At 49.9% G+C, this 265,783-nt stretch overlaps 16 protein-coding genes and 5 pseudogenes across 16 annotated transcripts; 2 read left to right on the forward strand and 19 right to left on the reverse strand.

Annotated features, from left to right (window-relative positions):
- Positions 1 to 12,653: 12,653 nt before the first annotated feature.
- JKAMP (JNK1/MAPK8 associated membrane protein) lies at positions 12,654 to 18,141 on the reverse strand. Its single transcript, XM_059850540.1, has 7 exons — positions 18,046 to 18,141; positions 17,806 to 17,897; positions 17,083 to 17,237; positions 15,214 to 15,420; positions 14,289 to 14,470; positions 13,545 to 13,621; positions 12,654 to 13,234 (listed from the first exon to the last, which is right to left on the reverse strand). Exons 1-7 carry the CDS (start codon positions 18,056 to 18,058, stop codon positions 13,016 to 13,018), a joined length of 945 nt encoding a protein of 314 aa, XP_059706523.1. The 5' UTR covers positions 18,059 to 18,141; the 3' UTR covers positions 12,654 to 13,015.
- A 171-nt stretch (positions 18,142 to 18,312) lies between these two features.
- On the forward strand, positions 18,313 to 21,518 carry L3HYPDH (trans-L-3-hydroxyproline dehydratase). Its single transcript, XM_059850541.1, has 5 exons — positions 18,313 to 18,895; positions 19,134 to 19,303; positions 19,583 to 19,705; positions 20,586 to 20,723; positions 21,032 to 21,518. The coding sequence occupies exons 1-5, from the start codon at positions 18,346 to 18,348 to the stop codon at positions 21,155 to 21,157; spliced, it is 1,107 nt and encodes a 368-aa protein (XP_059706524.1). The 5' UTR covers positions 18,313 to 18,345; the 3' UTR covers positions 21,158 to 21,518.
- Positions 21,519 to 23,025: 1,507 nt separating this feature from the next.
- GPR135 (G protein-coupled receptor 135) lies at positions 23,026 to 25,624 on the forward strand. Its single transcript, XM_059850542.1, has one exon. The coding sequence runs from the start codon at positions 23,026 to 23,028 to the stop codon at positions 24,307 to 24,309; it is 1,284 nt and encodes a 427-aa protein (XP_059706525.1). The 3' UTR covers positions 24,310 to 25,624.
- A 9,335-nt stretch (positions 25,625 to 34,959) lies between these two features.
- Positions 34,960 to 129,244, reverse strand: DAAM1 (dishevelled associated activator of morphogenesis 1). Its single transcript, XM_059850543.1, has 26 exons — positions 129,090 to 129,244; positions 109,732 to 109,837; positions 89,968 to 90,191; positions 76,684 to 76,773; positions 67,942 to 68,013; positions 66,671 to 66,765; positions 64,288 to 64,621; positions 63,076 to 63,186; positions 62,869 to 62,972; positions 62,373 to 62,439; positions 61,916 to 62,033; positions 61,653 to 61,791; positions 61,249 to 61,307; positions 60,732 to 60,919; positions 60,106 to 60,411; positions 59,895 to 60,002; positions 54,418 to 54,521; positions 48,497 to 48,581; positions 47,600 to 47,706; positions 44,787 to 44,875; positions 44,259 to 44,427; positions 43,408 to 43,515; positions 40,894 to 40,954; positions 40,145 to 40,276; positions 38,456 to 38,626; positions 34,960 to 37,851 (listed from the first exon to the last, which is right to left on the reverse strand). The coding sequence occupies exons 3-26, from the start codon at positions 90,148 to 90,150 to the stop codon at positions 37,642 to 37,644; spliced, it is 3,210 nt and encodes a 1,069-aa protein (XP_059706526.1). The 5' UTR covers positions 90,151 to 90,191; positions 109,732 to 109,837; positions 129,090 to 129,244; the 3' UTR covers positions 34,960 to 37,641.
- Positions 129,245 to 156,545: 27,301 nt separating this feature from the next.
- LOC132328415 (inositol 1,4,5-trisphosphate receptor-interacting protein-like 1) lies at positions 156,546 to 158,096 on the reverse strand. The gene has a single exon (XM_059848233.1). The coding sequence runs from the start codon at positions 158,094 to 158,096 to the stop codon at positions 156,546 to 156,548; it is 1,551 nt and encodes a 516-aa protein (XP_059704216.1).
- A 4,587-nt stretch (positions 158,097 to 162,683) lies between these two features.
- On the reverse strand, positions 162,684 to 164,234 carry LOC132328416 (inositol 1,4,5-trisphosphate receptor-interacting protein-like 1). The gene has a single exon (XM_059848235.1). It carries the CDS (start codon positions 164,232 to 164,234, stop codon positions 162,684 to 162,686), a length of 1,551 nt encoding a protein of 516 aa, XP_059704218.1.
- A 4,569-nt stretch (positions 164,235 to 168,803) lies between these two features.
- LOC132328417 (inositol 1,4,5-trisphosphate receptor-interacting protein-like 1) lies at positions 168,804 to 170,354 on the reverse strand. Its single transcript, XM_059848236.1, has one exon. The coding sequence runs from the start codon at positions 170,352 to 170,354 to the stop codon at positions 168,804 to 168,806; it is 1,551 nt and encodes a 516-aa protein (XP_059704219.1).
- Positions 170,355 to 174,898: 4,544 nt separating this feature from the next.
- Positions 174,899 to 176,564, reverse strand: LOC132328418 (inositol 1,4,5-trisphosphate receptor-interacting protein-like 1; annotated as a pseudogene).
- Positions 176,565 to 180,888: 4,324 nt separating this feature from the next.
- On the reverse strand, positions 180,889 to 182,597 carry LOC132328419 (inositol 1,4,5-trisphosphate receptor-interacting protein-like 1; annotated as a pseudogene).
- Positions 182,598 to 186,952: 4,355 nt separating this feature from the next.
- Positions 186,953 to 188,500, reverse strand: LOC132328420 (inositol 1,4,5-trisphosphate receptor-interacting protein-like 1). Its single transcript, XM_059848237.1, has one exon. It carries the CDS (start codon positions 188,498 to 188,500, stop codon positions 186,953 to 186,955), a length of 1,548 nt encoding a protein of 515 aa, XP_059704220.1.
- Positions 188,501 to 193,067: 4,567 nt separating this feature from the next.
- On the reverse strand, positions 193,068 to 194,618 carry LOC132328421 (inositol 1,4,5-trisphosphate receptor-interacting protein-like 1). The gene has a single exon (XM_059848238.1). The coding sequence runs from the start codon at positions 194,616 to 194,618 to the stop codon at positions 193,068 to 193,070; it is 1,551 nt and encodes a 516-aa protein (XP_059704221.1).
- A 4,565-nt stretch (positions 194,619 to 199,183) lies between these two features.
- On the reverse strand, positions 199,184 to 200,734 carry LOC132328422 (inositol 1,4,5-trisphosphate receptor-interacting protein-like 1). The gene has a single exon (XM_059848239.1). The coding sequence runs from the start codon at positions 200,732 to 200,734 to the stop codon at positions 199,184 to 199,186; it is 1,551 nt and encodes a 516-aa protein (XP_059704222.1).
- A 4,563-nt stretch (positions 200,735 to 205,297) lies between these two features.
- LOC132328424 (inositol 1,4,5-trisphosphate receptor-interacting protein-like 1) lies at positions 205,298 to 206,848 on the reverse strand. The gene has a single exon (XM_059848240.1). It carries the CDS (start codon positions 206,846 to 206,848, stop codon positions 205,298 to 205,300), a length of 1,551 nt encoding a protein of 516 aa, XP_059704223.1.
- Positions 206,849 to 211,426: 4,578 nt separating this feature from the next.
- Positions 211,427 to 212,977, reverse strand: LOC132328425 (inositol 1,4,5-trisphosphate receptor-interacting protein-like 1). Its single transcript, XM_059848241.1, has one exon. It carries the CDS (start codon positions 212,975 to 212,977, stop codon positions 211,427 to 211,429), a length of 1,551 nt encoding a protein of 516 aa, XP_059704224.1.
- Positions 212,978 to 217,547: 4,570 nt separating this feature from the next.
- Positions 217,548 to 219,098, reverse strand: LOC132328426 (inositol 1,4,5-trisphosphate receptor-interacting protein-like 1). Its single transcript, XM_059848242.1, has one exon. The coding sequence runs from the start codon at positions 219,096 to 219,098 to the stop codon at positions 217,548 to 217,550; it is 1,551 nt and encodes a 516-aa protein (XP_059704225.1).
- Positions 219,099 to 223,663: 4,565 nt separating this feature from the next.
- Positions 223,664 to 225,214, reverse strand: LOC132328427 (inositol 1,4,5-trisphosphate receptor-interacting protein-like 1). Its single transcript, XM_059848243.1, has one exon. It carries the CDS (start codon positions 225,212 to 225,214, stop codon positions 223,664 to 223,666), a length of 1,551 nt encoding a protein of 516 aa, XP_059704226.1.
- Positions 225,215 to 229,770: 4,556 nt separating this feature from the next.
- On the reverse strand, positions 229,771 to 231,321 carry LOC132328428 (inositol 1,4,5-trisphosphate receptor-interacting protein-like 1). The gene has a single exon (XM_059848244.1). It carries the CDS (start codon positions 231,319 to 231,321, stop codon positions 229,771 to 229,773), a length of 1,551 nt encoding a protein of 516 aa, XP_059704227.1.
- A 4,567-nt stretch (positions 231,322 to 235,888) lies between these two features.
- LOC132328429 (inositol 1,4,5-trisphosphate receptor-interacting protein-like 1) lies at positions 235,889 to 237,436 on the reverse strand. The gene has a single exon (XM_059848245.1). The coding sequence runs from the start codon at positions 237,434 to 237,436 to the stop codon at positions 235,889 to 235,891; it is 1,548 nt and encodes a 515-aa protein (XP_059704228.1).
- A 4,547-nt stretch (positions 237,437 to 241,983) lies between these two features.
- Positions 241,984 to 243,649, reverse strand: LOC132328430 (inositol 1,4,5-trisphosphate receptor-interacting protein-like 1; annotated as a pseudogene).
- A 4,254-nt stretch (positions 243,650 to 247,903) lies between these two features.
- LOC132328375 (inositol 1,4,5-trisphosphate receptor-interacting protein-like 1) lies at positions 247,904 to 249,685 on the reverse strand (annotated as a pseudogene).
- Positions 249,686 to 254,020: 4,335 nt separating this feature from the next.
- On the reverse strand, positions 254,021 to 255,686 carry LOC132328431 (inositol 1,4,5-trisphosphate receptor-interacting protein-like 1; annotated as a pseudogene).
- Between the last annotated feature and the right edge of the window lie 10,097 nt (positions 255,687 to 265,783).

Below are 265,783 nucleotides of genomic sequence, written 5' to 3' on the forward strand. Positions count from 1 at the left end.
TTCATCATTTCCTTCCTGCCATGGGGGACCCTGAAAATACCACACCTTGGCACAACTTGAGGCTGTTCCCTCATCAAAAATCAGAGTTTTCAGCCAAAAAAAAAAAAGAAAAGAAAACAGTAGAAGAATTCTGAATCAGTAACTGTGCTAGAGATCCATCTTCTTCTTCAAGAGTTGCTCCAACAGAGACTTGGGAGATATTTGTTTTCTCCCTGCCAGATTTCATGTCACTGCCACCTCCTGCCACTCTGCTAGAGATGTTCAAAAATAAATCACAATGCCCCTTCTTTGGGGAAGTCTCTCCCTGCTTTCTTTGTTCTTCCAGTGCTTGCAAGCAGCCCTTCCATTTTTGATGAAACTGGTGGCAAAAACTGCACCAGAAAAAGCACAAGTTTCTAGAGGGTAAGACACAAATAACTGGAATTTGTTTCATTGGAACACAAAGTCTTGGATGATCTTATCCCAGCTACTGGTCATGTCATGCTTTATTGTATGTGTATTTATTTTGTTCATGTGTGGATAAGGAAGGATTCATTTCAGCAAACACAGAATGGTGGAATCACAGAATGGTTTGGGTTGGAAGGGACCCTCAAGACTATTTTGTTCCAACCCCCCTGCCATGGGCAGGGAGCCCTGGAATGAGATCATCTTCCAAGTCCCTTCCAACCCAAACCATTCTGTGCTTCTGTGAGTGTGATAAAAAGGTAAAGGCTTTGAAACCTACTCCCAGCTCTGCAGATAGTGCCAAAACTGAAATTACCTTAGAAATCATTCCAGAAGTTGAATTTTGCCTTCTCATATCTGTTTCCACAGTGGCACAGGCAGAAAAGTGACTCCCTTGGGTGCACATGTGCAGTTTGGACTTCTGTGTGTGTGGCTTATATAAGTGTACTCACAGACATGGAATGTGACTTTTTTTCTGTATCAGAACCTCTCAGAATGTCACATCTGCATTGATGCTTCTTACAGACTGTGAGACAAACCAACACATACTTGGAATTCACTCCCTCCAGGCAAACTGCTTAAAATAAAGGTACCTGCATTTCCCAGCAAGCTGTGAGATAAGGTTTTACTGGGTTTTTTTATGTTCTGTCCTACTTTCTGTTGTGCATATTTGATATACTTTCTGAATGATAACAGAAAGACAGATTAAAAATTATTTAGATTTTTTACTAAATCTGGTATAATCAGGTTCCTGCACTGGAATAAGATGACATGAAAATTGATCAGGTCCTAATTTGCATGATATATTAATTAGTCATAGTTTCTTTATCTTACAGAATTTTGTCATTTGGTACATAGCTGTGGTTTTTGCAGAAAATTATTTTCTTCTGGTCTAAGTTTTGTACTAATTTAATTATGGAAGGCTTCAGATGTTTTATTTTTAAGTGTTAAATATTGCACAGTACATTGCTCAATTAATTGCATTATTTTTAATATGGAAAAAAGAAATTAAAAGGAAAAAAACTCATCTTCCTAGAAAATCTTCCAAGAAAAAGGTTGAATTTGAAAACCCAGGTATAAAATTTTTAGACTTATAGCACTTGATAAGTTTGAATTCAATGGCACCTTACACACAAAATTCTTTGGGTCCATCAGTGCAATGGTCAAAATTCAATTTCATAACTGGTCAAAGTGAGGGGCATTTATAGAGAAATGCAGTCCCTACCTTTGAAGAAGAAAATGGGCTTTTTATGGATGTCTGACCTCATTAAATAGTAATTACTTGGTTGTAAATTCACTTTCAAAAACACAAGGGCTGTATAGACTGTTTTTACCAGATTCATGGGACAATTTGCTACTCTTTTGGTCAATTGATCAGACATTTTTATAAGGAATATTAAAAAGAGTCAGTGAGAGGCTGATTTGGATCCCAGTCCCTCCCATGCCTCTGGAGGAGCAGCTGAAAAGGAGAAGTTAAAATAAGAGATACTTAGTGGATGCAAACTATGATGTGAAATAGGAAGAAATTTAGAAAAGAAGACTGTTCAGACATTATTAAAGAGTTTGTACTCCTCCAGAATTTTAACCTGACTTAATCCTCAAATAGTAGATTTCACAGGTTAACATTTTAAAGTTTCTTTTCATTACCAAGCTGATTGGTTATTTTTTAAACTCTTTCTGTGATTAAATGCAATTAAACACAGAAAGTACAGCCTTAACCACTGCTCCTTCAATATTCTTTCTTTGCAGGCTGTGGAAATTCAACTGTGAAATCTCAGAGGGGCTAGAAAATAGTAGATGCTCATGCAGATATTATGAAAACTTTAAAAAACCCCACCAGTGGCAGTAAAGGGACTCATTATCTGCTGTTAGGGAAATTTCATTTGTTTTGACATACTCTGTTTTATTTTTATAGGCTATATTTAATTCTCATAGCAAAACTGAGAAAAAAAGAACTCGACTGGAAAGAAATGGAATTTAAAGAGGCAGACATTTTGAGATTTTCAGAAAAGACAATATGTGGCATAGAGATTTCTCCTTCTGAATGTCACCTGAATTGCAAGGCATTGCAAAAGGTGTGAATAAGCAAAATAATCAAAATATTCTGTGGACTTATCCAGGTTGCATTCATGGAACTCAATGTGCAGATCCTCAATTTAGCACTATATTAATAATTTTATATTTATTATTATTTTATATATTATATATCTAATATATAAAGGATATAAAATTATATATTAGAAGTTCTATATTATATATTTATAATATATAATTATGTATATATGATTTTTTAATATTTTAATAATTTCATTATTATTTTTATTCTATATTAGTTGATTCTCTCCTGATCTGCCTTTTGAAGGGTTGTAGGACAAAAGTAAAGGGAGAAAAGTTGAGACTCTTCCTGGTGAACCAAATCCTGCTTTTGAACCCCCTTCCCTGTACAATCTGATCAGAATCCTCAGAAGAAAATATAAGTTCCTGAAAACTTGTGTAAAACCATTGCTCAGAATTCCACTATTTTTCTCGGTGGCAGAACTATTTCGTTAATGTCCTCATGAAATGAATGTTGCCATTAATTAACAATGTAATTACTGTAAAAAATGAGCTGCAGCCAGCATCCAGCCATGGCCCTTGATCTTGTAGGCAGTTACAAATGTCTTATCTTTACTCTTCTCAGCATTAACTTCAGTAGAAATGGTTTTTGCTGGGGAAGTTGACCAGGTCGTTTGAGGTTCCAGGGGGTCATGATCTGATGATGACCAGAGAGCTGCAGGCCAGGAATTTCACAGCCTGAGTGGAACAGAAGCACTGGATTTTTTTGTTTCTTTTTCTTGGGTTTTTTTTTCCCTTTGTGCTTAATTTTTACAGCTACCCAGTTGAGTTGAGTCAAAGAAAGTATCTCATCAATGCATTTTTTTTCCTTCACATTTTTTGCCACATACTCCCCAAGCCTGGTCAAGATGGATTTCTAGTTCTGTATCTGTTTGCTATAAGGGTTTCTTATTCCTCTTTTTTCCCTTTGGTTTACCCTTTCCTCCTCTGTATCAGATTTCTTTCCTCATACACTTCTTCAGGTAGGCTCATGGTTCTTGCACAACTCCTGTTTTGTATAGGAAATTAAAAAAGGAAACAATTATCCCTGGTTCTGAGTGCATCCTGTAAAACACACAAATGCACAATGTTCACTCAAGAGACAATTATAAATCTGTGCTCAAACTTTTATCCTGTACCTACCTGACAGCATCTCTTTTCTCCCTGTGTACATTTCTATGGAAAATATTGCCTCTCCTCACAAGCCTGCCTTGACTTGTAATTTAAGACCTTGTAGCAGAAATCCTACTAGTTCTGTGTGTCCTTGCCCTCTTTGCCAGTTTTATTCTCATCAGACATATCAGAGGGAATTCATGAATAAAGATGGAATGGAATAAAGCTCAAAAGCATGTAGACACATCTTATATTCACATGAGAGACCTGAAAATTAGAATGCATGACTTTTTTTTCTTTTTTTTTTTAACAGCCTCCTAAATATGTCTACATTGGTTTTGTCTATTAGGATTCAGCTTGATTCTGAGTTACTGCTTTTACAATCAAAAATTGCCATGAAAAAGAAGGATTTCAATAATGAATCTGGAAAGGTAAGAGAGATATATTTATCCTGGCTCAGAGCTTTTACTACTGAGGCCATGGGCTGATGCTGAAAGGCTTGAGAGGCATTGAGAAGTCTGATGAGCTTGAAGGAGAAGTTTTGTGTGCTGGGATGCAAGGGAAGAGAGGGTGATGAGGTTGGGATGTTGATTTGGGAGGGACTGAATGTGCAGTAAGAGCACGGGGCAGGCAGATGGATGTGGGAGGATTGTGGGGAGATTTGTCAGCAGGGATGAGGTCGGGTTCCTGGTCTGGAAAGTTGAGTGTGCAGATTTCAGAGTCATCCTGGGTGACATCTCTGTGCTTTTTTTAATGTTATTATTGACTTTCACTGTGTGGGGGGAAAATCTAAATCTGGTGGGGGGCTCTACACTCATCTGTCCCCAGGGGCTCTCCTGGCTGTGTCCACAACTCCTCCTCCAGAAGTGAACAAAGCAAACAAGAGGCTGGGCCATTAAAAACTGCCCTGCTGGGATCAGGCAGCATGAGCTGGGAGCCACATTCTCCCCATGCCATGGCCCCTCCAGCTGCTCTTCTGCAGCATTCACAGTGACTCCAATCACCCATTTCCTATTTCCTGTGTCTCTTTCATTTTCCTGCACTTACCTGCCTGTGCTGGGTTTCAAGATGTGGGTGAGGGTGTGTGTTCTCTTATCATCTGTTAGAGCTGGGGCAGTTATCTTCTGTTCATGGGGCAGTTTTCTTTATCTCTCCCACAGCCCATCCTCCCTCCAGGAGATCTCTGCTGTCCATGGCCACTGAGTGTCCCTGCAGGGCTGATCAAATTCCACCATCCCATGGGGAGATGCTCCGCCCAGGGGAGGAGCCAAGCATTCCTACCTGGATCCAATCTGCCCTGGGAACAGCCCAGCAGCCTTTGCCCACTGCATTCCCAGAGGAGCAGCTTTCTCCTGCCCTGCATTCCCAGAGGGAGAGCAGGCCCATCTCCAGCAGCCCTGGAGCTGCAGAGGAAAACTCCCCCCTTGTGCAGGATCCCTGCTCCAGCAGAACCACAGCTGGCACTGCAGGAGGGCTGAGCCCCCCTGGGATGGGACTGTGCCACCACCCTGAGCCCCCCTGGGATGGGACTGTGCCACCACCCTGAGCCCCCCTGGGATGGGACTGTGCCACCACCCTGAGCCCCCCTGGGATGGGACTGTGCCACCACCCTGACACACAGGGGGCAGCTCCTGTTCTCACTCTGGCAGTGTTGTTTTGTATTACTGCCTTTTTTATTTTATTTTTATTTTCTTCCCTAATAAAGAACTGTTATTCCTTCTCCTATATCTTTGACTGAGAGTCCCTAAATTTCAAAATTATAACAATTCAGAGGGAGGGGGTTTACATTTACTTTTTCAGGGGAGGCTCCTGCCTTCCTTAGCACACACCTGTTTTTTCAAACCAGGACACTGCCTCCACTGAAATTGCATGCCTACCATCCCATCCTTCATTGTCAACCCTTCCCCATTTTAGGCACGGGTCAAAGTTTTCTCTGAATTATTGTAAATCTGTTGGAGTGAGTGATGGCGGTCAAGACATCCCCCAAGGCTGCTGACTGTCACTGTTCCTTAGAACAATGAGGAGCTTCCTTCCCAAAGAAAGTAGGGCACTGAAATGCTGAGTGACAACTGTGCAGCTTTCAAAGATTCCAGAGCTCCTTTGGTCTGCAGCAGATGCTCTGTCCCCAGGGGAATTGTCTGGCTCCTGGTCACCAGTCTGATCTGAGACAGGATAAATCAGATGCCAGGAGTGCAGGAAAGATCCTCTGTGCATGTCTGACCTCAGGAAGGTGGATTTACAGCCAGCCTTGAGGATTGTTCTCACTCTGCTGGTGGAGAGGTTGTGCTCCCACATCACCAAGGGCAGCCATGGTCTGTAATTCCTCAAGCCTCCCTAAAAATCAGGGCTGAGGCTGTCACGGAGTAAACCATTGTGCTGGATTCATTCTCATGCTCTTGCTGGCAGCTGAGCTAAGCAGAACATACAAAAGAGATGGCAAATATACCTCAATACTTTCCTACTCTGTCTTTCCCTTGATAGGATCCATTCTAAATGAGACTGTTTTCAGAGGATTGATCTTTCTTTTGTGTCCTGAACAGAACTAGGTATAAAAAGTAATTGTAACTGTTTATTTTCACTCAGTGACACACTGGTAACTCTTTCTCCTTTTTAAACTTATCCTACTTTGCTTTATTTCATTCTATTTTGATGAAACAACTGAAGTTACTTCCTTTTCTCCTCCATTTTTCTTTCAAGGCTTTCAGTAAATCTTGCACTTGCCCTCCACTCTTTTAATCTGCAAAATGCCTCAGTCTGCATGCTGTGTTTTGGAGGTGATGTGTGTGAGGGGAATAAATTCCTTTGTAGGAGCCATGTCAGATCAAGCTCATTCTTCTCTGTTTGGAGCATTACAGTGATGCAAAATATCAAAGTAGTTCATAGAAATGAGACTCAGCTCACCTTTCTCTGCCTTCCTCACACACCTGCTTCTACCAAGGGAGCCATTTCCTCTGTTCTCCGTATTTTACTCTTTTTTTCCATTTTTTGCTGATTTTTCTGCTACAGTCTTTTATTTAAGTTAAAAAAAAAAATAAAATAAAGCTCATGAGAATATCCAAACATCTATACTTTGAGTTTATCTGATGTTTCCAGCCTTTGATCACAGGAGTGGATAGGACAGGTTTACCCAACTTCAGAGTCTCAGAGGGAACAAAACCAGGTAGTGCAGCACTTGACATTGAAGTCCTGCACAGAAATGAGTTCAGAGTCCTGTGCTGCTTCACATCTTGGGCCCAGTTTCATTCCTTTGTTTGGCTTTATTTCCTGGGTATCATCTTGTGTCTGTTCTCCAAGTCTCCCAGCCTGCATAGATTGTTCCTGTCCTCCCTTTCTGTGCTTTCCCTACTGCAGCCAAACAGAAGGGAAGTATTTTTCCACTGAAAAGTCATTTAACTTGTGACTTGTATTTCTTTGGCCTTAACCAAGATGAGATTCCACTATGCTGAGAGATGCACATACATCAAATTAGACTTTTTTTTGGCCAGAGCTACTTGTGATTATATTTAAGTGCTCATCAGGAGTAGGTGAGTGAAGTTCAAATCTGCTTCATTTCCCAAAATAGCCATGCTGGGTAAGGCTCAGAGCTGGCCCTACCAGGATCCTGTCCTCTGCAGTGATCAATAGTCCTCCTTGGAGGAGTAATGCAAGAACAGTCAAATATAGAATGACCCTTCTTCTGTATCATCTCCATGACAAATGGAGTGTCAGGAACTTCTCTGGATGAGGATGATATCTGCATTTTAATAGCTTTTGATGGAATTTTATGCTATGCTGGATCTTCACTGCAATGTTCTCCTATCACTGATTGATTCTTTTAGCTCACATGTACATTTATCCTCCCTAATAAGTTATATAATTTATTTAATAAGGACAAGAATTCTCCTGTTTTAAACCTGCAGTTCTTGTGTTATGAGAAACAGTAACTCATCTCCTCAACTGCTCCAGCAAAGGAGTGATTTTTACACGCCTTTACTCCATGTCCCTTCAACTGCCTCTTTTTCAGGCTGAGCCATAACAGTTGGAAAAATCACCCTTGATAATTGTTACCCATGATGAGACTGAATAGAATAATGATTCCTGTTAGTTTGCACTGTCCTCATACTGGAATTAATCTGTTTTTTCCTGAAGGACTCAGGTGATAGGATGGAGCAAATGCTTATCGTGGCTGCAGATGACAGACATGGTAAGAGTGGGAGCACCCTCTGCAGGGCAGAACTAGAATTAAGAATTATTTTGGTAAGCCAGAAAATTAATTTAAGGGGAAAAAGGTTCATAATAATTTTTAAAATCCGTGTTTTCTCATTTAGGTAGAAACAGTTGTTTGTGAAAATCCATCATGAGGGAGGTATTTAAGCAGAGATAAACAGAATTAAAGATGAAAAGCTGAACAACAAATTCAAAAAAGATTTGCAGCAATGAAAAGGCAACAGTCAGAGCAGTGTGTGTAAAAAGGTGGCCTGGCAAGGTTTAAGGTGTGTGTTCTCACCTGTAGCTTTGATATAGGACAGACCTGGAGTTTAAAGGAGGATGCAGATTATTTTGGGATTAAAGAGGAATTCAGTAAAGATGATAAGGAAAAGGTTGAAGAAATATGCAAATTTTCCATTTAAAACAGGTAAATCTAAAGAGAAGGCATGGTAGGAACTATCAAATAAATAAAAAATTCCTAGCAAGACAGTAGGCTTTTCTCCTTGCCCACTTTTTCAGACAAATAACTGGGAACAGAAGAGATTTAACAGAAGAAGAAGGCCCTTAGAAAGCACTGACAGCACACAGAGGGAGGCCCTGGAATCAAACTGGAATCAGTTGTCTGAGTTTTGCAGAGACAGAGTATTTGTGGCACCAGGGTTTTTAAGGACAAATCAAACATCTGTCAGGGGTTCTTAGGTCTAATTGAGTCTGTACAGCAGAGATGGACTAAGATGACCTTTTGAGATTACTTTCAGTATTCTTTCTTCTACTGTAAAAAGAAGAATTAAGCCTAAGCAGGCTAATCTTGGAAGAAACCAAGAGAGAAACAAAAGAGAAGTATACAAAATTTTTAAAAGGAAAAAAAAAAAAGCACAAAAAAAAAAAAGGAAAAAATGAAAAAAGAGAGACTGGTTAAGCCAATCAGTTACTGGCAGACCCTGCTTTTATTCAATACAGCCTGAGTCTTTCAGTCTGTATTGAAACTGTCTAAAAACCCTTTCTCTGCTTTGCAGAAAAGAGAGATGAAGTTTGAGAGGAAACAAAGAGGAGTATCCAAGGGCAAGGCACCTGCCTGGGGCATAATCAATATCCTGGGTCTGGTGCTTTCAGCCAGGGATCGTAGGAAAAGGCCTGGGATGCAGCTGAGGTGTGGAATAGGCTGTGAAATGTGGAATTCATGCTTTGAAATTATTCTGTACATCTTTCAGGCCCCTGGCTAGCACCTCTGTCTGATCATATCTGTCCGGAACCAAGATGAAATTTAGCTGGGTACTGGTAGAGCTGATCCAACATTATTGAGTCAACACAATTTTGTGGAAACAAAGGAGGAAAAGTTTCCCTGCTTGAGCATGACCTGTGCTGCTTTGGCTGTTCTCACCCATTTTATTTGGTGCCATAGACATGAGTGGGTTGTGTTGCTTTTGGAAACTCCTAAAATTTGTTCAATGGGGTGAAATGGATGATGTTGTTGAAAGAAAAACTGTCTTTTTAATGTCAGAGGAATACATTAACCTTTGTATTTCCATAAGCAAAAACTCATTTTATTCTTCCCGATCTCTCTAGACACAGTGAAACTCTTTGGAAAATATTTAGAAACGGTGGTAATATTCAGTTGTAATTATTTTTTTCATAGAGCAATAATAAAATATTTTTGCAGTGAACTCAAGCCAGGACTAGGCAAAAGTCTGAATGATCTGACAGTGCTTCATGGTAACATGTTAATAACTACTTCAAAATAAAACAAAAAATTATACTTTTTTTTTTTTAAGATGACATTTTAAAGAAAATGTTTCAGTCCTTATATTTTAGTTTTTTGGCACAGCAATCTACCCCATATTAACTCTTAACTCTGTTGTAAATCTTCTCAAGGGATGGTCAGAGGAGCTCTTTATTCAAAAGATGAACTCACATTTTCTGGTGTACTGATTTGCATAAATCTATTTCACTTACCATGTAAAAAACAAAATTGCATTTTGCAAATAAGGCACTACCACCTTTGAAGTCATATGAGGCAAATTATTAAATCTGTGTTTTCCAGCAATGTATAAACTCTTGGCTATAAAACCATTTTTTCCCAATATTATTCTTTTTGTTGATCTGATGCTCAAGCTTTCCTTAAATCTGTGCCTCATAATGCTCTTGCTGTTCTCATTCAGCTCATCAGCCATGTAATATTTTTCCAGTTGGATGTGGCTTTAATTTTTAACAGAAATTCAAATAAACTATCAAAAAAGTTTTTTTCACCAGTTATCTTGTCAGAAAAGCAAACTTTGGGGTTTTTGATGCAAGGATTGGGTACTTGAAAAGGTTCCTGCAGAGCTACAGGTCTGGTGGCCAGTCAAGCTGAGGGAAAACAAGATAAGCAAAACAAGTTTCTTAACATTTTGTGAGGGGCTTTTCATTTAAAGAAAAAAAATAAATTGTACTGTGTGTCACTACACGAATTTCTGGAAACTGAGTGGGAAATACTGAACATGGTGCCAACTCTAACAACAAAAATTCAGCAATGAGAAAAGATCAGTGGTTTTATAGCAGGCTACAATACAAGCTGGAAGGACTGGATACTCTGGATGTCAAAAAATCCTGAATGGGTGATCACTGTAAGATATACTGAACTTTTTTATTTTTCCACACTTCTTTTTTTCCTTCTAAATCCCACAATAAATTAATTCTTTGCTGGAATTAATTTCTCTTTTTTCATCAGGCACTGTAGTGATGGAACAAGGGGAAATGGCTTCAAACTGAAAGAGAAGAGGTTCAGATTGGATTAAGGTTAGGAAGGAATTCTTCCCTCTGAGGTGGGGAAGCCCTAGCACAGGATGCCCAGAGAGGCTGTGGCTGCCCCATCCCTGGAAGTGTTCCAGGCAAACTTTGATGGGCCTTGGAGCAACCTGGGACAGTGGAAGATGTCCCTGCCCATGGCAGGGGGTGGGGACTGGATGGTTTTTCAGTCCCTTTCAATCCAAACTATTCTGGGATTCTCTGAATCTGTAAAACACAAGCAATGGGTCCAATCTTTCTGCTGCACGTTGAGACCATTTATTGCTCTTTTTCTCCAGGCAGCACTGACAGAACCAGAGCACACAGACTCAAGCTGCACCAAGGGAAATACAGGTTGGGTATCAGGAAAAGTTTTTTACACAAAGGGTGATAAAGTTCTGGAATGCTCTGCCCGGGGAGGTGGTGGAGTCACCATCCCTGGGTGTGTTTAACAAAGCCTGGATGTGGCACTGGGTGCCAGGGCTGAGTTGAGGTGTTGGGGCTGGGCCGGACTCGATGGTCTTGAAGGTCTCTTCCAACCCAGTGATGCTGTGAATTTTGTGAATTCTGTGAAGAACCAGAAATGCTTTAAGGTATTCCTTAACTTCCTTCATCATCCTTAACTTCCACTTCCTGAAGAGCTGTGAAAATAGCAGTGAGGGAGCTTTCAAATAGTCTGAGCATCACTGATCTTCCCAGAACTGTGTGTTTGCTTTTCCACAAAGGATAAATAAAATGAGCAGACCTCAACTCCTGCAGCTTGTGACTGGGTGGTTATCACCACCTGGGTGGTTAATTTATGTTCTTTAAAATTTTCATGTGAGCAATTTGCACTGCTGTTTCTATGGCTGCCATTATATATGTATTTATAATTCTTCTATTGCCACTGGGAGAAGATGATAAAAGACTTCATTAATTTGTATTTCACATTCCAGGTTTTGCTGAAGGCTAAAGCACTGGAGTCCAGCAGAAAGGTCAGTGGTTGAGGTGCCAGGCAAGGTCCATGGGGTGCACTGCCCTCCTACAATAGAATCCCTCATTCTGTTTTCAAAATCAAAACTGTTTTCCAGACCTAGCAAAATATGTACTCTTCTCTTTAAAAACAAGATCCAGCACAATATTTAAACCCAAGATCCAGCACAACATTTAAACCCAATACACATAGTCCACACAGGAATACACATGAAGTCCTTAGATGTGGTATTTTAACAGGAATTTTAATCCAGTACTTTTAGAACTCTCCTTTGGATCACTGTGTGTGCAAATTAAACATTGTACACAGCAGTACAGACAGTATTTGATTAAAGATCAATTACTTCCTCAATGCCTAAATAAAACCTCACTTCTGCATGCAAGAGTGACTTTGTTTGCACACAATTTTTAGGTGCAGTGAACCTGTCAAGTGGCATTTCACATGAAAATAAAAAAAAAATCACATAAAGCTATGAGGAAGGGCATATCAGATGTAACAAAAACAAACCTTCCATGGAGGAGAGTGACACTCAAGGCAGTCTGGCTGAGGTGATGCCTTTCAAAGCCTCTGAGCTCCTGGCAGACTCTGTCCTGAGCAGTGCTGGCAGGTGATAGAATGAAAAAAGCATTATTGTCACAGACATATACAAATATGCACTATTACAGCCAGTGATTCATACAGTGAAAGAGTTTAATTTGAGAGGATCTTACTTTTGGTTCTGGTTTTGGCCCTTCAGCACTGCTCTGCATCTTCCTCTAGACTCTCTACAGCATCAAGTTTTGGTGACCAATACTAACCCAACTGCCAAAAAAAGAAAATCTTTGATCTAGTTAATGCTCTCCAGGAAGGTCTCCAAAAATGAAGCACACAGAGCACAAACTCTACCTTACAGAGAATTTTACAGTGCATTTCTTCTTCTTCTTTTACAGAGCATTTCTTCTCCAGCAGTCAGACTCAAACATCATGAAGATTCATGCACATGTTTTATCTTTTGATGGAAGGAAGAAGACAGTCTGTTTCCACTGGTGGGGGGTAGAAGCTAAGAGTATGTGATGAAAAACTGAAGTTCTCTGGTATATTAAAGCTCTACTTTTTTTTATTAAAGTCTATTGAAAACCAGGCTCTATTGTTTTATTCAAATACCATGTTAGGAAATGAACAATACACAAGCAAACCATCGTACTAGGATGTGTCACAAGCTTTTTACACAAATTCACAGTGATAAACAGATAAAAAGACATTGCTTTCCATCTATACCAGATACTTAGGAAGAATACAAAGTGCAGCTTTTTAATATTATACAGTCTCACCCAGAGGTGTTTCACCAGAAGTCTGGCACATAAACAACTTCTTTTTGAAAATAAAAGTTTCCAGAGCATAACAAGCACTAAAATTGCTTCATCCAGATCACTGGGACAGAGTTGTTGGCACAGGCTCCTTTTAATGTCCATTCCCACCTTCAGAGAGGATCCGTGAGGGCTCTGTGTACTTTGCTGTCATCAGGTAGAAGAGAGCAGGGGCAGGTACCAGGGCAAGCAAAGGCAGGTCCTGCTCAAGCTTATCCAGTTTGGAAATGGAGATGATTCCATAGGCATGGAGTAACCAGTGGCTGAAGAGGACAACGAGCCTTTTCTTCCTCACGAACAGATCCTTGAAAAACTTGCAAAATAAACACAATTTCCTGTTAGCATTCAACCTGTTAGCCAGCATATGAAAATTAAGAGGTGTGACAGGTAGAGCACAAAAACTATGTGAAGCCTCCTGGGTTTGAACCCTTCCAGCACACACCCAGCTACTCAGTGCACCATGAGGGGGAATTCTCACATGAGATTCCTCCAGCCAAGAGGGGAAGTGATAAAGGAAGAAGTTTAAATGTAAAATACACCACTGAGAAAAGGCAAGAGACAAAGTGGTCTCTGTTCACTCAAGTCTTTTTTACTCTTTTAACACAGGAAACATGTTTACCCACCTCCACTTCAGAAGCAGACATGTACACAGCCAGGGTAACCAAAGAGAGCACCAGGATGATGTATGGGAAGGCATAATCTAAAGACAAACATGCAACACGTTAGCAGCAAAAAATGGCACAGCTTATCCTTCAGCAGAGAGTTTTTCCACAGGTGTGAAGCAAACTGAGCTGCTCTAGCTGCCTCTTAGCATGGCACCACACAAGCACAGCAGTGAGGGTCAGCCAAGCACAACCTGCACAGCTCTTCCCTCTGGGGTTTTCTGCTATTTCTCAGTGGAGTTACTCAACACTTACACCACAAATTAAGAAATGATAATGAGAAAAGTAGTCAGGCTGAGTGGGGATTTTGTGGCACCTCTCCAAATGTGTCAAGAATGCTGGAAGCTAAACCAAAAAACAGCCAAAATCTCCCCAAATTTACACTGAAATCCATCTCCGAAATCGGACAAACTCTGCCTTAGAAAAAAGTGGAACTAGCTCACTCTGAAGTACTTTTCCTCTCACACCCCCTCTCCTCTTTTTTTGGGAAAGGGACAGTATCTAACAGCACTACTGAGGCAAAGCAGTGCTGGTCAGAAGGACAGAGCTCCTAACAAGCAACCTTTCCTGGTGAAACTCCTCAAAATAACCCTCAACAACAGCCTTACACCCAAAGCAGAAAGTGTCCCTTCCTTCTGTCCCTCAAGTCCTTTCTTAGTGTGCATTGATAGGTGTGTTCAGGAGTGTTTTTAGGACAGAACTCACAGAGGAGGCCTCCTCCCACAGCCTGCAGCACGGTGAGGATGGGGAAGAAGTAGAGAGCTGCATAAATGCTTTTAAACCGGTCAGACCTCCCCAAACCACAGGCAATCTTCTTAACCAGGAGAGGCCTCAGCAGCATCATCAGCACGAGACAGAAGGCATAATAGATAAACACAATGGTGTACCTGGAGAAAAAGAAAAACTCCTTAAAATGTGCAGTTTTCTCATAGACTCAGGTCACAATCAAGGAATTTGGGGTTAGGCAGTGAACTCTAGAGACTTTATGGGTAAAAGGTTTAAACACAGAATGATGGGCTCACTTTTCCTTAGGGGAAACAGTCAAGATATTTCCTTTCCAAGGAAAGAAAAACAAAAAGGAAAAAAAGGAAGTTTTAAGCTACATCATGACATGCTGATAGGACATAGTCTCAAACTGCACATGGGGAGGTTCGGGTTGGACATCGGGAGGAATTTCTTCACAGAAAGGGTGATCACATACTGGAATGTGCTGTCCAGGGAGGTGATGGAGTCACCATCTCTAGGGATGTTAAACATCTGGAAATGTTTAAAATCTGGAAATGATCTTTAATCTGGAAATGATCTTCAATCTGGAAAGACTGGAATTGGCATTCAGTGCCAGGGTGGTGTTGGGCCATGGGTTGGACTCGATCCCAGAGGTCTTTTCCAACTAAACTGATTGTGTGATAGCCTGGGCTATGCCACTTTCTTTGATTACTCAGAAAATCATTAAGTGTTGCCAAATCTATGTAAAACAGCTGAATGCACGAAAGATTCAGGGGATTGATTGCCATTGATCCCAGCTCTACCTGAACACTTTTGGCAGCTTGGAGGAGAGGCAGGGGGGCACACACTGGCAGGGGGGCACACACTGACGGAGGGCACACACTGACAGGGGGTGCACACTCACAGGGGGTACACGGCCTCGTGGGTGCAGTGCACGGTGGTGATGTAGTCGGGGCTGGGGTTGTAGAGCATGGTGTACCAGTCCGAGAGCTTCTTGACGGGGCAGGAGCGGATGTGCAGGGAGCCCACGGGGTCGCTGAGCAGCAGCGTCACCACGGCCGCCACGCCGCACTCCAGCAGCGCCGTCAGGTGCTGCAGCACCGCGCTGGAGCTGCGGGACAACAGCACCATCACTGCCAGGCTCTCGGAATCTCTGCTGGTCACAGCCACCCCGAGGTGCCTTAGGAAGTCTCCTTTCCCAGCCTGGCAGCCAAAGGAATCAGAACTCTTCTATTCTTGTTCTTGAGGTTGTTTATTGTTTCTTATCTATAAAATTCTTTCTCTGACGCTCTGGTCTGTCTGGCAGGTCGGGTTGAGGCACACTGCCTGTCCTTGGGGCAGTGTTACCTTTTATACTAAAAACTACTTGTATATTATTTACTGTAACTTCCCAATACCTATCACCTATGTTAGACAGTGAGCTTCTACTCTAAACCAATCTAAAAATGCCGACATCACCCGATGTGACATCACCCATTGCCGATGGAGGCCAAGAAGAAAGTCTGGACACACCCAGATTCCTCCATCTTGCCCCCTGAACCCCCATTCTAAAAAACCTCAAAAATCTATTTTTTACCTTGTGACAAACTAACTTTTATTCTACTTAAACTCTTTTGACTTTTAATTCTTCATATAAAGGTTGATAATTGTTTTTCCCATGGGTCAAGATCAAATGCAGAGGGGTCTTGGGCTCTGTGCCAAGGTCTCCAAGCCCCCTGACAGGGTCTTGAGTCCTCCAGGGGAGCCAGAGGAATTTCCTGGGTTCCCACACCATGCTGCCAGCTCCTGCAAATCCCAACAGCCCTGGAATCCCACAGAGCCTTCTGCAGAGTTAAAACCTAGTCAGTGTGGAAGCTCTTTGATAATCTCAGGTGGTTTAGTGTGTAAAAGAAAAGAGCGGTGAGGGTGACGCACCACACGTCTCAGAAGGGGTGACATTGCTGCTTGTGATATAACCAGAATTGCCAAAGCTGTAGATCCTCATTGAAGATGGTAAATATTCAAATATTAAACATTCCCAGTCCCCTACCTGCTCAGTGCTCATAGAATCACAGAATGATTTGAGTTAGAAGGGACTTTAAAAGACTATTGAGTTCCAACCCCCTGCCATGGACAGCTCAGTACGCTCCAGAGCCATCACTCCTCAAAAAACTCCAGTCTAACACCTAATGGCCACATGCAGCTGTGGATTTAAACCTCTTTTTTACAAAACTTCCCTGATGTAAAGGCCACAGCAGCTCTGCTATCAAGAGCCAAACCCAGAATACATATTCCTAAAGAGAAAACTCAAACCCATCCTCTCATTGCACTTGTGCAGCCCTACTGATATTGACCCAGGGGACAGGGGATGATACAACATGCTGCTGCTGTCTGCTGGGAAACCAAATCCAGCCCAAACTGCCAGCTGGACTGTGCACTGCCACATTAAAGAGGTACAGACCATGCCCTGAGGGCAGTGACTGGACAGGGTGCCCTGCAGGACACTCACATTTGTAAATAAACCCTCCCACAGCTGCTCTCAACTTCTGTGCAACCATATCAGCTCAATCAACAACAAGGGTGGATGGGGCTCTGAGCAACCTGGTCTGCTGGAAGGTGTCCCTGCCCATGAGAGAGAATTGGAACTGGATGATCTTTAAGGTTTTCACCCAACCCAAACCAGTCTAGGATTATAAGAGCTGCTGGACAGCTCAATTCAGCATCTCAGATTGATCACTCATGGATAAAATATTTCCCATTTTAAACAACTCATCTAGAGAAAGGGTACACAAACCTTTTCTTTCCAGAATACCACTCAATAAAGAACCAGTGTAAAACCAGGGGCAGCATGGCCATGAAGCCGAGGTACAGCCAGTCATAGCGGTCTGGAGATCCCAAACACTCCCTGCAGATTTTGTGGTCATCGGTTCTTTGGCCTCTAGGACACACCTGCAGAAGGCAGAGGTTGGACTGAGAATCCCACCATCACTGCAGTTAATGGAAAAACAGCTTGGGGCAAAACATAGACCAGATTTTTAAAGAGATGACACAATAACCCCAGGAATTTCTCAGCTTACACTTGCTCTCTCTGGCTCTTCTCTTTTAATATAAACAAGGATAAAGCATGATTAAAAGCTTTCATGCAAGCCTCCATTCTCTTCTCCTGCTGTCATACCACTCCCTTTCATCTCAGCTCTCTCACCAGGCTGCTCACAACCAGAGCTCTCCAGCTTCATCCCACCCTTCCTGGGTCTGGCTCTTCCTCAGCACTCCAATAAAACCGGCGTGCACAAGGACTCATTCCAGCACAGCTCTCCACACCATCCCGTTCTGTGTCAGCTTTTCCAGCCCCTCCACTCAGCTCGGGTACAGCACCTCGTGTCACGGTGCAGCTCCTGTTTCGGTCAGGGAGCCGTTCTCGCCACAGCAGCCCCCGTTACCGACCCGCAGGGCCGGGCTGGGGCTCCCGGCGGGCCCCGCCTGAGCCATCCCGCACCGGGCCGAGCCTCGCACTCACCCCGCAGTCCCCGTAGGTCTCCACGGAGCCGTTCACCGACAGCACGGTCCTGCCGCAGTACAGCCCGAGGCAGGCGGGCTGGATGTCCACAGCTGCGGGGAGAGCGCGGGCCACGTTACCGGGAGAGACACCGAACGCCAGTCCCGGCCCGCTCCAGCCGCTGACAACACCCTCAACCCCATCCACGCCCCCACCCGCATTCCCAGCCCAGTCCCGGTGCCCCATCCCGGCCCGTCCTACCGGCGCGGAACATCGCGGTAACCCAGCAACCGCGGCCCCGGTACTTCCGCCGCGGAACTTCCGCTTCCGCCGCGGGTCGGCTCCGCCCGGGAATGCGGGGCGGGACCGCGAAGGGGCGGGACTCAGGAGGGCGTGGGCTCGGTTTGGGCGTGGTTACTGACATGGGCGTGGTCATGAGGCGGAATTTCAATTGGGTGGGCGAGACATTGGCGTGGCCTCGGGTTGGGGTATCCCAAATGAGGCGTGTTTTCGTTTGTGGGCGTGGTCTCCCGGGGTGTGGCCTGTGGCGGTGGTGGCGCGATGGCGGCGCAGGGCGGCGGTGACAGTGACAGCGACAGCGGCGGAGCGGGACGGGCGCTACCGCCGCACTCGCCCTCGGGCATGGTGCTGCAGACGGTGGAGATGCACACGGGCGGCGAGCCGCTGCGCATCATCCCGCGGCTGGAGGCGGCGGAGCGAGCGGCGGCGTCGGGGCTGTCGCTGCTGTCGCTGCGGCGGGAGGTGGCGGCCAGGCACGACCACGTGCGGCGGGCGCTGATGCACGAGCCGCGCGGCCACGCCGGCATGTACGGGGCCGTGGTGGTGCGCGGCGGGAGGGCCGCGGACGGCGCGCACCTGGCGGCGCTGTTCTTGCACTGCGCCGGCTACAGCGCCATGTGCGGCCACGCCGTCATGGCCCTCGGCCGCTTCGCCCTCGACTACGGGCTGGTGCCGGCGCCCACCCGCCCCGAGACCGCCGTCCGCCTGCGCTGCCCCTGCGGGCCCGTCACCGCCTTCGTGCCCTGGGACGGCCGCCGCAGCGGCAACCCCGTGCGCTTCCACAGCGTGCCCGCCTTCGCTGCCGCCACCGGTGGGGACCGCTGCGTGTTCTGGGGGGGGTTGGTGGTCTGGCTGAGGGGCGTCTGGCAATTGTCTCCCTAGTCCCACTGTTCTTCAGAGGTCATCAGGGATGCTGTAAGGTGCCATAGGAGTACTGAAGTTATCATCCCTGTCCACTGCCCTCGCATGTGGCTGTGTTTCTTCACTCTGTATGCAAGCCCGTGGCTCAGCAGTTTTGCCTCCTCACCTTCCTCCCTTTCTCTGCTCAGACTTGGCCATTGATGTCCCTGGCCATGGGAAGGTGGTGGTTGACATTGGCTACGGTGGCACCTTCTATGCCTTCCTCAGCGCTGAGCAGCTGGGCCTTGATGTGTGCTCTTCAAAGACCAGAGACCTTGTCAGTGCAGCGAGTGCAGTGACAGAAGCAGTGAAGAAACAGGTATGGATGAGCACTGTGGTATCCGAGCATGTTCCCTCTGGGGTGAGTGCCCCACACCAGCTCAGGATAGTGGGAGAGTCCCATCCTTCCAGCCCCATGCTGAATTTCAGTCCTTACAAGGACAGGAGAAGGAGCCTTCCTACTTCTCTCTGTTACCTGTGAAGCAGAAGTGGAAACGCAGCCACGTGGCCTTGTCCCCTTCCTCTGGTCTCACAGAAGCTGCACTGCACACATTGCTGCTGTTGTGTGTATTTGTGACCCTCTCTGTGCTGTTCACAGTTCAAGCTTCATCACCCTGAGAGTGAAGACCTGGCTTTCCTCTACGGCACCATACTGACGGACGGGAAAGATGCCTTTAGTGAGGAGCCCACCACCAACATCTGTGTGTTTGCAGATGAACAGGTACAGAAACAGGCTCTTCTCAGGCACAAGAAGCACCACAATTGTCCCTTTGTCCCTTAGATTCCACTGCAAAGGAGAGAGACTGTTCTGGTTCTTAGTTTGGGTAGTGATTGCTTGTGCTGCTGTTATGTCTCTGGAGAACTGTTGATGCACACATTCTGGTTTTGCTCCTAATAGCAGAAATACTTCTGCACACCTCAGGTGGTGGCATTTTAAAAAGATTCATACCCAAAACTTGTTGATTGGAATTTTCCAGGAGTTCAGGAGCTGAGACAGGATCCCAGCATAGTACATGTCCCTAAAGTCCTAATCCAGGGAATATCTGCTGAGGATGAACAACAGGAGAGAAATGGGGTGTTAAAATTCTGTTCTTGTCTGCAGTGCATAAGGTATCACACAAATAGCAGGGGAAGTTTTGGTTGGACTTCCCAGCAGTGAGGATTGTGGAGCACTGGGACAGGTCACCTCAGAAGCTGGCCAACACTGTGGTTTTGGAGATTTTAAAAACCAGGCTGGCCAGGAGCCCCCTTCTCTGGTAAGGAGAACTAATCTTGCCTTGAGGTATGAGAATGGGGCAGGTGACCTCAGCCCCTCTCAGTCCTTTAGAGATGATGCTGGGAAGATTTCAGCTGCTCCTAAATAGCCTCAGTGTTTATTAGATCATCCATCCCTAACTGTGCCAAAGCCCACCGCAGTCCAGAAGCCCAAACCTGCTTCTTTTTTCCTTCTCAGTTGTGATGTATCTGGATTCTCTACAAAACGCTGGGCTGGGGGGGTTTCCCCTGAGTGAAGTGTAAGGGTGACAGAGAGAACTGTGGGGAGCAATCTCATTTTGTATTAAACCCCAAAATGTAGAGCTGGTTCATCCCTTCTGCTGTAGGTTGACCGAAGTCCGACAGGTTCGGGGGTGACAGCTCGCATTGCCCTGCAGTACCATAAGGGACTCATCCAGCTGGACCAGAGCAGAACCTTCCGGAGCAGCACCACGGGCTCCTTGTTCACTGGGAAGGCAGTGAAGGCAAGTGGCTGGTGCTGGACTTTCCCCCTGTCTCAAGGGCTGCTGGAAATGTGCTCAGTGGGGAACCAGAAAAGCCTTTCTGTGCCTAGGGAAGGGTGTAGGGAAGTAGGGAGGTGCCTGTGGGTCTTGCTGCCCTCCCACAAACCTGGCACTAAAAGGATTTTAGGGCCTTGTTGTGTTGTGTGGCTGCTTTGGGATGTACCAGGGCAGGGGTGTCTGCATAAATGTCAGGTAGCACTGGAATTCTATGGGGTTGGGAGAGTGGAGAACCTTCTGTTGCCTCTATCCTCATCCTGATCCCTCTGCAGGAGGCCAGGTTTGGGAACTACAACGCTGTCATTGTGGAAGTTTCAGGAGAAGCCTTTTACATGGGCACAGCCACCTTCACTGTGGAAGAGGAGGACCCACTGAAACACGGCTTCTTCTTCAAATGACCCAAGTCACAGATGGTGGCAAAGCCTCACTGATGGTGCTGTGCTTCTCCTGCCCATGAATTTCTGTTTTGCTTCTCCACATGTTGCAAAAGGAGCAGCCTTGGGTGGTGTGGCAGCATTTGTCCCATTTCAGGATAACAGGCTTGTTGCCCTGTTGTGATTAGCATATGGGGTGCACTGTGACTAGCATTTACAAGCTGCTCTGAGATGCTGTAGTATTTTCCTTCTTCTTTTTCTTACCCATAATTCACAGAAAACTGAGCTGATCTTGGAGAGCTGCCTTCAGATTTATGTGCCTTCTCTATGTCTGCAAATTATGAATTTCAAAATTAGATTTCTATTAAATGCAAGCTCAAAACTCTGCCATTTTCCTTGTTTTCACTCCCAGAGCTCAATTTGCACAGATTCTGCTGAGTATGTCATGATTCTGGGTTTGAATTGCTAGCTCTTGTCTCCTGCTCAGCCAGCTGTGCTGCTCTGTCTCATGCCCCAGCTTCCCTGCTCAGCCTGTCCAGACAACCCCTTCCTCACTCATTTCACCCCACCAGAGCTCTCCTGCATCCTGGGGCTGGATGCAGGTATTTGATCAGAATTTCCTGTGTTCCTGCTGATTGTCCATGCTGTGCTGCTTCCCTAAGCCTTCCTCTCTTGCTTATCTTGGACCACTGGCTGCAAATACCCTGTGGTTAACTTTCAACAGGAGCAGCTCTGTTTGAAAGTCTGAGCCACTACAACCTTTGACTGCTAATTACTTACTGATTTTGTCCCAGTCCAGGGGCAGCTTGTGCAGCAGAGTGCAGTCAGTGCTTGCTTTGCCAGAGTCCCTCCAGGGAAAAACCAAGCATTTGCAGTGGCAGGAACAGACCTTTAGACCTCTGGTGGCCTGTCACTTCCACTGTGTCTCTGGATAAAATGGTGCTTGTTAAATGAAGACACTCATGGGAGGAACTGGCACTTGTTAAAATGAGATGAAAATGAGAATGATCATCCCATGGAAGTTCATGCAGCAGAAGGGTGTATACTGGTGAACTTAGATAAGGTTGGCACAGAAAAGCCTGGGAGGAATTTCTTCTGTCAGCTTGAAAATAACTTTGTAGCAGGAGGAAACAAAAATCCTCTGATTTATGCAACTGCTGAACTGCCAGTAGAGGTTTTTTAGGATGGTGTCAGGGGCTTCTGCTCCCAGCTTTCCTGTAACTCCCTTTTAAGTCCCATACAGCCTCTGGTCCAGGAGGACAAGAAGTGACACACACTCTGCCATGTGTTTTCATCTTCTGGGCATCTCCTTCTGATCAGCCCCCCAGCCTGGCTCCTTGAAAAGAGCTGGACAGCAAGTCGCAAAGCCAGCACAGGATGTTTGGAGGTTCTTCAGGTGTTAATTGGGATGCATCCTTCATCACCTATTCTGTACCCCTTCCTTAAGAAAATTTTCAGGTGGGAGCAGGCAGTTAAAGCATGGATGAGAGTGGGAGGAAAGGTCCTGCTGCCCACGATGGGGTCCCTGGCCTGATCCTCAATCTTACACCTGATGGTCCCTCAAACTCCAGCCTGGTGAGTCAGGGTGATGGTCCTGGCCTCCAGCTGAGAGTCTGCGGGTAGCTGGTTCTCCGCGATGGGCTGGGGGCTGTGCGGGGAGAGGCGCTGACCGGTGCTGCCCGGGGAGCACATCTGTGGGGACCCAGAGGATGGTCCCGCTGTGGGCTGCGTTCCCCCGGCCCCACTGCCCGTCTGTAAGGGCTCCGCTCCGCCGCCGCCGGGTCCGGCTGGGCCGGGCCGGGCCGGTTCCCCGGGCAACGGCGGCCGAGCGACGTCAGCGGCCGGGGGGGCCGGGAGCGGCGGGGCCTCCGCAGCCGCGGCGGGGCCGGGCCATGAGGCTGCGCATGGAGCCGGCGGCGGCCGTGCCGGGCAACCTCTCCCGCGGCGGCGGCGGCGGCGGCAACGAGAGCGGCGGGGCGGCGGCGGCGGGGACGGCGGGGTGGTCGGCGGCGGCGCTGGCCTCGCAAGCGGCCGCGCTGCTACTCATCTTCGCCCTCTCGGCTCTGGGCAACGGGGCGGTGGTGCTGGTGATCGCCCGGCACCGGCAGCTCCGCACGGTCACCAACGCCTTCGTGCTGTCGCTGTCGCTGTCGGAGCTGCTGGGCGCCCTGCTCTGCCTGCCGCTGGCCTTCCTCAGCCTGCTCAGCCGCCCGCCCGGCGCTTGGCTCTTCGGGCAGCGCCTGTGCCTGGCCAGCGCCGCGCTCCACGCCGGGCTGGGCATCGCCGCCACGCTCACCATGGCCCTGCTCTCCTTCGACCGCTACTGTGCCATCGTCCGCCAGCCTCGGCACAAGATGGGCCGGCGCCGCGCCGCACAGCTGCTGGCCGCGGTCTGGCTGGCCGCCCTGGCGCTGGCCGGGCCCTGGTACGGGCTGGCGGGCGAGGGCCGTCGCGAAGCCCGTCCCGGCGCCTACCGCTGCGTCTACGTGCTGCCGTGGGGCTCTTCGCGGCTCGGGCCGCCCTATGGCGCCGCCCTCATCGTGCTCTGCTACCTCCTGCCTTTCGCCGTCATGTGCTTCTGCCACTTCAACATCTGCCGGGCGGTGCGGCTGGCCGAGAGCCGTGTGCGGCCGCTCACCACCTACGGGCACCTGCTGCGCGCCTACGGGGAGATGCGCACGGCCACCACGGTCCTCATCATGATCGTCTCCATCATCTGCTGCTGGGGGCCCTACTGCATCCTGGGGCTGGCCGCCGCCGCCGGCCGCCTGCCCTTCTCGCCCACCATGGACGCCGTGGCCAGCGGGATGGCCTGGGCCAACGGCGCCATCAACCCCCTCATCTACGCCGCCCGTAACCCCAACATCTCGGTGCTGCTGCGGCGCAGCCGGGAGGGCGGCTACAGGACTAGGAACAACATGGTCGCCTACCTGTCGGTGCCGGGCCGCCAGCCGGAGCCGCGGAGCCGGGCTGAGCGGGTCCGGGAACGCTACATCAATCGGCACAGCGGGCCCCCGGGCAGCGCCATCTCCTCGTCCAGCCCGGCCAGCGGGGGAGAGGTGGCCATGTGGGCCTGCAAGACTCCCGCTGTGCTCTTCTGTCGGGATGGGCAGCCGGACACTGCCTCTGAGGCCACCCTGAAGGCCAGAGCCGGCGCCATCGACACCAGCCTCTGAAGGGCTGGGGGACCGGCATGGAGGCGTCTGGCCCCGGGTTTCCTCCCTGAAGAAAGTCCTGCTGCTTGGAGCCCTTTGCAGCCGGATTACCAGGAATGTGTGATGGGACTGTGTTTCCTCTCCACTGTGTGAGCTCTGCTTTGGTGACCCCATCTGCGAGCAGCAGGAGCTCCACAGGGAAGGGGAATGCCCCTTCCTTTTCAGCAGGCCTGATGGATGCATCGGTGACAGCCACCGAGCCCAGCCAAGGCAGAGCTCAGCTGCGAGAAGAGGACAGTGTTTGCTCCAGACCTGCAGAAAGTGCCACTGTGAAGCTTCGAGGCTGACACACCAAAGCAGCCCAAAGTGACTGAATGACTGTGGGAGCTGTTTGTTAAGTGCCAAAAAAGCAACTGAAAGCTGAGCACTGACAGCTGGAAGCCACTCTGAAAACACCACACTGTGAAAAAACGCATCATGGCAGGAAAATGTTGCTTTTATCTGTTATATGTGGAAGTGCCAACAGTCATAAAGTCACAGACTGTAGGACGGGCTGAAAAAGTGATCTATTTATATGTTTGGGGTTTTTTAATTTAAACTGAAGCATAACAAGAAAAGTAATTGTGAAAGGGAAGATGTATGATACTGGGAGGGAAGGAAAGGAAGGTAATACCTCAGGTGTCAGAATTTCAGGGGCCTTTTCTCTTTCTTTGCAGGTATGGTCAACGTAAAATACTATGAATATGAGAAAAACGAGTTCCTCAGACTGACTGAAAAGGGTGTGGGCGTAAACTGTGGTGTGCACAAGATGTATGTTTTCTTTTTGAGCTCATCCAGAGTGTCTCTCATCTCCAAGGGTTTTACCATAATTAGAGGAGCTGTGTGAGGGAAGTGTCTGAAAGGAGAGGCAAAGCAATACCATGTGTTCTCTGTGTGCTCTGCAGCATGTGAAAATGTTTATGCACAGAACAGATATTGTTGTATTGATGGCAGCAATCCACTGGAATAAAATATTTAAAAAGCAGCTGTTTGCTGTTGGGAAAAAAAAAAGGAAAATAACGTAATGAAAATGCAATTGCACAGCATAAATTTGAACAAATTTATCAGTGTAATCTTTTTGTTCAAGGGTCCAAAGCCTTAAATTAGTATTTTGAATCTGAAATGAAGATTTGGCCTTTGTTTGTCAGAGTTTAGTGTGAAGACAGTGTTTTTCCTTGTACAGGCTTTAAAAATACAGTGTTTTGGTTTTACTGGATTTTTCAGCTGTTTGTGACGCAAGTGAACACTCTATCATTATTTTGTAAGTGAAGAAATAAATTGTCTTTTATGCAGGAAATGAAAGTGTCTCAGCCTGGCATCATTCTCAGGCCAGCCTTGGGAAGGGAACTCCTGTAAAATATTGCCAGATGGATGATAGCAGAGAGAACTAATTGTGAAATTTTAATGCAGCTGCTTTCTGTGCTGTAAGCATTGCTGTAACTTTCTTCTCTGATGCTCCTGAAGCCCGTGAGGGAAAATCTGACCCTTGACTACTCAGCACTGCTAATTTGCCCTGCAGCTACTGGATTTTGCAGGTTGAGCAGTGTTCCCTTGCTGTGTTTCAGAAAGAAGCTGTGCAGAAAGCCCATAGCTCTTCACAGGAGCTGCTTGACACGGGTGGCTTGTTGGAAGGGCAGGAGAGGAATTCCTGGCACAGCAGTGCCTGGCTCAGTGTAAATGGAAAGGGGTGGTTGTGGATGATGGGATTGGATTGAACCCTTACCTGGGTAGCTGCAGGTGGTAACAAGGAGGGTGGTGGGGGATAATTGATCATGCATGAAAGCCCCTGGAAAGGGTGGTGCTGCTCCCCTCAGTGCCTGGCTCTGGCCGCCTTCCCTGTCCCTTCTGTCCCCACCATCCCAGCTGACTCAGGCTCTGAACAACCACTGGTTCCCTCTTTTTCATACTGGTTTCCTTTTCTACTGATTTGATGTACCACAGGCCAGGGAAGTTCCTCTGTGGCAGTCAGGTATGGCAAGGGAAGGACTGGCGGTGTCAGGACTGAAGGAGCTGCACTGGGAGAGTGGAAGTAACACAGCTTTCTAGGAAAGTGGTGGTGAAGCTGCTTAACACAGGTTTCAACATCTTTTTAACAAGCTCAGGCTGGTGCATGTTAGTCTTGTATGTGAGGAATTGAAGGAGGGCAGCTGGCTGTGGGTTGGAGGCATCACAAACTGGCACATTTCTGTGAAAAGCTAACTTGGGCTGTAGCAAGGGGAGATTCTTGACCTGATCCTTTCTGACATGGACCTGCAGCTGCAGCTTCAGTAGAGAGCCAGCTTGTGTTTCAAAGCTGTCCCTGGCCTGTGCTCCTCATAATCACAGAATCATAGAATCATTTCAGTTGAAAAAGGCCTCTTAGGTGATCAAGTCCCAGCGCTGCCAAATCTACCACTAACCCATCCCTAAGTGCCACACCTACGTCTTTTAAATGCCTCCAGGGATTGTGACTTCACCACTTCCCAGGGCAGCCTGTACAGGTGTTTGGCAACATTTTCTGTGAAGATATTTTCCCTAATACCCAATTTAAACCTCTTCTCGTACAACTTGAGGCAATTTCATCTGGTCCTGTTATTGTTACCTGGGAGAAGAGACCAACCCCACCTGTCTACAACCTCCCTTCAGGTAATTGTAGAGAAGTTCCTTCCAAATCTCCTTTTCTCCTGGCTAAACACTCCTCACATCACAGCACTGTTGAACCAGTCAGGTCTCTACAGCCACAGTTTTAAAAGTATGTTTTAAAAAATACAACCAAATGGTCTTAACTAAACCAAACCAAAGGCTGCAGGTTGCCTGCCAAAACAATCCTTGAAATGCTGCTGTGTCCCAGCTCTGCTGAAGGTTGCTGCCTGTCACCCAGCACCAGAGTGAGTGAGAAGATCTGTCCCTGCACCTCTCAATGGCTTCATGTGTTCATCTGGGAGAAAGAAACCAGTGGATTAAGCCACTGTTTTACTCCAGATCTGAAAACTCTGCCCTCTGTGGTTGCAGCTGCTTGTTCTTAGGTGAGAAAACATTGCAGCAGGTGGATTCTGGCCAAGCCACTATGGGACATCACATCTCCCACATGCCTGTGCTGGTGTCACCCCACTTAGAGATCCCCTTTCTCTGAAGGCAGGAAGACACTGATGTTTTAGACACTACAAAACTGGCTCTGAGGCTCCAACCCTCCAGCTTCTGTCCTTTTTCCTCCCTTGAGATGAGCCTGGACAAAGCAAATTGCACAAATTTTATTTGCTCAAGGATATAGGGACGTATTTTAGCAAACCAAAAATCATGTGGATTATTCTGTGCAGGATACTCAGCAGAGGAGAAAGAGGAGTTTGAGTGATTTGAAGGCCAGTTCAGCCCTGGATACTGCAGACAAGTGCAGTCAAAAGCAAATTAAAAGTGAGTCTTTGAGCTCTTCAGTCTCTTGTTGACTTTGCAGCATATTTAAACCCTCAGTTTAAGAGTACCTTACTATTTGGCAATAATAACATGCCACTGACTGAACTAATGCATTATATCTTAGAAGGAAAACATTAAGTCTTGATGAATGACAAGCATTTCAGAACATACTGCTCCAACTGCATGCAGTGGTAGTTTTCCTGCTGATTTAATCATCAGATTCATTCAAGTAGTTATTTTCCACTCCCTTCCTAATCTGTGGATGAAGCCTCCGTTCAAAGCAAATGCTGTGTGCATAACTTAGGAGCTGTGAACAATTAGCAGTCCAATTAGCAGTATTTACAAGTGACAGCCAGATGGGCTGTAATAGCTGCCATCAATCACCAGAACGGGGAGAGCTCAGGAGTTTGAAATACCCCATTGCTGCCTCTCTTTCAGCACTGGAGTTGATTCCTGTATCCAGCAGATGCCAGCAGAGACCTCGGCAGCCAGCAGAGCTGTCCCAGCACTGATCCTGAGAAAAGCCTTTCTGTTACCCTCAGAGCTGCTGCTTCCCAAAAACCAGCACTCAGGGTAGGGGTTGTGACTGATGCCCAAAGAGCACCTCAGCAAAACTTATTTTGAAAGACAGATTCAACACATGCTGCTCTTTGGGAAGTTGGTTGTACGGGCTGCAATGAGTAATTTGGAAAGCACATCAGAAAAGTCGCATTTTGAGCATGCAGGCCAGAGCTGCAGAGCTGCAGTCTGCAGGGCTGGTGAGATCAGTCCCAGTGCTGGCAGCATGCTTTGCTCAGCAGCACAGCTGCCTCTGCACTCTGGATGCTTTTGTATTTTCACATGATGGCTCTGGTTATTAATAATAAATGGGTGCACATCTAGATCTGCTTGCAAAGCATTACAGAGCCACAAAGTAAGTGCTAGAAAGAAAAGATCCCAAGTCCTCCAGGAGGAATAACCCACAATAAGATCCAGTCTTGGGGGATCATGCCCAACTGCACGGTGCTGCTTTGCTGCTGCAAGCCTTGGGCTTGCTGTGACCAGTGGGGTGAGTCCCAGAGGCTTCACTGGGGCTGAATGTGAGAGGACAAGGCCAGCCCTCCCTCCTAGAGCATGGCCAGCCCTCCTGCTGCTCCCAGTTTGCAGAGGAGTGATGGGTTTTCAGTGCAAGGCTGCTGGCAGGCCACTACCTGAGTGCTGAAGCATCCACATCACCACAGCCAAAGTTCTTGGGCAGCAGCTCAGCATTTCTAGGTATTTTTTCCTTAAGAATTCACTGCTGCAAGAAGCAGAAGAAAAAGTGGCATGGGGGGAGACAGACTGTGAATCCCTCTCAGTGGCATGAAATGGATGAGGCACAGGGGAAATCAAAGTGAAAGCAGCAGAAACCCCAGGGCACAGCACTAATATGTCTGGGGAGTTATGGATGAGCTCAGCCATGAAGACCCCAGGAGGCTGTGACAGAAGGAAATTTAACAAGGAGGGCTGTGTGCTGGGGCTGTTTGTACTGGGTGGCAGAGCACACCAGTGTGCCCACAGGCTCATTGGTGATCATAAGAGATGAGTAGGATCCAGCTGTGATTCAGCAGAGGAAGTAAATTCACCCTGAGAGGAACTGCTTGTTATTTGTCTTATTTCTTGACTGCTGGCACTGAGCTCCTCCAGGTTCAGCTGTTTTCACAGAGGCAAGCACTGCCAGAAGCCCACAAAACCAACCAGGGAGCAATTTCTGAGTACTTGGGATCCTTAATTTTATACATCCATTATTCTTGCCTTTATTTTTAATCTTTTCTCTTGCACAGTCAGTTCAGAAGCTAAGGGAGCATTGAAAGGTAATCATAAAGGTAACAAAGTTTTTTTAGAAGCTTTGTTTAGACCAGAGGATTGTGCCTTTCCTCAGGGGCCTTTCATTGTGTGCACTGAAGAGTTAAAGGTGTTTGCAAACCACAGAGCTCCACACATTTGCTTTCCCTTCAGACATGGACACTTCTCCTTGCCCATAAAAGAAAAGATGCAGCCCTGATGAATTTAGGGAATCACTTAATAAAATTATATTCCTCAGTTCCTGGGATGGAGGTTGGGAGTGGAAATAGGGCTGATGAGCCTTCCACCTCTGGAGGAACATCCATGTTTCTCCCAGGGGCCGGAGCTACTCTGGCTGAAGGCAGCGGGGATATCTCCTCCTGCTTCTGCCAGCAGCTCCGATGCAGAGGCTTAAACACTTTGGGTAGTGCTTGGGGGTTTGGCCAGAGGGATTCACTGAGGGATTCACACTCAGAGCAGGTGACATTGTCCCCATGTTGGGGCTGCACATGGACACCAGGCTGGCTCCTATGTGAGATTGTGGAAAACACCAGGCTAGCCCAGCCCACCCCACTCCCATGGGAGAGCAGCTGGGAGGATCTTGGTGCTTCAAAACTTCTCTGGATGGGCCCTACAAATTAACACACCCCCCCAGGCTCATCTGCCCTCAGGGTAGATGTGGACAAAACCAGCAAAATAAATTTTTCTGAAATTCATATTGCCCTCCCAGCAATTCCCTCACGACCCCATAAATGTAATTTGCTTACCTGATTTAGCAACATACTCTGAACTAATCTCAGCATCAGGGATAAAAAATGCTCTGAGTAACCAGGTCACTTATTTTTTCCAGTGGAATCTAATGTGCTGCAGCACTTGTGCCTGATCTGTGCCTGTGGCTTCTGTGCTCAGTCTGGTGCATTTTACAGAACATTTGGTAATATAGCATCCCTGAGGTCATGTCAAGTTCTGAATACAGCATTTGAATTGTGGAGTCTTTACAGAAAATGTAACTCAAATGGTGATTGCCTCCTGCTGTTAAATTGGAAAGATTTACCATAGAAACCAGGCCTTGCCTGAGTGCTTCTCACTGATTTCACAGCAAAAAAGGGTTTTAGGCAATGATCAGGAGCTGGACAAAGCACAAAACTGGGACTTTCTAATTTTCCTTGAGCCCAGAGGATGCTCTGCACAGAGCTTGGCAAAGTAAAGCCATGTCAAAGTACACAGGCACAAATTCAAGCAGATGGAAAAGCTCCTGGCACCCCTCAGCACCCACAGCCCAGGTGAAGGCAGGGGCATTGTCCCAGCTTACAGCAGTGTCCTGGCAGGCCAAAGGCATGGGTTAGGCAGCAGGAACAAAGCTGTGTCCTCCAGACTTGCTGTGCTGCTGCCCAGGATAATCCTGGTTTAGAGCAGCTCTGCCTGCTGCTGCCCCAAACCGAAGTTTGTTCTGCCTCTCCTGCAGAGCCACCCCTGAGCTGAGAGCACATGAGCAAATACTGGAATATGGGCCTGTAAAGAAAGGAATGAAAAATGGCAATTTCAATGAATTACCTTCACAAAATTGCTCTGAGAACTGGGAAACTCCAGCTTAATGTCAAGTTCTTTGCAGTGTGACAACAGAGTGCATACAAAACGTGGAAACCCAGGGCACCAGGAATATTTCCCTGTCTGCTCTGGGGTGTTCTGACCCCCAGGGGAGCACTGACTTTGACCCCCATTCATGGAGAAAGTTTCCTAGACTTCAAAATAGACTAGAATCCACAAAAGTGTGAAACAGATTATAGAGAGCAGTGTAGGTGTGTCACTTGGTGAGAAACAGGTTTTGGGGTTTTTAGTATGTTGTGGATGGAAGCAAGATGGAGGGCTCAGGGTGTTGTCCTGGGTTTCTTCTTCATGCTTCTTCTTCCTTCTTCTTCTTGGGTTTTGGTGGCATTTTGTAATTGGGCAGAAAATTCCACATTGAGAGTTCTTTGGGATCAGTTATTGGGTTAAAAGGGAAAATAATCTAGGTGTCAGTTCTTAATTGGATTGTTTAGTCTTAAAAGACCTTGTAACAAGAGACTGTTGGCCATTTTGTGCCTGGCTAATGAAAAGCTGCCAAACTCACAGTAAAGAGACTGTTTTACTGATAAGAAATAATAAACACCTGAGTCTGAACATGAATTACTGTCTCAAGTGCCTTCAATCCAGAGCCAGAGAAACCAACAACTGGTACCCCGGCAGAAAGCTGGGTAGGAACAGGCTCCCAACACAAACCCTGGCACTGGGGCAAGCCCTGGGGACACTGTAGTGCAGTGGGGCATTCTGTGGTAATTTCAAAAGCCATGGAAGTAAGTTCAGATGACCCATGAAACTGTTCTGAGTTGGTTTATCTTACACACACGTGCATTTTTGGTGCCTGCATGTGCACACCCTGAGCATCCACCTGAAGGTCAGGCATTGCCAAAAGTCAAAGAGAAGCCACAGGCTGTGACCTTCAGCTATTTGACTCGAATTGCAGTGGAGAGAATTAAAATTAGCCCTCCTCATGCTGGGGGAAACTTCCATAGAAAATTCAGCATGAGAACTTTTCAGACCACAGTAGAGATCGCAGAGGAAAACAAGAAGCAGAATTGATTTTGTTCTTGGCAGCTCTAAAATGCTGAAGGTGGAAAGAGCCAGCAGATGGCACTTTGCTCTGCCTTTGCTGATTTCTCCCTGGCTTACCTGCACACTCTCAGCAAGCCTGGTTTAAGGCTAAAAATGGCAAGAAATTCTCAGAGGTTTGAGGTCAGAGCACTCCTCAGTCAAACAGAGAGCTCTCCTTTTCACATGCATCTGTTGGAGGACCCTGAACAATGCCAGGGAGAGAGCTCCCAGGAGAGATGTCTGCAGGATTTGCTGCAGGAGATGGAGTGGAGATGGGGCCCATCTCCTCCCTCCTGCATCCATCACCTTTGGGTCCTCTTGGCCTCTCCTGTCTCCTCCAGAAGCAAAACTTAAAGAATGCTTTTACCGAAAGCACAAGCTCATGAAATAACCAGTTTTTATGGGAGTTGAGAATCATAGAATCATAGAATTGTTTGGAATCACAGAATCATTTAGAATGGAAAATATTTCAAAGATCATTGAATCCAACCATTCCCCCCACACTGCCAATCTCACCATTAACCATGTCCCCAGGCACAAGATTTACATGGCTTTTAGATACCTGCAGGGATGGTGACGCCAGCATTGCCCTGAGCAGCCTGTTCCAATGTTTGGTAACTCTTTGGACAAAGAACTTTTCTCTAATATCCAGTCTAAACCTGCCCTTGCATAACTTGAGGCTTTCTCTTGTCCTGTTCTTTGTTACCTGGGAGAAGAGATCAACTCCCACCGGCTCCACCCTCCTGTCAGGGAGCTGTAGAGAGTGAGAAGGTCCCCCCTGAGCCTCCTTTTCTCCAGGCTGAGCCCCCTCAGCTCTCCCAGTTGCTCCTCATGAGACTTGTGCCTGTTCCTGTGGCAGTCCAGCAGTGCCAGCCCTGCACAAGGACTGCAGAATTGATCAGGCTGTGTGAAAGTGAAGATGGCAAAGTGCAGTTTTACCCCAGAGCATCTGCTCGAGGTGTGACATGGGGGCAGTGGCAGTGGGGACAGGTCCCACAGCACAGCTGGGAGCAGAACTGGCAACATCCCTGCTTTGCTTCCCCTATCCCGAGGGCCTCCAGCAGGGATATCAAAGTCTGACAGGTCCACTGGGCCCACGGTCCCCTTTTTTGGGATTAAATAAATAGTCCAGAAGTCCAGCAGAGTGGCTGCCAGCAGGATGGGAGCCGGGTGTGTCTCCCCACCTGGCCGTGCCTGCCCTACTTGCTGAGCTGAGCTTTGCATGCAATGCTGCAGTGCTGCCGTGCCTGCATCAGGCATTGCCACAAGCCCTTGACTCATCTTTTCCCAGCTGGGGGCGATGCCAGGGATAACAGGCTGAGTGCGGGAGGTGACACCTGACACTCCTGTCGCCCCAGCCTTGGGCAGCAGGGAAAGCTGCCGGGCTGGAGCAGAGCACAGTCAGAGCTGGCTCAGCAGGTTTGGTGCCACCAACCCGGGTGGCCCCACGGGACAATTCCGCCGTGCCCGGCAGCTTCCCTGGCACCAGCGGGTCTGGGCAGGTTTGGACCATCCAGAACACAAGGGTGTGCTGTAAGAGGAGGGAACAGCCTCCAGGATTTGGGGAACAGGAGCCTTTTTTCAGGTGAAAACCCAGACAGCCAGCACATCAGTGGACGTGGGCTCACACAGCACAGGTGTGCCAGTCCAGCATAGTGCCCACCCTGGTCCCCTTTCCCCTGGGATGACAAACATTGCATCTGAAATTTGTATTCATAACCAATAGGTGCTGCTAATCCAGCCATGTGGAAGGGTTTGAAGAAACTTGAAAGTAACTAGTTTTTTTTTTCCCCATCCTGTATCTTGGTTGAATAGAAAGCTGTGTCCTGACCTTGCTCACAGCCACCCTGCCCCCTGTGTCACACAGTGGCGTGGCCCAGGAAACCTGCAATCTGCCACAAACTAGAATTTCAGGTCCTCACTGGTTTGTGGGGTCTGGCCAGCTTGTTCCCATCTATTTATGGACAAATCCCAACCAGCCCAGTGCTGGGGACATGGGGATTTATGATGGGAAGAGAAGTTGAAGCTATTCCTGTTTTCCTTGGGTCCTATCACCACTCAGCCCTGGGCTGCTTTCCCATGGCATCACCAGCCCATGACAGCCAGGGGTGGTGATGGAATCTGTGCTCCCTGCCAGCCCCAATCCAAAATGGGAAGCCCATGGGTCAGAGCACAATGCAAATGCTCCCACTGGCACAGGCAGTGGGGTCTGGGGGTGTCTCTGGGTGCTGCAAAAATCACTCAGGAGTGTTGGAAAAAGAAAGTTACACAGCCTGGATGGGAAGGTGTGTGGGAAAGGAAAAGGTGAGCAGGAATAAGCCAGGAGGGGTTTGGGCTACTGCCAAGGAAACATCACTAGATAGGCTAGCCAGAGGCACAGTGGCCAGCCCAGCCAGCACTTCTCCTGGAAAAGGGGACAGGATCCAATCCCATGATACAAAACTGGCTGCTGCCTCAATGCAGGATCCTGGAAAAGCCCCGGCGGGCTTTTGGAAAAATTCCCACCCAGGTGGGAACAGGCATCAGCAACAACAAAATGAGGAAAAATGAATGGGTTCACCAACTGGGAGGTGTTCCAGAACCCACATGTGGGTGGACAGTGAGGATGCTGCAATCCTGGAGGGTGGAAAAACCCCAACCTCCTAAAACACTCAGAGCAAGGGTGAAGGGCTTATCACCTGACCCCAGAGATGCCTGCAAACACACCCAAAAAAGAGCAACCCTCAGAGAGCCTCTTTTTCAACACCTGCCTCAATTCCTAATTATCCCATTTTTCTCCCCCTAAAAAATAACTCAGGCTCTGCCGTGTACACTCACCGAAATCGTTTTGCTTTATTGCATATTGCCATCTTAGAAAATGTACAGTCTCATAACATTACACAGCATTTCCCACTAGCTACAACTACTAACATCCTTGCACCTAACAGACTACCTTAGTCACTACGAAGCTAATAAGGTCCAAGACATAAACTTTCTTTTACAAATTATTATGGATTTTTTTGTTGTTTTGTTTTTGGCATTATTAAAAAAAAAAAATCATCTTTAAAATACACACCCAAGAGAAAAGAGTGGCTACTTACACCAGCACCAATCTAAAAGTAGTTTTCAACAATGGCACATGGAATTACCTGCACACAGCCTTTGTATTTATTTATAGAGATATAATATTTTTTTCTTTTTTCTATTTTTTTTTTTGAAAGAAAACAAAGAAATGGCAAAGTCAGCCTGATAATCAGGCTGTTGTAAAACAATTTAAAAAAAAAACAACAACCCAAGAGGTTTGGAAGGGCAAGAGGAAATCTGTCAGGAAAGGTCCTGATGTGGCACTGGGGTTGCAGAGGCAGGAGCCGGGGTGGGTGCTGGCACCCAGGGACCCCGGGAGGAGATTGCCCTTTCTGACCCCACCATCTGCCCAATTAAACACGTGTGACCAACCATTCCTTAAACCATCAGAAGCCAAACTTTTTCTTTTTAACCTTTTTTTTTTTTCCTTCTTATTTTATATATTTTCAATTCCCCCCCATAGTCCATTCCCTCAATTGTATCAGCCCCATTTTTTTCAGCCATAAATAAAAAATATAAATAGAGGCACTTTAGTTAAGGAATAGTATTATCATTACCTTTTGTCTTTATTTCCCCCTCCTTCTAAAAGCAAAGTGCTTAACTCCACCTTTGAACATAATCTGCAGGTTTTGCAGCTGCTTGGCTATGAGGTGCTGGACCTTATTTTTGCACTTACCTGCTTTATTTATTACTGCTTTAAATGCTACTCAGAAAGTTTTTTTTTTCTTTTTTTCTTTTTTTTTCCTTTTTTTTTTTTAAATCTACAGTGCGTTAAACGTTGCAATGAAGAAAAGAACAAAATGGTAAAACCACAGCTCTTGACAACTCTGCTTCCAGAGAGATTTCACAGCTTTCACTCAGCACACAGACCCCAGGGCCTTCAGGTGCTTAGAACCATTTTTTTTTTATACAAATTAGTTTAAACAGCACTTTTGCTATACAGTACATATAGTTAACTGACATCCCATACCCACCAGTAATACCGATTATCTGACAAAAAAAAAAAAAAAGAACAACCAACCTTATTTCAAATAGTGTTAATATCTAGTGCAACAGGGACAAACTCATCTCTCCACAGGAAAAAGAACAAACAAACAAACAAAAAGATCACAAAAGTATTGGTGGTATAAAAAGGTTTTGTTTTGCTTTCTTAAAAAACATACCACAAATAAATAAAAGTAAAAAGTAACAGTCCTCTATATACTCGGCATAATTTAAGAACAGAAATGTTAATATGTTAATGGTGGTTATTTTTTATTCTCCAATTCTTAATTTTCTAAACCCTTAAATTATTACTCCCTGAGAGCTCTGAATTACTTTTATTATTGGTTTTTTTTTTGTCTTTTTTTTTTTTTTTTTGGACTGACATTTGACAGGTAGTTCTGCTTACAAATTTGCAATGACAATGAACAGCAAACCAGTCAAAAAAGGACCTGGCTAAGAGACGGGTGTTTCTTGGCATCACTGCTTCTGTGTGTCCGAGAAAGAAAAAGGAAAAGAAGGCAGGTGAAAGCTGCTGGGTTTTATCCCAACCCCTTTGTATTTCAGAGACCTTTGGTCCTGACCCACCTTGACAGAGGATACAGTTTGTCCCATTGAACAGAAAGCAAGAACAAAAGTTACAACGCAAAAGTTTATGCTCTTCGTCTCCTCCGAGAACCGAACCTTTCCCACTGTCTTGGGCCAGAAAACGTTGCAAAAGTATAAATACATCAGTGTGGCTTTACAGCGAGAAGCACTTTGGGGTAAAGTTTGTCCTTTAGCAAGGTGGCAGCAGGAGGAAAAAGAGCATTTCCCAAGGATGACGGGAAGAGCATCGCCGGGAGCACCCGCGGCGCCGAGCTCGGGAACCGGCGCGAACGCACAGATTGCGAGTTTCTCACAATAATCACAACAATGAGAGAAAACAAACAAACAAACAATGGATTAAAGTTCAGTCAGCGTTGTTTTGTTGGTTTTTTTTTTTTTTTTTGTCTTTTTTTCTTTAAACCGCTCGGCTTGTGTGCAAGGCGTCCCCTGCAAATGGCCCTGGGGGGGTTCTGAGCAGGAGAGCAGCAGGAGGCAGCTTCCCCGCTGGCTTTGGGACCATGGGGACAACCGGCGGCTTGGGGTTGGGTCCTCTCTTGCTCCACGGACGCGGCATTGTGCTTGTGCATGGGGAGAACTACTTTTTGGAGTGGGGAGGAGGTGGTGCTGGCACTGAGCTGCCCACACACCTCCCCCCACACCCCCCGACCCGACTATTTACACAGTATCTACACACACACACTCGCCCGCGGAGGGACAGAGAGCGTGCCACTGTTCCGCTTGGAATCGCAAGGCAGTGTCATGGAAACAAAAAAAAAACCAAAAAACCCCAAAAACCATAGCCACTTCAGAAAGACTGACCCACGTGTCTTTTGCTGGGTTTTGCTGTCAGTTTGTTTCTCAGAAGTTGAGCTTGGTGACGGGCCTCTCGCGGCCGCTCTCGGCCAGCTGGTTGGTGATGCGCTTGCGGTTGCGCTTCAGCTTGGTGAGGTCCTTGTCGAAGACTTCTCCCGAGCGCAGGGCCGACACCAGGTCGTCGAACTCGCCGCTCTCCTCCCCGCTCTCCTTGGCCTTCCTCGCCTTGCGCTCCCGCTCCCGCTGCTCCTTCAGCTGCAGGCCGTGGTGGAGGGGGAAAAGAAGGCATCTCAGTCTCACACAGGTGGTTGTGGGGGTGCCCAGCACGTGCGTGGTGATCCCCAAACTCGTGGGACTCAAGGGTTGTTTCCCACCCCAGTGCGTAGCACATGAGAGCTGGTCAGGGTTATTGATAGACTACATCCCCCTGGAAGTGCTCCAAGGCCAGGTTGGACAGGGCTTGGAGCAACGTTGTCTAGTGGAAGGGGTCCAAGCTCACAGTGAGGGGGTTGGAACTAGAACTAGGTCACTTCCAGTCCAAACCATTCTATGATTCTGAGATTCTGTGATAAAACCATGGGCTGAGGGTCACAGCCCCATGGCTGCTGCTCATGGGTTACACCAGCCAAAAGACAGCACCAGCTCTGCTGCACATTTCAGCTACAAGACCTCCCCAAACCAAGGTCATTAATCAAGTAATCAAAAGTGAAAAGCCATTGGGTCTATCTAAGACCACAGAAGCTCCCCTCCCAGTCTCCAGTGCTGCCTGTGCCACCCTGACCACCATGGGGACATCATAACATGGTTGCCACTCCCAGATGCTCTGGAGGTGCTGCCAGACTTGCTGGTGTGTGCTCACCTGTGCTTCCATGCGTGCCCGGCGCTCCTCCTCCTCCTTCCTCTTCCTCATGTTCTCGTTCTCCTGCTTGGCCTCGGTCACAGCTTGAAGGAACTGGTCAAAGATGCCAAAGAATTCATCAGGCTGCATTTTGTCTGTGTCTTCTCCAAAGTGCTTCACAGCCTTGGAAAACTGCAAGAGAGAAGACAGGGGTGCATCAGTCTTGGATAAATCCACTGGACTGGTAAAACTTTCAATCTGATGGAGCAGAGGGAAACACTTCCAGCAGCCATAGCACAAAGCAGGGCTTTGCCTCATCAAGCCTGGATTTAAAGCTGAAATAAATCACCTGGTGTGTTACCTGTTGCCCTGCAAGACCTGGATCACTATCAAGCCCCCTCTCTCCCTATCTTGCCTCTGGCTCTGCTGAGCCTCCCCTGCCCCAGCTCCACTTTATTAACTAAGCAGCAGTAAAAACAAGGAAGCAAAATATTGTGGGACTGAAGACATAAAACTAATAGTAAACACGGCAGGGGAAGGGAAACTTGCACTTTTAAGTTTTTCTTTGAAGTATTTTTGGGGTATTATTTATCATTGCCACATGCTCTGCTATTGAAACCAAATGTGTTGGTGAAACTTCTAAAAGAGATTTCTGCCCAGGCTCAGGCACAGCCCTGGGCAGGGAAATTGGGAGTTTTCCTGCCTCTTGTGCTGTTTGCACACCATTAATGTGAGGGAGTCGAATGAGGCCATAGCAGAGGTCAGGACAGGACATCCACAATCTGCCAACGTGTCCCAGTCCCCAAGCAGCCCCCGAGTTGTCCTTGGGACTGACACTCTTTGTTCTCACTTCCAGTCTGAAGGAGACTCTTTGTGCAGAGCAAGTTTGTTAAAACTGTGAAGGCACATTCTGGAGATAAGCACGCTTAAAAGAAAAGAAAAACAAAATCAAAGCACCAACAGATTTATTAGTTGCTTTGAAATTGCAGGGTAGACCAAGAGTAACATTTTTAAAGCCTGCCTGTATGATTTAGTTTTATTTGCAGGGGTGCCCCTGGCTCTTCAAAAGACATTTAGTGCCTTTTTATTTCTTTGTTTACTTAAGAGACTTAACACTTCAAGATGCAGGGAGGAATCTGAGAAGTGCCACTATATAAGTCAATATAATTGAGGTTAATCATGCTGATTTTAATCAAGATATTGCAATTCTCTGCCGTGTTACTAGAGATGCTGGTGGGGGAGGGAAGGCTGAAAATGCTCTCCTCATGTGATATCAAGTTTATAAAACAGGGATGTTTCTGCTTTCCTAAGAGAAAACAGGAACACAACTTGAATCTGGACATGTGTTTAAAAAGCAAAGAGCTGGAGCACGCCACACAGCCCATCCCTTCCAACAACCATGGAAAATTGCTTCAGAGTGGACTTCCACAGATGCTGGGGACCATGACCAGACCTCCTCCAGACCCAGCCAAGGCAGCAGAAGATGATACACTTTGGAGAGCATTTGTCACCAGTCCTAACTCACTGCAGAGGATATCTCTGCCAGGTTACCATCAGGGGTGGCCTGGGTTAGCCATGGCCTCAGCGAGGTCCATGATAATGCCCAAGCATGGATCAGAAGGACAATGCCAGCTGGACAATGGGTACAGCCAGGGAGAAGGAGGTGAGGCTGAAAAGCTGCTCAGATCTCAAGGACATTGGTGGCCTTACCAGCTCTTTTGCTTCCATCAGGAGATCTTCAACATCTGAGAAGCTGAAGCTGGCCAATGTGATGAACTGGCTGACCACAGACACAAACTTGTCACCTGCCTGCTGAACCTGAGACTTCTGGAAGTCCAACTCCTTTGGGGGGGAAAAAAAGGTAAATCTGGTCAGGCCTTGGCTGATGAGGGACACAAATACCACTGGCCTCTGGTAGTGGCATTGGGACTGTGCCTGAATCAGTGCCAGGGGTTCTGCTGGCACCACCACTGCTGCTCCCCCTGCCATGCAGGACACCCTGGATTACACTGCCTGAAGTAAGCTTTTAAGCCAAATCCTGCAGGAAAGCTTATGGAAGCAGGATGATTCAGCAAGACAGTGAGTCCTTTGGGATACCTCCACCATTTCATCACCACTCCAGCTGTGCTGCAGAAGTGCTCCCCAACCCTCAGTGACTTTACAGCCAAGAGGAGACTCCTGTACATCACAGATCCTCCTTGGGCATCACCACTAGGCTTACTCAGCCTCCCTTGATGAATGAGACATAAACCATGAGTGTGGGTAATCACACATGGTAACTTCAGTGCCAGAACAGCCCTGAGAGGACAGGCACACGTGCAGGGCAGGAAGGAAAGGCAAACAGATCTCCAGGATGTGAGATAAAAGCAGCTTCACTGGGAGCTCCCTGGCCTGCCTCCCCAAGGAGGGATTGCTGCTCAGAGCCAGGCTGGACTGTACTTGATTTAAATAATACTTACAGTCTCCACTGCTCTCAGGCCGCTTCTCAGAGTGTTTATTTCTTTCTCCAGCTCAGTCATGCTGTTGGAAATAGCAGGATATTAATTTTCAGCTTTTCTCAGCAAAATCAACAGCTACCTGACCAACTTGACCATGGTTTTCCCACTGAAAAGACCCCAACCCTGCCCACATTGCCTCCTTTTTGTAGATCAATGTGTCTCAAGCAGCAAATCAGGCTGGCAGCCTCTAAGCTGGGACTATCTCACAGTGGCTGCAGCTGCTTGTTTCAAGGCAAAGCGCTCCTCTGTATTTTTAATCAAGGGGACTGCCCAGGTTTAGCCAGCTCAGCAGCCTCCAGCCCTCTCCAAGTGAAAGGATGGCTCAGGAGAGTGCTTTGCTGGGCACAGATTTCTCTCCAGGTCCAGCAGTAGAGGGGATCATTGTCCCAGTGCACAGAGGAGAGTTATTCAGGGTACCACGGTTGGGTGAACACCAGGCAAAGCATCCTTCCGAGGAGCAGCGAGCCTTTCACAAAGGGAGACAGCCCAAATATAGAGAAATAAAAATAAATCACCACGTCTGGCACTGCCTTTGTTTACACAAGGCTCAAGCCCCTGATGAGCTTCAAATTCAAGTGCTTATGGGTTTCTACCACTACTATGTTAGGGGAAGCTTTCTCACAAAGCCTCAGTGACCACAGGCTTGATGCCTTTCCAGGGGTGTCTGTGTGAGAGCTGGGGTCCCTGGAAATGCTGATGCTGGGTCACGGGGCAAGCATTCCTGGCAGGTTTAGTCTGGGAAAATGCAGTTTTGGGAGCTCTGTGCTCCAGCAGTTCATTACTAGTGGTGGGATTGACAGAGGCGGCAATTTCTGCTTCACAGCTGCAGGACTGGGGGGAATTCAGGGTTTTCCAGAGCTTTAGAATCTTTTTGGTTTCGCTCTGGATTGGACCAAACCCAAATGTTACATATGGTGTCCAGTTTAGAGAGAAATGATAAAGTTTAGGGGGGTAAAGAAACCCTCTGTGCAGGCGTTTTCTTTCCCATCCAAGTGTCTGTGCAACAGCTGCAGGTCAGGAGCATGGGAAAGCCAGAGCCTGCACCAGCATGGAGCATGTCCTGCTCAGCCATGCCCTCAGCTGATGCCTTCAAACTGAGCACCACACACCCACAGAACCATGGAATGTCCTGAGCTGGAAGAGACTGACAAGGATCTCCAAGTCTAACACCTGGCCCAGCACAGGACAGCCCCAATAATCCCACCCTGTGCCTGAGAGCATTGTCCAAATGTTCTGTAGCTCTGTCAGGCTTGGGGCTGTGACCACTGCCCTGGGAGAGCCTGTTCCAGTGCCCAACCACCAGAAGAACACTGTTCCCTGCATGCCAGGATTTGTCCTGTCACTGTGCTCAACCCCAATGGCTGGTGATTATTTTACATTTAATAAATGAGGATCCTTGTTTTGTGCAGTACACATCTTCCCTGGGAACCCACCACTGCTACAAGAGACCTTTGAGGCTTAGAAAACCCTCAAGCCACTGTAAACTCCATGTATATTTAACAGCATCATGAAATGGTTTGAGTGGAAGGGACCTCAAAGCCCATCCAGTTCCAACCCTGCTGCCATGGGACACATTCCTCTATCCCAGGTTGCTCCAAGCCTCATCCAAGCTGGCCTGGAACACTTCCAGGGAGGGGGCATCCACAATTTCTCTGGGTAACCTGTTCTAGCTGCACCCTCTCTAAAGGGGTGCAGTTTCAGCCCCTTTTCATGTCCACAGCTAACACAACTGGCTACAGAAATCTGTGATCTTTGCTGCTCACATCCCTGAAGCATCAAAGCCCATAAGCTCCAGCTGGAGTTTAAAACCAAAACAGAGCCTCACTGATTTCAGAGGTACTTCAGCACATACTTTAGGGCTTTGCAGGGCAACAGAACAGCAGATTCCTCCTGAACTTAAAGGTCCAGGCTCTGTTTAAGGGCTTTGCTGAACTGGGGCAGCCTGTTCCCAACAGGTTAAAAATCTGGGCAGGGTTAAAAATCTGCTTGCAAATCCCAAAAACTCCATGTTGGTAGAACAAGAGGCAGGCAGGAGCTGGATGCAGGTGAGTCCCTCCCACAGCTGCCTGGTCCTGCCTGTGCTGCAGGCAGAGCCTCCCTGGCACAGCTGCCCTTTATCTGCAGCCACACCGCAACCGCTTCCTCCCAGATTACTTAATGCACCATTAGAAATTAATTAAATGCTTTTGTGGTGAGATAACAACAGGAAGTGGCTGCTCCAAGCAGCTCTCCTCCCCCAAGCTCAGAAGTTTAGAGCCTTCACTGCAAGGGCTGGGATTTAAAGCTGCCAGGTGATGTTTGCTTCTGCGTCCTGGGCTGCTCTGGGCCAGCATGGCCATGGCTTGGGATACCCAGCCCAGCAGCCAGGATCTGGCCAGGAGGGTGAGCTGGGGTGAGGTGACATGGCAAAGCAGGCTGAAATGAGGGCAGAGGTGCTCCCAGGGCTGCCCAAGTGCCACCTCAACCTCTGCTTACTTGACTTTGGCAGCCTGTGGGATGTCTCGTAGCTCCTCGTGCAGGCGGAGGACTTTGGGATATTTCTTTTCTACGACAGTGATGAGATAGTGCAGCAAGGTGATGTTCCTAGGAGAGAGGAGCAGAGAGGTCAGTCTGGCAGCATCTTGGGGGGCTCATTGTTCAGTCAAAACCCCTGGTTAAACCCCAACCCTAGTAATGAACTATTTGAGGACTTCTGCAAGGATGCTGCTTGATGCCTGCGTGGGGACATGGGAGGGGTCTGTCCCATGCACAGCTACAGGGCAGAGCAGCCCTGCAGGAAGGGTTCTCCACAGGAGGAACCCCGGGAAGGTGACTTGAGCATCACTGCTCTTGTCCTCCAGTGTCTTTACTGACGGATGAGATCAGGCAGGTTTGAGACCTGACCCAGCTCCTCTTGTTCTGTGAACAGAGCTCAGCAGGGTAAAGCAAACCATGCAATGGCTGCATCAGCATGGGAGAGTGGCAGAGAGAGTTTCTGTGGAGAAAAGCCCCTGGGAACCCTTTCTCTGGCTCTTGGCATCTCCAAATGGGTTAAAAAGCATTTGGAAGATGATCATCCTAATCAGCCTTGGCTGCAGTTTAGTCAGCCCAGGAAGGAAAGGCCCCACCAATCGCTGTGCTGATCTGCAGCTTGGCTTCCCTTGAAAGCTGTCCTGCTCAAAAAATTGCACTCACATCACTGGATGTGCCAAATTGGGCAGCAGGAAGAGGGGACTGCTCCCACTTACCCATGTCCAAGAGTATGGGTAATGCTAATGACCCCTGAATCCCCCCAACACCCCTGGGGCCCATGGATGCTACCAAGGATAAGGGCAGGGGCTGCTCACTTGTCAATGCTGGACTTGGTGTCTGCAATCTTGTTGAGGCTGGAGATCTTAAACCCGAAGGCATTGCCCCTCTGGCCCTTGTTCATGTAGTTCCCAAAGGCCAGGACCACCTCCAGGAGCTGCTGGAGGCTGCTGCTCTGCAGCACTGCCTTGGAGCCAGCACGGATGGCTGAAAGCAGAGAAGGGTGGGACATTACCCCCTGCCACAACAGCCCACCAGCAACACCTTCAGTACCCCCAAAGAGTGACCACCAACCCCTTCCCTTCCCTTCCCTTCCCTTCCCTTCCCTTCCCTTCCCTTCCCTTCCCTTCCCTTCCCTTCCCTTCCCTTCCCTTCCCTTCCCTTCCCTTCCCTTCCCTTCCCTTCCCTTCCCTTCCCTTCCCTTCCCTTCCCTTCCCTTCCCTTCCCTTCCCTTCCCTATCACTGCCAGCTCCACGTGGACCAGGCTCATCCTGGCACAGAGGATGCTCTTCCTGGGAGTGATCCCTGTGCTGGCACAAAGTCCCTTAGCAGGTCTTGTCACTTGCCTTCCACTTTGGGTTTGACCTCTGCAACTCTCTCTGCAAACTTCTTCTTGAAGTAGAGGGACTGCAGCCTTTGCTGATAATGGTTTATCCTGGAAAATAAAGAGGAGGAACAGGCTGAGCTTTGCTTGCTCCAGGCAGAGTTTGGTTGCTCCACTGCTCACAGCTGTGCTCACAAAGCATGCTGGAGCCAGGGTGATTAAAAAATAATGACCCCTTTTCTCCCTGAAACTGTGCTGGGATGGGAAAAAAATGCCAACTGAAGCTCCTGGGGAGGATCCCTGTGGGTTCTTAAGCACATGCTTGAGCCTATCCCCTAACTCAGCAGGTTCAACAAGTGGATCTTTACACCCCACTGGTATGAACAAACAGTTCTTCCACAACCACTCCTAAGCAAAGGTGCTGATGAGGTCTGGGCTCCCCATGGCTTTGTGATGAGCTGCAGCTGGAGAGAGGCTCACCTATGACCAGAACTAATGAAACTGGACCTTCTGATCATCAGATTGATGGACTGGGCTGGAAAGCCCCTTTCCTGGGCAAGTCAGTCATGGCTCTGCTGATGTCAGTTGTGTTTATGCTAACCAAGATCTCACTTGTATGCACATGGCAGTGTGATTCGAGACCAAGGACCCATGGGAGACATGCTCACACAGAGCCATGAGCTAACTGTTATACTAATCAGAGGTGACAAAGACATCACACTTGGTTACAGATCACAAGGCAAAATTAAAAAGCCGTGCTGGAAATCAAGGAAAACATTTGCATCAGCACATTGTGCCTTCCAAAGGATGAAGGCATGGGAGCAACACTTGGGTGAGAGCCTGTGAAGAAGAAAGGTGACCTGTGATAGAAAAGCTAATTCTGAGTGTCAGTCAGCCCCGAGGGCTCAGGTCTGAGCTGCACAGCTCCATCCTGCCTGCCTCTGACACTCAGCAAGCACACAGCCCATTGTCAGTGCATTGCTCAGGGAGGATGGGAGCATTTCTATTTTTGATCTCCCAGTGCAATCTCCAATTGTAAAACTCACTGACCTTGCCAACAAGCGACTGGCTTGAAGTTCAGCTGAGAAATTCAAAGAGCTCAATGCTCAGTGCAATTCAAATAAGGAGCTTCAAGATTTTAACCTGGCACCTCTAGAGGATGTGCATGCAATAGATAAGGTTATTCATCCCTGAAGACTCCTAAGTCTTAAATGATTGCCACCAGGAGCAGGAAGAAATGACATTTCCTTTCAGTCTCACATAGTCTGAGGAGCCCTGGAGATGAGTCAGTCCTGAGGTGACAAGTGGGACTCATCTACACAGCAGGACAAAATGTACATCCATCAGGCTTGAATATTCATTAGGATGAAAGGGAAAGGAGCACTGTGTTATCATTCTAACAGCACTTCCCACCTGGGCCACAATGAATCATAGAATGGTTTGGCTTGGAAGGGACTGAAAGATCATTTAGTTGCAACCCCTCTGCCCTGTAGGGACACCTTCCATCTGACCAGGTTAGATCACAGAATCTCAGAATCATCAAGGTTGGAAGAGACCTTCAGGATTATCCAGTCCAACCATCAACCCAGAACCACCACATAATCCATCTCCCCATCCCTCTCCCCTGCTCTGTCCAGCTGCTACTTGTATGGGAGCACAACCCTGATTTTAGGACCAGAGCATCACAAATAATCCTTATAATTTGGAGCACCTTGCTTGCCTTCCTGTCTGCTTGGCCCACTCATTTCTTGATTTTAAAAACAGTAAGAAGGGCTTATTTCCCAGGCAGGCTCCATGGAACAGCCACCTCCTGACCAACCCATGCAGCCAGTGGCCAAAATGTGTCCCATGAGCCACCAACCTTCTTATTTCCAATGGCCAAAATGTGTCCTCTGAGTGTTCCAGATTGCAAGGCAAGACTATTCTATGACCATCTGTATGGCAGTTGTCTTTTGTCAGGTGGGCAGTTTGCCTTATCTCTCTCTCTGAGTGATCACAACCACTCCTCCCTGGCAGGGGACATCTGCTGATAACAGGCTAGCGAATGTCACTGCATGGCTGAGAAGAACTACAGCATCCCATTGGGAGATGTGAGCCCAGAGGGAGGAGCCAAGCATTCCTACCCGGATATAATCTGGAGACTCTGGAACACCAGCATGGCTTCCCACTGGATTTCCCAGAGGAACAGCTGCCTCTTCCACTGGATCTTCAGAGGAAGACTGCACCTTTCTACAGGATCTCTGCTCCAGTAGAACTAGACCTGACACTCCAGGAGGGCTGCAGCCACAATTCCAATGGGACTGCTACCAACACCCTGACCAAGAGGGTGTCAGGCTGAGTTCTCTGTCAGTGTTGTTCTACTGTACTGCATTGTTTTATTTTATCCTTTATTTCCTTCCCTATTAAAGAACTGTTATTTCCTGCTCCCATATTTTTTGCCTGAGAGCCCCTTAATTTAAAATTCATAGCAATTCAGAGGGGTGGGGATGGTTTACATTCTCCATTTCAGGGGAGGCTCCTGCCTTCCTTAGCAGACTCCTGTCTTTCCAAACCAAGACACTGAGGCACCAACCTGCTCATTCCCCATGGCCAGAACGTGTCCCCTGAGGCACCAACCTGCTCATTCCCAATGGCCAGAACGTGTCCCCTGAGGCACCAGCCTGCTCATTCCCCATGGCCAGAACGTGTCCCCTGAGGCACCAACCTGCTCATTCCCAATGGCCAGAACGTGTCCCCTGAGGCACCAACCTGCTCATTCCCCATGGCCAGAACGTGTCCCCTGAGGCACCAACGTGCTCATTCCCATGGCCAGAACGTGTCCCCTGAGGCACCAACCTGCTCATTTCGAAGAGGAACCGGTCAGCCTTGGCCATGCGGTCCAGCTCGTGCTTATGCTCCTCCAGCAGGTCAATGTCTCCCTTTTCAGGAACAAACTTCAGGAGCTGAACAGGAAGAAGCACAGCAGTGGACATGAGATCCATGCACACTTTTTCAGGAGCTAAAAAGTGATTTATTTCCTCGAGTCTAACACGTTTTCAGCATGTACAGGCAGTGACCCCAAGGCACCTGTGAAATAAGTGTTATTGCTGTCCCTGTGACCTTCCTCACATTACTCCATCACGTCAGTGTCTCCTGCCTCTGCCCTGCCATCACTCAGCTTTTACCACAGATGAATTAAGTCTGCTCCAAGGAGGTTTCAACATCAGCTCTGCCAGAGGAGATGTCAGTCAGGGACTCCCATTTGCTGCAACTCTACTTAATAGCAGATGGAAATTTTGTGAAATGAATCCTCCCACATCTCTGCTCAAAGTGCAATTACCAGCTCAGCTTTAAGGACAGGTGAATAATATGCCTCCAAAGGGATTCAGAGGGGGTGAAAATGGGATTCCCCTTTTGAGGATTAAAAAACACTGTCAAACCTTTCAAAAATAAACCAGTACTGAGCACAAACTTCAAGCTGCAGCCACAAAAAGGCAAAATAGCCCCACCTCAGGGTCCCAGGGCACATCCAGGTACAGGAATGGCACATGGGGGCCGTGCTGCTCCCAGCACTGATGCCACAACCAAGCTGCTTTCCTGCTGCTCCAGCCCACCTGGGTGGTTTTTCAGCATGTGGTTGGTAAATAATTTGGGGTCCAGCACACTCAAAGCTGTGCTTTTGGTCCCAAGCACTTTGCACAGCATTGTCCCAGCATGAGACAGCCACAGAAGAGCAAGAGACACGCTGCCCACCTGTTCCAGCATGTCTTTTGGGAGGTCCTCCTGCTCGTCCATCGTCAAAATCGCTCGTTTGATCTCGTCATTCGAAAGTTTCAGCCTGGGAGGTGGAGGGAAAGGAGAGTTATTCCCAACCCAGCAGTGAGGGAAGGCTCAGGAGAGTTTCCTTTCACACCTGTGCAGCACGAACAGCTGAAGCCCCAGCCAGCAGCAGCATCACTAACAGCTCTATCCAGCACGTTAGGAAGGAGGATGTGTGAGAAATGTGGTAGGACCGTGCTCTGCCAAGGCTCAGCACAGCACAGAGCAGCCCTGGCCCTGCTGAAAACAGGGGGGCAAATCCCCCCACACCAATTCCCTCTCCCCACACTGCAGCTGCCATTCCATTCCCTATTTCCCTGTTTAGCAGTACTTTACGTAAGAACTGTAAGCAGTACATTAAATATCCAACTTTCAGATGTAACACTTGTCCATAGCAATGCTGCTCCTGCAGTTCCAGCACCCCAAAGGCCACAGGGCCAATGAGGTTACATTCCCACTGGCAACAGAGCCCAGCCCAGGCTCAGGAGTGCAGCTCAGCACTGCCCCTGAACCCACTGCCACAACCCTTAGAGAAAATCTGGCCAAATTCCACTGCTGCTCTTGGATTCAAATCTCTCCCGCTTTTCCTGATCACCATTGGCTGGAGTCTTCCTCTAGGATAAAATTAGAAATAAATCAAAAATTTGGACAAGTGGATGTTCAGCATCCCAGGAAACCCATCAGTTTGGTTTTCTTTGGATGGATGGGGATTCAATGCTCTTGGAAGTGTAAGATGCTGGAAACCATCCTCTCCTCCACCTTTTTCATCCTCTACTTCACCTAACAGGAATTGAAGATGCAGCCTCAATTGGAGATTTCCAAAACCACAGACCACTGTGTCACAGGGAGCACCACCAGGCTGGGCTTTCCTGGCAGGGATCTTTCTGCCAGCAGCCCACACTGAGCTGAGGCAACAGAGAGATGGAAAGACGCCCTCAGCTCCTCCTGGGCTACAGCAGCCATTAATTACACTTTAATTTGACTGCAAGGAACCGCTCCCTGCAAGGACTTTGATTGCAAAACCACACGTATTTTTCTTATTCTTTGCATTGTGGTCTGTAAAATAATCTAAATTAAATAAAGGGAAAGCCCAGAAACTCCTGCAACTCCATTTACATCCTCTCTCTCTCTCTCCTGGCGTGCAGTCATGGTTAAAGCCATTGCAACAGACCCAGCTTAAAAAATGTAATTCCCTGTACTTGCACGCAGGGAAAAACCACAGAGTTGAAAAGACCTGTTTGAGGGACCCCACGGCCCCAGTATCAGTGATCAGTGCTGCCAAGTGCTGCTGAAACTCTGGATGTGGCTCAAAGGAATGAGCTGAAACCAGAAACACACCCTACAGCAGGATGTGAGACCTTGGAAGTCAACCTGATCAGCAGATCAAAAAGAAGATCGGGAGCTGACTTGATCACTCTGAGTAATTAAACAAGGAGGGTATTTTACACCCCCACATCTCTTCAGGGAGCAGACTGAGACTGTGGAGTTGGCTTTTGGAAGCTAAAGCTGATACAGGAAGGGTTCTGGTCTCTAAGGCCAGGGTAGCAAGGGCTTGGTTTAGCTTGGAATATTTTGCTCAAGACTGGAAGTGAAGGATTAGCTTTATTGAGACAGGTGCATCTCACAGACCTGGTAAGTAAATCTTCATTCCTTATGAGCCCATGTTTCTCATCCTGCACTCAGTCCTCTCTGATCTCCTCCTCAAGGGAGCACCCTAGACAGGGTCTGTTAATTAAGGAGTGAATTAAAATCTACCTCAGCAAGGGGAGGAAGCTCAAAGATTGCACTGAGCAGAGGCCAAGACAATTGCTGGGGTCATCATACAAGGAACAAATCCAGAATCCTTGGAAAGTATCTCCTCTGCTGCTTGCAGTAACCAGCAGCCACATCCTGGGGTCACCCTACCTGTCCCTTACAACGGCAGTGGCCAGGATGGGACATGATCTGAGGTGGGATACGAAACTGCAGGAGAACTCCAAGCAGAAACAGGAATGCTCAGACCACCAACACCAGTCTCCACCCTGATGAAAAGCAGGTATTGGCTAGGTCTGGGCATCTGGGGATCCCTGGGAGGCAAAACTGCTCCTGGGAGAAGGGGTGGTCAGGCAGCTACTCCTCATCCACAGCAAACACCTAAAGCACAGAAAAGTGCCATCATCATCTCCAGGAGGGTAGAGAAAGGTGATGGTGACTTTTCTAAGCCCTTACTCATTGAAAGCTCCTGGGAGAAGGGGTGGTCAGGCAGCTACTCCTCATCCACAGCAAACACCTAAAGCACAGAAAAGTGCCATCATCATCTCCAGGAGGGTAGAGAAAGATGATGGTGACTTTTCTAAGCCCTTACTCATTGAAAGCACAGTCAACAATAAAAACACATTTAAAAATAAAAAGGTTGGACAAAAAAAACCCCCAACTTTTCTCAGGAATCATCACAATCCAGTGCCAAGAACAAGAGCCTGCCCCTGCATCAGCAGAGAGCAAGCGCGGGGCGCCAGAAGAAAACAGCTTCTCAGACAATTTGATGGGAAAGGGGCCAGTGAAAGCTAGAAGCTTATCTATAACCACAATAATTATCATTGTTGGCAGCAGCTGTCGAAGGCGAGCCGTCTGAGAGGAACGGGGTCACAGGACTTGCTGTCACAGGGATTTAAAGGCAGCAGCCTGGCAATGAGAGGTGACAGCTCGCCAGCCCGGCCTGCTCGGCGTGGCTTTTGTCAGAGCCCGTGGAGGATGTAATAAGTGTGAAGGGGAAAAACAAATTCTGCCAGGAAAGGGACGCGCCCTCCCTGAAAAGCCACATTCATCTGAGGGGGGAAAAAATGCCTCCTGTCGCCTCGCTGGGAGAGAGGAATCAAACGAGCCATTCACAGCCGGAAAACGATGGAGAGAGGGGTGGATTTGCATCTGGCAGAAAGCAGGACTAAAAATACACACCCATGCACAGGGAGCAAAAGCAAGGACGTGGTGGGTTCACAGAGGGAGACACGGTGAGGCACTGACATCAGCAAAGCCTTCTCCAGAAAACAGAAGGAAAAAGCAAGCGTTAAAAATGTTCTTGTGCCGCATTACAGGCTGGAGGAAAATCCAGTGATCTCACTGCGCAGTAATTTCTCCCAAAGCAAGGGAAACAGGCAAAAAAATAAATCTACAGAGAGAGATAAAGTATCTCACTGGCTGTAATCTTTCCACGCTGTGAGCCAGACAATGCCTGGTGAGCTCACAAACGTCTGGGCTAAACCAGGGGCCAAGCCTGCAGGTCCTTTCACATGTGAAAGTCTGCTCAGCCCTGTGGTGGCCACGCAAGCCAGGTGGGACAGCAGCAGCCCAGCTGCCAGCCCAGTCCCTTTGGAACATTTGGGACCAGGGACCCACTGCTCTGCCCAGCTTTGGGACGGGCAGCTGCAGAAGGGTTTGCCCAGTGATACACAGAGTCTGCTGGAGGTACAGGAGCTGGACCTCAGAATACTAAGAGGATGCTTGGGCTTTATCCCTACACCACCTCTGAGGCACTTGGCATCAAATCACCCAAAGGGATTTTGGGGAGAGAAGCTCAGTTGTGGTCCTGGGAGTACCATGGGATGAACTCCAAAGCACTTCCAAAGCAGCATCTGGGCCAACTTCAAAGCCACACATCCCTGCATGAGGATGGGCCTGGGAAAAGCCATACAGAGGCTTGAGGACCACCTTGCAGGGCAAGTCTGATCCTGCTTCTCCCCTAGGAACCAGCCCACAGGGAAAGGCAGGCAATCAGCAACCTCCATCCTGCCCTTTTGTGGGATTAGTTACTGGCAATTCCTTTCCAGCCATTGCTTTCTTGGAAGAGAAAGGTTTGCTGGTGAGATGAAATTGAGACCTTCACTCAGTAGGATGTGCAAGATGCCTTTGAAGTTAAGTGCTTGGGTCTCTCCCCTTCCCACTGAAGGACCTATTTGTGTGCTTAACTTCCAAATATACACTTAAACCTCTGGCTGAATCACACCTAAACCCACTCCACGCTCAGCCTACATATGCCAGGAGCAGCTCAGCCCCAAATCCCATCGTTTTACTTGCTAATAGCTGCCTGCCACAGACATACTCATTTGCCTGCTTTAAACTCTGCTTTCATCATCATCCTTTTTTATTTGGACTGCTAGGAAGCACAAAAATCCCCAGAAGCAGCCCAGAGCAGAGCCAGCCACAGCCAGGGCAGCTTCACCCCCAAATGCTGTGGCACTCATCGCTCTCACTGCCCACAGGCTGCCTCTGGGAAAAGCACCAGGGGCTGAGTTACCCACCCAGATGGTTTTTGTTTTGCAGACATCAGCCTCTCCAAGCTTTCTAGGGAAGGAAATCAGCTGAGCTGCCCAGACAAGGCACCATCTCCACTTGGAAGAACCAGACAGAACCCACAGGCTGGGAAAATACTGAATTCAGCTGCAAGCCCAACCTGCCAGCCATGCTGCTACATCCTGGCCAGTCCTGGGTGGCACAGAAGCTTCTGTGCCTCCAGACAGCAGAGTGAATATTTTTAAATTTTACTGATGGTGGATTTATTTTTTGCTGTGTGAGTCAGAAACAAGTGGCATTTTCTGCTGTTCTTTGGGTGTTTTTCCACAAGTAGCTGCACTGACAGCTCATCCTTTCAGACCACCACAACCTGGTTTCCCTTTTCTCAGGAAATTCAGTCTGATTGGTGTAGTTTATCTTGCCAAAATAATTTTTACGATTTTGGCAGCCATTTGGAGATCAGATTAAATTGTTGGTAGCAGTGCTGAGCCTGCCTGGTGAGGAGTGTGAGGGAGGCTGTCAGACCACCAGGGCAGCTGTAAGAGGGAAACATCCCCTTCCCAAAATTCAGATGTGGGCAGCAAGGTCCTGGCTGAACTACTGCTGCTCCCTGCACCCTGCTGACATCCAGCACTTCCCCAGCCCAGACAGACCCTCTTCAACCACCAGCAAAGAGCAAACAAAACCCAGGTTGAGAAAGATAAGAAGTGAAATCAACCTCCTTTCACCTCCTGTGAAAGCTCCCTGGGTATCCCAGCCCCTCAGGGAGCTTTCCAGGGACACCAAACTGCCACCTACCTACTGAATGGCACTGTCCCCCCAAAGTGCCACCTACCTACTGAATGGCACTGCCCCCCCAAACTGCCACCTGCCCACTGAATGGCACTGCCCCCCCAAATTGCCACCTACACACTGAATGGCACTGTCCCCCCAAATTGCCACCTGCCCACTGAATGGCACTGCCCCCCCAAATTGCCACCTACACACTGAATGGCACTGCCCCCCCAAACTGCCACCTGCCCACTGAATGGCACTGCCCCCCCAAATTGCCACCTACACACTGAATGGCACTGCCCCCCCAAACTGCCACCTGCCCACTGAATGGCACTGCCTCCCCAAACTGCCACCCACCCATTAAATGGCACTGTCCCCCCAAACTGCCACCTGCCCACTGAATGGCACTGACCCCCAAATTGCCACTTGCCCACTGAATGGCACTGTCCTCCCAAACTGCCACCTGCCCACTGAATGGCACTGCCCCCCCAAATTGCCACCCACCCACTGAATGGCACTGCCCCCCCAAATTGCCACCCGCCCACTGAATGGCACTGCCCCCCAAACTGCCACCTGCCCACTGAATGGCACTGCCCCCCAAATTGCCACCTGCCCCCTGAATGGCACTGTCCCCCTCCAGTCACCACCCCCCCCGAGGCTGTAAGGCTATAGCTGGGTTCAGGTGTCACTGGCTCTCCTGCTGCACTGGTTCCTGTCATCAACCTCCTGCTCCAGGGATGAGGAGCACACTCAGGGCAGCCCAGGGCAGGGTATCAAGCATCTCCCCACTCCCCACAACAAGGCTTTAACCATACCTGGAGAGGAGGATGTTGCAGTTCTGAGCTCTCCTGCCATCTATGACAGAAAGCTCCTTGACTTTGTGCCGGGAACTCAACGTGTCATCGATGGCATCTTCCTTCTACAAGAAAATAAGAAGAGGAAAAGCCTGGAGAAGAGCCATGGAGCAGCAAGGACATTCAGTGCTCTCAGCACACAGCAGTGTGATACACAGTGGGCCCCCATAAATCAGGAGTGGCACCACAGGTTATGGGTAAAACCCCTCTCCTGTAAGTGAAACACAGTAAGCCATTTCATAAACCAGAGCTGGCTCAGAAGCCACTGGTTAGAAATGTAAATATTTTCTCAGACAGGGAAGATTTAAAAATCTGCAAACACACGGGCGCTGCTGAATAAATAAAGGCTGGCTTTCTCAGCATACATACCTGTGATACTTCATTAAACCCTCACATGGAGGATTTCATTATGGGCTGCTGCACACACTCAGCATTGCTCTTGCTCCTCACCCCAGCTAACCAATACAGGCTATCAGGCTTGCAAAAGCAACCAGCAGCTTCTTCAGTGAAACTCTCCCAAAAGAAGGGATTTGAAAGCAGGAATTGGTGTGGAACAAGCACCTGTATCTCCTAAGTGGCTTAAACACATTACCTTCAGGTGAGTAACAATACTGTGGTTGTGGGCAAATGGGCAGATCTACATAACAGCAGCTTTGTAGGGCTGCCCGAGGAGTTCATGTTGCCCCAGGTTTTAATTTACCATATTGCATATTTTAGTAAGGTTAATCAATTAAAAGCTGGCTATTCAATCCTTCTGGAAGGAACACAATCTGGAGCTGTAAGGTCCTGAACGTTACAGATCCACACTAAACATCCACGAGGCAGGAGACCTGGCACATGGCCACTGCAAGGGCCGAGAGTGAGCACTGAAATCACCATTTTTTTTACTAATTTTCTTGTTTCAACTAAGAAAAGATGCAGATTTGAGAAGTGGTAAAAGAGGCAGGTGATTGAAAATGGGCTCCAAGTCACCCAGCACCAGCTGCCCCTCTCATGTGCCTTGCCAGCTCTGACCAAGCAGAGAGCTTCAACCTGTGGGTTTATTTCCATCTTTTGAAAACGAAAGCTGCTCAGGGGTAGGAGCTTCTCTGTGGAGTTAAAAATCCAACTGCTGGACTCAGACATTGGCTTTCACCTCAGGCCAGACAGCAGAGAGGGTGGGTTCTGCCTTACCAGCCTCCCCAGCACCAACTCTCAAGCTGCTCCCTCTGGTGATCTTTGCACCTCTCTGATTCAACCCCATTTGTCACACATGAACCCCCCTGAGAAGCAGCCATGTGTCCCTGTGTCCCTGTCCCCAGCCCCACGCTCACCCTGCCCACATCACACTCCTGCAGGTGCTCACTTACCTGTCTGGAGCTACCATTCACAAAGAAGTCCTACAGCCATAGCAGAAGCATGGAAAAAGGCAGTAAAAACACATGCAGTTCAGTGATCTCAGCAAAACCAGAGGGAACTGAAGCACAGGGAAGGGAAACATGCAATATGGGGGGGATGCAGGTGAAAATGTGGGTGATGGGATGTGCAGAAGAGGAGAGCTGATGGAAGAGGAGGCTCCTGAATGGATCAGGCCAAGGCACATTGTGCACAGGGGTGAGGAGGGGACACGGGATGAGGTGGGAGGATGCTGGCCAAGCCCTGCTACTGGCCCAAAGGCACAGCACTGCTCAGCCAGCCGTGCCTGGAGGAAAATTGCTGGTTCTTGCACATCTGAGGGACTGAAATGCCAATGTGACTGCCAGGAAAAACAGGGCTTATAAGTGGAAATAAGGAGAGGCGCATCCCGCAGCGAATCCGGCCGCAGCAAAACTTCACCACTGGCCACAGCAACACACTTCCCCTCGAGTTCTCATCCTCCTCCTCCTCCTCCTCCCTGCTTCTCCAGGGCTCAGCAGCCTGGCCAATGCCACCCCAATGCCCAGCAGCAGCAGGCCCCTCCCCAGACCTGGCTGTGCTGCTGGGCTCTCCCCAGCAGGCTGGATGCAGGTGCAGTAAAGCTGGCACCACACACATGTGCACACACACAGAGTTTTCCTTCCCCATCCCCTTGGCTGAGCTCTGCTGATCAAAAGCCATGTGGCTAAAAGCCTCTGGTTCAGTAAAGGCTAAGGATCAGTGTTTCACTAATCAATCTGTACCCAGCAGCCTCCTTTGTGGGACAGGCACAAAGCACACCCACAAGCTGCAATGGGTGTCTTCATCTTCATTTAACTGGTCCCTAATTAGGAGCTCTTCCTTCCATTTCAACCCTCAGACCTGCCCCATGATGCTCAGAGTTGCCCCAGGCTGCTGGAGAGGGAGGACATGGTGGCTTTCTCTGCAGAGCCCTGCTCCAGGAGAGGGAGGGCTCCTTGTGCATTAAGGTACAGAAAAGGTTCATACAAAAACCCTCCTTCTCTGCCTCAAACCAGCCTCATCCCTGCCCCTCTCCCTCACAGGAGCTGTGATCCAGCCTCTGCTGCAGGATGGTGTAAGGAGGAGCAGCTTTAAATGTGCTGTCACCATCCCTACAAACAACTCCCAGCCCTGCTGTCCCTGGCCCCTGTGCAGGTCACTCTTCTTGCAGGGAGGAGCTGGAGGCTTTCCTGCCTTCATCCTTTTTTGGGAGATGAATTCTTTCCCAGCTCACTGCTAAGCCCCTGGTTCAACAACACATATTTTTTTCCACTTGGCCCTGACTCTTTTACATCACTCACCACTGCAGGACCTGCCAGAACTGCCCTGGCTGTGTCACTGCTACTTATCAACATCACTCCCAGCCTCCACCTCCATGAAGACTCTCAAGGCATCCTGACAGAGGCACAAACCCCTGTGTAGTTTAAGCCCTGATGGTCCTGGACTTGCCTTTCTCCATCACTACATGCACACCCTCACACAGCTGCTGCCAGTTCTCATGCCATAGCCAAAATCTCCTGCTGGCTTTTCTGTAAGTGCTGGTATTCTGTACAGCTGCAGGGCTCACAGCTTCTCTGGGGACAGGGACATCTGCAGAGCCTTGGCTGGGAGGCTCCAGGCTCTCCTCACAGCTTCTTGCCTTGTGAGGCAGGGATGCTCCCCAGGAAGCCCAGAGGGTTCCTGTGCTCCCCACTGGAAAGGGCCCTTCCCAAAAGCTGCAGAGCTCAGCTAATAGCCTGCATTTACATCCCAGCTTGTGATGTGGGAAAAACATTTAAAGAGATGCTTAAAATTAAGTACATGGTTAAGCCTCGGGTCTGTGCAGCACTTTGGGATTCCCAGGCACTCTGGCAGCAAAACCAGACAAATCCCAGCAAAGGCAGCCCCAGAGCAGGCACCCTGGGGGGGTCAGAGAGCTCTGTGCACTGCACACACCTCTGCCTGCTGTCCCACAGGGATACACCCCCTGACCATGCATCTTCAGAGCCCTGCTTTGTCTGGGGGCATGGGCAGACAGGCAGCCCCTGATGCCCCATGTCCTGTGGATGCTGTGACTCAGGCCAAGTGAGAGGCACGATCACTGAGCAAGTGGCTCAAGACAGGGAACAGGCAGGGAGAACCCTGCTCCTCCCTTGCTTCTTTGTGACAGAAACCAAGTTTTGCTAGAGCTTGAACATGCTGTGAGTTATGAAACCATTATTAGTTCATTGTGCCTCAGGGACAGGCTGTTCACTCCCCCTGCCCCCCACCATGTACTCAGAGCCCTGTGGTTTGCATGTGTTACAGAACCACAGACTGGCTTGGGCTGAAGGGACTTGAAAGATCCTCTAGTGCAACCCCCCTGCCATGGGCAGGGAACATTCCACTCCACCAGGCTGCTCAGAGCCCATCCAGCCTGGAACACTTCCACTTCTCCTGATCTCCTGGAGCCACTCTAGCCCCACACACTGGTGCCTGCACTGCTGCTGGCTGCAGAGCCATGCACCCCCTCTCCATCCTGGGACTAAGGCTGGGAGCACCCTGGGGACTCCCAGCTAGACAACCACATCCCTCAGGCCCAGGGAGATGTGTCCCATGGCTCCACTCACACAGAATGAGCCATAAGGAACTTGTGCACCACGTCCCCAAGGGCAGCTCCAGCCCCAGCAGCATCTCACAGGTGGGATTCTGCCTTGCCTTTCCCATCTGCCTTTCAGATGCTCTCACAGCACCTCCTGCCAGTGCCACCCCAGCCCCTGGCTCCTCCATTCAGCTCCCTTCTGGTCCTCGTCCCATCTGGGGTGTAAGCTCATGTCACAGCTCTCTTTGCACCATCTCCCTGTTCCTCCTGGCCCCAAACCTAACCAGCCACTTCACCCAGCAGGACCTCAGCCAAGCCAAATTATTTTTAAATTCCTGCCTGGCAATAATCCTCATCACACCAGGTGACTCATGGGCTCGGGCCCGAGGGCAAACCATCCTGCTGACACTCAGGTTTCTATTCTTGCTCCTCTTCCATTTCCATTCCCTGTCCTCAGACATGCCCTCCAGTAGGCATGAGTCAAACTCAAAAAATGCCAGGAGAAAGAGACATTGCTGTGGTCACCTATTCCCAAAACACTGGGGCAGGCAGCACGTACTTCTGCTGGGTTACTCTTCATATTTGCCCTGCTCTAATCCACCCTGATCTTTCCCTCAATTAGCCCCTGGAACAGATTAAACTCTCACACTGCCTAATGAGCTTATGGGTCTGGTCCACTCCTTCCTGGCACCATCCCTCTGACTGGGCCTGGCACGAAGGAGACAAGCTGCTCTCTTCTTCCAGGAACACAGCCAGGTGTTCAGCAGGTGAACATCCTTTTTCAGCCTCTCTCCTTGCTTTTTCTCCTGCCCTCTTGAAACACTCATTGCTTTTGCCCATTTTCACCCTGCCTGGGGTAAAATAAGTGTCTAACTTTCTTCATGTGCTTTGATGCCTTCCAAATTGGGCCTATAGTGCTTGAGCAGGAGATTAAAAAGCAGAGACTTTTGCCTGCAATGACATTATTTTGGTTTGGAATATTTGTTCAAAGCTCACATTTTGCTCTTGGCTCACTACAAAAATAAAAGAAGAGACCCACCCATGGTAGATGTGGGCAAAACTTAGTCCCTCTTGGCCAGAGAGGGATAAAAATTTTCCACCCAATACAGACACATGGAGAAGTTGCTGTTAAGAGCAATCCAAAAATATTACCCAACTGTGGCCACATCTGGGGGTTATTTTCATAACATTCCCTGTCTCTCTTTTTTTTTGTGTGTGTGTGTGTGGTTTTTTGGTCACCACCAAATCTTCAGGGTGCACGTGGTCAGGTGTGTGGAATCAGGCACGTGAGCCACCAACAGCTGCCTCAACACCAAGGCTCTGGCACGTGGATGAGAGGGCAAAGCAGATGAAGCTGATCTGGCAAACATGGCTTTGGTATGAAATAATGATGGGAGATGTGTTTTGGGACCATAAATGAAACCACGTGATCCCATAATGGTGGCACCTCACCCAGGTGTGCCCACCCTGGGCCAGCTGTTACCTGCTGTCTTTGGTAGGCTGAGAATGTCCTTTCCAGATCTTCAAGGTCCAGGATTTTGAACACTTTTGTGTCGTCTATGTTGGTCCACACGGTGCCTGCCAGCTTGTTCTGCAAGACAGGGGGAGCATTGCAGCTGGGGGTCCCCACCCACTGCCCTCACCTCACCATCCAGCACCTCCAGTCTCACTGCCCACATTTTTGCCCAGCTTACCTCTGGAAGCTTGGACCAGTTGAAGGACTTGAGGGCGTTGGTTGGCTGAGGGATGCTCTTCTTCTTGAAGGCCATGCCCACAGGTGGTCCAAGGGGAGGCATCAGCCCACCCAGGGGTGGGGGGCCAGGGGGAGGTGGGGGACCACCTGGAGGAGGTGGTGGGGGAGGAGGTGGGGGACACACTCCTGGGAGTGGGGGGGGTGGTGGAGGGGGAAGAAGGGAGCCAGGAGTTGGAGAAGGTGAAGGACCACCAGGTGCTCCTGGTGCCATGGGAGGTCCTCCAGGACTGGCAGCACAGATTGCCCTCTGGGAGAGAAAGAGGAATGGGGACTGGTCATGTGGAGGTGAGAGACACCACTTAAAAAATACCCCCATGCTGAGTTTTAATTAATTAGGCTAAATTTTAGGAAACTAAGGAAGCATTCAAAGACTTCAACACTCCTGACTGAGGCTCAATGCAGCTGAGAGGCAAAATCAGCCCACCCCTAGGGACAGACACCTTGGTGGCTCTTCCAACAAGCCTCTTTCTCAGTCCCCCCACGCAGCTCAGCCTCTTGGAATCACCCCACAGCACGTGCAGGGGGTTGGGGACTGGGCCCACAGCAGGAGCAGGACTGAGGTCTCACCCTGCTCATCTCGTGGAGCTGTGCTGTCAGATCTGCCACTTGCTGCTTGACCTGCTTGTGCTCGCTGGACTCCTTCTCCAGCTTCTCCTTCATCTTGTTCAGTGTCTGCATCATCTCCTCCTTCTCCTGGGCCTTGGCATCACACTCCCTCTCCTTCTTCTCCAGCTTCTGCTGCAGCTCTGAGTGCTCTGAAACAGCCCCAGGAGACCACTTTGGGTGACAAACACTCCTTTTTGCCATCAGCAGCCCATGGGGGGCTAAACCCCACACTGCCCTGCAGAGAAGCTGCAGCTGGCAAAAGGGAGCCTGTGCTGTGCCTCAACACCACATCTGGAGCCTCCTCATGAAAAAATATTATTTGCTTTGCCCATTTCCCATGTCAGCCCCATGGCATGATAGTATCTCAGCCCTTCAGTAAAGCCTGCAGATATATGTATAAATAAACATATAAATACATGTGTATGGTAACTGTTTAGCCAAGGTTAGAGTTCACACTCTGTATTCCTCCACCACTCACCTTTTCTCATTTTCTCTGCTTGCTCTTTCCACTGTTTCACTTCATTTTCATTGACTAACCTAAAAGGAGAAGGGATGTAGCACATGAGACAATCCTACTACAGCAAACAGGAGACCAAGGAACACGACTGAGAAAGTGAAATTTAAGGCTCCCAAACTGGTACACCTCATAGCTCTGCTCTGTCCCCTCAGCAGGGTTATGGAAAATTTATCAGGGAACACACAAAAACTCCTAAATCTCAAATATCACCTGCAAGTGCTGTCTAACAAAAAGGATGGCTAAGGTGGGGTGGGTGAGTCTGGGGAGCCAACAGCTCCAGGGATGCTGGCTGGTGTCCAGCCGAGGAGCAGGAACACCACTGTGTGACAGTGACCAGCAAGGAACAGTGACCCTTGAGCACTTACATTCGTACAACATTTTTAATGTTGAAGTTTTCCAGGGGAGTGGCATCGGGGTCCTGCCCTTTGTCACTCTGGATGACAATCTGCTGCACGATCCTGTCCAGCAGCAGCCAGTACTGGACGGTGTTGCCGCTTCTTTTATCTGCAGGGAAGGAAGGGGAGAGACTGACGTGAGCAAAGGGGAGGCTGTGACACTGCTGGGCAGGAGGGCTGGGCTGCCAAGCCTCCAGCAAGCCCTGGCTGTCCTGGCCTCTCCTGGGACTCACAAGGCATCTGGAGACAGTGGTGCAGGATGGACATAAAGTGCGGGTACGCCTCGCTGTGCGTCAGCCTCTTCCTCGTCAGCTCGAACATCTGAGTTGCACTTTTGGTGTCAATGTGGACCTGTGGGCAGGAGCCAGGCAAGGTCAGGCCACTGCAGCCACGACAGCATCTCCTGTTCCTGAGTCTCAGCTTCACAGCCCATGAGTCACCCCCACCCCAAAACTGACAGACAAACCGGACCCCACGCCCTGCGAGGGGCAAACAGAGCTGCTGGGCAGGCAAAGGACACAAGGGCTAAAGCAGGCTCTAGGATAGATGTTGCAAAAGAGCAGGGCAACAGGAAAGATTTCCAAGCTCCACATTTTATCCAGAAGATCACTCTTTGTCCCTTTGACTACTCCTTTAAAACTAACTGTGACACTGAGTGCCGGTGTCTTCATCAGCAGCATTCGTACTCACCAGCTCAAATCTTTTGGCAAACTCCAGTTCATCTTCATTTCTAAGCATTTCAAAGAAATCTAAGTGCCTGAGGAAAGAAAGGGAAAAAAAAACCAAACCAGAACAACCTGTTAAAAGCAGATATAAATGTGACATTTAGTAAATTACAGGCAGCTGGTCTGTCAGCAGACCAGACACTGGGAGGGCTTGAAACACCAAGTGGACCTTCAGCTCTGACTTCCTAATCACTACAGGATGTGCAAGAAGCCTTTTGGGATGAGAAGAGGTGGATGAGGGCAGACAGCATCCCCTGAACTCCTGATGGCACATCCTCCCCAGCTCAACCCTACATTAGAATGCAGCAAAACCATGTTGGAATTTTTTTCTCCTTCTCTGGAGACAGCAAGGAATTTCTGTGAGAGGTGTGACTCTAGAGCCATGTGATGTCCCCAAAGGCCAACACCTGAAGCAAGGGCAGCAGACAAAAATCACAAACGTGCTGGGGATCCCTACTCACCGGTCGAGGGTTGAATTTTCATGTTGCCTTAGTTTGTCAATGACTGGCTGGATGCCCAGCATGAGGAATTCGTATCTCAGATGGAGTCTGAAATCCAGGCTTTCCTGCAAGGGACAGTTGTGGGCTCAGCACACCCTCAGAAAGCTCACTGAAATCAACACCCCAAGCACACCCCAAGCCTCGCAGTGCCAGAGCCCTGGTGCTCACCACGCCTGCCCCCTGACTCAGCACAGCATTGATGAAGGACATGATGGCTGTCTTGAGGCTCACTTCATCTCGGTACCGGCCCGTGCTCTTGTCCAGGTCGTTGATCAGCGTCTGCCAAGCACAAGGGGTCACTTCAGTGCCCTGTGACAGCCCCAGTGCTGCCCAAACAGCCAGGGAACATCTCCTCCTGATGCTCCATCAGCTGCTGGCCACCCCAGCACCCAGCCCATCCAGGTATGCTGCAGCCTTGCAGAGCTCTGATCCCAGTGACCCTGCACAAGCAAGCCTTTTATTTTGGTGGGTGTCACCTTAAATAACTGTTTCCTCCCTCCTCCCTCCTGCAGATCCCATCAGACACAGCTCTGGGGTAATTCTGGATTTTTCAACTTGCAAACAGCCATAACAAAACATTTGCAAGCTGCCACTTGGATATTCAGGAGGAGAAAGGGATAGGAATGCTGAATTTCAGGGGCTGAGGAGTGAGTGGAGACCTACTGTTGTGGTTTGGAATGGTGGAAATGTAGGGAAGTGATGTAAAACTTTTTGTTCCCAAGGATGAAGATGATTTTAGAAATAAATAATGAAAGTTTTTACCTTTAAAAACTCATCTTTAAAACAATACCCCATAAATCAACATAACCCATCAACAAGCTGTAAAAAAACTTGTAGAAGACAGGAGGGACTCCATGATAACAGGGTTCCCCAAAGAGCTGTTATCAGTGAAGGAATTAGAAAACACAAAAGAACTGGGTTTTTCCCTCTTATAAAAAAATCTCCATAACATTAATAAAAAAAAAAAACTTATCTCCCTAAGTAAACTGAAAAAAACCCAAACTATTTTAGAAATAATAACTGACAAGAAATTTTAGGTTTTAAGAAAAAAAAGGTTGCGGTGTGGAGAGAAGTGCTCTGAAGAGTTTATTTTAATTTTTATTACCTTATTTCCTTTTAATTACTTTCCTTATTTCCTTTTAATTACTTTCCTTATTTCCTTTTCATTTATTAATAAATTTTTTTTTATACCCTCTTAAAGTTTTAAACCTGCTTCACCATTCTCCTAACCCTTTCTCACAACAAGAAGTAAACACACTAATAATTAACCGGCACCAAACCCACCATCCTCTTTAATCCATTAACCAAAAAAAAAAAAAAAAAATCTCAAAATGAGTCAAAATCTCAAATTACCAAACCAAAATCAGCACATCCACCTACCTGAAAACGAGTCCTTTCACTGGCATATTTCTGGTAGTGCAGCATGGCCTCCAGTACCTTCTTGTGGCCCCCGGGAACCAGGCACACGGCGCCCATGATTTCCAGCACTGCCACTTTTGTCTTAATATTCTCTGTGCTCAGACTCTGAGCAATGACATTGATGCTCTCCAGGTGGGCCAGGACGTGGGCCCTGCCCAGGGAGTTGTTCATTAGTGCTTTTATACACCCAATGAGCGAGGTATGTATTCGAGACTCTGCTGTCTCATAGTCCATGCTTTTGAGAAAGTTGAGGATACAGGATAAGCCATCCAGGTCGATGAAGCGGGTCACAAACCTGCCAGAAAAGGGGGTTTTCACTTCAAAACAAAATCCTGAAAGTCTGCCTTTTACCCTCAAACAGCCTGTTGATGTGCACCTAGAACCTTCCTGTGTACTTGTTCATGGATAACAGAAAGCCTGAAGGACTCCTGTGGCCCAGACACAGGGATGGGGGTGTAAAAATCAATTTAATTGGTGCCTGGTTGCCTATGCTGCCTGCACAAGGTTCCACAGAGTGAGGGTATTTCAAAGAGAACCAGCTAACCCAGCCACCAACACAGGTCTTGGGATGGAGGTTGGAAGTTTGCAGTCACACTGCAAAAAATACCAACCTGAGTCTTGAGACCAGTTTTTGACCTGGAAGAAGATCCCAAGCCCTGAAGTCACCTCCTCATCATCTGCAGACACCTCCATGTCAGCCTTTCTGCCTTCTGCCACCTCTCCTGCCTCCCCATCCACACCCTTCTCCTCCCTCAGGCACAGCTCCCCAATTTAAGGGATTTCTGATTTTTACCATGATTCACAATGCCACCGACCAGAGAGCAGACAGCAAACACAGGGCAGTGCCAGGCAGGTTCACTAGAGCAGGCAGACCCAGCACTGCACCCTGCTGAGGCATTTTAGGGCCCCCATGCCCAGTGCCACCCAGGCTGGGTGTCCCCTGGTTTGGCAAAAGGCTGGAAAGCAAATGAGCCAAGAACATCCCAGCACTGGGATGATTTTAATTCCAAACAAGCCATGCTGATGGGCAGCAACAAAAGGAGTAATTGCAGGCTTGTGGAAAACTGCTTTCTCTCCTTCAAAGCTTGCTCTTCTCCCAGCCAAAGTCAATAGGAACGTTGGTGTTCACTTCCCTGGGTGCAGAAGTAGGTCCAACAGGTAAAATTTTCTCCAGAGCCTGCTGCATGCCTCAAAAAACACCCAAACCCCACTTTTAAGGATTTTATAAAGTTTCATGGCTGGCCACCAGCCCTGCTCACTGCAGGGGCCAGCACCCACAAGGTCCAGGTGTCACAGAAATCAGGTGCTCCCCCTGGACCTTGGGAATTTCTGACCATCAGCCACAGGTGGGAGAGGGAAAGGTACTTGCAAGCAACAGTAAATTTGTTTCTTCCATAACCAAAACAGGTCAGGCACTTCCCAATGGAACATATTCCCATCAGATGTCAACCTGAGGCACCTGAAGTGTTGCAAAAGTGTGCATGCAGACTCCAGAGAAAACAAAACTAGGGAAAGCTACAGACATTCAGAAAGCATCCCAGCCTTCATTTATCCTCCCATCAAAAATTGTTTTCCATTTCATAAAAGCCTGAAGATTCATGTGACTTTATTCCCTCATAAAGTGTAAGAGGAGTTGAAGTTGAAACAAAGGTCCTAGCTGACCTATAAAAATTGTTGTTTTCTTGGGGAAAAAAAAATCAATCTTCAAGGAATTTTTAAATTCTGTTCAGTACAAAGGAAAATTTGGAAAAATAAAAATGTTGCCTGATTTGCCTGAATAAACAGGGAGGCCCTGGTGGCTCCTGGTCACTGAAGGACCAAGAAAAAGGAACAAAATGACAAACAATGACATAATAAAAAGCAGTTGGTGAAACCAAAAAAAGGCAGTTAGTGCCTCAGAGTCCTCATCTCCCTCACTCTGTACAGCTCCCATTTATATCCCTATTTAACCCCTGCTCTGCCAGAGAACTCAAATCCAAAGCCACAACCACAGCAGGAAAGGGAAAGGGAAGGGAAGGGAAAGGGAAAAGGAAAGGGAAAGGGAAAGGGGAAAGGGAAAGGGGAAAGGGAAAGGGGAAAGGGAAAGGGGAAAGGGAAAGGGGAAAGGGGAAAGGGGAAAGGGGAAAGGGAAAGGGGAAAGGGAAAGGGGAAAGGGAAAGGGGAAAGGGGAAAGGGGAAAGGGGAAAGGGGAAAGGGAAAGGGGAAAGGGGAAAGGGAAAGGGGAAAGGGAAAAGGGAAAGGGAAAGGGGAAAGGGAAAGGGGAAAGGGAAAGGGGAAAGGGAAAGGGGAAAGGGGAAAGGGAAAGGGGAAAGGGAAAGGGGAAAGGGAAAGGAAAGGGAATTGCCTCATTGGTTTTGTCCGCAGTGCAGTCTTCAAACTTTCGATTGTTTTATTTCTCTCCTCCTCATCTTCTTTTTCCAAGGCAATCAGGGATTTTCTCTGTGCAAGGAGGAAGGCAGAGATCAGAAGGGGAATCTCCCTGTGTGCCCAAAGAGTGGCAGTGCCCACCACCCACTGTGCCAAGCCATGGGGATCCTAAACCCATCCTGGAAGTCTGGAATCCTTATGGCAATCCCAGAACTTGGGAAAAGGAGCAGTGAGGAAAACTACTCCATGGACTGCAAGGAGACAGCCTGGACTGGGGACAGAGGGATGAAGGCACTGTCTCCAAGCCCCCACACAACTCCTGCTCTGCTCTGCACTGGTGTGGCCTCCCCTTGAGTCCTGGGGGCAGTTTTGGGCACCACATGGTAAAAAAAGACATCCAAAAAAGGCATTAGGCTATTGGAGATCATCCAGAGTAGGCCATGGGGAAGGTGAACAGCCAGCCCTGTCATTCCCAGTGCAACCCAGCAGTGTCCATTCAGCTGGGGACAGGGACAGCGTGCACAGGATGCATCTCCCACACTGGATTTTGCTCTCCAGCTGGGGCTGGGGCTGGATTTGACTCCTGCACCAGCTCTGCCTGCTCTCTGGGCATGCATGAGGCACAGCTACAGCTACAGCAGCTCCCTGAGTGGTTCCTGCAGCACCCAACAGTGCTGGGCCCCCAGAGGTGTCAGGGTGAGCCCTGCCAGCCCTGGCTGAGGCTAATCCAAGGCAGAAAGGGACCCAGCAGATACGAGGAGCTGTGCTGACCCCTCCATTTAACCCAGCTCCTCTTCAGCAGCACGTCAGGGAGATCACAGCCACCCTCCAGGCATCTGGCAGGCTTTGATCACAAGCTCTGCTCAGGCTCAGGGCTCTGCCTGGCTGGCAGCCCATGGCCAGCACTGGGTGTTCCTGCCTTCCCAGAGGGAAGCAGCACACTCCCTCCTGGCTCACAGCCCCTGCTCATCCCTCTGGAAGTGCTCAAGGCCAGGCTGGACGGGGCTTGGAGCTACCTGGTCTGGTGGAAGGGGCTTGGAACTGGATGTCCTTCGAGGTCCCTTCCCACCCAAACCCCAGCCATGGTTTTCTGTGGCTGCACAGAACAGCCCAGGTGCTGCAGGAACATCTCCATTTCAGAGCTGTAGCTGTTGGTCTAACAGGTGGCACTGCCACCCTCCCAGGCACAATGCTGGCAGGCTGTCCCCACCGGGGGTCAGAGGCACCAGGGCTCTGGGCAATACTCACAGCAGCCATTGAATTCAGCTGATCAATGTAGAACTCTGGCCAGCTGGTGGCTCCTTTGTTTTCTTCCTGGTCCTGGGTAGGGGATAAAAAAAAAGTGAAACAAAGCCAGATTAGTAAAAAAATAGTATTAACATTCCCTGGCCCTCATGACCAACCATTTCTGAGGCAGCCCTGAGCTCTTGCAGTAGTTTATATTAATGTAAGTGTGACTTTCTGTATTCTGAGCTTACCCCTGACTCCAGCTATGGGAACATTACCTGATTTATTGAACTGCCATAAATACAAATATACCACCTGCCTCTGACCAAACACTGCCACACTGATACTGCACCAGTGCTGTGATTATCAGCTTCAGGGAAACCAGACTGAAATTTTACATCCAAATCTCTCATTTCAACACCACAGTGCCCTTGAAGCTTTGGCTGCAGAGCCTTGAATATGCTCAGGGGGGGAAAATGTTTACAAGCAGTGAAGAATGTTTAAATGTGACATGATCTAGGCTGCACTCCTGGAGCAGAACCAGGGCTTATCAACATATCTACAGGCTAGGAGACACTCCAGGCACAACAGTTCCTCTGGGGACTTCATAAGTCACTGGGAGGGAACATGCATCTGGCAATGTCACCTCTTAAAGGATGTCACCCCTGGGCCCATGATCTGTGACACTGAGTGATGCAGAGCCTCATCTGGCCATCCTGGTCCACGATGCCCTGCATCTGCCAGGGTGCAAGAGGGGTCTTCAGGTTCTGCCTTGTTCTTGTAGGAGATGACTGAAGGAGCTCTGAGCCCAGCTCAGGTAACTAATGCTGCACACTCCCAGGGGCTGTATGGAGTAAGCAGGCAGAATTTGAGGGAATACCTCATAATTAACCTTTTCCCCCACTTTATTTTCCTAAGAAGAAGAGGATTTCACAGCAGAAATGTCTCACTGGTCTAGGCTGGAGTCAACAAATCCTACAGAGATCCCAAACATATTCCATCACCTTCTGGTCACAGCCTGACTGGCTGCAGGGCTCTGCCCCATCCCTAACTTTCAGAGATGTTTGTGAACCTCATCCCACAAACACCTGGGATGGGGGAGCTGGACAAGCTCCTCTCTGCCCCCACCTCTGTGCTCACAAACAACCACAGCTGCTTCAGCGAGCCCGAGGAGCAGAGCCCCAAATATTTACTGTGGCTCAAGAGGCTTATCTGGAAAACTTGTGTGCATCCAAACTTCCCAAGCTGCAGCGTGCCAAGATGAGGACAAGCAGAGTCAAGGACAGGTAATTTGGAGGAGACTCAGTTTGCCCCTGGGCAGAACAGCCTGTGCCTCCAGACCTGACCCTTCCTTTGGCTGTGCCTGGCTCCAAGGCAGGGACAATACAACTTGGAGAGCACCAAGGGGCCTGGAAACCTCTGCCCTTTGCTTTAACACTTTCTCCTGACCCCACAGTCCCTCAGAGGTGCCAAGCAGCTGGGCTGAGGCTCAGGCCACCTGTCTGCTGGGTGTCAATTCTGTCTGACACGGCCAAGGGGCTTTCAGCTCCTCACTGAGCCCTGGGCACTCGTGCCAACCCCCTCTGAGCTGCCTGTGCCTTGCCAGGGCTCTGCACAAAGCTTGTGGGAATTCTGATTTTCCCAGCTTCCTGCCCCACTTTAGAGTCCAGCATGCAAATGGACTCCAGGGGACAGCAGAGCTGGGACACTCACAGGTGCCCTGAGCACGGTCCTGTCACCTCCTGGAGGTGTCAGAGAAGGTCTTTCCCATTGTCCCTCTTGTGAGGAACATCTCTTTCCCAGCAGAAACACCAGCTGGGAAAGGTGGCAAGGTCCCCACCACGGCACAGCTGCAAGAGGTGTCCAGATGTGCCCAGCCAGGAGACCTGGGCAGGGAGTGAGGAATGGGGAGGGAAAGCAGCAGGGCTGGGTCATCCCATGGCCCAGGACCTGCCCACGTGCTGGGCACACCTGTGAGGCAGGCAGGGATGGGGACCTGCTGCTCATTTAGGGTTGAAAAGAAGCAGTGGAGCAAATAAAGGTCTCCAGGGGGTGGAGGGGAGGCTGAACAACAAAATTGGCTAAACTGCTCATTTATAATTAACGTGCTGCATTATAAATATTTCCCTTTGCCCGGCTCCCTCGGGCTCTTGCATTTCCTCCCTGAAACCCCCAATTTGGAGAGTGCTCTCAATTAAGTGCAGCAGAACCTCATTAATTCCAACGAGCAGCTGGGCAGGCTCCTCAGAAAGCAGCTTCCCAGGCAAAGGGGGACTGCACAATAAAGCAGGCAAAGATCAGGGCACGGGCTTCCCTGCAGGACGTGGCTCAGGGGTAATTACTGGGGCTAATGGTCCACAGCACATGGATAAGTGTCCTTTGGTGTGCTCCTGGTGGTAAAGAAATCTCCTGACAAAGCCACAGCCCGGAGGGAAGTGAGTCACAAGGCTCTGCTCAGCACCAGGGGAGGGAGGAACCTCTCCAGCATCAGGGCATGAAAGGGTGAGTGTGTAAAATGGTTTCCCAGCACGCAGGGTGGGTTTTGGGGCTGTGGGTTTTGCAGTCTGCCTTTGGGGAGGGATGCCCAGACACAGAGTTGAGCACCTCTAACATGAGTGTCTCCAGGATGTTCCACTGCACCACTGAACATCTCCCAAATCCTTTTTCCTCGGGCTGAGTCTGCTGGGTGTGCTCTCAAGCAGCAAAGAAGTGAGGGCTGATCTGAACCCCACTGGAACCCAGAGTGAGCTGCTCTGTCAGAGACATTGATGGCTTTAATTGCACATCAACATCACTCACTGTCCTCCAGGCCCTGATGTGCCACCACATGTGCAAAAATTAAGACATGCCCAAGTTGCACAGACAAGGGCAGCCCTTGCTCCATCCCCTGCTTTGTCTCACCTGAGCCCCTCACCTGTTTCTTCTTTCCAGGGGCCTGGCAAAAACACAAATCCCATCAGCTGCAGCCCTGGGGTCACCAGGTCACCCTCTCATGTCACAGCCTCTGCTGTCCCTTAGCCCTGAGCTCTGTGCATGGGGCTGATGGATGCTGCTCTGCTCCAGGGTGGCAGTGGCTGCTGTGATGTGACCCCCCCTAAATGAGCTCCATCCCCTCCTCAGCACTGCAGGGAAAGCAGTGCCCAGTCATCAGCAGGAGCTTTCCCTAGTGAGGGTCACCAATCTGCCAGCTCCAGCCATCCCTTTGCTCTTCCCAGGGAGATTTCACACTCCCCAGCCCTGTCCTGGTTATGGGCCTGACACTTCCACAGCCCCTGTGCCTCCCCCTTGGAGCATCAGCAGCTCCCACTGCCAGATTTCCTTCTCTCCCCAGTCACCACTGGACAGAGGAGGTGGGGGCTCAGCCAGTGGTGGCTCAAAGCAATTTCAAGGCTGCTCTCAACCTGTTTGCACCTGGAAGGAGCATCCCCACAAGCTCCTGCTGCTCTGACCTGCAGGAATGCAGCTGCTGGGAGCAGTGCAACCTCCCAGCACATCCCCATGGTGGTGGGGACAAAGACACCTGTGATGCTCCTCAGTGCTTTGTCCCACCTGCTTTGCTTCCTCCACAAGCTCCTGGCAACATCTCACAGCTCCTCAGCCTGCAGGTGATGCCACACCTGAGCCAGCAGCTTGCTTCCCTACACTCAGAGCCCACCGTGGGGCTCTGGGATAACTGCAGCTGCTTTGGGATACCTGATGGTGGCTGGCTGAGTTCCCCTCCCACCTGATGTCCAACACACCAAGCCACATCCTACAGGGCTGCAAGGGAAGGGCTGGCTCACAGCAGCCAGCTCCATGCAAGCCCCAGAGCCCTTCAGGGACAACAGCAGTGGCTTTTCTCCAGGGCAGCAAGTGACAGCACAAAAGGAAATGGCCTCAGGTGGTGCCAGGGGAGGCTTGGAGTGGATGTCTGGAATAATTTCTTCACTGAAAATGTGGTCAGGCACTGGAACAGGCTGCCCAGGGAGAGGTGGAATTACCATCCCTGAAGTGTTCAAAAAAGTGGGGATGTGGCACTTGGGGCCATGGTTTAGGGGTGAGCACGGCAGCACTGGGTTAGTGGCTGGATTCAGTGATCCCAGAGGTCCTTCCAGCCTTAACAACTCTATGATTTTGGTGGTTCACCTCCTTCTTGGCACCACCTGCAAGGCTGGTCTGCCCCAGGAGGACTCCCCAGGAAAGGATTAAAAAAACCCCTCCTCAATTGGCACCAGCTGCAAAAACAGAAACACCCCCTTCATTTTCACACATTGTCCTGACATAACTTTTATTCTGCACAGTGTTCCCCAGCCCTCCTTGCTGCTCCATAACAGCAGAGCAAGGGAAAGATGGCAGCAGAGGCAGCTCACTGCACTTTGGCAACCCCTCCCTCCCTGACTGCTCTGGATGATCCACCTGGATGATGAGAGGAAGCAGGCTGTGGCATGGATGGGTTTTAAAGGCAAGGAGGTCAGCAACCTGTATGAGATGTTTAAATCTGGCCCAGCCTTTGCCAGGAGTGTGCTGGTGGAGGTTTGGGCCCACCACAGCCCCCCAAGGCTCCCTCATCCCTCCAGGGACCCCTGGAACAGCACTTAGATGATTTAACAAAGCTGCTTCCCCAGGGAGCCATGCTGCAAAGGGCTGGAATTTCATCAGACTCTCCCCAAGCTGGGATCTCAGGGTCTGAACCAGCCCAGCCCAGCCTGCTCTGGTTTTCCATGTGCTAACACTTGCTATACCCTCTCCTCCACAAACACACACGTGCCCCTGTACACTTTTCCCAGGGTTTAAAAATTATGCTCCCCATAAGCAAATATAGCATGACCAGATGCCTTTGGTAGTCAGCTGGTTCATTGTTTGAAAAGCTCTGCTTCAAAATCCAAAAAGATTGCTAACAGATGCATTTTTTGGCTGGTGAGAGAGAAAAAACCTTGCTTAAACAAAAGTGTGTTGTGATTGGAACTAAAAGGGGAATTACCTTGAAAGATAAAAACTATAAACATTTCCCAGTGAAAAACATCCCCAGCCATGCAAACAGGCAGTTCCTCTCAGTCAGCCTGAGCAAATGACACCTGAGATGGTATTTCAACCTGCTGCTGCAATAACAGCAGGTATATCTGCATGTTCAGAGGTCATGGAATCCTTCTCATCCATCCCAGGTGACCCTGGAGCATGGCAAAAGGCCGAGCTGTTTTATCCTCCCCTCCCCTCATGCCATCTTTGTCAGCTTTTGCTCTTAGTTCTGGCTACTGCAGCAAAAAATATGGGGGATTGATGTTTTTTAAATGAAGGAAATGGAAGGCAAGCCCCAGGAAGGAGCTGCAGGGCTGAGCAGGACAAGTGGAAGAACGAGCTGGAAAGCAAAGCTCTCTGGAGGGAGTGGGTGGAAGGAGCAGTTGGAGGGGAAAGAGGCTGTCTGCCTGAAAAATAGAGGATAATTGGAGACACATCACTCATTTATTACATATTTCCCCTGAAAAATCACCACTGCTGCCTCTTCTAGAGCAAAAGGTTTTTATCTGAGCCCTGAGGAAATTTTAGATACAAGCTCTGCTTTGCACTGCTCAGAGCAATGCACCCAGGGTTGGTGATGCCACTGGGTTTTCAACACAAGCTTACAGAGCTCAGCATCCCTTGGCATCCCTGCAGGTCATTCTTCCTCTACTCCAGCTTTGGAAATGCTCAGCTGGACCCAAAGGGAGAGGGGCAGAGCCAGACCCTGCACTCACATCAGCTGTTTTTCACTACCCATCCCTCCCACCTGTCATTTATTCTGAGCTTCTGCCCCAACACCCTGTACCCTCCTATATTTTGAAGCTCATAAAAGCCACCCTTTGAGCTGCTTTAACAATTTGACATGACCTGCATGGGCTGTCAGGAGCCAAATCTCCTGTGGTTAAACAGGTCCTGCAGACTACACGAAGGGTTAATCATTAACTCCCTCTGGAGGGTGGCCTCTGGAAAAAGGTCATCCTGAGTCACACTCTTGCACTGAGGCAAACCCACAGCCAAAGAAACAGCAAATCTGGAAACCCTCCTGCTTCCTCCCTGCACTTCCTAGCAATATCCTCTCCTGGAGAGCAGGGCCAGCAGGGAGGGAAATATTTTGGGATGAGCTATGAAACGAGTCATGGTCCAGAAATACCACTTCTAAAAGCAGATTTCATCCCACTGGCAATGCATCTCTGCCTTTGCATTTCCCTGCTTTACCCCAGCAGCAGAGGGGCTGACGACTTCAAAGAATAATCTTCAAATTTCCCTCCTGACCCCAGCACTGCACAGCTGCTGGATTCAGTGCAGACCTCAGCTCCTCCTCAGGCTGCTGCTGACAGAACTGGCCAGCCCCACCACGAGATGCTTTTTGTCTCTCTGTCCCCTGAGTGACACAGGGTGATGCAGGAGGGCTGGGACCACGAGGAGTTCATGCAGTGCAACCCCCAAGGATGGGATCAAACCCACTGTCTCCAGGGATGGAGAGTCAGGGAGGACAAAGCCTCCACTCCCAAGCCAATCCTGTGGGCTGGGATAAAACCAGCTGCTAGCAGGGCAGAGAAACCAGGATCCAGGGCTGCAGGCCAGGGGGAAATATTCCAGGGAAAGAAATATGCCTGGGGGACAGCTGGATTTCCCCTATTTCCTCTCAACAGGCACTGCCAAGACCAGGTGCTGTCAGGTCTCTTTCCAGGACAACCCAGCAAAAAAAGTCTCATTTTTGGCTCCCTTTTATGAAATCTTGCCTGTCATGGGAACATATAAAACAGCAACATCAGGGATGTGCTCTGGAGAGCTGACTGTGGTGGATGACACCGACAGCAAAGCAGAAGCTCCAGCCAAAACTGGCAGCAGAGTAAAGAGCAAAAACTGCTCAGGGGACAATTCTGGATTGTTGGTAACTCAGGGAGCTGCCTGAGACTGATGTCCACCTTTGCCACCCCCCTGGGACCCACCAGGTAAAACTGGGTGTTACAAGCATCTCAAGCAAGAACTTGCTGTCAAACACAGGCTTTGGGCACACCCTGCACTTCCCAAATCGCTGCCACTCCAGGCAGGTAGGACCACTGTCCTACCCCCAACTCTGCTGCCCTGCCCAAAAAGCAGACACTGCTCTCAGCTGGAGAAGTCCAACCCCTCTCCTTGATGCCAGCCTACCATGCAGGTGATCTGGCCTCATAAATACACAGGAGCACAAGTAAGATTTACCATGAGCTGCCAGGATATCCACAGTGTTTCTGCTGCTCAGCTGCCATCACCACACAGGGCAGGACAGCCTAGAGCCTGCTGTGCACAGACATGCTCTCCAGCCCATGTAATTCCTGATTCCCTCCATGGCTGGAGCCTTCACTGATATGGTCTCACTCATTTTTAATTAAAAAGCAGGAGAAAAGCATTTGTCTCCACCAGCACATCTCCATCAGAGCAAGCAGTGGCACATGGGCTCTGCAGCTCACTGTGATGGCATCACAAGTAGGGAAGGAGTGGCTGAGAACAGCCAGAGGAATGAGGACCAGAGGAGAGCAGCAGCCAGGATCCAGCCTCAGATGGATCCTCAGAGGATGCCACAGACACTTCTGTAGCTCCTTCCCCCCGTGAGCAAGGAGTTTCACAGCTCAGCCTTTAAAAACCCCTGAGACCAAGGAGGGTCTGGAAAGGGAAAGAGCCACCATCAGCTCCATCTAAACCCTTCCTCAGGAGATTAGATAGCATGTAATCTGCACTCACAATAATAATTACATGGCTTTGCTTGATTTAACTCTCCCATTATCCAGACACACCAGGGCCAGGCTCTGCTTATCCACCAGGGAGTGACGAGCAGCATCCCCTGCCCATTCTCCTGTTGATCCAGACCAGTGCCTGTAATTTGTTCACATCCCTTCTCCCCTCCCATTTAAATCTGGGGCATGGCAGGCCTCTGTCTAACAATAATACAGGGATTTCAGGGGTATTTATGAGAGGCTTAAAACTTAATCCTACATGAGCAAGGTAAGCCTGCTCTTGGCCTAAAATGCGGATGGAAAATCTGGTGCCATTGCTACAGCAGGAGCAAAGGGACATTTACAGCAGTGAGCACCCTCTGAGTGGGGCAGTGCCTGCCAGCACTGCCCAGCCACCCCCTGCAGCCAGGTGAGGGGCACAGTGACAAATTTGGCAATGGCATCACAGAGCCCCAGAATGGCTTGGGTTGGCAGGAACCTTAAAGATCAGCTGGTCCCAATGCCCCTGCTGCCAGCAGGGACACCTCACACCAGACCAGGTTGCTCCAAACCCCACCCAACCTGGCCTGAAAAAATTCCAGGGATGGGGCATCCACAGCTTCTCTGGGCAACCTGTGCCAGTGTTTCAACACCCTCACTGTAAAAACCTTCTTCCTTTAATCTAACCTAAATAAACTTCCAGTTTTAAACCATCACCCCTTGTCCTACTGCAACAGCCCCTATTATAAGGTTTGTCCTCATCTGTTTAATAAGCCCTCTTTAGGTACTGGGAGGGGCTCTGAGGAGATGGTGAGCAGCCCCTCACCCCTGCAAGGCCAACCTCAGTGCCCAGAGAGTTCCACACGGCCCTGATGTGCTGCATGGTGTTGGGGACACCCACGTGGGTTGTGGGGACACTTCCTCCAGCCTGAATGGGCTGGGGACCAAAGACCTTGTTTTCCCAAGGTCACTCTAGGAACAGGCCCATTTCTGTGACTCCCCAAATACCACCTGGCATCCCAAGAGAGCTGTGTCCTTCCCCCCATCCTGCATGAGAGGGAAGAGGCTCAGCACCCAACAAGTCTCTTACTTTCTTCTTGCTGCAGTAGATCTGCCACTTCTTCTCCGCCGGCAGCGCAAACATGGCCTCTCTGTGCTTGTCTGTGAGGTCAAGCTCATCCTGGAAAGGGGAAAAGAAACACAAAACATGCACCATGAGTACCCAAACAGCTGATGGCACAGACACAGCCCCCCAGACAAGCAATGTAAATCAATGTGGGGCCCCACCACAGCACAGCAGTGACCCCACAGCATCACCCCCTGACTCTGGATTTGTCAGGGCAATGATGCCAATCCTCATCCTGCTCTTGCTGACCTCTCCTGATTCTGGGCTGCAAACTTCCCTGCCTTGGCCCTCCCAGACATCTCCTTCGTTGCTTTTAAAGGCTCTAAGTGTTTTGGAAAGGACACCTATGAAGCCATCACGACTCACACTGACAGCTTCAGGTGAGCAATCTCTTCTAAGACACACACAACAAAGAAAAATTCAAACAGGACCTTTCTTTTTTATCATCATTACTTCACTGGAGCACTTCACCCCGAGTGGTCCAGCCCATTTCCATTGCTGACACCCTCATATCATCAAAAACTGTTTGGCTTTTGCTTTGTTTCCCTACAGCTAAAAATAGAAAGCTCTTTTCCTAATACCCACAGTTCATAAAGAGGTACATCCTCTCCATCAAAACTGGATCACGTCCTGCCTGGCAGAGATAAAGCTGTTTACTGACTGAAGCCATTATTGGTTTATCTGATGTTTTAAAGCACACATCCATTTCTGACTTGGAAGCTCGCTTAGCAGCGTGCCCTCCGCCGGGATGCCCGAGCATTATCAAAGCCTCATCGCTTCCTGGTGCTAGATGTAGGTCAAAGCTTTTATGAGAGAACTAAATAAAACATTCAGGCAGGGCTGGGAGGCTCGTTGCTAAAGCCAACATTGATCTTAGAACCATGGATGTCTCTTAAACCACCCCCACTGATGATAACCCTCGTGCTGGAGGGGTTTGGGGGCCGCAGTGAGAGGCTGCAGAAGGTCACAGGAAAGCCCTGCCATGGCTTCAAGCCAACTCATCCCACCCAGACTATGGATTTAAGTAAGAGGATCCCCATTAAAAATTACACATTTAATTCCTGCTACCAAAACCAACCCCATATGGAGAGCTGTTAAAGCCTCCCTGCCTGAACAATAACACTTAGCAACTAAAACTGGCAGCTTCTGTACCCCAATCAAAGCCTCATTTGGGGAAGGCTGAGCAAGATGCCTCTGGCAAAAGATGGGTCCTTGCACCAGCAAGCCCAGAGGCCACCAGGAAATTCAGCTGATATAATTCAAGCTCATATAGCACCCAGTAGCCAAGGAAGGCAGCTCTGAGCTATCTTGTAACCTAAACCTGGGGCTCTCCAGCCCAACAACCAGTGACAGAGGGCTGCTAGCAGTCCCAAACATCTCAGAAAGGCTTATCTATGCACTGCAGGTATTGATTTCTCTTCTTGATGAAATTAGTCCTCACAAGGAAAGGTGCTGCAGAGTTTTTTCTATTACACATTCATTGAGGAGGCTTTGCCTCTTCCCTGACCTTTTTACTCCGAATCTTCAAACCACCATGCTGCACAGAGCTGATGCTGGTGGAGTTCTGGAAGATGACCTGGACACCTTTACAACAGAAAAACCCATGCTGCTACTGGGTTTTTCCAGTTTTTTCCTCCAGAGACTGGGGGAAAAGAGAGGATTGAGAAAACCTGAGCTCAGTGCAAGACACATCTCATCCTGCAGCACCCAGGGAGGAGAACCTGGGCTAGGGACTACTCCAAGGAGTGCCATGCTCAGACATTCCCATGTCCTTACAGTTTGGGAGGTCAGAGATTCCTATCAAGCAACCAACCTCCACCCCAGCCTTGGGCAAGTCTCATCACCTTCCATGCCTCAGAATCAAAACTGCACTTCCCCGTTGTCTCCTCAGGCTATGAGCCAGTCAAAGATCCAAGCTCTGCTTCAGCCTCAGTTCATAGAAATCACAGAATGGTCTAGGTTGAAACAGACCTTAAAAATTATCTAGTTCCAACATTCTCCACCCTCTAAACCAGGTTGCTCATGGTCCCATACAACCTGGCCTTGAACACTTTTTTCAAAGTCTAGAGGTGACCGACAGGATGACACCCACACAGGGACCCAGCTGAAATTCAGCTCACTGGAAAAGTAAATCTGGGAGTGTGGGGGAGGACAAGGGTGTCCTGATGAATATTTACCTCTGTGGTGAGGGTTTGAGAGAGCACAGGAAACTGCTTCCACTGTGACCCCACTTTCTGGCCATGTGAATCTGGTCATCTGGCCTGAAAGCACCAGCCACCATCTGCATTTAGGTCCTTAGAAAAATATTTACTGAAACTTTCAAAATGCCCATACCCTAAAAAGACAACTTGTGCAAATGTGAAGATTTATTAACAAGAAAAAAAAAAAAAGCCCTAAACCAAGCTGAAACCTAAGCAGGAGCAAGAAGGGACAAAACAGAAGAACATATTAGGTAGGTGCTGGCACATGACAACGTGCAAACACATCCAAAAAAGGTGCAGAAATGCTTCTAAGTCTCACACAGCACATTTCACCGTGCCTCAGCTCTAACACGTTCAGTCATCACAGCCCTGCATCACTCAACAACACCTACCTAATGATATCTTGCAGGATGCTTGGGAGAGGTGTTTGAATAAATGCTGTGTGGCACCCAGTGAGTATGAAAATCCTCATAATCAAGGAGTGACTAATGACTGCTGTTCAGAGCCCTAACAGTGACTCAGCTGGGAAGAGTCAGGTCTTTGCTGGCTTTTATGTGTTTGGGGATTCCTGCAGCCACCTCCAGCCCTTTGCTTACGCTCACTGATGTGCATCTCACTGCAGGCTGCTCAGAAACTGCCCTTTCCATCTCCAAAAGATCAAGGACAGGAACAGCCCCTGTTTTCTGGGGGCTCATAGCCCACTGCAGAAACACAGCTCCCACAAAGCCTTTCACAATCGAGCGGAGCCGCAGCGCAGCAGAGAAGCTGTGCAGAAACTCACACCCATATGGGCCTTCAATTAATAATCATGAGCTTGATAATTAGGTGATTCTAACTGGAAATTCATTTTATGGGCCATTTGCAATCCACACACTCCCACTACAGCGTGTGATGCTGGCAGCTGCTGAAGAGTGAGAAGACAACCAGTGGGTCGGTGTCCATCAGCCTCACAGCCCTCACCCCTCACCTTTCACAGCTCTGCCCCTTCCACCTGGCTGCCTCCTGTGTCAGGATCTGCCAACTTCACTATTTTTAACTTTTCTGGAATCAGGTCAGTGGCATAAAAAATAACAGCCTGGTTTTACCACCAAAAGGAAGTCTCTGCCCAGAGTGTTTTTACTGGAAAGAGATATGCTACTCTTAAATATTTATCCTGTACAGCTAATCTATTCACCTTTACATCAGGAAACACGTTTCCACATTAAATCTTCATTTGAATATGGCTTTAAAAAAACCTCATAGGGAAGCTTTGACCCTCAGTGTGTATTTTGCTATTTCCAGGAGGTACAACACTTCCATACTGTGTGCTCTGCTGACAGCTCTCCATCCCAGCCAAGCAAACCTCACCCCCTCTCTCTGAGCACAGCACGAGCTCCACTGAAGGTGAGATCTCACAGCATTCCCCTAAAGCTACCTGAGAAATGTGTGGCTCAGCTCAGCACACGGTGAGCACAACCCTGTGAGCCACACAAGTGGTCACAGCTCTCCCTTGGAGGACACACAGCAGCACTCAGGGACAGATGTTCCCATGGCCTGCACCTCCCCAGGCTGGCACCTCAATGGTGTGAGGAGCCCTGTGGGCAACCAACCCCCTGGGCAAGCAGGGCCATTGCCCAGGGCCGTGTACAGATGGCTTTGTGAGTATCTCCAAGGAGGGAGATGTCACCACCTCTCTGGTTGGTAGCCACTGCCATCTCCCACCAACTCCTGAAGGCAAAGCCAGATCAAGCCAAAAATCCACTGGAAGAAATGTTCAACCCTCCCAGGAGGAAAAGCATCAAGTCCAGCCTCAGACTCACAGCACAAACTCCTGTCCCTGCCACTTCACTCGTGCCATGTTTTAATGAGCATCTTCCACAGATTGAGAGCATTGGTGGGGACAACAGGAGGGAGACAGCAGGATGCTGCAAATCTCCTGACTTAGGAATGACCTCCCAGATGGGCTCCTGGAGCTGGGTGAGCCCAAATGCTGCCCACCCATGTCCACAAGACCACAGTGTGACCAGCACGGGTTTTTCCCTTACATCCCACAGGTCCTTCAAACATTCTGCAGGAAGCATCTGGGGAGTAGAGATTAAATCAGGAACAACTTCCAATAGAAGGGTCTGCAACTCCAAAATATCCTTACAGGTTGTAAGAAAAGAAGATTAAAAACCTTTAAATCCAATGTGCCTTTCTGGTTGATAAATTGTGTAAATTTAGTACACAGAGGAGACTGGGGGTCACCCACTGCCATAACTGAAATAGTAATTATTTAAAAGTTCCTGGTTTGTGCTGAGTTTGTATAAACATACATATATATGTTTACAGAGTGATAGAAAAGCTTCTTTTGGACAGGACCATAAGGATCAGCTAGATTCAATACACACCCTGCAAGCAGGGATGCCACCCACTAGACCAAGCTGCTCCAACTCCCATCCAACCTGGCTTTAAAACTTCCAGGGATGAGGCATCCACAACTTCTCTCTCTCTGGATTTACTTATACATACAGGTGTGCACATATCTATTTATATATATATATATATATATATATATTTAATTTTTTATTTATTTATATTTATATTTATATTTATATTTACACATATACAGAAAGATGTCACTGGATCAATAAATGACCAACACAATAAACAGCAAGTGAATTTACTCCTGGTGGATGGATGCTCAGAGTTTAGAAACTTCTGTTAGTGAGGCTATAGCATGTAAAGATGAGATCTCTTGCATCATCAAATGAAGCATGAGATCCAAGATTGTTCAAAAAAAATTTGGAAAAAAATAGAAGGAAAAAACAAAGTGTGAACTTTTTGGCAGTGGTTGGCATTAAGGGGTCCAGCGTGGGAATTAAAAAGTCCATAAATAATGGCCTGTTGAAGCCTGCACTGCCTTCCTTTCTCAGGGGTCATATTGCTTTTTCACTCTCTTCCAGGCATTCTTCTCCAAGTTCATCAATGTGATTTATCCCAGAAGGCTGTGGTGTCAGGGGAAATGGCAATCAGCATTTTTCCCCCCATTCCTCACCTCGTTTTTCCCACTGCCCATGCGGCCGGAGCAGCAGCTGCTGCTTCCACTGCTGGCCCTGCTGCCTTCAGCAAACCCCTGCCTCAGACACACCCTACTCAGCTCCTTATTTTCCTTTTAAGCTGTTTTCTTGGAAAAAAAAAAGGCATGTTAATCCTTATTAACCAGTGGCTGTTACAAACCCCCCTGCCTCCACACCCACCCTGTGCCGCAGGAGGAGCTGCTCCAGCTGCAGCTTTATTTAGGCAACTACAATTCTCACTGTATTCAGATTTATCTCAGGGTTTTTTTTTAAAAGTCTTTTGTTTTTATTATCACTAATAAAAACGCCTCCTCCTCAGCACACTTCTTTTCAGCTACAGTACCCTGAGAGCTTAAAAACAACTCCTCAGACAAGCCAACCCCTGCTAATATTATCACTGTGTATTTTTAATTTCTCCATGACAACTTGCAGCTGCAATTACAGAACATGAACAAAAAAAATCAACTATTCATATTTTGAATGAATAAGCATAACAGATAAAAAGATTATTATTCATTTTGCCTTTATGAATTTCCTGAATAAAGGAAATTGCTTACAGCCAAGTGAATGAGTAGCAGCAACAAGGAATAACAGAAGCACTCGGAAGTGCTCATGCCTAGTTAACCTCCTCCCACAATGAATTTTTCTTCCTAGACTCAGAAAGACCCCAATCCACCCTGCTCAGTTATTGCCCTGAACACATTGGACAGACACAAATGAAATATATAGTCCTTCTTCTCCTGCAGGAAAGATTATGGCCATCAATATCTGATTTAGCCCTTCAATAAACTCCAGCTGCAGTTGATTCATGTTCCCATCAGTTCAGACACCTGAGGCAGACAGCATGTGATGCTTTCATATTTTAATTCAATAATTATTTTAATAGGCTAAAGGTTTCAAAGCTGTTCATATTTCAATATTAGTGTATTTTAAGAGAGGTATCCACTTAGTTTCTCCTTTTTTTGTAATCATATATATATCTATATAACCTCATATACACTTTTTTTTTTAATGTTATTTATTGAGCTCAGCCTCCTGTGACCTTTTCACCGACCTCATCTGGAAAACCTTCCTCCCATTTTAATTAACTCAGGGTACTTTTCCAGCCTGAGTTATTGACCTACACAGTTTCACCCTGCAGAGCACTCTCAGATCCAGAAGCCCCGCAGGTGCATCACCCGTGTGCTTTTTCCACACAATTGTACATACACCCTGAAAAAACAACAAAAATATGTCTCAACCTATTATCTACTACTGTGACAGCTCAGATGGATTCAATCCAATCAGCCAGAGCTGGGGATGGCTGTTCTTTGGTAAGTGCACCTCCTACCATAATAAAGCACAGAGCTGGCAAATAAGTAAGGTTTCAGATGTGGACCTCTCACCTCTTTACAGAACTCATGCAGCAGCTTCCTTTTCAGTCAGATTTTACACTGCTGCTGCTGCTGGCATCCCAGGGAGCTGCTCAAGCTGGAAATCAAGTCAAGAGTGGCTCCAGATGTCCCCTGCCTGACAGGGATGCTCAGGTAGGAACACTGTGGATGGTTGGTCTGGGGCTAAACCGTGCCAAAGTTTCCCCAGATAATGCTCTGGGAAGGGTTTCAAAAGGGGCTGGATGGAATCAAAGGCTACAAAGCCCCACATCAACTTAATCCTGAAAGTATCCCAAGAGATACCACTCTGGTTGTGGGAACTAGAGAATGCAGCCACTGGAAGCAGAAGCCAGCTGTAGCCTGATGCTGATTGAGCAGCAGAGGATGGAAATGGATGGGACAAGTCCTCATCCCACACAGGCCTGGCTTCAGTCTCACCTGGAATCCTAACAGCATTTTTAAGAACTTACTCGGGTGCAAAGCAGAGTCACCCTGAGAGGAGGATACTTCTGACCAAGGCTGGATGAGACTTGGAGCAACCTGGTCTGGTGGAAGCTGTCCCTGTCCATGGCAGGGGGCTGGAATGAAATGGTCCCTTCCTTTAAGGTCCCTTCCAACCCAACCCATTCTGTGATTTCTATGATTTCAGGGTCTGACACCCAGCAGATGTCACCTGCAAGCAGGCATGGACTGGCTTATAGATGTTGGGTGTGGTTGGGAAAGGGAAGCTGATCCCTGTAAATAATGGTATTGATTTGGAGCCTGGAGTTCATGGGAATTGGGATCACTGGGCACTCAGGCAGGATCCTCCCTGCAGGGCTGCAAAAGCCTCAGCTGCCAAAAGCTGACCTTGGTGATGTTCCCACGCTGAGGAACACCCAGACTCTGCCAACAGCAGATACTACAGCAGCACGGACAGCTTCCCCTCGTATCTGCACATGGATACAAGGCAGGCACAGGCTATTCCTGGCAGGAATGCTTCCAGCTAGCAAGGTGACAGGGCACAACTCATCTGCTGTCCAATCCTGCTCAGAACTCCAGCAACACCACCCAACCACTGAGCAGTGAGGAAGAAGACTGCTGCTGGAGCAGATTGCCTGTCCAAAGAGGCTGGTACCTCCATGGTGACCTGTGCCAGGAATACTCAAGCAAGTGCAAGCCAAAAACCTAAATGCCTCAATTAAGGTCACTGATGTGTTACCAAACGAGCTGCCAGGCATCTCCCAGGGATGTGGCCTCCTATTTAACGAAGTGCAAAGTGGAAAGCATTTAGCAGGTAGACTATATTATTTTTCCACTCCACTTGGACTTCTCCTGGAAACAAAGGGGTTCCTTATGTGCTCTCTGCCTTCAGCTGAGATTCACATTGTGGTGTAACATAGCTCCTTTGTAGAATCTGGGATTGGGAACAGCACGTTTTTGGGGCAAGTCCCCACGCTGGTTTGTAGCAGTAACAGATACTGCATTTACAGGGCTGTTTCTGCTGAAATACAGAGCTCCTGGGTGGATTGGTTCGTTCAGGTTCAGGGAGCACACGTAGGCAGAAAACCCTCACTTTCTGACCGAGTAGGTGTGTGACTTCTCTATCAGATGCTTGCCTATCAAAAGGTGCATTTAGAGATTAGCTGGGAGGGTGTTAACAACACAAGGTGATGAAAACAAGCGCCGTGAGCGCAGGGCTGGGATGGCAGCCTGGCAGGTCCAGACTGTTCACATCAGAAAAACAAAAACTGGGCAGCCTGGTGAAGCGTCCATATGGCACACGGATCCCTGCAGAGTGAATTTAAAAGCAGATGTTACCTAGCATTTGGTTTGCCTTCTTAAAAGTGATTCATAAGCCAAGGGAGCTTGGTTTTGGGAGACAGCACTGGGATGGGGTCAGGAGCTCCACGCTCAGCATCTGGCTCTGGATGGACTCTACAGAAAGGGGTGGCTTGCAGGGCTACAGCAATTGTCATTTTTTCCAGACATCAGCCACATACTTTTCTTTGCAGATACAGGGGAAATGGCTTTGGTCACCATCCAGTGGTTCTCAAAATCCTGAAGTCCTTAATGCTGGAAGGACCAGGCAGCAAAACACGACAGCTGACCTGCAAGCATGAAATGCAAAGCTTGGCTTTGCAGCTGATCCCTCAGCTGCTACTTAAAAGCCATGTTGTTTTGCAAAGCCCAAAACCTCATACTTTCTCCTTATTGGATTAGAAACTGGGGGGGAAAGCACATTGCTGAAGTTCCTGAGCACAATGGAGATTGCTAGCAATGAGTTCCCAAGGCTGAGCTGTTACTGACACACAGCAGTGCTCACACTGCCCACACCACCATTTCTCCTCATGTTTAAATGCTCCCTGCTCGAGCAGCATATAAAACAGCCATCATCCCAGCATGCCAAGATGAAGGCAAGGCACAACTCCAAGGGACAGTTATCCATGGAGAATCCTGCCCCAGGACTGCACATCATGAGCCACAGACCTACCGACCACCAGGAAGCATTTCAAAGGCAACAGATTTAATATCTGTGACAGAGGATGCTATCTCCTCACTATCTCCTGATAGCATCCAGAGAGCAGCTCGGATGAAATGCATTAGCTGCCCCAAGTACAGCAAAAACAAATGCTGTGATAAATCTTATAAGCTGCCAGAGACCTTTTTATTGTTCCTCAGGCTCACAAGTTTCCACTACTTCATAAAGCAGCAGGGAGGGGATACAGCCGCCTTCCATGTGAGGGGAAGGCACAAAGCTCAGGCAACATCACTGGGCAAAAGCCTGCACCCATCCTGAGTCTGGAGGGCTGGGGACACTGTACAGCCCCTCACCTCCTGGTGTCACCTCCCTAAATCCCAAAAAGCTTGTCAGCTGCTGGAGTCTGGGCAGAGGCATCCAGGGAAGGTTACCTGCTCTGGTTTCACAGGCTGAAAACGGGCTGCTGCACATCACAGGCAGGATGCAGGGCAGGATGGAGGTTGTTCTAATTTCTTCTGCATCACTAACTCAGAAGTGAAAAGGCTGCAAAGCCCCACTGGGGGCAGTAAATGGAATTTCCTCAAAGCCTGGGCAAGACAAGCATTGAGGAATGTCTGGGGCAGCATCTCCTCTGAACCCATCCCTCCACCAGCAGGGATGCAGGCTGTGGGATCAGGGAGAGGGATCTTGTGCTTCAGGGGCAAGCAAAGCCACACCAAACTCAGCAGCTCCTCTGAACATCTAAGCTATGTCAGCAGCCACCAGAGCATCACTCTCATTCTGCAGGGATGGAGATGCCACGGTGACCCACCCTGCTGTGAAGAGAGCCAGAGAGGGGTCCTGGGTCATGCTGGGGCTCCTCCCATCCTCTCCAAACCAAGCCATCCCAGCCCCCTGCCCAGTGCACAGCACCACACACAGAGCATTTCATTACAAGGCTCGGAGTGACAAGGAGTGTTAAGCAGATATAAAGGACATCAGTCATTCACCCATCTGGTGGAAAGTCTAGTTGCTGGCAGAAAATAGAGAGGATTGTTATGGCAAGATCTACCATATGGCACCATTATGTGGAGCTTTGCAAGTGCTTTTTCTGAGTGTTCAAGCAAGATTTCAGCCTTTGAAGAAATTCTGTATTGTTAGCCTGGATACGCAGGAGCCTCTTGAAAGAAGCTGTGGCAGATGGCACAGCTTTGTTCTCTTGGTTCGCAGGCAGATCGTGCAACCCCAGATTTCCTCCTCTCTGGGGCACAGTGATCAGTGATCCTCCTGATGTGTCCTGTGGGAGGCTCCTGAAACCCCCTAAATCCAAAGGATGCTGCCTGGCAGGTGCCACACCTCTGCAGGAGCCTCAGGGAGCAAACACTGCCTACCAAGCCGGCTGGACACAGCGGTGCTGATGCACGGAAAGCTGCACAAAATCATAAAGCATTGTCCCAGCCAGAGGAGCTGCAAGTCAGTAAATCTTGCTGAAATACTCTGCTTTTGTTTGTGCCTCTCTGCCAGCACCTGCTCCTCCCTGGGTGGCTGAGCCTGGCCGGAGCCCCGGCAGGACAGGGGACAAAGAAAAGCCTTTCAGACAGGGCCGGTGCCCGCTTGAGCGACATCCCAACAATGCTCCAACAAAACCCATTCAAACCAGGCTGGGGGAGAGGCAGAGAAAGGGAAAAGGTTCCTCTGGGAGGAAGTAGTGATCAGTCATTGACCACAACAAAAACATCTGCATCTGCCCTGAGCCAAGGAAAAGCCCCTGCCTGCTGCACGCGGCTGACTGGGACAGGGAGCATCGTCCCTGCAGTCTGGGATGAAGATCAGGCATTTCTTATTGCTGAAATTTGTGCCCAGGTGAAAAAAAAATCCCAATTCCCTGTTGTTTCTAATGCAACTAAGTGAAAAACACTTGCATAGACACAGAATAAACCCCTAACTATTTATCTGTTCTATTTACCCATCCCAATTAAAATCCAAAGTGTCCACCTAACACAAAACAGGCCAAAAAAACAGACACTGGGAGAGCAGCCCAAGCCTTTAGCTGACCTTGGAGCCACAGCTGCTCCTCATCCCTCTGCAGCTCAGGCCCTCATCCTCTGCTGCTGGCATGGGACAATCACCAATTTCTCGCACTATGGATGTTTCCTGCCTCAGATCAACAAGGCACACTTAAAACCACACAAAGCTCAGGGAATGTTTTGCAGGATGGCTCCAAAAAGAAAGGGATTTTGCCCTTCAATGTAAGCAGTAGGCTGGGATCTGTGGAGCACGGATTCCACTCTGTTGTTTGTGTCTGTGGGAGAACTGTCCATGCCTACTGCTGCAATGTCCCCAGAGATACCCCCCATCCCAGCCCTGAAATCCTCCATCCCTCCACTCTGATCCCTGATGCAAACAAGTGCAGTAGAAAAGTCAAGATAAAGCTGCAAGGGAAGAGCTGGCAAAGGACCAACTCCAGCTGGCAAAGCCTCCAGATCCCCTCCAACTTCCCTCAACCCAATGGGATGAGACAGCCAAGGACTTTGGAGGGAGCCTCAGTCCCACAGAGCAGGCACAAGCCATCCCACCCAGGAGGGCCAAGCACGATGGCATGGGGCTCCTGCAGGCCTAAAGAGCAGCCCAGCACCTCTGAGTGCTTTCTCTGTCTCTCTTCCAAATGTTACACAGTGGGTTTGTACAGGAACAGTGGGATACTTTCCAAACCATTTAACTAATGCTGAAATTTAACACCCGACACCAACAGGTTACAGAGAGCAAGAAGGAGCTGTTGTAAGGACCGAGGGGGGATTTGCAACTGCACTGCCCTGAATGGGAACCTGTCTCCTTGTCCCCACAGGGCAGAGCTTGGCTTCCCCCTCCCTCCCACCCAGTGCTGGCCTGGGTTGAGATCTGCCTGATGGGTTTTTTGGGGAGCCAGGCGGTTGCAGCTGCTTGTGCAGGAGCACAGTGGGCACCCTCTGTCCCCCTCCCTGCATGACTTCAGTCCCCAGGGAGCTCCTGCTGCCAGCATGCCCTGGAGCAGCAGCTGCCTCTGGGCCTTTTTCTCACCCTTAGCTGGGGAAAAATAACTAAAAATCCTCACAGCATGGAGAAGGGCTGGGGAGCAGAAGGGCCACACCAGGCTGTGCCCCAGGCTGGACTGGCTCCTGCCTTGCTGCACACACAGAGGCTCCCAGTGGCACTGCCACTGCACAGAGCATCTGGAGGAGTTTGGAAGAGATGTTTCAAAAATCCTGGGCTGAGATGAGGTGCACAGGCTTGCTGGAGCTCCAGCAAATGAGCCTCCAGAAATGCCTCCTTCAGCCCAACAAGGCTTTGGCTGGGGCAGGGGAAAAGTGATCCATGGGAAAGAATTTCCCCAGGAAAACCTGATTTAGCCAAGTTATCAGTGGAGAATAAATTAGGACAGAGACAGCCACTTCTCCTGAACAAACCCAACCTGACCAGAAGAGTTCTGCTGCAGGGATATTCATCCCCACTGTGCTGTGTTGGTGTCCTGGTCTGCTACACACTTGGAGAAGGATGTCTTGGCAAAACCAGCTTTTATAATACAGCCTGGAGCTCTCCTCTACCAAGAGGCCTGGCTCAACAGGTCCATGCTGCCTGGCATCTAATGGGATGTGCTGTACCTTGAGGTGTGACTGACCAGTGTCACAATTCCCAGCTCCCTCTACGCATCCAAGCACTGTAGGAAAACCTCATTTCACTGCTGACTGAACTCAAAGTAGAATGCCATCCAAAATACCACACCAAAATGTTTTTTCTTCGAGGGAATTAAAGCTTTTTTTGGCTGTCAATTTTTTTCTTAATCCATGTTTTTCCAAGTTTTGGAACCAAGGGCTAAAGAAACAATATCCTGACTTTCCAAATCTCAGTGAAGCCCACACCTGACAATTTCTATGAAGCTGAGTGCCCAGTAAATAAAGTCACTTTGCACCTATGGGGAACATCCTGCTTTACCAGCTTGGACCCAACCCCCTGCTATAAGAAATTAAGAGTTTCTAATGAGAGAGTAGCAGGACCTCAGGGAGGAGCAGAGCTCAGGCTTCAGCAACAGCAGCCTCCCTTCACACCAAAGTTTGCCTGAAAGCTCAAAACCAAGACTGGGGAGACTACAAAGAAGGGATTGAGGGGAAAGAGGGAGAAGCCCCACAACTAGCACTGAAGTTAAGAAGTATCCCACTTACCACCAGCTCGGTGAACATGGCATCCAGCTCCTCCACGGGCGGCATGGGCAGCGAGGGCTCCATGGTCTGCAGGGCGAAGCTGCTGTCATTGCGCAGCCGGTACGTGATCTCGGGGTGGTCGCTGCTGCGGAAGCAGCAGAAGATGAAGGAGATCCCCCGGCCGCTCCTCTTCCTCGGGGCCATGGCCACAATCCTGGGTGTCACTCCCTCCTGGGCGCTAGATCCTGCGGGAAGAGAAGAGAGGAGGCTGGAGCAGCCGCCCCGCAGCGCTGCGCTCCCGTCCCGCGGTGGGAGGAGGAACCGAGCCACCCACGCGCTCGGCACGGAGGGGAAGAGCAGAGACGGTTTTCATGCCAAATATTTCTGCTCAGATTTGACGTTTACAGTCCTGGCAACCTTGACGACCACGCAAATTAAAAAGATGCATTTGCTTTGCCTCGTGCCAGAGCTGGCAGCCGCAGGGGTCACACCGCCGTCCCTGTGGGATGAGGAGTCCTGGGCTCCACCGCTGTTGCCAATCCCAGCAAACCTGCATCAATCTCCCCATGCCATGGCAGCCAGGCCAGCCCCCCTCAGACCCACACCTCACATCCCTTCATGCCAGGGGTATGGAAAATTCAGGGAATTGCTGTCAGAACAGCTGGATGTGCTTGGGGCCACCAGGTCCCCACCACGAGTGATTCAATCCTTGAAGACCTCATGTGGCTCAGCATGCCCCAAGCTACAGACAGCAGCAGAGCTGAAAAAATATCCTGCACGCTTCCCCCAGCTCTTAAACGTGTCCCTAAGCAATCACCAGCAAGCCCCTGTACGGTGGCTCTTTTTCATGGAAAGTTTTGCTTGGCTTTAATTAGATAAACCTTACTTGCAGCTCCAGTAAATATTTACAAGAGGCGATTCCAGCTGATAAAAATCACACAGGGCCGGTAGCTCAGATTTTCCTAAGCCGTGCTGACTTCGGGCATCACTTGCCCTGGCAGCTGCTGGGGTTTTGCTGATTTCTGAAACTCTGGTTGGGAGCAAAGCTCAGGGCAGGAACCATGTGCCCTGTCTTGATGACAGCAAAGACCAGGCAAAAGCTGCCCCAAAATTGGGACTCTTAAGTCAGCGACACAAGAGGAGAGTCACCTATGAGGAATGAGGAGTGTGGAGAAACACTCTAATGAGAAAAATCAACCAGCAAAGTAGGGAATTTTTGAAAGCCTAAACATTTGTCTTACAAAGTTGCACACCCACATATTTTATCTCTGCGAAACAAGACACTGAGATGTTAAGAGACTGGACAAACAGCCAAGGTTGAAATATGGATGACTCAGATTTATTAACAAAGCTATGAAGAGACTCGGGGAAAAAAAGGTCAGCATTTGGAAAGGAGTGTCTGATCTCCCTGGAGCCTGCCATTCCCTCCAACTATGGATTTACACAGCAGAATAAACAGCTGCTGTGCCCTGTGGAGAGCCAGGTCTGGGGTCAGACCCAAGGTCAGACCCTGCACCACCACAGCATGGCAAATAGTGCCCTCTGAAAGCAGGGAGCTTGCAGGAAATTCAAGCTCTACCCACAGATCTTTAACAGAGGATTTGACCCTTGAAATGATCTCGATGGCACGTTTCTAGCACATGGTGTAATCATCTGCTGAACCACCAATGATGGGAAACAGCTATTGGATCTTCACACAGGATAATCCCAGGCTGTGCAATTGCTCTGTGCCCAGCCTGGAGAGTCCCCCCTTTCCTGAAGGGCCCCAAATCTCATTTCACATTTTTACATCTTGGATGTAGAAATATGCAGCCGCTGGAGGAATTTCAGCTGCCATGAAAGCTCTCTCACCACGGCTCCCCGGCAGCCAGCACCGCAGCAAATCCATTAGCTGCCTGCTGGCATCCCCTCGGTGTCAGCAGGGTTTGGGGACCTGCTGCACAGCTTCTCTCCTAAAGAAGGGAGGGAAACCAAAAGCCAAAGGCACACAGATTTCTGTTCACTCCAATATAGGAGAAAACACTGCAGGTTTGGGTTTTAAAGAGCCCAGAGGAGCAGGGTGCAAAGAGAGATGCTGGTGGCTGCTCAGCGCTTTGTGCCCAGCACAGGAGCTCTGTCCTAACTTACACTGGGTCCTCTGATGTGCAAAGTTTGGTCACTTGGTCATTCCAAGTCCATGGGTTCAGCCACACCAGTCCCAAAGCAGCATCTGATCCTGATCCTGCTCCAGGAGCTGGTTTGGAGCAAACAGACCCAACTCTTCCACAGGGCAATTCCATCCCCTTTTCAACACCATGTCAGCCTCGTCCTTGAAACCTGCTGCTACATACAAGCTCTGACTTGGGCTTACAAAAACGTGTGGAAAGCTTTTATCAGAACAACACCTGCTCTTCAGAGATAGCACTCCTGACAATGTTTTATGAGGAGTCTGAATGACAGACCAAAACACAAGGTTTTATTTTGGGGTTTAAAACAGACAGCCATGAAGCAACCAAGGCAAGGTACTTCTGAGCTGCTTCCAGCTCTGGAGCTACTGAGGTTCCTCATTTTCATCTATAAACAATTTAAAAAACCAAACCACCCTATAATGTAGACTGAGTGGGCTGTAGGTTATTAGCAACCAAGGCTAAAAAAAGGTTAGGGAGAGAATATGTTAGCTACCAGGCAAATAGCATTAAACCTTCAGAAGGCTGATGAATATTCATTGACATGATGGATCAAAATCAAAACACAGCTCCCTGGCAGGTCGTTGGGAGCTGCAGACAGCGCAGCTTGTATCGTCAGAACAAAGTCCAGCCACACAGCCTCCTCCTCCCCTGCAAATCCTGCAGAAATTGGTTATTCAAGAAGAAAAAGCAGCAGCCCCTGGCAATCTGGAGGCTTGTGTTAAGGAGAACAGAAGGGACTGCATCATATGTTAAGTGTCCTGCTCCCACCTCCTGCTTGTACCTTTGACTGCTAATTAGATCAATACATTTAAGTCAGATCGTGATCTGATGGTGCCTTCTGGCCTCTACTGTTGAGCAGGCCAGAATAAATTAAGCTTAATTGCCCCTGTATGAACAGAGCCAGGGATGATAGGTTGGGAAGGGTCACTGAGGGAACTTGTAGCCAAGCCCAAATCTCAAGGCAGGACTGATGGGGCTGAATCATTCCCAAACAACTCTGTTTTCACAGAAACAAGGGTGAAAATGTGTTTGTGATGGGTTCAAACTGGAAACCCAGACTGAAGGGAAGGAGAAGGAGCTTAGCTCATGTGTGTACCAGGATGGACCAGGACGGATGGAGGCCACCCCGCCCAGTGATACACAGAGATAGAAGTTTAGTTCTCCCCAGCCCTAAAAAGAAAAGCACCAAGCCTGCATCGCCCTGAGCAGTGTTTAAATGAAATCAGTCATTAGGAGAAAATTGGACCCTGGTGTCGCTTCCGCCTTTGCTTTAAGGAAAGGAGAGCAGCAATTACCACTTGCATATTCAACAGCCTCCTCAGCAAGCTAAATTAAACTGGAGCAACGAGCTGCCAAAGCCTGTCTGTGACCGATGCCCCAACCAGCTGGTTGGGAGCCAGCACCGGTATTGCAGCACTGCGGTCTGCAGCCTAAAAATACCCAACAAGGGCACAAACACATGCAAAGGAGCGCACGCTCCCCTTCACACCCGCCTCCTCCAAACCCACCCAGGAGCCAGCAGCTAAATCCTCAAACATGAATATTAGCTTGTTGTTTTCCTGGCTCCCCTCCCAAAGTGAGGAGGCAAGATCCTGAGTGAGCTCTGTGTCTGAATGTGGAGCTTTATTCCAGCTGGGGGTGGAATAAAGGACCAAGGAGGGGGTGGTTTGGGTGTAACAGTGCTCACTGCCTTGGTGTCCTCACCAAGTTGGAAACTGGTGTTCTTCACCGATTTCAGCATCTTGGGCCATGGCAAGCTCTGCCTGCCTTTACTCTGCACGAGCTTCAGCACAGCCTGGGATGCTCCCAAACAATGGAAATATTCCACTTCCACTGCGAAGTGATGTCCTTGGCTGGCGATGGTTGGGAGGCACTTGGCTTCAGCAAGGACTTTAGGAAGACACCATCACTGTCACCAAGTGTTACAGCCACGTGTCCTGGACCCCTTTGCTCAGCTCTTAGAAAGCAGGAATTTGGCACTCCACACAGTGCACCCCACAGCTGTCCCAGCCCCACCACCAGGGCTTCTCCCCATGAATTCAACACCCAGAGCAGGGCACAGAGCAAGCTACCTTGCACCATTTCTCTAAATAAACAATTCCAGATGATCTTTCCTCCCATGTAAGTCACATCCAGACCTCCACAGCAATAAAAACTGGATGCTCCCACAGCATTTTTCAGATCAGCTGTACATTTGCAGCATTCCCTGAGAAGCACCAAAGCCCTTCTCAGGCACGTTTTCATTTTTTACCTTACAGACCCAAGAAAGTCAGCACCTTCCTTGGCTCCACTCAGTAACCCAACCTTTTCTTGGGTTTGGCTCTGATTGTGAGCCCACCAAAGAGTGCTCATGGTGCTCTGCCCATCCAAAAGGCAGCAGCACATCCCTCCCAAGAGAGAGAAGTGTTCTTCCATTTCACATTTGCACCAAATGTGCAAATGAAAATGTGTAATGGTGCATGAAAACACTTTTTACTAGGGGGAAGGGGGGGTGTGTCTAAGTATTATTCAGTTTTAAAAATATAAGGTTTGACATTGAGCTCTTGCATGGACGAAATACTCTGAAATAGGATTGCCTTCCCCTGAGCAGGAATCATCTTCCCTCCAACACAGAAGCCTTAAGGATCTGAGCCCACTACCAGCATCTCCACTGTGCTGAGCATGGTGCTGGTATCCCCAGCACAGCTGCTCCTGTTTAAAGCAACCAGAATGATTTTTTTGGCTACAAACTCTCATGCTGATTTCCAAACCTCCTTTCTCCAGTGTAAAGCTGTTTTCAGGCATAGGCTGTACAGGGGAGCAATGTTTGTGTTTGGTGGAAATCAGTGCATATCATCAGGAGGGGGCAAAAAGCCCAAAACATTCAGCTAAAAGGCTTTAAACTATTGATTGCCTTTTCTCCACCCATCTGCTCTCAGAGCAGCAGCCCAAAAGGGATGGGAACAGGACCCTTTCCATGATGCAGCTGCCAGGAGGAGCCTGACTCATCACTAGTGCATCACAAGAGCTGTGATTCTCAGCACATGAAAAATCTCAAAGACTCGGGTTTCATGGATTTATAAATACACCTGCCAAATCCTGAATTACCCCTGATCCTCCTTCCTCATCCCAGAAATCCTATTATACTCTATGAACCCAACAAAATGAGTGTTTTGTGTCTCCATACCTTGCCTGGGCTACCTGGTACCTGAAGGCCACCAGGACACTGTCCCTGATGCCATGAGGAGATGGCTGCTCTGCTCACTCCAGCAAAGCCCCATCTGCCAGCATCATCAAAAACCCAGTGCTTGCCTAAAATGTGTCACCTCCTCTTTCTATTTTTTCCTTTTGTTGTGGCATTTGTCACATCCTGAAGCACACATCTGGGCCTGCTGTCTCACAAGAAAACATTTCGCTCAGCTCAAGGGCAGATGAGCTTCGGGGGCTTGATGGCCACATCCAGGGTGCAGCAAGAAAAATCACACCAAGTTTATTACAAAGCCAGTGAGGGAAAGACATAGCTTCACAAATTTGTAACACTCCAGAAAAGCCCTCTTTTTTCCACTTTAAACTTACACCTATCAAAGGTGCTGGGAGAGACTTTTTTTGTTTATGTGTACACAGGGCTCCCACCTGGAGGTGTTGATGCTATTCAGGGAAAAGAGCAACAACCTCCACGGTGCTGTGACAGTGCCATGGCCTGGCTTGCCTGTCACCCCTCCAGCACAGGAGTGAGGTCCCTGCCAAGGGAAGCACACACACTGCTGACTCTGTAATCCACTTTTCAGGGGGAAGAGTGTGGTGCACAGCAGGGTGAGACAGGATCTGTCTCAACGCTGTCCAGCTGAAATCAATCCTCGGAGCAGCGCTGCTCGCTTTGCCAAGCCAGCCAAAATCTGGAGCAGGGGATGGCTGATGGTGAGCTGCAGGGTGTTCATGCCAGCTGTGATAGATGAGTAATGCCATGATTGACTCTCACAATTAATGGATAAATATCAGGTATCTAGGTTAAGTTTTACAGATTTATAGTTAGGTTGTACTGTACCCCCTCACGTGGTTATCAAGGGACAGCTGGGGTTGGGACATCTGGGAGGGCTGGCTTGTCACTATGGTGACATCTGAACTCCAATGAGGATCTGAGGGAGAGATCTCCACCACTGGACAGCGAAGAAGGGGTTGATGGACAGAACTTTGGAAGGGTTAAAGGGTTAAAAAGGAAAAAACCTCCATTGTGGGGGAGCTGAGACATGGCGGGGAAAATCTTTTGCTCCCGGCGCCATAACCTTTTTTTCTTTATTCAGTCTTCTGTTGTAGTTTTGATAAGGTTTAATAAACCTTCCTAAACTATGAAAAGTGAGTAGCTGATCCTCACACAGGCCACGGAGACAAGCTTGGACCCAAGGAGAGGCTGAGGGCTTGCAGCATCCATCAGGAGCTGGTCCAGGGAGCCCCACACAGCCCTTGATCCCCTGCGGGGCACGGCTCGGTGCACACATTAATCCAACCAGGAAAGATGCTGCTGCAGCAAAACTTTGTTTGGTTTTTGAGGATTAAAAACCAAACCTTGCTGGAAGTTTCCCAGCCATCTAGATGGTGAGCAGCACAGTAACACTGGAGGTCACGAGTTCTCCACTAAAAGGGTAAATTTCATCAGTGGCAAGCTGAGATCTTCCAAACCACTACACACCACATCTAACAAGAGCTCCAGCAAATACCATTTATTTCAGGAACAAGGACAACAACATGGAGCTACAGACAAGACCCAGTTTGCAAACCTATATAAATATATATATATATATTTCTTGATATTCACTAGGGTGAATGAATGACCCAATTTTACAGACACACACATTCCAATTTCCCAGAAACCAGGTGAATTTGTGGTCCTCTTTTCACAGAATCAAACCAAAAAAGTGGGGTGGGCTGGCACTGGTGGGAGGAAGAAACAGTTTTCAAGTCACATATCACTCCTTTACATGTTGCCCATGATTTGCACCCTGAAACCCAGGCACAGCACTTATGCAAGCCCAAGAGACTTTTCAGGAAGGCAGAGCTGGCTCTCCAGGAAGGATGCTGGGGCATACCCTGACCTCCCTGGGTCCCAGCCCAGTTCTAAAAGGCAACACAGAAAAAAGAAAAAAAAAAAAAGAAAAAAAAAAAGGCAGCAGAAAGGAAAGGCAGCATGAGGGGCTGCAGGTCCCAGTGCTTTCCTCACCCCACTCTGTTTTGGGGCAGCTGTCAGTGCTGCATTGTGGTGGGGCTCAAAGGGGCAGACACAGCCCTTTCAGAGCTGAGGTTACCTGCAGGGAGGGATTAGCACCCAGCCAAGGCTCTCCTGAAAGCCTGAAGCCTTGCAGGGAAGAGCCTCCCAGAATTTCTCCTCTGCCATTTGAACCTGGTCTCTCAGGCAGCCCCTGGGAGTGCCCGGGCTGGTGATGCCCAGCCTTGTCCAGGCTGCCCTCAAGGACAAAACCAGGTGAAGGAGAGGGATGCAAGACCCCCTGGGCAGCTCAGGGGGCTCCTACAGCCTCACTGAGCATCCCGGGGGGAGCATCCTCTTCCATCCTGGCTCCATCCCCATCACCCAGCACAAGTACCAATCCAGCCCCAGTCCCTTTCCACCACTCCAGCTGGGAGAAAGCTGCTCATTCAAAGCACAGCACACCTCCAGAAGGAGCTAATACCAGCTGTAAAGCCCAGCCCAGATATCACAAGTTCTGACTACTCCCTTTGACCATGCAAATGCTGTTAATACTAACTCAGCAGCCTGGCAAGAGAGAGAGGAGCTGCATTTCCCACTGGAGGAGGATATTTGTTTGCCAATTAGCCTTTTCCTAGAGAACAACAGTTCAATCAACAGCCTTCCTTTATTTTAATTCTTCCCCTTTTTTTCATCTCTGCTCCTCCAATGAATATTTGGGCTGTGACTGTCATTTATTGTATGCAAACCCTCACTGCTGAGCTTTCCATTTCACTGCTCCCCATTTCAGCAGTAATCCCCGGGGTGAGACTGGCTGAAGGCAGGCAGGCTTTTTTCCTCTTTTAAAGCCTCTTAATTTGCCTGCACAAAGTGGAATTTCCAAGTTTCTCAGCAGCAGATGCTTCCAGTCCATCACCACAGCAACATCTGCCATGGGGCCACCACGAGGAAAAGGCAACAAGGAGCTACTGGCTGAGTCCCAGAGGGCTTTTTTGGGTGGTGTTTGGTGGTTTTTAGCACTATCTGTGCTTAAGGTGAGGCTACTGGAAGCACAGGTGTTCAGGAATTTTGAGGTGTGGAGCAAGCTGGTTTCTTTCTCTCTCAGAAAGGAAACTGGATGAAGGCTGCAGTAAATAGGAGTCCTTCCCAGCAGGGACCCTGATGGCTAAATATCATTAAACTTCAAGATACCATTAAATCCAGAGTACTGAAGGTGCCCAGAGCAAACAAAACACACTTGTCAGATCTCTCAGCTGGCCTACCCATCTGCAATGCTGATTTTCTTTTAAAGGTTTTTAAATTCTGATGTTAATCCAGAGTGATTTTCCCTCCCTTTAAGTACAAACCTAGGGTTGAGAATTCCTTGATAAATATGTCTAATGGCAGAAAAGGCCCCCTGGCCACTTTTCCTTCCAGTATGACACTAATACCTCCCTGTGCTCCAGGAGATGAACACCAAAAAACAATCCATGTGAGCTCAGACCAGGCACAACGTGATCCCAACAGCTCCCACCCAGCCTGGGAAAAAACAGCAACTTTTATCACATTTCACTGAAATACTGTTTGCATTTAAATGAAAAAAAAAAAAAAACCAACCAAAAATCCAGGCATGCACAGCAAGTGAAATTAATTGGAAAGCTTGGTCATACTTATTTTATGTGGCTAGAACACACAATGTGGCTTATGGCAGAAGCCCTGCTTTGACCAGGATGGATCTGCACCATCCTGAGCCACAGGGCAGCAGGACTCGATTTTCCAGGACAGCTGCTCAAATCCACCACCTGCAATTCAGAGGACCTGCCTTAATGGGGACACGTGGTTTTAATTGCCTAATTATCCAGCTTCTGACAGAGGGGAGGGATCCTTCCACACATGGCTGCTGGGGATGGAGCAAAGGAAAGCTTCTCTTCTCCTGCTGGAGCATCCAGAGGGGATGTCAGTCCAGGGGAGGTCCCAAGGGGGTGCATTTAAAAATCAATAGAGGCTATTTTAATGCTTAATCCAGGCAAGTATCAGCATCAGCAGTGTCAATACAAACTGAATTTAAGCACACTGAGTACATGCACAGGATTGTTAGTTTTTCCTCTGTGCACTGATTTAACCAAATCTGGTTTTCCCCAGAGAGTCTGGAGTCCAAACAAGGCATCCACAGCATCTCCAGTGCTTCAGGCAGCCTGCCTGCCTTCTTCTCTATATACTGCTCAAAAGATGAGCCTCTCCACCCCTCCTGAGCAAACATTTCAGTGAAGAAACCCCCTGGAGGGGCAATATCACAGCTACAGTGGTCACATCCCTGCCAGGGCTAAATATGAGAGTGGATTTCTCTTCTTTGCAGGTTTTCACACTGCACCCAGCACAAACTGCAACACAAGCTTCCCACCCCTGTAATAAATAAATATCCCTCTAGATAATATATAAATATCCCTGTAGATATTTATACAATCATCTCCCTTTCCATTAAACACAAAACAAAACAAAAAAAAGCCTAGCAATTGCAAATAACCACTTTGAAAAAGTGACCCAAGGGGCTCCTGAGAGGCTCAGACACCCTGAGAGAACATAACTATGTTTGATTTTCTAAATTGAATTGCATCTGCAGCAGGAGGGAAGACTGGGTGTTGATGTATCTGGGACTCACCACACTTCAGATGTGCTCAGGAGCACAGATGCAGCTTCCCCATGGCCACTGCAGGCATGGGGTGGGCTCAGAGGGACATAGTAGGGGCTCAGAGGGACACAGTGCGGGCTCAGAGGGACACCATGTCACCCACTCCTGCTGGGAAGCAGCACCAAAACCTGCCCCCCACCCACTGCTCTCTGCAGAGATGCTCCCACATCTCCACTTCACCCCTCTCACCTACCCCAAACCAGTCCTGCCCCTTCCCAAGCTGGTTGTGGCTGGAAAGCTTCATTTTTGGGTTTGTGCTGGAAACTGTGTTGCTGATTCAGAGATGTTTGAGCTACTGCTCTGCAGGGCTGGCACAGAGTCAAGGTCTCCTCTGCTCCTCAGCACCAGAGAGGAGGCTGGGGGTGCACCAGGAGCTGGAAGGGACACAGCCAGGACAGCTGACCCCAAGTGACCAAAGGGTATTCCAGAGCAGCTGGAGTCATGCTCAGCATGTAAATCTTGGAGCAATGGCATTTTTACTTCTCCCCATCAACACCAGTCTGGTTCACCCACAATCCAAACCCATGGAGAACTCCACCCTTTAAAGAGGTGAGTCCTGGGCATGGTGGGTCTTGCAGAGCTCTTCACACCTGGGTAAGGCTTCAGGTGATCAGGGACTGGTGGCATTCCTTCAAAGCTCCTCTCCTTTCATAGTTTCAGGGCAATGCCTTTGACTGACACCAGTCTGCCCAGCTGTGCAGTGAGGGAATACATCCCCAACATCCTCAAACACTCTCCCATTCCTCCAGCAGCTCTGGGAACACCTCTATCAGCAAAAGTGGCAACGGAATTGGCTGATGGAGGCCACTCAGGGGAGCAGCTCTGTCTTCACCAGAATGTCAGGTCTTCCAACACCAGCCCAGCCAACACCACAGATAACAAAGTGGGGCCCAGAAAGTCTAACCAGCACTGAAACCCATGACTCCATCTCAAACCCTCTCCTAGAACAGACAGCCTGCAGGTCTGCTGCCCAGACACTGCCCTAAGCATTGAAAAACATTTCCCCAAACTGTCTGACCCCTGCATCCCATTGCCCCAAACTTACACTGCAGTCTGGATGGCCTAGACACTGGGCAAGGACATAATGCAAAGAGAGACTGACCCTCAGATCATCCACAATCTTCTGGCTGTCCACAGGGGAAGGAAATTTAATGGCTTCTGGACAACAAATCTTTGAGGCATTTTCCAGCACAAGATCTGTAACAGTGAAGTGAAAGCTTGAAGAAGCTGCAAATTGGATTTAGGTACCTGAAAATTCCAGATTCACTCCACTACTGCCAGAGTTGTCACAGGAAGAGAGAAAGCACCCTGCAATAATTGCCTCTCCAGGCAAAAACTTTCAAAATGCCTTTAAAATGCAGATTTGTAGAGCTGGCAAGAGCTCCCCATTCCCATGGACTGCAACATGAGCTGTGAGAGCAGGCAGAGAGGAGAAAAAGCATCTTCCAGGCAATCACAGGCATTTTTTTTCCCAGCTAAGTGAGAAGAGCAACCCATGCATCAACAGGAGCACTTGACACATGCCAGCCTTTCTAAATTCACTTTCAGGAGATTTACCAACATGTCCTATGGAAAAGGAGAAAAGGAATGTGTGCTATGCAAATCCAGCCTCAGACTGCTGCCTGCCTAATCTAGCTTTAGATTCAAATGCTTATTACCATGGCTTCTAATCGGGTCATGTGTAAGAGACAGGTTTCCTTTGGGCTCCCAGGACTTCAGCTGTGTTCTTACTAAGGCACTGAATGGAGAAAGAAAAAAAGAAACAAAGAGGGGAGAAAAAAAACCCTCTCAACACTGCAAAGAATTCTGGTTTTGGTGGAAACCAGGCCTGGAAAGAAGCAGTGACACCTACCAGTAAAAGCCAGGCTGATATGCAAACATTTGGCAGCTCCCCAAGAACACACTGAATGTCAAATCCTGTTTGCACCCCATCACAGCCCTGCAGGGAAGTGCTGGTGGCTGGTCTTTCTTTTCAGGGTCTCTCCCTTCCCACTGAGACAAGGTGATGAAATGATCTCACACCCACACAGGACCCACATACCAGCAGCACCAAGCCCAGCTGGTCACACCAGAACCCCCAGACCAGCTCACAGATGCTCTGAGCACCCACACCAGCACCTCCAGAGCCTGGGTAACCTGGAGGAGCTGCTGCTGGTTTAGGGAGGAAGGGAGTACATCACCCCATCAGGGTCTGCAGCACGACACAGGGACCATGGGAATGTCATCCCAGAGGCAACCACCTCCCTGTTTGCTGGGACTCAGCTCTGGCCACAGTAACTTCTGGCCTAATCAGCAAAATGCTTCATTTAACTTCTGAGTTTGTGAAATTTGTTGTGCTCAAACCAGTCCTGGTACCTCCAGGACACAGCCCACAACCTCTTACCTCCACCATGCAGCTGCAGCTCAGCCAGAAACAACCCAGAGGCAGGGACACAGGGACACAGGGACACAGGACCTCCCTCCAGGCCTCTCCTCTCCATCTGCTGCTCACCTGCCACACTGTGCTTTCCTGAGATCCAGCACGGTGAGGTTTCCAACAGCATGGTCCAGCTCCCACCTTCAGGATGCTGAATCCCAGCAGCATGGCCTCCAAACTGCACCTGGACTGGCAACCAGCTCCAGCAAAAAGTCAAGACATGCAAATGGTCCTACCAGTTTCTGAAGACCCTACAGGACAGTGCTGACCCTGTTATGCTACCAAAACAACATTTGGTGGGGTGAGCAGCACTAGGAATACCAACATGAATGGAAAGATTTCCTCCTGTGAATCTCAGCAATATAAACCACGTTTAGAGTGAGGCTGCAGGATGAACTCACATTTACTAGACATCAGAGAATTCACTGAGGGGAACATCCCCCCAGCAACACCTACATGTCTGCACAGAGACCTGCAGCGTGGGCTCTCTGCTGTCTCATAACATGGCAAATCCAACTAAAGCACTCTTTATGGCTTGGATGTTCATAACATTTATGTGGATTCCCTGGTGTTGAGGTTTCATTGCATCCCTTAATAAAAAACCTCCCTAACACCCTTCTAACTTGATGGCTGTTTTGGCCAAAATTGCAGCAGCCCCACAAATTTGAGATGAAAAACCAAACTGAAAGAAAGGACAAAACCAGGCAATGGACTTAATGAATTGTCAGTGATGGAAGGAGGAGCAGATGGACAGACTGACTTGAAAGCTTCCCTTCATTAGGAAATTACACTAAAATCATGGGTTAACTTTCAACAATGCATGCTATTACTGAGCAGAGTGAGGCAGCTGATATTCTGCCACTCAGGCACATGTTCCTCTGTGCTTCATCATTTACTGAATTTAATAATCAAATGCTTTGAAAAGAGAAGGAAAAAAACCCAGAGAAACCAGAGGCTGCAGCTCTCAGTGTTCCCATCAGCCTGCTCAAAGACCAAGCCAGATTTACCAGTGCCTGCACTGCTGCCTGGCTGTGCTGGTGTCCGGCCAGGTTCTCCCTCCAGCACCTCCCCAGCTCACAGCTGCACCTGGAACTGGTCTGGGGGACTTTTTTCCTTTTTCCTGTAGCCAAAACAACCAGCAGGGATGGTTAAACCAGGTGGAAAGACCCCTGTTTTCATGCAGCCTGGCCTGGGGCACAGAAGGAGGAAACGCTGTGAGACTCACTGCCCGAGGACACAGATGGAAGATCTTATGGAGGAGCCCTTCCCAGCACCAAAGGAGCCATGCAAACAGTATTTACCAGGTCACAGGTACTGAATAGCCCAGCAAAGCCATGCTCACTGGTGAACCAGGAAAGAAAAACTCACTGCATTTACAGCCACTGCCACTTCTAAAGTAGTGCCCAGGACAGGGTCATTCCCTTTGATGACTGTGAGGAAGTCCCAGTGAAGAGATCCATGGCACAGAGACTGATGGATAGTTCACACACAAGTGAAAAAATATTTCCAAGCCTCAGAAGCTGCATAGCTGGAGCTGTGGATAACACTCAGGCAGAGAGCATGGCTTGCTCGTGATAAGCCAGGATGACAACCCAGTGGAAATGTAAAAATAATTTAATGAATAAGTATATTTAGATTTATAATCCCACAGCAGCTTTATTTATAGAGATGCCAATCACTTTTACACAGATATAAAACTGGCTGGCAGAATGCCTTAGACTATATCCAGAAACCCATCTGTAACAAATCTAAGCTGTGATATCCCTGCATACACTTGGCCAAACAATAACGCTGGTGCCAGTCATCTTCCCTTTAAATGTGCACATGGGCCAAGGGGGGCTTGCCAAGCCTTCCCCACAGCCAAAAATGGGTGAATTCCCCTATCACCTACTGTAAACTGGTTGGGAAAAGGACCAGGTGAAAGAAAACCAGTCACCATCTGGGCTGTGTGGATTGCAACAGCAACACACTGCTGGCTGGAGAACGAGCCTGCATCCAGCTGGCTACAGGTGAACCCCTTTCAGAACCTTCCATCTCTGAAGTGGGGAGCTGCAAGCAAGGTGAAAAACCCCATGGAGCTCTGCAGCACCTTTAAAAGGTGGGGGCATTAAATTACGGCTCCTGGGTATGTTTTTCTTTTTTGAGTCATCATTCAAAGACACAAAGCTGGGACAGATGAAGATGTAGGAGAAATTAACTTAAAGTCATCACTTGGCTCAGTCTCAAAGCAGATGAGGATTTCTAGTGATCCTTGCCCAGGATCTTACAACTTTATCTAAGCCTGCAGATGTCAAGGGGAGAGGCTGCTGTGGATTTCCACAGGGCTGGTGACCACCTGGAAAACTGAAAAGTCACTTCTTATTCACAAGAAACAAAGAAAAACCTGCTCTTCCTCCCAGTGGGACGTCTGGGCACTGGTTGTCTCAGAAATGGGGCAAAGCAGGGATGGCTCCATGTCAAATACAGACTGTGGGTAACTGCAATTCATCCATAAGGGTTTCAGTATATTGGCAAATGCCAAGGTGGAAAAGGTTACTTTGGAATATTACTTTGAATTGCTCTGGGAACAAGCCCAGCATTAATTTTCAACACTTATTCAGCAAATGATTTGAATAAACTGAGGAAGGCTCATGCACACATACTGACAGCATTATTTGGTACATTTTTGCCTCTGCTCCTGAGACAATTCATGACAAAACAACTCCCAGCAAAGACAATCACTTTCCAGACCAATGAGTGTATTCAACTACCCTTGGGGACAAGGTAACCTCTCAAGATCCCTTCCAGCACAATTTTAGTACCATTTTACACCACAAACTATTTTCACACTGGCATTTGCTCTGATTTATCCCTGGAAATAAGTTTGTCTAAGAGAAAAACTGATGGAAAGAAAAAAACAGAAACCCTATGGCACTTTTCTCGCTCAAGGACAAAGCAAAGTAAAACAACCAAGCACAGAGCTAAGGCATCCTCCATCCAAATGTTTTCCAAAACATTTCCAAATGTTTCTCAAAGCTTCCAGATGAAGCTTTCATAACTAGGCTGCAACCCCTCCAAAGCCTGGGGCAGTAAGCATGGCATCATGGTGTGCTGCAGCAGAGACACCAAGGATATGGCTGGTGGTGACTCTGCCAATGGCACGCCTGCCAAAACACACCTGAGAGCCCTGCACACAAAACACAAGAGTTTCAAAGAAAAACTGCCTCTGCTCCCTCCACAGGGCCTATTCCAGTGCGACAGAGGAGCTTGATTGCTGCGGGGTTTTCAGGAGGAGTCAGTCCTTCTGTACAGCACTGGCGAGGCCACACCTGAAGTGTTGTGTCCAGTTCTGGGCCCCTCACAACAAGAAGGACACTAAGGTGTCCAGGGAAGAGAAGGGACCTGGAGAGGGTCTGGAGAACAAGTCTGATGAGGATCATCTGGGGGAGTCAGTCTGAAGAAAAGGAGGCTCAGGGGGGACCTTCTCACCCTAAATCTCCCTGACAGGAGGAGGCAGCCAGGTGGGGCACAGGCTCTGCTCCCAGGGAACAAGGGACAGGACAAAAGGACATGGCCTCAAGCTGTGTCAGGAGTGGTTCAGGTTGGACATCAGGAAGAATTTCCTCACTGAAAGGGTTGTTAAGCATTGGGACAGAATGCCCAGGGCAGTGGTGGAGTCACCATCCCTGGAGGTGCTCAAGAAACAATTGCACGTGGCTCTCAGTGCTGTGGTTTGGTTGACAAGGTGGTGTTTGATCAAAGACTGGACTCACTGATCTTGGAGGACTTTAATGGTTCTATAAATACATGTGGCCAGGTGTCCTCACCTTCTCGGCAGGCTTTTGAGTTTATTCCAAGCAACTTAGGAAGATCCTTCCCTGCCTCTCTTTTGGAATTACAAAAACATATAAACAATAAGATAATTCAGTAAAATAATTTTAAAGAAGTTGAGAACCTACTTATGGAATGGTAAGGAGAGAAAACTGTACATTTTCTACACTCAAGCTAAAAATGCTGAAGTTGTGTCCACACACCATCAAACGTGGATGTTTATGGTTATTACACAGAGGAAACTCAGACAGTTGTGGGAGATTCTGGTCTGAGCAGCTGACCACAAGCACAGCAGCCAAAGGATGAGCACTGAGGTGTCAGCAGGGCTCAGCTGCAGGAACTGACCCCTGTGGGGCACTGGCACACAGCTGGTGCCCATCCTCATCCCACTGCTGTCATCCCAAACTTCCATCGGAAACAGCGGCGCCTGCAAAGCAGGGTCTGAGTCCTTCAAAGCCCAAAGCTCATCCCCACCTCTTCCAGCATGCTCCTGGACACAATCAAAGCCCCTCCTACCAACTGTACATGGGCTTTGGATTAGACCTTTTGTAGAGTAGGAAAAAAAACCAAAAGAGCCTTTCTTGAGGATGATAAAGTCTAGACACTACAATATATTTTCCAGCTGATGCAGCAAACCTAAAAAACCCTGCCTTGATCTCGGACTGTCACGATCAAAGCCATTATCCCATTCAGAGCCCTTCTGAAACTTTAGCTTCCAAATGTGCAAGTTATTTTTAAAATCTAAACCAGGCCAAGCCTCTTGTTTGGAGTTTTATGAGGAAAACGGAGTGTGCTCCCCCCAAACCTTCCCCCACCACGTCTGGAAGTGGCTGGTGGGCACATGGTGGAGGAGCAGAGCAGGGAGGGAGCCCCATGTCTGGGGACACCTCAGTGGCACCTGGAGGCCACCATTTGCTCACATGGGGGGACACAGCTGAGCCTCCAAGGTGGCTCTGGTGTGGGGAACATTCCCCATCCTTGACTGAGACAAGAGTGTTTTGGAGACTAAACATGGTTTGCATCCGCATCCTCAGGGTTTGTGCCTGCCTTTGGCACCCTCCATCACTGAGTGTGTTACTCTGGAGACAAAGAAAAATAAAAATCTTGAGATACTTTCATTTTTTACAGAAATTAAATAAAACTAAGCACTCTGAATCTCCTTAGCAAGTAGCAGGATGATCAAGTGCACAAATAACATCCAGCTCTGCACTGAGGTACAACCAGGGAAACAAGGTACTCAAAATCATTCTCCAGGCTCTTGGAGCAGTTTTTCAGCTGGCTGAAAGGAAAGAGAAAACACACAGTCCTGCAAAAGAACAGGAAAGCCAAAGGGGCATCAACTTCTGCTTTAACTGGGATGCTCAAGGAGAGATGGTGGAAGACCAGCCAGCTCATCCCAGACCAGCTGGTGCTGTGTGATGAGCAGCAGAGCTCCTGGCATGCTGTGGCCTCTGTGGGAGAGGGAACCTGTGGTCAGTCCCAATCACCAAAGCTCATAGTGTCCAGACTGGAAAAAAAAACCAAAGGATGGATGGTCTGGAATGATGAGGAGCTTGGAGAGATCTTTGAAAGGCTTTTTGAAAGCAGATGGCCACCAAGCTTCCCCTCCCACATCCTAAGGTAGATTTTTGGAGATATTCTTCAAGGAGAGATGGGGACAGGAGGTGGCTCACACTGCAGAAAGAAGAGAGCAACACAGAGCATTCACATGCTCCAAAGCTATTTAAAAGCCAAATGAGGCTCCCTAGTGAGCACTTAATTTAACTAAGCAACTTCTAAAGCACCAGGCAAATGAGCCACATCATCTCCTCTTCCTCCCAGCATCTCCACCATTCTGTCACCTCCCTTCCCCTCCATGCTTCCACTCTCCTCCACTCCCAGCAGCTCTGCTCCTCCTCCTCACCTCTCCCAGTGCCCAAACCCAGCAGATCTGTGAAAGGCCCAGTGAAACAGGCAGGCACACACGGGTAGGATGGGGATTAGAGACCTGCCACCCCCCCAGCATCCCTCACTGTGGCTGGAGGGACCGTGCCAGGCAGGAGCACTGGCTGTGCTGCACATCACACATTCTCAGTGCTTCAGGAGGTGTTGTCTGAACCGCCACCAGCTTTCCAGCTGGCCAAACATCAAGGAAAAAATCAGGCTGACAGGCTTTCTTGGGAGTATTTCCATCAAGGAGGACTTTTCCCACTCCACACACACCGGAGCAGACACAGCAAAGGGCACCGGCAACGCGCTGCTGGCTGTGACAGCCACCACATCAGTCCCAGAGGGGACAGGGCATTTACCAGGGGATTTGTCTCTCCAAATTGTTACTCTGGAGCTGAGACAGGATGTGGGATCATGCCCAGCTTCAGCTCTGCCCCAGCAGAGTCCAACACACGCCCCAGCACTGTGGCTCATCTCTACTCTTCCCAACAAACGCAGAGAGAAGATGGACTTCAACCTCAACCTTCACACAAGCAATTTTCCCTGAAGCCACCAAAGCCCTGCAGATCCCTTTGGTCCCACCTTGTCCCCTCCAGGCCCTTTCCCTCTCATGAGCTTCTCCCAGGGAAGGAGAACAAAGCCCAGCTGCACGCCTGTATCTCTAAGAAGGGCTAACACAAAGCTACCAACCTAAAATATTTATGCTCCCTCTCACACAGGAAAGCATAGAAACTGATGGCAAAGGCTGCTTCTGGATTTAAAAGTTTCTAAACCCATCAGGGAAGCAGAATGCACCCCAAACCCTTGCTCCCAGGGTTAGCACATGGTAAATGAGGCAGCAAAGGCAGCTGACAAGGCAGCACCTAGAACCCAACCCCTCCCACACCAGCTCAGGAAGAAAGAGAAAGCAAACAGAAGAAAGCAAATTGTCCAGCCCCACAATGCCATCAGAACAGGGCCACTCATCTGCTCTCGGTGACAAACTCTAAGGGGAAAACACCCCACAATTCACTCAGGTTCCAGGCAAGAACCAGGGTGGGTTCAGCACCCTGTGAGGCTTCCCAGCCATCCCACCCTCCTCTGCAGTGACTTCCTGAGTCTCTCATCTCCTGTGCTAGAGATGGGAAATGTGTGCATTAACAGACCCCCTTCCCAAACCAAACATGGCAAATACAGGCTGAAAAACAGCTAATTCCCAATCCTGCCAAACTTACAGTGGTGACTTATGTCCTGACAGAGCTGTGATTTTTATAAGGGATACCACTGGCTTAAGGAGTCAAAGCCATAACTGTACGAGTGAAAGCAAAAGCCTTTCATTCCTGTAAGGTCTATTTTTTCGCCCCTGCTCCTGAAATGACAGGGAGCAACACAGCTCTTGCCAGTTTAGCGGGGTGAAGGTTTGGCTGAGAGCAGCCTCATTAAACTGGCTGGGTGTTCAGTGCCAGTCCAAACACTCAGTCCTCTGATCCCCACATGACGGGCTGGGAACCACAGGCAGTTCACAATTAAACCCGTGACAATCAGGAAAAATCTGTACAAACCCCCCCCAAGCTGAATCCACCAACACCATCCCCACCCTGCCTGCTTTCATTTATTTATTTATTTGTTTACTTACATAAGCCTCATGGCAGATGCTTTAATGATTGGAGGAAATCGGATGCTTTAATGATTAAGCGACACTTAGGCAGCCCTCTGGAAGATAAATACACCCTTTGGTAACCCTGCAACAGAAACAGAAGGTACAAACAGACAGTAACTAATTATTCTGATTAAATCTTGGAAGACCTGAAATACCCGACTGCAGCAGAACAAAGCCAGCGTGCGCAGCTCGTAAAAAAAAAAAAAATAAAATAAGTCACACCCTTTTTTTGTAAGAATTCACCCAAATAAGCATTAAGTGCTTCTGTGCTGTGTTTGTTTGTGTGTTTTGTTTCTTAAGGTCTAGGCAGCTGATAGGAAATCTCTGCCATACCCTGGAGGGATCCCGTCGCCTTCAGCTAAAATTAGACTTCAAGGGAAGGGGGAAGGCGGCGTCTCCAACCCACCACGCACTCGAGGAGCTGTGGTGTGCGGGGGTTTTTCCTCCTTTCCCATCGAAACCAAACACAGAGGGCTTTTGGGATGAAAAGAAGTTCAGGAAAATAAACAAATAAGGCGCACTCCGAAGGAGAAAGGCGGGGACAGCAGGTCTACCCCGCTGCCAGGCTGGGAGGGAGCTGAGCCAGGGATGAGGTGTGGGCAGCTGGGGAGGCACCGGGAATGGGCAGGGTGCAATGGGATGCTCAATGCAGCAGTGAGAGGAGCTTGCAAAGCCCACCAGCACCCCATCCAGCAGCAGGGATATGGAGAGAGGCACCTGCTTCATTGGTGCCCAAGACACCTGTGCCAGGAGCCTGTTACAGCCAGTGCTGCAGACCTAGAGGGGATGTGCTCAGCAGACATCCCCGTGCTCTCCTTGCCTCGGAGGAAAACCAGAATTCCCCTCCACCCCTTCCCTCTACCCTCCCCCCAGCACACTAAATGCCAGCGGAGCTCAGGGGAATATTTAATCTCAAACCTCAGTAATCAATCAGTTCACCCTCATGCATGAGAAAGAGGCACAGCGGTAAGCACCAAATCCCATTTCCATCCAGCAATACGATGGTTTAATTACATAAATAACACTTCCCTTCTAACATAAATCCTGAAAAGATCCAGGCAGCGCCCAGGTTGTGGGTGTGGAAGGACATGGTGATGGGGAAGAACATGGGGAAGGGGTGGAAGAAAGGGAGGAGAAGTCATTATGGCAATTATTTAAAATTACAACTTTCTATGGCTGCTCCACTTGGCACAGCCATTGTGTGACCTTGTGTTTGCTGTCCCAGGGGATATGCAATAAACCCAACACCCACCCCTGCCACCAGAAGCTGCATCTGCTTCTTTCCAACACACCAGCAAGCATGTGGGAAAGAGGGCATGGAAAATGCAAGATGGGCACATGTGGAATGGACTTCCCAGGCTGTGACACAAATAACAGCAAGAGTCTCTCCACCGGCGCTGCCAGACTTACTCCAAAGCCTGCTCACTTCACAAGGAGCCTTCCTAGCTGGCTCTGAGCAGGTTTGGGGTCACTCCCTGCCAACACCTGTTATTTCCAACTGCAAGAATGGCTGGACCAGCAGGACCATCACACAGCTGCCAGTGCAACAGGTAAGCAGCTGTGAAATACATCCCTACTTTGCCCAGCCAGACCAGTCCTGAGGGGCACAGCTCACAAACAGCCATGTTGAAATATATACATATTGTTTTTAAATACAAACACATGCACAGACTTTTCTAATATATAGGAACAAAAGAGGGGACACCCCGCTGAAACCCCATGTGCAGCTCCAGTGCTCTCAGAGTGATGGAGGAAATGAGAAGCAGAGACCAGGCACACACCCGCTTGCCACGGCGTGTTTTGGCTCTGGGAACGTTTCTGGATTCTCCAGCTTGAGCTCTGACCTCCTAGAGATAGAAAATGGTTTCAGAGCTGCTCTGGAGGAGAAGTGGAGGGTTCCCTGGGGGCTCAGCCAGGCAGGTGGAGCAGGATGAGAGGTGGGATCCAGGTGCTCACAGGGACAGCTGAGCCAGTCCATGCCCCACCAGGTCAGAAACCATTGTGCACAGGAAGAGGCCAGGAACAGCCCCAAAGCCCAGGGCACAGCAGAAAGCAAGGTGCCCTCACCCATCCGTGACCACAGTTCCACCCTCACCACACCACAGTGCTCAGACAAAGCAAGGGAAACAAGCTCAGGACTGGGGGGGTGGGGGTACCTCTGACTTCTCTCTGTCTAGCAGAGCTGTGTTTCTGAACCCTCTTTATCCAGGCAGATCCAGTGGCAGGCTTTGTAAACACTTGTGCGTTGCTTCCAAGGGGCTCATAAAAGCAGCTTTTGGGAGGGGAGGTGGTGCAGAGCAATGGGAATTTTTCAATTCCTCTTGAGAGGAAGCATCACTCAGAGATGCGGAAGGAAAACTTACCTGTAACCCAGATTTCTGCACTGTGGTCTCTTCAAAGGCCAGTGATCCCAGCCCTCCCTTTTTTTTTGGCTTCAATTTCCCCAAGATCTATAACATCAGGAAAAGCTTGGCACAATGGACTAAGCCCTCAAACTCCACACACAGGGAAACCATTGCTTTTACACCCTGCCTGAACTCTTCAGCCCACACCACGAGGTGCACAATTAACAGGGATCAGGCACCATCAGATGCTGGCAGCATGTTCCCAGAGGATCCAGCTGTATCCTCATCCTCTCCCAAAGAGCAGAACTTTGCAGTGCAATTCAGGACAGAGATACTCTGTGCAGTATCTAGAGCAAATTAAACCTCCCAGGCACAGCAGCAAGCATGGATTTATTGATTCATGGAAAACGTCCTTATAAATTACTTCATTGAGATCAACGGGACAAGACAAAACGAGGACTCTCCTCGGCAGTGAGAGGTTGCACTGCAGTCATTTCAGCCACACATTGCAGCAGAAATCACTTTTTTACACCACACATTTCTTACAGGGCTTTTTGGAGGGCTGGCAGAGTGCAACACAGGGCCCAGTGTAGATCTGTGTCACATCTCACCTGGTCCCCACCTCTCTGCCCCACAGCAGGCAGAGCCAATGGATGATTTTTGCAAGCAAATAAGGGGAAAAAAACTGCTTGACATCAGTTTCACAGCTGCAGAATCTCCATCCATCCACACCTGCCTGCTGGCTTACACAGGGCTGCAGCCACCAGGTGGGATGGGACACAGAGGCTGCTGCCCCCAACAGCTTCCCAAACACTGCACTAGCCACCCCTCTGGAGTCTGCTCACTGTGGAACAGGGAAGGGGGACTGTCACCCTGATGAGATGTGGCACAGATCCATGAGGATCTATTCCTCCAACCCTGTGAAGCTGTCTCCCTTGGTGAGATGTGGCACAGATCCATGAGGATCACTTCTGCATTGTCCTCCTCCAACTCTGTGAAGCCACATTAGGAGTGTTTGCTCTGAAAGTGATTTCTCCTAGAGTATGGGGCTCCCAAACACTGCAGCTTGTTGATCTTACCTGCTTTTCTTCCTACTGGTGGCTAAATGTGCTTTCATCAAGGTCAAACTCCCTTCAGGGCTACCTGTGGTCTGCATTCAGGATGCTGAGCCAAGGCTAAGGCCACTTTCTCCAAATGTTTGTTCCAGTAGCCAAATGCAGCTCAACTATAAATAAATATCCAGATGTCCCCGTGCCTTGTTCAGGATTGCATGCACCTGGCTTTGGCTTCCAGGCATGGGCTGAAGAGCTGCTGGATGCCATTTTACAGCTTCTTGATGAAAAGGCAAGAGGAGCATTCCCATTCCCCAGCAGAAAACATTTTCCCAGCTTTTATGCACGTGCAGCACTTCCCTGCACAATCATCAGCCAAGCCAGGGTCAGGCACTGCCCTTCCACCACGGGTTCAGCAGCAGCCCTGCTCCCAGACTGCCTCTTTTGCTAATCACAGCTCAAAAAAGCAGCAACTGACAGAACCAGAGGACACAGTCTCAAGCTGCACCAAGGCAAATACAAGATGAATATTAGGAAAACACTTTTTACAGAAATAATGGTAAAGTTCTGGAATGGCTGCCCAGGGAGGTGGTGGAGTCCCCATCCCTGGGTGTGTTTACCAAAGCCTGGATGTGGCACTGGGTGCCAGGGTTTAGTTGAGGTGTTGGGGCTGGGTTAAACTCGATGATCTTGAAGGTCTCTTCCAACCTTGTCATTCTGTGAAAATATTATTCCACAGCTCCAAATCACTGCCTGTGCTCCCTTGTCCTCTTCATGTTACCTCCCAGCTTTGAAAATCAGCACCACTTAGAACACCAGCAGCCACCACGCTGAGTCACACTGCTGGATGCCTCCAGGATGGCACCCACCACCGAGGGCTTCCAGGAATGCCTCTGCCTCCTGCAAACTCCCCCGCTGGAAACATTAAAACTACAATTATCCCAGCAGATTAATAACAGCAGAGCATCTCTGGCAGCAGGCTGAGGCAGGGACTCCCAGCAGCAAAGAGCTGAAGTTACCAGGGCACACAGGCACACACAGCTGTGTTTGTGGTCCCTGCTGATCTCAGGCACCTCCACCCTGCCATGCTGCCTCACCCCTTCCCCCAAACACACCCCTTTCCCTGGGCACTGATCAGAATTTGGATAAATAAACGTGTCTCATCACATCTATTCACTTAACCCACCGCTGAGGGGCTGCCATTCCCACTGCACTGGCTTTGGGAGAGCCATTAGCATTTTATTCTGCAATTTCAGGTGTGATGTGGTCCCTTGGCTCCTCCCAGCCCCAGGGCACAGCTCCTGGCTCCCCAGCTTCCTCCTGGCGTAGCAAGGGCAGGGAGGTGAGATCTCCCCTTTCTGACCTGAAAACTGGCCCCACCATGGAGTGCTGCTCTGCTCCAGGGACACCAGGAAGGGAAGGACAAACTGCCTTGCCCCTGGAGAGCAAGTCTCTCCTTCCCTGAGCTAACAGACTCAGGCACTGCCACAGAAGAGAAGAAGCTGATCTTTCAAGGGTGAGGCTGATTTCCCCTACTTTTATCTAAAATTTGGGACAGGCACCAGTCTCTTCTCTGTGGTTGCCTGTGATAGAACCTGAGGGAATGGGATGAAGTTGTGTCAGGGGAGGTTTAGGCTGAACATTAAGGAAAAGTTCTTCCCCCAGAGGGTGGTTGGGCTCTGAACAGGCTCGCCAGGGCAGTGATTACACCACCAAGCCTGACAGAGTTCAAGGAACATTTGGACAACACTCTCAGGCACAGGGTGTGATTCTTGGGATGTCCTGTGCAGGGCCAGAGTTTGGACTCAGTGATCCTTAAGGGTCCCTTCCAGCTCAGAACATTCCATGCTTCCATGGTAATTTACCTCCCCTCTCCATCTGTAAGCCAAATCAGGGATAAAGCAGGTCAGTGGCTCATTATTTTAGGAACCATGATGAGACATATACATATATTTTTTAATTAAAAGGAAACTAATTTACTTAAACACTTCAATCGGCTTAATTATCCCAATCCAGGAGTTTGCTGGTGCTTTTTTTGTTTTGTTTCTTTTTAAATAACAGAAGTAATCATCCCAGGGAGGGCAAACATCCATTTCCCATGGAAGTCATCCAGGCTTTTCCTGGCATCCTGGGAGGGAGAGCAGCAGAGTGTGAAGGGCTGGCACAGAGGTGGATAAGAGGGTTAAATCCAGCTGCTCAGAGATAAGCTGTTACACACCAGGGCAGCAAATGGGGGAATAGAGGTTTGCCAGCCTGCAGCAAATGCCTGCACAAGGCACTTGCATGGCTGACACTGGGTATTTAACTCAGAAGTTGCCAATATTAGAGACCCTGAAGCCACATTTCACTCAAGCTCTCCTGCTGATGAACTGCTTTCCTGGCTCCTCTGAGGCCAGCAACACTGAGGGCTGAAAAATTAAGTGACTCCTGGCTTTGAGGCCAGCATGGCAGGGAAGATGCAGCAGCACATTTTATCTGTTGTTGGGAAGACTTTCTGGTCTTCCAAGGACCCTTGTGAGTCCACACACAGAAGAGTCTGAGATGCTGTCACACAGGACAAACCTCAGGAGATAAAGCAACCAAGGACCCATCCAGCAGCTCTGGCAGAGCACCCCAAAGACAGAACTGGGTGCAAACAGGCATCCCCCACCACACAGCTTGTGTGTTGTGTGCCTAATCCAGGAACACACATTCCCAGGTGGCACCTTTGGACTGACACATTACATTTCACCACTGCCCTTTAATTCCCTTTTTGCCTTCCAAGACTAAAACTTCTCCCAATTGCTGCTCAAGCTGACCAACAGCTTTTTATTTCCCTTTGCATCCAGAAATACAGAACTGCTGCTTCTGGGAATCATGCAAAGATGGAGAGGGACCTTTTCTCTGTCCTGAAGCCACCAGCCATGCCCAGGTAGGTGCAGCTCAGCCACTAAACTTCAAAACCTGTCAGACAATGGAAAGCTTATGGCTATGCTGGAATTCTTTGTGCTTCCAAAACCTGCATCACATGAAACTCTGGAGCTGGAACCCTCCACAGAGATGCCCATCCACTATGCCACACTTTGGCCCTGATCCAGATACAGGTAAGCAGGAGAGAGTTTCAGCCATGGGATGCCCCAATCCTGCTCTTCCCCCGGCTCCATCCGGAGGCAGCCAGCTGCATCCCGTGTTAGTGTGATTTCCATAATCAAAAAGGGACTTAGCCTCCACAACCACAACCCAAAGGTATATTTAGCTCAACTGGAAGAGAAAAGAGATCATGTCCACCACAGATTAAATGAGCTGAGCCTGCTTACACCAGGAGGGCCCATCTGCCATCCATGGCAGCTCCCATGCATTTATTCCCAGCTCCACACTTCAGTGGTCCCCCATGGAGGAACAGACCTGCTCCACAAAAGCTCTGAAAAGCAAAGAGGTGGAAGAATGGGTCCAACAGGTTTCCAAAGCCTTGGGCAGGACACAGTCTCTCGCAAAGGTTTGTGTCATCTGTCTAGACCCTGGAGCCATGGGATGAGGTGCAGGAACCCACATGGGGCTGCATCTCCTTCAGCCCACAGCGAGGAAGAGGATGACAGGGAACCCTGGGGGACCCTTTGAAACCACCCCAGACCCCAGTTCCAGTGTGCCCCCTGCACCCCAGCACAGTACAGGAGGACGAGGACAATTCCCTCATGGTCTGCAGGGTCTTTCCTTCAGACCTGCCTCCCAGGAAAAGGTTCATTTCTCCTGCCTCATTTCCATGGATATAATTTCATCCCCCACCTCCTTTGCTGCACTCTCACGCAACTCAAAGACGCAGCCAAAGCCGTGGTTATTTTTACATTTTCCTCCCAGGAGATGGTATCTCCACAGGGCAGGGCTGCCATGCCTCATCAGATCACTGCACCAAACCGCCCCAGCCCCACGACAGCAGGATGAAGTCGGGGGGACACCCTGCCACCAGGTATTTTTCTGTCTCACTGGCATCAAAACTCAGCAGCTTTTCAGTCAAGAGCATCCCAAAAAAGCAAAACAGCACCAGTCCTGGAGGTTGTTCCAGTTCCTCTCTCCATAACTCCCATCCAAGCACTGAAACCATCTTCCAGCCATCCCAGTTTTAGATTTTTCTGAGGATTTTGCAGTTGTCATAGAACCCTGGAAGGCACTTGCTTCATCCACATCCAGATGTTTGTGGATTCAGGATTCCCAAATTTCCCCAGCACAGAAAGTGACTGAGTTTGGCCATGCCATGCTGTCAAGGTCCACAGCATGACCTCCCTGATGTGGCACATGGGCTTCAGCACAGCATTCCATGTCTTTAGACCCACATCTCTTATTGGGCATTTTTACACTGAGAGAAGAAAAAAAAGCAGCACTTCCATGAATAACCCAAGAGCTTTTGGAATTTAGGGAGTGGGGAGATGGAGAGCAAAATTCTAGGCATGCAGGGAAAAGCTGGTTTGTGCTTTTTGTGCTCTCCTGAACCTAGGAGAGTTCCAAGGGTGGTCTGCAGCATGTTACAGCACATCTGCAGCAGCTACACCCTGCAAGTTCACCCAGTGTTTTCCCCTTTCCCCTGACATTACTCTTGCCATCATTTGTCCCTGACAGCAGGCACACAGGGAAGTTCACCCAGTGTTTTCCTTTCCCCTTTTCCCTGACATTACTCTTGCCATCATTTGTCCCTGACAGCAGGCACACAGGGAAGAAGGCATCACCTGTGCATGGCTTATCTGTAGCTACTTTACAAATAAAAGTGATCATAATGAACATTCGCACCTAGAAGAAATCCTACAGCCCTTCCCCCCCCTACACCTCCCAAAGCAGAGCACAGATCCAGCTGCTCTGCAACCTTATCTTGATGCAGAAACAGTCTGGGACAGAGATAGAAGGGCTCCCTGAAGGCACAGCTTATTAAAGGCATCTTTCCTTAATCAGCTCTCTTCAAAAACACCGCACTGAAGCGCCGGTCCCGGACTGGTTTTCATCACAGCAGCACCAAACACCCACAGCCTGGCGAGGACGTGTGTCCCCCTAGAAAGCCAAAGGGTTTTTCCAGGCTAAAAAGCAACTTAAGACCAGACAGATATGCCCAAGCCAAGGCACTTTGGGGGACCTGCAGCTGGGAGTCACAAGGAGCTCTCCAAACTCACCCCAGGGATGTCACAGGAATGGGGGCCAGCACAGTAATGAAGCCTATGGGATGCTCCCTCCTCATCCAGCAGCTTTTCCCACCAACCCCACTCCTGCTACCGCAGGGGATTGCACACTCGCAGTCAAACACTGCTAATCCCAGGTTTCAAGAAGCAGAGCTACAAAACAACCACACAAAGAGGCAGCAGCTCGCACATCCCGGGAACCTCCCTGCAGCCAACGCCCCTCTGTTTATCCAACACGCCATCTCTACTCGTTCAGCTATTTCCATCCCACCCTGCTATTAATGGATGCAGAAGGAGGTTGGGTGAGGCGTTGGACAAAAATCTCATTTAGAGATCAAGACAAGCTTAATTGGTTTCTAGCCAGACCTGCACAAAGATGGGTTACTCCACAAATACAGTTGCTAATCTGCCCATTATACTCCCTAAGCTCCCACCCACAAAGAAAAAGAAAATAAAGCAAAGATGCACAATGGAATGCAGGATTTTGAGCGTGTTACTTCCAGCTAGGAACACGTCACGAGTGATGAATTCTACAAGAACAAGCCCTCTGCTTTTCTTTGAAGGAAAAGGATAACCAAGCAGTAAACAAAATAACAACAAAAAGACCTAACATAGATTAAATCTGCATTTTCCACAGGCAATCCCCAGCTATTCTTGAAGAGCATTTCCAGCAGCTATTGTTTCTGTGGGCAGGCAGAAGCAGGGGAAAAGCTTACATGGCCAAGGAGACGTCATGTCACAAGTGACAGAGTAGAAAAGATGGGGAACCTCGTGATTAAAAAGCACAGGACTGAAACCCTGGAGAGCTGAATTCACTTCCGAACTTGGCTGTAAAAAAAAAACAAAACCTAAATTCACGAATTTCCTGTGTGATCACATCCTAGATGATTTATTCAAAACCTGGTGTTGAAAAGCCAAGGGAGGGGGAAGGAAGCAGGAGGAGGAAGGGGAAGACACGGTCCTGTGGGCTTTTAATAAACTTGGGGTTAGAGCAGCACTGGCATGAATACAGAACAATTATCTGTATTGGGTACTGCACGACCTGGAGCTGGTGCTGGGAAAGCACTGAGTAGCCCACAAGCTCAGGTGACAGCCTGCCCTGCTGCTGGGCCCAGGTGTGTGCCATGGGCTCACATCCCATAGGCTTCTGTAACGCTGGACTCCCAACAGAAACAAACACAGCCTCGTGCAAAATGGAAAGGTTGGGGATGGCTTCCCCTCCTGGAGCTACAGGAGAATTTAGAACCAAGAACATAAAGCTGTCCTCTGAAGGCAGCGTGTTACAAATCAGACACAGCCCAGCTCCAGCTCTGCAAAGCAGCTGCAGCAGCAGCACAGGTAGAGGCAGGTGATGAAAGGGTCCTTTGGTTACACCCTTTTCCCCGTGTGCAGCAGCCCAGGACTCCCAGCTCCAGCTGAGAAGCCCTGTTTATTTTCCTGAAAGGCAGCCAGTTCTGCTAGGCGGGAAGCACTGCACCCACGGCAGAGCTGAGCTGCGGATCCTCCGGCAGCACTGAGCCAAAAACAAGGCCAGCACCACAAAGGATGGGGATCCTGTGCTTGGGACCTTTACAGCAACATCCCCTGAGCTCCAGAGCACCTTTACAGGGCAAGTTCAGAATAGTGCAGAAGAGAGAGAGGGGTTTTTCCATGACCTTCAGCCACGATGGGTGAGCATAAACCCAAGGCTTGGTGCAAACAGCAGCCCAGTCTGTGGTGCTGGCCAAGAGCTTCCAGGCACAGAGATGTGGGGTTGGTGCTGTCCCAAAACACTGCTGTGGGAAACTCAGGGTGAACAGATTCAAACTTTTCCTTTCAGCAGCGAGACAAGCTGTAATTAGCAGCAGTGAGTCCGACCCAGGGGCTGGATAAGGACATTCCCGTGACATATCTGACAAGGCGACTGTTGGATGTTTTCCTTGGCTTTTTTCCTCCCTGGAAAAATGAGCACCCATTTTTCACAGGTTTTTTTTTTCCCCCCCACTCCGTGTTGCCTTCAGTCAGTTTCCCAGAGCAAGGGCATACATTTCAGAGCACACAGTAACAGCCCATTACCACAGCTGCAGCCTGGGTCTTGCCATCCCCAAGGGATGGGTCCCTCCTTAATTATCCCACACCTCACAGCATACTGGGGATGCCAGACCCCAAAGACACAGTCTCAGTTTGACTTTCACCAAAATGAAAAACACAGCCCAAACCACAAGGCAAAGGTAAAATAAAAACATGAACATGAGGCAACTGAGCTACAGCTGCGAGACACATCATCACCACTGCCTCACACGTCTCTCACCTAGCTCAAGCTCATCCCCAGAGCAAAACCAACAAAGCTTCCTGTGATGCAGCTACAAGCAATCCTTTGGAAATCGATTCAGAGAATTTTGAGGCCAAAGTCCCTCTTTACTGTCTTTTTCTCATGATGAAAGCTGTCACGCTATAGAATGGCTTGAAAAGCCTGGATGTAAGGTAAGTCCTAGTTTAACAGCTAAGGGAACAGCACAATTTCAGGACTAGGTAACCCAAATCACAGCCTGTCACACATCACTGCAGTTTGAACACAACAATGGCCACCACTGCATCAATTAAGAACTGACAAATTTTGCTGAACTTGCTAAGTGAAAGAGCAGCATTTAATACATAAGTAAATGGGGGAAAAATGAGCATAAAGGCTCAATTCCAGCCCCAACCCCAAAAGCAGAACTGACTGTAGGGATTACAATATTTAGCATGCTCTAAAAATTTTCCTCAACATCTTTCTGCTCCATGTGATGGACAGGGATTTCTCAAGCCTCCAGAGCCACCAGCTACTTCACATGCAATTTGCCAGCAGCACTCTCCATAGAAAAATAGATGGAGGTCCTAAATGGATCCAGGTGGTCCCCAAAAAGGTTCCAGTCTCTTTGCAGGGTGTCTCCAAAATGCTGGGACAAGGAGATGGCACACTGAGGTCTGAAAACCCAGACCTGGAGAGCTTTGGTAAGCAAATGGCTTGCGTAAAGTTTCTGTCAGAACACCCATTTGAAGCGCTGGCATTGTAAACAAGGTTGCTCCAGAGGCACCTGGGATTAGCACTGTTCACACAGTCCTTGGCATGACTTACCAGAGAGCCCAGGAACAGATTTGCAAGTTCAGCTTTTCTCCTTCCTGACGCTCGCCCAGCATCTTGGAACAATACCAGAGCTCCAACAGCCTTAACCCTGCTGACTCCTACATGGAGTTTGAGACAGGGATGGGCATGGCAGGAGCCCTGTGCTTGCTCACAGGACTCAGTGGAAGAAGAAAACCCAAGGAGGCAGCACCGTGGGGCTGCTTTCTCCCTGTGCTGCAGGATGAGATCCAACACCCAGCTGGGCACACGAGTGTCCCCCTGCAGCAGCACGGCAGCTGAAAGCAATGCATGGGATATGCAGGGAGAATGGTGCCAAGCCAGACAGGGCAGCTGAAAAACACCAGGCAGCCTGAAGGCTTACCCTGCTATCAAAGCACAGAGCAGCCTCTCTTCCCTGCACTGGGCACACAAGCCAAGACACTCCTCGTGCCTCGGGGGCACAGGGAAGGAAACCTCAGCCAATGGAGTGTCCTTTGCATGCAATTCCTGTGGAAGCCAGGCACGACAAGGGCACCCACCTCCCCTGACACATCTCCCCCACCCTCAGCTCTGGCAAGAAGGTGCTGTGGTTTCCAGGAGCAGCAGCAGCATGAAACAACAGGAACACGAAGGATGACTGGAGTCACGGCAAGGAAAGCTTTGCACAAACAGATTTACAGTGGCTTCCATCCACACAAGCATCCTTGAAGGAAACAGCTGCACCGGACCACAGCTGACACAGACTCTCCAGGATGGGACATGAGTTCACACCTCCTCTAAGCACCATTCATTAAGTTGATACTGAGGCCAAGCAAAGAACAAGCACTCAGGAAAAAAAAGAAAAAAAAAAAAAAAAAAAAACCAAAAAAAAAAAAACACACCAAACACCCCCCCCCCAAAAAAAAAAAAAATCATCTCATGGCTAGGTAAAAGTCAGAGGGATGTGCATGTCCAGAGAGCTGCCTCAGAAAGGTCTAGTCAAAAGAAACACTCAGGAGCAGCAGCAGGGCAGACCCACCACGGCTGAACTCCATGTCACATAACACATCACAGACAGAAAACATCCTCCTGCGCTGCCTCCATGGCCATGCCACAGCAAACAATTAATCTTGATTGATTGGGGTGGGGAAATGGTCTCTGGACTGCTCCTCCATCCTCCTCCTTCCTGGTGGAGCTGGGAGGAAAGCCTGCCAACAGAGTTTGCCTGTAACAGGCACCAAGCTGCTAGAAAATCACCTGAGCAGCATAAAACATCTTTCCACACCCCCCTGTAACACACTGCACTCTCCTTCTCACACCTCAGACCTGAGTGGCTGCAGATCCCACCCCTGAACGATGCCCCTCTACATTCTCCATTTTCATACTCCAGTTTGTTGGGGTTTTTTTATTTTAATGACAAGTGCTGTCCTCTCCTCCCAGCCCAAGTGGTGCACAGCTGGCTCCCAGGTGCAGAGCACAGCCCCAGCTGCCCTGCCCTGCAGCCTCAGCAGATGGACAGTAGTGTTCCTGCCCAAAAACAGTGTGAAGACTTTCCTGCTTGGTGACAGTCTGCCCTCAAATGCTCGACCCCACAACTTCTGAGGATGCTCTGCTCACTAGAAGGGGAGACAAGCGGATCCTCACTCCTGCGAAGTATCCTCCACACCCTGCAGAGCCTTCCCCAAAAGCTGCCAAGCTCTGTAGCTCAGTTTTGCATATTGGTACAGAGCCCAGCTGCTGGTGTTTCACACACCACCCCCCAGAGTCTGCCTCTGAATGGCACAATTTTGAATTGCTTCCTCCTGCCATACTGCCCCAAGGCAGGATCTGCCAGCAGCCCTGCCCATCGCCAGGGAAACAGGATGAAAGCCCCATGAGAAAGAGGAGCAGCAGGCAGCAAGGAACTCCAGGAGATCCCACTGTGCTCTCCTTGGGATGGGCACAGGTCAGGTGGATTAATTGGGTCCTTCCCCTCTCTTTATCACACCGATCTCTGGCTGTTGCCAAGTTGTTTTGAGCTTTGGCATGGCTGCTTTCCACCCAGGGCCTGCACAAAAGCAACGAGGAGCCTCAGTGCAGAATTCCTGGCCACAGTCCAAACCCAGAGGTCGGTAATTGGGTCACCGGGTTCAGCTTCCGAAAACCATTCCTTCAGGAGGTGTGGTAAACACAGGCACAGTCACAGACAGAGCTGGACACTCCTGCAGCTCCTCCACCACACCCTCCACACCTCATTTCATTACCCTCTCACGAAGCACTCGGTGGCACAGGGACACAGCAGCCTGGACAGGGAGAGCTCAGACTTCCACGCAAGCTGCGTGCACGGGGGAGCCATGATTCAGGTAAGCAGCACGTAGCTGAAAGCACATCGCTATGCAGTGCTCAGCCCCAGGAATGCAGAAGGGAAACATGAAGCCACTTGTCTGGCAGGGCAAATAATCCTTCAATCATCCACCAGGCCCTGCCGGGAGCTCTGGGTTGGGAAAGAGAGGAGGATGTCTCCAGCCAGCGACGCATCAGCTCTCACCAACCACGATTCCTCCAGGTCTGCAAGTGAGCTCAAACACAAAAATAAAAATCCAAGCAATTGGCATGTACTGCAGGAAGAGAAGAGGTCTGAAGTGCAACCCACATTAGCACCCATCAGCACTGGCATGGTGAGCAGCTAGCTGGTGTCAGGGTGCCTGCTGCCGATTCCCTGACTTCTGGGACTCAGGCTGGGCCCTCCCAGGGGGCTCCTCTGTTGGGAGAGACCCTCCTGGAGTGGTCTTGTGTCAGGAAAGAGAGAGACACACTGGATTTTTTTGGTCTTCAGGTTCTTGTTTATTGTTATCTTATCTAGAGTTTTGCACGCTCTCCACACCAGGCTCAGGGCACTGGAAAAGCCCCGCATAAATGGCCAACAATCTTTCATTACAAGGTCTTGTAGAGCCAAATTATCCAATTAAGAACTGACACCTAGATTATTTCCCTTTTTAACCCAATAACTGATCCCCAAAAGCTTGCAATGTGGAATTTTCTGCCCACTACAAAATGCCACCCAAACCCATGAAGAAGGAGGAAGAAGCAGCATGAAGAAGAAGCCCAGGATGACACCCTGAGCCCTCCATCTTGCTTCCATCCACAACATACTAAAAACCCCAAAACCTCAATTTCTCACCTACACTACTTTCTACAATCTACTTCACACCTTAGAGTATTCTAGTCTATTCTGGAGTTCAGGAAACTTTCTCCAAGAATGAGGGTCCAAGTCAGTGCTCCCCTGGGGGTCAGGGCACCCCAGAGCAGACAGAGAAATATTCCTGGTGCCCTGGGTTTCCACAAGCTGGTGGCTAAGAACACACCCATCCAACACCGCCCTTCCAGCGGGCCACGGCAATGTTTTGAACACAGTTTCTCAAGGCAACTCAGCCACGAGAAGAACATGGAGAAACCTTCTGAGTCATGGTCACACTGACTCACCAGCAAGTGTCTCTAGGCTGGGCCACCCCATCCAGTTTGGCTGACTCAGGAAGGGACCACGAGCAACCTCGTCTCCCAGGTGTTCCAGGCAGCACAAACCTCCTCCATTTCACACATTTACAATAAACTGTCCCCAAAAGGCTGGGGGTGAACACAGGAGGGAGCATGAACAGGACGGGGTAATCAGACACTCATGTGACAGCAGAGGGGTTGCTCCAGACCTGGGGACAGCATGGGACAGATGACCTTGGGAATGACCCCACCCAACCCCACCATGAGGAAAACACAGGCCAGATGTTCAGACAACTTCAGGCATTAATTTGGTTAATTTGCTACAATTCAGGTGGCTGGTGTGCAGGCCACACCAATCACGAAACAAAGTGCTGTCAGCTCAGATCCTGAAACTCTTCAGTCAACTAACCACATCTTTAGAGAGTGCCAGGGTCGTTTCTCTCATTTCCATCTCCTTTGGTTTTCTTCTCAGTGGCCACAAAGATCTGAAAGCCTTATGACTCACTGAGCTGAGATTTTCTGTGCTACCCCAGAACTCCTGGTTCCTCAGTGAATTCCAGAATGTTATGACATGCCACAAGGACAGAAGATACCAAGTGCAAATGGTCTCCTGAGAGGGCAGGAGGGTTAAGTAGGCACCAGCACAGCTTTTCTCCCAATTAAGGAAGAAAGAAAAGAAGAATCAAAGGCAAACAGCAAATTACAACATGTATCTGGCAAGGGGCTGTGGAGCCTCTAATTTTTGCATTAAATAGAAAGTTGGAAATCATAGAATCACAGAATGGTTTGGGTTGGAATGGACCCTAAAGACCATCTGGTTCCAACCCCCTTCCCCTAGTTTAGGTTGCTCAAAGAATATGTCGTGAAGGGTGAGGGAACTAATGCAATACTCAGAAGAGCTTCTGCTGGAATATTTAAGGACTTTCCAACCCTTAACTAGCTGTTTCACTCATCCCCTAGAATGGTAAATACACAGAGAGAGTAAATCTATGTGACTTAGCATCTAAATTAACCAACACACAAGTCAGGATCAGGAATTCAGTATTTCTGCCCCAATTTACGGCCCTGTGCTCAGATCAGCTCCTTTTTTTTCCAGCATGGCACTGACATCTGTTGTGTTGCATGAGTGAAAAGTACATATATGATTAAGGGGGGGGGGGAAATCAATGTGGACATGACTTGAATTTTACAGCATTTGGCAGCCACAACTTGCAAATAAACAGCTGTCCCAGCAGGTCCATGCAAGCTTAACAGCACAGCAATAAAACACAAGGTTTTTCTTTCCCTTTAAAAGGGCTTTGCTTATATAAAAAAAAGTATATTTTTATAAGAAAATAAATTGCAGGTTGAAGAATCATAGTTAGGTCACACTCAATTCCAGCAGAACAAGCACATCCTGCTTCACATGGCCTCACCAGTCACTCCACAGCAGTGGCAGCTTTCTGAAGCCAAGTTAAGATATTTAATTACCAGCATCAAGTCAGAAACCAAAGCGTCCAACAAAATCCTCATTTGTGAGCGAAGCCTGCAGAAATGTCGCTGAGCAGGCTTTGGCAATCTCCAAAGCTGACAGCTGGATGCCCTGGCTTATCAACTGCTAGAGCACAGGCGGAAAAAAAGCTCTGAATAGTTGCAGTGCTGAGCAAGCCTTCAAGGCAGCCCCACCAGCCTCTTAAAAAGGCTCACAGAAATAGGCAGGCTTCATTTATTAATACTTCAGAGATAAAAGTGGCCGTGTAGGAGCAGTGCAGTGGGTGTCTATGGAGGAGGAGGACGGGCAGACCACTCATTCTGGGTGGTGCATCTGTCAGGATCCCCACACAACCCATTCAGGTTATAAATGCACCAATATGCAACCTGGGCACACGGTGGGCTGTTCCAAGTGCATCAGCTCTTAGGGATGGACCCAGCAGGGATCCCCAGCACCCCAGGGATCCCTGGTTTCCAGGGATGGAAACTTCAAAGCAGGAAGATGGAGCGAGAGGAACCACGCTGCTGCTGGCTGACAAACAGAATTTTTGGGAAGCCCAGCTGCCCAACAGCCCCATGTCCCCACTGCCTTGGGTTCCCCAGCTGTGACATGACAGCGCGGGAAAAAGTGGAGGAAGGAACCAAAACAAAGCAAAGAAGCAAAGGGAGATAAACATGATCCAGTTGAACCAGCTGTCCCCAGGTCTAGCCTGTCCTCACCGGAGGAGCTGGCCCGCCGTCGCTGTCCTTCCCTGCTCCCTCCTGCACCCCTGCCACAAACAAAGGGTCAGATAAGGAGCCAGCTCAGGTCAAGACCGGTCTGACTCCGTTTCAAGCCCAGGGGAGCGGATTCAGCGCTGATTTTACACCTCACCCATCCTGTTTGCCTCCCCGGGGCAGAGGCCAGTACACGGAGCAGGGTACACGCCTGGCTGGCTGGACCCAAAAATCCCAGGGCCATGTCAGGGCACCACGGGCAGAGCCACACACCAGCTGAGCGCTGGCCAGAGCCAGGAAGTGTCACTGCTTCCTCCTGTCCCGGTGTCACACAACACTGGGCGGTCGGAGATCGTGGACTTTGGCTTTTGCTTCCTGCTCCTGACAGAGCAGAGGCAGGTCCCGGCATATGGCCATGGGGAGAGCGGGGTGAGTCACTCATTAATCGAGGAACAGCAAGGTGGATGTCTGACCTGCAGGGTCTGAGGGGAAACGCACGCCAAAACAAACTCCGGCACTCGTGGAAAAAGGTCCAGATGCTGCAGGACACCTTTACTGCCACTGGGATTCAAAGAGGGGCAGGCAGGGAATGCTGATAGCTTTGGAATACATTGGTTTTGGCAAGGGAGGATAACGAGGCTGCACCACGGTTCACCACTGAGGCATTAACACACACCAGCACTTGATTTTGTACTCAGTATCAGAATCAACCTCTAGAGAGGGAAAAAAAGGAAACCGCTGGCTTCTCCCTCTCAATGCTGCTGGGAGAAGCTGCCTGGCTGTACAATGCTGGGCCTCTGCAGTGCTCAGGCCTGGTCAAAAAACCACCAGGGCAGCCTGTGCCATGGCCTGCCCTCTCCCCAGCACCTGAAAAAGGGGATTTTGCTGCACCCCGTGATCTTCCACCTGCCTCGGATTTCCACAGGGAGATCCCCATTCCCAGTCTGGCAGCACAGCCCTGTCAGCTCACGTGGCTTTTATCAGGAGGCACATTATCGTCATATTATCATCTGTCTTTGCCTTAAATTAACCTTGATCACTTAAAAATGCAGACTGTTTCACACCAGCACCAATGCAAGAGGCAGCGTGGGGTGAAAGCCATGAGCATTACAGACCCCAGGGACCAAACCCCACTGTTCACACTGAAGACTTCGGGACAAGCAAAAGACCAGGATCCGACCACAGCCATCTCACACCAATGGCAGAGGGTGTCAACCCTCAAGGCTCCACACAGCAAGGGCATTGTCCCTCCTCCAGGTAGACCCCTGACCGGCATCCTCCCTCCCAGAATTTTTGGGCGGGTGCAGCCAGTGATAGACGCGACTTCCCCACCTGGTGACTGAGCCGCACACCTGCTTGTAGCCAAGCCACAGCCCAACACCGGCACATGCCAAAATCCTACTCCCAGCCCAGCTCCCACATCAAAGCATCGGCTGGACAAGAGCACGCCTGCAGCAAAATGTGTGACACCAGCACCAGAGGCTCGGCACATACCCACGATGGGGCAGCCCCAAACTGCTGTGACTGTGGGAAGGCACTCAGGAGGCTGAGACCCCCCAAAGCCCGCGGGAGCCCCATCAGGGGGGTCACATCGGTGGTGTGGGAGTCGCCGCAGGGGTGGGAGCCGCCGTGCCAGCCGGCGCCGGGGCTGCAGCAGCCTCCGGAGGCGTTGCCATGGAGAAGGCAGAGCAGCAGCAGCATCCCGCATCCCACGCCCCCGCGTGGGCGCCCCCGGCCCGGCGCCCACGGAGCTGAGCACCGCCCGGGACACGGGACACACCGGGGCCGGGGGCACGCCGTGCTCCGGGGCGCCGGCAGCGGGGCGGGCGCCGCGGGACCCGGGTGCTCCCCCCGGGGCAACAGCTCCACGCAGCGCCCGGGGTGGGGTGGGACGCGGGCTCGCCTCTCTCCCCACGGCGGGGAAAAGGCAGAAAAGCGTCGGCCCCCGCCCCGCTGCCGGCGCTCCCGAACCCCTCCCCAGCACGGCCGCGGGCTACGGGAGAAGGGCAACACACTCCGCCGAACGCCCCCCAGACCGAAAGGGGAGGAGCGCCGAGGGGCTCGGAAGACTCACCGCAGCGCGGCCGCCGTTCCTGCCGGGGCGGAGGGCTCGCTGCCCGCGGTCCGCCCGCCGTTCCTGCCGGGGCGGAGGGCTCGCTGCCCGCGGTCCGCCCGCCGTTCCTGCCGGGGCGGAGGGCTCGCTGCCCGCGGTCCGCCCGCCGTTCCTGCCGGGGCGGAGGGCTCGCTGCCCGCGGTCCGCCCGCCGTTCCTGCCGGGGCGGAGGGCTCGCTGCCCGCGGTCCGCCCGCCGTACCTGCCGGCGCGGCGCTGCGCTGCGCGGCGCGGAGCCCGCCCGGCCCCTGCCCACAATGGGCCGCGCCCGCCCCGCCCGGCGCGCTGGCGTCAGCGCCCGCCCGCCGCCGGGACTGGGAGCGAGTGACGCGCGGGGCGGGGGCTCCGCCACCGGGGGTGCCCTGCTGGGGGTGCCGCACCGGGGGCACTGCCGGAGCTTCTGCCGGGGGTACCGCACCGAGGGTACCGTACTAGGGATGCTGCAAAGGCTGTACGGCACCGGGGGCACCGCACCAAGGGCACCGCACCGGGACGCTCCGCTGCGGGCCCCGCACTGCCCGTGCTGCAGAGGAGGCGGAGGGCAGGCGGGAGGGTCCCGCTCTCGCTCCCGCCGAGCGGCGAAGATAAAGTTTCAGCCGGCTGGCGACATGGGCGACACGGACACGCGGGATCTGTGTCGCAGCTGCCTGGCAGAGGCCTCCCAAGATGCGGCAGTCTCCGCTTGGATTTAAGAAATCAATTTTCCAGGGGTTCCCATTTCACATGAATCAGAGCAGCAATTGGATACACGGTTGGATTCCCACATGCATGGGAATAACCTCGCTGCATGAGATGGCAGAAGGACTGGTTAGTGTTCTTGGTGCAAATCAAAACTCAGATCAAATTAATAGTGTGGAACATTTTACCTTAAGTAGACTTTTTTTTTCTTTTTGAGAAGAGGTCAAGCTATTTACATCTTGAATAATTTTTTTTTTTCTTTCTTGGCAACAACTATATGGCAAGGTCTGAAAGGCAGGAAGGGATTTACTGTGATTGTGTTTCATATGCAGTCTGCACAAAAATTGATGCAGGGACAAAGGAAAAGCAGTGTTGGGAAAGTAAAGAAAGAGCATCCATAGAGTTGATACCAAAACGTGAAGTAAAATTAACAGAGTCACAGACGGGGTTAGGTTGGAAGGGACCTTTAAGATCATCTTGTTCCAACCCTCCTGTCATGGGCATGACAGGAGGGTTGGAAGGATCTCATTGGCCTTTTCCATCTGTGCCTTAGCTTTCCTGAGCCCATCCTTAAAAATCCCCAACAAAATCGTATCCCTGTACTCCTCCTAGGTCACCTGTCCCTGCTTCCATTGGCTGTTTGTTTGCTCTTCGCTCCTCTAACTGAGGAGCATTTGCTTCTGACTCCTCAGTTAGAGGAGCATGTCTCTGCTCAGCTATGCTGGTCTACAGCCTGCCTTGCTTGATTTCTTGCCCGTTGGGTGTTGAAGCAAATGGGAGGCAACAATCACAGAGGCAGCTTTGGGATAAAAGGTGTCAAGGGCAGGTTTTCTGCAGCAGCAAACCCAATGATGTTGTTGTGAAACCGGTGGGACAAGAGGACAAACATCTGTACCCAGGCACAGGTTTTGGCAAGAGAAATTATAACTCACAAAATCTATCACAGTCCTTGATGGAGCCAAATATGTGGTGGAAAAACAGAGATCTAAAGGATATAAGAGATATTGATTTCCTAAAGGCTTTGACAAAATCCTTCATCAAAAGATATTGAGGGGAGTAAGGAGCCATGAAAAAAACCTCAGTGGTTTATAGGCAGAAACCACAAAGGCCAGTCTGGGGTGGTCAGTCTGCACTGGAGCTATGAGATGGGGAGTTTCACAGAGATCTGAGCAGGGGTCTGTGCTCAGCATCTTCATCAGTGATGTAGCAGTGGGGGTGGGTGGGGACATGGTGATGGCTTCTGGTGACACTAAGCTGCTTGGAAAGGCCAATGGCACCAAACCACAGCGGGACCTCGGGATGCTCAGTGACAAAATGACAGATGAAATTCTCTGGAGACAAATGTAAGTGATGAGCCTCACAGGGAGCACTCCTAACATCATGCAAATGGCAGCAGGCTCTGAACTGACTGCAGCCCCTCAGGAAAAGGATCCCGGGTTATAACAAGGAATTTGATGAAAGCATCAACTCATTGCTGAGCAGCAGTCAAGAAAGCAAATAGATGGATAGGAGTTAATGAGGTAAGAGGAAAAAATGCTGTACAATTCCTGGTTTGCTCTCCTCTTGAATGCTGTGAGCAGCTGTGGCCTCTGTTCTCCCCAAAGAACTAGTGATCAAAGATAGGGAGCATTTTTCACTGAGGTAAAGGGTTAGGCCAGAACTATTCAATCCAGTATTTCTATACAAGCCTCAGGCTCAGGAAGTCCTGGCGCTGTGTGCAGCCTGCTGTGGGCTTGGAGAGTTTATGGGAAAATATCCCTGAACACTTCTCATAGCCCTGGCTTATCATACACCATTGGCTATGAGAGGATGCTGGGCAGGATGGTCCCTGCCTCCATCCCAGCACAGATTTTCTTTTGCTCTTCCATTCATCTTTTTTTCTTCCTCCATAAAATGCCTTCCCAGGACCCCCCTTCCCATTCTTCCCCTCAAGGACTTTCGTTAACCATACAGTGATGGTTTGATCTGGAAGCTCCCAGCCTGGGGAAGTATCAGCTTAATGGTTGGCATCTGGAATTGCATCTTTCTCATCAAAACTGCTCAGCCATTTTCTTTTAACTGCCTCCTCAGAGCTTGTTTGGACGCTGCTTATCAAGCCCCATTGTGTTGCTTTCCTGCTTGTTTTTCCAACAGCCGCCTATTAAATTAAGCTCCTGTATTCAGACAGGAAAACCCAATAAGCAGCTGCCCAGAGCCTTTCTGGATAAGTAGGACACATGCAATAGTCATAGTGTAAGACTGATGAGCATCCGGCCCCGAGAAGGGGAGAGCATGGGTACCAAGCCTGCTTGGAAAATAATCCCTGTAATGCCTTGTAACAGGAGGGTGTTGGCAGGGTTTGCTCATTGGATGAAAAACTAAACCAGGACTTTCTCAGAGCTGAGGGAAAGAAAATGGGTTTCTTGTTCTAAATCTGTAAGAATATACTTGGTAGTGTTCATCTTTAGATGCTCACTAGACCCTAATAAATGTTCTCTGAGACCAATCCATGTCAGATCAATACTGTCTTATCCCTGGGGAAGAGTTTTTATGTGTTCCAGTGAAACCTAAAAGGACACTCTTGATTCAGCTGACAGTAATGGAATATGGAACCCATCCCCTTACAAAAATTAAGTAAAATTGATTTTGGAGGGAAAAAAGCCCTCTCGAGGTTATAGTCTTTCACATTGCACAGATGATATGCTCAACAGAAAAACAGGCCACAGCTTTTATTTAATTGTTGTTCTGCTCTAAACCTAAGACTTGCACCAAAAGAACAAAACCACCATCTGAGCCCCTACCACCATCCCAGACCATTGGAGCTTGTGGGAATATTTCCATCACAGAATCAGGGCTGGTTTTGGCTCAAAGGTAGGAGACAGCATTTTGCTTTTTGTTCTTTGATACAAGGTTTTTAGAGTACACAGAGGACATTTAGAGGTTCTGTATCTGGGCTGGGACGTTCTGTGTGAAAACAAACCACACCCTAAACCAATGTTATCTCCAACAGCACCGAGCCCAATCTCACCCCAGGGTTCACATCAGCTCCCTGCAGCTGGCAGAGGGAGGCAAAGCTTCAGTAACATTTCATAGCCCCAGAAGGGAAAATAAATGAGTTCCCAAGGCAGGACTCAGCGGGCTGGGAGCATTAGCAAAGACTCAGTGGATTTAGGCCCTGATTCTGCAAAGTCCTTAAGCTTGTAAGGAATTTGTAATTTGCTTGTAAGCAAATTCCCATCCGCTTCAGTGGCATTTAATCACATGCACATAAGTGCTCTATGGTGTACCAGGGAGTTGTACCTTGCTGGAGGTGGGGACATCGGGAGCCCAAGCAACCAAATTCCTTTCCAGTGTGTTCAGAGAAAGGTAAAATCATGGAATCATATTACAGAATCATAGAATGGTTTGGGTTGGAAGGGATCTTAAAGATAATCTAGTTCCAACCCCCCTGTCATGGGCAAGGACACTTTCCACTAGGCCAGGTTGCTCAGTGCCCCACCCAGCCAGTCTTTCTAAGAAATAAAAAATGTAAGAAATAAATTGGAGAGCAGATTGTGAGACTTACTGTAAACAGTTATAACAAGGTATTGCTCCAGCCCTGCCCTGTCTAAAGCCACTCTGCTGGGAGATGCTGGGAGACCACAGCCTCTCCTGGCTGCTTCACCTGAAAGAACACCATGCCCTGTGGGAAACAGATTACTCAGATGAGTGGCAGAGAGATATAAAGCACTTGTAAGTGTGCTGGAGTGTAGGAAGCTTTAAATTATCTCAGTGGCTTGGTCAGGGCCCTTCCCTTCACCCCTCTCTGTGCTCTGTCATTGCCTTCCTCCCCTCTCCACTGGTCCCTGCAGCTGCCAGAAGCCCCTCATGCTTCCCTGGCCATCCATCCTCCTGCCTGTCTCCTGTGAGATGCTGCACGTGTGGCCATGCCCTGGTTTGGATCATCCTGATGGTACCTGGTTTGTCTTTGGCAGACTCCTGACACTCAGCTCCTGATTGCTCACAAAGCCAAGGGTTAATTTTCCTCCCTGGATTGTTCTGCCAGTGCCAGGCTTCACCCACAGCCTTGTGCCAGCCTCAAATACTGGGTTTGGGGGAAAATGTGTTGTTCAGGGTGCCTGGAGGGCTCTGTCTCTTCTCCCCTAGACTTCCCAACACAGCTAGAAAACAAGCCATTCCTGATTAGGGATCTATAACTTTGCCCAGGTCTTTTTTCTCCTCCCTATTCCTAGAGATGATTTGCACTGAATTGCTGTAAAAGGTACAAAACAAACAAACAACAATAACAAAAAACACCAGAGCAAATTCTCAATGGTTGAAAGTTCAGTACCCTGTTTTCTTCTTCACATCCTTGGTTATTTATCTGCTGAGAGCAGAAAAGGAGGTGAGATGAGGGGTAGCATCCAGGGAAGAGGTGAGGCAGGAGGAAGAGGAGTGAAGGGATGGGAGAGGGGTGTAAATCAGTGCCTCTGTCTCAAGGCCAGAGACTGCTGCAGATTTCCACCAGCTGTTGCTGGGGCTGTCAGAGAAGGGTTTAACAGGGATGTGTGCATACAGCCTACAGGGAGAGCTGCTTTTATTTGTTCACATCTAGCAGGGGTTGAATTTATTGCCTTTGCAGAGGGGCCAGCAAAAAGCCAGAGCATCACTTAAATCCCATTTAAAACCTCAGATTAAGGCTTTGCAGGAAGGGAAAACAGGGAGGTGGAAATAGCCTGGCCAGATCTGGCTCCATTGCTTGGGGGAGTGGGCTACAAATCCACATGGCTACAACAGCCAGGGGGACAAGTGAGGCTGTTGTTTTACAGTGGAGCATCCTTTGCTCCAGATCTGTAGCAGCAACAGAGTGAGGAAGTGCCAAGTCATCTTACACTCATGATGAGCCTCCAGCCTCTTACTGGAGCATAGAACAGTTAACTCCCAGGTCACCAGGTGGGTCCCAATTCTGCCATCCATTAAAGAAAGAAGCTTATCCAAAGGAATTAGGAGCCCTCATCAAGGGCCTGCCTGCATTTGGAATATCTTAATCCTCATGATTTTTGACATGGTTCGATATTCTGTACCTACCTCACTTTTGCAAGATGCCTAAGGCAGTTCTTGGCAGAATTTGTCCAAAGTGACTCAGCCAAGGTCACTCTTAGAGTCTGTGGTTGACCTGGGAATGGCTCACAGATACCCCAAGTCTTGGCTGAGCACAATAAATCACAAAACCCTCTCCATCTTGCTCACTATTTTGGTCCCTCTGATTTGTCCTGCATCATTAAATTTTTACAGTGCCTGACTCCAGATGACTTAAAGTTTGTGCCTCCTGTCTCCAGTAACTGCAGAGCTAAGAGGTTTTGTTCCTCCCAGCACAAGGGCTGGAATGTGAAGACTCAGCGACCAGCACAGGCAGGAATATTTCTCCCATCCCTGACAGCTGTGTAACTGGACATACATGCTCCTGGTATCTTTCAGAGCATCAGTGTTGCTTTTACACGTCCTGGTGCTGCATTTTTTTCTAATCAGCAGAATTCAGGACAGATCTGTTACAGGACTTGAACAGCGATGTTGCAGTCAGCAGAGCAGCAGGGTCCCGTTGCATCCCTGCCAAGAGGTCACATCCTGCATGGATGGAGTGAGCACAGGACTGCTCCAGCCTCCCTGCTCCATCCCTGGGCACTCCTGGGGTGACATCAGCACCATGAGATCATCTCTCTTGACTGGCTAGATTTTCTTACAGGTTTTCCCTGGAGGGCTTCTGGTTACTCTCCGGTTGCAGTTTCTCTGCTGCAAGGACTTCAGCAGGCTCGTGTTCCCTTTTCCACGGTGCCCAGATGTTTCTCCACCCCAGGGTCTCCATGCAGCTGTGGCTCCATCAGCTGTCAGAGCCACTGTGCTGGGAATGTTTGTGATGGGGAGGTATTGCAGCCACCTCTGGCTGATCCAGGCTGTACCCATAGCAATAGCCCTACTGGAAAGTTTTCCTGGCTTTGCATGGGGTTGGACTCTGCAGGAAAGATCTTCTCTTTCCTCTGCTCAGCCTTTTCTGAGCCCAAGCACACAAACCTCTCTTCCTCCGTCTGCCTTGCAGGAATTTTACGTCCATGCACAACATTCTGGTTGTTATCCTGGCAGGAAGTCCTCAGTATCTAAAAGCTGCCCATGGCTGGTGATGCTCAGAGGTCTCAGACTCAGGTTGCAGCCTTGGGAGACCAGCACCTCCCTGGCACAGGAAAAGGCCCTGGGAGTGCAGGGATGAGCACCTGGGGGCACTAGGAGGTGTGGCAGTAACAGCAGCCTCCCTGTATCACTGTGGTGGATGGAACCCTGAAAATGCCCTCACTGCCTCGGATTATTGGTGACAAAAGGGTGTTGCTAAACTGGCAGAGAGGGAAATCACAGTCACAACAGCAACAGGGACCAGTTGCAGCCTCCTTAGTCACAGCTGGATTACCAAGCCCATCCTTATATTTTCCATGGGGGCGGCATGAGTAAGAGCTGACTCCTAGGGATGTCTGTTGCCTCCAGAAACCCTTAAGGAGAGAAATGCTGATGGGACTATCAGGCTTGGCTTTTCATCCCCTTATGTGGGATGTTGAGCAGTTGTGCAAGGACTGGGATGGTGACTCAGGTACAGGACAGGGCCAGCCCGGGGGGCCAGGATGTTGAGGACTGCCCCAAGCATCCCCCGAGGCAGTGTCACTGGGAAAGGATGGGGATGCACAGTTCAGCCTTTTCCACAGTATCTGCAACACCTCAGTCCCTCCAGAGATTACATTTGGGACATGGACTTGCCTTGGAGAAGATCCCCAAGCCCGTCCAGCTCTGTCCATGGCACTCCCTGTTTTGACCAGTCGGCAGTTGGGAGTGAGATTACATCTTGGGAGTGTCTCAATATCTCCCAGATGCTGGTTTATGTATAAGGGACAGTACAAATGATGATCATAGGGCTCAAACACACACCAAGTCTCACAGGTCTCCTGCAGCTCCCAGCCACGGGTATTCCAGAAACCTCAAGACCCTGACTCATCCTCCCCATGGCTGGCTGGGCTGTTGGGGTGTAGGAGAGGGAAATGGCAGCCCCCAGCTCCCTCCAGGAACAGGGTCTGCACCCAGACCCCAGCATGATCCCCCTCTCTGTGGAGACCTGGGAAAGGAAAGAAGGGGAAAGAAGGACTTTCCCACTTGGGCAAAGCTGATGGGAACGAAACTTTGCTCCCTGAGCCCTGGCTGCCGAGGCGGTGGGAATCTGAGCTCAGCCCCTAGGCGACTTAATGGGCTTTTAAAAAACCCCTTTGTATTGGATCCATTCTTCTTCCCAAAGCTTGCTGGCCCCGCTCCAAGGGGAAACCTTTGATTCTACAAATACACCACAATTATCATCCCGAGGAGTCTCAGCTATCAGGCTCCCCCGCCTCCAAAAGATCAGCAGGATGCCAGAGAGGTGCTTAAATCATTCCATCCTAAGAAAGCCTTGGGCTGTAACAGCTTCCCCGTTGCTCGGAAAACACCACCCCTCTCCCAAAAGCTTGGCTCCATTTTTCTCCCAGTCACTAGTGGAGGCAGGGAGGGCAGTGCTGCAGAAACCAGGCCACTGGGCTTCCCAGTGATTTCATCAGTCCTGGGACCCAGCTCGTGGAGATTTATGAGCTCACAAGAATCTCGCCTTGGAGTTATCTCCCCCTCCCCACTTTTTATGGCTCTGCAGAGAGGGATTCGGCGATAGAGCCCTGCTGGGTACGTAACAAGCTCGCTCTGTTTGACAGTTGCAAATATTTTTCTCCAACATTGCACAGGTCCATGTGCTGCTTGGGCTGCTCTCACCAGCGTTGCCACCACCCACCACTGGGAAGCTCGACCTGGTGTGGGGGAGATGAAAACCAAAAGCTTGCCAAGCACTGCATCCACTCTCTGGATCCTACCCCTTGCTCTCCTCCAGGTAGGTTTTTATTATTTTTAAGTTGTTGCGAGGTTTTTTGTTTTGGGATTTTTTTATTTTCCAGAAGTGTTTTAATTTTCTTCAGGTAATACAAATCCTGCCCTTCTGCAATGCTCTCCAGTCTAATGCTGGGGTTTTTGAAGGGACTATGTGCTCCACCTCCAGCAGGAGCCCAGCACTTCTCTCCTTGCAGAAATCCCCCTTTAAAGCACGTCATCAGTACTCTTCTGCAGCTGTTTTTCTTAGTAGTCTAAATAAAGCTTTCAAGTTACGACTCCTTGATGTGAAGCCAGATTCAGAGGCTGTCAGTTCCTTTGTGTATCCTCAACTTGTCCGGGGGTGTTTTATTTTGGGACAGCTGCTTGCTGCAAAGCTGTCCATTTAGCAGCCTGTTCCTGCCACATTCTGCTCCTTGCAAATGACAATGTAAGCTTCAAAGCACCACTGAGTCCAGCCCCTGCAAACCCTTTGCGCTGTGTCTGCCTTTCTGCGAGGATAAAGGATTTTACAAGCAGGAATTTGCTCAGGCCACCATCACAGGAGCCCCAGGGAAAGGTGTTTCACTGTGGCTGAACAGCCAAGGCAGGTATCCTTCCCAAGTTGCAGTTGCAGCCCACACAGCTGTGGTACAGATGGAGGCCCTTCCTCATGGGAATCAGTTATAGGGGGAAGGCTGATCCCCTTTGGTGACACACAGCCACCCCGTGGGTCTAGCAGAGACTGCTGTGACATGGCATTGTCTTTGGGGATGGCATCCCCACCCTGCTCCTGGCCCGTGTGCCACTTGCTTGGTCACACTGCTGTGGCCAAGCCAGCCAGTTCCCTGGGCCAGTCCAGGATGAAGGTGATGGGAGGCTGAGCCAGCTCTGCCACCAGGAGGAATGCGGACCCATTGCCAGCTTAGGGACCCACACAGATCACTCCAAAACCGATAGGCAAACAACAGGGTGAGACCAAAAATCCGCTCCTATCCTTTATCAAAACCACTGCCGCTTACTTAGGATGCTCCAGGCATGATTCAGCACTCATTATCTTCATTGAGCTGGAGATTAGGCTGCAAAATTCCCAGATAATAGCTTTATTAGCTCTGTGTTATTCTTTCAACATTATTTATTTACACTGAGTCAAGAACACTCAAAAGCTTTCACTGAAACAGTAACACCAGTTCGTCAGAAAACATTTTATGCTGTGCTTTTTACGGGAGCAAAGATCCTGTGTAGAAAGAGCTACCCCAGGACAAAAGTACTTTTGCCAGTGAGGTCTTTTTGGCTCAAGGAAGCTATAGGTGTTATGGGTGCCCCACAAGATGCTAATAGTGTGGAAAGGTAATTTTCTAGCATTTCAGCACAGGTAATGGACTGTTGTGCCCCGTTACCTGCTGTGCTGGCTCTGCCAGGGCTTCTCCTGGCCCAGGGACAGCTGACACTCACAACTCACCAGGGCGTTTTTCCTGAGCTCCCACGACCTGTCTGCCTACAGCCATCCATCCTATCCCAGCACAGGCTGGCACTAACCCTCTTTTGGCTGGAACAAGATTGCATTCTCCCTCCCCCTCCCCTGAAAAAGGAATTAGACTGATTTAATGATAATTGCATGGGCTCTTGGCTTTGGCCTTGCTCATCAGCCAAGACAGCATATGGACCACTGCAAAGCTGTGGTAGCACAGAGAGCCAGTCCTGGGTACAAGGAGTTGGTCCTAGGAAGGACTGCTTGGGAGCACTGTGGTCCCAGGTCCTGCACTATGTGCTGGCAATGTCACCAAGTCCAGATTTTCCTCTGACTTGGTGTCACTGCAGAGGATCACTGTGGGGGATGACAGCAGCTGAGTATCCATTCACCTTTGCCCTATCCTTAATGACCTTGTCATGGAAAACAGGAGCTGACAACCTGACCCTCCAGACAACCAGCTCCTCCCTGGGATGCAAAGGACCTTTTCTGGCACAGGGTACTCCACTTTCTCCATTTCTTTCCAAGTGACTGTCTTTGCAATCAGAGCTGCTGACTATCCTTTTAGCACACTGCCCAGTCTGGATTAAAGGGACCCACATGATGCTGGGGTTTTTTTGGCCCACATTCTCCCTATGAGCTCTTGGGTACCCATTGCTTCCAGAGCAAAGCACAGCCCTACATGACACCTAACACATTCCCTGGGTAGGATGCTCCAGGAATATCATATCACCCATCTGAGTCCAGCAGAGGTGAACATGCATGTTCTTGGTACCCCCAAAGGGCCCTGCTCTCCCCACTTCACTCCTGGAAGAAGGATTCCCACTTGGGGAGCAACTGCTTGTGATGTACCCACCACACAGATGCTGTGGCTCCCCAGCAAACCTGGCAGATGCTGGGGGCCAGCTTTGATGTGTATTTCTTTGTTATTTGAAGCAGTCTCTCCTGGAGGGGCTTGAACTGGAGGCTGTGTATAAAAGCTGCCATTGTTTTTTTGGGTTACCATCCATGTGTTTATAACACAGATGCCCAGAGTGATTCTGCTAGCGGGAAGTGGAGGTGAAGAAGCTCCTTTGGACATGCTCAGAAATCATCTCCACGTCCAGGACTCCTTTTGGAGATGTTTAACATCATCCATCTTTCAAGGCTCCCACAGCAGTGCCACATCTCTGGGGTTTGGAATAAACAGTGGAGCTCAGTCTGTGAGACAGAGCGGGGCAGGCAGTGCAGTTACGAGATGCCCTGCGTCAGACATGGTGCAATTTGTAGCTGCTTGGAAACGCCCTGGCAGAGAAACAGGGGATCTGGGAGACTCACCTCGCCATTCCCAGCCCAGCCCAGGGGCAGCCTGCCAGCCCCAGAGCACAGGCACGAAGCCCTAATGGAGCTACAACACAAACTGCTTGTTTGCTTGCTGTTTGTACTCCACATCAACCAGAGCTGTCTGGAAGAAGCTCTGCATTATATTTACTTGTGTGTTCCTCTTCAAAATCCCAGATCCAGCTTTCTGGAGCTGCTAGGAATGTACTGGCCTGGCACTGCCTCTAACTGAAGCTCTTGTCAGCCAAGAAGGGATAAATTTGTCCCTTCTTCTGAACCACAGAAGGGGAGACTCCATCCTTCTCCCCACCTGTGGTACACCCACCTACATCTCACCTTGGGTTCTTCTACTGAACAGCCACTGCCAGCACCAGCCCAGCTCCATCTGCTCCACGTCTCTCCCATACCCATCCCTTTCCTTTGGGACATACCTTCCCTGGGTGCAGATGTCCAGCACCAAGTCCTGGTGCCTTCTATGCCTCCAGCAACTCCTGGGACTTGGACTGGAAGCAGATGTCTTGCCCAAGGCCAAGGAGTGGATCGGTGTCAGAGGAGGGATGTGGACAGCCCTGCCTGTGCTGTGCCTCCCTGCCAGCCCCGCTGTGGGTGAAAAGCGCACAAACCGGACATTCAACTCACCGGGCCTTTGCACAAGGCTGGGGCTGCCAGGGAATTATCAGATGCTCTTGTGGCTCTGCAGAGAAGCCAGGATTCTAAGGGAAGGGTTACTGATTGCATTTTGGCCCTGGGGAGCTGTGTTGGACAAACTGCTGTATAATCACTGCACAGTCCGGCCTGCAGAACAGCACTGTAATATTTTTCTCTTATCATCGTGCAGCTTTGGAAGCTCTTATTTGATCTCCTTTATCCATGTGAATGTGTTCAAGAATGCAGCAGCCTCTGCCTGCAGAATGTTTCTATTGTTCCCTTTGTTCATGGATCTGGGCTGTTCCTCAGCCTCCTCTCTCCCTTCCTGCAAAGAGACACACTCTGCATGGTCAAAAAGTATCTTTACAACTTGATCTTAGATTTTAAGTCAGCCATGAGAAACGCAGAGGGCATATTTTCCTGAATCTTACACCTTTTTGTGATGCAGAGGTGAAAGGTACCGTGAGCTCACCCAGAGAATTAGCTGCTTTTAACTTCATCCACGGTCTACTCACCCATGCCCAACCTGCAAGCTGCTCTGAATTAATGCTGAAAATGGATGGCATTGGATTGGGCATATTTGGCTTATCTATCTGTTCTTCTTGAAGTGCTGACCCTCTTAGTTTGAATAAATCCACAGCAACACAGTAAATCAGCCTGGAAGAGAAACAAAGAATCTGAAGGCCATGAGAAACTCAGATCCGCATTTCAATTTTTTATCCTGCTTTTTTTTCCTGATACAAAAGCTTATATACGCCTTCATGCTGAAAACAGGCTGGAATTGGCTTAGATATTAAAAGTGTTTAATTTGGAGACTTCTTTTTGTGAGTGTGGAACTGAATTCAGTGTTTTTCAAAAGCAGGCCTCCAGCTTTGTAAAAATGTCTCTTGGATTTCTAGATCAGCCCTTTCTACTTCTTTCAGACAGGTCTGCAGCAGATTATCCTAACATGATCTGCACAATTTTTAAACTCCATCGAGTGCACAGCTTCAAAATAAACCTCAAACAAACCTCAGCTCCATCTGAAAACCCATCTCCTCTCCATCCTCCTTGTGGAGAACCTGTAGGAAAATGTCAAATTAAAAAAAAAAATGAGAACTTTGGCACAGCTGAGTTAGATCAGGCTGAGTTAGTCATCAAAGTTACACCTGGAGGTTGTTAATCTGTTGGTGATTTCCAAGCAAATTATTTTCTGTATTCTGTTTGCAAAATAAGAGAGTTGAGATTTTTGGTTGAGCCTGGAGGCTGATGCATCACCAGCCACGGTAAAGCAAAGATGACACGGACCTTGCTTGCACACTGAGGAAGGTGTGCTCCTTAATCAAGCCTGAGTCATCACTTCCATTAGGAGCAGGATGGAAGGATGGCACCAGAGCCACTGGCTGCCACAGGGCAGGGGCCAGAACCAGCTGAGAGCCTGACCCTGCACCGCCTGTGGCACACATAAGTGGTGAGACAAACTGGAAATCACTGGCTCAAGGCTGGATGTCTGCTTTGACTTTCCTACCTGCCTCACTGGGAATTCCTTTAGAAATCTGCTCTGGGAATTCCACCTTAGACTGAACTTGTGTGAGCAGGAGGCCAAATAGTTATTTAATTTTTTTTTAGGTCTTGTTACATTTTTGGGTACTGAATGAAGCCAGGGAAATCACTTACTGCTGCTCAAGTATCATGGATGTGCAGTGCTGTTAACCACAGACTTCATAAGTTGTAAATTAAGGTTCCCAAAATCATGAGATTTGTATTTGTTTATTTTTAAGTAGGAAAAGTTTTCTCTTTTTATTGAGATTTTGTGCTTTCAGAACATGAAGTGGTTTTTTTCCCCCCACATGCAGCAGCAGAAACAACCCCAAAAATTAAAACCTCTATCACAATTTCCTGACTCCAGAAACAGGAATTTAGAAAAAACATCCCCTTCCTAAAAACCCGACTGAGACCTTTGGACATGGGCAGTGTAGGTAGGGGCAGACATTTCGGTTCACAGGGACCAAATTCTTTCTACCGTGATCTCTGAGCAGTGGACTCTAAACCTGCCATTGCAGAGCACTCATTATTTGATCTGAAGACGGAGGAGGAAAAAATCCCCAAAAAGCAGCTGATTTGCAATGTGGCCTCTCCTCTTCCCTTGTGGCAAAACCCCTTCCTAGAGTATGGAAAGCAGTAAAACCCTTCTGCCCAGCACTTCAATTTTCAAGCAATGTCAAGGTAAAAAGCCCCCCAGGTGAACCCTGAATGTCTCTTTCCTCTGCTTGGCTCACAAAGCAGGAGCAAAGAACAAACCTCCTTTCCTGTCCCTCCCACCTCCCTGAATCCCTTCTCATAAAGGAAAGAAAAGGTCAATATTGGTGGTGTTGAAATGAAGCACAAGGACCGAACCGCCTCCTGCGCCTGGTGCAGGGCGCTGAAAGAGCCAAGCGTGAAACAACATTTTCCAGAGCCTCCATCAGCTCAGGGGGCTGTTTTGGCCTGCCAGTGTGCAAGGAAGGAGCCTGATTTCAGGAAGCAATTTGCAACCAGCCCCTTAGGAGAGTAAGGGAGGGAAAAAAAAGCACCTGTGAGTGGGTCATAGCTTGGCCTCTCCTGACAGAAGTTTGAAAAGTCCCTGGCAATTTGGGAAATTCAAGAGGTGGTAGACAAGTCCCACCAGGATACTGAGGGAACCTGAAGCTTGCCACACTAGAGAGCTCTTGGTGAGGCTTCCCATCTTGGCCCAAGCCACTGTCTCCCCTCCTCTTAGCTGTTTGCCAACTCATCCATGCAGCAAAACACACACCTGAGCCTGTGTTGTCCTCATCATGAGCACAAATTCTCAAAAGTGGCATGGAGAGATGATGTTTCCCACCCCACCAATTTACCCACCCATCTTATCTCTCTGCAGCTGTCTTCTGCCTCTCCACAGCTTCCTCTCCATGGCCTGGTAGATGCTGTCCTGGCCAAGCATGGATTTGGTCTGTCATAACCATCTTGCTCCACTTTCAATCCCAACACCTTCATGTTTCCTCCTGTGCTGCCTTTTACTCTTCCTATCCATACTTTATCACCTCTTTGACTCCTGCCTGGTGATGGTTGCAGAGGTCAAAGCTGGGACTGGCACCCAAGGCTTTGAAGCTGTATCCTCATGGAGAGTAGACTCCTGTATTCTTGTGTTTTTTCTCTCTGTTCATCTCCATCCACTATTGCCTCTGCTCTTAAATCTTCTGGCACTCTGGGTGCAGAGAGATACCCCTTTGGTCTGTATCTATCCACCATCACTTATGATGCTGTTGTGGGTGCATTATGAGAGATATTGTCTAAGCCTGGGTGAAAAACAGGAGCCAAAGCCCCTTGGCACCACCATCACAGTGATCTGTATGCTGCAAACTGAGCAGGGATGGAAGGCTTAAGTGTCCCAGAACTTTGCAACAAATGCTGTCCTGTGAAAAATAGGAATAGTTTCCACTTTTATTGCCCTAATTTGGTATCAAACTAAGTGTTTAAAAAGCCTTACTTTTTTTCCAGGGATGGAACATTTGATTTTTGACCAACCCAACTCTTGCAATCTTAAATCTGTTTTAGAAGGAACCTTTTTTAACATTTTTTTTTCTTTTTCTGCGCAAACAGACATAATTTCTACACCACCCAATTACTCCTTGCTTGTGTACCAACAACACAAGGCATTTACCTTGGCAGACCAGGTAAAACAGTGCCCTGAGGGAAGCTGAATAGGCCCTGGTGATGAGTTACAGTGTCTAACACTTCCCAAGTACAATCACAATGATTTATGACCGCTGACACGACAAAGATTTTGTCTGGTAGTGAGGAGTGATGGCTGATGTCCCTCTAAATGCTTATCATTTCTGGCAGCTTAATTGAATGCCGTTAACAGATGCAACAAAACTGAGAAACATTTCTCCTCCTAGGAGTCCTCGTCAGAGCAAAGCAAAGATGGTGTTGGCATTACTTCCCTGTTTTCAGGAATTCTTCTTTGAAGTCAGAGGGTGCAGAAATTATCTTCATAAAAAGAAAATGCCACCAAAGTAGTATTTTATCTTCATATTTGATTTTAGGACACCTTGGCAGGGGAACAACCTCCCATGATGGGTGGTAAGAAGGGGCCCTTGGAGAGTTGCTGCAGTTTTCCCCTGTGGAGTGAGGCATCCCTCATTCAGCATGCAGAGAACTTGGGCTTAGGTCCAACTTGGAGCCTTGCCCTCCTCTTGGGGGTTTTGAAGCCTTTCAGACCAGTTGAGAAAAACCTCAGATAAGTGTGACAGCCAGGGCATCCAGCCCTGGCCTGCGAGGTGTTCTGGGAACAGCTCTGCAACACAAGAGCTCCAGCAGATGCAAAGCAGGAATGCAGGCATTCTGACAGGCCTGCAGGCAGCTGGGAGTGCTGCAGGAGATCCCACTCTGCCTGGGTGGCTGCAGTGCTGCAAAGGGGCAGTGTTTGCTCAGCACCCAAGAGAGCAGCAAACCCAAGTCCACTGGAGGCAGGTGGAGGGAGAAAGATCCATATTTCAAAGCTGCTGTGTGCAGGAGAAGGCTAAAATGTGGGACATGGTTTTCAGTAAGGCTCATCCACAGCAGCAGTGGACACCTGTGGCCTAGAAGGACCTTTAGGAAAGATAAAGTTGTGCATACAGCATGTCTTCTTACAGCAGCTGAGCCGTGCTAGTCTCTCATCTGATTTCATGCACCAGGATGTTATCTTTTTCCTGGGAAAGCCATGGAACTGGGTAGAATTTAAATTATACCCCAGAGAAGCTAGCTCACTTCTCTGACAGAGGTCATAATGAGGGAGTTGGGATTCCAGTTATAGCTCAGCACAGCTGATGTAGCTGGTTTTGCAGATGATAAAAATACAGCCTTGTCTCAGGAATGCTGCAGAAGTGAGGCATGCGGGTGGCTGGCTTCTTTTTTTCAGAGCTGTTGTTTAACTCTGGCTGTACTGTGCAACAGTTGTTCCCATTGGGAAATCAATATTTACAGAGTAAACAGCACTGAGATGTGGGCTGGGTGCCATCCAAGCACACAGCAGGACCTGCTCTGGTAAATGCCCACACTTCAAACTATAAAAAATGTTACTCCTCTCTCTTTTGGGGTAGGAGTACTTTTCATTACCAGTGATGAATACGGCTTTATTTTCACTTTGCTCTCTACGCTTTCCAAGGCCAGCTTGCAAAAAAAGGAGGCAGCCATTGAAACATGGAAAGCTACATTATATACTCTCCTATATCAAACACACCTCACCTCTTCCAATCAGAATTTAGTGCTCAGTGCACAGAATTAGCCACCCACCCCAAAGGAAAGCAATTTATCTGAGAAAGCAATCAGAGCTAACACTTCAAATACTGAACTTCCAACTTGAGCTCCTGCTTGCTCTCATCTGTATGTTATAGAATCATAGAATTGTTTGGGTTGGAAGGGATCTTCAAGACCATTTTGTTAAAATCCCCCTGCCATAAGCAGGGGCACCTTCCATTAGACCAGGAGGCTCAGAGCCCCATCCAGCCTGGCCTGGGACCCTGCCAGGGATAGAAATGTTACAGGGGCCTCCTCGGGGATCCTGCAACTCCACTGCCTACAGAGACCTTTCCCTGGAGGACAAACACCAGTGACCTCAGGGAGCAGGTCACTGAGGCTCAGCTGGGACTAACACAAACCTGGCAATGTGAACTTGGTGCTTTGCTGTTCCCCAAGGCACTGCCAATGGAGGAATGCATGACAGGCAGAGTGGCACTGCCACTCTCACTTTACCTGGATACTACAATGAAATGAGTCCATGTCCTCTTGTATTTGCAGCAACACACTGAAGCTGTATCTGTAATACTGCCTGGTCCTGTATTCCCTCCTGTTTGCAGAGGCACAGCTGTAAGGAAAATGTTCTGTCTCTAATCTCTATTTACACAGGACGGTGATAAAGAAATTCCTCCACAATCATTTAATCTCTCTTTGGGCTGACACCACCATCTTTGCTCAGCCCAGCTCAGGAGCAGCAACACATGCAAACACCACACAGTGATTTGTGGGCTAAGGAAGAACAGTCATGTGCAAATAATCTCTGTACCAAAGTATCACTCAAGTCTTGTGCTCAGTTTTGAACCTCTCACTGCAAGAAAGACCTTAAGGGGCTGGGGAGTGTCCAGGGAAGGGCAATGGAGCTGGGGAAGGGTCTGGAGAACAAGTCTGATGAGGAGCAGCTGAGGGGGCTGGAGGGATTCGGCCTGAAGAAGCTCAAGGGGGCCTTTTCACTCTCTATAACTCCCTGACAGGAGGGTTGAGGCAGGTGGGGTGAGTGTCTTCTCCCAGATAATAAGTAACAGAGGAAATGGCCTCGAGTTGTATAGCAAGAGGTTTAGATTGCATATTAGGTGAAATTTCTTCACTGAAAGGATAGTCAGGCATTGAACCATGCTGTCCAGGGCATGATTGAGTCACCATCCCTGGAAGTGTTCCTAAGGTGTTTGGGTGTGGCATTCTGGGACATGGTTTAGTGGTGAGCTTAGCAGTGCTGGGGTAACAGTTGGACTCCATGATCTCAGATGTATTTTTTCCAACCTAAACAATAATGTGATTCTAAGTGTTTTGCTGAGCACTATCAGTGAAAATGAGTCAGATGAGTATCCCACCAGGCAGGACGATACTGAGAGGAAGGACAGCCCCATCTTCTGGAAGCTGAAGTGATTGAAGCTCTTGCCCAATATTTGTAAGAGATTTGTAGCAAGAAGCCTGTTTTGGGGTGGGTTTCTGCTGTAAGTTCAGCTGGCTGGCTGCAGCAGTGAGGTGCCACTGGCATCCGTGCTGTCCCCACGGTGAGCTGGCCTGCTGGTGTCAGTAAGCTCTGAGCAAGCTCTGCATGAACTCACTGCCTGGCCCTAAAGGATTGGCAAAACAGGAAACTCTTTCAAAGGTGTCTAAGGACTTGATGTTGATGTTTGAATTTCCCTTTCATATCGCTGCAGCATTTTTGTCCGAGCGCTTTATCCCTGCAGCGCAAAGCTGTCATTTATTTGTAGTCAGAGATTTTGTGCTTTTGAAATGAAAGCCAAGGCAGACAGAAAATAAAAGTATTCCAAGCCACTTTAGTGCATTAGAGAAGTGTTAATTAGGGGAAGCTGAGGCTTTCCAGCCCTTGGGGTGAAGCATATCTTGCGTACAAATAATTCAGAAGAAGGCAAAGCTGTTCTCCTTAGTGAGATTTTTGGTTTATATACGGTTTGGGAAAAACACAGAAAGTACTCATCAGTGGAAACAGACTTATAAAACAGTGAGAATAACTTTAAAGGAGCTGATGGGGTCCAAGGCCAATGCAGAATGCATGGCCACAGCTGGGAAAGCAGCATCCTTGCTCAGCCAGGCACATAAGCAAGAAAATGGGCTGAGAAAACATGGCAGGGTTATTAAGGGAGCTCCTCTGGTCACAATCCTACCTGTGAAATGGGTTCTGTCTGCTCACAGCCTGTGATCACAAATAGCAAGCAGGGTATATCTCACCATCTTCCCATGAGCTTCTGGGAACCAGCTCTCAAAGCAGCAACTGGCAGTGATGGTTATTAAAAAATACACTCTTGAAGCTGCACCTAAAGCTGGCCACATTGTCCTGCCAATTTCCAGCAAATTGTGCACTTGGAAGAACTATGGAAAAAAATACACCAAGAATCTGAATGGAACCTCTTAGGTGAAACTCTGTCCCACTTGTTATCCAGCTCAGCAAATGTTAATGCCCTGCCCCTGAATTCAAATTCCCATCAGAGCCATTTTCCCCAGACAATGGCATTCTTTGCCCTGGTAATCACAGAAAGTGGGAGTTTTCTCAGAGGAAATTAATTTGGCTGTTTAGAAAACCCCTCCACACACACACACACACACACACACACACACACACACAAAATATTGGGAAACAAAACCTTTTCAATAATCTGGGAAAGCATTATCACACAAAACTTTTTCTGCTAAAGGGAAACACTTTTCCCAAGCCATTAAGATGGTAAGGGACAACACATTAATATTAATCTTAAATGAAGAAAATTAGATGTCCTTGCATTTAATTTTACCAGTACACATACCTTCCATTGAAGTTCTGATTTTATTTCAAAAGAGTGATTCATTCATTTAGCTTTTGGTTCATTTTAAACTTATTTTAGGAATCATAATAAATCTCACTTTGAAAGTGCAGAATGATTAATTTCTCAGCTACATTTTTGCTTTGAAGTGTCTGTTGGCTGTTAATAAAATAAGTCCTTTTACATTTTCATCAAAGTCACAAAACACAAGTACACGTGGATGCTTTGGGCCAAAGGAGGGGGCTGAAAACCTGTCTGGCAGTGGGAATTTTCCTGAAAGGAGGAGGGGAGCTGCTGTCTTACCACTCTGGGGAAAAGTGCTGCATTTGTTCAGCCAAAACCACTGTGTGTGGAGGCAATGGGAAAGTTGGGACTGGGTCTGCAGAGATCCTGGTTTAGAGGGTGGAGTCTTGGGCAACGAACATTACATTTTGTTAGAAAACCACTAGTGCTTCCATAGCCCAGATTTCCTAAACCTAATTCCCTCTGACTGAAAGTTAAGTGTCTTACAGCCCTGCTCTCAGTGTTTGCTTCGTGGTGAATGCTGTAGCAGGGTCTGTGTCTAGCTCAGATCTGCTTTTGGAGTGAGTCTAGAAACACTCGCCTGTGAGACATGGAGAAACATGTAGGCTCAGAGGAGCAAATTGCCACCTGGCAGAGCTGGGCAGCCACCCTTGGAAGCCACTGGCTCAGGCTGGCTGAGGATGAGCCTCAAGTGCTCAGGAAAGAGATTTTTACAAAGACCACAGTCAGAGCAGAATGCTAAACTCAGGTGCTGATGCTCTGGACCACTGCAGTAGTGCAAAGATCCTTCCACCTTCAGAGAAGGATTTCACCAGGAACACTGGTGCCACAAAGCCATTTCTTTCCCAAGCCAGCAGCTGTGTTGCCCTCAGGGGGGAGAAGGGAGAAAAAAATTGAAGCAAGTTGGAATTGAGCAAGGGATATGTCACAAAAGGAGTCCTCTCTGGAAGACATAGTTTGCAAAAACAAAAATCTTTCTTTTGCTAAAGTATTCCACATTTCTGTTAGGGAAAGTCCCATTTAGCTGTTGCACTTCAGTCACTTAGCTATAAACCAGAAAATACCACTGAATATTACATATTTCCTTTTTTAAGGAAATTAAGATTATTTGACAGTATTTCCTCAACTGACCTCCGACAGCCATGTCACAAAGTCCAACTCCCTTCCTAGGGGCAGGACTCTTTGGAAGACTACTTGTCCTGAAGTGTCCCACTGCAAAACTTGGGTGGGAACACAATTTGGCCATGTGGGAACTGCCTGATATTAGAAGTATTGAGGGAAAGGTTTGGGCTGTGAAACCAACTCCTGGCAGAGGAGAAAAAGGTGGTGCTTGTGCATTGTACTTCCCATGATCCAGTGGGACAAAATGCGTTCAGGATGTGCAGAAGAGTTGCAGGTTGCACAGAAGGGGCTCCATGTGAGGAGAATCTTTGTGCCAAATACATCAGCCAAGGGAATCCATGCCCTTCCAAGCAGGAGGAAATATCAGAATTTTCCTTGGAGAGAATTGGAAGGGTTGGAGTGAAAGTCAGTGCTGCAATGTCTCTGCATGTCCATGTGGATTTTGCTAACCTGCAAGGCCAGAGTGTCAAGAGGGAATCTCAGCAGCCAAGAAATGCCCCCTAGCTCTGGGGCCTTCCATGGCACGGGCAGCACAAGGGAGAGCCCTTCCATGGCCTTTGCCTTCAGCAAGGCCCCAGTTTGGGCAAACCCTGAATTCCCTGTGAAAGCAGCTCAGATTTACACTGCCCAGCCTGAAGGATGCCAGAGGACAGACAAGGCCAACAAAGGTGCAAGTGCAATCCAGCTTAGGCTACAGCTTTCTGTCCTTGTGTCTCTGGAGCCTTGGAGTGGAAGGCTTCGTGGCTGGCGGTGACTTTCACCAGCTCTCCTGCTAACAGCCCTGGGCACCCCAGGGCTGCTTGGTCTCAGCCCAGGCTGGTGCAGGAAGAAATGATCACCTGGCTTTGGAGACCCCTGAGACAAGCATAGATGATTGTGTCTTCCAGAGAAGACACAATCAGCACTGCACAGCTGCTACTCTAAGCCATCAATAACAGAAAATTCAAACCTTACTGTTTGGGTTTGGGGTCTTTGTTGTGTTTCGTTTGGAGCTTTTCCTCCCACAGGAAAATGTGTGGCATTTGCCATATTGTACACCTGGATTTGAGAGGTCCACTGACAGTGCGGACTACATGGAACTCAAAATTGTGCCTTTGCCCCTCTCTTTCCCTGGTTAGGATGTGTGAGTTCAAGGGACTGATGGGTAACAGCGTTTCTCTCCTCTCTCCTTGAACTCAGGAGCCAGGAGAGCTACCCAACCCCTCTCCCCTCCCCTGCCCCAGCTTGAGCCTTCAAGTCTTCTGCAGTAGGGTAAGGTGGCATGTGTTCAGTGGCTCAGCTGCCAGCCCCAGTGCTAGCCATGGTGGAAGGCTCATCTGTATGGAATGAGTCAGCTCACAGCTGCCAGCATCTGGGCTGTGTCCTGCCCCACATTCTTCCTGCCATGGAGTCACAGGCTGCATCAGGATGGCAGGAGGGGAAGCCAAAGGGACTTCAACAATTCAAGTCTTCTTCACACGTGGGCAGTTTCTGTTGTCGTCTGCTCCCACTGGCAGCTGGGCAAAGCGTTTCCTGAATGTAATAAAGCCCTGAAAAATATTGCAATAGTTTTAAATATGTAAAATTTGCATTATAATAATACTGTAATAACTTCACTATACAATAAATGACATTGAAATAACATAGAGTCATAACAGTGGCACACCAGCTTTTTCCATTCAATGTTACATGAAACACAGCTGATTCTAGAAGCATGCTGTTTGGAAATGGGCGACTTTCCCACCATTTCCTACATGTTTTGTGTTCATGTCATTTTCATCTTCTTGGCAAACACAGCCTGGAATTGATGTGGCTAAGAGACTTTCTCTATTGCTTGGTTCAGCGGGGTTTCAGGTCAGTGCTTCCTGTGATCTGCCTTCAGCTTGACCAACATCTCTTGCAGCCTGTAACTTATCTCAGAGTGGTCAAAGAATGTGAATAGGGACTAGAGACATCACAGCCTTTTCTGAAGGCAGCTCCAACCTTGGCAGAAGTAAAACAACCTATGATCTCCTGGCATGAGGCTTTCCCACTACCACTGATCCCACCAAAGCCAATTCTCCTGTCCCAAGGCTGAAGGTGAAGATGAGGAGAGCACAGGGAAAAGCAGCTGCATAAGGTTGAGCACGAGAGTGAAGTTGCTATTAATGACTTTATGAAATGACATTACAAAATACTCTGGATTAAAACCGGCTCCCCATCACTGTAGTATGGAATTGTTTAGGTGGAAAAAGATCTCTAAGATTGTAGAGCATCCAACCACAAACCTGACACTGACAAGTCTGCATTGAAACCATGTCCCCAAGTGCCACATTCACACACACCTTAAGAGCCTCCAAACATGACAATACCATTGATTCCATGGGCAGCCTTGACAACCCTTAATAACTTTCAGAGGAGAAATTTTTCCCTAATATCCAATCTAAGCCTCCCCTGGCACAACTTGAAGCCATTTCCTCTTGTCCTGTTTCTTGTTCCCTGGGAGCAGAGCCCGGCCCCCACCTGGCTACCCCACCCTTCTGCCAGGGAGTTGAAGAGAGCGAAAAAGTCCCCCAGCCTTCTCTTCTCCAATCTCAGCCTCTCCAGCTCCCTCAGCTGCTCCTCATAAGACTTGATCTCCAGACCCTTTCCCAGCTCTCTTCCCTTCCCTGTGCTCAGCCCTTTGGGACCTGTTGCAGCATTCCACACTCCACACAAACATGTTTTTATCTAACCCTTGCTAGCTCTGAGTGGGAAATTAACCCCGTTTCTTTGCAGTGACCTAACTTTCAGTCTGATTGCTGGCTCTGCTTGTTTCCTTGCATTTTGCATCACCCCCACAAAAGAAAAATCACCATACGAAAGGAACCTCTGCTAGAGGGGAGTAGAGAAAGTCAGCAAGTGCTTTGTGGGCAATTCTTTCCTTTATTCATGGGTGGGTGTGATCTGGGCTAGCCAAACGATTGGAAATGGCTGTTTCCCTCTTCCCCTTCTCAGAGTGCTTTAACACGACTAGGAACCAACTAGAAACAAGGGAAGACTGACGTTCTGGAGAGGGCAAGCACGTCTGCAGCCATTCGCTTGTTATGCTTCTCCAGGACCAGAGTGGAATACATAAACCTCTGGCTCCAGCTAGAGGCCACTCACGGCTGGGTTTCTAAGCTGAACAGAGCTCTCCTTAGGAAGTATCACTCTGCTCTGTTAAGGGGTGTGGGACGATAGGCCTAGTATCTCAGAGGGAATGAGAAGACCAGAGAACAGAGACATTGCTTTCTTCCCAGTTGTGGCTGAACATTGCTTATCTATGAGAAGTAGAGACTAACTATTTTTTCTCCTTTACTTCTGTGTGCATAAACTCTCTGGTTTTTCACTTTAGACATCTTTATCTCAACTGGCTACTTGTTTTCCATCTTATTTTCTCTCCCCTGTCCTACTAGGAAGGGAAGTGATTGAATGGCTCAGTGAGAACCTGGCATTCAGCCAAGGTGAACCCACTACAGCCATCTTTAAAAAGGGTAGAAAGGAACACTCTGGAAATGACTGACATGTCAGCCTAACCTCTGTTCCTGGCAAGACCACAGAGAACGTCCTCCTTGAAGCTATGCTAAGGCACATGGAGAACAGGGAGGTGATTCAGGACAGCCAAGGGTAAATCCTGCCTGACCTACCCACTGGCCTTCTATGACAGAGCGAGTACATGAAGGGACAAGGGAAGGGCTACAGGTGTCATTTATCTGGACTTCTGTGAAGCCTTTGACATGATCCCCACAACATCTTCTCTATATTAGAGAGATGGACTTGATGCCTGGACTGCTGGATGGATAAGAAATTGCATGCACGGTGCTTTCAGAGGTCAACAGCTCAGAGTCAAGATGGACATGGGTGACCAGTAGTGTCCCTCAAGGGTCTATTCTGGAAGAAGTGATTCTTAATATCTTCATCATTGCTGTAGACAAAGGGAGGGAGGGCATCCTCAGCAGATTTGCTGATGTCACCAAGCACAGTGGAGCAGTAGACACACCTGAAGGATAGAATATCAACCAGAGAGATGTGGACGTGATCAAGGAATGGAACCATGGAAATCTCATGTGGATAAAAAATACCAAATACAAGGTGCTGCACTTGGTTAAGGGTAGGCCCCGGATACATCAAGGCAGAGTCTGGCCCATGAGCACAAAGAGGGTGGGAGAAGCTCCTGCCTGTCCATGTTGGGTCTGCCTGTAAGTCTGCCCCAGGCCAGTCAGGCTGTGGCTGCAGGCATGCGTTCCCCTGTCTCTGTGCCCGCATTGCCGGCCCTGCTGCCCTGCTCCCGGAGCCCTGTCCCCGGGCAGAGCCGTTCCCTGCCCGGGCACAGCCCCATGGGCTGCTCCCTGCTGCAGCCTGGGCTGGCCCCCGAGCAGGCTCCCCCTGCGGGTGGCCCCGGGCTGGCCGCGTGTCCCCAGCCGGCTGTGCCCGGGCAGCTGCCTCAGCCGTGAGGGCTGCAGAGCTGCGGGAGCCCAGGGCTCTCTGCCGGCCACCCTGCAGAGCTCCCAGCTCCAGCTGGCAGGGCCTCAGCGCCCACCCTGTGTCCTCCCGCACGGACGGACAGGCTGAGCCCTGCTTGCTGCCCTCATGGCGGCACTCCTGGCCCCAGCGCTCTCCAAGGCCTTCTCCAGGGGCACCTTCCTGCGGCCTTTCAGTCCCTGCCCGGGAGCCAGCAGAGACCTGCAGAGGGGCTGTTGGCAAGAGTCTGGAGGGACAGCGCCAGGGCAGTGGCTTCCCTCTGACACAGGGCGGCCTTAGGCTGGAGATGGGCAAGGAATTCTGGCCTTGGAGGCTGCTGAGTCCTGGCCCACGCTGCCCACAGGAGCTGTGGCTGCCCCATCCCTGGCCGTGTTCCAGGCCAGCTTGGATGGGCCTTGGGGCAGCCTGGCCTAGCGGAAGGTGTCCCTGCCCTTGGCAGCAGGGCTGGAACAAGACAATTTCTAAGGACCCCTCCAAGCCAAGGCATTCTGGGATTCTGTGATCAGAGGGGCTGGGGGCAGCTCGGCCTAATTTCTGCTTAGAGCCAATTCAGCATTCTCAGTTTGGCTGAGTTCAAGGAGTCTGTTCAAGATCCCAGATTCACAGTGTGTGACATTTACCACTACTATAGGCCTGGCTGCAATCAATAAAGTCTAGCACACTCCACATTCTGTAAAAGTGCATTTTATTGAAGCAAGAGCGAAGGGTTTTCCAGCTCAACCCTTGTAAATGCACTAACTATAGAACATGAATATGGGTTGCAACAGATAGCGACACTAGATAAGGCTTTACATGTATATAACATTATATCAATAATGTAATATATTACAGGCATGTGATGTATAATACATATTATACAGGTATATTCAAATATAATTTATACAGCATGTATATATCATATGTATCTTATATATGTTATAAATATATCTCTTTTATGTAACACCTTCCCGACATAAAAATTCTAAGAGCAACAATATGTGTCACAACAGATAGTGACACTAAATAGGCACTCTACTGCTACTATTTACACGTAATTACATATTCAACTCTTTAAAATTACTTTTTATCAGAACATCATCTCTACATATTTCATATATTTTATGATATTAATATTAGTGTTTTGTTTTATGGTAATTTAGTAGTGTATGTAATTTATAAATAGTCTATAATAGGAATACACAATATATATATCTATGAAATAAAAATCTAGATTTCTCTATAAACAGAATTTCAGGTCAGCTCCAACACCGTTGTTCCAATGATGACGTCAAGGTGTCTCTTCCAGGAACAAGGAGAGACTCCAACCATTGATTCATCCGGGGCCAGCAGTACCGATTTTTCCTCTTGGTCCTTCTTGCCCCGTTTCTTTTTCTCTTTCTCTCTCCCACATTCGCACTTCTTCCATGCTCAAAATTTTTGCCCTTTTCAAGGGTCAGGAAAAGCTTTGTGTTGCTCGTGGACTTTGGAGACTTTGGCCCTGCATGTATGGTGCATGTTCTCTTCATCTGCTTTTTCAAGAGTGGGAGAGTTAAACTGCAAGGAAGAGGTTAATGCCATCTGGGAGCCTTTTTTGGACAATGAAATGATGCAAGGAGGCAGAATAAAACTTCCCATGGCCCTCCACCTGCTGAGGTGGTAGGAGAGGCTGTGGGACCTTCACCAAAGCCTTTGCCCACATCCTCTTCTCCTTTAAGCACAAAATTTGTCCAGCAAGGTGGTTCTGTGCTGACAGCAGAGCAGCTTCCTGTTCATAGCCTTGACTCCTTCCCTTCATTAGGTCAATCTTCAGCAAGAAGGATTCTTCTGAACCACTTTTGCAGAATTTGGTACTCATATATCGCCTGGCTGTGGGCATGAGGCTCCTGCACCAGGTGATGGAGGAGATTGTATGTCTCACCCATTTGAACATCTGGAGGTAAATTGATGTCCTGCGGGAGCCTCTGGTTACCCACAATGAAGTGGCTGAGGTGTTTTGTTTGCACACATAAACGCAGGCTGTCCATGACATCCTGCAGTCGTTCCGGGAGATCTCTCCTGCACCACGATGTGACAGGCGTGACATTGAGCAGGTGCATGACAATGGTCTTCATGGTGTAGGTGGAAAAGCCAAAGCCCAGCTGAAGTCGGGTGAAGAACTGCAGGCATTTGAGGTGCAAGCTGTCCGGGGGGGCCTGCCTGGCAATGTGCTTGAAGAACTCAACCTCTGCCACAGCATAGGACTCGGGCCAGATTGTGCTTGCTGTGTGGGCCTCTCTGGTCTGGCTGCTGACAAAGATGGCTGAGTCATCTCTCCGCACCCCAAACAGCATCTCAATCCTGAAGCTTTTACTGCCGTTGGTCACTTTGAATTGGCAGGAGCGTGTGGAGGGCAGAAGCACTAAATGCCAGTTGTGTGACTGAGGCAAAGCTGGCCAGATTGCTCTCACCAGCTGGCAGAACCAGCGGGCAGTTTTCTGCACGTCAAGGTAGGAGCCGGTGCAGAGGGTGTCCAGGAGGCTGGGATCCTGATTCCTCCTCAGCTCCTCCTCAGGGTGGTGCAGGAAGCACAGCATGTCCTCAGCCTGCTGCTCCCTCGTGCAGGTGCACTCCAGCTGCACACGGACTCGGAAGTTCCTCACCTGCCTCTGCCCTGCACTGTCCAGCTCCAGGTGGAAGCTGTGGCCTCGGGGAGGAGTCATGGGTATGAGCACGCGGTACACGACATCCTGCTCACGGGGACTCCAGCCTTCAAAGGCACTGCCCACCCCGATGGCTCGTTGCAAGACTGGGTAGAAACTGTTTGCCAAGACATGGCAAAAGTAAAGGCTGTAATTATCCATGAGTTTAGTTATCCACTCACAGCCTGCCTGCAGGTCCTGTACAGGCCACTGGATGCGCTCCATTATAACTTGTCCAATGCGATCATCGAAATCGTCTTCTTCTTGCACTGCAGTTGAAACATCATTGTTGTTTTCTGCAATTTCAGACTCATTGACAGCTTCATTTCCTGCATTGCCTTCTTCATTTGCAGCAACATTGCCAAGTTGCTCTTCATTTGCACCACGGTTTTCTTCTTCATCCTCCTCTCTCCTCAGGCTGCTTTTCCACCCAATAAACCACAGGACCAAGATGTTGACCAGGAGCACAGCAACAGCTAAGAGCTTCAAGAGCTGCACCTGCTTCCGGGTGACCCGCTCCATCTCCTGCTCCAGATGAAGTCTCTCCCATTCCAGGTGTTTTGCACGCACTTCCATGCGCAGACGTGTTTCCTCATCCAATCCGTCAGCCACGGGCTGTGGGTACTGGATGAGGCTTTTCAAAAGTACAAAAAGGAATACCACGGGATCCATGGTCTGCAGGAGGAGGGAGAGAAGGCCATGAGTGGGATGGGATGGAGGGATCTGCTGGTTGCTGGATGGAGGACAGGATCCTCAGGGATCTGGGGACAGGAAGGACAGGGCCACAGACACCATGTAGGCAGCAAGGCCTGTCTCACTGCCTCAGCAGCAGCAGCAGCCCTGTGGCCTGCCCAAGGCTCTCCCATGAGAGGCTGTCCCTACATGCAGAAGGAGAACCCAGCCCCAGGTGCAGCATTTCAGCCCCAGCCCTTGTTCCCAGCCCAACCTCCCCACCACGTGTGCACTCACCGCTTGCCAGAGCAATGCAAGGCCAGCGTTACCTGCTGGGGCCTTTTATGGCTGCCTCCATTGTGACACGTCCCCCGTGATGTCACACGTGTCACAGCATGTCACAACCCAGCCAACCCCACCCTTTTTCCCCTGAGCCACCTCCTGGCTCAGGCACTCAGAGTGGCCCTGGTGTACTGCTTAGGGCTGCCATTGAGTGAAGCTTTTCCAAAGGACACCCATTGATCTCTTTTTGTGATTATTTTCATCTGCCCTTCACTGGCAATCTCCTAGATATCCCTCTTGGAAGGCACCCTTGAGGATCTTTGAGTCTAAGCTTTGACTCCTCTCTGGTTGAGCTACGCTGAAATCTCAGCATCAGTGCGGTTGAAAAAGTCCCTGAAGATCACACAGTGCAACTGCAAACTTAACACTGCCTACTGCGCCAATCAGCCAGGTCCCCAAATGCCACATCCACAAGACTTTGAAACCTCTCTGAGGGTGGTCCCTCAGAGCCATTTCCCTAGGCAGCCTGTTCCCAAGCTTGACATCCTTTTGGTTGAGGGGATATTTCCTAGAGATCCAATCGAAACCTCCCCTGGTGCAACTTGAGGTCATTTTCCTGTGCTCATATTGTTTGTTCCCTGGGCTGATATAATGATCCCCACTTAGCTACAACCTCTCTTCTGGGGCCATTGGCATCACGTCAGGCATTTGAGCTGTGAAACCAGCTCCTGGCAGAGGAGAGAAAGGTGGTGCTTGTGCACTGTACTTCCCATGATCCAGTGGGACAAAATGCGTTCTGGATGGACAGAAGAGTTTCAGGTTGCACAGAAGGGGCTCCATGTGAGGAGAATCTTTGTGCCAAATACATCAGCCAAGGGAATCCATGCCCTTCCAAGCAGGAGGAAATATCAGAATTTTCCTTGGAGAGAATTGGAAGGGTTGGAGTGAAAGTCAGTGCTGCAATGTCTCTGCATGTCCATGTGGATTTTGCTAACCTGCAAGGCCAGAGTGTCAAGAGGGAATCTCAGCAGCCAAGAAATGCCCCCTAGCTCTGGGGCCTTCCATGGCACGGGCAGCACAAGGGAGAGCCCTTCCGTGGCCTTTGTCTTCAGCAAGGCCCCAGTTTGGGCAAACCCTGAATTCCCTGTGAAAGCAGCTCAGATTTACACTGCCCAGCCTGAAGGATGCCAGAGGACAGACAAGGCCAACAAAGGTGCAAGTGCAATCCAGCTTAGGCTACAGCTTTCTGTCCTCGTGTCTCTGGAGCCTTGGAGTGGAAGGCTTCGTGGCTGGCGGTGACTTTCACCAGCTCTCCTGCTAACAGCCCTGGGCACCCCAGGGCTGCTTGGTCTCAGCCCAGGCTGGAGCAGGAAGAAATGATCACCTGGCTTTGGAGACCCCTGAGACAAGCATAGATGATGAGTGTCCAGAGAAGACACAATCAGCACTGCACAGCTGCTACTCTAAGCCATCAATCACAGAAAATTCAAACCTTACTGTTTGGGTTTAGGGTCTTTGCTGTGTTTCGTTTGGAGCTTTTCCTCCCACAGGAAAATGTGTGACATTTGCCATATTGTACACCTGGATTTGAGAGGTCCACTGACAGTGTGGACTACATGGAACTCAAAATTGTGCCTTTGCCCCTCTCTTTCCCTGGTTAGGATGTGTGAGTTCAAGAGATTGATGGGTAACAGCGTTTCTCTCCTCTCTCCTTGAACTCAGGAGCCAGGAGAGCTACCCAACCCCTCTCCCCTGCTCTGCCCCAGCTTGAGCCTTCAAGTCTTCTGCAGTAGGGTAAGGTGGCATGTGTTCAGTGGCTCAGCTGCCAGCCCCAGTGCTAGCCATGGTGGAAGGCTCATCTGTATGGAATGAGTCAGCTCACAACTGCCAGCATCTGGGCTGTGTCCCACCATGAACTGCTCCTGCCATCAATTCAAAGGACACAAGCATGACACTGACAAGTTCCCCTGGAAACCATGTACCCAAGTGCCACCCCACATGTTGCTGAAGGGCCACAAGCAATGATCATTGCACCAATTCCACATGCAGCTGGTGCCAGTGCTTGAAAACCGTTTCAGAGGGGAAATTTTCCCCTAATACCAGATCTAATTCTCCCCTGGCAGAACTTGAGGCCATTTCCTCCTGTCCTCTCCCCTGTTTCATGGGAGCAGAGGCTGACCTGCACCAGTCCCACCCTCCTGTGTGGGAGCTGCAGAGAGTGAGAAGGTTCCTGTATCAGTATGATCTTGACCGTGGCTGCAGGCATGTGTCCCCCAGTCTCTGTGCCCGCATTGCCGGCCCTGCTGCCCTGCTCCCGGAGCCCTGTCCCCGGGCAGAGCCGTTCCCTGCCCGGGCACAGCCCCATGGGCTGCTCCCTGCTGCGGCCTGGGCCGGCCCCCGAGCAGGCTCCCCCTGCGGGTGGCCCCGGGCTGGCCGCGTGTCCCCAGCCGGCTGTGCCCGGGCAGCTGCCTCAGCCGTGAGGGCTGCAGAGCTGCGGGAGCCCAGGGCTCTCTGCCGGCCACCCTGCAGAGCTCCCAGCTCCAGCTGGCAGGGCCTCAGCGCCCACCCTGTGTCCTCCCGCACGGACGGACAGGCTGAGCCCTGCTTGCTGCCCTCATGGCGGCACTCCTGGCCCCAGCGCTCTCCAAGGCCTTCTCCAGGGGCACCTTCCTGCGGCCTTTCAGTCCCTGCCCGGGAGCCAGCAGAGACCTGCAGAGGGGCTGTTGGCAAGAGTCTGGAGGGACAGCGCCAGGGCAGTGGCTTCCCTCTGACACAGGGCGGCCTTAGGCTGGAGATGGGCAAGGAATTCTGGCCTTGGAGGCTGCTGAGTCCTGGCCCACGCTGCCCACAGGAGCTGTGGCTGCCCCATCCCTGGCCGTGTTCCAGGCCAGCTTGGATGGGCCTTGGGGCAGCCTGGCCTAGCGGAAGGTGTCCCTGCCCTTGGCAGCAGGGCTGGAACAAGACAATTTCTAAGGACCCCTCCAAGCCAAGGCATTCTGGGATTCTGTGATCAGAGGGGCTGGGGGCAGCTCGGCCTAATTTCTGCTTAGAGCCAATTCAGCACTCTCAGTTTGGCTGACTTCAAGGAGTCTGTTCAAGATCCCAGATTCACAGTGTGTGACATTTACCACTACTGTAGGCCTGGCTGCGATCAATGAAGTCTAGCACGCTCCACATTCTATAAAAGTGCATTTTATTGAAGCAAGAGCAAAGGGTTTTCAGCTCACCCCTTGTAAATGCACTAACTATAGAGCATAAATATATGTTGCAACAGATAACGACACTAAATATGGCTTTACATGAATTTAAAATTATATCAATAATATCATATCATATCATATCATATCATGTAATGTACACATGCTGTGTGTAATACATATTATACAGGTATATTCAAATATAATTTATACAGCATGTATATATCATATGTATCTTATATATGTTATAAATATATCTCTTTCATGTAACACCTTCCCGACATAAAAATTCTAAGAGCAACAATATGTGTCACAACAGATAGTGACACTAAATAGGCACTCTACTGCTACTATTTACACGTAATTACATATTCAACTCTTTAAAATTACTTTTTATCAGAACATCATCTCTACATATTTCATATATTTTATGATATTAATATTAGTGTTTTGTTTTATGGTAATTTAGTAGTGTATGTAATTTATAAATAGTCTATAATAGGAATACACAATATATATATCTATGAAATAAAAATCTAGATTTCTCTATAAACAGAATTTCAGGTCAGCTCCAACACCGTTGTTCCAATGATGACGTCAAGGTGTCTCTTCCAGGAACAAGGAGAGACTCCAACCATTGATTCATCCGGGGCCAGCAGTACCGATTTTTCCTCTTGGTCCTTCTTGCCCCGTTTCTTTTTCTCTTTCTCTCTCCCACATTCGCACTTCTTCCATGCTCAAAATTTTTGCCCTTTTCAAGGGTCAGGAAAAGCTTTGTGTTGCTCGTGGACTTTGGAGACTTTGGCCCTGCATGTATGGTGCATGTTCTCTTCATCTGCTTTTTCAAGAGTGGGAGAGTTAAACTGCAAGGAAGAGGTTAATGCCATCTGGGAGCCTTTTTTGGACAATGAAATGATGCAAGGAGGCAGAATAAAACTTCCCATGGCCCTCCACCTGCTGAGGTGGTAGGAGAGGCTGTGGGACCTTCACCAAAGCCTTTGCCCACATCCTCTTCTCCTTTAAGCACAAAATTTGTCCAGCAAGGTGGTTCTGTGCTGACAGCAGAGCAGCTTCCTGTTCATAGCCTTGACTCCTTCCCTTCATTAGGTCAATCTTCAGCAAGAAGGATTCTTCTGAACCACTTTTGCAGAATTTGGTACTCATATATCGCCTGGCTGTGGGCATGAGGCTCCTGCACCAGGTGATGGAGGAGATTGTATGTCTCACCCATTTGAACATCTGGAGGTAAATTGATGTCCTGCGGGAGCCTCTGGTTACCCACAATGAAGTGGCTGAGGTGTTTTGTTTGCACACATAAACGCAGGCTGTCCATGACATCCTGCAGTCGTTCCGGGAGATCTCTCCTGCACCACGATGTGACAGGCGTGACATTGAGCAGGTGCATGACAATGGTCTTCATGGTGTAGGTGGAAAAGCCAAAGCCCAGCTGAAGTCGGGTGAAGAACTGCAGGCATTTGAGGTGCAAGCTGTCCGGGGGGGCCTGCCTGGCAATGTGCTTGAAGAACTCAACCTCTGCCACAGCATAGGACTCGGGCCAGATTGTGCTTGCTGTGTGGGCCTCTCTGGTCTGGCTGCTGACAAAGATGGCTGAGTCATCTCTCCGCACCCCAAACAGCATCTCAATCCTGAAGCTTTTACTGCCGTTGGTCACTTTGAATTGGCAGGAGCGTGTGGAGGGCAGCAGCACTAAGTGCCAGTTGTGTGACTGAGGCAAAGCTGGCCAGATTGCTCTCACCAGCTGGTAGAACCAGCGGGCAGTTTTCTGCACGTCAAGGTAGGAGCCGGTGCAGAGGGTGTCCAGGAGGCTGAGACCCTGATTCCTCCTCAGCTCCTCCTCAGGGTGGTGCAGGAAGCACAGCATGTCCTCAGCCTGCTGCTCCCTCGTGCAGGTGCACTCCAGCTGCACACGGACTCGGAAGTTCCTCACCTGCCTTTGCCCTGCACTGTCCAGCTCCAGGTGGAAGCTGTGGCCTCGGGGAGGAGTCATGGGTATGAGCACACGGTACATGACATCCTGCTCACGGGGACTCCAGCCTTCAAAGGCACTGCCCACCCCGATGGCTCGTTGCAGGACTGGGTAGAAACTGTTTGCCAAGACATGGCAAAAGTAAAGGCTGTAATTATCCATGAGTTTAGTTATCCACTCACAGCCTGCCTGCAGGTCCTGTACAGGCCACTGGATGCGCTCCATTATAACTTGTCCAATGCGATCATCGAAATCGTCTTCTTCTTGCACTGCAGTTGAAACATCATTGTTGTTTTCTGCAATTTCAGACTCATTGACAGCTTCATTTCCTGCATTGCCTTCTTCATTTGCAGCAACATTGCCAAGTTGCTCTTCATTTGCACCACGGTTTTCTTCTTCATCCTCCTCTCTCCTCAGGCTGCTTTTCCACCCAATAAACCACAGGACCAAGATGTTGACCAGGAGCACAGCAACAGCTAAGAGCTTCAAGAGCTGCACCTGCTTCCGGGTGACCCGCTCCATCTCCTGCTCCAGATGAAGTCTCTCCCATTCCAGGTGTTTTGCACGCACTTCCATGCGCAGACGTGTTTCCTCATCCAATCCGTCAGCCACGGGCTGTGGGTACTGGATGAGGCTTTTCAAAAGTACAAAAAGGAATACCACGGGATCCATGGTCTGCAGGAGGAGGGAGAGAAGGCCATGAGTGGGATGGGATGGAGGGATCTGCTGGTTGCTGGATGGAGGACAGGATCCTCAGGGATCTGGGGACAGGAAGGACAGGGCCACAGACACCATGTAGGCAGCAAGGCCTGTCTCACTGCCTCAGCAGCAGCAGCAGCAGCAGCCCTGTGGCCTGCCCAAGGCTCTCCCATGAGAGGCTGTCCCTACATGCAGAAGGAGAACCCAGCCCCAGGTGCAGCATTTCAGCCCCAGCCCTTGTTCCCAGCCCAACCTCCCCACCACGTGTGCACTCACCGCTTGCCAGAGCAATGCAAGGCCAGCGTTACCTGCTGGGGCCTTTTATGGCTGCCTCCATTGTGACACGTCCCCCGTGATGTCACACGTGTCACAGCATGTCACAACCCAGCCAACCCCACCCTTTTTCCCCTGAGCCACCTCCTGGCTCAGGCACTTAGAGTGGCCCTGGTGTACTGCTTAGGGCTGCCATTGAGTGAAGCTTTTCCAAAGGACACCCATTGATCTCTTTTTGTGATTATTTTCATCTGCCCTTCACTGGCAATCTCCTAGATATCCCTCTTGGAAGGCACCCTTGAGGATCTTTGAGTCTAAGCTTTGACTCCTCTCTGGTTGAGCTACGCTGAAATCTCAGCATCAGTGCGGTTGAAAAAGTCCCTGAAGATCACACAGTGCAACTGCAAACTTAACACTGCCTACTGTGCCAATCAGCCAGGTCCCCAAATGCCACATCCACAAGACTTTGAAACCTCTCTGAGGGTGGTCCCTCAGAGCCATTTCCCTAGGCAGCCTGTTCCCAAGCTTGACATCCTTTGGGTTGAGGGGATATTTCCTAGAGATCCACTTGAAACCTCCCCTGGTGCAACTTGAGGTCATTTTCCTCTGCTCATATTGTTTGTTCCCTGGGCTGATATAATGACCCCCACTTAGCTACAACCTCTCTTCTGGGGCCATTGGCATCACGTCAGTCATTTGAGCTGTGAAACCAGCTCCTGGCAGAGGAGAAAAAGGTGGTGCTTGTGCACTGTACTTCCCATGATCCAGTGGGACAAAATGCGTTCTGGATGTACAGAAGAGTTTCAGGTTGCACAGAAGGGGCTCCATGTGAGGAGAATCTTTGTGCCAAATACATCAGCCAAGGGAATCCATGCCCTTCCAAGCAGGAGGCAAAGTCATAATTTTCCTTGGAGAGAATTGGAAGGGTTGGAGTGAAAGTCAGTGCTGCAATGTCTCTGCATGTCCATGTGGATTTTGCTAACCTGCAAGGCCAGAGTGTCAAGAGGGAATCTCAGCAGCCAAGAAATGCCCCCTAGCTCTGGGGCCTTCCATGGCACGGGCAGCACAAGGGAGAGCCCTTCCGTGGCCTTTGCCTTCAGCAAGGCCCCAGTTTGGGCAAACCCTGAATCCCCTGTGAAAGCAGCTCAGATTTACACTGCCCAGCCTGAAGGATGCCAGAGGACAGACAAGGCCAACAAAGGTGCAAGTGCAATCCAGCTTAGGCTACAGCTTTCTGTCCTTGTGTCTCTGGAGCCTTGGAGTGGAAGGCTTCGTGGCTGGCGGTGACTTTCACCAGCTCTCCTGCTAACAGCCCTGGGCACCCCAGGGCTGCTTGGTCTCAGCACAGGCTGGAGCAGGAAGAAATGATCACCTGGCTTTGGAGACCCCTGAGACAAGCATAGATGATGAGTGTCCAGAGAAGACACAATCAGCACTGCACAGCTGCTACTCTAAGCCATCAATCACAGAAAATTCAAACCTTACTGTTTGGGTTTAGGGTCTTTGCTGTGTTTCGTTTGGAGCTTTTCCTCCCACAGGAAAATGTGTGACATTTGCCATATTGTACACCTGGATTTGAGAGGTCCACTCACAGTGTGGACTACATGGAACTCAAAATTGTGCCTTTGCCCCTCTCTTTCCCTGGTTAGGATGTGTGAGTTCAAGAGATTGATGGGTAACAGCGTTTCTCTCCTCTCTCCTTGAACTCAGGAGCCAGGAGAGCTACCCAACCCCTCTCCCCTGCTCTGCCCCAGCTTGAGCCTTCAAGTCTTCTGCAGTAGGGTAAGGTGGCATGTGTTCAGTGGCTCAGCTGCCAGCCCCAGTGCTAGCCATGGTGGAAGGCTCATCTGTATGGAATGAGTCAGCTCACAACTGCCAGCATCTGGGCTGTGTCCCACCCTGAACTGCTCCTGCCATCAATTCAAAGGACACAAGCATGACACTGACAAGTTCCCCTGGAAACCATGTACCCAAGTGCCACCCCACATGTTGCTAAAGGGCCACAAGCAATGATCATTGCACCAATTCCACGGGCAGCTGGTGCCAGTGCTTGAAAACCGTTTCAGAGGGGAAATTTTCCCCTAATACCAGATCTAATTCTCCCCTGGCAGAACTTGAGGCCATTTCCTCCTGTCCTCTCCCCTGTTTCCTGGGAGCAGAGGCTGACCTGCACCAGTCCCACCCTCCTGTGTGGGAGCTGCAGAGAGTGAGAAGGTTCCTGTATGATCTTGACCGTGGCTGCAGGCATGTGTCCCCCTGTCTCTGTGCCCGCATTGCCGGCCCTGCTGCCCTGCTCCCGGAGCACTGTCCCCGGGCAGAGCCGTTCCCTGCCCGGGCACAGCCCCATCGGCTGCTCCCTGCTGCGGCCTGGGCCGGCCCCCGAGCAGGCTCCCCCTGCGGGTGGCCCCGGGCTGGCCGCGTGTCCCCAGCCGGCTGTGCCCGGGCAGCTGCCTCAGCCGTGAGGGCTGCAGAGCTGCGGGAGCCCAGGGCTCTCTGCCGGCCGCCCTGCAGAGCTCCCAGCTCCAGCTGGCAGGCCCTCAGCGCCCACCCTGTGTCCTCCCGCACGGACGGACAGGCTGAACCCTGCTTGCTGCCCTCATGGCGGCACTCCTGGCCCCAGCGCTCTCCAAGGCCTTCTCCAGGGGCACCTTCCTGCGGCCTTTCAGTCCCTGCCCGGGAGCCAGCAGAGACCTGCAGAGGGACTGTTGGCAAGAGTCTGGAGGGACAGCGCCAGGGCAGTGGCTTCCCTCTGAAACAGGGCGGCCTTAGGCTGGAGATGGGCAAGGAATTCTGGCCTTGGAGGCTGCTGAGTCCTGGCCCACGCTGCCCACAGGAGCTGTGGCTGCCCCATCCCTGGCCGTGTTCCAGGCCAGCTTGGATGGGCCTTGGGGCAGCCTGGCCTAGCGGAAGGTGTCCCTGCCCTTGGCAGCAGGGCTGGAACAAGACAATTTCTAAGGACCCCTCCAAGCCAAGGCATTCTGGGATTCTGTGATCAGAGGGGCTGGGGGCAGCTCGGCCTAATTTCTGCTTAGAGCCAATTCAGCACTCTCAGTTTGGCTGACTTCAAGGAGTCTGTTCAAGATCCCAGATTCACAGTGTGTGACATTTACCACTACTATAGGCCTGGCTGCGATCAATAAAGTCTAGCACACTCCACATTCTGTAAAAGTGTATTTTATTGAAGCAAGAGCAAAGGGTTTTCCAGCTCACCCCTTGTAAATGCACTAACTATAGAACATGAATATGGGTTGCAACAGATAGCAACACTAGATAAGGCTTTACATGTATATAACATTATATCAATAATGTAATATATTACAGGCATGTGATGTATAATACATATTATACAGGTATATTCAAATATAATTTATACAGCATGTATATATCATATGTATCTTATATATGTTATAAATATATCTCTTTTATGTAACACCTTCCCGACATAAAAATTCTAAGAGCAACAATATGTGTCACAACAGATAGTGACACTAAATAGGCACTCTACTGCTACTATTTACACGTAATTACATATTCAACTCTTTAAAATTACTTTTTATCAGAACATCATCTCTACATATTTCATATATTTTATGATATTAATATTAGTGTTTTGTTTTATGGTAATTTAGTAGTGTATGTAATTTATAAATATTATAGTCTATTATAGGAATACGCAATATATATATCTATGAAATAAAAATCTAGATTTCTCTATAAACAGAATTTCAGGTCAGCTCCAACACCGTTGTTCCAATGCTGATGTCAAGGTGTCCCTTCCAGGAACAAGGAGAGACTCCATCCGTTGATTCATCCAGGGCCAGCAGTACTGATTTTTCCTCTTGGTCCTTCTTGCCCCGTTTCTTTTTTTTCTTTCTCTGTCCCACATTCGCACTTCTTCCGTGCTCAAAATTTTTGCCCTTTTCAAAGGCCAGGAAAAGCTTTGTGTTGCTGGAGGACTTTGGAGACTTTGGCCCTGCATGTATGGCGCGTGTTCTCTTCTCCTGCCTTTTCAGGCGCGGGAGAGGAGGTAAGCAGGGCTGAATGCGGTCTGGGTGCTTTTTTTGGACAGTGAAATGATACAAGGAGGTAGATTATAACCTCCCATGGCCCTCCACCGGAGACGCTGTGGGACCTTCGCCAGAGCCTTTGTACACATCCTTTTTTCCGTTAAGCACCAAATTTGGACTACAAGGTAGTTCTCTGCTGCCACCAGTTAGCAGCACAAGCACAGCTCTGCGCTCGTAGCCATGACTTCTCCCCTTCATTGGATCAATCTTCAGCAAGAAGGATTCTTTTGTACCACTTTTTCAGAACCAGATACTCATGTATGGCCTGGCTGTGGGCATGCGGATCCTGCGCCAGGTTATGGAGGAGATTGTATTTCTCACCCGTTTGAACATCTGGAGGTAAATTGATGTCCTGAGGGAGCCTCTGGTTACCCACAATAAAGTGGTTGAGGTGTTTTGTTTGCACACATAAACGCAGGCTGTCCATGACATCCTGCAGTCGTTCCAGGAGATCTCTCCTGCGCCACGATGTGACGGGTGTGACATTGAGCAGGTACATGACAATGGTCTTCATGGTGTAGGTGGAAAAGCCAAAGCCCAGCGGAAGTCGGGTGAAGAACTGCAGGCATTTGAGGTGCAAGCTGTCCGGGGGGGCCTGCCTGGCAATGTGCTTGAAGAACTCAACCTCTGCCACAGCATAGGACTCGGGCCAGATTGTGCTTGCTGTGTGGGCCTCTCTGGTCTGGCTGCTGACAAAGACGGCTGAGTCATCTCTCCGCACCCCAAACAGCATCTCAATCCTGAAGCTTTCACTGCCGTTGGTCACTTTGAATTGGCAGGAGCGTGTGGAGGGCAGCAGCACTAAATGCCAGTTGTGTGACTGAGGCAAAGCTGGCCAGATTGCTCTCACCAGCTGGTAGAACCAGCGGGCAGTTTTCTGCACGTCGAGGTAGGAGCCGGTGCAGAGGGTGTCCAGGAGGCTGGGACCCTGATTCCTCCTCAGCTCCTCCTCAGGGTGGTGCAGGAAGCACAGCATGTCCTCAGCCTGCTGCTCCCTCGTGCAGGTGCACTCCAGCTGCACACGGACACGGAAGTTCCTCACCTGCCTCTGCCCTGCACTGTCCAGCTCCAGGTGGAAGCTGTGGCCTCGGGGAGGAGTCATGGGTATGAGCACGCGGTACACGACATCCTGCTCACGGGGACTCCAGCCTTCAAAGGCACTGCCCACCCCGATGGCTCGTTGCAGGACTGGGTAGAAACTGTTTGCCAAGACATGGCAAAAGTAAAGGCTGTAATTGTCCATGAGGTTAGTTATCCACTCACAGCCTGCCTGCAGGTCCTGTACAGGCCACTGGATGCGCTCCATTATAACTTGTCCAATGCGATCATCGAAATCGTCTTCTTCTTGCACTGCAATTTCAACATCATTGTTGTTTTCTGCAATTGCAGCCTCATTGACAGCTTCATTTCCAGCATTGCCTTCTTCATGTGCAGCAACATTGCCAAGTTGCTCTTCATTTGCACCACGGTTTTCTTCTTCATCCACCTCTCTCCTCAGGCTGCTTTTCCACCCAATAAACCACAGGACCAAGAGGTAGACCAGGAGCACAGCAACAGTGACGAGCTTCAAGAGCTGCACCTGCTTCCGGGTGACCCGCTCCATCTCCTGCTCCAGATGAAGTCTCTCCCATTCCAGGTTTTTTGCACGCACTTCCATGCGCAGACGTGTTTCCTCATCCAATCCGTCAGCCACGGGCTGTGGGTACTGGATGAGGCTTTTCAAAAGTACAAAAAGGAATACCACGGGATCCATGGTCTGCAGGAGGAGGGAGAGAAGGCCATGAGTGGGACGGGATGGAGGGATCTGCTGGTTGCTGGATGGAGGACAGGATCCTCAGGGGTCTGGGGACAGGAAGGACAGGGCCACAGACACCATGTAGGCAGCAAGGCCTGTCTCACTGCCTCAGCAGCAGCAGCAGCAGCAGCCCTGTGGCCTGCCCAAGGCTCTCCCATGAGAGGCTGTCCCTACATGGAGAAGGAGAACCCAGCCCCAGGTGCAGCATTTCAGCCCCAGCCCTTGTTCCCAGACCAACCTCCCCACCACGTGTGCACTCACCGCTTGCCAGAGCAATGCAAGGCCAGCGTTACCTGCTGGGGCCTTTTATGGCTGCCTCCATTGTGACACGTCCCCCGTGATGTCACACGTGTCACAGCATGTCACAACCCAGCCAACCCCACCCTTTTTCCCCTGAGCCACCTCCTGGCTCAGGCACTCAGAGTGGCCCTGGTGTACTGCTTAGGGCTGCCCTTGAGTGAAGCTTTTCCAAAGGACACCCATTGATCTCTTTTTGTGATTATTTTCATCTGCCCTTCACTGGCAATCTCCTAGATATCCCTCTTGGAAGGCACCCTTGAGGATCTTTGAGTCTAAGCTTTGACTCCTCTCTGGTTGAGCTACGCTGAAATCTCAGCATCAGTGTGGTTGAAAAAGTCCCTGAAGATCACACAGTGCAACTGCAAACTTAACACTGCCTACTGTGCCAATCAGCCAGGTCCCCAAATGCCACATCCACAAGACTTTGAAACCTCTCTGAGGGTGGTCCCTCAGAGCCATTTCCCTAGGCAGCCTGTTCCCAAGCTTGACATCCTTTTGGTTGAGGGGATATTTCCTAGAGATCCACTTGAAACCTCCCCTGGTGCAACTTGAGGTCATTTTCCTCTGCTCATATTGATTGTTCCCTGGGCTGATATAATGATCCCCACTTAGCTACAACCTCTCTTCTGGGGCCATTGGCATCACGTCAGGCATTTGAGCTGTGAAACCAGCTCCTGGCAGAGGAGAAAAAGGTGGTGCTTGTGCACTGTACTTCCCATGATCCAGTGGGACAAAATGGGTTCTGGATGTGCAGAAGAGTTTCAGGTTGCACAGAAGGGGCTCCATGTGAGGAGAATCTTTGTGCCAAATACATCAGCCAAGGGAATCCATGCCCTTCCAAGCAGGAGGAAAAGTCATAATTTTCCTTGGAGAGAATTGGAAGGGTTGGAGTGAAAGTCAGTGCTGCAATGTCTCTGCATGTCCATGTGGATTTTGCTAACCTGCAAGGCCAGAGTGTCAAGAGGGAATCTCAGCAGCCAAGAAATGCCCCCTAGCTCTGGGGCCTTCCATGGCACGGGCAGCACAAGGGAGAGCCCTTCCGTGGCCTTTGCCTTCAGCAAGGCCCCAGTTTGGGCAAACCCTGAATTCCCTGTGAAAGCAGCTCAGATTTACACTGCCCAGCCTGAAGGATGCCAGAGGACAGACAAGGCCAACAAAGGTGCAAGTGCAATCCAGCTTAGGCTACAGCTTTCTGTCCTCGTGTCTCTGGAGCCTTGGAGTGGAAGGCTTCGTGGCTGGCGGTGACTTTCACCAGCTCTCCTGCTAACAGCCCTGGGCACCCCAGGGCTGCTTGGTCTCAGCCCAGGCTGGTGCAGGAAGAAATGATCACCTGGCTTTGGAGACCCCTGAGACAAGCATAGATGATGAGTGTCCAGAGAAGACACAATCAGCACTGCACAGCTGCTACTCTAAGCCATCAATAACAGAAAATTCAAACCTTACTGTTTGGGTTTAGGGTCTTTGCTGTGTTTCGTTTGGAGCTTTTCCTCCCACAGGAAAATGTGTGACATTTGCCATATTGTACACCTGGATTTGAGAGGTCCACTGACAGTGTGGACTACATGGAACTCAAAATTGTGTCTTTGCCCCTCTCTTTCCCTGGTTAGGATGTGTGAGTTCAAGGGACTGATGGGTAACAGCGTTTCTCTCCTCTCTCCTTGAACTCAGGAGCCAGGAGAGCTACCCAAACCCTCTCCCCTGCTCTGCCCCAGCTTGAGCCTTCAAGTCTTCTGCAGTAGGGTAAGGTGGCATGTGTTCAGTGGCTCAGCTGCCAGCCCCAGTGCTAGCCATGGTGGAAGGCTCATCTGTATGGAATGAGTCAGCTTAACTGCCAGCATCTGGGCTGTGTCCCACTCCACATTGGTCCTGCTATAAAGTCAGAGGGCACAAACCGAACATTGAGAAATCCAACTCGAAAACATGTCCCCAACTGCCACCCCACACACTGCTGAAGCGCCTCAAGCAATGACAATTCCAACAATTCCATGGGCAGCTGGTGCCCCTGTTTGACAACACTTTCAAAGGAGAAATCTTTCCCTAATATCCAATCTAATTCTCCCCTGGCAGACCTTGAGGCCATTTCCTCCTGTCCTCTCCCTTGTTTCCTGGGAGCAGAGGCTGACCTGCACCAGTCCCACCCTCCTGTGTGGGAGCTGCAGAGAGTGAGAAGGTTCCTGTATGATCTTGACCGTGGCTGCAGGCATGTGTCCCCCAGTCTCTGTGCCCGCATTGCCGGCCCTGCTGCCCTGCTCCCGGAGCCCTGTCCCCGGGCAGAGCCGTTCCCTGCCCGGGCACAGCCCCATGGGCTGCTCCCTGCTGCGGCCTGGGCTGGCCCCGAGCAGGCTCCCCCTGCGGGTGGCCCCGGGCTGGCCGCGTGTCCCCAGCCGGCTGTGCCCGGGCAGCTGCCTCAGCCGTGAGGGCTGCAGAGCTGCGGGAGCCCAGGGCTCTCTGCCGGCCACCCTGGAGAGCTCCCAGCTCCAGCTGGCAGGGCCTCAGCGCCCACCCTGGGTCCTCATGCACGGACGATCAGGCTGAACCCTGCTTGCTGCCCTCATGGCGGCACTCCTGGCCCCAGCGCTCTCCAAGGCCTTCTCCAGGGGCACCATCCTGCGGCCTTTCAGTCCCTGCCCGGGAGCCAGCAGAGACCTGCAGAGGGGCTGTTGGCAAGAGTCTGGAGGGACAGCGCCAGGGCAGTGGCTTCCCTCTGACACAGGGCAGCCTTAGGCTGGAGATGGGCAAGGAATTCTGGCCTTGGAGGCTGCTGAGTCCTGGCCCACGCTGCCCACAGGAGCTGTGGCTGCCCCATCCCTGGCCGTGTTCCAGGCCAGCTTGGATGGGCCTTGGGGCAGCCTGGCCTAGCGGAAGGTGTCCCTGCCCTTGGCAGCAGGGCTGGAACAAGACAATTTCTAAGGACCCCTCCAAGCCAAGGCATTCTGGGATTCTGTGATCAGAGGGGCTGGGGGCAGCTCGGCCTAATTTCTGCTTAGAGCCAATTCAGCACTCTCAGTTTGGCTGAGTTCAAGGAGTCTGTTCAAGATCCCAGATTCACAGTGTGTGACATTTACCACTACTATAGGCCTGGCTGCGATCAATGAAGTCTAGCACGCTCCACATTCTGTAAAAGTGCATTTTATTGAAGAAAGAGCAAAGGGTTTTCAGCTCACCCCTTGTAAATGCGCTAACTATAGAGCATGAAAATGGGTTGCAACAGATAGCAACACTAGATAAGGCTTTACATGTACATAAAAATTATATCATATATGTAATATATACATACGGTATATAATATATATTATATAGCTATATTAAAATATAACGTATATAGTGTATATAATATGTATGTTTTATAAGTAATAATTTTATCTATTTTATGAGAGACCTTCCAGACACAAATGCACTAACAATATTAATATGTTTCAGAATAGATAATTATACTAAAATGTGCTCTACAGTTATTACTTTAACACAATCACATATTCAACTCTTTAGAATTCTTTCTTACCATGATATAATATTAACATTTTTAGTATTTTTGATATTATTTCTATGAGAATTTTGTTTTACTGTCATATATGAAAATTTAAAAACTTACGAGTATATAATTTGTACACATGACATAAATATCTATGAAATAAAAATCTAGATTCTTATATATACAAAATTTTGGGTGATCTCTAATGCAGTTGGTCCAAAGGTTCCATGAAGGTTTTCCTTCCAGGGCCAAGGAGAGACTCCATCCATTGACTCATGCCAGGCAAGCATTGCTAATTTTTCCTCTTGGTCCTTTTTGCCCTGTTTCTTTTTTTCTTTTACATTCCCACATTCCCTTTTCTTTCTTACTCCAATTTTTGGCCCTTCTCAAAGGCAGGGAACAACTGCATCTTGCAGGTGGGGTTTGGTGACTTTGGCCCTTCATGTACAGCATGTGCTCTCTTCATGTGCATTCTTAGGATGGAGGAAATGCTTGCATGGCTTTATGTTGATCTGGTTGACTTCTTTTGGAAAATTAGATGATACAAGTAGGTATAACATACCCTCCCATGGCCCTCCACCTGCTGAGGCGGCAGGAGAGGCTGTGGGACCTTCGCCAGTGCCTTTGCACAAAAGCTCTTCTCCTTAAAGCATCAAATTTTTAATAGGAGGTGGATATCTTCTGCCAGCTGTGAGCAGCACAAGCACGGCTCTCTGCAGGAGAATCTTTTTCAATCGTCAGGTTTAAGGATTGCTACAAGCCGACGTTGCAGATCCAAGTACTCGCCTCTCCCCTGGGAGCAAGCAACTGGATCCATCACCAGGCGATGGAAAAGGTTGGGTGGCTCAGCTGTTTGAACGTCTGGAGGCAAACCGATCTCCTCAGGAAGCCTCTGGTTGCCCACAATGAAGTGACTGAGGCGTTTTGCTTCCAGGGATAAGAGCAGTGTCTCACTGATATCCATCAGTCGCCTCAGGAAATGTCTCCTGCACCACTGTGACACAGGAATGGTGTTCAGGAGGTGCATGACAATGGTCTTCAGTGTATAGGTGGAAAACCCTGTGCCCAGCTGAAGACGGGAGAAGAGCTGCAGGCATCTCAGGTGCAAGCTGTCCGGGGGGGCCTGCCTGGCAATGTGCTTGAAGAACTCAACCTCTACCACATGGTAGGTCTCTGGCCACAGAGTGCTTGGGGTTCCAGCATATCCTGGCTGGCTGCTCACAAAGATGTCAGAGTCACCTCTCCGCACCCCAAACAGCACCTCAATCCTGAAGCTTTCACTGCCGTTGGTCACTTTGAATTGGCAGGAGCGTGTGGAGGGCAGCAGCACTAAGTGCCAGTTGTGTGACTGAGGCAAAGCTGGCCAGATTGCTCTCACCAGCTGGTAGAACCAGCGGGCAGTTTTCTGCACATCAAGGTAGGAGCCGGTGCACAGAGTGTCCAGGAGGCTGAGACCCTGATTCCTTCTCAGCTCCTCCTCAGGGTGGTGCAGGAAGCACAGCATGTCCTCAGCCTGCTGCTCCCTCGTGCAGGTGCACTCCAGCTGCACACGGACACGGAAGTTCCTCACCTGCCTCTGCCCTGCACTGTCCAGCTCCAGGTGGAAGCTGTGGCCTCGGGGAGGAGTCATGGGTATGAGCACGCAGTACACGACATCCTGCTCACGGGGACTCCAGCCTTCAAAGGCACTGCCCACCCCGATGGCTCGTTGCAGGACTGGGTAGAAACTGTTTGACAGGACATGTCCAAAATAAACCGTATAATTGTCCATCAGGTCTATTGTCCACTCACAGCCTGCCTGCAGGTCCTGTACAGGCCACTGTATGCGCTCCACTAACATCCTTCCTATGTTCTCTTGAACACGATCATCTGCTTCATTTCTACCATCGTCTTCATTTGCATTCATACTTTCTTCTTCAGCCTCCTCTCTCCTCATGCTCCTTTTGCACTCCATAAACCATAGGACCAAGACAAGGACTAGAAGCAGAGCAACAGCTAAGAGCTCCAAGTACTTCCCCACTCCACTCTGCTCTGGGGCCAGCTGCTCCATCTCCCACTCCAGCCAAAGCCTTTCCAGTTCCTGCTGCTCTGCATGCACCTTCATGTGCAGATATGTTTCCTCATCCCAAACATCATCCACAGGCTGTGGGTACTGGATGAGGCTTTGCAAGAGCAAGAAAAGGAATACTATGGAATTCATAGTCTGCAGGAGGATTGAGAGAAGGCCGTGAGTGGTGCTTTGAGGGAGGCAGCTACCAGTGGGCAAAGCAGGGATGGGAATCCTCAGGGATCTGAGGACAGGAAGGACAGGGCCCCACACAGCTGACCCCAGCAGCAGCAGCAGCAGAAGCCCTGTGGCCTGCCCAAGGCTCACCCATGAGAGGCTGTCCCTACATGCAGAGGGAGAACCCAGACACAGGTGCAGCATTTCAGCCCCAGCCCTTGTTCCCAGCCCAACCTCCCCACCACGTGTGCACTCACCGCTTGCCAGAGCAATGCAAGGCCAGCATTACCTGCTGGGGCCTTTTATGGCTGCCCCCATTGTGACACGTCCCCCGTGATGTCACACGTGTCACAGCATGTCACAACCCAGCCAACCCCACCCTTTATCCCTACCCTGGCTCAGGCACTCAGCGTGGCCCTTGAGTGAAGCTTCTTCAAAGGATTCCCAGTGTTCTTTCTTTTGGATTTATTTTCATCTGCCCTTCATTGGCAATCTCATAAATATCCCTGTTGGAAGGCACCCTTGAGGATCACTGAGTCTAAGCTTTGACTCCTCACTGGTTGAGCTACACTGAAATCTCAGAGTCAGCGAGATTGAAATGTCCCTGATGATCACACAGTGCAGCTGCAAACTTAACACTGCCTACTCCATTAACAGAGTCCCCAAATATTCCATGCCTTTTTAATCCCTCCAAGGGGGGTGACTCAGCTATTTCCCTAGGCAGCCTGTTCCCAAGCTTGATATTAGTTTTCATGAAAGCATTTTTTCTAAGATCCTATCTAAATATCTACATGTGATGCAATGTGAGGTCATTTTCCTTGATCTTATTGCCTGTTTCCTTGTGTCACTGGACAAGTGGAATCTTCAGACAAGCCCCTTCTAAGCCTATGATTTTGTCAACAGCTCATATTTAAGAAATCTTTCTGGCCCACATGTTCTAAAGATCAAATCTATTTATAAAATGACTTATTTATTAAACAGACAGGAGATAATAGATAAACAATCTCTGTCAGAGTTACCTATTACTCAGTATAAAACAAAAAGGAACTAGAAGTAGATTACAGCATAACAAACAATGTACAACATGAAGGTATCTCTATTAAAGCTTGTCAAAGAAACAGCATTGAGCAGGAGTCAAATTTTACACACCACAGTGATGATGATAATAATGTGGATTTCTTTCACTAAACCTCCACGGCAGTAATTGCAAAACAAGTGTCCTTGTCCACAGGAGAAACACCACACATTTCCAGAGAACTGTAGAGAAAATGTCAGCTTCATGAAAGTTCGGTAAGGCTTTTATGAAGTGAGGTGCCTGTCAGAAATCCAGCTTCTCTTTCCAGATCTCTCTTCAACAGTAAGATGTTATTGGCAGTTGGGATATGCCAGCCCACTGATATCCCCATGGCACCAAAAGAACTCACTACAAGACTGTTGGTCCTGTTTGAATTACCTGAGCAGTTAACAAACCACAGATCAGCTCTGGAGCGGAATGAGATGCCCTGCCACACCTGGGAGAATAAATCAACCCCCACCTGGCTACAGCCTCCCTTCAGGGAGCTGTAGAGAACCATAAGGTCCCCTCTGAGACACTTTTTCTCTTTGCTAAACATCCCCACTGTTGCAGTGGGTGGTGTTCAGAGTGCCGTGACCTTCCCAAAGAAGCCACTTAAAAAAGGCACCTCGCTGACTGTGCTCACGCTGGATGATTTCAGCTCTTTTATGATCCGAGTGGCGCAGAAGAAGAGGTAGGGTCTTTGTGTTGAGTTCCAAGGAGAGCCTTTATTGGGCTTCTTCCTTGAAATGGTTCAGGGAAAAGGAGCTGCTCAAGCAGGGAAAGCAAGGATTTATAGAGGGATCTCGAGAGGTGGGACAGAACACTAGGGCCAATGGGATGAGGGCACAGGGGTGTAGCGAGGGGGAAGGGCCAATGGGATACATTGAATCTACATGTCACAATAAGGCATGCTGGGAGAAGCCTTTTTCCTCGCCCTAAGAGGTGGTTATGGCTTAAGGGGTTTTCCCTCTAGGGGAGGACAGTGGATTCTTTCCTTGTTGGCCTACCAGCCTCCGCACCCCACCTCCCTCAGCCTTTCATCAGACTTGTGCTCTTATTGAAACATTTTTAATAAAAAGGACTAGCATTTGTGGACATCAATACCCTTGAAACTACATGGTCAGGGGCTCTTATTAATTAGTTCCTTGAGCTTGCTCTCCCAGAACGCTCGGGAGTAGCTCCGTGGACAGTTTTTTCCATAACACTTAAGATTTTTTACTCAAGCATTTCTTGATTACTGTGGCCAAGACAGCACCAATCACCACTTCACCCACAAGAGCATTTCTATGGACGAACAACAGGTCTAGGAGGGCACTTTTTCTTGTTGGTTCCTACAGTACCCATGTCCAAAAGCTATTTTCAATGCGGACTTCAGGAATTTTTTAGGTTTGTTCAGCTCTTCTCTGTGATGTCTCCATTTGCAGCTAAGAAGTTGAGGTGCACCATGAGTATGACTTTGTGTGACTGATCAAGAGATTTCTTTCATTCCTTATAGCATCATCCACCAGTGTCATCATCCTGGCTCAGTGATCCATTAGAGACTGGGTGAAGCTCAGAGAGGGAATAGATTCTCTCAGAAAAGGGATGGCAGTCGGTGTCCAAGTGGTAACGGCGCTCTCTCCCACAAGCCCCTGGCCAGGATCTCTACAGCTACATCAGGTTTGACTCCATGAGTATCCTTTTACTCTAGAGGAAAGGTGTGGCAGCAATTCCCCCTGCCAATTGAGCAGTGCTTTCTCCATGTCCTGCATTCTCAGATATGTGTCAGCTTTTCCCCAGGGAGTATCTAAGGTTGGGCAGCTTCTCCACACAGACCCCAGTGAACACAAGGAGGAATATTAGCGATGCCTCTTGCATGGTCCCTGGCCAGCTGGAGCTGCCAGCAATAATTTCTGGGTCCATCTAAAATGGTCATCCTGGCTGTGACAGTATGAGAGGAAAGGAGGATGAAATTCATCTTTGTAGCCACTGTAGTGTGACAACCAATCCTCAAGGGGAAGGAAGCGCCAAAGATCTGTAAATGCTTGTGATTGAAAGGAATAACAAAAGTCATGGGGTCCACAAACAATCAGAAAACTTTATTAACTAACTACACACTGGGCTTGGAAATCAATATGTTAGTCCCTGACCTACTATATAAGCACAAGGCAGTGGGTTTTGGATAAAGGGGTAGGGTTAAAGGGAAGAGAGGAATTAAAAAGGGAGAGATGAATTAAAGAAAGAGAAAAAGAAAAAGATTAAGAAGAAAAGAGAGACAAAAAAAGAGCACCAGTCCTGCTTACAATGTTGATCCAGTTAATGAAATGTCAGTCCTGGCTGCAGTGCCAATCCAGGGGATAATCCTGGGTTCAGCATCAATCCAGCTGTGCCTGTCTGGTGTATGAGATGCCCAGGGTCCTGAGGGCACTTCCCAGGCTTGGGGGTTACCTTTTTATTGACAGGTTTCTCTGCCCTAAAGGCAGGTTTCCCACCTTCTATGTCAATTAATTAGCATGTACAGTCCTTTCTTTCAGGCCTTCCTGGACATGGGTCAGATGGCTTTGATGGTTTTTGGGGGTCTTAATCCTACTCTATAGTCCATGCCCTCTTCTTGGCCTTATTCTTGTGCTTATGCTGTACTGTGCTGTGGCCCTTTCTCACAGAAGGGTGCTGCCTTATTTCCTCCTGGCCCCCCTTTTCCAGCCAAATATTGGTCTTCCTCACAGCATTTTAATACCAGCAGTCCTTGGATCTTACAAACAGTCCCTGGTTGGCTCCACTACCATCCAATTATCAGTGTTAGAGACACACACATTGGTCCCTTATATTCTGCAATCAAGAGCTCAAAAGGTCTCACTTTGGATTGCTTTACAGACGCAACAGAGTGGGCTTTAGTCATAGTAATTTTCCATCATTCAGGTCTTTTCTCTGTAACTTTATTTGAAAGTTTGTCAACAAAAATATTATTCCACTTGGGTTCTTAGTCAGAAAAAGTCAGGAAAGAAAAATAAGTCAGGAAAGAAAAATAAGTTTCCGAGGCTGTTCCTTAAAAAAAATGGTGCTAATTAGACACCTGTTAGTTCCTGGGAACAAATAATGTTTCTGATACATTCAAAAGGGGGTTAGTACAAATGGAGTTTGTCAAGGCCAAGGCCTAATGAGTGTTTCTCAGACTGTGGTGCAACCAGGGGCAGGGGGAGTGCATCACCACAATCTACCCTGCAATGGCGTTCTGCTTCTCTGGGCCTCCACATGGCAGTCATCACTGTGGATGCGGTGGGAGACTGTCGAGATGACACAGCTGCTGCTGCTGATGGCAGAGGGCTGCTGCACGGCATTTAACTTTCTCTCTCTCTGCATCCCACATTCTTTTCTCTTTTTCTTGGCACTATGAGCTGGTTTTCTACTCTGCTACTGCCTATGAGGCTCACAAACACAGCTCTGTTAATGAGCCCCTCTTTCAGCAGCCATTGAGCAGCGCACTTGCGAGCCGACGCCGAAGATCCTGGTACTCATTCATCGCCTGGGAGTGGGCAACTGGATACCATGCCAGATGATGGAAGAGATTGGGTGGCTGAGCTGATGCAACGTCCAGAGGCAAGCTGATCTCCTGAGGCAATCTCTTGTTGCCTATGATAAAGTGCTTAAGGCATTTCTCCTCCAGGCAGCAGCGCAGATTTACATTGATATCTCGCAGGCGACGAAAAAAATACCTCCTGTGCCATCGTGACACGGGAATGGTGTTCAGGAGGTGCATGACAATGGTCTTCATTGTATAGGTGGAAAAGCCTGTGCCCAGCTGAAGACGGGAGAAGAGCTGCAGGCATCTCAGGTGCAAGCTGTCAGGGGGGGCCTGCCTGGCAATGTGCTTGAAGAACTTCATCTCTGCCACATGGTAGGTCTCTGGCCACAGAGTGCTTGGGGTTCCAGCATATCCTGGCTGGCTGCTCACAAAGATGTCAGAGTCACCTCTCCGCACCCCAAACAGCACCTCAATCCTGAAGCTTGCTTCTCTGTTGGTCACTTTGAATTGGCAGGAGCGTGTGGAGGGCAGCAGCACTAAATGCCAGTTGTGTGACTGAGGCAAAGCTGGCCAGATTGCTCTCACCAGCTGGTAGAACCAGCGGGCAGTTTTCTGCACGTCGAGGTAGGAGCCGGTGCACAGGGTGTCCAGGAGGCTGGGATCCTGATTCCTCCTCAGCTCCTCCTCAGGGTGGTGCAGGAAGCACAGCATGTCCTCAGCCTGCTGCTCCCTCGTGCAGGTGCACTCCAGCTGCACACGGACTCGGAAGTTCCTCACCTGCCTCTGCCCTGCACTGTCCAGCTCCAGGTGGAAGCTGTGGCCTCGGGGAGGAGTCATGGGTATGAGCATGCAGTACACGACATCCTGCTCACGGGGACTCCAGCCTTCAAAGGCACTGCCCACCCCGATCGCTCGTTGCAGGACTGGGTAGAAACTGTTTGACAGGACACGTCCAAAATAAACCGTATAATTGTCCATGAGGTCTGTTGTCCACTCGCAGCCTCTCTGCAGGTCCTGTACTGGCCACTGGATGCGCTCGTCTAGAAGCCATCTCAGATAATTGTCAGAAATATGGTCTTCATCTCCCTCGCTGCTGTCCTCTGCCTCATCGCTCCTTTTCCTCCAGGAAAAATACAGTCCCAAGAGGACGATGAGGAGCCCAGCAACAGCCCAGACCTGCCAGGGCTGCAAAACAAAGCAGAGCAGGTCTCCCCAGGCCCCTCCACTCTGCTTCAGGGTGAGCTGCTCCACCTGCTGCTCCAGCCGAATTCTCTTCCGCTCCAAGCGCTTTGCACGCAGCTCCATGTGCAGATGTTTTTCCTCATCCAAAACATCACCCACAGGCTGTACGTACTGGATGAGGCTTTCCAGGAGCATGAAAAAGAATGTTCTGGCATCCATGGTCTGCAGGAGGATGAAGAGCAGGCTTAAATGGGGCCAGTAGAGAGGGAGATGACAATGAGGGCAGCAGGGATGGGAATAACAGCAGCAGGGATGGGAATACCAGGGATCTGAGGGCTGGAAGGACAGGGCCACAGACAGCGTGCAGGCAGCAAGGGCTGTACTGCTCCCCCAGCAGCAGCAGCAGAAGCATCTCCTGCACTGTGGCCTGCCCAAGGCTCTCCCATGAGGGGTTGTCCCTACATGCAGAGGGACAGGTGCACCCAGCCCCAGGTGCAGCATTTCTTCCCCAGCCCTTGTTCCCAGCCCAACCTCCCCACCACGTGTGCACTCACCGCTTGCCAGAGCAATGCAAGGCCAGCGTTACCTGCTGGGGCCTTTTATGGCTGCCTCCATTGTGACACGTCCCCCGTGATGTCACACGTGTCACAGCATGTCACAACCCAGCCAACCCCACCCTTTTTCCCCTGAGCCACCTCCTGGCTCAGGCACTCAGAGTGGCCCTGGTGTACTGCTTAGGGCTGCCATTGAGTGAAGCTTTTCCAAAGGACACCCATTGATCTCTTTTTGTGATTATTTTCATCTGCCCTTCACTAGCAATCTCCTAGATATCCCTCTTGGAAGGCACCCTTGAGGATCTTTGAGTCTAAGCTTTGACTCCTCCCTGGTTGAGCTACGCTGAAATCTCAGCATCAGTGTGGTTGAAAAAGGCCCTGAAGATCACACAGTGCAACTGCAAACTTAACACTGCCTACTGTGCCAATCAGCCAGGTCCCCAAATGCCACATCCACAAGACTTTGAAACCTCTCTGAGGGTGGTCCCTCAGAGCCATTTCCCTAGGCAGCCTGTTCCCAAGAGTGACATCCTTTTGGTTGAGGGGATATTTCCTAGAGATCCAATCGAAACCTCTCCTGGTGCAACTTGAGGTCATTTTCCTCTGCTCATATTGTTTGTTCCCTGGGCTGATATAATGATCCCCACTTAGCTACAACCTCTCTTCTGGGGCCATTGGCATCACGTCAGGCATTTGAGCTGTGAAACCAGCTCCTGGCAGAGAAGAGAAAGGTGGTGCTTGTGCACTGTACTTCCCATGATCCAGTGGGGCAAAATGCGTTCTGGATGTGCAGAAGAGTTGCAGGTTGCACAGAAGGGGCTCCATGTGAGGAGAATCTTTGTGCCAAATACATCAGCCAAGGGAATCCATGCCCTTCCAAGCAGGAGGAAAGGTCATAATTTTCCTTGGAGAGAATTGGAAGGGTTGGAGTGAAAGTCAGTGCTGCAATGTCTCTGCATGTCCATGTGGATTTTGCTAACCTGCAAGGCCAGAGTGTCAAGAGGGAATCTCAGCAGCCAAGAAATGCCCTCTAGCTCTGGGGCCTTCCATGGCACGGGCAGCACAAGGGAGAGCCCTTCCGTGGCCTTTGCCTTCAGCAAGGCCCCAGTTTGGGCAAACCCTGAATTCCCTGTGAAAGCAGCTCAGATTTACACTGCCCAGCCTGAAGGATGCCAGAGGACAGACAAGGCCAAAAAAGGTGCAAGTGCAATCCAGCTTAGGCTACAGCTTTCTGTCCTTGTGTCTCTGGAGCCTTGGAGTGGAAGGCTTCGTGGCTGGCGGTGACTTTCACCAGCTCTCCTGCTAACAGCCCTGGGCACCCCAGGGCTGCTTGGTCTCAGCCCAGGCTGGTGCAGGAAGAAATGATCACCTGGCTTTGGAGACCCCTGAGACAAGCATAGATGATGAGTGTCCAGAGAAGACACAATCAGCACTGCACAGCTGCTACTCTAAGCCATCAATAACAGAAAATTCAAACCTTACTGTTTGGGTTTAGGGTCTCTGTTGTGTTTCCTTTGGAGCTTTTTCCTCCCACAGGAAAATGTGTCACATTTGCCATATTGTACACCTGGATTTGAGTGGTCCACTCTCCGTGCTGCCTAGATGGAACTCAAAATTGTGCCTTTTACTCCTCTCTTTCCCTGGTTAGGATGTGTGAGTTCAAGGGACTGATGGGTAACAGGGTTTCTCTACTCTCTCCTTGAACTCAGGAGCCAGGAGAGCCACCCACCCCCCTCCCCTGCCCTGCCCCAGCTTGAGCCTTCAAGTCTTCTGCAGTAGGGCAAGGTGGCATGTGTTCAGTGGCTCAGCTGCCAGCCCCAGTGCTAGCCATGGTGGAAGGCTCATCTGTATGGAATGAGTCAGCTCACAACTGCCAGCATCTGGGCTGTGTCCCACCCTGAACTGCTCCTGCCATCAATTCAAAGGACACAAGCATGACACTGACAAGTTCCCCTGGAAACCATGTACCCAAGTGCCACCCCACATGTTGCTGAAGGGCCACAAGCAATGATCATTGCACTAATTCCACATGCAGCTGGTGCCCCTGTTTGACAGCACTTTCAAAGGAGAAATCTTTCCCTAATATCCAATCTAATTCTCCCCTGGCAGACCTTGAGGCCATTTCCTCCTGTCCTCTCCCTTGTTTCCTGGGAGCAGAGGCTGACCTGCACCAGTCCCACCCTCCTGTGTGGGAGCTGCAGAGAGTGAGAAGGTTCCTGTATGATCTTGACCGTGGCTGCAGGCATGTGTCCCCCAGTCTCTGTGCCCGCATTGCCGGCCCTGCTGCCCTGCTCCCGGAGCCCTGTCCCCGGGCAGAGCCGTTCCCTGCCCGGGCACAGCCCCATGGGCTGCTCCCTGCTGCGGCCTGGGCCGGCCCCCGAGCAGGCTCCCCCTGCGGGTGGCCCCGGGCTGGCCGCGTGTCCCCAGCCGGCTGTGCCCGGGCAGCTGCCTCAGCCGTGAGGGCTGCAGAGCTGCGGGAGCCCAGGGCTCTCTGCCGGCCACCCTGCAGAGCTCCCAGCTCCAGCTGGCAGGGCCTCAGCGCCCACCCTGTGTCCTCCCGCACGGACGGACAGGCTGAGCCCTGCTTGCTGCCCTCATGGCGGCACTCCTGGCCCCAGCGCTCTCCAAGGCCTTCTCCAGGGGCACCTTCCTGCGGCCTTTCAGTCCCTGCCCGGGAGCCAGCAGAGACCTGCAGAGGGGCTGTTGGCAAGAGTCTGGAGGGACAGCGCCAGGGCAGTGGCTTCCCTCTGACACAGGGCGGCCTTAGGCTGGAGATGGGCAAGGAATTCTGGCCTTGGAGGCTGCTGAGTCCTGGCCCACGCTGCCCACAGGAGCTGTGGCTGCCCCATCCCTGGCCGTGTTCCAGGCCAGCTTGGATGGGCCTTGGGGCAGCCTGGCCTAGCGGAAGGTGTCCCTGCCCTTGGCAGCAGGGCTGGAACAAGACAATTTCTAAGGACCCCTCCAAGCCAAGGCATTCTGGGATTCTGTGATCAGAGGGGCTGGGGGCAGCTCGGCCTAATTTCTGCTTAGAGCCAATTCAGCACTCTCAGTTTGGCTGAGTTCAAGGAGTTCTATTCAAGATCCCAGATTCACAGTGTGTGACATTTACCACTACTGTAGGCCTGGCTGCGATCAATAAAGTCTAGCACGCTCCACATTCTGTAAAAGTGCATTTTATTGAAGAAAGAGCAAAGGGTTTTCCAGCTCACCCCTTGTAAATGCACTAACTATAGAACATGAATATGGGTTGCAACAGATAGCAACACTAGATAAGGCTTTACATGTATATAACATTATATCAATAATGTAATATATTACAGGCATGTGATGTATACTACATAATATGCAGGTATATTCAAATATAATTTATACAGCATGTATATATCATATGTATCTTATATATGTTATAAATATATCTCTTTTATGTAACACCTTCCAGACATAAACATACTAAGAGCAACAATGTGTCACAACAGATAGTGACACTAAATAGGCACTCTACTGCTACTATTTACACGTAATTACATATTCAACTCTTTAAAATTACTTTTTATCACGACATCATATCTACATATTTCATATATTTTATAATATTAATATTAGTGTTTTGTTTTATGGTAATTTAGTAGTATATATAATTTAAAAATAGTCTATAATAGGAATACACAATATATATATCTGTGAAATAAAAATCTAGATTTCTCTATAAACAAAATTTCAGGTCAGCTCCAACACCTTTGTTTCAATGATGACGTCAAGGTGTCCCTTCCAGGAACAAGGAGAGACTCCAACCATTGATTCATCCGGGGCCAGCAGTACTGATTTTTCCTCTTGGTCCTTCTTGCCCCGTTTCTTTTTTTCTTTCTCTCTCCCACATTCGCACTTCTTCCATGCTCAAAATTTTTGCCCTTTTCAAGGGCCAGGAAAAGCCTTGTTTTGCTTGTGGACTTTGGAGACTTTGGCCCTGCATGTATGGTGCGTGTTCTCTTCATCTGCTTTTTCAAGAGTGGGAGAGTTAAACTGCAAGCAAGAGGTTAATGCCATCTGGGAGCCTTTTTTGGACAATGAAATGATGCAAGGAGGCAGAATAAAACTTCCCATGGCCCTCCACCTGCTGAGGTGGTAGGAGAGGCTGTGGGACCTTCACCAAAGCCTTTGCCCACATCCTCCTCTCCTTTAAGCACAAAATTTGTACAGCAAGGTGGTTCTGTGCTGACAGCAGAGCAGCTTCCTGTTCATAGCCTTGACTCCTTCCCTTCATTAGGTCAATCTTCAGCAAGAAGGATTCTTCTGAACCACTTTTGCAGAATTTGGTACTCATATATCGCCTGGCTGTGGGCATGAGGCTCCTGCACCAGGTGATGGAGGAGATTGTATGTCTCACCCGTTTGAACATCTGGAGGTAAATTGATGTCCTGCGGGAGCCTCTGGTTACCCACAATAAAGTGGTTGAGGTGTTTTGTTTGCACACATAAACACAGGCTGTCCATGACATCCTGCAGTCGTTCCGGGAGATCTCTCCTGCGCCACGATGTGACAGGCGTGACATTGAGCAGGTGCATGACAATGGTCTTCATGGTGTAGGTGGAAAAGCCAAAGCCCAGCTGAAGTCGGGTGAAGAACTGCAGGCATTTGAGGTGCAAGCTGTCCGGGGGGGCCTGCCTGGCAATGTGCTTGAAGAACTCAACCTCTGCCACAGCATAGGACTCGGGCCAGATTGTGCTTGCTGTGTGGGCCTCTCTGGTCTGGCTGCTGACAAAGATGGCTGAGTCATCTCTCCGCACCCCGAACAGCATCTCAATCCTGAAGCTTTTACTGCCGTTGGTCACTTTGAATTGGCAGGAGCGTGTGGAGGGCAGCAGCACTAAGTGCCAGTTGTGTGACTGAGGCAAAGCTGGCCAGATTGCTCTCACCAGCTGGCAAAACCAGCGGGCAGTTTTCTGCACGTCAAGGTAGGAGCCGGTGCAGAGGGTGTCCAGGAGGCTGGGACCCTGATTCCTCCTCAGCTCCTCCTCGGGGTGGTGCAGGAAGCACAGCATGTCCTCAGCCTGCTGCTCCCTCGTGCAGGTGCACTCCAGCTGCACACGGACACGGAAGTTCCTCACCTGCCTCTGCCCTGCACTGTCCAGCTCCAGGTGGAAGCTGTGGCCTCGGGGAGGAGTCATGGGTATGAGCACACGGTACATGACATCCTGCTCACGGGGACTCCAGCCTTCAAAGGCACTGCCCACCCCGATGGCTCGTTGCAGGACTGGGTAGAAACTGTTTGCCAAGACATGGCAAAAGTAAAGGCTATAATTATCCATGAGTTTAGTTATCCACTCACAGCCTGCCTGCAGGTCCTGTACAGGCCACTGGATGCGCTCCATTATAACTTGTCCAATGCGATCATCGAAATCGTCTTCTTCTTGCACGGCAGTTGAAACATTGTTGTTTTCTACAATTTCAGACTCACTGACAGCTTCATTTCCAGCATTGCCTTCTTCATGTGCAGCAACATTGCCAAGTTGCTCTTCATTTGCACCACGGTTTTCTTCTTCATCCTCCTCTCTCCTCAGGCTGCTTTTCCACCCAATATACCACAGGACTAAGATGTGGACAAGGAGCACAGCAACAGCTAAGACCTTCAAGAGCTGCACCTGCTTCCGGGTGACCCGCTCCATCTCCTGCTCCAGATGAAGTCTCTCCCATTCCAGGTGTTTTGCACGCACTTCCATGCGCAGACGTGTTTCCTCATCCAATCCGTCAGCCACGGGCTGTGGGTACTGGATGAGGCTTTTCAAAAGTACAAAAAGGAATACCACGGGATCCATGGTCTGCAGGAGGAGGGAGAGAAGGCCATGAGTGGGACGGGATGGAGGGATCTGCTGGTTGCTGGATGGAGGACAGGATCCTCAGGGATCTGGGGACAGGAAGGACAGGGCCACAGACACCATGTAGGCAGCAAGGCCTGTCTCACTGCCTCAGCAGCAGCAGCAGCAGCAGCCCTGTGGCCTGCCCAAGGCTCTCCCATGAGAGGCTGTCCCTACATGCTGAAGGAGAACCCAGCCCCAGGTGCAGCATTTCAGCCCCAGCCCTTGTTCCCAGCCCAACCTCCCCACCACGTGTGCACTCACCGCTTGCCAGAGCAATGCAGGGCCAGCGTTACCTGCTGGGGCCTTTTATGGCTGCCTCCATTGTGACACATCCCCCGTGATGTCACACGTGTCACAGCATGTCACAACCCAGCCAACCCCACCCTTTTTCCCCTGAGCCACCTCCTGGCTCAGGCACTCAGAGTGGCCCTGGTGTACTGCTTAGGGCTGCCATTGAGTGAAGCTTTTCCAAAGGACACCCATTGATCTCTTTTTGTGATTATTTTCATCTGCCCTTCACTGGCAATCTCCTAGATATCCCTCTTGGAAGGCACCCTTGAGGATCTTTGAGTCTAAGCTTTGACTCCTCTCTGGTTGAGCTACGCTGAAATCTCAGCATCAGTGTGGTTGAAAAAGGCCCTGAAGATCACACAGTGCAACTGCAAACTTAACACTGCCTACTGTGCCAATCAGCCAGGTCCCCAAATGCCACATCCACAAGACTTTGAAACCTCTCTGAGGGTGGTCCCTCAGAGCCATTTCCCTAGGCAGCCTGTTCCCAAGAGTGACATCCTTTTGGTTGAGGGGATATTTCCTAGAGATCCAATCGAAACCTCTCCTGGTGCAACTTGAGGTCATTTTCCTCTGCTCATATTGTTTGTTCCCTGGGCTGATATAATGATCCCCACTTAGCTACAACCTCTCTTCTGGGGCCATTGGCATCACGTCAGGCATTTGAGCTGTGAAACCAGCTCCTGGCAGAGGAGAGAAAGGTGGTGCTTGTGCACTGTACTTCCCATGATCCAGTGGGGCAAAATGCGTTCTGGATGTGCAGAAGAGTTTCAGGTGCCCAGTAAGGGTCTTCATGTGAGGAGAATCTTTGTGCCAAATACATCAGCCAAGGGAATCCATGCCCTTCCAAGCAGAAGGAAAAATCAGAATTTTCCTTGGAGAGAATTGGAAGGGTTGGAGTGAAAGTCAGTGCTGCAATGTCCCCGCATGTCCGTGTGGATTTTGCTAACCTGCAAGGCCAGAGTGTCAAGAGGGAATCTCAGCAGCCAAGAAATGCCCTCTAGCTCTGGGGCCTTCCATGGCACGGGCAGCACAAGGGAGAGCCCTTCCGTGGCCTTTGCCTTCAGCAAGGCCCCAGTTTGGGCAAACCCTGAATTCCCTGTGAAAGCAGCTCAGATTTACACTGCCCAGCCTGAAGGATGCCAGAGGACAGACAAGGCCAACAAAGGTGCAAGTGCAATCCAGCTTAGGCTACAGCTTTCTGTCCTTGTGTCTCTGGAGCCTTGGAGTGGAAGGCTTCGTGGCTGGCGGTGACTTTCACCAGCTCTCCTGCTAACAGCCCTGGGCACCCCAGGGCTGCTTGGTCTCAGCACAGGCTGGTGCAGGAAGAAATGATCACCTGGCTTTGGAGACCCCTGAGACAAGCATAGATGATGAGTGTCCAGAGAAGACACAATCAGCACTGCACAGCTGCTACTCTAAGCCATCAATAACAGAAAATTCAAACCTTACTGTTTGGGTTTAGGGTCTTTGCTGTGTTTCGTTTGGAGCTTTTCCTCCCACAGGAAAATGTGTGACATTTGCCATATTGTACACCTGGATTTGAGTGGTCCACTCACAGTGTGGACTACATGGAACTCAAAATTGTGCCTTTGCCCCTCTCTTTCCTTGGTTAGGATGTGTGAGTTCAAGGGACTGATGGGTAACAGCGTTTCTCTCCTCTCTCCTTGAACTCAGGAGCCAGGAGAGCTACCCAACCCCTCTCCCCTGCTCGGCCCCAGCTTGAGCCTTCAAGTCTTCTGCAGTAGGGTAAGGTGGCATGTGTTCAGTGGCTCAGCTGCCAGCCCCAGTGCTAGCCATGGTGGAAGGCTCATCTGTATGGAATGAGTCAGCTCACAACTGCCAGCATCTGGGCTGTGTCCCACCCTGAACTGCTCCTGCCATCAATTCAAAGGACACAAGCATGACACTGACAAGTTCCCCTGGAAACCATGTACCCAAGTGCCACCCCACATGTTGCTGAAGGGCCACAAGCAATGATCATTGCACTAATTCCACATGCAGCTGGTGCCCCTGTTTGACAGCACTTTCAAAGGAGAAATCTTTCCCTAATATCAAATCTAATTCTCCCCTGGCAGACCTTGAGGCCATTTCCTCCTGTCCTCTCCCTTGTTTCCTGGGAGCAGAGGCTGACCTGCACCAGTCCCACCCGCCTGTGTGGGAGCTGCAGAGAGTGAGAAGGTTCCTGTATGATCTTGACCGTGGCTGCAGGCATGTGTCCCCCTGTCTCTGTGCCCGCATTGCCGGCCCTGCTGCCCTGCTCCCGGAGCCCTGTCCCCGGGCAGAGCCGTTCCCTGCCCGGGCACAGCCCCATGGGCTGCTCCCTGCTGCGGCCTGGGCCGGCCCCCGAGCAGGCTCCCCCTGCGGGTGGCCCCGGGCTGGCCGCGTGTCCCCAGCCGGCTGTGCCCGGGCAGCTGCCTCAGCCGTGAGGGCTGCAGAGCTGCGGGAGCCCAGGGCTCTCTGCCGGCCACCCTGCAGAGCTCCCAGCTCCAGCTGGCAGGGCCTCAGCGCCCGCCCTGTGTCCTCCCGCACGGACGGACAGGCTGAACCCTGCTTGCTGCCCTCATGGCGGCTCTCCTGGCCCCAGCGCTCTCCAAGGCCTTCTCCAGGGGCACCTTCCTGCGGCCTTTCAGTCCCTGCCCGGGAGCCAGCAGAGACCTGCAGAGGGGCTGTTGGCAAGAGTCTGGAGGGACAGCGCCAGGGCAGTGGCTTCCCTCTGACACAGGGCGGCCTTAGGCTGGAGATGGGCAAGGAATTCTGGCCTTGGAGGCTGCTGAGTCCTGGCCCACGCTGCCCACAGGAGCTGTGGCTGCCCCATCCCTGGCCGTGTTCCAGGCCAGCTTGGATGGGCCTTGGGGCAGCCTGGCCTAGCGGAAGGTGTCCCTGCCCCTGGCAGCAGGGCTGGAACAAGACAATTTCTAAGGACCCCTCCAAGCCAAGGCATTCTGGGATTCTGTGATCAGAGGGGCTGGGGGCAGCTCGGCCTAATTTCTGCTTAGAGCCAATTCAGCACTCTCAGTTTGGCTGAGTTCAAGGAGTTCTATTCAAGATCCCAGATTCACAGTGTGTGACATTTACCACTACTGTAGGCCTGGCTGCGATCAATAAAGTCTAGCACGCTCCACATTCTGTAAAAGTGCATTTTATTGAAGAAAGAGCAAAGGGTTTTCCAGCTCACCCCTTGTAAATGCACTAACTATAGAACATGAATATGGGTTGCAACAGATAGCAACACTAGATAAGGCTTTACATGTATATAACATTATATCAATAATGTAATATATTACAGGCATGTGATGTATACTACATAATATGCAGGTATATTCAAATATAATTTATACAGCATGTATATATCATATGTATCTTATATATGTTATAAATATATCTCTTTTATGTAACACCTTCCAGACATAAACATACTAAGAGCAACAATGTGTCACAACAGATAGTGACACTAAATAGGCACTCTACTGCTACTATTTACACGTAATTACATATTCAACTCTTTAAAATTACTTTTTATCACGACATCATATCTACATATTTCATATATTTTATAATATTAATATTAGTGTTTTGTTTTATGGTAATTTAGTAGTATATATAATTTAAAAATAGTCTATAATAGGAATACACAATATATATATCTGTGAAATAAAAATCTAGATTTCTCTATAAACAAAATTTCAGGTCAGCTCCAACACCTTTGTTTCAATGATGACGTCAAGGTGTCCCTTCCAGGAACAAGGAGAGACTCCAACCATTGATTCATCCGGGGCCAGCAGTACTGATTTTTCCTCTTGGTCCTTCTTGCCCCGTTTCTTTTTTTCTTTCTCTCTCCCACATTCGCACTTCTTCCATGCTCAAAATTTTTGCCCTTTTCAAGGGCTAGGAAAAGCTTTGTGTTGCTTGTGGACTTTGGAGACTTTGGCCCTGCATGTATGGTGCGTGTTCTCTTCATCTGCTTTTTCAAGAGTGGGAGAGTTAAACTGCAAGCAAGAGGTTAATGCCATCTGGGAGCCTTTTTTGGACAATGAAATGATGCAAGGAGGCAGAATAAAACTTCCCATGGCCCTCCACCTGCTGAGGTGGTAGGAGAGGCTGTGGGACCTTCACCAAAGCCTTTGCCCACATCCTCCTCTCCTTTAAGCACAAAATTTGTCCAGCAAGGTGGTTCTGTGCTGACAGCAGAGCAGCTTCCTGTTCATAGCCTTGACTCCTTCCCTTCATTAGGTCAATCTTCAGCAAGAAGGATTCTTCTGAACCACTTTTGCAGAATTTGGTACTCATATATCGCCTGGCTGTGGGCATGAGGCTCCTGCACCAGGTGATGGAGGAGATTGTATGTCTCACCCGTTTGAACATCTGGAGGTAAATTGATGTCCTGAGGGAGCCTCTGGTTACCCACAATAAAGTGGTTGAGGTGTTTTGTTTGCACACATAAACACAGGCTGTCCATGACATCCTGCAGTCGTTCCGGGAGATCTCTCCTGCGCCACGATGTGACAGGCGTGACATTGAGCAGGTGCATGACAATGGTCTTCATGGTGTAGGTGGAAAAGCCAAAGCCCAGCTGAAGTCGGGTGAAGAACTGCAGGCATTTGAGGTGCAAGCTGTCCGGGGGGGCCTGCCTGGCAATGTGCTTGAAGAACTCAACCTCTGCCACAGCATAGGACTCGGGCCAGATTGTGCTTGCTGTGTGGGCCTCTCTGGTCTGGCTGCTGACAAAGATGGCTGAGTCATCTCTCCGCACCCCGAACAGCATCTCAATCCTGAAGCTTTTACTGCCGTTGGTCACTTTGAATTGGCAGGAGCGTGTGGAGGGCAGCAGCACTAAGTGCCAGTTGTGTGACTGAGGCAAAGCTGGCCAGATTGCTCTCACCAGCTGGCAGAACCAGCGGGCAGTTTTCTGCACGTCAAGGTAGGAGCCGGTGCAGAGGGTGTCCAGGAGGCTGGGACCCTGATTCCTCCTCAGCTCCTCCTCGGGGTGGTGCAGGAAGCACAGCATGTCCTCAGCCTGCTGCTCCCTCGTGCAGGTGCACTCCAGCTGCACACGGACACGGAAGTTCCTCACCTGCCTCTGCCCTGCACTGTCCAGCTCCAGGTGGAAGCTGTGGCCTCGGGGAGGAGTCATGGGTATGAGCACACGGTACATGACATCCTGCTCACGGGGACTCCAGCCTTCAAAGGCACTGCCCACCCCGATGGCTCGTTGCAAGACTGGGTAGAAACTGTTTGCCAAGACATGGCAAAAGTAAAGGCTATAATTATCCATGAGTTTAGTTATCCACTCACAGCCTGCCTGCAGGTCCTGTACAGGCCACTGGATGCGCTCCATTATAACTTGTCCAATGCGATCATCGAAATCGTCTTCTTCTTGCACTGCAGTTGAAACATCATTGTTGTTTTCTGCAATTTCAGACTCATTGACAGCTTCATTTCCTGCATTGCCTTCTTCATGTGCAGCAACATTGCCAAGTTGCTCTTCATTTGCACCACGGTTTTCTTCTTCATCCTCCTCTCTCCTCAGGCTGCTTTTCCACCCAATAAACCACAGGACCAAGATGTGGACCAGGACCACAGCAACAATGACGAGCTTCAAGAGCTGCACCTGCTTCCAGGTGACCTGCTCCATCTCCTGCTCCAGATGAAGTCTCTCCCATTCCAGGTGTTTTGCACGCACTTCCATGCGCAGACGTGTTTCCTCATCCAATCCGTCAGCCACGGGCTGTGGGTACTGGATGAGGCTTTTCAAAAGTACAAAAAGGAATACCACGGGATCCATGGTCTGCAGGAGGAGGGAGAGAAGGCTATGAGTGGGATGGGATGGAGGGATCTGCTGGTTGCTGGATGGAGGACAGGATCCTCAGGGGTCTGGGGACAGGAAGGACAGGGCCACAGACACCATGTAGGCAGCAAGGCCTGTCTCACTGCCTCAGCAGCAGCAGCAGCAGCCCTGTGGCAGCCCAAGGCTCTCCCATGAGAGGCTGTCCCTACATGCAGAAGGAGAACCCAGCCCCAGGTGCAGCATTTCAGCCTCAGCCCTTGTTCCCAGCCCAACCTCCCCACCACGTGTGCACTCACCGCTTGCCAGAGCAATGCAGGGCCAGCGTTACCTGCTGGGGCCTTTTATGGCTGCCTCCATTGTGACACGTCCCCCGTGATGTCACACGTATCACAGCATGTCACAACCCAGCCAACCCCACCCTTTTTCCCCTGAGCCACCTCCTGGTTCAGGCACTCAGAGTGGCCCTGGTGTACTGCTTAGGGCTGCCATTGAGTGAAGCTTTTCCAAAGGACACCCATTGATCTCTTTTTGTGATTATTTTCATCTGCCCTTCACTGGCAATCTCCTAGATATCCCTCTTGGAAGGCACCCTTGAGGATCTTTGAGTCTAAGCTTTGACTCCTCTCTGGTTGAGCTACGCTGAAATCTCAGCATCAGTGTGGTTGAAAAAGGCCCTGAAGATCACACAGTGCAACTGCAAACTTAACACTGCCTACTGTGCCAATCAGCCAGGTCCCCAAATGCCACATCCACAAGACTTTGAAACCTCTCTGAGGGTGGTCCCTCAGAGCCATTTCCATAGGCAGCCTGTTCCCAAGAGTGACATCCTTTTGGTTGAGGGGATATTTCCTAGAGATCCAATCGAAACCTCTCCTGGTGCAACTTGAGGTCATTTTCCTCTGCTCATATTGTTTGTTCCCTGGGCTGATATAATGATCCCCACTTAGCTACAACCTCTCTTCTGGGGCCATTGGCATCACGTCAGGCATTTGAGCTGTGAAACCAGCTCCTGGCAGAGGAGAGAAAGGTGGTGCTTGTGCACTGTACTTCCCATGATCCAGTGGGACAAAATGGGTTCTGGATGTGCAGAAGAGTTGCAGGTTGCACAGAAGGGGCTCCATGTGAGGAGAATCTTTGTGCCAAATACATCAGCCAAGGGAATCCATGCCCTTCCAAGCAGGAGGAAAAGTCATAATTTTCCTTGGAGAGAATTGGAAGGGTTGGAGTGAAAGTCAGTGCTGCCATGTCTCTGCATGTCCATGTGGATTTTGCTAACCTGCAAGGCCAGAGTGTCAAGAGGGAATCTCAGCAGCCAAGAAATGCCCTCTAGCTCTGGGGCCTTCCATGGCACGGGCAGCACAAGGGAGAGCCCTTCCGTGGCCTTTGCCTTCAGCAAGGCCCCAGTTTGGGCAAACCCTGAATTCCCTGTGAAAGCAGCTCAGATTTACACTGCCCAGCCTGAAGGATGCCAGAGGACAGACAAGGCCAACAAAGGTGCAAGTGCAATCCAGCTTAGGCTACAGCTTTCTGTCCTCGTGTCTCTGGAGCCTTGGAGTGGAAGGCTTCGTGGCTGGCGGTGACTTTCACCAGCTCTCCTGCTAACAGCCCTGGGCACCCCAGGGCTGCTTGGTCTCAGCCCAGGCTGGTGCAGGAAGAAATGATCACCTGGCTTTGGAGACCCCTGAGACAAGCATAGATGATGAGTGTCCAGAGAAGACACAATCAGCACTGCACAGCTGCTACTCTAAGCCATCAATCACAGAAAATTCAAACCTTACTGTTTGGGTTTGGGGTCTTTGTTGTGTTTCGTTTGGAGCTTTTTCCTCCCACAGGAAAATGTGTCACATTTGCCATATTGTACACCTGGATTTGAGTGGTCCACTCTCCGTGCTGCCTAGATGGAACTCAAAATTGTGCCTTTTACTCCTCTCTTTCCCTGGTTAGGATGTGTGAGTTCAAGGGACTGATGGGTAACAGGGTTTCTCTACTCTCTCCTTGAACTCAGGAGCCAGGAGAGCTACCCAACCCCTCTCCCCTGCTCTGCCCCAGCTTGAGCCTTCAAGTCTTCTGCAGTAGGGCAAGGTGGCATGTGTTCAGTGGCTCAGCTGCCAGCCCCAGTGCTAGCCATGGTGGAAGGCTCATCTGTATGGAATGAGTCAGCTCACAACTGCCAGCATCTGGGCTGTGTCCCACCCTGAACTGCTCCTGCCATCAATTCAAAGGACACAAGCATGACACTGACAAGTTCCCCTGGAAACCATGTACCCAAGTGCCACCCCACATGTTGCTGAAGGGCCACAAGCAATGATCATTGCACTAATTCCACATGCAGCTGGTGCCCCTGTTTGACAGCACTTTCAAAGGAGAAATCTTTCCCTAATATCAAATCTAATTCTCCCCTGGCAGACCTTGAGGCCATTTCCTCCTGTCCTCTCCCTTGTTTCCTGGGAGCAGAGGCTGACCTGCACCAGTCCCACCCGCCTGTGCGGGAGCTGCAGAGAGTGAGAAGGTTCCTGTATGATCTTGACCGTGGCTGCAGGCATGTGTCCCCCAGTCTCTGTGCCCGCATTGCCGGCCCTGCTGCCCTGCTCCCGGAGCCCTGTCCCCGGGCAGAGCCGTTCCCTGCCCGGGCACAGCCCCATGGGCTGCTCCCTGCTGCGGCCTGGGCCGGCCCCCGAGCAGGCTCCCCCTGCGGGTGGCCCCGGGCTGGCCGCGTGTCCCCAGCCGGCTGTGCCCGGGCAGCTGCCTCAGCCGTGAGGGCTGCAGAGCTGCGGGAGCCCAGGGCTCTCTGCCGGCCACCCTGCAGAGCTCCCAGCTCCAGCTGGCAGGGCCTCAGCGCCCACCCTGTGTCCTCCCGCACGGACGGACAGGCTGAACCCTGCTTGCTGCCCTCATGACGGCACTCCTGGCCCCAGCGCTCTCCAAGGCCTTCTCCAGGGGCACCTTCCTGCGGCCTTTCAGTCCCTGCCCGGGAGCCAGCAGAGACCTGCAGAGGGGCTGTTGGCAAGAGTCTGGAGGGACAGCGCCAGGGCAGTGGCTTCCCTCTGACACAGGGCGGCCTTAGGCTGGAGATGGGCAAGGAATTCTGGCCTTGGAGGCTGCTGAGTCCTGGCCCACGCTGCCCACAGGAGCTGTGGCTGCCCCATCCCTGGCCGTGTTCCAGGCCAGCTTGGATGGGCCTTGGGGCAGCCTGGCCTAGCGGAAGGTGTCCCTGCCCTTGGCAGCAGGGCTGGAACAAGACAATTTCTAAGGACCCCTCCAAGCCAAGGCATTCTGGGATTCTGTGATCAGAGGGGCTGGGGGCAGCTCGGCCTAATTTCTGCTTAGAGCCAATTCAGCACTCTCAGTTTGGCTGAGTTCAAGGAGTTCTATTCAAGATCCCAGATTCACAGTGTGTGACATTTACCACTACTGTAGGCCTGGCTGCGATCAATAAAGTCTAGCACACTCCACATTCTGTAAAAGTGCATTTTATTGAAGAAAGAGCAAAGGGTTTTCCAGCTCACCCCTTGTAAATGCACTAACTATAGAACATGAATATGGGTTGCAACAGATAGCAACACTAGATAAGGCTTTACATGTATATAACATTATATCAATAATGTAATATATTACAGGCATGTGATGTATACTACATAATATGCAGGTATATTCAAATATAATTTATACAGCATGTATATATCATATGTATCTTATATATGTTATAAATATATCTCTTTTATGTAACACCTTCCAGACATAAACATACTAAGAGCAACAATGTGTCACAACAGATAGTGACACTAAATAGGCACTCTACTGCTACTATTTACACGTAATTACATATTCAACTCTTTAAAATTACTTTTTATCACGACATCATATCTACATATTTCATATATTTTATAATATTAATATTAGTGTTTTGTTTTATGGTAATTTAGTAGTATATATAATTTAAAAATAGTCTATAATAGGAATACACAATATATATATCTGTGAAATAAAAATCTAGATTTCTCTATAAACAAAATTTCAGGTCAGCTCCAACACCTTTGTTTCAATGATGACGTCAAGGTGTCCCTTCCAGGAACAAGGAGAGACTCCAACCATTGATTCATCCGGGGCCAGCAGTACTGATTTTTCCTCTTGGTCCTTCTTGCCCCATTTCTTTTTTTCTTTCTCTCTCCCACATTCGCACTTCTTCCATGCTCAAAATTTTTGCCCTTTTCAAGGGCTAGGAAAAGCTTTGTGTTGCTTGTGGACTTTGGAGACTTTGGCCCTGCATGTATGGTGCGTGTTCTCTTCATCTGCTTTTTCAAGAGTGGGAGAGTTAAACTGCAAGCAAGAGGTTAATGCCATCTGGGAGCCTTTTTTGGACAATGAAATGATGCAAGGAGGCAGAATAAAACTTCCCATGGCCCTCCACCTGCTGAGGTGGTAGGAGAGGCTGTGGGACCTTCACCAAAGCCTTTGCCCACATCCTCCTCTCCTTTAAGCACAAAATTTGTCCAGCAAGGTGGTTCTGTGCTGACAGCAGAGCAGCTTCCTGTTCATAGCCTTGACTCCTTCCCTTCATTAGGTCAATCTTCAGCAAGAAGGATTCTTCTGAACCACTTTTGCAGAATTTGGTACTCATATATCGCCTGGCTGTGGGCATGAGGCTCCTGCACCAGGTGATGGAGGAGATTGTATGTCTCACCCGTTTGAACATCTGGAGGTAAATTGATGTCCTGAGGGAGCCTCTGGTTACCCACAATAAAGTGGTTGAGGTGTTTTGTTTGCACACATAAACACAGGCTGTCCATGACATCCTGCAGTCGTTCCAGGAGATCTCTCCTGCGCCACGATGTGACAGGCGTGACATTGAGCAGGTGCATGACAATGGTCTTCATGGTGTAGGTGGAAAAGCCAAAGCCCAGCTGAAGTCGGGTGAAGAACTGCAGGCATTTGAGGTGCAAGCTGTCCGGGGGGGCCTGCCTGGCAATGTGCTTGAAGAACTCAACCTCTGCCACAGCATAGGACTCGGGCCAGATTGTGCTTGCTGTGTGGGCCTCTCTGGTCTGGCTGCTGACAAAGATGGCTGAGTCATCTCTCCGCACCCCGAACAGCATCTCAATCCTGAAGCTTTTACTGCCGTTGGTCACTTTGAATTGGCAGGAGCGTGTGGAGGGCAGCAGCACTAAGTGCCAGTTGTGTGACTGAGGCAAAGCTGGCCAGATTGCTCTCACCAGCTGGCAGAACCAGCGGGCAGTTTTCTGCACGTCAAGGTAGGAGCCGGTGCAGAGGGTGTCCAGGAGGCTGGGACCCTGATTCCTCCTCAGCTCCTCCTCGGGGTGGTGCAGGAAGCACAGCATGTCCTCAGCCTGCTGCTCCCTCGTGCAGGTGCACTCCAGCTGCACACGGACACGGAAGTTCCTCACCTGCCTCTGCCCTGCACTGTCCAGCTCCAGGTGGAAGCTGTGGCCTCGGGGAGGAGTCATGGGTATGAGCACACGGTACATGACATCCTGCTCACGGGGACTCCAGCCTTCAAAGGCACTGCCCACCCCGATGGCTCGTTGCAAGACTGGGTAGAAACTGTTTGCCAAGACATGGCAAAAGTAAAGGCTATAATTATCCATGAGTTTAGTTATCCACTCACAGCCTGCCTGCAGGTCCTGTACAGGCCACTGGATGCGCTCCATTATAACTTGTCCAATGCGATCATCGAAATCGTCTTCTTCTTGCACTGCAGTTGAAACATCATTGTTGTTTTCTGCAATTTCAGACTCATTGACAGCTTCATTTCCTGCATTGCCTTCTTCATGTGCAGCAACATTGCCAAGTTGCTCTTCATTTGCACCACGGTTTTCTTCTTCATCCTCCTCTCTCCTCAGGCTGCTTTTCCACCCAATAAACCACAGGACCAAGATGTGGACCAGGACCACAGCAACAATGACGAGCTTCAAGAGCTGCACCTGCTTCCAGGTGACCTGCTCCATCTCCTGCTCCAGATGAAGTCTCTCCCATTCCAGGTGTTTTGCACGCACTTCCATGCGCAGACGTGTTTCCTCATCCAATCCGTCAGCCACGGGCTGTGGGTACTGGATGAGGCTTTTCAAAAGTACAAAAAGGAATACCACGGGATCCATGGTCTGCAGGAGGAGGGAGAGAAGGCTATGAGTGGGATGGGATGGAGGGATCTGCTGGTTGCTGGATGGAGGACAGGATCCTCAGGGGTCTGGGGACAGGAAGGACAGGGCCACAGACACCATGTAGGCAGCAAGGCCTGTCTCACTGCCTCAGCAGCAGCAGCAGCAGCCCTGTGGCAGCCCAAGGCTCTCCCATGAGAGGCTGTCCCTACATGCAGAAGGAGAACCCAGCCCCAGGTGCAGCATTTCAGCCCCAGCCCTTGTTCCCAGCCCAACCTCCCCACCACGTGTGCACTCACCGCTTGCCAGAGCAATGCAGGGCCAGCGTTACCTGCTGGGGCCTTTTATGGCTGCCTCCATTGTGACACGTCCCCCGTGATGTCACACGTATCACAGCATGTCACAACCCAGCCAACCCCACCCTTTTTCCCCTGAGCCACCTCCTGGTTCAGGCACTCAGAGTGGCCCTGGTGTACTGCTTAGGGCTGCCATTGAGTGAAGCTTTTCCAAAGGACACCCATTGATCTCTTTTTGTGATTATTTTCATCTGCCCTTCACTGGCAATCTCCTAGATATCCCTCTTGGAAGGCACCCTTGAGGATCTTTGAGTCTAAGCTTTGACTCCTCTCTGGTTGAGCTACGCTGAAATCTCAGCATCAGTGTGGTTGAAAAAGGCCCTGAAGATCACACAGTGCAACTGCAAACTTAACACTGCCTACTGTGCCAATCAGCCAGGTCCCCAAATGCCACATCCACAAGACTTTGAAACCTCTCTGAGGGTGGTCCCTCAGAGCCATTTCCATAGGCAGCCTGTTCCCAAGAGTGACATCCTTTTGGTTGAGGGGATATTTCCTAGAGATCCAATCGAAACCTCTCCTGGTGCAACTTGAGGTCATTTTCCTCTGCTCATATTGTTTGTTCCCTGGGCTGATATAATGATCCCCACTTAGCTACAACCTCTCTTCTGGGGCCATTGGCATCACCTCAGGCATTTGAGCTGTGAAACCAGCTCCTGGCAGAGGAGAGAAAGGTGGTGCTTGTGCACTGTACTTCCCATGATCCAGTGGGACAAAATGGGTTCTGGATGTGCAGAAGAGTTGCAGGTTGCACAGAAGGGGCTCCATGTGAGGAGAATCTTTGTGCCAAATACATCAGCCAAGGGAATCCATGCCCTTCCAAGCAGGAGGAAAAGTCATAATTTTCCTTGGAGAGAATTGGAAGGGTTGGAGTGAAAGTCAGTGCTGCCATGTCTCTGCATGTCCATGTGGATTTTGCTAACCTGCAAGGCCAGAGTGTCAAGAGGGAATCTCAGCAGCCAAGAAATGCCCTCTAGCTCTGGGGCCTTCCATGGCACGGGCAGCACAAGGGAGAGCCCTTCCGTGGCCTTTGCCTTCAGCAAGGCCCCAGTTTGGGCAAACCCTGAATTCCCTGTGAAAGCAGCTCAGATTTACACTGCCCAGCCTGAAGGATGCCAGAGGACAGACAAGGCCAACAAAGGTGCAAGTGCAATCCAGCTTAGGCTACAGCTTTCTGTCCTCGTGTCTCTGGAGCCTTGGAGTGGAAGGCTTCGTGGCTGGCGGTGACTTTCACCAGCTCTCCTGCTAACAGCCCTGGGCACCCCAGGGCTGCTTGGTCTCAGCCCAGGCTGGTGCAGGAAGAAATGATCACCTGGCTTTGGAGACCCCTGAGACAAGCATAGATGATGAGTGTCCAGAGAAGACACAATCAGCACTGCACAGTTGCTACTCTAAGCCATCAATCACAGAAAATTCAAACCTTACTGTTTGGGTTTAGGGTCTTTGCTGTGTTTCGTTTGGAGCTTTTCCTCCCACAGGAAAATGTGTGACATTTGCCATATTGTACACCTGGATTTGAGTGGTCCACTCACAGTGTGGACTACATGGAACTCAAAATTGTGCCTTTGCCCCTCTCTTTCCCTGGTTAGGATGTGTGAGTTCAAGGGACTGATGGGTAACAGCGTTTCTCTCCTCTCTCCTTGAACTCAGGAGCCAGGAGAGCTACCCAACCCCTCTCCCCTGCTCTGCCCCAGCTTGAGCCTTCAAGTCTTCTGCAGTAGGGTAAGGTGGCATGTGTTCAGTGGCTCAGCTGCCAGCCCCAGTGCTAGCCATGGTGGAAGGCTCATTTGTATGGAATGAGTCAGGTCACAGCTGCCAGCATCTGGGCTGTGTCCCACCCTGAACTGCTCCTGCCATCAATTCAAAGGACACAAGCATGACACTGACAAGTTCCCCTGGAAACCATGTACCCAAGTGCCACCCCACATGTTGCTGAAGGGCCACAAGCAATGATCATTGCACTAATTCCACATGCAGCTGGTGCCCCTGTTTGACAGCACTTTCAAAGGAGAAATCTTTCCCTAATATCCAATCTAATTCTCCCCTGGCAGACCTTGAGGCCATTTCCTCCTGTCCTCTCCCTTGTTTCCTGGGAGCAGAGGCTGACCTGCACCAGTCCCACCCGCCTGTGTGGGAGCTGCAGAGAGTGAGAAGGTTCCTGTATGATCTTGACCGTGGCTGCAGGCATGTGTCCCCCAGTCTCTGTGCCCGCATTGCCGGCCCTGCTGCCCTGCTCCCGGAGCCCTGTCCCCGGGCAGAGCCGTTCCCTGCCCGGGCACAGCCCCATGGGCTGCTCCCTGCTGCGGCCTGGGCCGGCCCCCGAGCAGGCTCCCCCTGCGGGTGGCCCCGGGCTGGCCGCGTGTCCCCAGCCGGCTGTGCCCGGGCAGCTGCCTCAGCCGTGAGGGCTGCAGAGCTGCGGGAGCCCAGGGCTCTCTGCCGGCCACCCTGCAGAGCTCCCAGCTCCAGCTGGCAGGGCCTCAGCGCCCGCCCTGTGTCCTCCCGCACGGACGGACAGGCTGAACCCTGCTTGCTGCCCTCATGACGGCACTCCTGGCCCCAGCGCTCTCCAAGGCCTTCTCCAGGGGCACCTTCCTGCGGCCTTTCAGTCCCTGCCCGGGAGCCAGCAGAGACCTGCAGAGGGGCTGTTGGCAAGAGTCTGGAGGGACAGCGCCAGGGCAGTGGCTTCCCTCTGACACAGGGCGGCCTTAGGCTGGAGATGGGCAAGGAATTCTGGCCTTGGAGGCTGCTGAGTCCTGGCCCACGCTGCCCACAGGAGCTGTGGCTGCCCCATCCCTGGCCGTGTTCCAGGCCAGCTTGGATGGGCCTTGGGGCAGCCTGGCCTAGCGGAAGGTGTCCCTGCCCTTGGCAGCAGGGCTGGAACAAGACAATTTCTAAGGACCCCTCCAAGCCAAGGCATTCTGGGATTCTGTGATCAGAGGGGCTGGGGGCAGCTCGGCCTAATTTCTGCTTAGAGCCAATTCAGCACTCTCAGTTTGGCTGAGTTCAAGGAGTTCTATTCAAGATCCCAGATTCACAGTGTGTGACATTTACCACTACTGTAGGCCTGGCTGCGATCAATAAAGTCTAGCACACTCCACATTCTGTAAAAGTGCATTTTATTGAAGAAAGAGCAAAGGGTTTTCCAGCTCACCCCTTGTAAATGCACTAACTATAGAACATGAATATGGGTTGCAACAGATAGCAACACTAGATAAGGCTTTACATGTATATAACATTATATCAATAATGTAATATATTACAGGCATGTGATGTATACTACATAATATGCAGGTATATTCAAATATAATTTATACAGCATGTATATATCATATGTATCTTATATATGTTATAAATATATCTCTTTTATGTAACACCTTCCAGACATAAACATACTAAGAGCAACAATGTGTCACAACAGATAGTGACACTAAATAGGCACTCTACTGCTACTATTTACACGTAATTACATATTCAACTCTTTAAAATTACTTTTTATCACGACATCATATCTACATATTTCATATATTTTATAATATTAATATTAGTGTTTTGTTTTATGGTAATTTAGTAGTATATATAATTTAAAAATAGTCTATAATAGGAATACACAATATATATATCTGTGAAATAAAAATCTAGATTTCTCTATAAACAAAATTTCAGGTCAGCTCCAACACCTTTGTTTCAATGATGACGTCAAGGTGTCCCTTCCAGGAACAAGGAGAGACTCCAACCATTGATTCATCCGGGGCCAGCAGTACTGATTTTTCCTCTTGGTCCTTCTTGCCCCATTTCTTTTTTTCTTTCTCTCTCCCACATTCGCACTTCTTCCATGCTCAAAATTTTTGCCCTTTTCAAGGGCTAGGAAAAGCTTTGTGTTGCTTGTGGACTTTGGAGACTTTGGCCCTGCATGTATGGTGCGTGTTCTCTTCATCTGCTTTTTCAAGAGTGGGAGAGTTAAACTGCAAGCAAGAGGTTAATGCCATCTGGGAGCCTTTTTTGGACAATGAAATGATGCAAGGAGGCAGAATAAAACTTCCCATGGCCCTCCACCTGCTGAGGTGGTAGGAGAGGCTGTGGGACCTTCACCAAAGCCTTTGCCCACATCCTCCTCTCCTTTAAGCACAAAATTTGTCCAGCAAGGTGGTTCTGTGCTGACAGCAGAGCAGCTTCCTGTTCATAGCCTTGACTCCTTCCCTTCATTAGGTCAATCTTCAGCAAGAAGGATTCTTCTGAACCACTTTTGCAGAATTTGGTACTCATATATCGCCTGGCTGTGGGCATGAGGCTCCTGCACCAGGTGATGGAGGAGATTGTATGTCTCACCCGTTTGAACATCTGGAGGTAAATTGATGTCCTGAGGGAGCCTCTGGTTACCCACAATAAAGTGGTTGAGGTGTTTTGTTTGCACACATAAACACAGGCTGTCCATGACATCCTGCAGTCGTTCCAGGAGATCTCTCCTGCGCCACGATGTGACAGGCGTGACATTGAGCAGGTGCATGACAATGGTCTTCATGGTGTAGGTGGAAAAGCCAAAGCCCAGCTGAAGTCGGGTGAAGAACTGCAGGCATTTGAGGTGCAAGCTGTCCGGGGGGGCCTGCCTGGCAATGTGCTTGAAGAACTCAACCTCTGCCACAGCATAGGACTCGGGCCAGATTGTGCTTGCTGTGTGGGCCTCTCTGGTCTGGCTGCTGACAAAGATGGCTGAGTCATCTCTCCGCACCCCGAACAGCATCTCAATCCTGAAGCTTTTACTGCCGTTGGTCACTTTGAATTGGCAGGAGCGTGTGGAGGGCAGCAGCACTAAGTGCCAGTTGTGTGACTGAGGCAAAGCTGGCCAGATTGCTCTCACCAGCTGGCAGAACCAGCGGGCAGTTTTCTGCACGTCAAGGTAGGAGCCGGTGCAGAGGGTGTCCAGGAGGCTGGGACCCTGATTCCTCCTCAGCTCCTCCTCGGGGTGGTGCAGGAAGCACAGCATGTCCTCAGCCTGCTGCTCCCTCGTGCAGGTGCACTCCAGCTGCACACGGACACGGAAGTTCCTCACCTGCCTCTGCCCTGCACTGTCCAGCTCCAGGTGGAAGCTGTGGCCTCGGGGAGGAGTCATGGGTATGAGCACACGGTACATGACATCCTGCTCACGGGGACTCCAGCCTTCAAAGGCACTGCCCACCCCGATGGCTCGTTGCAAGACTGGGTAGAAACTGTTTGCCAAGACATGGCAAAAGTAAAGGCTATAATTATCCATGAGTTTAGTTATCCACTCACAGCCTGCCTGCAGGTCCTGTACAGGCCACTGGATGCGCTCCATTATAACTTGTCCAATGCGATCATCGAAATCGTCTTCTTCTTGCACTGCAGTTGAAACATCATTGTTGTTTTCTGCAATTTCAGACTCATTGACAGCTTCATTTCCTGCATTGCCTTCTTCATGTGCAGCAACATTGCCAAGTTGCTCTTCATTTGCACCACGGTTTTCTTCTTCATCCTCCTCTCTCCTCAGGCTGCTTTTCCACCCAATAAACCACAGGACCAAGATGTGGACCAGGACCACAGCAACAATGACGAGCTTCAAGAGCTGCACCTGCTTCCAGGTGACCTGCTCCATCTCCTGCTCCAGATGAAGTCTCTCCCATTCCAGGTGTTTTGCACGCACTTCCATGCGCAGACGTGTTTCCTCATCCAATCCGTCAGCCACGGGCTGTGGGTACTGGATGAGGCTTTTCAAAAGTACAAAAAGGAATACCACGGGATCCATGGTCTGCAGGAGGAGGGAGAGAAGGCTATGAGTGGGATGGGATGGAGGGATCTGCTGGTTGCTGGATGGAGGACAGGATCCTCAGGGGTCTGGGGACAGGAAGGACAGGGCCACAGACACCATGTAGGCAGCAAGGCCTGTCTCACTGCCTCAGCAGCAGCAGCAGCAGCCCTGTGGCAGCCCAAGGCTCTCCCATGAGAGGCTGTCCCTACATGCAGAAGGAGAACCCAGCCCCAGGTGCAGCATTTCAGCCCCAGCCCTTGTTCCCAGCCCAACCTCCCCACCACGTGTGCACTCACCGCTTGCCAGAGCAATGCAGGGCCAGCGTTACCTGCTGGGGCCTTTTATGGCTGCCTCCATTGTGACACGTCCCCCGTGATGTCACACGTATCACAGCATGTCACAACCCAGCCAACCCCACCCTTTTTCCCCTGAGCCACCTCCTGGTTCAGGCACTCAGAGTGGCCCTGGTGTACTGCTTAGGGCTGCCATTGAGTGAAGCTTTTCCAAAGGACACCCATTGATCTCTTTTTGTGATTATTTTCATCTGCCCTTCACTGGCAATCTCCTAGATATCCCTCTTGGAAGGCACCCTTGAGGATCTTTGAGTCTAAGCTTTGACTCCTCTCTGGTTGAGCTACGCTGAAATCTCAGCATCAGTGTGGTTGAAAAAGGCCCTGAAGATCACACAGTGCAACTGCAAACTTAACACTGCCTACTGTGCCAATCAGCCAGGTCCCCAAATGCCACATCCACAAGACTTTGAAACCTCTCTGAGGGTGGTCCCTCAGAGCCATTTCCATAGGCAGCCTGTTCCCAAGAGTGACATCCTTTTGGTTGAGGGGATATTTCCTAGAGATCCAATCGAAACCTCTCCTGGTGCAACTTGAGGTCATTTTCCTCTGCTCATATTGTTTGTTCCCTGGGCTGATATAATGATCCCCACTTAGCTACAACCTCTCTTCTGGGGCCATTGGCATCACCTCAGGCATTTGAGCTGTGAAACCAGCTCCTGGCAGAGGAGAGAAAGGTGGTGCTTGTGCACTGTACTTCCCATGATCCAGTGGGACAAAATGGGTTCTGGATGTGCAGAAGAGTTGCAGGTTGCACAGAAGGGGCTCCATGTGAGGAGAATCTTTGTGCCAAATACATCAGCCAAGGGAATCCATGCCCTTCCAAGCAGGAGGAAAAGTCATAATTTTCCTTGGAGAGAATTGGAAGGGTTGGAGTGAAAGTCAGTGCTGCCATGTCTCTGCATGTCCATGTGGATTTTGCTAACCTGCAAGGCCAGAGTGTCAAGAGGGAATCTCAGCAGCCAAGAAATGCCCTCTAGCTCTGGGGCCTTCCATGGCACGGGCAGCACAAGGGAGAGCCCTTCCGTGGCCTTTGCCTTCAGCAAGGCCCCAGTTTGGGCAAACCCTGAATTCCCTGTGAAAGCAGCTCAGATTTACACTGCCCAGCCTGAAGGATGCCAGAGGACAGACAAGGCCAACAAAGGTGCAAGTGCAATCCAGCTTAGGCTACAGCTTTCTGTCCTCGTGTCTCTGGAGCCTTGGAGTGGAAGGCTTCGTGGCTGGCGGTGACTTTCACCAGCTCTCCTGCTAACAGCCCTGGGCACCCCAGGGCTGCTTGGTCTCAGCACAGGCTGGTGCAGGAAGAAATGATCACCTGGCTTTGGAGACCCCTGAGACAAGCATAGATGATGAGTGTCCAGAGAAGACACAATCAGCACTGCACAGCTGCTACTCTAAGCCATCAATAACAGAAAATTCAAACCTTACTGTTTGGGTTTAGGGTCTTTGCTGTGTTTCGTTTGGAGCTTTTCCTCCCACAGGAAAATGTGTGACATTTGCCATATTGTACACCTGGATTTGAGTGGTCCACTCACAGTGTGGACTACATGGAACTCAAAATTGTGCCTTTGCCCCTCTCTTTCCCTGGTTAGGATGTGTGAGTTCAAGGGACTGATGGGTAACAGCGTTTCTCTCCTCTCTCCTTGAACTCAGGAGCCAGGAGAGCTACCCAACCCCTCTCCCCTGCTCTGCCCCAGCTTGAGCCTTCAAGTCTTCTGCAGTAGGGTAAGGTGGCATGTGTTCAGTGGCTCAGCTGCCAGCCCCAGTGCTAGCCATGGTGGAAGGCTCATTTGTATGGAATGAGTCAGGTCACAGCTGCCAGCATCTGGGCTGTGTCCCACTCCACATTGGTCCTGCTATAAAGTCAGAGGGCACAAACCGAACATTGAGAAATCCAACTCGAAAACATGTCCCCAAGTGCCACCCCACACACTGCTGAAGCGCCTCAAGCAATGACAATTCCAACAATTCCATGGGCAGCTGGTGCCCCTGTTTGACAACACTTTCAAAGGAGAAATCTTTCCCTAATATCCAATCTAATTCTCCCCGGCAGACCTTGAGGCCATTTCCTCCTGTCCTCTCCCTTGTTTCCTGGGAGCAGAGGCTGACCTGCACCAGTCCCACCCTCCTGTGTGGGAGCTGCAGAGAATGAGAAGGTTCCTGTATGATCTTGACCGTGGCTGCAGGCATGTGTCCCCCTGTCTCTGTGCCCGCATTGCCGGCCCTGCTGCCCTGCTCCCGGAGCCCTGTCCCCGGGCAGAGCCGTTCCCTGCCCGGGCACAGCCCCATGGGCTGCTCCCTGCTGCGGCCTGGGCCGGCCCCCGAGCAGGCTCCCCCTGCGGGTGGCCCCGGGCTGGCCGCGTGTCCCCAGCCGGCTGTGCCCGGGCAGCTGCCTCAGCCGTGAGGGCTGCAGAGCTGCGGGAGCCCAGGGCTCTCTGCCGGCCACCCTGCAGAGCTCCCAGCTCCAGCTGGCAGGGCCTCAGCGCCCACCCTGTGTCCTCCCGCACGGACGGACAGGCTGAACCCTGCTTGCTGCCCTCATGGCGGCACTCCTGGCCCCAGCGCTCTCCAAGGCCTTCTCCAGGGGCACCTTCCTGCGGCCTTTCAGTCCCTGCCCGGGAGCCAGCAGAGACCTGCAGAGGGGCTGTTGGCAAGAGTCTGGAGGGACAGCGCCAGGGCAGTGGCTTCCCTCTGACACAGGGCGGCCTTAGGCTGGAGATGGGCAAGGAATTCTGGCCTTGGAGGCTGCTGAGTCCTGGCCCACGCTGCCCACAGGAGCTGTGGCTGCCCCATCCCTGGCCGTGTTCCAGGCCAGCTTGAGTGGGCCTTGGGGCAGCCTGGCCTAGCAGAAGGTGTCCCTGCCCTTGGCAGCAGGGCTGGAACAAGACAATTTCTAAGGACCCCTCCAAGCCAAGGCATTCTGGGATTCTGTGATCAGAGGGGCTGGGGGCAGCTCGGCCTAATTTCTGCTTAGAGCCAATTCAGCACTCTCAGTTTGGCTGAGTTCAAGGAGTCTGTTCAAGATCCCAGATTCACAGTGTGTGACATTTACCACTACTGTAGGCCTGGCTGAGATCAATGAAGTCTAGCACACTCCACATTCTATAAAAGTGCATTTTATTGAAGCAAGAGCAAAGGGTTTTTCAGCTCACCCCTTGTAAATGCACTAACTATAGAGCATAAATATGTGTTGCAACAGATAACGACACTAAATATGGCTTTACATGAATTTAAAATTATATCAATATTATCATATCATATCATATAATGTAATGTACACATGCTGTGTGTAATACATATTATACAGGTATATTCAAATATAATTTATACAGCATGTATATATCATATGTATCTTATATATGTTATAAATATATCTCTTTTATGTAACACCTTCCTGACATAAAAATTCTAAGAGCAACAATATGTGTCACAACAGATAGTGACACTAAATAGGCACTCTACTGCTACTATTTACACGTAATTGCATATTCAACTCTTTAAAATTACTTTTTATCAGAACATCATCTCTACATATTTCATATATTTTATAATATTAATATTAGTGTTTTGTTTTATGGTAATTTAGTAGTGTATGTAATTTATAAATATTATGGTCTATTATAGGAATACGCAATATATATATCTATGAAATAAAAATCTAGATTTCTCTATAAACAAAATTTCAGGTCAGCTCCAACACCGTTGTTCAATGCTGATGTCAAGGTGTCCCTTCCAGGAACAAGGAGAGACTCCATCCGTTGATTCATCCAGGGCCAGCAGTACTGATTTTTCCTCTTGGTCCTTCTTGCCCCGTTTCTTTTTTTTCTTTCTCTGTCCCACATTCACACTTCTTCCGTGCTCAAAATTTTTGCCCTTTTCAAAGGCCAGGAAAAGCTTTGTGTTGCTGGAGGACTTTGGAGACTTTTGCCCTGCATGTATGGCGCGTGTTCTCTTCTCCTGCCTTTTCAGGCGCGGGAGAGGAGGTAAGCAGGGCTGAATGCGGTCTGGGTGCTTTTTTTGGACAGTGAAATGATACAAGGAGGTAGATTATAACCTCCCATGGCCCTCCACCGGAGACGCTGTGGGACCTTCGCCAGAGCCTTTGTACACATCCTTTTTTCCGTTAAGCACCAAATTTGGACTACAAGGTAGTTCTCTGCTGCCACCAGTTAGCAGCACAAGCACAGCTCTGTGCTCGTAGCCATGACTTCTCCCCTTCATTGGATCAATCTTCAGCAAGAAGGATTCTTTTGTACCACTTTTTCAGAACCAGATACTCATGTATGGCCTGGCTGTGGGCATGCGGATCCTGCGCCAGGTTATGGAGGAGATTGTATTTCTCACCCGTTTGAACATCTGGAGGCAAATTGATGTCCTGAGGGAGCCTCTGGTTACCCACAATAAAGTGGTTGAGGTGTTTTGTTTGCACACATAAACGCAGGCTGTCCATGACATCCTGCAGTCGTTCCAGGAGATCTCTCCTGCGCCACGATGTGACAGGCGTGACATTGAGCAGGTACATGACAATGGTCTTCATGGTGTAGGTGGAAAAGCCAAAGCCAAGCGGAAGTCGGGTGAAGAACTGCAGGCATTTGAGGTGCAAGCTGTCCGGGGGGGCCTGCCTGGCAATGTGCTTGAAGAACTCAACCTCTGCCACAGCATAGGACTCGGGCCAGATTGTGCTTGCTGTGTGGGCCTCTCTGGTCTGGCTGCTGACAAAGACGGCTGAGTCATCTCTCCGCACCCCAAACAGCATCTCAATCCTGAAGCTTTCACTGCCGTTGGTCACTTTGAATTGGCAGGAGCGTGTGGAGGGCAGCAGCACTAAGTGCCAGTTGTGTGACTGAGGCAAAGCTGGCCAGATTGCTCTCACCAGCTGGTAGAACCAGCGGGCAGTTTTCTGCACGTCGAGGTAGGAGCCGGTGCAGAGGGTGTCCAGGAGGCTGGGACCCTGATTCCTCCTCAGCTCCTCCTCAGGGTGGTGCAGGAAGCACAGCATGTCCTCAGCCTGCTGCTCCCTCGTGCAGGTGCACTCCAGCTGCACACGGACACGGAAGTTCCTCACCTGCCTCTGCCCTGCACTGTCCAGCTCCAGGTGGAAGCTGTGGCCTCGGGGAGGAGTCATGGGTATGAGCACACGGTACATGACATCCTGCTCACGGGGACTCCAGCCTTCAAAGGCACTGCCCACCCCGATGGCTCGTTGCAGGACTGGGTAGAAACTGTTTGCCAAGACATGGCAAAAGTAAAGGCTGTAATTGTCCATGAGGTTAGTTATCCACTCACAGCCTGCCTGCAGGTCCTGTACAGGCCACTGGATGCGCTCCATTATAACTTGTCCAATGCGATCATCGAAATCGTCTTCTTCTTGCACTGCAATTTCAACATCATTGTTGTTTTCTGCAATTGCAGCCTCATTGACAGCTTCATTTCCAGCATTGCCTTCTTCATGTGCAGCAACATTGCCAAGTTGCTCTTCATTTGCACCTCGGTTTTCTTCTTCATCCACCTCTCTCCTCAGGCTGCTTTTCCACCCAATAAACCACAGGACCAAGAGGTAGACCAGGAGCACAGCAACAGTGACGAGCTTCAAGAGCTGCACCTGCTTCCAGGTGACCCGCTCCATCTCCTGCTCCAGATGAAGTCTCTCCCATTCCAGGTGTTTTGCACGCACTTCCATGCGCAGACGTGTTTCCTCATCCAATCCGTCAGCCACGGGCTGTGGGTACTGGATGAGGCTTTTCAAAAGTACAAAAAGGAATACCACGGGATCCATGGTCTGCAGGAGGAGGGAGAGAAGGCCATGAGTGGGACGGGATGGAGGGATCTGCTGGTTGCTGGATGGAGGACAGGATCCTCAGGGGTCTGGGGACAGGAAGGACAGGGCCACAGACACCATGTAGGCAGCAAGGCCTGTCTCACTGCCTCAGCAGCAGCAGCAGCAGCAGCCCTGTGGCCTGCCCAAGGCTCTCCCATGAGTGGCTGTGTCCCTACATGCAGAAGGAGAACCCAGCCCCAGGTGCAGCATTTCAGCCCCAGCCCTTGTTCCCAGCCCAACCTCCCCACCACGTGTGCACTCACCGCTTGCCAGAGCAATGCAAGGCCAGCGTTACCTGCTGGGGCCTTTTATGGCTGCCTCCATTGTGACACGTCCCCCGTGATGTCACACGTGTCACAGCATGTCACAACCCAGCCAACCCCACCCTTTTTCCCCTGAGCCACCTCCTGGCTCAGGCACTCAGAGTGGCCCTGGTGTACTGCTTAGGGCTGCCATTGAGTGAAGCTTTTCCAAAGGACACCCATTGATCTCTTTTTGTGATTATTTTCATCTGCCCTTCACTGGCAATCTCCTAGATATCCCTCTTGGAAGGCACCCTTGAGGATCTTTGAGTCTAAGTTTTGACTCCTCTCTGGTTGAGCTACGCTGAAATCTCAGCATCAGTGTGGTTGAAAAAGTCCCTGAAGATCACACAGTGCAACTGCAAACTTAACATTGCCTACTGCGCCAATCAGCCAGGTCCCCAAATGCCACATCCACAAGACTTTGAAACCTCTCTGAGGGTGGTCCCTCAGAGCCATTTCCCTAGGCAGCCTGTTCCCAAGCTTGACATCCTTTTGGTTGAGGGGATATTTCCTAGAGATCCACTTGAAACCTCTCCTGGTGCAACTTGAGGTCATTTTCCTCTGCTCATATTGTTTGTTCCCTGGGCTGATATAATGATCCCCACTTAGCTACAACCTCTCTTCTGGGGCCATTGGCATCACGTCAGGCATTTGAGCTGTGAAACCAGCTCCTGGCAGAGGAGAGAAAGGTGGTGCTTGTGCACTGTACTTCCCATGATCCAGTGGGACAAAATGGGTTCTGGATGGACAGAAGAGTTTCAGGTGCCCAGTAAGGGTCTTCATGTGAGGATAATCTTTGTGCCAAATACATCAGCCAAGGGAATCCATGCCCTTCCAAGCAGGAGGAAAAGTCATAATTTTCCTTGGAGAGAATTGGAAGGGTTGGAGGGAAAGTCAGTGCTGCAATGTCTCTGCATGTCCGTGTGGATTTTGCTAACCTGCAAGGCCAGAGTGTCAAGAGGGAATCTCAGCAGCCAAGAAATGCCCTCTAGCTCTGGGGCCTTCCATGGCACGGGCAGCACAAGGGAGAGCCCTTCCGTGGCCTTTGCCTTCAGCAAGGCCCCAGTTTGGGCAAACCCTGAATTCCCTGTGAAAGCAGCTCAGATTTACACTGCCCAGCCTGAAGGATGCCAGAGGACAGACAAGGCCAACAAAGGTGCAAGTGCAATCCAGCTTAGGCTACAGCTTTCTGTCCTTGTGTCTCTGGAGCCTTGGAGTGGAAGGCTTCGTGGCTGGCGGTGACTTTCACCAGCTCTCCTGCTAACAGCCCTGGGCACCCCAGGGCTGCTTGGTCTCAGCCCAGGCTGGTGCAGGAAGAAATGATCACCTGGCTTTGGAGACCCCTGAGACCAGCATAGATGATGAGTGTCCAGAGAAGACACAATCAGCACTGCACAGCTGCTACTCTAAGCCATCAATAACAGAAAATTCAAACCTTACTGTTTGGGTTTAGGGTCTCTGTTGTGTTTCGTTTGGAGCTTTTTCCTCCCACAGGAAAATATGTCACATTTGCCATATTGTACACCTGGATTTGAGTGGTCCACTCTCCATGCTGCCTGGATGGAACTCAAAATTGTGCCTTTTACTCCTCTCTTTCCCTGGTTAGGATGTGTGAGTTCAAGGGACTGATGGGTAACAGGGTTTCTCTACTCTCTCCTTGAACTCAGGAGCCAGGAGAGCCACCCACCCCCCTCCCCTGCCCTGCCCCAGCTTGAGCCTTCAAGTCTTCTGCAGTAGGGCAAGGTGGCATGTGTTCAGTGGCTCAGCTGCCAGCCCCAGTGCTAGCCATGGTGGAAGGCTCATCTGTATGGAATGAGTCAGCTCACAACTGCCAGCATCTGGGCTGTGTCCCACCCTGAACTGCTCCTGCCATCAATTCAAAGGACACAAGCATGACACTGACAAGTTCCCCTGGAAACCATGTACCCAAGTGCCACCCCACATGTTGCTGAATGGCCACAAGCAATGATCATTGCACTAATTCCACATGCAGCTGGTGCCCCTGTTTGACAGCACTTTCAAAGGAGAAATCTTTCCCTAATATCAAATCTAATTCTCCCCTGGCAGACCTTGAGGCCATTTCCTCCTGTCCTCTCCCTTGTTTCCTGGGAGCAGAGGCTGACCTGCACCAGTCCCACCCTCCTGTGTGGGAGCTGCAGAGAGTGAGAAGGTTCCTGTATGATCTTGACCGTGGCTGCAGGCATGTGTCCCCCAGTCTCTGTGCCCGCATTGCCGGCCCTGCAGCCCTGCTCCCGGAGCCCTGTCCCCGGGCAGAGCCGTTCCCTGCCCGGGCACAGCCCCATGGGCTGCTCCCTGCTGCGGCCTGGGCCGGCCCCCGAGCAGGCTCCCCCTGCGGGTGGCCCCGGGCTGGCCGCGTGTCCCCAGCCGGCTGTGCCCGGGCAGCTGCCTCAGCCGTGAGGGCTGCAGAGCTGCGGGAGCCCAGGGCTCTCTGCCGGCCGCCCTGCAGAGCTCCCAGCTCCAGCTGGCAGGCCCTCAGTGCCCGCCCTGTGTCCTCCCGCACGGACGGACAGGCTGAACCCTGCTTGCTGCCCTCATGGCGGCACTCCTGGCCCCAGCGCTCTCCAAGGCCTTCTCCAGGGGCACCTTCCTGCGGCCTTTCAGTCCCTGCCCGGGAGCCAGCAGAGACCTGCAGAGGGGCTGTTGGCAAGAGTCTGGAGGGACAGCGCCAGGGCAGTGGCTTCCCTCTGACACAGGGCGGCCTTAGGCTGGAGATGGGCAAGGAATTCTGGCCTTGGAGGCTGCTGAGTCCTGGCCCACGCTGCCCACAGGAGCTGTGGCTGCCCCATCCCTGGCCGTGTTCCAGGCCAGCTTGGATGGGCCTTGGGGCAGCCTGGCCTAGCGGAAGGTGTCCCTGCCCTTGGCAGCAGGGCTGGAACAAGACAATTTCTAAGGACCCCTCCAAGCCAAGGCATTCTGGGATTCTGTGATCAGAGGGGCTGGGGGCAGCTCGGCCTAATTTCTGCTTAGAGCCAATTCAGCACTCTCAGTTTGGCTGAGTTCAAGGAGTTCTATTCAAGATCCCAGATTCACAGTGTGTGACATTTACCACTACTGTAGGCCTGGCTGCGATCAATAAAGTCTAGCACACTCCACATTCTGTAAAAGTGCATTTTATTGAAGAAAGAGCAAAGGGTTTTCCAGCTCACCCCTTGTAAATGCACTAACTATAGAACATGAATATGGGTTGCAACAGATAGCAACACTAGATAAGGCTTTACATGTATATAACATTATATCAATAATGTAATATATTACAGGCATGTGATGTATACTACATAATATGCAGGTATATTCAAATATAATTTATACAGCATGTATATATCATATGTATCTTATATATGTTATAAATATATCTCTTTTATGTAACACCTTCCAGACATAAACATACTAAGAGCAACAATGTGTCACAACAGATAGTGACACTAAATAGGCACTCTACTGCTACTATTTACACGTAATTACATATTCAACTCTTTAAAATTACTTTTTATCACGACATCATATCTACATATTTCATATATTTTATAATATTAATATTAGTGTTTTGTTTTATGGTAATTTAGTAGTATATATAATTTAAAAATAGTCTATAATAGGAATACACAATATATATATCTGTGAAATAAAAATCTAGATTTCTCTATAAACAAAATTTCAGGTCAGCTCCAACACCTTTGTTTCAATGATGACGTCAAGGTGTCCCTTCCAGGAACAAGGAGAGACTCCAACCATTGATTCATCCGGGGCCAGCAGTACTGATTTTTCCTCTTGGTCCTTCTTGCCCCGTTTCTTTTTTTCTTTCTCTCTCCCACATTCGCACTTCTTCCATGCTCAAAATTTTTGCCCTTTTCAAGGGCTAGGAAAAGCTTTGTGTTGCTTGTGGACTTTGGAGACTTTGGCCCTGCATGTATGGTGCGTGTTCTCTTCATCTGCTTTTTCAAGAGTGGGAGAGTTAAACTGCAAGCAAGAGGTTAATGCCATCTGGGAGCCTTTTTTGGACAATGAAATGATGCAAGGAGGCAGAATAAAACTTCCCATGGCCCTCCACCTGCTGAGGTGGTAGGAGAGGCTGTGGGACCTTCACCAAAGCCTTTGCCCACATCCTCCTCTCCTTTAAGCACAAAATTTGTCCAGCAAGGTGGTTCTGTGCTGACAGCAGAGCAGCTTCCTGTTCATAGCCTTGACTCCTTCCCTTCATTAGGTCAATCTTCAGCAAGAAGGATTCTTCTGAACCACTTTTGCAGAATTTGGTACTCATATATCGCCTGGCTGTGGGCATGAGGCTCCTGCACCAGGTGATGGAGGAGATTGTATGTCTCACCCGTTTGAACATCTGGAGGTAAATTGATGTCCTGCGGGAGCCTCTGGTTACCCACAATAAAGTGGTTGAGGTGTTTTGTTTGCACACATAAACACAGGCTGTCCATGACATCCTGCAGTCGTTCCGGGAGATCTCTCCTGCGCCACGATGTGACAGGCGTGACATTGAGCAGGTGCATGACAATGGTCTTCATGGTGTAGGTGGAAAAGCCAAAGCCCAGCTGAAGTCGGGTGAAGAACTGCAGGCATTTGAGGTGCAAGCTGTCCGGGGGGGCCTGCCTGGCAATGTGCTTGAAGAACTCAACCTCTGCCACAGCATAGGACTCGGGCCAGATTGTGCTTGCTGTGTGGGCCTCTCTGGTCTGGCTGCTGACAAAGATGGCTGAGTCATCTCTCCGCACCCCAAACAGCATCTCAATCCTGAAGCTTTTACTGCCGTTGGTCACTTTGAATTGGCAGGAGCGTGTGGAGGGCAGCAGCACTAAGTGCCAGTTGTGTGACTGAGGCAAAGCTGGCCAGATTGCTCTCACCAGCTGGCAGAACCAGCGGGCAGTTTTCTGCACGTCAAGGTAGGAGCCGGTGCAGAGGGTGTCCAGGAGGCTGGGACCCTGATTCCTCCTCAGCTCCTCCTCGGGGTGGTGCAGGAAGCACAGCATGTCCTCAGCCTGCTGCTCCCTCGTGCAGGTGCACTCCAGCTGCACACGGACACGGAAGTTCCTCACCTGCCTCTGCCCTGCACTGTCCAGCTCCAGGTGGAAGCTGTGGCCTCGGGGAGGAGTCATGGGTATGAGCACACGGTACATGACATCCTGCTCACGGGGACTCCAGCCTTCAAAGGCACTGCCCACCCCGATCGCTCGTTGCAAGACTGGGTAGAAACTGTTTGCCAAGACATGGCAAAAGTAAAGGCTATAATTATCCATGAGTTTAGTTATCCACTCACAGCCTGCCTGCAGGTCCTGTACAGGCCACTGGATGCGCTCCATTATAACTTGTCCAATGCGATCATCGAAATCGTCTTCTTCTTGCACTGCAGTTGAAACATCATTGTTGTTTTCTGCAATTTCAGACTCATTGACAGCTTCATTTCCTGCATTGCCTTCTTCATGTGCAGCAACATTGCCAAGTTGCTCTTCATTTGCACCACGGTTTTCTTCTTCATCCTCCTCTCTCCTCAGGCTGCTTTTCCACCCAATAAACCACAGGACCAAGAGGTAGACCAGGAGCACAGCAACAGCTAAGAGCTTCAAGAGCTGCACCTGCTTCCAGGTGACCCGCTCCATCTCCTGCTCCAGATGAAGTCTCTCCCATTCCAGGTGTTTTGCACGCACTTCCATGCGCAGACGTGTTTCCTCATCCAATCCGTCAGCCACGGGCTGTGGGTACTGGATGAGGCTTTTCAAAAGTACAAAAAGGAATACCACGGGATCCATGGTCTGCAGGAGGAGGGAGAGAAGGCCATGAGTGGGATGGGATGGAGGGATCTGCTGGTTCCTGGATGGAGGACAGGATCCTCCGGGATCTGGGGACAGGAAGGACAGGACCACAGACACCATGTAGGCAGCAAGGCCTGTCTCACTGCCTCAGCAGCAGCAGCAGCAGCAGCCCTGTGGCCTGCCCAAGGCTCTCCCATGAGAGGCTGTCCCTACATGCAGAAGGAGAACCCAGCCCCAGGTGCAGCATTTCAGCCCCAGCCCTTGTTCCCAGCCCAACCTCCCCACCACGTGTGCACTCACCGCTTGCCAGAGCAATGCAAGGCCAGCGTTACCTGCTGGGGCCTTTTATGGCTGCCTCCATTGTGACACGTCCCCCGTGATGTCACACGTGTCACAGCATGTCACAACCCAGCCAACCCCACCCTTTTTCCCCTGAGCCACCTCCTGGCTCAGGCACTCAGAGTGGCCCTGGTGTACTGCTTAGGGCTGCCATTGAGTGAAGCTTTTCCAAAGGACACCCATTGATCTCTTTTTGTGATTATTTTCATCTGCCCTTCACTAGCAATCTCCTAGATATCCCTCTTGGAAGGCACCCTTGAGGATCTTTGAGTCTAAGCTTTGACTCCTCTCTGGTTGAGCTACGCTGAAATCTCAGCATCAGTGCGGTTGAAAATGTCCCTGAAGATCACACAGTGCAACTGCAAACTTAACATTGCCTACTGTGCCAATCAGCCAGGTCCCCAAATGCCACATCCACAAGACTTTGAAACCTCTCTGAGGGTGGTCCCTCAGAGCCATTTCTATAGGCAGCCTGTTCCCAAGAGTGACATCCTTTTGGTTGAGGGGATATTTCCTAGAGATCCAATCGAAACCTCCCCTGGTGCAACTTGAGGTCATTTTCCTCTGCTCATATTGTTTGTTCCCTGGGCTGATATAATGATCCCCACTTAGCTACAACCTCTCTTCTGGGGCCATTGGCATCACGTCAGGCATTTGAGCTGTGAAACCAGCTCCTGGCAGAGGAGAGAAAGGTGGTGCTTGTGCACTGTACTTCCCATGATCCAGTGGGACAAAATGCGTTCTGGATGGACAGAAGAGTTTCAGGTTGCACAGAAGGGGCTCCATGTGAGGAGAATCTTTGTGCCAAATACATCAGCCAAGGGAATCCATGCCCTTCCAAGCAGGAGGAAATATCAGAATTTTCCTTGGAGAGAATTGGAAGGGTTGGAGTGAAAGTCAGTGCTGCAATGTCTCTGCATGTCCATGTGGATTTTGCTAACCTGCAAGGCCAGAGTGTCAAGAAGGAATCTCAGCAGCCAAGAAATGCCCTCTAGCTCTGGGGCCTTCCATGGCACGGGCAGCACAAGGGAGAGCCCTTCCGTGGCCTTTGCCTTCAGCAAGGCCCCAGTTTGGGCAAACCCTGAATTCCCTGTGAAAGCAGCTCAGATTTACACTGCCCAGCCTGAAGGATGCCAGAGGACAGACAAGGCCAACAAAGGTGCAAGTGCAATCCAGCTTAGGCTACAGCTTTCTGTCCTTGTGTCTCTGGAGCCTTGGAGTGGAAGGCTTCGTGGCTGGCGGTGACTTTCACCAGCTCTCCTGCTAACAGCCCTGGGCACCCCAGGGCTGCTTGGTCTCAGCACAGGCTGGAGCAGGAAGAAATGATCACCTGGCTTTGGAGACCCCTGAGACAAGCATAGATGATGAGTGTCCAGAGAAGACACAATCAGCACTGCACAGCTGCTACTCTAAGCCATCAATAACAGAAAATTCAAACCTTACTGTTTGGGTTTAGGGTCTTTGCTGTGTTTCGTTTGGAGCTTTTCCTCCCACAGGAAAATGTGTCACATTTGCCATATTGTACACCTGGATTTGAGTGGTCCACTCACAGTGTGGACTACATGGAAATCAAAATTGTGTCTTTGCCCCTCTCTTTCCCTGGTTAGGATGTGTGAGTTCAAGGGACTGATGGGTAACAGCGTTTCTCTCCTCTCTCCTTGAACTCAGGAGCCAGGAGAGCTACCCAACCCCTCTCCCCTGCTCTGCCCCAGCTTGAGCCTTCAAGTCTTCTGCAGTAGGGTAAGGTGGCATGTGTTCAGTGGCTCAGCTGCCAGCCCCAGTGCTAGCCATGGTGGAAGGCTCATTTGTATGGAATGAGTCAGCTCAACTGCCAGCATCTGGGCTGTGTCCCACTCCACATTGGTCCTGCTATAAAGTCAGAGGGCACAAACCGAACATTGAGAAATCCAACTCGAAAACATGTCCCCAAGTGCCACCCCACACACTGCTGAAGCGCCTCAAGCAATGACAATTCCAACAATTCCATGGGCAGCTGGTGCCCCTGTTTGACAACACTTTCAAAGGAGAAATCTTTCCCTAATATCCAATCTAATTCTCCCCGGCAGACCTTGAGGCCATTTCCTCCTGTCCTCTCCCTTGTTTCCTGGGAGCAGAGGCTGACCTGCACCAGTCCCACCCTCCTGTGTGGGAGCTGCAGAGAGTGAGAAGGTTCCTGTATGATCTTGACCGTGGCTGCAGGCATGTGTCCCCCTGTCTCTGTGCCCGCATTGCCGGCCCTGCAGCCCTGCTCCCGGAGCCCTGTCCCCGGGCAGAGCCGTTCCCTGCCCGGGCACAGCCCCATGGGCTGCTCCCTGCTGCGGCCTGGGCCGGCCCCCGAGCAGGCTCCCCCTGCGGGTGGCCCCGGGCTGGCCGCGTGTCCCCAGCCGGCTGTGCCCGGGCAGCTGCCTCAGCCGTGAGGGCTGCAGAGCTGCGGGAGCCCAGGGCTCTCTGCCGGCCACCCTGCAGAGCTCCCAGCTCCAGCTGGCAGGGCCTCAGCGCCCGTCCTGTGTCCTCCCGCACGGACGGACAGGCTGAGCCCTGCTTGCTGCCCTCATGGCGGCACTCCTGGCCCCAGCGCTCTCCAAGGCCTTCTCCAGGGGCACCTTCCTGCGGCCTTTCAGTCCCTGCCCGGGAGCCAGCAGAGACCTGCAGAGGGGCTGTTGGCAAGAGTCTGGAGGGACAGCGCCAGGGCAGTGGCTTCCCTCTGACACAGGGCGGCCTTAGGCTGGAGATGGGCAAGGAATTCTGGCCTTGGAGGCTGCTGAGTCCTGGCCCACGCTGCCCACAGGAGCTGTGGCTGCCCCATCCCTGGCCGTGTTCCAGGCCAGCTTGGATGGGCCTTGGGGCAGCCTGGCCTAGCGGAAGGTGTCCCTGCCCTTGGCAGCAGGGCTGGAACAAGACAATTTCTAAGGACCCCTCCAAGCCAAGGCATTCTGGGATTCTGTGATCAGAGGGGCTGGGGGCAGCTCGGCCTAATTTCTGCTTAGAGCCAATTCAGCACTCTCAGTTTGGCTGAGTTCAAGGAGTCTGTTCAAGATCCCAGATTCACAGTGTGTGACATTTACCACTACTGTAGGCCTGGCTGAGATCAATGAAGTCTAGCACACTCCACATTCTATAAAAGTGCATTTTATTGAAGCAAGAGCAAAGGGTTTTTCAGCTCACCCCTTGTAAATGCACTAACTATAGAGCATAAATATGGGTTGCAACAGATAGCAACACTAGATAAGGCTTTACATGTATATAACATTATATCAATAATGTAATATATTACAGGCATGTGATGTATACTACATAATATGCAGGTATATTCAAATATAATTTATACAGCATGTATATATCATATGTATCTTATATATGTTATAAATATATCTCTTTTATGTAACACCTTCCAGACATAAAAATTCTAAGAGCAACAATATGTGTCACAACAGATAGTGACACTAAATAGGCACTCTACTGCTACTATTTACACGTAATTACATATTCAACTCTTTAAAATTACTTTTTATCAGAACATCATCTCTACATATTTCATATATTTTATAATATTAATATTAGTGTTTTGTTTTATGGTAATTTAGTAGTGTATGTAATTTATAAATATTATGGTCTATTATAGGAATACGCAATATATATATCTATGAAATAAAAATCTAGATTTCTCTATAAACAAAATTTCAGGTCAGCTCCAACACCGTTGTTCAATGCTGATGTCAAGGTGTCCCTTCCAGGAACAAGGAGAGACTCCATCCGTTGATTCATCCAGGGCCAGCAGTACTGATTTTTCCTCTTGGTCCTTCTTGCCCCGTTTCTTTTTTTTCTTTCTCTGTCCCACATTCACACTTCTTCCGTGCTCAAAATTTTTGCCCTTTTCAAAGGCCAGGAAAAGCTTTGTGTTGCTGGAGGACTTTGGAGACTTTTGCCCTGCATGTATGGCGCGTGTTCTCTTCTCCTGCCTTTTCAGGCGCGGGAGAGGAGGTAAGCAGGGCTGAATGCGGTCTGGGTGCTTTTTTTGGACAGTGAAATGATACAAGGAGGTAGATTATAACCTCCCATGGCCCTCCACCGGAGACGCTGTGGGACCTTCGCCAGAGCCTTTGTACACATCCTTTTTTCCGTTAAGCACCAAATTTGGACTACAAGGTAGTTCTCTGCTGCCACCAGTTAGCAGCACAAGCACAGCTCTGTGCTCGTAGCCATGACTTCTCCCCTTCATTGGATCAATCTTCAGCAAGAAGGATTCTTTTGTACCACTTTTTCAGAACCAGATACTCATGTATGGCCTGGCTGTGGGCATGCGGATCCTGCGCCAGGTTATGGAGGAGATTGTATTTCTCACCCGTTTGAACATCTGGAGGTAAATTGATGTCCTGAGGGAGCCTCTGGTTACCCACAATAAAGTGGTTGAGGTGTTTTGTTTGCACACATAAACGCAGGCTGTCCATGACATCCTGCAGTCGTTCCAGGAGATCTCTCCTGCGCCACGATGTGACAGGCGTGACATTGAGCAGGTACATGACAATGGTCTTCATGGTGTAGGTGGAAAAGCCAAAGCCAAGCGGAAGTCGGGTGAAGAACTGCAGGCATTTGAGGTGCAAGCTGTCCGGGGGGGCCTGCCTGGCAATGTGCTTGAAGAACTCAACCTCTGCCACAGCATAGGACTCGGGCCAGATTGTGCTTGCTGTGTGGGCCTCTCTGGTCTGGCTGCTGACAAAGACGGCTGAGTCATCTCTCCGCACCCCAAACAGCATCTCAATCCTGAAGCTTTCACTGCCGTTGGTCACTTTGAATTGGCAGGAGCGTGTGGAGGGCAGCAGCACTAAATGCCAGTTGTGTGACTGAGGCAAAGCTGGCCAGATTGCTCTCACCAGCTGGTAGAACCAGCGGGCAGTTTTCTGCACATCGAGGTAGGAGCCGGTGCAGAGGGTGTCCAGGAGGCTGGGACCCTGATTCCTCCTCAGCTCCTCCTCAGGGTGGTGCAGGAAGCACAGCATGTCCTCAGCCTGCTGCTCCCCTGTGCAGGTGCACTCCAGCTGCACACGGACACGGAAGTTCCTCACCTGCCTCTGCCCTGCACTGTCCAGCTCCAGGTGGAAGCTGTGGCCTCGGGGAGGAGTCATGGGTATGAGCACGCGGTACACGACATCCTGCTCACGGGGACTCCAGCCTTCAAAGGCACTGCCCACCCCGATGGCTCGTTGCAGGACTGGGTAGAAACTGTTTGCCAAGACATGGCAAAAGTAAAGGCTGTAATTGTCCATGAGGTTAGTTATCCACTCACAGCCTGCCTGCAGGTCCTGTACAGGCCACTGGATGCGCTCCATTATAACTTGTCCAATGCGATCATCGAAATCGTCTTCTTCTTGCACTGCAATTTCAACATCATTGTTGTTTTCTGCAATTTCAGCCTCATTGACAGCTTCATTTCCTGCATTGCCTTCTTCATGTGCAGCAACATTGCCAAGTTGCTCTTCATTTGCACCACGGTTTTCTTCTTCATCCACCTCTCTCCTCAGGCTGCTTTTCCACCCAATAAACCACAGGACCAAGAGGTAGACCAGGAGCACAGCAACAGTGACGAGCTTCAAGAGCTGCACCTGCTTCCGGGTGACCCGCTCCATCTCCTGCTCCAGATGAAGTCTCTCCCATTCCAGGTGTTTTGCACGCACTTCCATGCGCAGACGTGTTTCCTCATCCAATCCGTCAGCCACGGGCTGTGGGTACTGGATGAGGCTTTTCAAAAGTACAAAAAGGAATACCACGGGATCCATGGTCTGCAGGAGGAGGGAGAGAAGGCCATGAGTGGGACGGGATGGAGGGATCTGCTGGTTGCTGGATGGAGGACAGGATCCTCCGGGATCTGGGGACAGGAAGGACAGGGCCACAGACACCATGTAGGCAGCAAGGCCTGTCTCACTGCCTCAGCAGCAGCAGCAGCAGCAGCCCTGTGGCCTGCCCAAGGCTCTCCCATGAGAGGCTGTCCCTACATGCAGAAGGAGAACCCAGCCACAGGTGCAGCATTTCAGCCCCAGCCCTTGTTCCCAGCCCAACCTCCCCACCACGTGTGCACTCACCGCTTGCCAGAGCAATGCAAGGCCAGCGTTACCTGCTGGGGCCTTTTATGGCTGCCTCCATTGTGACACGTCCCCCGTGATGTCACATGTGTCACAGCATGTCACAACCCAGCCAACCCCACCCTTTTTCCCCTGAGCCACCTCCTGGCTCAGGCACTCAGAGTGGCCCTGGTGTACTGCTTAGGGCTGCCATTGAGTGAAGCTTTTCCAAAGGACACCCATTGATCTCTTTTTGTGATTATTTTCATCTGCCCTTCACTGGCAATCTCCTAGATATCCCTCTTGGAAGGCACCCTTGAGGATCTTTGAGTCTAAGCTTTGACTCCTCTCTGGTTGAGCTACACTGAAATCTCAGCATCAGTGTGGTTGAAAATGTCCCTGAAGATCACACAGTGCAACTGCAAACTTAACACTGCCTACTGCGCCAATCAGCCAGGTCCCCAAATGCCACATCCACAAGACTTTGAAACCTCTCTGAGGGTGGTCCCTCAGAGCCATTTCCCTAGGCAGCCTGTTCCCAAGCTTGACATCCTTTTGGTTGAGGGGATATTTCCTAGAGATCCACTTGAAACCTCTCCTGGTGCAACTTGAGGTAATTTTCCTCTGCTCATATTGTTTGTTCCCTGGGCTGATATAATGATCCCCACTTAGCTACAACCTCTCTTCTGGGGCCATTGGCATCACGTCAGGCATTTGAGCTGTGAAACCAGCTCCTGGCAGAGGAGAGAAAGGTGGTGCTTGTGCACTGTACTTCCCATGATCCAGTGGGACAAAATGGGTTCTGGATGGACAGAAGAGTTTCAGGTGCCCAGTAAGGGTCTTCATGTGAGGAGAATCTTTGTGCCAAATACATCAGCCAAGGGAATCCATGCCCTTCCAAGCAGGAGGAAAAGTCATAATTTTCCTTGGAGAGAATTGGAAGGGTTGGAGGGAAAGTCAGTGCTGCAATGTCTCTGCATGTCCATGTGGATTTTGCTAACCTGCAAGGCCATTGTGTCAAGAAGGAATCTCAGCAGCCAAGAAATGCCCTCTAGCTCTGGGGCCTTCCATGGCACGGGCAGCACAAGGGAGAGCCCTTCCGTGGCCTTTGCCTTCAGCAAGGCCCCAGTTTGGGCAAACCCTGAATTCCCTGTGAAAGCAGCTCAGATTTACACTGCCCAGCCTGAAGGATGCCAGAGGACAGACAAGGCCAACAAAGGTGCAAGTGCAATCCAGCTTAGGCTACAGCTTTCTGTCCTTGTGTCTCTGGAGCCTTGGAGTGGAAGGCTTCGTGGCTGGCGGTGACTTTCACCAGCTCTCCTGCTAACAGCCCTGGGCACCCCAGGGCTGCTTGGTCTCAGCACAGGCTGGAGCAGGAAGAAATGATCACCTGGCTTTGGAGACCCCTGAGACAAGCATAGATGATGAGTGTCCAGAGAAGACACAATCAGCACTGCACAGCTGCTACTCTAAGCCATCAATAACAGAAAATTCAAACCTTACTGTTTGGGTTTAGGGTCTTTGCTGTGTTTCGTTTGGAGCTTTTCCTCCCACAGGAAAATGTGTCACATTTGCCATATTGTACACCTGGATTTGAGTGGTCCACTCACAGTGTGGACTACATGGAAATCAAAATTGTGTCTTTGCCCCTCTCTTTCCCTGGTTAGGATGTGTGAGTTCAAGGGACTGATGGGTAACAGCGTTTCTCTCCTCTCTCCTTGAACTCAGGAGCCAGGAGAGCTACCCAACCCCTCTCCCCTGCTCTGCCCCAGCTTGAGCCTTCAAGTCTTCTGCAGTAGGGTAAGGTGGCATGTGTTCAGTGGCTCAGCTGCCAGCCCCATGGTGGAAGGCTCATTTGTATGGAATGAGTCAGCTCAACTGCCAGCATCTGGGCTGTGTCCCACTCCACATTGGTCCTGCTATAAAGTCAGAGGGCACAAACCGAACATTGAGAAATCCAACTCGAAAACATGTCCCCAAGTGCCACCCCACACACTGCTGAAGCGCCTCAAGCAATGACAATTCCAACAATTCCATGGGCAGCTGGTGCCCCTGTTTGACAACACTTTCAAAGGAGAAATCTTTCCCTAATATCCAATCTAATTCTCCCCGGCAGACCTTGAGGCCATTTCCTCCTGTCCTCTCCCTTGTTTCCTGGGAGCAGAGGCTGACCTGCACCAGTCCCACCCTCCTGTGTGGGAGCTGCAGAGAATGAGAAGGTTCCTGTATGATCTTGACCGTGGCTGCAGGCATGTGTCCCCCAGTCTCTGTGCCCGCATTGCCGGCCCTGCTGCCCTGCTCCCGGAGCCCTGTCCCCGGGCAGAGCCGTTCCCTGCCCGGGCACAGCCCCATGGGCTGCTCCCTGCTGCGGCCTGGGCCGGCCCCCGAGCAGGCTCCCCCTGCGGGTGGCCCCGGGCTGGCCGCGTGTCCCCAGCCGGCTGTGCCCGGGCAGCTGCCTCAGCCGTGAGGGCTGCAGAGCTGCGGGAGCCCAGGGCTCTCTGCCGGCCACCCTGCAGAGCTCCCAGCTCCAGCTGGCAGGGCCTCAGCGCCCACCCTGTGTCCTCCCGCACGGACGGACAGGCTGAACCCTGCTTGCTGCCCTCATGGCGGCACTCCTGGCCCCAGCGCTCTCCAAGGCCTTCTCCAGGGGCACCTTCCTGCGGCCTTTCAGTCCCTGCCCGGGAGCCAGCAGAGACCTGCAGAGGGGCTGTTGGCAAGAGTCTGGAGGGACAGCGCCAGGGCAGTGGCTTCCCTCTGACACAGGGCGGCCTTAGGCTGGAGATGGGCAAGGAATTCTGGCCTTGGAGGCTGCTGAGTCCTGGCCCACGCTGCCCACAGGAGCTGTGGCTGCCCCATCCCTGGCCGTGTTCCAGGCCAGCTTGAGTGGGCCTTGGGGCAGCCTGGCCTAGCAGAAGGTGTCCCTGCCCTTGGCAGCAGGGCTGGAACAAGACAATTTCTAAGGACCCCTCCAAGCCAAGGCATTCTGGGATTCTGTGATCAGAGGGGCTGGGGGCAGCTCGGCCTAATTTCTGCTTAGAGCCAATTCAGCACTCTCAGTTTGGCTGAGTTCAAGGAGTTCTATTCAAGATCCCAGATTCACAGTGTGTGACATTTACCACTACTGTAGGCCTGGCTGCGGTCAATAAAGTCTAGCACACTCCACATTCTTTAAAAGTGCATTTTATTGAAGAAAGAGCAAAGGGTTTTCCAGCTCACCCCTTGTAAATGCACTAACTATAGAACATGAATATGGGTTGCAACAGATAGCAACACTAGATAAGGCTTTACATGTATATAACATTATATCAATAATGTAATATATTACAGGCATGTGATGTATACTACATAATATGCAGGTATATTCAAATATAATTTATACAGCATGTATATATCATATGTATCTTATATATGTTATAAATATATCTCTTTTATGTAACACCTTCCAGACATAAAAATTCTAAGAGCAACAATATGTGTCACAACAGATAGTGACACTAAATAGGCACTCTACTGCTACTATTTACACGTAATTACATATTCAACTCTTTAAAATTACTTTTTATCAGAACATCATCTCTACATATTTCATATATTTTATAATATTAATATTAGTGTTTTGTTTTATGGTAATTTAGTAGTGTATGTAATTTATAAATATTATGGTCTATTATAGGAATACGCAATATATATATCTATGAAATAAAAATCTAGATTTCTCTATAAACAAAATTTCAGGTCAGCTCCAACACCGTTGTTCAATGCTGATGTCAAGGTGTCCCTTCCAGGAACAAGGAGAGACTCCATCCGTTGATTCATCCAGGGCCAGCAGTACTGATTTTTCCTCTTGGTCCTTCTTGCCCCGTTTCTTTTTTTTCTTTCTCTGTCCCACATTCACACTTCTTCCGTGCTCAAAATTTTTGCCCTTTTCAAAGGCCAGGAAAAGCTTTGTGTTGCTGGAGGACTTTGGAGACTTTTGCCCTGCATGTATGGCGCGTGTTCTCTTCTCCTGCCTTTTCAGGCGCGGGAGAGGAGGTAAGCAGGGCTGAATGCGGTCTGGGTGCTTTTTTTGGACAGTGAAATGATACAAGGAGGTAGATTATAACCTCCCATGGCCCTCCACCGGAGACGCTGTGGGACCTTCGCCAGAGCCTTTGTACACATCCTTTTTTCCGTTAAGCACCAAATTTGGACTACAAGGTAGTTCTCTGCTGCCACCAGTTAGCAGCACAAGCACAGCTCTGTGCTCGTAGCCATGACTTCTCCCCTTCATTGGATCAATCTTCAGCAAGAAGGATTCTTTTGTACCACTTTTTAAGAACCAGATACTCATGTATGGCCTGGCTGTGGGCATGCGGATCCTGCGCCAGGTTATGGAGGAGATTGTATTTCTCACCCGTTTGAACATCTGGAGGTAAATTGATGTCCTGAGGGACCCTCTGGTTACCCACAATAAAGTGGTTGAGGTGTTTTGTTTGCACACATAAACGCAGGCTGTCCATGACATCCTGCAGTCGTTCCAGGAGATCTCTCCTGCGCCACGATGTGACAGGCGTGACATTGAGCAGGTACATGACAATGGTCTTCATGGTGTAGGTGGAAAAGCCAAAGCCAAGCGGAAGTCGGGTGAAGAACTGCAGGCATTTGAGGTGCAAGCTGTCCGGGGGGGCCTGCCTGGCAATGTGCTTGAAGAACTCAACCTCTGCCACAGCATAGGACTCGGGCCAGATTGTGCTTGCTGTGTGGGCCTCTCTGGTCTGGCTGCTGACAAAGACGGCTGAGTCATCTCTCCGCACCCCAAACAGCATCTCAATCCTGAAGCTTTCACTGCCGTTGGTCACTTTGAATTGGCAGGAGCGTGTGGAGGGCAGCAGCACTAAATGCCAGTTGTGTGACTGAGGCAAAGCTGGCCAGATTGCTCTCACCAGCTGGTAGAACCAGCGGGCAGTTTTCTGCACGTCAAGGTAGGAGCCGGTGCAGAGGGTGTCCAGGAGGCTGGGATCCTGATTCCTCCTCAGCTCCTCCTCAGGGTGGTGCAGGAAGCACAGCATGTCCTCAGCCTGCTGCTCCCCTGTGCAGGTGCACTCCAGCTGCACACGGACACGGAAGTTCCTCACCTGCCTCTGCCCTGCACTGTCCAGCTCCAGGTGGAAGCTGTGGCCTCGGGGAGGAGTCATGGGTATGAGCACGCGGTACACGACATCCTGCTCACGGGGACTCCAGCCTTCAAAGGCACTGCCCACCCCGATGGCTCGTTGCAGGACTGGGTAGAAACTGTTTGCCAAGACATGGCAAAAGTAAAGGCTGTAATTGTCCATGAGGTTAGTTATCCACTCACAGCCTGCCTGCAGGTCCTGTACAGGCCACTGGATGCGCTCCATTATAACTTGTCCAATGCGATCATCGAAATCGTCTTCTTCTTGCACTGCAATTTCAACATCATTGTTGTTTTCTGCAATTGCAGCCTCATTGACAGCTTCATTTCCAGCATTGCCTTCTTCATGTGCAGCAACATTGCCAAGTTGCTCTTCATTTGCACCACGGTTTTCTTCTTCATCCACCTCTCTCCTCAGGCTGCTTTTCCACCCAATAAACCACAGGACCAAGAGGTAGACCAGGAGCACAGCAACAGTGACGAGCTTCAAGAGCTGCACCTGCTTCCGGGTGACCCGCTCCATCTCCTGCTCCAGATGAAGTCTCTCCCATTCCAGGTGTTTTGCACGCACTTCCATGCGCAGACGTGTTTCCTCATCCAATCCGTCAGCCACGGGCTGTGGGTACTGGATGAGGCTTTTCAAAAGTACAAAAAGGAATACCACGGGATCCATGGTCTGCAGGAGGAGGGAGAGAAGGCCATGAGTGGGACGGGATGGAGGGATCTGCTGGTTGCTGGATGGAGGACAGGATCCTCAGGGATCTGGGGACAGGAAGGACAGGGCCACAGACACCATGTAGGCAGCAAGGCCTGTCTCACTGCCTCAGCAGCAGCAGCAGCAGCAGCCCTGTGGCCTGCCCAAGGCTCTCCCATGAGAGGCTGTCCCTACATGCAGAAGGACAACCCAGCCCCAGGTGCAGCATTTCAGCCCCAGCCCTTGTTCCCAGCCCAACCTCCCCACCACGTGTGCACTCACCGCTTGCCAGAGCAATGCAAGGCCAGCGTTACCTGCTGGGGCCTTTTATGGCTGCCTCCATTGTGACACGTCCCCCGTGATGTCACACGTGTCACAGCATGTCACAACCCAGCCAACCCCACCCTTTTTCCCCTGAGCCACCTCCTGGCTCAGGCACTCAGAGTGGCCCTCGTGTACTGCTTAGGGCTGCCATTGAGTGAAGCTTTTCCAAAGGACACCCATTGATCTCTTTTTGTGATTATTTTCATCTGCCCTTCACTGGCAATCTCCTAGATATCCCTCTTGGAAGGCACCCTTGAGGATCTTTGAGTCTAAGCTTTGACTCCTCTCTGGTTAAGCTTCACTGAAATCTCAGCATCAGTGCGGTTGAAAATGTCCCTGAAGATCACACAGTGCAACTGCAAACTTAACATTGCCTACTGTGCCAATCAGCCAGGTCCCCAAATGCCACATCCACAAGACTTTGAAACCTCTCTGAGGGTGGTCCCTCAGAGCCATTTCCCTAGGCAGCCTGTTCCCAAGAGTGACATCCTTTTGGTTGAGGGGATATTTCCTAGAGATCCAATCGAAACCTCTCCTGGTGCAACTTGAGGTCATTTTCCTCTGCTCATATTGTTTGTTCCCTGGGCTGATATAATGATCCCCACTTAGCAACAACCTCTCTTCTGGGGCCATTGGCATCACCTCAGGCATTTGAGCTGTGAAACCAGCTCCTGGCAGAGGAGAGAAAGGTGGTGCTTGTGCACTGTACTTCCCATGATCCAGTGGGACAAAATGGGTTCTGGATGTGCAGAAGAGTTGCAGGTTGCACAGAAGGGGCTCCATGTGAGGAGAATCTTTGTGCCAAATACATCAGCCAAGGGAATCCATGCCCTTCCAAGCAGGAGGAAAAGTCATAATTTTCCTTGGAGAGAATTGGAAGGGTTGGAGGGAAAGTCAGTGCTGCAATGTCTCTGCATGTCCATGTGGATTTTGCTAACCTGCAAGGCCAGAGTGTCAAGAGGGAATCTCAGCAGCCAAGAAATGCCCTCTAGCTCTGGGGCCTTCCATGGCACGGGCAGCACAAGGGAGAGCCCTTCCGTGGCCTTTGCCTTCAGCAAGGCCCCAGTTTGGGCAAACCCTGAATTCCCTGTGAAAGCAGCTCAGATTTACACTGCCCAGCCTGAAGGATGCCAGAGGACAGACAAGGCCAACAAAGGTGCAAGTGCAATCCAGCTTAGGCTACAGCTTTCTGTCCTTGTGTCTCTGGAGCCTTGGAGTGGAAGGCTTCGTGGCTGGCGGTGACTTTCACCAGCTCTCCTGCTAACAGCCCTGGGCACCCCAGGGCTGCTTGGTCTCAGCCCAGGCTGGTGCAGGAAGAAATGATCACCTGGCTTTGGAGACCCCTGAGACAAGCATAGATGATGAGTGTCCAGAGAAGACACAATCAGCACTGCACAGCTGCTACTCTAAGCCATCAATAACAGAAAATTCAAACCTTACTGTTTGGGTTTAGGGTCTCTGTTGTGTTTCGTTTGGAGCTTTTTCCTCCCACAGGAAAATGTGTCACATTTGCCATATTGTACACCTGGATTTGAGTGGTCCACTCTCCGTGCTGCCTAGATGGAACTCAAAATTGTGCCTTTTACTCCTCTCTTTCCCTGGTTAGGATGTGTGAGTTCAAGGGACTGATGGGTAACAGGGTTTCTCTACTCTCTCCTTGAACTCAGGAGCCAGGAGAGCCACCCACCCCCCTCCCCTGCCCTGCCCCAGCTTGAGCCTTCAAGTCTTCTGCAGTAGGGCAAGGTGGCATGTGTTCAGTGGCTCAGCTGCCAGCCCCAGTGCTAGCCATGGTGGAAGGCTCATCTGTATGGAATGAGTCAGCTCACAACTGCCAGCATCTGGGCTGTGTCCCACCCTGAACTGCTCCTGCCATCAATTCAAAGGACACAAGCATGACACTGACAAGTTCCCCTGGAAACCATGTACCCAAGTGCCACCCCACATGTTGCTGAATGGCCACAAGCAATGATCATTGCACTAATTCCACATGCAGCTGGTGCCCCTGTTTGACAGCACTTTCAAAGGAGAAATCTTTCCCTAATATCAAATCTAATTCTCCCCTGGCAGACCTTGAGGCCATTTCCTCCTGTCCTCTCCCTTGTTTCCTGGGAGCAGAGGCTGACCTGCACCAGTCCCACCCTCCTGTGTGGGAGCTGCAGAGAGTGAGAAGGTTCCTGTATGATCTTGACCGTGGCTGCAGGCATGTGTCCCCCTGTCTCTGTGCCCGCATTGCCGGCCCTGCAGCCCTGCTCCCGGAGCCCTGTCCCCGGGCAGAGCCGTTCCCTGCCCGGGCACAGCCCCATGGGCTGCTCCCTGCTGCGGCCTGGGCTGGCCCCGAGCAGGCTCCCCCTGCGGGTGGCCCCGGGCTGGCCGCGTGTCCCCAGCCGGCTGTGCCCGGGCAGCTGCCTCAGCCGTGAGGGCTGCAGAGCTGCGGGAGCCCAGGGCTCTCTGCCGGCCACCCTGCAGAGCTCCCAGCTCCAGCTGGCAGGGCCTCAGCGCCCGTCCTGTGTCCTCCCGCACGGACGGACAGGCTGAACCCTGCTTGCTGCCCTCATGGCGGCACTCCTGGCCCCAGCGCTCTCCAAGGCCTTCTCCAGGGGCACCTTCCTGCGGCCTTTCAGTCCCTGCCCGGGAGCCAGCAGAGACCTGCAGAGGGGCTGTTGGCAAGAGTCTGGAGGGACAGCGCCAGGGCAGTGGCTTCCCTCTGACACAGGGCGGCCTTAGGCTGGAGATGGGCAAGGAATTCTGGCCTTGGAGGCTGCTGAGTCCTGGCCCACGCTGCCCACAGGAGCTGTGGCTGCCCCATCCCTGGCCGTGTTCCAGGCCAGCTTGGATGGGCCTTGGGGCAGCCTGGCCTAGCGGAAGGTGTCCCTGCCCTTGGCAGCAGGGCTGGAACAAGACAATTTCTAAGGACCCCTCCAAGCCAAGGCATTCTGGGATTCTGTGATCAGAGGGGCTGGGGGCAGCTCGGCCTAATTTCTGCTTAGAGCCAATTCAGCACTCTCAGTTTGGCTGAGTTCAAGGAGTTCTATTCAAGATCCCAGATTCACAGTGTGTGACATTTACCACTACTGTAGGCCTGGCTGCGATCAATAAAGTCTAGCACACTCCACATTCTGTAAAAGTGCATTTTATTGAAGAAAGAGCAAAGGGTTTTCCAGCTCACCCCTTGTAAATGCACTAACTATAGAACATGAATATGGGTTGCAACAGATAGCAACACTAGATAAGGCTTTACATGTATATAACATTATATCAATAATGTAATATATTACAGGCATGTGATGTATACTACATAATATGCAGGTATATTCAAATATAATTTATACAGCATGTATATATCATATGTATCTTATATATGTTATAAATATATCTCTTTTATGTAACACCTTCCAGACATAAACATACTAAGAGCAACAATGTGTCACAACAGATAGTGACACTAAATAGGCACTCTACTGCTACTATTTACACGTAATTACATATTCAACTCTTTAAAATTACTTTTTATCACGACATCATATCTACATATTTCATATATTTTATAATATTAATATTAGTGTTTTGTTTTATGGTAATTTAGTAGTATATATAATTTAAAAATAGTCTATAATAGGAATACACAATATATATATCTGTGAAATAAAAATCTAGATTTCTCTATAAACAAAATTTCAGGTCAGCTCCAACACCTTTGTTTCAATGATGACGTCAAGGTGTCCCTTCCAGGAACAAGGAGAGACTCCAACCATTGATTCATCCGGGGCCAGCAGTACTGATTTTTCCTCTTGGTCCTTCTTGCCCCGTTTCTTTTTTTCTTTCTCTCTCCCACATTCGCACTTCTTCCATGCTCAAAATTTTTGCCCTTTTCAAGGGCCAGGAAAAGCTTTGTGTTGCTTGTGGACTTTGGAGACTTTGGCCCTGCATGTATGGTGCGTGTTCTCTTCATCTGCTTTTTCAAGAGTGGGAGAGTTAAACTGCAAGCAAGAGGTTAATGCCATCTGGGAGCCTTTTTTGGACAATGAAATGATGCAAGGAGGCAGAATAAAACTTCCCATGGCCCTCCACCTGCTGAGGTGGTAGGAGAGGCTGTGGGACCTTCACCAAAGCCTTTGCCCACATCCTCCTCTCCTTTAAGCACAAAATTTGTACAGCAAGGTGGTTCTGTGCTGACAGCAGAGCAGCTTCCTGTTCATAGCCTTGACTCCTTCCCTTCATTAGGTCAATCTTCAGCAAGAAGGATTCTTCTGAACCACTTTTGCAGAATTTGGTACTCATATATCGCCTGGCTGTGGGCATGAGGCTCCTGCACCAGGTGATGGAGGAGATTGTATGTCTCACCCGTTTGAACATCTGGAGGTAAATTGATGTCCTGCGGGAGCCTCTGGTTACCCACAATGAAGTGGTTGAGGTGTTTTGTTTGCACACATAAACACAGGCTGTCCATGACATCCTGCAGTCGTTCCGGGAGATCTCTCCTGCGCCACGATGTGACAGGCGTGACATTGAGCAGGTGCATGACAATGGTCTTCATGGTGTAGGTGGAAAAGCCAAAGCCCAGCTGAAGTCGGGTGAAGAACTGCAGGCATTTGAGGTGCAAGCTGTCCGGGGGGGCCTGCCTGGCAATGTGCTTGAAGAACTCAACCTCTGCCACAGCATAGGACTCGGGCCAGATTGTGCTTGCTGTGTGGGCCTCTCTGGTCTGGCTGCTGACAAAGATGGCTGAGTCATCTCTCCGCACCCCAAACAGCATCTCAATCCTGAAGCTTTTACTGCCGTTGGTCACTTTGAATTGGCAGGAGCGTGTGGAGGGCAGCAGCACTAAGTGCCAGTTGTGTGACTGAGGCAAAGCTGGCCAGATTGCTCTCACCAGCTGGCAAAACCAGCGGGCAGTTTTCTGCGCGTCAAGGTAGGAGCCGGTGCAGAGGGTGTCCAGGAGGCTGGGACCCTGATTCCTCCTCAGCTCCTCCTCGGGGTGGTGCAGGAAGCACAGCATGTCCTCAGCCTGCTGCTCCCTCGTGCAGGTGCACTCCAGCTGCACACGGACACGGAAGTTCCTCACCTGCCTCTGCCCTGCACTGTCCAGCTCCAGGTGGAAGCTGTGGCCTCGGGGAGGAGTCATGGGTATGAGCACGCGGTACACGACATCCTGCTCACGGGGACTCCAGCCTTCAAAGGCACTGCCCACCCCGATGGCTCGTTGCAGGACTGGGTAGAAACTGTTTGCCAAGACATGGCAAAAGTAAAGGCTATAATTATCCATGAGTTTAGTTATCCACTCACAGCCTGCCTGCAGGTCCTGTACAGGCCACTGGATGCGCTCCATTATAACTTGTCCAATGCGATCATCGAAATCGTCTTCTTCTTGCACGGCAGTTGAAACATTGTTGTTTTCTACAATTTCAGACTCACTGACAGCTTCATTTCCAGCATTGCCTTCTTCATGTGCAGCAACATTGCCAAGTTGCTCTTCATTTGCACCACGGTTTTCTTCTTCATCCTCCTCTCTCCTCAGGCTGCTTTTCCACCCAATATACCACAGGACTAAGATGTGGACAAGGAGCACAGCAACAGCTAAGACCTTCAAGAGCTGCACCTGCTTCCGGGTGACCCGCTCCATCTCCTGCTCCAGATGAAGTCTCTCCCATTCCAGGTGTTTTGCACGCACTTCCATGCGCAGACGTGTTTCCTCATCCAATCCGTCAGCCACGGGCTGTGGGTACTGGATGAGGCTTTTCAAAAGTACAAAAAGGAATACCACGGGATCCATGGTCTGCAGGAGGAGGGAGAGAAGGCCATGAGTGGGACGGGATGGAGGGATCTGCTGGTTGCTGGATGGAGGACAGGATCCTCAGGGATCTGGGGACAGGAAGGACAGGGCCACAGACACCATGTAGGCAGCAAGGCCTGTCTCACTGCCTCAGCAGCAGCAGCAGCAGCAGCCCTGTGGCCTGCCCAAGGCTCTCCCATGAGAGGCTGTCCCTACATGCAGAAGGAGAACCCAGCCCCAGGTGCAGCATTTCAGCCCCAGCCCTTGTTCCCAGCCCAACCTCCCCACCACGTGTGCACTCACCGCTTGCCAGAGCAATGCAAGGCCAGCGTTACCTGCTGGGGCCTTTTATGGCTGCCTCCATTGTGACACGTCCCCCGTGATGTCACACGTGTCACAGCATGTCACAACCCAGCCAACCCCACCCTTTTTCCCCTGAGCCACCTCCTGGCTCAGGCACTCAGAGTGGCCCTGGTGTACTGCTTAGGGCTGCCATTGAGTGAAGCTTTTCCAAAGGACACCCACTGATCTCTTTTTGTGATTATTTTCATCTGCCCTTCACTGGCAATCTCCTAGATATCCCTCTTGGAAGGCACCCTTGAGGATCTTTGAGTCTAAGCTTTGACTCCTCTCTGGTTGAGCTACGCTGAAATCTCAGCATCAGTGCGGTTGAAAAAGGCCCTGAAGATCACACAGTGCAACTGCAAACTTAACACTGCCTACTGTGCCAATCAGCCAGGTCCCCAAATGCCACATCCACAAGACTTTGAAACCTCTCTGAGGGTGGTCCCTCAGAGCCATTTCCCTAGGCAGCCTGTTCACAAGAGTGACATCCTTTTGGTTGAGGGGATATTTCCTAGAGATCCAATCGAAACCTCTCCTGGTGCAACTTGATGTCATTTTCCTCTGCTCATATTGTTTGTTCCCTGGGCTGATATAATGATCCCCACTTAGCTACAACCTCTCTTCTGGGGCCATTGGCATCATGTCAGGCATTTGAGCTGTGAAACCAGCTCCTGGCAGAGGAGAGAAAGGTGGTGCTTGTGCACTGTACTTCCCATGATCCAGTGGGACAAAATGGGTTCTGGATGTGCAGAAGAGTTGCAGGTTGCACAGAAGGGGCTCCATGTGAGGAGAATCTTTGTGCCAAATACATCAGCCAAGGGAATCCATGCCCTTCCAAGCAGGAGGAAAAGTCATAATTTTCCTTGGAGAGAATTGGAAGGGTTGGAGTGAAAGTCAGTGCTGCCATGTCTCTGCATGTCCATGTGGATTTTGCTAACCTGCAAGGCCAGAGTGTCAAGAGGGAATCTCAGGAGCCAAGAAATGCCCTCTAGCTCTGGGGCCTTCCATGGCACGGGCAGCACAAGGGAGAGCCCTTCCGTGGCCTTTGCCTTCAGCAAGGCCCCAGTTTGGGCAAACCCTGAATTCCCTGTGAAAGCAGCTCAGATTTACACTGCCCAGCCTGAAGGATGCCAGAGGACAGACAAGGCCAACAAAGGTGCAAGTGCAATCCAGCTTAGGCTACAGCTTTCTGTCCTCGTGTCTCTGGAGCCTTGGAGTGGAAGGCTTCGTGGCTGGCGGTGACTTTCACCAGCTCTCCTGCTAACAGCCCTGGGCACCCCAGGGCTGCTTGGTCTCAGCCCAGGCTGGTGCAGGAAGAAATGATCACCTGGCTTTGGAGACCCCTGAGACAAGCATAGATGATGAGTGTCCAGAGAAGACACAATCAGCACTGCACAGCTGCTACTCTAAGCCATCAATAACAGAAAATTCAAACCTTACTGTTTGGGTTTAGGGTCTTTGCTGTGTTTCGTTTGGAGCTTTTTCCTCCCACAGGAAAATGTGTCACATTTGCCATATTGTACACCTGGATTTGAGTGGTCCACTCTCCGTGCTGCCTAGATGGAACTCAAAATTGTGCCTTTTACTCCTCTCTTTCCCTGGTTAGGATGTGTGAGTTCAAGGGACTGATGGGTAACAGGGTTTCTCTACTCTCTCCTTGAACTCAGGAGCCAGGAGAGCCACCCACCCCCCTCCCCTGCCCTGCCCCAGCTTGAGCCTTCAAGTCTTCTGCAGTAGGGCAAGGTGGCATGTGTTCAGTGGCTCAGCTGCCAGCCCCAGTGCCAGCCATGGTGGAAGGCTCATCTGTATGGAATGAGTCAGCTCACAACTGCCAGCATCTGGGCTGTGTCCCACCCTGAACTGCTCCTGCCATCAATTCAAAGGACACAAGCATGACACTGACAAGTTCCCCTGGAAACCATGTACCCAAGTGCCACCCCACATGTTGCTGAATGGCCACAAGCAATGATCATTGCACTAATTCCACATGCAGCTGGTGCCCCTGTTTGACAGCACTTTCAAAGGAGAAATCTTTCCCTAATATCAAATCTAATTCTCCCCTGGCAGACCTTGAGGCCATTTCCTCCTGTCCTCTCCCTTGTTTCCTGGGAGCAGAGGCTGACCTGCACCAGTCCCACCCGCCTGTGTGGGAGCTGCAGAGAGTGAGAAGGTTCCTGTATGATCTTGACCGTGGCTGCAGGCATGTGTCCCCCTGTCTCTGTGCCCGCATTGCCGGCCCTGCAGCCCTGCTCCTGGAGCCCTGTCCCCGGGCAGAGCCGTTCCCTGCCCGGGCACAGCCCCATGGGCTGCTCCCTGCTGCGGCCTGGGCTGGCCCCGAGCAGGCTCCCCCTGCGGGTGGCCCCGGGCTGGCCGCGTGTCCCCAGCCGGCTGTGCCCGGGCAGCTGCCTCAGCCGTGAGGGCTGCAGAGCTGCGGGAGCCCAGGGCTCTCTGCCGGCCACCCTGCAGAGCTCCCAGCTCCAGCTGGCAGGGCCTCAGCGCCCGCCCTGTGTCCTCCCGCACGGACGGACAGGCTGAACCCTGCTTGCTGCCCTCATGGCGGCTCTCCTGGCCCCAGCGCTCTCCAAGGCCTTCTCCAGGGGCACCTTCCTGCGGCCTTTCAGTCCCTGCCCGGGAGCCAGCAGAGACCTGCAGAGGGGCTGTTGGCAAGAGTCTGGAGGGACAGCGCCAGGGCAGTGGCTTCCCTCTGACACAGGGCGGCCTTAGGCTGGAGATGGGCAAGGAATTCTGGCCTTGGAGGCTGCTGAGTCCTGGCCCACGCTGCCCACAGGAGCTGTGGCTGCCCCATCCCTGGCCATGTTCCAGGCCAGCTTGGATGGGCCTTGGGGCAGCCTGGCCTAGCGGAAGGTGTCCCTGCCCTTGGCAGCAGGGCTGGAACAAGACAATTTCTAAGGACCCCTCCAAGCCAAGGCATTCTGGGATTCTGTGATCAGAGGGGCTGGGGGCAGCTCGGCCTAATTTCTGCTTAGAGCCAATTCAGCACTCTCAGTTTGGCTGAGTTCAAGGAGTCTGTTCAAGATCCCAGATTCACAGTGTGTGACATTTACCACTACTATAGGCCTGGCTGCGATCAATGAAGTCTAGCACACTCCACATTCTGTAAAAGTGCATTTTATTGAAGCAAGAGCAAAGGTTTTTCAGCTCACCCCTTGTAAATGCGCTAACTATAGAGCATGAAAATGGGTTGCAACATATAGCGACACTAGATAAGGCTTTACTTGTACATAAAAATTATATCATATATGTAATATATACATATGGTATATAATATATATTATATAGCTTTATTAAAATATAACGTATATAGTGTATATAATATGTATGTTTTATAAGTAATAATTTTATCTATTTTATGAGAGACCTTCCAGACACAAATGCACTAACAATATTAATATGTTTCAGAATAGATAGTGATACTAAAATGTGCTCTACAGTTATTACTTTAACACAATCACATATTCAACTCTTTAGAATTCTTTCTTACCATGATATAATATTAACATTTTTAGTATTTTTGATATTATTTCTATGAGAATTTTGTTTTACTGTCATATATGAAAAATTAAAAACTTACGAGTATATAATTTGTACACATGACATAAATATCTATGAAATAAAAATCTAGATTCTTATATATACAAAATTTTGGGTGATCTCTAATGCAGTTGGTCCAAAGGTTCCATGAAGGTTTTCCTTCCAGGGCCAAGGAGAGACTCCATCCATTGACTCATGCCAGGCAAGCATTGCTAATTTTTCCTCTTGGTCCTTTTTGCCCTGTTTCTTTTTTTCTTTTACATTCCCACATTCCCTTTTCTTTCTTACTCCAATTTTTGGCCCTTCTCAAAGGCAGGGAACAACTGCATCTTGCAGGTGGGGTTTGGTGACTTTGGCCCTTCATGTACAGCATGTGCTCTCTTCATGTGCATTCTTAGGATGGAGGAAATGCTTGCATGGCTTTATGTTGATCTGGTTGACTTCTTTTGGAAAATTAGATGATACAAGTAGGTAGAACATACCCTCCCATGGCCCTCCACCTGCTGAGGCGGCAGGAGAGGCTGTGGGACCTTTGCCAGTGCCTTTGCACAAAAGCTCTTCTCCTTAAAGCACCAAATTTTTAATAGGAGGTGGATCTCTTCTGCCAGCTGTGAGCAGCACAAGCACGGCTCTCTGCAGGAGAATCTTTTTCAATCGTCAGGTTTAAGGATTGCTACAAGCCGACGTTGCAGATCCAAGTACTCGCCTCTCCCCTGGGAGCAAGCAACTGGATCCATCACCAGGCGATGGAAAAGGTTGGGTGGCTCAGTTGTTTGAACATCTGGGGGCAAACCGATCTCCTCAGGAAGCCTCTGGTTGCCCACAATGAAGTGGTTGAGGCGTTTTGCTTCCAGGGATAAGAGCAGTGTCTCACTTATATCCATCAGTCGCCTCAGGAAATGTCTCCTGCACCACTGTGACACAGGAATGGTGTTCAGGAGGTGCATGACAATGGTCTTCAGTGTATAGGTGGAAAACCCTGTGCCCAGCTGAAGACGGGAGAAGAGCTGCAGGCATCTCAGGTGCAAGCTGTCAGGGGGGGCCTGCCTGGCAATATGCTTGAAGAACTTCATCTCTGCCACATGGTAGGTCTCTGGCCACAGAGTGCTTGGGGTTCCAGCATATCCTGGCTGGCTGCTCACAAAGATGTCAGAGTCACCTCTCCGCACCCCGAACAGCACCTCAATCCTGAAGCTTGCTTCTCTGTTGGTCACTTTGAATTGGCAGGAGCGTGTGGAGGGCAGCAGCACTAAATGCCAGTTGTGTGACTGAGGCAAAGCTGGCCAGATTGCTCTCACCAGCTGGTAGAACCAGCGAGCAGTTTTCTGCACGTCAAGGTAGGAGCCGGTGCACAGGGTGTCCAGGAGGCTGGGATCCTGATTCCTCCTCAGCTCCTCCTCAGGGTGGTGCAGGAAGCACAGCATGTCCTCAGCCTGCTGCTCCCTCGTGCAGGTGCACTCCAGCTGCACACGGACACGGAAGTTCCTCACCTGCCTCTGCCCTGCACTGTCCAGCTCCAGGTGGAAGCTGTGGCCTCGGGGAGGAGTCATGGGTATGAGCACACGGTACATGACATCCTGCTCACGGGGACTCCAGCCTTCAAAAGCACTGCCCACCCCGATGGCTCGTTGCAGGACTGGGTAGAAACTGTTTGACAGGACATGTCCAAAATAAACCGTATAATTGTCCATCAGGTCTATTGTCCACTCACAGCCTGCCTGCAGGTCCTGTACAGGCCACTGTATGCGCTCCACTAACATCCTTCCTATGTTCTCTTGAACACGATCATCTGCTTCATTTCCACCATCATCTTCATTTGCATTCACACTTTCTTCTTCAGCCTCCTCTCTCCTCATGCTCCTTTTGCACTCCATAAACCATAGGACCAAGACAAGGACTAGAAGCAGAGCAACAGCTAAGAGCTCCAAGTACTTCCCCACTCCACTCTGCTCTGGGGCCAGCTGCTCCATCTCCCACTCCAGCCAAAGCCTTTCCAGTTCCTGCTGCTCTGCATGCACCTTCATGTGCAGATATGTTTCCTCATCCCAAACATCATCCACGGGCTGTGGGTACTGGATGAGGCTTTGCAAGAGCAAGAAAAGGAATACTATGGAATTCATAGTCTGCAGGAGGATTGAGAGAAGGCCGTGAGTGGTGCTTTGAGGGAGGCAGCTACCAGTGGGCGAAGCAGGGATGGGAATCCTCAGGGATCTGAGGACAGGAAGGACAGGGCCCCACACAGCTGGCCCCAGCAGCAGCAGCAGCAGAAGCCCTGTGGCCTGCCCAAGGCTCTCCCATGAGAGGCTGTCCCTACATGCAGAAGGAGAACCCAGCCACAGGTGCAGCATTTCAGCCCCAGCCTTGATTCCAGGCCAGCCTCCCCGCCACGTGTGCACTCACCGCTTGCCAGAGCAATGCAAGGCCAGCGTTACCTGCTGGGGCCTTTTATGGCTGCCCCCATTGTGACACGTCCCCCGTGATGTCACACGTGTCACAGCATGTCACAACCCAGCCAACCCCACCCTTTATCCCTACCCTGGCTCAGGCACTCAGCGTGGCCCTTGAGTGAAGCTTCTTCAAAGGATTCCCAGTGTTCTTTCTTTTGGATTTATTTTCATCTGCCCTTCATTGGCAATCTCATAAATATCCCTGTTGGAAGGCACCCTTGAGGATCACTGAGTCTAAGCTTTGACTCCTCACTGGTTGAGCTACACTGAAATCTCAGAGTCAGTGAGATTGGAATGTCCCTGATGATCACACAGTGCAGCTGCAAACTTAATACTGCCTACTCCATTAACAAACTGAGTCCCGAAATATTCCAAGCCTTTTTAATCCCTCCAAGGGGGGTGACTCAGCTATTTCCCTAGGCAGCCTGTTCCCAAGCTTGATATTAGTTTTCATGAAAGCATTTTTTCTGAGATCCTATCTAAATATCTACATGTGATGCAATGTGAGGTCATTTTCCTTGATCTTATTGCCTGTTTCCTTGTGTCACTGGACAAGTGGAATCTTCAGACAAGCCCCTTCTAAGCCTATGATTTTGTCAACAGCTCATATTTAAGAAATCTTTCTGGCCCACATGTTCTAAAGATCAAATCTATTTATAAAATGACTTATTTATTAAACAGACAGGAGATAATAGATAAACAATCTCTGTCAGAGTTACCTATTACTCAGTATAAAACAAAAAGGAACTAGAAGTAGATTACAGCATAACAAACAATGTACAACATGAAGGTATCTCTATTAAAGCTTGTCAAAGAAACAGCATTGAGCAGGAGTCAAATTTTACACACCACAGTGATGATGATAATAATGTGGATTTCTTTCACTAAACCTCCACGGCAGTAATTGCAAAACAAGTGTCCTTGTCCACAGGAGAAACACCACACATTTCCAGAGAACTGTAGAGAAAATGTCAGCTTCATGAAAGTTCGGTAAGGCTTTTATGAAGTGAGGTGCCTGTCAGAAATCCAGCTTCTCTTTCCAGATCTCTCTTCAACAGTAAGATGTTATTGGCAGTTGGGATATGCCAGCCCACTGATATCCCCATGGCACCAAAAGAACTCACTACAAGACTGTTGGTCCTGTTTGAATTACCTGAGCAGTTAACAAACCACAGATCAGCTCTGGAGCGGAATGAGATGCCCTGCCACACCTGGGAGAATAAATCAACCCCCACCTGGCTACAGCCTCCCTTCAGGGAGCTGTAGAGAACCATAAGGTCCCCTCTGAGACACTTTTTCTCTTTGCTAAACATCCCCACTGTTGCAGTGGGTGGTGTTCAGAGTGCCGTGACCTTCCCAAAGAAGCCACTTAAAAAAGGCACCTCGCTGACTGTGCTCACGCTGGGTGATTTCAGCTCTTTTATGATCCGAGTGGCGCAGAAGAAGAGGTAGGGTCTTTGTGTTGAGTTCCAAGGAGAGCCTTTATTGGGCTTCTTCCTTGAAATGGTTCAGGGAAAAGGAGCTGCTCAGGCACAGAAAGCAAGGATTTATAGAGGGATCTTGAGAGGTGGGACAGAACACTAGGGCCAATGGGATGAGGGCACAGGGGTGTAGCGAGGGGGAAGGGCCAATGGGATACATTGAATCTACATGTCACAATAAGGCGTGCTGGGAGAAGCCTTTTTCCTCGCCCTAAGAGGTGGTTATGGCTTAAGGGGTTTTCCCTCTAGGGGAGGACAGTGGATTCTTTCCTTGTTGGCCTACCAGCCTCCGCACCCCACCTCCCTCAGCCTTTCATCAGACTTTTGCTCTTATTGAAACATTTTTAATAAAAAGGACTAGCATTTGTGGACATCAATACCCTTGAAACTACATGGTCAGGGGCTCTTATTAATTAGTTCCTTGAGCTTGCTCTCCCAGAACGCTCGGGAGTAGCTCCGTGGACAGTTTTTTCCATAACACTTAAGATTTTTTACTCAAGCATTTCTTGATTACTGTGGCCAAGACAGCACCAATCACCACTTCACCCACAAGAGCATTTCTATGGACGAACAACAGGTCTAGGAGGGCACTTTTCCTTGTTGGTTCCTACAGTACCCATGTCCAAAAGCTATTTTCAATGCGGACTTCAGGAATTTTTTAGGTTTGTTCAGCTCTTCTCTGTGATGTCTCCATTTGCAGCTAAGAAGTTGAGGTGCACCATGAGTATGACTTTGTGTGACTGATCAAGAGATTTCTTTCATTCCTTATAGCATCATCCACCAGTGTCATCATCCTGGCTCAGTGATCCATTAGAGACTGGGTGAAGCTCAGAGAGGGAATAGATTCTCTCAGAAAAGGGATGGCAGTCGGTGTCCAAGTGGTAACGGCGCTCTCTCCCACAAGCCCCTGGCCAGGATCTCTACAGCTACATCAGGTTTGACTCCATGAGTATCCTTTTACTCTAGAGGAAAGGTGTGGCAGCAATTCCCCCTGCCAATTGAGCAGTGCTTTCTCCATGTCCTGCATTCTCAGATATGTGTCAGCTTTTCCCCAGGGAGTATCTAAGGTTGGGCAGCTTCTCCACACAGACCCCAGTGAACACAAGGAGGAATATTAGCGATGCCTCTTGCATGGTCCCTGGCCAGCTGGAGCTGCCAGCAATAATTTCTGGGTCCATCTAAAATGGTCATCCTGGCTGTGACAGTATGAGAGGAAAGGAGGATGAAATTCATCTTTGTAGCCACTGTAGTGTGACAACCAATCCTCAAGGGGAAGGAAGCGCCAAAGATCTGTAAATGCTTGTGATTGAAAGGAATAACAAAAGTCATGGGGTCCACAAACAATCAGAAAACTTTATTAACTAACTACACACTGGGCTTGGAAATCAATATGTTAGTCCCTGACCTACTATATAAGCACAAGGCAGTGGGTTTTGGATAAAGGGGTAGGGTTAAAGGGAAGAGAGGAATTAAAAAGGGAGAGATGAATTAAAGAAAGAGAAAAAGAAAAAGATAAAGAAGAAAAGAGAGACAAAAAAAGAGCACCAGTCCTGCTTACAATGTTGATCCAGTTAATGAAATGTCAGTCCTGGCTGCAGTGCCAATCCAGGGGATAATCCTGGGTTCAGCATCAATCCAGCTGTGCCTGTCTGGTGTATGAGATGCCCAGGGTCCTGAGGGCACTTCCCAGGCTTGGGGGTTACCTTTTTATTGACAGGTTTCTCTGCCCTAAAGGCAGGTTTCCCACCTTCTATGTCAATTAATTAGCATGTACAGTCCTTTCTTTCAGGCCTTCCTGGACATGGGTCAGATGGCTTTGATGGTTTTTGGGGGTCTTAATCCTACTCTATAGTCCATGCCCTCTTCTTGGCCTTATTCTTGTGCTTATGCTGTACTGTGCTGTGGCCCTTTCTCACAGAAGGGTGCTGCATTATTTCCTCCTGGCCCCCCTTTTCCAGCCAAATATTGGTCTTCCTCACAGCATTTTAATACCAGCAGTCCTTGGATCTTACCAACAGTCCCTGGTTGGCTCCACTACCATCCAATTATCAGTGTTAGAGACACACACATTGGTCCCTTATATTCTGCAATCAAGAGCTCAAAAGGTCTCACTTTGGATTGCTTTACAGACGCAACAGAGTGGGCTTTAGTCATAGTAATTTTCCATCATTCAGGTCTTTTCTCTGTAACTTTATTTGAAAGTTTGTCAACAAAAATATTATTCCACTTGGGTTCTTAGTCAGAAAAAGTCAGGAAAGAAAAATAAGTCAGGAAAGAAAAATAAGTTTCCAAGGCTGTTCCTTAAAAAAAATGGTGCTAATTAGACACCTGTTAGTTCCTGGGAACAAATAATGTTTCTGATACATTCAAAAGGGGGTTAGTACAAATGGAGTTTGTCAAGGCCAAGGCCTAATGAGTGTTTCTCAGACTGTGGTGCAACCAGGGGCAGGGGGAGTGCATCACCACAATCTACCCTGCAATGGCGTTCTGCTTCTCTGGGCCTCCACATGGCAGTCATCACTGTGGATGCGGTGGGAGACTGTCGAGATGACACAGCTGCTGCTGCTGATGGCAGAGGGCTGCTGCACGGCATTTAACTTTCTCTCTCTCTGCATCCCACATTCTTTTCTCTTTTTCTTGGCACTATGAGCTGGTTTTCTACTCTGCTACTGCCTATGAGGCTCACAAACACAGCTCTGTTAATGAGCCCCTCTTTCAGCAGCCATTGAGCAGCACACTTGCGAGCCGACGCCGAAGATCCTGGTACTCATTCATCGCCTGGGAGTGGGCAACTGGATACCATGCCAGATGATGGAAGAGATTGGGTGGCTGAGCTGATGCAACGTCCAGAGGCAAGCTGATCTCCTGAGGCAATCTCTTGTTGCCTATGATAAAGTGCTTAAGGCATTTCTCCTCCAGGCAGCAGCGCAGATTTACATTGATATCTCGCAGGCGACGAAAAAAATACCTCCTGTGCCATCGTGACACGGGAATGGTGTTCAGGAGGTGCATGACAATGGTCTTCATTGTATAGGTGGAAAAGCCTGTGCCCAGCTGAAGACGGGAGAAGAGCTGCAGGCATTTGAGGTGCAAGCTGTCAGGGGGGGCCTGCCTGGCAATGTGCTTGAAGAACTTCATCTCTGCCACATGGTAGGTCTCTGGCCACAGAGTGCTTGGGGTTCCAGCATATCCTGGCTGGCTGCTCACAAAGATGTCAGAGTCACCTCTCCGCACCCCAAACAGCACCTCAATCCTGAAGCTTGCTTCTCTGTTGGTCACTTTGAATTGGCAGGAGCGTGTGGAGGGCAGCAGCACTAAATGCCAGTTGTGTGACTGAGGCAAAGCTGGCCAGATTGCTCTCACCAGCTGGTAGAACCAGCGGGCAGTTTTCTGCACGTCGAGGTAGGAGCCGGTGCACAGGGTGTCCAGGAGGCTGGGATCCTGATTCCTCCTCAGCTCCTCCTCAGGGTGGTGCAGGAAGCACAGCATGTCCTCAGCCTGCTGCTCCCTCGTGCAGGTGCACTCCAGCTGCACACGGACTCGGAAGTTCCTCACCTGCCTCTGCCCTGCACTGTCCAGCTCCAGGTGGAAGCTGTGGCCTCGGGGAGGAGTCATGGGTATGAGCATGCAGTACACGACATCCTGCTCACGGGGACTCCAGCCTTCAAAGGCACTGCCCACCCCGATGGCTCGTTGCAGGACTGGGTAGAAACTGTTTGACAGGACGCGTCCAAAATAAACCGTATAATTGTCCATGAGGTCTGTTGTCCACTCGCAGCCTCTCTGCAGGTCCTGTACTGGCCACTGGATGCGCTCGTCTAGAAGCCATCTCAGATAATTGTCAGAAATATGGTCTTCATCTCCCTCGCTGCTGTCCTCTGCCTCATCGCTCCTTTTCCTCCAGGAAAAATACAGTCCCAAGAGGACGATGAGGAGCCCAGCAACAGCCCAGACCTGCCAGGGCTGCAAAACAAAGCAGAGCAGGTCTCCCCAGGCCCCTCCACTCTGCTTCAGGGTGAGCTGCTCCACCTGCTGCTCCAGCCGAATTCTCTTCCGCTCCAAGCGCTTTGCACGCAGCTCCATGTGCAGATGTTTTTCCTCATCCAAAACATCACCCACAGGCTGTACGTACTGGATGAGGCTTTCCAGGAGCATGAAAAAGAATGTTCTGGCATCCATGGTCTGCAGGAGGATGAAGAGCAGGCTTAAATGGGGCCAGTAGAGAGGGAGATGACAATGAGGGCAGCAGGGATGGGAATAACAGCAGCAGGGATGGGAATACCAGGGATCTGAGGGCTGGAAGGACAGGGCCACAGACAGCGTGCAGGCAGCAAGGGCTGTACTGCTCCCCCAGCAGCAGCAGCAGAAGCATCTCCTGCACTGTGGCCTGCCCAAGGCTCTCCCATGAGGGGTTGTCCCTACATGCAGAGGGACAGGTGCACCCAGCCCCAGGTGCAGCATTTCAGCCCCAGCCCTTGTTCCCAGCCCAACCTCCCCACCACGTGTGCACTCACCGCTTGCCAGAGCAATGCAGGGCCAGCGTTACCTGCTGGGGCCTTTTATGGCTGCCTCCATTGTGACACGTCCCCCGTGATGTCACACGTGTCACAGCATGTCACAACCCAGCCAACCCCACCCTTTTTCCCCTGAGCCACCTCCTGGCTCAGGCACTCAGAGTGGCCCTGGTGTACTGCTTAGGGCTGCCATTGAGTGAAGCTTTTCCAAAGGACACCCATTGATCTCTTTTTGTGATTATTTTCATCTGCCTTTCACTAGCAATCTCCTAGATATCCCTCTTGGAAGGCACCCTTGAGGATCTTTGAGTCTAAGCTTTGACTCCTCCCTGGTTGAGCTACGCTGAAATCTCAGCATCAGTGTGGTTGAAAAAGGCCCTGAAGATCACACAGTGCAACTGCAAACTTAACACTGCCTACTGTGCCAATCAGCCAGGTCCCCAAATGCCACATCCACAAGACTTTGAAACCTCTCTGAGGGTGGTCCCTCAGAGCCATTTCCCTAGGCAGCCTGTTCCCAAGAGTGACATCCTTTTGGTTGAGGGGATATTTCCTAGAGATCCAATCGAAACCTCTCCTGGTGCAACTTGAGGTCATTTTCCTCTGCTCATATTGTTTGTTCCCTGGGCTGATATAATGATCCCCACTTAGCTACAACCTCTCTTCTGGGGCCATTGGCATCATGTCAGGCATTTGAGCTGTGAAACCAGCTCCTGGCAGAGGAGAGAAAGGTGGTGCTTGTGCACTGTACTTCCCATGATCCAGTGGGACAAAATGGGTTCTGGATGTGCAGAAGAGTTGCAGGTTGCACAGAAGGGGCTCCATGTGAGGAGAATCTTTGTGCCAAATACATCAGCCAAGGGAATCCATGCCCTTCCAAGCAGGAGGAAAAGTCATAATTTTCCTTGGAGAGAATTGGAAGGGTTGGAGTGAAAGTCAGTGCTGCAATGTCTCTGCATGTCCATGTGGATTTTGCTAACCTGCAAGGCCAGAGTGTCAAGAGGGAATCTCAGCAGCCAAGAAATGCCCTCTAGCTCTGGGGCCTTCCATGGCACGGGCAGCACAAGGGAGAGCCCTTCCGTGGCCTTTGCCTTCAGCAAGGCCCCAGTTTGGGCAAACCCTGAATTCCCTGTGAAAGCAGCTCAGATTTACACTGCCCAGCCTGAAGGATGCCAGAGGACAGACAAGGCCAACAAAGGTGCAAGTGCAATCCAGCTTAGGCTACAGCTTTCTGTCCTCGTGTCTCTGGAGCCTTGGAGTGGAAGGCTTCGTGGCTGGCGGTGACTTTCACCAGCTCTCCTGCTAACAGCCCTGGGCACCCCAGGGCTGCTTGGTCTCAGCCCAGGCTGGTGCAGGAAGAAATGATCACCTGGCTTTGGAGACCCCTGAGACAAGCATAGATGATGAGTGTCCAGAGAAGACACAATCAGCACTGCACAGCTGCTACTCTAAGCCATCAATAACAGAAAATTCAAACCTTACTGTTTGGGTTTAGGGTCTTTGCTGTGTTTCGTTTGGAGCTTTTTCCTCCCACAGGAAAATGTGTCACATTTGCCATATTGTACACCTGGATTTGAGTGGTCCACTCTCCGTGCTGCCTAGATGGAACTCAAAATTGTGCCTTTTACTCCTCTCTTTCCCTGGTTAGGATGTGTGAGTTCAAGGGACTGATGGGTAACAGGGTTTCTCTACTCTCTCCTTGAACTCAGGAGCCAGGAGAGCCACCCACCCCCCTCCCCTGCCCTGCCCCAGCTTGAGCCTTCAAGTCTTCTGCAGTAGGGCAAGGTGGCATGTGTTCAGTGGCTCAGCTGCCAGCCCCAGTGCCAGCCATGGTGGAAGGCTCATCTGTATGGAATGAGTCAGCTCACAACTGCCAGCATCTGGGCTGTGTCCCACCCTGAACTGCTCCTGCCATCAATTCAAAGGACACAAGCATGACACTGACAAGTTCCCCTGGAAACCATGTACCCAAGTGCCACCCCACATGTTGCTGAATGGCCACAAGCAATGATCATTGCACTAATTCCACATGCAGCTGGTGCCCCTGTTTGACAGCACTTTCAAAGGAGAAATCTTTCCCTAATATCAAATCTAATTCTCCCCTGGCAGACCTTGAGGCCATTTCCTCCTGTCCTCTCCCTTGTTTCCTGGGAGCAGAGGCTGACCTGCACCAGTCCCACCCTCCTGTGTGGGAGCTGCAGAGAGTGAGAAGGTTCCTGTATGATCTTGACCGTGGCTGCAGGCATGTGTCCCCCTGTCTCTGTGCCCGCATTGCCGGCCCTGCAGCCCTGCTCCCGGAGCCCTGTCCCCGGGCAGAGCCGTTCCCTGCCCGGGCACAGCCCCATGGGCTGCTCCCTGCTGCGGCCTGGGCTGGCCCCGAGCAGGCTCCCCCTGCGGGTGGCCCCGGGCTGGCCGCGTGTCCCCAGCCGGCTGTGCCCGGGCAGCTGCCTCAGCCGTGAGGGCTGCAGAGCTGCGGGAGCCCAGGGCTCTCTGCCGGCCGCCCTGCAGAGCTCCCAGCTCCAGCTGGCAGGGCCTCAGCGCCCGCCCTGTGTCCTCCCGCACGGACGGACAGGCTGAACCCTGCTTGCTGCCCTCATGGCAGCTCTCCTGGCCCCAGCGCTCTCCAAGGCCTTCTCCAGGGGCACCTTCCTGCGGCCTTTCAGTCCCTGCCCGGGAGCCAGCAGAGACCTGCAGAGGGGCTGTTGGCAAGAGTCTGGAGGGACAGCGCCAGGGCAGTGGCTTCCCTCTGACACAGGGCGGCCTTAGGCTGGAGATGGGCAAGGAATTCTGGCCTTGGAGGCTGCTGAGTCCTGGCCCACGCTGCCCACAGGAGCTGTGGCTGCCCCATCCCTGGCCATGTTCCAGGCCAGCTTGGATGGGCCTTGGGGCAGCCTGGCCTAGCGGAAGGTGTCCCTGCCCTTGGCAGCAGGGCTGGAACAAGACAATTTCTAAGGACCCCTCCAAGCCAAGGCATTCTGGGATTCTGTGATCAGAGGGGCTGGGGGCAGCTCGGCCTAATTTCTGCTTAGAGCCAATTCAGCACTCTCAGTTTGGCTGAGTTCAAGGAGTTCTATTCAAGATCCCAGATTCACAGTGTGTGACATTTACCACTACTATAGGCCTGGCTGCGATCAATGAAGTCTAGCACGCTCCACATTCTGTAAAAGTGCATTTTATTGAAGCAAGAGCAAAGGTTTTTCAGCTCACCCCTTGTAAATGCGCTAACTATAGAGCATGAAAATGGGTTGCAACATATAGCGACACTAGATAAGGCTTTACTTGTACATAAAAATTATATCATATATGTAATATATACATATGGTATATAATATATATTATATAGCTTTATTAAAATATAACGTATATAGTGTATATAATATGTATGTTTTATAAGTAATAATTTTATCTATTTTATGAGAGACCTTCCAGACACAAATGCACTAACAATATTAATATGTTTCAGAATAGATAGTGATACTAAAATGTGCTCTACAGTTATTACTTTAACACAATCACATATTCAACTCTTTAGAATTCTTTCTTACCATGATATAATATTAACATTTTTAATATTTTTGATATTATTTCTATGAGAATTTTGTTTTACTGTCATATATGAAAATTTAAAAACTTACGAGTATATAATTTGTACACATGACATAAATATCTATGAAATAAAAATCTAGATTCTTATATATACAAAATTTTGGGTGATCTCTAATGCAGTTGGTCCAAAGGTTCCATGAAGGTTTTCCTTCCAGGGCCAAGGAGAGACTCCATCCATTGACTCATGCCAGGCAAGCATTGCTAATTTTTCCTCTTGGTCCTTTTTGCCCTGTTTCTTTTTTTCTTTTACATTCCCACATTCCCTTTTCTTTCTTACTCCAATTTTTGGCCCTTCTCAAAGGCAGGGAACAACTGCATCTTGCAGGTGGGGTTTGGTGACTTTGGCCCTTCATGTACAGCATGTGCTCTCTTCATGTGCATTCTTAGGATGGAGGAAATGCTTGCATGGCTTTATGTTGATCTGGTTGACTTCTTTTGGAAAATTAGATGATACAAGTAGGTAGAACATACCCTCCCATGGCCCTCCACCTGCTGAGGCGGCAGGAGAGGCTGTGGGACCTTCGCCAGTGCCTTTGCACAAAAGCTCTTCTCCTTAAAGCACCAAATTTTTAATAGGAGGTGGATCTCTTCTGCCAGCTGTGAGCAGCACAAGCACGGCTCTCTGCAGGAGAATCTTTTTCAATCGTCAGGTTTAAGGATTGCTACAAGCCGACGTTGCAGATCCAAGTACTCGCCTCTCCCCTGGGAGCAAGCAACTGGATCCATCACCAGGCGATGGAAAAGGTTGGGTGGCTCAGTTGTTTGAACATCTGGGGGCAAACCGATCTCCTCAGGAAGCCTCTGGTTGCCCACAATGAAGTGGTTGAGGCGTTTTGCTTCCAGGGATAAGAGCAGTGTCTCACTTATATCCATCAGTCGCCTCAGGAAATGTCTCCTGCACCACTGTGACACAGGAATGGTGTTCAGGAGGTGCATGACAATGGTCTTCAGTGTATAGGTGGAAAACCCTGTGCCCAGCTGAAGACGGGAGAAGAGCTGCAGGCATCTCAGGTGCAAGCTGTCAGGGGGGGCCTGCCTGGCAATATGCTTGAAGAACTTCATCTCTGCCACATGGTAGGTCTCTGGCCACAGAGTGCTTGGGGTTCCAGCATATCCTGGCTGGCTGCTCACAAAGATGTCAGAGTCACCTCTCCGCACCCCAAACAGCACCTCAATCCTGAAGCTTGCTTCTCTGTTGGTCACTTTGAATTGGCAGGAGCGTGTGGAGGGCAGCAGCACTAAATGCCAGTTGTGTGACTGAGGCAAAGCTGGCCAGATTGCTCTCACCAGCTGGTAGAACCAGCGAGCAGTTTTCTGCACGTCAAGGTAGGAGCCGGTGCACAGAGTGTCCAGGAGGCTGGGATCCTGATTCCTCCTCAGCTCCTCCTCAGGGTGGTGCAGGAAGCACAGCATGTCCTCAGCCTGCTGCTCCCTCGTGCAGGTGCACTCCAGCTGCACACGGACACGGAAGTTCCTCACCTGCCTCTGCCCTGCACTGTCCAGCTCCAGGTGGAAGCTGTGGCCTCGGGGAGGAGTCATGGGTATGAGCACGCAGTACACGACATCCTGCTCACGGGGACTCCAGCCTTCAAAAGCACTGCCCACCCCGATGGCTCGTTGCAGGACTGGGTAGAAACTGTTTGACAGGACATGTCCAAAATAAACCGTATAATTGTCCATCAGGTCTATTGTCCACTCACAGCCTGCCTGCAGGTCCTGTACAGGCCACTGTATGCGCTCCACTAACATCCTTCCTATGTTCTCTTGAACACGATCATCTGCTTCATTTCCACCATCATCTTCATTTGCATTCACACTTTCTTCTTCAGCCTCCTCTCTCCTCATGCTCCTTTTGCACTCCATAAACCATAGGACCAAGACAAGGACTAGAAGCAGAGCAACAGCTAAGAGCTCCAAGTACTTCCCCACTCCACTCTGCTCTGGGGCCAGCTGCTCCATCTCCCACTCCAGCCAAAGCCTTTCCAGTTCCTGCTGCTCTGCATGCGCCTTCATGTGCAGATATGTTTCCTCATCCCAAACATCATCCACGGGCTGTGGGTACTGGATGAGGCTTTGCAAGAGCAAGAAAAGGAATACTATGGAATTCATAGTCTGCAGGAGGATTGAGAGAAGGCCGTGAGTGGTGCTTTGAGGGAGGCAGCTACCAGTGGGCGAAGCAGGGATGGGAATCCTCAGGGATCTGAGGACAGGAAGGACAGGGCCCCACACAGCTGGCCCCAGCAGCAGCAGCAGCAGAAGCCCTGTGGCCTGCCCAAGGCTCTCCCATGAGAGGCTGTCCCTACATGCAGAAGGAGAACCCAGCCCCACGTGCAGCATTTCAGCCCCAGCCTTGATTCCAGGCCAGCCTCCCCGCCACGTGTGCACTCACCGCTTGCCAGAGCAATGCAAGGCCAGCGTTACCTGCTGGGGCCTTTTATGGCTGCCTCCATTGTGACACGTCCCCCGTGATGTCACACGTGTCACAGCATGTCACAACCCAGCCAACCCCACCCTTTATCCCTACCCTGGCTCAGGCACTCAGCGTGGCCCTTGAGTGAAGCTTCTTCAAAGGATTCCCAGTGTTCTTTCTTTTGGATTTATTTTCATCTGCCCTTCATTGGCAATCTCATAAATATCCCTGTTGGAAGGCACCCTTGAGGATCACTGAGTCTAAGCTTTGACTCCTCACTGGTTGAGCTACACTGAAATCTCAGAGTCAGTGAGATTGAAATGTCCCTGATGATCACACAGTGCAGCTGCAAACTTAATACTGCCTACTCCATTAACAAACTGAGTCCCGAAATATTCCAAGCCTTTTTAATCCCTCCAAGGGGGGTGACTCAGCTATTTCCCTAGGCAGCCTGTTCCCAAGCTTGATATTAGTTTTCATGAAAGCATTTTTTCTGAGATCCTATCTAAATATCTACATGTGATGCAATGTGAGGTCATTTTCCTTGATCTTATTGCCTGTTTCCTTGTGTCACTGGACAAGTGGAATCTTCAGACAAGCCCCTTCTAAGCCTATGATTTTGTCAACAGCTCATATTTAAGAAATCTTTCTGGCCCACATGTTCTAAAGATCAAATCTATTTATAAAATGACTTATTTATTAAACAGACAGGAGATAATAGATAAACAATCTCTGTCAGAGTTACCTATTACTCAGTATAAAACAAAAAGGAACTAGAAGTAGATTACAGCATAACAAACAATGTACAACATGAAGGTATCTCTATTAAAGCTTGTCAAAGAAACAGCATTGAGCAGGAGTCAAATTTTACACACCACAGTGATGATGATAATAATGTGGATTTCTTTCACTAAACCTCCACGGCAGTAATTGCAAAACAAGTGTCCTTGTCCACAGGAGAAACACCACACATTTCCAGAGAACTGTAGAGAAAATGTCAGCTTCATGAAAGTTCGGTAAGGCTTTTATGAAGTGAGGTGCCTGTCAGAAATCCAGCTTCTCTTTCCAGATCTCTCTTCAACAGTAAGATGTTATTGGCAGTTGGGATATGCCAGCCCACTGATATCCCCATGGCACCAAAAGAACTCACTACAAGACTGTTGGTCCTGTTTGAATTACCTGAGCAGTTAACAAACCACAGATCAGCTCTGGAGCGGAATGAGATGCCCTGCCACACCTGGGAGAATAAATCAACCCCCACCTGGCTACAGCCTCCCTTCAGGGAGCTGTAGAGAACCATAAGGTCCCCTCTGAGACACTTTTTCTCTTTGCTAAACATCCCCACTGTTGCAGTGGGTGGTGTTCAGAGTGCCGTGACCTTCCCAAAGAAGCCACTTAAAAAAGGCACCTCGCTGACTGTGCTCACGCTGGGTGATTTCAGCTCTTTTATGATCCGAGTGGCGCAGAAGAAGAGGTAGGGTCTTTGTGTTGAGTTCCAAGGAGAGCCTTTATTGGGCTTCTTCCTTGAAATGGTTCAGGGAAAAGGAGCTGCTCAGGCACAGAAAGCAAGGATTTATAGAGGGATCTTGAGAGGTGGGACAGAGCACTAGGGCCAATGGGATGAGGGCACAGGGGTGTAGCGAGGGGGAAGGGCCAATGGGATACATTGAATCTACATGTCACAATAAGGCGTGCTGGGAGAAGCCTTTTTCCTCGCCCTAAGAGGTGGTTATGGCTTAAGGGGTTTTCCCTCTAGGGGAGGACAGTGGATTCTTTCCTTGTTGGCCTACCAGCCTCCGCACCCCACCTCCCTCAGCCTTTCATCAGACTTGTGCTCTTATTGAAACATTTTTAATAAAAAGGACTAGCATTTGTGGACATCAATACCCTTGAAACTACATGGTCAGGGGCTCTTATTAATTAGTTCCTTGAGCTTGCTCTCCCAGAACGCTCGGGAGTAGCTCCGTGGACAGTTTTTTCCATAACACTTAAGATTTTTTACTCAAGCATTTCTTGATTACTGTGGCCAAGACAGCACCAATCACCACTTCACCCACAAGAGCATTTCTATGGACGAACAACAGGTCTAGGAGGGCACTTTTCCTTGTTGGTTCCTACAGTACCCATGTCCAAAAGCTATTTTCAATGCGGACTTCAGGAATTTTTTGGGCTTGTTCAGCTCTTCTCTGTGATGTTGTCCTAGGTTGACTATATGATGCTTTTATCCCCAATCGTCTCATTCCATTTATGCTGAATAGTAAGTTTTGCATCTTTAAGATTTGCTCCAAGGATTGAGGGGGGGAGAGGAGGCGCGCAGTTTGTTTTCAGACACTGAACTCACTCCTACACATTCCTGCTTCTGGACTGTGTTTTTTTCTGCGGATGAGCAGACGGCGGGACAGAGCACTTTTTTTTCCTTGCTTTTTAGTTAGTTTAGCTAGCTGAGGCAAAGAAGTTCCCTGGACTGCGCTTTTTTTTCCCTTTTTTCCCCTTTCTCTGGACCTGTTCACACCTGCTCTGGACTGAACAACCATAAGAGCACCAGCAGCTCGCCTCGGTGGGCCGGGCCGGGCCTGGGCCACGGCATTTCCAGCGCCGGAGGGACTGATAAGGGACTGAGTGAGCTGAACTGGAGTCTGGGGACGGGACTTTCTGGGTGTGTCATCTCCTTTGGAGCAGCAAGGGGTTTTATTGTTTAATATTAAGTTTTCTTGTTTAATAAATAGTTTTTTTCCACTTTTCTCCAAGGAAGTATTTTCTCCTGGACCGGTTGGGGGAGGAGTAGTAGAATCCGATTTCCTAGGGGGGCCCTTTAGGGGTTCTCTCCCAAATTTGCCCTGAACCAAGACAAACACATCAATTGGCGCCCAACGTGCGGCTCGAGAAAGTGGAAAAAAACATTATTGATTGCATGTTGGTTGTGCTTGCTCTGTAGTGAGTTAAAGCAGTCAGTAGCCATGTTGCTTGATTTCATAATATCTCTTGGGGTGGAGGCCTTCATGTGGTTCTGGTCTATAAGCCTTTTTGAAGTTTCAGTACCTTTCTGGTCACTAAGATTACTGTCCCTAAGACGTAAGTTTCACAGTACAGAGGCACAGATTGCTGGAGTCTGCTTACAATATGTATGGTGTATGGTTTCTTCGTCCTACCCCGCGTCCTAGTTCCAGCAGTATGTTTTGGGAATTTATTAGTAATTGCACCCAGTTTGTTAGAGGAAGAGCAGGGAATGAGACTTTCCAGCCTTTCCTTTCCTTCTTCTCCTCTGAATCTGTTATGTCACTTTTTGAGAATGTTCAGTTTCCCCTGACTGTTAAAGAGACCATGTTTCTGGCATTTAATGTGGTAAGCTTCCTCTATATGGTCTGCAGCTTCTCTAGAATGAGGGCTGAGATGTCCAGAGGAGCTGACAAGACCCCTGACCCAGAAGTAGACTCAGGCATGAAAAATGATGAGTGGTGTGGAGAATGGGAAAATATGGGCCAAACCCTGAAAGAATTTTCTGATCCTGTAGACTGAGATTTTCTATGTGAACAAATTCAGAACCCAGCTGAGGTGGGAAAATACCTGAAAGAGAAATGCCATGGTGACTGTAAGGAAAAAAGTCTCATTGCAATAAGCTGGGCCCTGGCCTACGCTTATCGCACCCTGCTAGATACTAAAGGGCAGCAGACAGAGGCAGGCAGGCAGGGAGATAAAGCAGCAGCTACTCCAATCACTCAGGCTGCAGCCAACACTCCAGCTGCTCAGGCTGGAGCTGAACCAGACAGTAAGCCTAAGCCACTGGCAGTTGCTGCAGGAAAGAAGTACACGAGCAAAACCAATCGGCCAGTGACTGACGATGATGATCCAGGGGAAGGACCCTCACCACCAACTACTGATAAAAAGCCCAAAGTTAATGAAACTGATACAGCCTCAGAAGCCAATATGGAGTCCTATTCCCTGAAGGACCTTCGTGGCCTAAGGAAGGATTATACCCGGCGACCTGATGAATCCATAATTAGTTGGTTAGTCCGTCTCTGGGATGCTGCAGGTGAGGCTACAGTTTTGGATGGCAGTGAAGCCAGGCATTTGAAATCCCTGTCACAAGATCCTGTCATTGACCAAGGAATGATGAGGGGGGCTAACCCTCACAGCCTCTGGGCACGGGTCCTGGGAAGTGTTGCACAAAGATACCTGTGTGCAGACGATCTCTATATGCAGCAAACACAGTGGAAGACCATAGAGCAAGAGATCCAACGCTTGAAGGAAATGGCAGTGGCAGAGATTGTCTTCTCGGATGATGTAAACACTGTAAATCCAGACTTGGTACCATGCACATCTGTAATGTGGAGAAAACTTGTACGACTCGGGCCACATGAATATGCTTCTGCTCTAGCAATAATGAAGCGAGATGACGGTGAGGAGACCGTGCTGGATATGGCAAAGAAACTCCGAGCGTATGCAGACGCTGTGCATGGCCCGACACATGCCAGAATCGCAGCAGTGGAAACACGTCTGCAGAGGTTAGAGGATAAGATAGAAGAGAATCACAAGAAGCTCAGAGAGGAGATTAAGGAAGACCTTCTTCAAATCTCAGCAGTACAGATCAGAGGTTCTGGTGCCCAACGCAGACGCTCCCCAGATGGAGAGAGAAGGTACACCCCACGAGCTGAGCTGTGGTTCTTCCTGCGTGATTGTGGAGAAAACATGAGGAGATGAGATGGAAAACCTACTGCTGCTCTGGTACAACGGGTGCGTGAACTGAAGACTCAGAGAAGAAGTTCCAAAAGGGAAGCAGCTCCAGTAGCCAGTAACCGAACTGTCATATATGATGATAATGACAATATTTTTGATGCCCTTGAAGGAACCTCCAAGACATATGTCCAGAGAAAAAAGGATAACCAGGCTTAGAGGGGCCCTGCCTCTAGCCAGGTAGAGGCTAGGGAAAACCGTGTTTTTTGGACTGTGTGGATTCGTTGGCCTAGCACATCTGAACCACAAGAATACGAAGCTTTGGTCGACACTGGTGCACAATGTACATTAATCCCATCGAGACATGTGGGGGCAGAGTCTGTTTCTATTGCCGGTGTGACAGGGGGATCCCAAGATTTCACTTTGGTGGAAGCTGAGGTGAGCCTGACTAGAAATGAGTGGAAGAAACACCCTATTGTGACTGGCCCAGAGGCCCCATGCATTTTAGGCATAGATTTCCTCCGAAGTGGGTATTTCAAGGACCCAAAGGGATTCAGATGAGCATTTAGAATAGCTGCTGTAGAGGCAGAGGGCGTCAAGCAATTGAACACCTTGCCTGGACTGTCAGAAGACCCATCTGCAGTAGGACTTCTGAAGGTAGAAGAGCAACAGGTGCCAATTGCCACCTCGATAGTGCACCGCCGGCAGTATCGGACGAATCGAGATGCCGTAATCCCCATCCACAAAATGATCCGTGAACTGGAGAGCCAAGGGGTGGTCAGCAAGACCCACTCACCCTTCAACAGCCCCATCTGGCCTGTGCGTAAATCTGAGGGAGAATGGAGATTGACTGTAGACTACCGTGCATTGAATGAAGTGACTCCACCACTGAGCGCTGCTGTGCCAGACATGCTGGAACTCCAGTATGAGCTAGAGTCCAAGGCAGCGAAGTAGTATGCCACCATTGACATTGCCAATGCATTTTTCTCCATTCCTCTGGCAGCAGATTGCAGGCCTCAGTTTGCTTTCACCTAGAAGAGAGTGCAGTATACCTAGAACCGATTGCCCCAGGGGTAGAAGCACAGTCCCACCATCTGCCATGGACTGATCCAGAGTGTACTAGAAAAGGGTGAGGCTCCAGAACATCTGCAATACATTGATGACATCATTGTATGGGGGAAGACAGCAGCAGAAGTGTTTGAGAAAGGAAAGGAAATTATCCAGATTCTCCTGAAAGCCGGCTTTGCCATCAAAAAGAGCAAAGTCAAGAGACCTGCTCAAGAGATCCAGTTTCTGGGAGTGAAGTGGCAAGACGGACGGCGTCAGATTCCCACTGATGTCATCAACAAGATCACAGCAATGTCTCCACCATCCAGCAAGAAGGAAACACAAGCTTTCCTAGGTGCCATAGGCTTTTAGAGAATGCACATTCCTGAGTACAGTCAGATTGTGAGCCCCCTCTACCTGGTCACCCGTAAGAAGAACAAGTTCCACTGGGGCCCTGAGCAGCAACAAGCCTTCACCCAGATCAAGCAGGAGATCGCTCATGCAGTTGCCCTTGGCCCAGTCAGGACAGGACCAGAGGTGAGGAATGTGCTCTACTCTGCAGCCGGGAACCATGGCTTGTCCTGGAGCCTTTGGCAGAAGGTGCCTGGGGAGACTCGAAGCCGACCACTTAGATTTTGGAGTCGAAGCTACAGAGGGTCTGAAGCTAACTATACCCCAACAGAGAAGGAAATTTTAGCAGCCTATGAAGGAGTCCAAGCTGCCTCAGAGGTAATAGGCACTGAAGCACAACTCCTCCTGGCACCCCGACTACCAGTACTGGGGTGGATGTTCAAAGCAAAGGTTCCCTCTATGCACCATGCCACCAGTGCCACATGGAGCAAATGGATTGCTCTGATCACACAGCGCGCCCATATTGGAAAACTGAATCGCCCTGAGATTCTAGAAATAATTACAAACTGGCCAGAAGGTGAAAACTTTGGTCTTGCTGATGAAGAAGAAGAAGTGACACGTGCTGAAGAAGCTCCACCATACAATGAACTGCCAGTGGAAGAAACGCGCTACGCTCTTTTCACGGACGGTTCTTGTCACATTGTGGGAATGAAACGAAAGTAGAAAGCAGCCGTATGGAGCCCCACACGACAGGTTACTCAAGCTACCGAAGGAGAAAGTGGATCAAGCCAACTTGCAGAGCTCAAGGCCGTTCAACTAGCCCTGGACATTGCTGAGAGAGAGAAGTGGCCAAGGCTCTACCTTTACACTGATTCATAGATAGTAGCCAATGCTCTGTGGAGATGGCTAGAGAGGTAGAAAGAAGCTAACTGGCAACGTAGAAGAAAACCGATTTGGGCTGCCGATGAGTAGAAAGACATCGCTACCAGGGTAGAGAAGCTACCTGTGAAGGTCCGCCATGTAGATGCCCATGTCCCCAAGAGCAGAGCTAATGAAGAGCACCAAAACAATGAGCAGGTAGACCGGGCTGCAAAGATAGAAGTGTCAAAGATAGACCTAGATTGGGAACACAAGGGAGAGTTATTCCTAGCTCGGTGGGCCCACGACGCCTCAGGTCATCAGAGTAGAGATGCCACCTATAAGTGAGCACGAGACCGAGGAGTAGATCTAACCATGGACAGTATTTCTCAAGTTATTCATGACTGTGAGACGTGTGCTGCCATCAAGCAAGCCAAGCGAGTAAAGCCCCTGTGGTATGGTGGGCAGTGGTCCAAGTACAAGTATGGGGAAGCCTAACAGATCGACTACATCACACTGCCCCAAACACGCCAAGGCAAGCACTACGTGCTGACCATGGTAGAAGCCACCACGGGATAGCTAGAAACCTACCCTGTGTCTCATGCTACTGCCCGGAACACCATCCTGGGTCTTGAAAAGCAAGTCCTGTGGAGACATGAAACCCCTGAGCAGATCGAGTCAGACAATGGGACTCATTTCAAGAACAGCCTTATCAACACCTGGGCTAGGGAACATGGCATTGAGTGAGTGTACCATATTCCCTACCATGCACCAGCTGCAGGGAAAGTGGAGAAGTACAACGGACTGTTGAAAACAACTTTGAAAGCATTGGGTGGGAGATCTTTCAAAAACTGAGAGCAGCATCTGGCAAAAGCCACCTGGCTAGTTAACACCCGAGGCTCTACTAACCGAGTAGGCCCTGCCCAATCTGAGCCTTTGCATAGAGTAGATGGAGACAAAGTCCCAGTAGTACATGTCAGAAGTTTATTAGAGAAGACAGTTTAGATCAATTCTGCCTCAAGTACAGACAAACCCATTCGTGGGGTTGTCTTTGCTCAAAGACCAGGTTCCACATGGTGGATAATGCAAAGAGATAGAAGAACACGATGTGTACCTCAGAGAGATCTCATTGTTAGGTGAGACCTACGTGTAAATATCACTGTTTGCTAAATGTTACTACCATTGTCTGTGTATAGCTGTATATTGAATGTCTGATGTATGTGTTTATAGAGTTAGAATATATATATTAGTTTTAGTAGTAAGCTGACGATATGGAGATAAGGGGTGGAATGTCCTAGGTTGACTATATGATGCTTTTATCCCCAATCGTCTCATTCCATTTATGCTGAATAGTAAGTTTTGCACCTTTAAGATTTGCTCCAAGGATTGAAGAGGAGAGAAGAGGCACACAATTTGTTTTCAGACACTGAACTCACTCCTACACATTCCTGCTTCTGGACTGTGTTTTTTTCTGCGGATGAGCAGACGGCGGGACAGAGCACTTTTTTTTCCTTGCTTTTTAGTTAGTTTAGCTAGCTGAGGCAAAGAAGTTCCCTGGACTGCGCTTTTTTTTCCCTTTTTTCCCCTTTCTCTGGACCTGTTCACACCTGCTCTGGACTGAACAACCATAAGAGCACCAGCAGCTCGCCTCGGTGGGCCGGGCCAGGCCTGGGCCACGGCATTTCCAGCGCCGGAGGGACTGATAAGAGACTGAGTGAGCTGAACTGAAGTCTGGAGACGAGACTTTCTAAGTGTGTCATCTCCTTTAAAGCAGCAAGGAGTTTTATTGTTTAATATTAAGTTTTCTTGTTTAATAAATAGTTTTTTTCCACTTTTCTCCAAAGAAGTATTTTCTCCTGGACCGGTTGAGGGAGGAGTAGTAGAATCCGATTTCCTAGGGGGGCCCTTTAGGGGTTCTCTCCCAAATTTGCCCTGAACCAAGACAGATGTCTCCATTTGCAGCTAAGAAGTTGAGGTGCACCATGAGTATGACTTTGTGTGACTGATCAAGAGATTTCTTTCATTCCTTATAGCATCATCCACCAGTGTCATCATCCTGGCTCAGTGATCCATTAGAGACTGGGTGAAGCTCAGAGAGGGAATAGATTCTCTCAGAAAAGGGATGGCAGTCGGTGTCCAAGTGGTAACGGCGCTCTCTCCCACAAGCCCCTGGCCAGGATCTCTACAGCTACATCAGGTTTGACTCCATGAGTATCCTTTTACTCTAGAGGAAAGGTGTGGCAGCAATTCCCCCTGCCAATTGAGCAGTGCTTTCTCCATGTCCTGCATTCTCAGATATGTGTCAGCTTTTCCCCAGGGAGTATCTAAGGTTGGGCAGCTTCTCCACACAGACCCCAGTGAACACAAGGAGGAATATTAGCGATGCCTCTTGCATGGTCCCTGGCCAGCTGGAGCTGCCAGCAATAATTTCTGGGTCCATCTAAAATGGTCATCCTGGCTGTGACAGTATGAGAGGAAAGGAGGATGAAATTCATCTTTGTAGCCACTGTAGTGTGACAACCAATCCTCAAGGGGAAGGAAGCGCCAAAGATCTGTAAATGCTTGTGATTGAAAGGAATAACAAAAGTCATGGGGTCCACAAACAATCAGAAAACTTTATTAACTAACTACACACTGGGCTTGGAAATCAATATGTTAGTCCCTGACCTACTATATAAGCACAAGGCAGTGGGTTTTGGATAAAGGGGTAGGGTTAAAGGGAAGAGAGGAATTAAAAAGGGAGAGATGAATTAAAGAAAGAGAAAAAGAAAAAGATAAAGAAGAAAAGAGAGACAAAAAAAGAGCACCAGTCCTGCTTACAATGTTGATCCAGTTAATGAAATGTCAGTCCTGGCTGCAGTGCCAATCCAGGGGATAATCCTGGGTTCAGCATCAATCCAGCTGTGCCTGTCTGGTGTATGAGATGCCCAGGGTCCTGAGGGCACTTCCCAGGCTTGGGGGTTACCTTTTTATTGACAGGTTTCTCTGCCCTAAAGGCAGGTTTCCCACCTTCTATGTCAATTAATTAGCATGTACAGTCCTTTCTTGCAGGCCTTCCTGGACAT

Source organism: Haemorhous mexicanus, chromosome 6 (genome assembly GCF_027477595.1).
Source record: "Haemorhous mexicanus isolate bHaeMex1 chromosome 6, bHaeMex1.pri, whole genome shotgun sequence".
Classification (NCBI taxonomy): Eukaryota; Metazoa; Chordata; class Aves; order Passeriformes; family Fringillidae; genus Haemorhous; species Haemorhous mexicanus.

Coding starts and splice junctions, on each gene's coding strand:
- JKAMP (XM_059850540.1), bottom strand. Junction 14,471..15,213: donor CACGAGGCCGTGTACCCCCT/GTGAGTGTGCAC, acceptor CTTTTTCTCCAG/GTACACCATTGTGTTTATCT. Junction 13,622..14,288: donor TGTGGGAGGAGGCCTCCTCT/GTGAGTTCTGTC, acceptor GTTTGTCTTTAG/ATTATGCCTTCCCATACATC.
- L3HYPDH (XM_059850541.1), top strand. CDS start 18,346: ATGGCGGCGCAGGGCGGCGGTGACAGTGACAGCGACAGCGGCGGAGCG. Junction 19,706..20,585: donor GTGTGTTTGCAGATGAACAG/GTACAGAAACAG, acceptor CTTCTGCTGTAG/GTTGACCGAAGTCCGACAGG. Junction 20,724..21,031: donor TCACTGGGAAGGCAGTGAAG/GCAAGTGGCTGG, acceptor ATCCCTCTGCAG/GAGGCCAGGTTTGGGAACTA.
- GPR135 (XM_059850542.1), top strand. CDS start 23,026: ATGAGGCTGCGCATGGAGCCGGCGGCGGCCGTGCCGGGCAACCTCTCC.
- DAAM1 (XM_059850543.1), bottom strand. CDS start 90,150: ATGGCCCCGAGGAAGAGGAGCGGCCGGGGGATCTCCTTCATCTTCTGC. Junction 66,766..67,941: donor AGCTGAATTCAATGGCTGCT/GTGAGTATTGCC, acceptor CTCCTTGCACAG/AGAAAATCCCTGATTGCCTT. Junction 54,522..59,894: donor CAGCCTACCAAAGACAGCAG/GTAACAGCTGGC, acceptor ATTTTCTTGTAG/AAGGAAGATGCCATCGATGA.
- LOC132328415 (XM_059848233.1), bottom strand. CDS start 158,096: ATGGATCCCGTGGTATTCCTTTTTGTACTTTTGAAAAGCCTCATCCAG.
- LOC132328416 (XM_059848235.1), bottom strand. CDS start 164,234: ATGGATCCCGTGGTATTCCTTTTTGTACTTTTGAAAAGCCTCATCCAG.
- LOC132328417 (XM_059848236.1), bottom strand. CDS start 170,354: ATGGATCCCGTGGTATTCCTTTTTGTACTTTTGAAAAGCCTCATCCAG.
- LOC132328420 (XM_059848237.1), bottom strand. CDS start 188,500: ATGGATCCCGTGGTATTCCTTTTTGTACTTTTGAAAAGCCTCATCCAG.
- LOC132328421 (XM_059848238.1), bottom strand. CDS start 194,618: ATGGATCCCGTGGTATTCCTTTTTGTACTTTTGAAAAGCCTCATCCAG.
- LOC132328422 (XM_059848239.1), bottom strand. CDS start 200,734: ATGGATCCCGTGGTATTCCTTTTTGTACTTTTGAAAAGCCTCATCCAG.
- LOC132328424 (XM_059848240.1), bottom strand. CDS start 206,848: ATGGATCCCGTGGTATTCCTTTTTGTACTTTTGAAAAGCCTCATCCAG.
- LOC132328425 (XM_059848241.1), bottom strand. CDS start 212,977: ATGGATCCCGTGGTATTCCTTTTTGTACTTTTGAAAAGCCTCATCCAG.
- LOC132328426 (XM_059848242.1), bottom strand. CDS start 219,098: ATGGATCCCGTGGTATTCCTTTTTGTACTTTTGAAAAGCCTCATCCAG.
- LOC132328427 (XM_059848243.1), bottom strand. CDS start 225,214: ATGGATCCCGTGGTATTCCTTTTTGTACTTTTGAAAAGCCTCATCCAG.
- LOC132328428 (XM_059848244.1), bottom strand. CDS start 231,321: ATGGATCCCGTGGTATTCCTTTTTGTACTTTTGAAAAGCCTCATCCAG.
- LOC132328429 (XM_059848245.1), bottom strand. CDS start 237,436: ATGGATCCCGTGGTATTCCTTTTTGTACTTTTGAAAAGCCTCATCCAG.